The 279134-nt window shown below is 49.6% G+C and overlaps 12 protein-coding genes and 1 non-coding gene across 22 annotated transcripts in view; 8 read left to right on the top strand and 5 right to left on the bottom strand.

Annotated features, from left to right (window-relative positions):
• HELZ2 (helicase with zinc finger 2) overlaps window positions 1–2501 on the bottom strand; it is a 16779-nt gene extending 14278 nt beyond the window's left edge. Inside the window, exons 1-5 of the mRNA XM_032198552.1 lie at window positions 2215–2501; window positions 1949–2132; window positions 1470–1577; window positions 457–974; window positions 1–103 (exon numbers count right to left, since the gene is read on the bottom strand). The exon at window positions 1–103 is cut by the window's left edge and continues 530 nt beyond it. Coding sequence (XP_032054443.1) covers window positions 1–103; window positions 457–974; window positions 1470–1577; window positions 1949–2132; window positions 2215–2486 — 1185 coding nt within the window. The 5' untranslated portion in view covers window positions 2487–2501. The remainder of the gene's footprint in view (window positions 104–456; window positions 975–1469; window positions 1578–1948; window positions 2133–2214) is intronic.
• Window positions 2502–13867: 11366 nt separating this feature from the next.
• Window positions 13868–30084, bottom strand: GMEB2 (glucocorticoid modulatory element binding protein 2). 4 transcript variants are annotated; one of them, XM_032198591.1, is made up of 11 exons: window positions 28797–28916; window positions 28630–28663; window positions 27354–27534; window positions 23104–23201; window positions 22240–22370; window positions 21190–21293; window positions 18823–18980; window positions 17115–17186; window positions 16239–16376; window positions 15449–15571; window positions 13868–15312 (listed from the first exon to the last, which is right to left on the bottom strand). In XM_032198591.1, exons 3-11 carry the CDS (start codon window positions 27482–27484, stop codon window positions 14675–14677), a joined length of 1593 nt encoding a protein of 530 aa, XP_032054482.1. In that variant the 5' UTR covers window positions 27485–27534; window positions 28630–28663; window positions 28797–28916; the 3' UTR covers window positions 13868–14674. The 4 variants fall into 4 exon arrangements, with proteins under 4 accessions (XP_032054482.1, XP_032054481.1, XP_032054483.1 ...); XM_032198590.1 differs by lacking the exons at window positions 28630–28663; window positions 28797–28916 and adding an exon at window positions 30032–30084; XM_032198592.1 differs by lacking the exons at window positions 28630–28663; window positions 28797–28916 and adding an exon at window positions 30032–30084 and having other exon boundaries at window positions 22240–22367.
• Window positions 30085–34226: 4142 nt separating this feature from the next.
• STMN3 (stathmin 3) lies at window positions 34227–48500 on the bottom strand. Its single transcript, XM_032198649.1, has 5 exons — window positions 48274–48500; window positions 41336–41431; window positions 40782–40957; window positions 39648–39839; window positions 34227–39287 (listed from the first exon to the last, which is right to left on the bottom strand). The coding sequence occupies exons 1-5, from the start codon at window positions 48290–48292 to the stop codon at window positions 39228–39230; spliced, it is 543 nt and encodes a 180-aa protein (XP_032054540.1). The 5' UTR covers window positions 48293–48500; the 3' UTR covers window positions 34227–39227.
• A 5123-nt stretch (window positions 48501–53623) lies between these two features.
• Window positions 53624–99220, top strand: RTEL1 (regulator of telomere elongation helicase 1). The gene is made up of 36 exons (XM_032198640.1): window positions 53624–53641; window positions 53868–53986; window positions 54887–55085; window positions 55464–55557; window positions 56434–56515; window positions 57207–57267; window positions 57676–57751; window positions 58468–58552; window positions 58906–58971; window positions 59756–59909; window positions 60225–60263; window positions 60975–61053; window positions 61597–61694; window positions 62146–62201; window positions 66070–66144; window positions 67132–67210; window positions 70665–70797; window positions 70957–71070; window positions 73359–73399; window positions 73839–73924; window positions 74680–74757; window positions 76090–76167; window positions 77924–78067; window positions 78791–78906; window positions 79673–79796; window positions 80930–81083; window positions 82039–82202; window positions 85037–85132; window positions 86773–86983; window positions 89254–89391; window positions 89868–89984; window positions 91923–92165; window positions 93115–93291; window positions 93828–94016; window positions 94551–94654; window positions 98379–99220. Exons 2-36 carry the CDS (start codon window positions 53885–53887, stop codon window positions 98448–98450), a joined length of 3924 nt encoding a protein of 1307 aa, XP_032054531.1. The 5' UTR covers window positions 53624–53641; window positions 53868–53884; the 3' UTR covers window positions 98451–99220.
• On the top strand, window positions 98589–111244 carry TNFRSF6B (TNF receptor superfamily member 6b). Its single transcript, XM_032198550.1, has 4 exons — window positions 98589–98690; window positions 106038–106416; window positions 108499–108696; window positions 110503–111244. Exons 1-4 carry the CDS (start codon window positions 98589–98591, stop codon window positions 110781–110783), a joined length of 960 nt encoding a protein of 319 aa, XP_032054441.1. The 3' UTR covers window positions 110784–111244.
• Window positions 111245–123351: 12107 nt separating this feature from the next.
• Window positions 123352–134422, bottom strand: ARFRP1 (ADP ribosylation factor related protein 1). The gene is made up of 8 exons (XM_032198599.1): window positions 134372–134422; window positions 133428–133527; window positions 132946–133033; window positions 132370–132452; window positions 131811–131892; window positions 131267–131337; window positions 125761–125861; window positions 123352–124238 (listed from the first exon to the last, which is right to left on the bottom strand). Exons 2-8 carry the CDS (start codon window positions 133518–133520, stop codon window positions 124151–124153), a joined length of 606 nt encoding a protein of 201 aa, XP_032054490.1. The 5' UTR covers window positions 133521–133527; window positions 134372–134422; the 3' UTR covers window positions 123352–124150.
• Window positions 134423–134699: 277 nt separating this feature from the next.
• Window positions 134700–141878, top strand: ZGPAT (zinc finger CCCH-type and G-patch domain containing). Its single transcript, XM_032198612.1, has 6 exons — window positions 134700–135456; window positions 136379–136512; window positions 137242–137400; window positions 138421–138552; window positions 139345–139762; window positions 140198–141878. Exons 1-6 carry the CDS (start codon window positions 134813–134815, stop codon window positions 140334–140336), a joined length of 1626 nt encoding a protein of 541 aa, XP_032054503.1. The 5' UTR covers window positions 134700–134812; the 3' UTR covers window positions 140337–141878.
• A 5076-nt stretch (window positions 141879–146954) lies between these two features.
• Window positions 146955–148945, top strand: LIME1 (Lck interacting transmembrane adaptor 1). Its single transcript, XM_032198128.1, has 5 exons — window positions 146955–147073; window positions 147426–147477; window positions 147578–147665; window positions 147761–148182; window positions 148547–148945. The coding sequence occupies exons 1-5, from the start codon at window positions 146955–146957 to the stop codon at window positions 148943–148945; spliced, it is 1080 nt and encodes a 359-aa protein (XP_032054019.1).
• Window positions 148946–150888: 1943 nt separating this feature from the next.
• SLC2A4RG (SLC2A4 regulator) lies at window positions 150889–156370 on the top strand. The gene is given in 11 exon segments (XM_032198549.1): window positions 150889–150931; window positions 152817–152910; window positions 152912–152954; window positions 152957–153127; window positions 153914–154074; window positions 154798–154907; window positions 155024–155271; window positions 155482–155582; window positions 155690–155939; window positions 156023–156144; window positions 156238–156370. Coding segments are annotated over 11 exon segments (1455 nt in total). The 3' UTR covers window positions 156350–156370.
• A 5182-nt stretch (window positions 156371–161552) lies between these two features.
• Window positions 161553–216265, bottom strand: ZBTB46 (zinc finger and BTB domain containing 46). 3 transcript variants are annotated; one of them, XM_032198130.1, is made up of 10 exons: window positions 216210–216265; window positions 209011–209138; window positions 207097–207235; window positions 198585–199554; window positions 183278–183559; window positions 177257–177429; window positions 176101–176152; window positions 175702–176013; window positions 168832–169007; window positions 161553–163346 (listed from the first exon to the last, which is right to left on the bottom strand). In XM_032198130.1, the coding sequence occupies exons 3-10, from the start codon at window positions 207148–207150 to the stop codon at window positions 162960–162962; spliced, it is 2406 nt and encodes an 801-aa protein (XP_032054021.1). In that variant the 5' UTR covers window positions 207151–207235; window positions 209011–209138; window positions 216210–216265; the 3' UTR covers window positions 161553–162959. The 3 variants fall into 3 exon arrangements, with proteins under 3 accessions (XP_032054021.1, XP_032054020.1, XP_032054022.1); XM_032198129.1 differs by lacking the exon at window positions 216210–216265 and adding an exon at window positions 213990–214361; XM_032198131.1 differs by lacking the exons at window positions 175702–176013; window positions 176101–176152; window positions 177257–177429; window positions 216210–216265 and adding an exon at window positions 213990–214361.
• Window positions 216266–236211: 19946 nt separating this feature from the next.
• On the top strand, window positions 236212–252525 carry TPD52L2 (TPD52 like 2). Of its 5 annotated transcripts, none has more exons than XM_032198183.1 (10): window positions 236212–236267; window positions 236814–236959; window positions 238049–238197; window positions 239117–239176; window positions 240695–240754; window positions 244307–244408; window positions 248287–248313; window positions 249198–249239; window positions 250433–250481; window positions 250695–252525. In XM_032198183.1, the coding sequence occupies exons 1-10, from the start codon at window positions 236249–236251 to the stop codon at window positions 250788–250790; spliced, it is 750 nt and encodes a 249-aa protein (XP_032054074.1). In that variant the 5' UTR covers window positions 236212–236248; the 3' UTR covers window positions 250791–252525. The 5 variants fall into 5 exon arrangements, with proteins under 5 accessions (XP_032054074.1, XP_032054076.1, XP_032054078.1 ...); XM_032198184.1 differs by having other exon boundaries at window positions 236224–236267; window positions 236841–236959; XM_032198185.1 differs by lacking the exon at window positions 240695–240754.
• A 2513-nt stretch (window positions 252526–255038) lies between these two features.
• Window positions 255039–255110, top strand: TRNAE-CUC. Its single transcript has one exon. It is a non-coding gene; the product is annotated as a tRNA-Glu (tRNA).
• A 258-nt stretch (window positions 255111–255368) lies between these two features.
• On the top strand, window positions 255369–278473 carry DNAJC5 (DnaJ heat shock protein family (Hsp40) member C5). Its single transcript, XM_032198268.1, has 6 exons — window positions 255369–255445; window positions 268367–268434; window positions 271974–272109; window positions 274437–274650; window positions 275731–275902; window positions 276755–278473. The coding sequence occupies exons 3-6, from the start codon at window positions 272003–272005 to the stop codon at window positions 276856–276858; spliced, it is 597 nt and encodes a 198-aa protein (XP_032054159.1). The 5' UTR covers window positions 255369–255445; window positions 268367–268434; window positions 271974–272002; the 3' UTR covers window positions 276859–278473.
• The last annotated feature ends 661 nt before the right edge of the window (window positions 278474–279134 follow it).

Raw genomic sequence — 279134 nt, 5'->3', positions numbered from 1 at the left:
GGTAGGCACTTTAGCAAACAGCTCACCAGGCGGGGCAAACTCCATCCCCACGGAGAGGCTTTCGATCATGTTGCTCAGCGAGATGAGGACCCGCAGGCTGAGTCTGAAAGAAGGAAAGACCTGAATTAACAGAGAACCAACTCGTCACTTACTTCATCAGCAACTGCCCTCCCCTCTGCAAAGGGGGGATTGTCACCTACACCCTGAGCACAGGGACAGGAACCGTGCTTTGAGCTGATCCACAGCCACAGGACACGACACAGCCCTTCCCCTCGTATCACTGCCCAGCAAGCCCTCTCGCTTTCCATTTTTTTTGGAGGGTTTCACAGGAGCCCGAGGACCCAACCCAGAAGAGACAGGGACTTCACCAGCAGCACGGCCCCAAGGACGGGGCTAGCAATGGGTGCACGGTCCACAGCTAGGAGGAACCCGTTTGGCTCCACGCCTGGCACTTACTTGGCAATCAGAGCCTGTTCGGCTTCTTCCTCGCAGAAGAGGAAGCTGTGCATCCTCTCGCGGTAGTTGAGCCGGGTGATGGCAGCGTTCACACCGCCCTCAGGCCTGTAGTCCAGCGAGAGCGCCGCAGGCTTGTATTTGGCCAGCAGAACCACGTCTTCACTCGACCTTGGCACGCTGTGAACGATGATCCGGTTGCCTCGGTCCCACCGCACGAAGTCGACGGGGCGGCTGGTGGTGGCGGGGACGTGCTGGGGGCCATCGCGCCAGCCCACCTTCACCTTGATCTTCTGCAGGAGGACGGGGCGGCTGCCGAAGTCGAACACCACCCACTGCTCGAAGACGCCCAGCGTGCAGCACTCCACGGAGACCTCCACCAGCGCCGTGGGCGGCGAGGTGGGCAGCGTGGCCACATGCTCCCCGTGGAGGTAGTGGAGGCCCCGTGCCAGCCCGTTCCCCGAGAGGTAGAAGTTGGCTCCTGGATCCCGTTTCAGCAGCGCCACGTGCTGCAGGGGCATCTGCCGGGTGAGGAGACAGGGGCACGGTGAGGGAGACCCAAGGCATGAGCTCGAGGTGCTACCGAAAGCTGCTGCAGGAGCCGAGTGCCACCCTGGACCAAGTGTTCCTGAAATTCTCCTGAAAGGAGCTTATTCCTCGTGCAACCCCAGAGCAATTTCTTTAAGCTTTTAAGAACCCTTTTTTTTAGTTTTATAGAGTGTCTGCTGTAAGCTTGGCAGAGGGGAATTAGACCTGGCCTCTTGCTCCCAGTGCCCACACAAAATTCAGGGCAGGAAGGTGGCTGAACGTCGTTATTTGTGATGAGAAGCAGGAAGCGCTGAGAGCAGCCAGGTGCACGCCAGCCCCGCTGCAGGAGACACGGTGGCTGCACAGCCACTGCCAAATACCCGACGCACATCCCCTCTCAGACACCCCCAGATTCCTGTCCTGGAGCCGAGAGCCTCCTGCAGGGGTGGGCAGGCTCTCAGCCTCCTGTCACACAGAGGTGGGCTTACCTGGGAGTGGACCTTGAACTTCCACTGGTGTTTAAACCGTTTGTCCTCCGACTGCACGTGCAGGGGCTGCGAACACACAACCGTAACGCCCTCGACGTACTCAGACATCTGCAGGAGAGGCACAAGAAGGGAGGGGGATGAAGGCAATAACCCAGGGACAGGCTCCAGCACTGCTGCTCAGCGTTCCCGTGCAGCACCCTTGGGAAATAAAATGTCCCAGGGCAGAGCAGCGTGGTCAGGTACCTGGAGCAAGCTCAGGTGCTCAGGCTGCCTCAAAAGGGGAGAAGAAGCAGGGATGCTACAACGGTTGGACTTGATCTTAGAGGTCTTTTCCAACCTGAATGATTCTGTGATCCCCCTCTGCATCTTGCCCACCTCTGGCGATGAGACTGTTGGAGGCCGTGGGCTCCCTTCCCAAGCTCAGAAAACACACCAGGCTACCACAAACCAACGCTCCCACCCTGCCGCCCACGACTTACAATCAACACCTCATTGGAGCACGCCCGATACTCAGCAATCAGCCGGTCCTGGTAGGACAAAAGCCCTTCCTTCATGGCCTGCTTCTTTTTCTTGGCGGCCACCTTCACCCTCCGGATCCACTCCTGCAGCTCCTCCATGGAGTGCGCCTTGGTGCAGCTGCTCCCCATTTCGCACACCTCCGCTCTGTCGGGAGAGAGCCGTCCCAGGTGCTGCCCGTGCCCGCTGCCCGCGGCCACCCTGCCCCGGTGCCGGCACGGCACCTTACCTGCTGCACAGCGTGAAGTTCTTCAGCCCGAGCGGCGGCGCACGGTGGACCCACTGGACGGAGGTGTCGACCGAGAGCATCTGCATGTGCTCGACGGAGGAGCAGTGGTTCTCGAAGCTCTCCTGCGAGCTGAAGGTCACCAGGCAGACCCGGCAGTAGAAGCTCACCGGCGTGGGTGCCGCCGGCTTGCCGTTTTCGGCACACAGCCCCCCTGCCAGCAGCAGGTCGGAGCGCAGCAGGCCCTGCTCCCTCTCGGCCTGCCAGACGGCCATCTCCACGTCGCTGTGCGCGAACTGGCACCGCTGTATGCTGTGCCGGCAGGGCTGCCCCTTGGAGACGAAGTAGCAGTAGTTGAGGACCGGCATGAACTCGGGGCAGGGGCGGATGGCGATGTACTGCTTCTTCAGCCGGCTGTCGGACACCACGTGCACCAGCAGCGGGTCCCAGTTGCGGTGGAACTCGCAGAGCAACGCCTGGCCGCCCGCTGAGATGCGCTGCGGGCAGCCGAAGAAGCACTTCTTGCAGATCTCCTGGAATTGCCCCCCAAACTCGCTCAGGATCTCGCCGGCGGCTGTGGCCGTGGCGGGGAGGTGAGCGGCAGAGCAGCCCCCCAGCTGCGCCTGCAGCACCGCCGCCTTCAGCTGCCGCCTCTCCAGCTGCTGCTCCTTCTCGAAGTTCCACACCATGGCCTCCTCCGGGCTCCAGGCGAACGTGCACTGGTTCCCGTGCTTGCTGCAGCCCAAGCCCACCCTGTAGTACCTGCAGACGGCGTAGCGGGCTGGGTTGGGGAATCCTGGCCGCCTCGATATCTTCCTCCAGGCTGTGCTGTGCCGGCTTCGGCAGCGGGCCAGGAGGATCTCGTACATGCACTTGTGCTCCACCTGCCGCAGCTGGTAGGTGATCTCGTTCTCCTTCACGCTGCACTTGGAGCACACCAGGAGCAGCTCCACCTGCCGCTGGAGGGTGCCCAGCGGCACCGCGGGGCCGTTCGCCGTGGGCATTTTCAGTGGTGGCTGTGCAGAGCGAGGTGACTCCAGGGAATTTTCTAAAAAGTAATGCGGGGCGGAGGAGGTGCCATGGAGCCGCTGTGTCCTAGCTCGCTATATACCTGCCGGCCATCGGTGCGAGTTCCCAGAGCCTGACAAAGAAACAAGCAACGAGAGACTTAGCAGGAAGCATCAGCTGGTCTCTCTGCTGCACGTGAGCTGAGGCATCAAAACAAAACCTCCTGCGACTAGCCAGGAGCCTCAGCCTGCAGCAAAACTCAGCCGGAGCCGTGCTCGCCCCCAGCACCCAAACGCGTGGGGTCTGCTCCTGACTTGCTCGGTGGCTGAGTGGGTCCCGGAGGACCACATCCCATAAGGGGAGGCTGCTGAGCTGCAGGGCACCAGGAGGCTGAGCACAATCCTCAGCGTGCTGCAGGCTGCAGACCTTCATCCTGTCCTGCACAGGGCAGGAGAGCTGCTTGTGGCAGAAGCTGTCCCAGAGGGTGGAAGGCACGGCACGGCACAGCAAGGCTCGGCTTGGAAGGGTCCCTGCAGCGGCCACTGACCTCCCAGAGCAGAGCCCAGCAATCTGACTTCCTCTTCCCTCTCCCAACACCTCCCCCATCTCCGCTTCCTCCCTGCAGCTTTCTCTTTCTTTTCCCTGCTCTCTCCCCCCTGGGTCATGCTGGGGCACGGCAGGGCAGCCCCACCACCGTGCCGAGCGGCAGAACCCCCCGGCCTAGCCCCCAGCCCTCCTCCCCGTGGCGCACGAGATTAATTGGGATTAATCAACACAGCGACCGCCCTCCTTCCTCCCTGGCTCCAGCAGCCAAGGCCAGGAGCTGCTGGGCATGCTGGAGCGGGGAGCTCTCCGGCATCTCGTCCCGTAAACATCCGGCTCCAGATGCGGGGACGGTGACTCAGTGCTCCGAGCCGTCCCCGTGCCATGGGCGAGAGCATCTGCGAGCAGTTTCTTGGGTAACCAGGGGCAGGGAGCATCCCTGGAAATGCTGCTGCGGGGTTTTGGGGGGTGTGCAGGCACCGGGGCTGGCTGGGTTGCGATGCTCGGGGCACAGGGTGCGCTGCCAAGCAGAGCCACCAGCCTCGTGCTGAGCGTCTGCCTCGGGAACCCAACCCACAGCCACAAAGGAGCAGGGGAAGAACTGTATTTACGGCTGAGGTCTGACAAACAGCAGAGCAGGGCTCAAAACTTTGCGCAGCTTCTGCTTAAATCCTTTTCACTGAGATTCCTTTGCCTCCCTCTGGGCGAAGGGGATGCGGGACAGCGAGGTGCAGCCAGCTGGGTGCTGGTGCTGCCACTTGGGCTGGGACTGTGGGCAGCAAAACCCCAAGCAGGGATGGCAGCGACCAGAGCATCACCGTGCACCATCAGGGAGCAACCAGCATCACATCCCCGTGCCAGCAGGAATAAATCACCTCCTCCTACTTCTCCGCCACGCATCGGGCTGGGCACACACCCGGTGGATACACACGAGCCCTGTTTATCTCCCCAGGTCTGGCAGCAAGCCCGGCTCCGTGCACCGCTGCCACTTGCTGTTTCCCTAAACTGCGAAGCTCCCCGCCCCCAAAAAAAAAAAACAGCAGCACTGGCTGTTTCCCCCATGGACTCATTCACTGTGTCGTGCCACCAGTTCCCCTTACCAGGAGCTAAATCCCTCCCAGCCCATCACTGCCGGGTTGTTTTGAAGCCTTTGTACTCCGTGCAGGGTGGGAGCCCCCACTTAGAAGGCTGCGGGAGTTTACAGCAGGACCCACAGCGTGGTCCTGCCCTGGCTCTGCCTGGCCTCACCTCCCCAAACTGACCAAACCTACAGAATCTGTAGGGACCTCACGGGACCTGCTCACACAGCACCACCCGTGCACTGCGTCCTGAGGATACCCAGCCCCAATCAGAGAGCACCTGTAAGCAATAAAGGGGCAGGAGGCGGAGTGGGGCAACTGTGTGTCCTGCCCGGGGGCACAAAGTGATGCTGAACCCCAATAAGACAGCGAGGGCAGCGCTGCCATGGGGCTGCAGGTGCTGAGCCAACCGCTGCGGGCTCAGCTCGCTGCAGGGACTTTGCGGAGGGTCTGGCAAGCACGGGAGCTGGTCAGGAGCGCGTTCCTGAGCCTGCCGGGATCAGGGCTAACATCCGTGGCTTTTGGCCCACTTTGGTTTCCCTCTGATAGCAGTTTCACCTTCCTTCCTCTGGAAGCAAATCCTCGGGGGGTGAGGGGGAAGCGCTCGCGTCCAGGCTTCGTGCAACATCTGGCACGGAGGAGACTCAGTCACGGGCGAGAACTCCAAAAGAGCTCAGTAACACAAAATCGAGCGGCTGAAACCTGATCGCTGGCTCTCAGCTCGGTCAGGGCAGCGCAGGAGGAGCGCACACCCCCAGCAGCTGAGCCCAGCAGGGAGCAGGACGAGGTCCTGCAGCGCTGCAACGACTCCGACACCGACCCGCTCCGTGAAGCGGTTTAGGAACTACTAATAAAGAGCGCATGGGGAAGCCGGGGCGTTACTGGAATTCATGCCAAAGGCAGGACATCCCAGCTTAAAAAAAGCCACGAGGGAGTATTCTGGCTTTAAAGGGTCAGTTCTGCTGCTGTTTATTTTTTTAACAAAGTGTTTGATTTTCAGCAAGCTCTTGGAACAAGCTCCCTGTCCGGGTCTGTAAGTAGGAGGGAAGAGGAAAGGGAAGTGCATCCCCCTCTTAAAGTCTCCGTGGATCACCAGCATTAAAGCCAATTCAAAGCTTTTTCATCTCCACGACCACCTTACAGCAGAACAGGGAGGAGGAGAAAAGAAAAAAAAGCAACAGGAGCTTTTGAAATCCAAAAGCTGGTGGAGGAGAGATGTGTGGCACCAGGAAGTTCAAGGAAGCTGCCCCACAAACCAGCCTTCCTGCTGACAATAAAACTCTGATGTCAACAGGGCAAAATCCACGTGGCCTCGAGGATGGTGGCAGCTGATCAGGAGGAACAGATACCTGCGAGCCACAGACCGCAATTTGCAAGTCGGATTTTGTACATTTTCCAAACACCCCTTCCTTGCACGAGCCCCGAAAAGCACAAACTGGGGTTTAAAGCCACTTGCAACCCGCTGATGGGCGAAACGAGTCGCTCGAATGGCATGGACTGGTACACACCTGCTCTGGAGCCCAGCTCCACCAGGACCATCTGCCTCTCTCCCAGTTCCTCGCACCCTCAGCTCCACGAGCACCCTCTGCCCAGCACCGCTCTGACCTCTGAAAACCAAAGCGAAGCACGCCACCGCCTCGCCAAAAACATTTCCTCCATGCTCAGGAAGACAAACACTTTGGGTCAGGGCTAGGGCTTGCTGCATCCGAGCATCATCTCCTGCCCTCAGCGGCCGCCTCTCAGGGCTGTGCTGACGTGCGGGGTAATCACATTTCCCTGGGCATGGCGAGCAGAAGCGCGGCCGCCTGCCTGGCTGCAGCAGAGGAACGCTCAGCGTGCCCGCGCCGCTGGTCCTGCTCGCACCCGGAGCAGAGCTGGGGGAGGAGGGCGGCTTTTTTGTCAGATCTCGCCTCAATTAATTATTGACAGGAAATTAGGCAACCCATCACACTGGCGTGAGCCAAGTGCCCCTCGGTCGCGGCAAGCAGGGTGGCTCAGAGTGCCAGGACTGCCCCCTGCATCTCCCCACTGCCAGTGGACATGCGCGCCTCGGGGGACTCAGGTCCTGCACCCCGGTCATCCATCCCAGCCAAGGTTTGGGCACCCCAGGACTTTGTCTTCTCACAGCTGAGGATGCTCCAAGGAGCAGGGCAAGATCCGTGCAGCATCCCTGAGCACCCCACAAGTGGGTGGCACAGCTGGGCCGCCGGGAAGGGTTTGCACCGGTGCTGCCCCACGGGTGCTGATCCGTGCCGCTCGCTTCCCCATCCACCTGCGCTTATCCTCGCAGCGACAGCGGGCTGCCCCCTCCCCTGCATTTCCTTCCTGAGCAAATCCAACTTTTGGAGCTGCAAATCTCCTTTTCCTGGCCGCTTTCACCACGCCAATTCCCTCCGCGTCCCAAAGAGCCGGGGGGGATGGAGGGCCGGCACGCTTCTCCCAGGGGGGAGCCCCCGGGGTGCGCACAGCCCCTCGCACGCCGGGGCACGGTTGCACGGAGCCCTCGGGCACCTGCAGCCGCAGCCACCGCGTTTGCCTTAACCAAACAGGAAAAGTTCACCACGAGCTGCAGACCACATCCCCGAAGCTCAGAAGCTCCAGCGGAGAGGAACCGGGGGGCTGCTGCCGGGGGTGGGGGCACGCAGCGCGCCCCTGCCAGCCCAGCTGATCCCTGCCACCCCCGGCCAGGACTTTGCACCCCAAAAACCGCACCTTGACCACCATCCCCTCCTCTCCCCCGGGGCTCCCGCACGGGCAGGGAGATGCTGCGAGCTCGGGGAGCCGGAGTGGGGGGGCTGCGCACCCTGCATCGCCCCCACGAGCACCCCCGGAGCACCCCAGGGCCCCCCTGCACCCGGCATCTCCCCAGCGCGCACCCAGCCCCGCGCTGCGTGCCAAAGGGATCCCGCAGCACCCAGTGCACCCCGTGCCCCCCCCGGCACCCCCAGCATCCCGGAGCGCCCCCCAGCACCCCGCAGCACCCCGGGGCACCCCGCAGAGCCCCCGCTCCCCCCAACCCAGCGTCGCTCTCACCGCTGTCGCGGCTGGGGATGGTGGGGGGGAGCCCGGGGCGGCCGCCCTGCGCTCGGGGCTCCCCGCCGCCGGCGCTGGTTTCGTTTCTGGGGCCTCCCCGCATTCAAAGAGGGGCCGGACTTCGCGGAAATTGCATCACGGCCGCCCCGCCCCGCCCCTCCCGCCGGCACCGGGGGGGAGCCGGCACCGGCACCGGAGCGGGGGGAGCCGGCGGCGCCCGGAGGCAGCGGGGCGCGGGGAGCCGGCGGCACCCGGGGGGGATGCGCCGGCACCGGGGAAGGATGTACAAGCACCGGGGGTGCATGCACAAGCACCGGGGGGGGATGCACCGGCACCGGGGAGCATGCACAAGCACCGGGGGTTACACACAAGCACCGGGGGGGCATGCACCGGCATCGGGGTTCATGCACAAGCACCAGGGGGGGATGCACAAGCACCGGGGGGGGATGCACCGGCACCGGGGGTTACGCACAAGCACCGGGGTTCATGCACAAGCACTGGAGGGGGATGCACAAGCACCGGGGGTCATGCACAGGCACCGGGGGGGGGGATGCACAGGCACCGGGGGGGGTACCGCAAGGCGCTGCCTGCACGGGACACCGAACAGGAGGGGAGCGCCCAGCCCGGTCCCGCTCCCTCTGCACTCCCGGGAACCGGGCTGCTGTGTCTGTCTGTCTGTGTGTCTGTCCGTCTGTCTGTGTGTCCCGCTCCCGGTCCCGCTCCCCGTCCCCTTGTCAAAGCCCCCCGTCCCTCCTCCTGCACCCCGGGGGCTGCTCCCGGCCGCCAGCCCCCCCCCCTCTCGGTTGCCCCGGCCGCAGCTCACCGGGTCCAGCAGCCGCTCCGCGCCCCGCAAACAGCGAGGGACAGGCGGGGGTCGTGCAGGGGTGGCCCCGGTCCCCAGCCCGGCGAAGGTTTGCCAGGAGGGAACCCGACGGCCTCTGTTTTTAAAGGGCTTCCGGGAGGGGCAGGGCTCGTTCGTTTCCTTTCTGTTCATCATCCCGGCAGTTTCATTTTCCATTCCTTTCCCTGCCTGGAGAGGTGCACCCAGCTACAGGAAGTTCAGCCTCGAGCCAAAAAAAAAAGAATCCAGCCCCAGAAGCGAGCGCGCTCGGAGCTGAGGATGGGATCGTTGGCTCTGTGCAACGCGGTGGCTGCGCCAGCACCCGGGGCAGCAAGACCCCAGGGCACCCTCACCTGGACCTCAGCACCCGCAGTGCAAGGGCTGCTTGGCTTTCCAGCCTTCCCCATCCCAGTTTTGCCCCTTCCCAGCTCCCTCGCAGCTCTCCCAGCTGAGCCAAAGCAGTTCAGGACGTCCCCAACCCAGCTGGGGTTTCATCCTCCCGCTGCACCATTGGGTGCTGCCAAAAGTCATCAGCAGCCTGCATGGGTAACCGGCGAGCACAGCCTGCCCTGCTGACCCTGCTGACCCCCCAAAACCACACAGACCCCATGGAAAGGCCAAGGAGGGCCCCCCAGGGGGCTGCCCCAAAGACAGCCCCCCTCCAGCCTCACCAGCCTGGGCAAGGGGCTTCAGGGACCACTGGCACGCACAGCGGCTGTTGCGTGCAGGACAACGTGGCCGAGCCCCAGCCCCGGCTTCCCCAGCTAATAAAATGAGCTCTGTGCCAACACCCAGCACGTTCTGGAAAGCAGCTGGGCAGAACGAGCACGCCCCAGATGTGAGGGGCTGTAAAAGATTGCAGGCACGGGAGGGCGAGGCTCAGAGATGGCAGCGGTGGTGTTAAAGCTGGCCGTCACGGGCTGTGCATCGTGCCCGGTGCCTGCACTGCAGCTGGTGCCACGCATGTGCCCAGATGCGAGCTCTCATGGTGAGGGGAAGAGGGGAGATTCCTCAGAACGAGCAGAAGCTGGAAATGCAAAGGAGCCCACAGCCAGCCCGCTGCACTGGCGGCAGAGCAGATGGAGAAGGAGGGGCAGAGGCTGTTTTCTGGAGTGTTTGTCAACACGGGAAGGAGAAGGAGGAGGTGGAGGAGGAGGAGGAGCTGTGCTTTCTGCTTTCTGCTTTCTGGCCTTGTGTGGTCGCACCCTGGGTACCTTGGAGGGAGCCCCAGCCTGGCCAGGAGTCCCAAACCCACAGCACTGGAGGGAAAGAGGCTCTCACACTGGGGATGGGGGCAGTGGATAGATCCTTACCCAAGCAACGGGTCCTGGGGTCAGCTGGCCACCCGTGGGCAGCGGAGATGCCTCGTCCTTGTGCCAAAACCCAGTCACCACCAGACCCACGGCGCGATTGCTGCTGGCAGTGGGGCCACAGCTACGGGGCCAGGCTCTGCTCTGCGCATCCCCAGCAAAGAGCAGGGCTCAGGTGGCAGCAGGAGAGAGCCCTGGGAGCCGATAAAGGCATCAGTCCCCATCCCGGGGGGGTTGCACTGCCTGTGGGCACGACTCCTCTGCCTCCCCGCAGCACTTGGCTCTCACTGCCCGGCACGCGGCGAGCTCAGGGCACTCCCCTAGGCGTTATCGCCAGCGAGGAAACAGAAAAACCCCAACAACTCCCCTGCAAGATGCCACAGCCTGGGCAGACCGTGGCAGGCTCAGCCAGGCAGGGCTGGCTGCGCTCTGAGCTCTCTTTCTGTTCCAGGTGGGCTCTTTGGAGGTTTGGCTTGAGCTGATTTTACAGGTGAGATCCACAGAGCCGCAGCTCCGGGAGCCACGGCAAGGAGAAAGCGGCTTTCACGGCCTTACAAAGCTTCTGGTCCCGCTCGGCGTGCATAAAGAGGGGACGGGAAAAGCAGCAGAACCCCAGAGGAGCAGCCGGCGTTTGGCTGTTACCTAACATCAGCCCGGCGGAGGGGAGGGAGCGCAAAGCTGCGTCACCGCATCAGCAGGGAGAGGGCGAGGGGAGAGCGAAACCAAGCGTTTGCTGATTTCAGACAAACAAACCCAGCCGTAAGACCCGACTTTCGCTTTCCGTTCCTCTCAGCAGCTCCGCAGCGCTTCCAGGGGAAGCTGCTTGGGGGGGGGAATTGGCTCGTCCACAGCCCCCACCACAGCCAGGAGCCTCCCTCCCGCCCCGGGCTCGCTGCTTTTGTGCTCATTGCAGCTGCTGGGGGCCAAGCTCCAGCCCTGGGGGGCCTCAGAGGGGCTGGAGCATCTCCTGAGCCGGCAGCTCCTGCGGCAGCATGGAGGTGCCCGGGGACTGCGGAGGGGCTCGGGGGTCCCCCGGGAGCTGGGCAGGAGCGGGCTCAGCTCTGTGTGCTCACACCAGGAGGAGAAAAAGACCCAGGGACCGTGCATGGGTCACCCACAGCTCTTGGGGAGATCGGTCCCAGAGGCGAGCCCTGAGCTCCTGCAGCAGCGCAGCCCCCAGGGTGGCTCCCCCCAAAACACCCAGGCAGGGAAGGGGACGTGACTGAGCACCCAGCGGGGACGGGGAGCGCAGCACCGGCAGCGTGGAGCTGGCAGAGCGGGTGGCTCTGCCCAGCTGGTGGGGGGGCTGCCCCTCATGGATTCACCCCCATGCTGTGCTTTTGGGGCACAGGAACCCTGGAGCAGCCCCAGAAACCCCCCCCAGCCGTGATGAAGAGCCCAAAGGCGAGGGCAGGAGGCAGGGACTGCAGCAGAGGAGGCGACCTCGGTGCCACCCGCAGTGCAGTGGCAGGAGCTTGCCCCCAAGACACGCTCCCACGGGGGACAGTTTGCTCCTGCTGCTGCAAACGGGGCTGAAGAACCAGGAGAGGAACAAGCCCCCCGTGTGTTCCCCACTACAGGGTGCATTGCTCCAGTCCCAGCGGCTGCATCCTCGCTACAGCCAGCCCACGGCCGGCGACTCGCACGCCGTAACCACTTGTTTTAACGCCTTTATGTGCGTTGCCATAGACAGCTCGCCCTTGCTTCTACTTCTCAAGTCCCAAACCCAGCCCTATCGCAGCTCACCAGGGCTGTCACTGCCCGGCACGTGGCGAGCTCCGGGCACTCCCCCAGGCGTTATCGCCAGTGAGGAAACAGAAAAACCCCAACAACTCCCCTGCAAGATGCCACAGCCCAGGCAGACCGTGGCAGGCTCAGCCAGGCAGGGCTGGCTGCGCACTGAGCTCTCTTTCTGTCACAGGTGGGCTCTTTGGAGGTTTGGCTTGAGCTGATTTTACAGGTGAGATCCACAGAGCCGCAGCTCTGGGAGCCACGGCAAGGAGAAAGCGGCTTTCACAGCCTTACAAAGCTTCTGGTCCCGCTCGGCGTGCATAAAGAGGGGATGGGAAAGCAGCAGAACCCCAGAGGAGCAGCCAGCCCCTTTCGGGGATGGGGCTCTGCTGCTGCAGGACGGGCACACACCTCGCTGAAAACAGGGTCGTGGACTGTTCTCCTGGGGATGACGTCCAAGGCTTGCTGCCCCCTCAGGTTCTCCCTTTCCAACACCCCGAGCTGACCCCTTCAAACCACGTCCCCAAACCCATGGGATCGCACGAGGCAGCGGCGGCTGCAGGACCCTCATCCTGCTGCACCCTGGCCCCATGCCACAGGGGCAGGAGGAGCCGAGGGTTATTGCACCTCTCCGTTCCTCTCTGGTGTGACACGCTGAGGCTGTCCCAAGTACAAAGATAGCCAGAAAGCAATTAGTGCCCTACCTTAATGACAGGCAGCCTTGGAAAAGCCTCTGATTAGGAGGGACGTGGCAGCTCCTGGAGCTGCGGCCCCGGGTTCAGGCTCAGCTGAAAGTGAACAGAAGCTGATGCCATGGAGGGATGAGCAACTCCTCCTCACGGTCGCCTGCCCTAACTCCTGCAAACAGCTTGGTGAGCTCACTGCTATCAGGCAGAGCACACGGGGCGCCGAGCAGAGCTGGAGCCGTGCCACACACAGGGCGGCACGTGGCCTGTCCCAGCGTAACGCCCCAAGAGCAATGAAAGCAGAAAGGCAGAAAGGGCTCGGCACAATTAACCAGCTGCCCGCTGTGTTATCACCTGAAAATTAAGGCTGGTGCTTCAGGTGGGACGCTGCTGGTGCAGGAGCATGGCCTGTGTCAGGGCAGCAGGCACCCGGGGTCAGATTTGCTGTTGGAATCAGAGGTGGCAGCAGGAAATGTCGGGTTGGGGACTCAGGAGGTGCAAACAAAGCCCAGGAAAACACCCGGCTGCAACTGCTTGGGTGCCTGCACCAGTGGCTTCTCCCCCCAGCACCAGAAGCCCCTCTCCCACTCCACGCCGCTGTTCATGCCTTCCTTTAACGAACCTGTGAGGTTTTTCCCTCGAGCTTCACACCTCTCGGTGCTTTACCACACCAACACACCCCGATAGAGCCAGACCCACAGCGCACAGCCCTTATCTGTCCCAGGATCACAGCCCCCAGCCTCTCAGAGGAAAACCACTGCACAACCCCAATCAGCTCCTTCAACACCCAGACATCACCCTGTGCCCACACTGCTCAAAGGATCCGGAGCAGCTCTTTGCCCCGGCGAGCACACAGCAAACACGCGTGGCTATTTGGTTTCACTTCATTCAGCGTGTGCCTGCCCTGGTTTGCAACCCTCGCCGTGACAGCCAGACGCAATAAACCAAGCGAGACTCTTTCAAAAAAATATTTATTAGCTCCTTGAAGTGACCTGTCATTGCTGCTGCCAGATCGAGTTCATAGAAAACCCACACTTCAAGCCCCCAGCTCCTCCCAGCCGGAGACGGTGTAAACACGGCCGCGCGCAGCCGGCACGCGCCTGCACACGGGAACAGCGGGGAGACTCGCAGCAAGTTGAACCCTCAAAAGGCAGAGCTGAGCTGAACACCCCCTTCCCGCAGCCCCCAGAGCATCTTCTCCCAGCAGGGCGGGGGGAAAAACGACAGCAGGGCCTGCAGCAGAGACACCCGGTGGGATAATGCTGGGCTCTGGGCACCGGGCTGCAGCCCGCTCAGCGCCGTCGCTGAACTCCTCTGCTGCACCCAACCCCTCCTCCTGCCTGAACGTGGTGCCGTGGTCACAGCCAGGAGGGCTGTGCTTAAAAAAAAAAAAAATCCCCCTTTGAGTAAAAAATAATAATAATAATAATCCCAAACAATGTTTTTTTCCTCTTTTCTTGAAGAAAAATAGAAAGAGACCCCTAAGTCCTCAGAAGCTACAGCTCTTCCCAGCCCTCTGCGTTCCTCGGTTCCTTGGGGGATCACAACCTGGGACGGGTCCCTCCCCTCTCCTTCCCTGCTCAGGCCCTTGCTGTGGCCGCAGGGTTGTTCGCAGCGCCCGCACCCTGTGCAGAAAACCAGGCTCTGGCTCGGGCTCACGGCCACACACCGATGGTGGCCCCAAATTCACGGCTGCAGGTGACCCACGGACAAAGCCACCCCTGCTCCCCGCCCACAGAGGAGGGAGAGGGAAAGCAGCCGGCTCCCTGCTCATCCCATCACTTCCTGCCGGGCCCTCAGCAGCCAGATTTGTGCCTGCTCAGCACTTTTGTGTTTCCTTAATCTCCCTCCTGCCGCCTTCGCCTCCTCGCCCTGAGCCCCTGCTCCTCCGACACAGCTGCTCCAGCCGCGGCCGGGCTGAGAGGCGTGGAATAACTCTTCCAAGAGAGCAGGGAGGAAAGCTTTATAAAAACTTCAGCCTTTTTTTTTTTTTCCTTTTCTCCTTCCTCCAAACGGGGCAGAGCGTTTTGCCTCCCTTCTCCAGGCATCCTTCCTCCCCCCCCCTGCCTGACCTGCACCTCCTCGTTCCCAGCTCCAGCCGCTCTGAGTCTCGTTAACCCGTGCCGCTCGTTACACCGCTCCTCTCCCTGCAGCGCAGACAGAGAAAAAAAAAAGGCAGTTCCACCCAGAGCGCCGCCACGAACGTCCCTCCAGGCAGGTCCCCCCCCTTTTTCACTTCTGCTCCGCCTCGTCGGCCAGCGCCGTCACCTCGATGGTGGCAGCGGCGTGCTCGGCCACGGGGCCCTCGGGGGGCACGGTCAGCACCGCGCTGCCGCCGGCGGCGGCGGCCACGTGCGTCACGTTCTGGATGGCGGTGCCGAGCCCCGGCAGCGTGAGCAGCTGGAAAGGGCTGACCACCTTCACCACCGTGCTGCCGTCCTGAGCCGCCGCCGTGCTCAGCACCGTCAGGTTGGGAGCGTCCGGGTGGATTTCCACCGCGCCGGGGAAGGAGGTGCCGGAAGAGGCCAGCACCGTGTAGCCGCCCAGCAAGGGGGACGCCGGGGAGCTGGCGGCGGGAGGCTGGGACGGGCTTTTCCCCAGCACCGAGGGCGTGAGGGTGGAGACCACTTTGCCGAGAGGGAGGCTGGCGAGCTGGGACACGGTTGGGGCGACGGCGATCTGCGCCGGCTGGGAGAGGACCTGAGAGGTGATGGCAGCTGGTCCGGAGGTGGCCCTGGTGAGCCGGGGGCGTTTTAAAGGCGCGGGGACGGAGACGGGAGTGAGAGTCATCAGCACGTTGTTGAGGTGCTGCGATTTGTGCTTCAGCTCCTTCGCCCGCTTGCGGTGCTCATCGCACTGCTGCTCCAAAGCTGCAAGGAGACGAGGATCAGTGGCACGCCCTCGGCGAGCTGCCCCAGGGCTCTGCCACCAGCCTCAGCTTTAACACAAAGCCCACTTCCTTAGACAAAAAGAAAACACCCCGTGTCAGACATCCCTGGGCTGTACCTGCCAAATCCCGCGTGTACTGCTCCCTCGAGCGATCCATCTGGCACTTGTGGCTGGCCAGGACCTTCTTGACCAGATCCAGCATACCGAAGTTCTGCACGACGTTGTTGAGTAGGACGGCGTCTTGAAAAGAACACACAGGTCTTTGAGGAACGCAAGATTCCCACTGCCAAGTATTTATGGTTTTGTAAGAAGCCAAATGAAAGCAAACACATTCAGCCGAGACAGCCAAAGTCTGCACGAGGGTAATGCAAGAGGCTGGGCAGGAGATGACAGAAGACATAAGAAAGGTCGCTAGCAGATAAGCAGCCCTCTCCTACTTAGCAGGGATTGATAAGAAATCTGGCACGGTAGCTGCCTGCTGCGTTGTTATTCCAATGGCCTCAATTCCCACTTCAGTTCCTCAGCCAAAGATTTGTCTTGAGACCTCAAGCCAGCGGATAGGAAACCCCAGAGCGCCGGGGGAATTCTGACCACGAGGCTCAGAGCCTGCCCGCAGCCACCAGAAGCTGTGGCAGGAGCCATGCAGCTGGCAGCCTCGCTGTCCCCTCCCGCACCTGCAGCGAGCTGAAGGGGTCATTCCAGCGTGCATTTATGAGAGTGATGGGCTAGAATGAAATGAAATGCATTCCCTTTTTATTTCACTTTTGATTTCTCTGCAATCTGATTAAATTATGACAAACTGCCTCCCTCTAGTGTCATCCTCGTGTCTCTAAGGAGAAAACCCACCAGCCCCTCTGCTCAGATGTCTCTTCCCGGCACAGCCAAGAGCCCAAGACCTGCTCCTTACCACCGAGCTGCAGCGGGGGATCCTGCGCTCGCTGCTGCAAGCCCTTCATGGTCTCCACTAGCTCCTGGTGGAACTCATGGATGATGTCGTCCAGAAGACCCACGTCCTTCAGGCCTTGCCAGAAAGCAAACGTGTCATCTGGAGAAAGACAAAGCAAGGGAGACCCACAAAAACCTCAGAGATGGGAACGGGGGTTTTATGGCTCTCTCAGAAAAAGGGGCTGCACGTCACAAGCCCCCAAGTGATGGCAATTTTCTCTCTGGCTTCTGCCCCCTACAAGGGTGAAGTCCTCCTGCTCTGCAGGTACAGTGCTGGGACAAAGCCCAGCTGGAGCATGTACCCGAAGGGCAGCTGGAAGGAGAAAAGCCTGTGGCATCTCAAAAGGACACTTCCCATCCTCTGCAGCACACAGAGCCAACTCTGCCAAGCAGGACAGAGGTGCTGTGAAGCCCAGCTCCTTCTCCAGCTCAGGATTCAAGCTGGGTGTAGGGGCAAGCAAGAGACGAAGGCAGCCCTCCTTCAGGAGCCCTGCCTCAATGCAGCAGGAGCCCCTCCTGCCTGGGTGCCACATCTGCTTCCTCAGCTCAGATTACACCAGAGGAGCACAAGAAGCATTTTACAGCCACTCTGACTCTTCCTTCCCTAGAGCCACACCACGGCTGGACATTTTAGTGCTCAAAAACAATTTCATCTCAAGCCGACGCCGCGGTCAGACCGCTGGGCACTGGTGAGCAGCAAACAAATAACCCCAGGGGAGGTTCGAGCAGGGCTGCTCCTGCCAGAGGCTTCCTGCTCCTGGTCCCTGCCGTTCCCCTCTTCTCCCAGCATCACCTCCAACCTCTGCCCCGGATGCGTTGCGCCGAGCCGAGCCGTTACCTCCGATGCTGGTGGTCCAATCGCTGGCATCCTCGCACGTTTCTATGGTAATCGTGGCTGGGGACCCGTTGACTGCAACCAATAGCAAGAAAAGAGAAGAAGAAAAAAAAAAAAAGTCCTGATTTTTCTCTGCGTTTCTCAGGGGCTGGTTGAGGGATGCGCTCCCTCGCTGCGCTGCTGCGACTGCTCTGTTGTTATTGCAGCAGGGCCGCTTTCATCTGATCCTTGCTCTCCAAGCCGAGCAGAGAGGGACGCCCAAGGGGCTTGCTGTGCCTGCAGGACTTATTTTTCCACCCTGAGCGTAATGCCACAGAGATTACTTCTGCAATCCTTGCGCAAGACGCTCTCCTCCCAGTCCCCTCTGCACACACGCTGTTATTGCTAAGAGCACAAGTCAGATTTTGAGCCCGATTTCCTTGCATCCCTTCTGGGCAGCTCACTGCTTGCCAGACCCGCGTGCCCGTGGGGTTTCCAGAGCCTTGCAGGGACCGGCTCCCCCCTCGCTGCCCACCAGACCTCGGGGATTTGTGTCCCCAGAGCCTGGCAGCCGGCATCGGTCCATGCACAGGAGCAGGGGATGGGGAATCTGGGCCAGAGACGTGGCCATGAGCGCCCTGGCAGCGCTCAGCTGCTGACACCAAATCCAATTACTCTCCCTTTCCTCCGCAGCCTGCAGGGCTCTGTTTATTCCAGCACACCCAAGCGCAGGAAGCACCCCCTTGTTAGCCAGCTGTTAATCATGGTGCTGGATTTTAGGAGGGCTCAGAGCAAGCTGCAGCTCTGGAGCCCAGGCAGGCTGTGCCGTGCACTGAAATCAGCATCAGCTTCCCCAGCTGCCGCCACCAAAGCGCCAGGCTCGGCCACGGCAGGCTCCCTGCAGGGCACAGGCACTCTGCGGCCAGCACCCTGCCCCACGGGCACCATCAGGAGCCCTCGGGGGGCATTTCTTAACTCTCAGTAGCCAAAAGAGCTAAGGAAAAAAAAAGAAAAAAACCTACATTGAAATTAAAAAACTTTCTAATATAACAGTTACCTGTAACTATAGGTCAAATTAAATTTAGGGCCAATGCTACGCAGCAGCAAAATCATTTACGTCCAGTTTTATGAACTACATGCACGAGGGCAGATAAAAATCTGTTGTATTCCCCGATTCTCTTTAATCTTTCAGCAGACAAAACCAATAAATAATTCAGGCAGGGAGCGTTAAATGAAAGCCCATGAATTATTCAGGCCAAAGTCAGTTTACAGCTGGGAGAGGCGCAGGAGGACTCCTGCCCCAGCAACACTGCGCAGCCGGGGGCCGCGCAGACCCCAGCTCCTGCGAGGAGCAGGACACGGCTCCGACCAGCAGCTGGGACGGGGGTGACTTCATCAAGCAACGACTACTGTGCTCTTACAGATTAATTGCAGTCTTCTGCTTCAGCTACACAGTTTGGGGCAAGCCAGGATGGCAGAAGGGCGGCTCTTCAGGTCATGCAGTGTTACAGAGCAACTAGGTGAGTTATTACATCTCTGCCAGGGTGCACTAACAACGACTCTGCCTAGCTCTGCTATGGGGAATCCTGCAACAGAGCAGGGAGAAAAAAAAAAAAAAAGCAGAGAATAAAAACAACCCACAAAGCATAAACTGGCGGTCGGTACGTGGCATTAGTTATGCTTTAATTCTTCAAAGCCCCTGCTGCAAGGGTGCTCGGATCGCTGCACCTACCATCTGCAGAAGCGGGAGTGAGAGGAATGTACTCTGTTGAGGTCTGGCTGGTCAAAGACACCCTGGCTCCAGTCAGGTCGATTTTGGTGCTCCGGCAGGTGTTGGAGCAGACCTTAGTGTGCTGGTAGAAATCCAGCTCCCCCGAGTCCATGATCTTCCTGCAAGAGAGGAGCAAGAAGGGGAACACGCTCACGTCAGGAGCTGGAGGAGCAGCTCCTGACGGGGACAACCCGTGGAGCATCCCCCATAACATTTCAGCACCCCAGGGCAGAGCAGCTGCCAGGCTCTAACGCTCAGCTTCTGCCTTCCTTTAACATGATGCCTGCCAGCAGGACGGAGAAGGAGGGAGGAGCATTACCCTGGGGACAGTCAGCTCGATGAATGAGCTCTGGGGCTTTGCTCAGCACACCAGCACGAGCTGGAGCAGGCAGAGGCAACGGGCTGAGGCCCCTTGCCAAGTTCCCCTGTCCTTACAGGCAGCGTTAACAGTCCCTTACAACAGCATCCACAGCCTGTGCCATACTGGCCACATGCACAAATCCAACTGCTTCTCGGTGCTCCAGGGGTGGGGAAGCCTTCAGGAGGCCAGGGTGGTGAGGAGAAGCCCCACCGAACACATCGTGCTGCAGCTGAGGTGCAGAGATGGCACCAATTGGATTTCCAACCCCTCCTCTGCCACATCTCAGAGCCTCCTGCCCAACCGAACTGCCATCGGAGCTTCTTTGACACAAACAGATCCGAGGAGTGACGAGCACGTGGCTGCTCCTCCGAAAGACCACAGCAACAGCAAGACCAGGGCATGGGCAAAAAGGTCATAAACCACTTCAGCAAAACACTGCCTCATGAAAGCGAAGGGAACTTGCTTGCTGGCAGGCTGACGGCTTTCAAAGAAAATTTTACTCAACAGCTAGAGTGAGGAAAGAGGAAGAAGGACCAAAAAAGTAATCACTCCTCCCAGAACACCACTTGACCTTCCTCTTTTTCATAGCTGCACACAGAGATTCATGTGCAGAAGGGGAAGACAGAGCCAGATGAATTTCTGGTGACCTCCAAGGAAACATCTTCTTCACCAATAAAGCACTCAACTTGGGCTGGGAGCCTGAAGATGTACACGAGCTCTTTCCTAAGGATATATTCCTGTCCCACTGTTCCTCCACGTGCCAGGAGCAGGGCAGCACTTGGCCTCCAGACAAGCTTGCCTGGGAGCTGGTCCCACCTCCTGAGCAGATTTTTCAGCATGGGGTTTGTGGTTTTAGCCAGGGACCCTCGCTGGTCTGACAGACGCCTGGTTCATGCAGGGAGGACAGAGAAGAGAGGTCCCAGCCTGGTCCCGTGAGCACCCAGCCCATGCACGCCCGCAGACTGCAGCAGAAAGGAAGTCTCAGCTCGGAGCAGAGATAGCAGGAAGCCTGCTCCTTCCCCTTTTTCACTCGAGAGCACATAAAAAGAGATGGGACGTAAACTGAGGCTTCTAATTTTAGTTTATAAGTAGGGTTAAGCAAAGGATGTGGCGCCACTGGTGTACATCATCTCCCCTTAGACTGCCCTGAGTCGAAGCAAGCTGCTGGCCAAGCACAACCTGAGCTTCCTAAGATTTGTCTCCATGGGCTGCCTGGCTTGCCTTCAGACATTCCTCGTGAAGATTGTTTTTTGTCCCTTGAAAGACCTGCCTTGCTGAGGCATAAGCCTATTATGCAAAAACCTACGTGGAGCAAAAGCTGCTTAGAAGAAGTGTGAGGGATGCCTGCACTGAAGCAGAAGAAACCAGGCAAATGCAGCGTCACCCTGTGACAAGGCCAGGAAAACACTGACAATTCCTAGGGAAAGAGGTGATGCCTACAGGCAGAGAGATGGATTTTAATTGAACCAACATCAGGCTGGTGTTAAACACAACCACAGAAGAATTCAGTAGCTGTAGAACTGCAGAGAAGATAAATGTATAAATAACCTTTAAATAAGCCCTTGGGGGGAAAAAAAATGATATAAAGCAGACATAATGCAGTAGGAGTGTTGGTTCATGACCAGAGTGACAGTGAGCAGCTCACACTGAGAACTTGTACGCAGCACAGCTGGACCACCAGGAGCCACTAAAATTTTTCACTGACCTTATGGCAGCTGGGAACCCAGCTTGGTTTGAGTTCTAAGAACCCAGGGAAACACGTGCTGCCCCAAATTATTCCCTATGCACAAGGATACTCAAATTCTTTGGATGGGTAACACCAGGGCCAGGCTGTTACTGAGACAAGCGTTCAGCAGCACGCTCGTGCTCTCTGCAGCAAAACGAGTGTTGAAGGCTCTGTCCCGCCCCACTGTTCTCCCCCAGAAAACAGAAATTGCTGCTGTTGCTGCATACAAACAGAGACTGACCGGAGCATGATCCCATTCATCCGGATTGCCCGCTTCCAGTCCTTCAGGGTCGACTTGCCCGCCAAGTGGACAAACTCCTTGGGACTAATGAGGCGATCGTTGAACTGCAGGAGGGAGAAACTCAACGTCAGTGGGAATTGGCCCCCTTTTTTTTTTTTTTTATTGCCCTATACACCCAGCTCGAACTGAACCCGTGAGCTAAACTAAAAGCAACCCTCCAGAATGAGGAAGCTCTCTAAAGAATTGTTTTATGACCAGTCTTAGAAAGCGTTTCCCAAGTTCAGGTCTCTTCTCCATGCCCACGTTAATCGACGTTATCGTGAGCACTCTCATTCACAATTACTGCACAAGAAACTGCTTCTCTTTAGCAAGCACATGGGTTTCAGCACAAAGGTTGGTTTCAGGTAGCAGCAGAAGCAATCACCTGCACCAGTAGCTGTTCTTCTCTTCGGAGATGGAAGAGACCATCTCTCCTATGAAGGAGGAGGAACATCTTGTGGAAATCCCTCGTGCAGCCCTGCCCAGCACAGATGCTACCCCAGCAGGGTGCTGTGTAGTCAGCGTGTAAATGCCACGGATGCCTTACTACAGCATCACACACAGCACGTTCCTGGAAATGAAAGTTTGGCCCTCCTCCCCAGATCCATGCAGGTTTTAACCATGAATCATCCAAGAGAGAGGAGCGACCATTCAATGTTTTATTAATTTCTCAACAAATCCTTGGTTTCTCTCAAACTGAGCTGACAGGGAAGTTCCCAAACTCTCCAGTAATGCAGTTAAATTGGGACAGCACCTCTCCAGCCAGGTCTGCTTAGTTTGGTCAAGCCAACACGTACGAGGTATTAACGTCCCAGTAATTTCTCCCTCTCCCACCACGACATGGTTGTGATGCAAAAAAAAAAACTTGCCAAAGCTTACTGAGAGGGACCAAACTGAGAAAAAGGCATGCAAGGCTGCGATGCTGTCACGGGAGGGCTCAAGTCCTTCATTTGGGAGCACATCAGGGACGCTCCCCGCTCATGTCACAGTGTCACAGCCCATCACCCTCACCTGCACACACTTCACATTGATCCCAGGGCAGACAAATTTCCTCCAGATGAGGTTGGCTTTGCTGTCTCCGCAGGTGATGGGGTACACAATCTCTGCCTCCAAAGTGTCCTCATCTTCAGCCATCTTCACTTCTCACAGGGAACAGAGGAAGGGACAGATCAAAAAGAAACGTGAGCCACAGCCCCCAGCTGGCAGCACACGCAGTGCTAAAGCTCAGCATCAAAAAACATTGATAATGCACATGGGGCAGGGGTGGGAATGGGGTTTTGTGGCCACAACTCACTTGCAAGCTTCTACTAAAGCATCCAGCTACCCTGGGAATTAGTGCAGAAAAATTTACAGCAATCCAGCCCCAGCTGAATGCACGGAAATCAGTGGCCAGGGCTGAAAATCCAGTTCTTGGTAACAATGAAAGGAATGGTGTTGGTAGGGCAATTACACATTCACCCGTGTTTTCAGAACGTAGCTGATTTTAAGGCACGTCCAGCCCCACCTGGGTTACAGCGCTTGCTCACTGAATTCATTTTTGCTTGTAGCCAAAGCAGGTGGAAAAAACAAAATCCCTGCTTGTGCTGGGTTGGAAAGCAAGAGCTGGAGGGCAGACACCAGGCACACGGGTCTCAGCCTGCACCAGGAGAGGGCAGCAACGCTCTAGCAAGCATCACCCAGCCCCAGGCTCCTTCCCAAGCCCAGCACAGAATCCCTGCTGGGGGGCAAGCCCAGAGAACACCCCTGGCACAGGGCAGCGATGCAGGTGTGCCCACAGGATCCCCCTGCTCTCACCAGTCCCCTCCCCGAGCCCCACGCTGCAGCGAGCAGGGCTGGCTCCTGCTGCCAGGGGGCTGCAGCTCGGGCTGAACCTACCTAAGACCGCTTCCTTCAGGTGTGTAGATGCTGTGAAGGCAGCGGCGGCCGCAGCAGCCGCATTTTCCGTCTCCAGAGTGTCTTCATTTATGTCACCGCTGGTAAGAAAGAGAGAAATACGCAAAATTAAGCGACGTGGAACTGCAACCTCCATTCTGATGTTTCGAGGAGATGCGGCTCCAGAAGTCATCCCTGCTATGTCATCCCTGCTATGTTCTCCCACAAAACTTGGAGCTGGTTTTGAGAGGTTCGGCTGTTTTCCTTTACAAGGACAAGAAGCTGCCACCAGTCCGGGAGCAGCACCGCCAGGACCCAGCTGCCTGTCTCAGCTCTGTGATCCCGGCCCCACAGCCCTGACACCGACACGGTCCATGGCACACAGTCCTGTGGGTGCAAAGGAAGGAGACACAGGGAGCTGCCACCACAACCGGGGTTCGGGTCAGGCCCTCCCTTACAAGTCTCTGCCAGCTTCGCCTAAGAAAACTCCCCAGAAAAACCTGTGTGAGGTGCGCAGGCTGCCTCCCTGGAGCAGGACCTCAGGGAGCGACACAAGCACCGTGCCAGAGCTCATCAAGCCTCGACAGCAGATCCATGAACAGAGATAACCCAACACAAGCTACAGACCCACTGCTGCACTCTCTTCTCCTCTTACAAGCCCATATAGGTGTAATATTAATTAAACCAGATCTGCTTCCAGAAGTGAAGATCACTTTCATCTTTCCTACACCAGAGCCCTCAAATTCACTCGGAGCTCTGCTGATGGACTCAGAGCCGGTTCCTCACCACACCACATCCTCCCTATGCGCCTGACTCAGCTGCAGAGCACAGCCAAAAGCCCTGGACCCGCCACGGGACACGCTCCTCGCCACCAAGGCTTCCCAAGTGGTCCCATCTGCAGGCACGGTGCGCGTTGGAGCTTTCCTGGAGGGGTTTAATGGGGACATTTGTTAGTGGAGATGTCTGATGGCTGCAGGAAGCTTGCTGTGCCTCTGGGGTCCCGCAGGAGGGAGAAGGGTGGAAAAAAAATCTCTTGCCACATGCTTCCATGTGTTAACTTCCCAAGAAAAGCTGTCTGGAGAACCCAAGCCTGAAATCTGTCCTCTTTGGGGTGAATTAAAACAATAGCCCCAGTGACTCACCGGCAGCTGCGCTTCCCACCCGCGGTGCCACAGGGACCAGTTCAAGAGCAACTGGTTTTTCAGTCCTGGCCTCCCAGTGCAGGGCTTCGGGGCGGGACTGGGGCTTCAAAGCATTGCTCCCTGCTCCAGCCTGGGGGCGAGCAGGGCACAGGAGATAAGGAGCCCACATGGGCGGCATCTCCAGCACCCGGTGAGTAAGCTGGGAGATCCGCAGATCGGACTGCAGCGGGGTGAGAGCACAGGGAGTGGGAGATGGAGCTGGTTTGGGGAAGGGAGGCACCACGGGGATGGTCCTGCTGCCTCTGCGGCACACGAGGACCTGTTCTGAGTGCTGGGAAGTGATGGATAATGCAAAAGGGCGCTAAAGGGTAAATCCTGAGCTAATGTGCCTGCACACGGGTTAATGTTACAGAAGCAGCAGTTTGGCAGAGGAAAGAGAAGAGTTTTAACCTGTTTTTTTCATCGTTTTGCTACTTGTTTTTTGCGTTTCTCTGGGTTCCTTCAGGGAAAAGCCAGAAACGCCACTTCTACAGCACCCTGGGGCAGCAAGAAGGGCAGCAGCCACTCCAGACACACAAAAACCAGCGCTGCCCAGTCCTGATCCTGACCTTCCTCTGCCTGCAATCAGGTAAAAAACTGCCTTATCCACCGACTGATCTACCAGAGTCACCCTGGCAGAAAGTCAGCTTCTGAAACACAGAGCCTCCTGCAGGGCTTCACTGCACTCACACCACTCCTAAAATGACCAAAAATTGTTATTTAGTTGGGACAAATAATCCAGCCCACGTTCTCAGTCCCATCCTTCAGAGACAAAACAACCAACTTCAGCAGCTTAGAAGAAAAAAAACAAGCAACTACGAAAGTCTGTCAGCTCAGGAGACATAACTAGAGGAAAAAAGGAGAAAAACACAAAACAGGGCAGTTTCTCCACCCTGCCTCCCCCCATCCTGTTCTGGAGAGCCTCAGGCAGATGCAGGAGGAGCAGGAGACCCGAGGCACCCCCACGGTGCATCCCACCACTCCGGTCACCATGACAAAGCCGTGGGATGCAGAGCCCTGCTCACGTGCCATGGGGAGGCTCCGCTCCTCAGCTCCCAGGGAGAATCCACAAACCAGAGGGGAGAAGGCAGAAAAAGTGCAGGGAAAGCCATGGCCTTGACTCCCCTTTCTCCTCCGCTCCTGCCTCCCCTGGAAACTTGGGGAAAAAAAAAAAAAAAAAAAAAAAAAAGAGAGGTCTTCACCAAAACACTGCAGCAGGAGCGCTCACCAGAAACACAAGCAACACATCGGGGCACAGGAGCCCAGCCCTTTTCCAAGCAGCTCTGAAAGCAAAGCTTCCCGCTGATTATTAGTTTCTCCATTTCCCCCCTCTGCCTTTTCCAGTCAATACTAAAACGCTGGAGCTAATTAAGCTCCCAAGCCTTGCCCGTGTTACTTTTCCAAGCAGCGAAAGCAGACCCAGAAGAGCACTGGAGAAGTGCACCAAGCCCAAGCTCTGCCAGGCTGGGCTCGGCCTCTCCTGCAGCCTCGGGGCTTCCCAGCACCACATAAGAGGAGCGAGGAGCTCAAAGCCTCCCTCGTGCTCCAGCCACGACCGAGAGGCGCAGAGGAACCCCAGCTGCTCTCCCTGCACCAGCTGGAGAGGGAAAATAAGAGGGTGAGGAAGCCAAAGCCAGCTGCAGAGACACCCCAAGAGGAGCAGGAGCCCAGCAAAGGCAATCCTCTGACTTGAGGAGCCCAGGGGTGGCTCCTTCTGCAACACAACCTGGCCACCAGCACGGTAGGAGCCTCACGGGTCAGGCTGTATGAGCCTGAGGTCCAAGCCTGTCCCACAGCCCTGCAGCGATGCCCCAGTACACCAGAACCAGGGTTTGGGATGCTTCAAAAAGCCCCCGAGGAATCTTCTTGTGCCTGCAGAGATTTGCTGTGCTCATAGGCACAGCTACAGGAGACATCACCTCCTGCTGTACAGCGCTGCTCCGGCCGCACAGGGAACACTGCGGGGTGAGGAGAGGTTTCCAAAGAAAAATAGGAGGAAAAAAAAAAAAAAGAATTAAAAAAAAAAAACAAACCAACCAAGCCAGTCCCTGCCACGGCTCGCGTTGCAGACAGCGTGGTGCTGCGAAGACTCATAGCCACATGACAAACAGCAGCCGTGCTGCCTCCAAAGAGAGCCACAGCCCCAATTTCATGTCTGGCTGCTGCTCTGCCAGGGAAGCTGAGAGTCACTGCTGGCAGAAGCGTCCGGGAAGCAGGAGGGGCTGAGCTGCCCTTCCCCAGGGCCCCAGAGGGGAGGGAAGGGGCTCTTGGAGGGCAGCAGAGCAGGGATGTGGTGGAGAGGGGCCGCGCGTGGCATCGGCCCCGCTGCCAGCAGAGCTGAGCCTGCTCAAGTTTGACAGGCGCCGCAGCACAGCGGCCGTTTTGTGTTCTAAAAGCTGAAACATGATGCCCCTCCCCAGCGCCGTGACACAGAAATAGCAGGGCATATTTGAGGAAAGGACACAAACGTGCTTTGTGGAGAGAGCAAAACAGAGCCGCTCGCTGCCCGCTGATTTCAAGCCTGGCAACACCTGAACGAGGCAAACCTGCCCAGAGCCAGCTCCGAGGGTGAGCGAGGGTTTTGTACCTGCTCAAAGAGCTCTCGGAGCACTGAGGAGTGCCTGGGTACAGACCAGAGAAGGACAGGAGACAAAGTAAACAGCCCTCTGCTACGTGGGCTTTCCCGGGACCCCAAACGTGACCGAGCTGCTCTGAACGGAGCAAGATGAAACAAGGGGCAGGCCCCAAACACCAGCAAGCAGGGTAGGAACTGGGCACGGGCACACTTTTAAAAATCACAGAGGCTCGCTGCTTTTGGAGAGGTGTCACCCATCCAACACCACGGCGTTTGAGGGGAATCTCTGCCATTTATGCGCACACGAGCCTGACCCCAAAGCCCAAATCTCACTGCACTGAGACCGCTCGGAGCTCACCGAATCAGCCGTGAAAGAAATAATGGAAAAAACAAAAACAAAAACCATTGGTTTAGTTCCTGGTGTCCTACTGGGACCCCAGTCAGGGCTGTTCCAACAGGTTGGCTCCTCCACACGCGTGCTGGAAGTTGTCTCTTACCCGTGCTGGGACAGGTTGGTGGTCACCAGCACCGTTTTCACCTCTTCCACCCCGCTGCCATCCACGGCGTTGTCCGGCGTCGTCACCACCACCACCTCCTCCATGTGCACGCTGACGTCCGGCGTTGCCATCGCTGGGACGGGGCCGGCCGGAGGCGCAGGGACCCTCGGGGACCGGTGGTCTGCGGAGGAAGGGCAGGGAAGGAGAGGTGAGGAACAATTCCCGCTAGGAGCAGAGGGGCTGCAGGAAATCCTGCTCCAAGGGGAGGAGGAGCACCCCCCGAGAACCCCAATTGAACTTTGCAAAGCCACCGAGGGCGCAGGAGGAGGTGGGGTGGGATGGGGGTACGGGCAGCGAGAGCAGCGTGTCCAGATGGGAAGAAAATAATTAAAAAAAAAGAAAAAATTGGCCCACTGTTCACCAAAAAGCTACGTGAAGAGACACAACACGAAGCTGTGCTTCCCAACGCATTTCACATCATCTGCTAGAAGGCCACGAGCTCCTGAAGCTCCCCCAAGCTTCACCCACATCGTTGCTGGGCCGTCCCTGCAGGAACAGGGGCAGCGGGACAAGGGCTGCTCCCCCAGAGCCACGCACAAGCACAACACCGACCCGAACCCAGACTTCGAGCCGGCAAAAACACAGCGACACCTGAAAGCTATCTGAGGAGCACGTTTCTGAGAAGTCAGCAGTAGATTTAAGACCGTGTTTACAACTGGCTTCAGCGCTGGCACCTCTCCACGGAGCTGCTGTCCCCATCGGGACACGGGCAGGGACCTCCCGAGGAGTTCCTATCACCCAGCCTTGCTCGAGGCATCGCTGGGAACATCCCCAACCCCAATGCAGTGCTGCACGTTGCAAGAAGCGGCCTGGAGACAACCCCCAGATGACCAGAAAAGCCATGGAGGTGCCGGTCACAGCACCGAGCCACTGGTGTGAGAGGAGAGGAGAGGTAAGAAACAGAATTAAAGGCGGCCTTCAGCAACGCCCAAGCACCCTCCGTTGGCGTTATCACCAGCGACAGCACGCCGCAGTTGGCACACGGAGCCCCTGAGCACACCTCCAGCCCCACGCAGCACCCAGGTCACCGCTCCGATGTGACCACCAGCACCGGGAGCAGCTTTGGGCACCGCGTTCCTCCACCAAGATCCCTTCGTCCAAGCCCAGGCTGGAGCCGAGCCCCGGCCAAAGCTCCCGCCGCGCTCCCAAATTTTTTGCTTTCGGCGCAACTCCGGGAGCAGAAACCCCGCTGCTCCCCCGCAGGACTCTTCCTTACCCCGCTCCACGCCAAGAACCGCCTCGTACAACGCCTTTTGTCGCACGGGGAGAAGAAAGGAAATTAATTTTGGCAGCAGCGAGGTACGAGGCGCGCGGGGCCGAGCGGGCAGGAGGAGAGGAAGAGGAGCAAAACCCACGGCGCAGATTCCTGGGGCTCTCCCTTACCTGCCACAGCTTTTCTTTTTTTTTTTCGGGTGACCCCTCTCCCTACGCCCCCATCCTTTTGGGGTGACCCCCCCAGCACCCCAGGGAGCAGCACCAACCTCACAGCTTCCCGCTGCCCACAGTCTTTTTTTTTTTTTGGGGGGGGGGTTCAGGGGGTGAGGTGGGCTGGGGGGAAGCCGGGCGCAACACGCCAGCAGCCATCGCAGCACCTCTGCTGCTTTATTTTTATATTTTTATATATTTTTTTAATTTTTGGGGGGTGTTTTCTCCCCCCAGACCGCCAGCACGACCTCAGCCACCCTCCTGCTACCTGTGGCACTGCAGACCCTCAGTTCCCCCCCCCCCCACCCCAAAAAGCAGCCCTGGGGGGGGACAAGGCCTTGCTGGGGGGGGGCACTGCACCACCCTGAGAGGAAGGAGAGGGGTTTTTTTTGGGGGGGGGGCCCTTCTGCCCAGGATAGGGGGGGAGAAAGCAAAGGGGAGGGTACAGAGGGGGGCATGGCAGCGGGGGGGGGGCACAGACAGGGGGCTGGGGGGGTTGCAAGGGTGGGGGGAAGGGCAAAGGGGGGGTTGCAGAGGTGGGGGGGGTGAGGAGAGAGAAAATAGGGGGGTGTGAGGAGGGGGGGGGCACCACATTGACGTGAGGGGGGTGCTGAGGTGAGGAGGGGAGGGTGAGGATGAGGAAGGGGGGTGAGGATGAGGAAGGGGGGTCCGGGGGGAGTGAGGATGAGGAGAAATTGCCCCGGGGGGGGGACGACGACGAAGAAGGGGGGGGGGCTCGGCTGTGACAGGACCCGTGCTAGGGGTGGGGGGGGCACCGCAGTGACGGGGGGGGGCCCTGAGGTGAAGGGGGGGCCCTGAGGTGAAGGGGGGGGTCCTGAAGTGAAGGGGGGGTGGAGGGGGGGGCGCGTGGGCAGCGCCTCCAGCGCCGGCCAGGAAGGAGCGAGGGCCGAAGGGGGAGGAAGAGGAGGAGGAGGAGGAGGAAGAGGAAGGCCGTGAAGGGTGTGTAGGGCGGGGGGGGGGGGGGGAGAGGGGGGGGCAGCCGGGTGCCGTCCCCGTTCCCCCACCCCCCCACCACCCCCCTCAACCTCCCCCCCCCGCCGTAACGTCCTGACGCTCCGCGGGGAGGGAGGGGAAGGAGGAGGAGGAGGAGGAGGAGGAGGAGGAGGAAGGGGAAGAAGAGGAGGGGGGGGGGGGGGGGGGGGAGGCCCCGCGGCGCCGGGCTCGCCGCTTACCTCAAGAAGCCGGGAACGGGATGGGGTGAGGAGGAAGAGGAGGAGGAGGAGGAGGAGGAGGGGGGGGGGAAGGCGCCCCCCCCCCCCCGGGCGGCTGCGGCTGAGGGCGCCGGGTGGGTGCGGGAGGGGGGGTGGGGAGGGGGGAGGGGGGGCAGAGCGGGGCTGCGCCGCGCGCGCGGCTCTCGGCCCCCCCCCCTCCGCCCCTCCCTCCTCTTCTTCCTCCCCCCCCCCCCCCGCCCCGCTGCCACCACCGACGCTTCCGCGCAAGCGCGTTGAGGGCGGTTTTTTTTTTCTTTTTTTTTTTTTTTTTTTTTTTTTTTTTGGGGTGGGGGGGGCACGGGATTTATTTCGCGAAGCCGCCCGTGCAAAGAAGTGCCCCGGCCGCGGCACTGCGCATGCGCGGAGGGCGGGGGATAGGAAGGGGGGGGGGGCAGAGAGGAGGGTGGGGGGGCAGAGGGAGAGGGCCCTGCGTGGTCTTGGGGGTCCACACGGGCTTTGTAGGGCCCCCCTGTGCCTCCCCCCGGACTTTTATGCCTCCTCTATGTCCTCAGTGCCCTCCCATGTCCCTCAGTGCCCCCCATGTCCCTCAGCGCCCCCCCGTGTTCCTCAGTGCCCTCCCATGTCCCTCAGTACCCCCCATATCCGTCAGTGCCCCCCCATGTCCCTCAGCGCCCCCCCGTGTTCCTCAGTGTCCCCCATGTCTCTCAGTGTCCCCCCGTGTTCCTCAGTGTCCCCCATGTCCCTCAGCGCCCCCCCGTGTTCCTAAGTGTCCCCCATGTCCCTCAGTGTCCCCCTATGCCCCTCAGTGTCCCACCATGTCCCTCAGTGCCCTCCCATGTTTCTCAGTGTCCCCCCGTGTTCCTCAGTGCCCCCCCGTGTCCCTCAGTGTCCCCTTATGTCCCTCAGTGCCCCTCATGTGTGTCCCCCACACGCACACCCCCAAAAGGCAGGGCTTTTTGCACCTGCCTTTGACATTGGGACACCACATCATTCCCCTCCACATTTCTGGGGGGCTTTCTGCACCTGCCTTGGTCACGGGGACACATCTCGTCAGTCCCCACCACGTTTTGGGGGGGCTTTCTGCATCTGCTTGGCCATGGGGCCACACCACGTCAGTCCCCACTGCATTTTGGGGGCTTGGGGTTGCACCTGCCTTTGCCATTGGGACACACATCAGTCCCCACCACGTTTTGGGGGGGCTTTCTGTGCCTGTCTTTGCCATGGGGACACACCATGTCAGTCCCCACCGCATTTTGGAGGGGCTTTCTGCACCTTCCTTGGCCTTTGGGACCCCACCTCATTCCCCTCCACATTTCGGGGTGTCTCACGCCATGCACAGCCTGAGGTGTTTGTGCCCCCCCTTGCCAGGCCGTGTGTGCTGCCCACACTGCTGCGGGGCCGCAAGCTGTCCCCGAGGTGCCATCGGTGACCTCCCAAGGTCCTAGTGCTGGGGCTGGCCCTGCTACACGCATCTGGTTCCCAAAATTTGCTTCACCGATGTTCACAGTGCACGCAGCAGCCCTGCAAAGAGCCCTGCAGTGCTGCTGTGCCACCGATTCAAAGGCCCAATAAACGCTAAAAGAGATAAAGCAGCTCTCTGAGGATGCTTTTACTGTCCGTATCAGCTACGAATTATAAAAGGGGAGATAGAAAAGTGTGTTTTGCAGCTGGAGGAGAAAGGGGTCGTGTCAGTGGCCGTGCTAAGACTTGACGGCCGTTTTCATACTGCCCAAGAGCGCTGTGCACAGCTGGGCCTTTCCTCGGCCACGGGGGACACCTCCCTCGAAAATATCTGTGCTGGGGGGTTCCCTGGGGGCCTGGGGGCTTGCATGATGCTTGGGGGGGCTCGATCCAGGGCAGTGTTTTGCTGTTTGCATTGCTGGAGGCAGCCCGTGGTGCCAGGAGCTGTGTGGTGGCTGGGCCCGATGGCACCACACGTCTCGTCCCACCCCGAGCTTGGGGCACAGGCAGAGCCCAGGAGCCGTCCCTGAGCCGCTCGCAGGTTTTGGTGCAAATTCTGCTATTTCTGGGCCTCCCTGGCTTGTGACAGCCGGGGTCTGCAGAAGCACTCAGGGATTTTCCGGGAAGGGCTCTTGAGCAGTCTCGCTCCATCTCGGTTTTTCTGCTAGTGGGTGGGTGACACGTTCTGAAAAAGCCATGCCAGGGGCTGTGAAAGTCACAACCCGTTTCTTGAAGCAGTCTTGGTGATTTTTTGTTGTCAGCTCTTCCCAGCTGCTTGGCAAATGGCATTTTCTGCCTCCCGGTCCCTGCCGCGTTCAGGTGGCGTGGCTGTCTGTCTGTTCACATTTGGCCTGGTGAGCTGTGTTTTTCACACGAATTTCTGATGAACCCCTCTGATGGCTTTGTGGTGGTTTATTTAGCGCTTATTTTGTCCAACGCTCTTCCTTTTTCCGTCCTCCCCATCCAGACCAGTGCTGCCAGATAACTGGCTGCCAAAATGCTGCTTCCCTCGCATCCCTGCTCGCTTTCCAGTTTCCTGAAGCTAATTCTCATTAACATGATGTTGCACGAGGAGATATATTTCTTTTGCTTCTCCTCCTGGATAACCAAATGTAACCAACCAGCAATGTTAATTCACTCACTAGATATCATGAAGCCCTTTTTCGTGGGATCCTGCCTGTATTTCTACCAACCCACGGGCAGCAGCAGCCCAGGTTGCTGTTCCACCAGCTGCACCACCAGACCTGGCTGGCTGGGGCAGATAAAAATTCCCTCTGCCACCCTATCAGTCCCTGATGGTGGCCAGCGGCAGAGGTGTAACAAAGATGGTAAAAGAGGGCAAACCCACAGCAGTGCTTCTCTGCATGAGTGCTCCTGGCACTCTGTGCCCTATCGGGAAGCAAAATCTTCCTTTTTCTGCCAGAGCTGGACACCAGGAACCCCCCAGCTCCTCCCAGGGGACCACAAGGGCTCGCTCGGTGCCTCTTTCTGCCTCCTTCCCCAGCCGCCAGGCTCGCATGAGTGCCCACAAGGCTACTGCTGCAGCACCTACAGCTGCTTTACAACCAAAGCAAATTACTTTGCAAAATCTTTTCTTGCCTGCCCAGGGAGTGTTTTACATTCATCTGCCAGAGCTGCTGTTCTCTTCTCTTCCCCCTGCTCAGACACGACTTGAGCATTTTGTAGGGATTCTCCAGGTTGCTCACATTTTATTTATTCGCCAGGTTTTGACCTTTACAGAAGAGTTTGGACAAGTGATGTGGCTGGTCCAATACCTCAGGATCGTGCCTTTGGGCAGCCCTGGTGCTGCCAGCAGCTTGGTGCTGTGTGTGGGTGCCCTGGGAACACTCCACCAGCCCTGCACCAATGCATCCCACCCCTCTGCTGTTTGCTCCTTCAGATCACACTGGGATGAAGGATCTGGCCTGGAGAGGATGGCCACGCTTGGTCTTTCTGATATAATTTATTTTATTTTGTTTTGTTTTATTTTATTTTATTTTGTTTTATTTTATTTTATTTTTTGTGGCAGAGAGGCAAATGCAGAGGCTCAGGTTACCGGGATCACTTTGTTAAGAGTTCCCAAGCCTGGGTTAGCAGATGGTGAACCTCTGAAGAAAACCGAGCAATGTTGTGTTCCCAGTAAGGATCTTATCTTACAAACCACGAAGGTCACGCTGCAAAAATAGAATTCCTGTTTGTGCAGGCAGCGGCATCCTGCGCACACGTGGGAAGAGCATCGGTGCCGGGCGGTGCCTGCGCAGCATCGCTCCCCCTGATCCTACAAAAACCTGCCCGGGATGAGGGCCCTGCTGGGTAAAACCCCATTTGCCCTCCCTTCGGGTCAGCTTCTCCTACACCGCCTTGTAGGGTCACAAAATGCATCTCAGTCCATAAGGATGCTGCTTTTTAAATGTTCCTACAAGGACGGTGGGGCTGGGGACACAGGCAGGTAGGGCCAACTGCTGCAGCTGCTATGGAAATGGCCACACGCCTTCCCTTCGGGTGTCTTTGGGGGTTACAGACCCTCCTGTTGCAGCTTTTGGGGTGTTTTTGTGCGTCGTGGCCCAGGGAAATGTTGGCCAAGGCTAGGGCAGTGTCCTCTTGGGGCTGTTCCTGGGGAACCCAACCCCGCTCACCCCCACCCGGCCCCGGGGGGGGAAGGCTGTGCAGCTGCTGGGAAATCAGGAACACAGGCACTGGGTTTCTATTAAAAGAAAAAGAAGAAGCTCACAAGTTTTCCAGAACTGGATTTATTGTATTTGCAATTGTCTTATATCTTTTTTGATCCTCCTCTGTAAAGACGTTGCATGCCCTCGCCTTTCGAACCACAAGGCTTGGTAGTGGTGCCTCCATTCAAGCGTTTTATCATTATTTTTTTTTTTCCTCTGAGAATAGTGATAAACGATGGGTTTCTGCATCTTTTATATTGGGTGCAAAGTACTTACTTAACATACAGAGGCTTAAATTCTGCTTTGTTAAATCTTTAGGTCAATTCAATGCATTTTATTGGTATTCTCACAATACAAACAGGAGCCTTAGAACTCAAACAATCTATTTATGGAGAGATGGACACACATGGTTTCATACCAAGTTTTTTTCTTTTTTTTTTTTTCTTTTTTTTTTTTAACTCATTTTTCATCATCACTTCTTTTTGCACAACGACAACCTCAAGCTGACAATGAAATGCACGCGGGAGAGCCACGGGAACCAGACCGGGCTCTGCTAGGGATGGGGAGCCCTTCGCCACCCCGCCGCCCCGTCCCACCAGAGCCACGGCGGGCGGCGATGCTCAGCCCCGAGCAGCTTTTGGGGACAAGAGCATGGCTGGGAGGTGACAGCTCACCCGAGGGTGCTGTGCCACCTCGACCGTCCCCAGGGTGAGACACGGCCCCGTGCTTTGTTGCTTCCCATTCTCATGGCACTTGGCACCTCTGCCCTACAGCTGACTGCGGCGGTGGAGGTTACCGGCCTTACTGCGTCGTCTCGTCCCTAGCATGGGTGGTGAGAAGTCTCTAGCACCATGAACAGCCGTTCCCTGACTCATTTCAAGTGGTAGGAGGAGTGGATGTGCATAAATGGTCTCCACCTCTGCGTTTTGGTGTGGGGTGCCCAGCCCAACGGGGTGAGACGAGCCGTGCCAGCCAGGCGCAGGGCCGGGGAGCCAGCTGGGCTAAGCTAAAGCGAGCTGAAGTTGGCCTGGCAAGAGGGGCAGCAACGCTGGCTGCCCCCAGTGCAGGATGCCTGCGTGAACGGCCGCTGTCCCTAAAAGTTAACTCAAAGGTAACCCCACATTCGCTTACAGCTCACAATTAATAAGACAAGGGAAAGGCGCAGCCCAGAAGCAGTCTGAGCATCCTTGAAAGCCCCCATGTGCAGACAGAGCTGAGCCACTTTGCCACAAAGGATAACTGTGCAGGGCTGGAATTGGGGCTCTCATGCCCCTTGTTGCAGCTCTCGCACAGACCCACTGATCACCCAGCAGCTAATTTAGCTTCAGCTTTCCTGCCTTGCTTGAATCAGAGGCTCTTCAGGAGAGCTCTGTGCAAGGTGCATGCACACCAAGAAATTGCCACCACCTCATTTTCCTCCCTCGCACAGCCACGGGTCCTCTGTCAGCTCGAGGAGCCTCGAGGAAAGGCTCCTACCGAGCACAAAGTCCCGTGTCTGCCTCTGCAGAGCTCGGCTACGGAGCAGCCACGGGAAGCAGGGAGGAACCCGGCCCTGCCACCAGCACCATCGCCCTGGGGACTGCGACCACGGGGTGTGGGAATGGTGGGGAAGTCACAACCAGACAGACAGGGGATGGGGCTGTGAGGCTGTTAATGAGGACACTTAATTAGTCGCAGCTGAGGCAGGAAGGATGCTGCAGCACACAACCACCGGCAGCCCCAGGAGCAGGAAGATCCCGTGCTCACTGCGGGCGTTCCCCCAATAGTACCCATGGCACGGGGTGAGGATTGGGGTCCTCTTGTGTCCCTCATGCATTCACCTCCGTGTCACCAAGCACATCTGGCCCCGTGTGACATTGCACGGCGGTGACAGCGCCAGTCCCCCGATGTCACCAGCACAGAGCTCAGCCCAACACATCCCTGCTTCTCCGGTGCTTGAATTTCCCCCCGCAGCAACACATTTTCCAGCCACATCCACCGAACCTCACGGCACCAACCCAACAGAGGCGAGAAAAATGGGTTTCCCAGGGCCCACATGCCAGGCTCCCCTCTTGCCAGGTCATTCTCTGCACTCCCTGCGGGACTGACTGCCAGGAAAACCTGCAAGAATAAGCCTCCACCCGAGGACAAGGCTGGCCTTACGTGGAGGAGGGCAGGCACGAAGGACTGAGCTGCAAGACCAGGCAGAGACCGAGCCAGGGGCTCAGGCACCGTGGGGAGGGTGGCTCTGACCCAGCACCGGGCTCTGCTTCTGCACCCCAAGCCTCACCCTCATGCAGGACCTCACACTACGTTAACCGTACCTAAACACAGCACACACCCCAAGCATCACCTTCATCCCAGCCCTCTGTCCTCCTCCTCCTCCTGGTACCCGCAGCACCCAACCCGGGGCTGGATGCGGGCGGCTGCCCCCACCCCTGCTCCCCACCTCCAGCCGCTCGTGCGCCCCGCTGACAGAGGGACAGTGGTCGTTTCTCTCCTTCCAGACTCCTGCTCATGAGTACATTTCTGAGAATAATAATAATCATAGTAATCATAGTACTAAAAACAGTATTTACAACAAGCTCCAGGTCAGAATTACACACCAAGCAAACACTCAGCACCACAGAGAGCAGGACGGGGTTAATATCTTGCAGATACCTTCTCAGATCCCGCCAACGCGGGACACAGACATTAGACAGTTTCAACCATTTCTTACACACAAACATTTCGTTTAAATTACTTTGTAAATTCTTTTTTTTTTTTAAACTTTTTAAAATTTCTTGTCACTATATGAATGAGGTGATGCTGGCGGTGACGCCGCGCTCTACACAGATGCTTATCTAAGACAGCTGCTACTATAAACTGATCGTTAGCTACTGATTAAGAAATTCAACCCTCAGTTGCCGCTCCTTTTCCCTCTCTGTCCAAAATCACGTTTTGTCACTGGCCGGGGCCGGGGCTCGCTGATAACCCCGGGCAGAGGGGCTGGGCAGGAGGCAGCCCTTCCTTCCAGGAGCAAAGCCTTCCCCAGACATCGAAACGTGCTGCGGCCACAGAGGGGTCGCTCCCGAATCTGGCCAGGACTTCTGGGGGATCAGCAAAGAGCCCAGGGATCTGATTTCCAGCAGCTGCTCTTTGGCTTTCTGTTGGGTTTCTGTGGCCGCCCGATGCTTACTTCAGGCCCTAACAAATTCTTTGCACGAGTAAAGCACAGGGTAGGCTGAAAACGTCAGCTTCTGAGCAGACTCAGCCGTGGTTTTCAAGAGGGGAGGAGAGGCAGGTGAGGCAGCTCCTGGTGTGCCATCCTCACCCGCTGCCATCCCTCACCCCAGCCCCTGTGCCCACTCCCTGCAGCATCTTCTCCAAGGACTCAAAACCCAGCGCAGGCATCTCCCATCTCTCCCCCAGCACAACACGTTGGCCACACGCCATGCAGAAGGCACCACGGCCCTGAATTAGATGTCTCCAGCCCTCGCACGCCCCTTTCCTCGTGCTGAGACAGCAGCCAGGAAGGAGAGGAGGGATGCCACCGGTGCCGTGCCCCAAAACCACCTCTCTGCTCTATCCAAGGCACACCACCACAGCGATTTGTAAGCTCTGCTCAGAGGGGAGTTCTCACTGCCCTCTGCCCCAAACAAACGCAGCCTCCACCATCCATCTCCTCCACCAAATCCTGCCCCGAGACCGTGCTCACACGAGGACCGACCGCTCGCATGAGGCCCCACAGCGACCGGGTGGCGATTCCCGCAGGGCGTCCGATGCAACGTTGCCTCTTTTTCAGTTTTTCAAGCCAAAAGCAGAGCGGGCACAGGGTGGGCAGCGCTGTGGGTGGCAGCCCCCGCAGCGTGCTTGGTAATCGGTGACACTGCAGCTCAGGAAGGCTGTGACAGCCACCTAGCCAGGTGACGTTACCATCAGCTGCTAACGCCACGCTTGCATGTTCCCTGCTCATCTCTACCTCCACGGAGAGACGGAGTTGGCGTAAAAATAGGCCTTGAAAAGCTAAAGATAGACAAGAAACGAGCATGGGAACATCTCTTCCCCCTTCCTGCAGAGCTGCTCCTGCTCAGCTCTGCCTCATCCGAGGCAGCCGGGCGGAGAGGACCACGCAGGAGGGTGGCGTGTCCCTGCCCTGCCATGCTCTGGGGCTGTGCCCGGTGCTCCCTGGCCTCAGCATCCATCCCGCAACGGCACTGAGGAGCCACGTCCATCACTGGGAAGAGGAAAGGGTGGTTATCATGTCTGCCATCTCACCACCCTGCCCTGTCCCTGCTGGAGCTGTGTTCCTACGGAGAGAGGTGTCGGGAGCACCGGGCAGCTGCAGACCCCGCGTCCCCTTCACCCCCGTGCTGCCTGTCCAAGGCTTCTGCCGGGGCATCAGCCAGCACCCATGGGGACGGGGACAGTGGGGATGTGGTTCTGAGCTCTGGGAGAGCCCCCCAGCTGTTTCCACACAGGCTACCAAAGAAAAACCCAAATATGAGGATTTTTGGGTTGCTGCCTGTCTGGGCCAGCCTTGGGTAATGGCCAAGAGCTGGGGGCTGCACGCCCCCACTGCCACAGCCAGTCCCTGCCTCTCCCACACCTCTCCTACCGCTGGCAAACACGGCTCTACTCATTGCTCCACTACACACACAGAAATCATCACTTCCTTCCCATTATCCTGAAACTGAGATTTGGCTCAGAGCAAACACCGAGAGTACTAAAAGCCCCGGATAAGAAATCCGTATCTCCGTGACACTGCTGGTTGAATTTATTAACATCTTCGTTTTTACATTAGTTTAAGAAATATTTTTTTTAAAAAAGGACAAACCCTCCGAAGAAGCTGATTGACCGACTGATCCACTGATCCTCTATTTCGTGTGAGCTAGTTGCTATTCTGCTTAGAGGTCCCTATCATCTGTGAACCCCCACAAGTACCGAACGATTTAGGATGCAGAGATAGAGAAGCGTGTAGCTGGGGGACGAACACCAGGGGATGGGGGGATGGAGAACCAAACGCTGCATCTAGACAAACAAAATAAAATGTGTTGGTTGGTTGGTTTGTTAACAGGAATCAGGTGCTAGGTGTGTAGAAAAGCCCTTTATCCAGAGATCTCCTCCCGCTGTTCCTTGTTCCTGCGCACTTCGGCTGCGTGCAGTTCCTGCAAAGACAGGAGAGGGGACACCAGGCAGGTAAATCTTTAGGGCAAGCCAAGAGCTGGGGGTGTCTCTCGACAGTTACAGGCTGACAGTTTCTGCTCTTGCAAGCTCTGTTTTCCTCCTGTCCTGCACGCAGCGTTGGCACCAGCCAGAAGAAAAGCTCCCAGAGCAGTTTCACGCCCGTTGCAGCCCAAGGGTCTGCAGCCTGCAGCACCCATGGGTGCTGGAGCCACAAGCATTAACCCGGAGCCCTGTGCATTTCCCTGGAGCCCTGTGCATTTCCCTGGAGCCCCACACATTTACCCAGAGCCCCACACATTTCCCTGGAGCCCCACACATTTCCCTGAGCCCCGTGCATTTACCTTCTCGCGGAGCCGCTCCCTCAAGGCGGCGAGGTGCGCCTCGCGGATCTCCCTGCTCAGCTCCATCTTGTAGTTGAGCTTCTCCTCGGCCAGGCGGCTGAAGTTGTTGTTCTCCTCCAGCGCCTTGTGCAGCACCTCCCGCTCGTGCTCCCGCTTCTCCGCCAGCTGCTTCAGCACCTGCGCCTCCTGGGTCTGGCGAGGCGCCGGGAAAGGCGCGTGAGCCGACGGGAGAGCCTCTTCCAGCCTCCCCTCAGCCTCCCCCGAGATGTTTGGTCTCCAGCCCTTTTCACCTCCCTCCAGCCCATAATATTCTGCCAGGAAGGCGCTCGGAGCAGTCGCCTCCTCCCTGGGATGGGGCAGTGTTGGCTCAGCCGGGTGCCGGGGGCCCTCCCGCGCTCAGCAGCACCACGGGGGTAGGCATGGGGGGCACAGAAGCCCCCTGCCAGGTTCCCCTCGGTCTTTGGACAATTTCAGCTTTCCTCCTGCCCACCACCCTTTAGAATTATGAGGGTGAAAAAAACATCAAAGACCACCAGGTCCAACCCAGCACCGAGCCCCTCACTGAGCCACGGCCCCAAGCACCCCACCTGAGTACCTCCAGGGACGGTGACTTCCCTGGGCAGCCTCTTCCAATGCCTCCCAACCCTTCTGGGGAAGAAATTTTTCTTAATATCCAACCTAAACCTCCCCTGGCACAGCTTGAGGCCCTTTCCTCTTGCCCTAACAATTATCCTGTGCCTTACTCTGCAGTTTTTCTCCTTTTCTGCATTTTTCACCGGAAGATATTTCATGATAAAAGGTGGGAAGTAGCATAGGCAGCTGTCAGAAAAGTGAGGTTTGGAGTTTAACTCAGGTGAGCAAGAGCTCTGCAATAGCCTGGTCATGCCCATGAGGTCAGACAGGGCTCCAAACAGCTCTGCAGTTGTAGGAACAGGACAACCGTGGACACCGAGCCCAATTTCCTGCCCAAAACAGGCTGCAAACCTACATCACCCCCATGTCTTACCTGACTATTTACAGCTGAGTAATGCTAAGGGTAAGAACACCAATGCTGGCTGGCTTAGATTGCTCCTGAGAAGCCTGCTTTAGGGTTTGGTGCGATAGGTACCCGCCTGAAAGGCCCCATCTCGTTACCTTCCTCCTCTCCTCTGCAGCCTCCAGCCTCCTCTGCAGCTCCTCCAGGGACAGGTCCTTCTTCTTGGGGGGGGAGGAAAGGATGGGGCTCTCGGGAGATAGATCTGAAGGCGACTTCAGGATCACCTCGAAGCTCTGACCTGATGCCCTCTTGTCCAGCTGCTTCACCTCCATATCTTGGGGGAAAAAAAACAAACAAGAGCTCTGTGACTGTGACACCCAGGAGAGCATTGGCCTGAGGGCATTGAGCTCTTCACGTGGGAATAAGGTATTAATTCCCCTGTCCTGACCTGGGTGGTTTTGGTTTATCCCCAGAATTTCCTGATTAATTGGCTTCATCCCCCCCCCAGCTCAATTCAATTATTTTAAATTCCCAGCATGTCTTAATAAAATTAACCGGGAAGGAGGCTAAACTGAAGGGCCCGGGCCGAGATGTGGATTGCTGCCCTAGGAGGGGATGGGGGGGTACTGGTGAGCTCCCACATCAACCAAACTGCCATCAGGGGCATTTGGGAACAATTCTGCAGCCTAATACACAGGAGCAGGTTACGTACCTCCATACTGGTAGATGGTGTTAGGGTGCGGCTGGGTGTGGAAGCAGGAGCAGATGAGGGAGAGCAGAGACAGCTCCTTCATTTTCTCCTTGTAGGCTGAAAAATAAGGAATAGCAATGAGGAGGGAGTCGAATGGCAATGGGAGCTCTTTTTTTTTTCATGGAGAAAAGAAGCAAGTGGGCACCAGGAGGTCTGTTTGTAGCTACCAGACTCTGTGGAGGCTTTGCCAGGCTGCCACAGGTTGCCAAAAGGTCCCCAAGGGGTATCTGCTCTAGAGTGGACTAAATTAGAGACCAGTGTAGCAGCATCATGGGAAGATATTAGGATTTTACCACCTCTGGAGGTGTAAGTTCCCCTGGAAGATTTTCCCTCCAACGGAGCTGACACACTTCAGCCCTCAAAATTAGCCCCATAGCCACAGCTGCCCAGACACTTTCTGCATCCCACCTCCAGGCTCGGAGGTAGAGGATGCCCACGGACACCCAGAATCACTTCTCAGCCCTCAGCAAGTTCCCCGTATTTCACAATTCATCGCCGAAGCAGGCAAGGGAGGACGTGGTGGGATCGTGCAGGCTCTGTGGTCACTGTGCTGTCCCCACCAGCTCCTGCAAAGGGCAGGGAGATGCAGCACCCCCTCGAGCTCTGCTGCTGCGAGCCCTCAGGTTTGCTCAGCATCCCTGTGACCCGAGGATGCTCTGCAGCACCCTCAGCGATCACACCACCCCAACAGCAAGACCCTCCAGCAGGCCGGGAAAAGGAACCCCAAAAAAACCCTTTGTGATGTGAAGAAGCACCAGAGGCAGAGCAATTTTGAAGCAGTGCAATTCTGTGTAGCACAGCTTCTGAGAAACACCTTTCAGATCTCCTCCTCTGCCTTCCCTTGGCTGCTCTGGCAGAAGAACAGTGCTTCCATACGCCTGCTTCATCCTCACACTTATTTTTCCTCCTAGGCACAGAACTGCATCCCAATTTACACCCCCCTTGGGCCAACCAGCAGCCCCTGCAGCTCAGATTTTTACTGAGCTGATTTTTTTACTCATTTTTACATTTCTGTTTGCTCCACATTCTGGTTTCAGCGCCCTTCCCAGTTCTGTGGCTGTGTGTATACCCGACAAGGGCAGTTTAATCAGCGATGCAAGCCACAGGGCAGGACATTTCGATTCTGTTCCTGGTGACAGGGACTTTGGAAAGCCTCTGGGAGCGCCGCGTTGTGCTGGGCTGGTGACATGCAGCAAGAAGCTGGTGCCTGGTGCTGTGCTGTCAGAGCCCAGAGGGGGGATCCCTGGCCAAAATGGGAGATGTGAACACTTAGCAGAAAGCACTGAGGTCCTTTCTTTACAATCCTGGCTGGTTCTGGCTGGAACAAAGACGTTAAGCAGATGTGCCACATCCCTGACCCACCAGGCTGTCTCCTAGCACTTGCTACAAACCCCAGCGCTTTGGGTTTCAGTCCTTGAACTTTGGCAGCTGTCCCTAGTGCTGGTTTCATGGTTCCCTGCGTAGATGGGTGCAGCCCTGCCTTCCTGGAGGTCTGCTGTAGGGATTTCATTTGGTAGCATCTGCCTTAATCCCACCAGGATCTTCCAGGATCTGGCAGGATCCGGCCCCATCCCGGTGGTGCAGAGCTGTCCCTTCAGCACTGCTGCCCCCAGCCCTGCCAGGTGCCATGGTGAAGGCTTGGGGACGAAGGGGGGCAAAGGACCCAGCCCTAGGAAACAGCTGAGCCCTGGGAAAAAATGATCACAACCCCTGGGAAAAAAAAAAATGACCCCAACCCTTGGGAAAAAAATGACCCCAGCCCCTGGGAAAGCAACTGCCCCCTGGAAAATAATCGACCCTGGAAAAACATCCGACCCCTGGGAAACAACTGACCCCTGGGAAAAAATCGACCCCAATTCCCACCCCAAAAAATAAATCACCCACGAGGGGCAGCCCAGAACGACCCCCAGCACTGAGAGCATCAGCAGCCACCCTGCTGCCCCCATCCTCGTGCACTTTTTGATCTGACAGGTTCAGTGACAGAAAAGAGGTGGCCAACACACCATTAGCAGGCTAAATAAGCACAGGCATCCTGTGAGGAGAGGAGGGTCCTGGCTTTATGCATTTGGGTCTGTCTGGGGCTGTACAGGCTGGGAGCAGGACAAGGAGCAGTGGCTGGGGGTGGGAGCGGTGCTGAGCAAAGGGAACCACCTCCCATGGGGTGGTGAGACCACAGGACTCACCATCTCCAGCCCATCTCTGCCCAAAAAGTTCAGTTCTCTGCTTCCTAACCAGATAAATCAAGCTGAGCAGATGTCTTTTTGGTAGGTGTTTAAGGATGTCCAGCAAAACATGGGCTGGTAAGGCACCACGCCGATGCAGGGTGCTTCGGAAGGAACCAGAGGCACAGTGAGGCTCATTTGTGTGAAACCAGACAATTAAAGGGATGGGACTGAGCGTGCTACATCTGGTAGCAAGGTCAAAGGAAGGTTGTTACAAGAAAATCGCTGGTTTTGCAAAGATAACTTTGGAGAAGTAAAAATTGCTTCCATAAAGCATTAAAATGTATTTTCATTTATACCATGAAAAGACGAGAAGAGTCCAATTATAAATGTAACTAAAGCACAAACCGAAGGTAAAGGAACTAGAGAGATGGGGACTGGGGCCCTGCAGCACAAATTCTGCCATGCCACATACACAAGAAATGCAACCCCAGTCCCCGAGGAGCCTTCAGAGCACAACAGAGTGCAGATGTTCTCACCTGGTAAGAATGCTGCCATGAAGATCACAGAATCAGAATCAATCACAGAATCACAGAATCACAGAATCACAGAATCCAGATCTTTGTCTCAGAATATCTCACTTTCATCTTCCTGCCCCACAACATCCACCACCAGGACAGCAAAAGAGCTCACGCAACCAGAAGAGGAAGGGGAACCAGTGAAAACAGTGGGATCCAGAAAAATAGGAGCAATACAGCTCCATTGGTGTTGAAAAGGGACGACAAAGCCCAGCAATTCACTGGAGGGATTGTGCAGATCAGAAGTTGCACCCCACACTGATGCCAGGCAGCATCTTGGAGATGCGATGAACGTGGACACGTTTGGAGCCATCCATGAGGACAGGCAGATGTGAGGCTCACTTTGCCTTCTGTGGGACATCTGCTGAACCACCCCCCAACAGGGGTTTCCAATCACCTGGCTCATTCCCTCCTAGGTTTCATTTGCAGCTCGTGTCCACCCCATCAAGCCACATTACAGGCGGCCAAACGATTGGCAAATCACTCAGGCTCCAAGGCTGGAACATGTGGGGTGCCTGCAGGAAAATAACCCAGGCAATCACCCCTCTCCTGTCTCAGCAGGAGAGCAGGGGCCAAGCTGGGAAGCAGAGACCCAGAGACTTGTCCGTTATGCTGAGATTTCATTATTTATTTATTTATTTATTTATTTTTATAAATACACGCAGAGAATGCAAAATTCTCCATGATGGCACTAAACATGTAGAGGTACTTCAAACGAATCAAAGGGCTGTTTGAAAATATGCCGAGCAGCTCTTCACCATTTGAGGCGTGCCAACGTGCTACAGCACATACCCATGGTCTTTCATCTAGCTCTCTTTTGTATTTCTAAATCATATATATATATATTCTTAATTATTATTATTTTTTTTTATCATAGGTTTATGCCTGGAAGAGTAAGGCCCATGTCGCTAGGGCATCAGGGAGGAAGAGGCTCGGAAAGAAGGGGTGAGGCAGGAATGTTGCTGACATTTAATTAGCAGAGGATGCTATGGAAGTTTTAGTGAGCTTCAGGTCCCTCTGCATATTGCCATCCACAGCCACCAGTCCTGCTCACCCCAATACAGCAAGAAGTTGCAGTCCACACTGCTGCCCACACTGCTGTCCCAAAGGCCTCATCTGCAAACCTTCGACCTGCCACATCAGAGCACTAAATCTCCGTTTTTCCTTTGCAGAAGGAGAACACAACACACTCATCTGACAAACAACACGTCCACCAGCCCTGAACCAACACCAGCGTACTCCAAGAAAGGGTTCGTCTGAGATATCTGAGGGATCATCACAGTGTCTACACGCTGCCATTAAGGAAGATATGGTTCATATTTTAGAAAAAAAAAATAATCAAGGATTTAGATGCCTTGTTTGGATACATTGGTAGGAATATAAAAAGACCTAAAACAGGTTCTCTTGGCTTGTACAACTGAAGTCCCAATAAAGGTACCATAAACATCTAAGTCAGGCCATATGCACTCTATCAACAACTGAAAAGAAAGAATATTAATAGTGATTTCCTGAGAACAAGGTGATGGCTGGGTGGAAAGGAGTCTGACTGTGTCTAGCACCAGCCATAGAAATGGTGTGGGACAGCGCTGAGCGGTGTCCACCAGCCCCAGAAAAGGGAGGCAGAGGTGACCTCAACCCACAAAAAGCCATCCTGCCCCTGCAGCTCAGCACAGGAAGGGGAAAACCCCAGGATCCATCCGGACACCTCTACCATCCCCTGCTGCGAGGCTGGGAATGACAAACCCGATTTCCCTCCCGGCTCCACCTTCCCAGCCACACCAGCAGGAAAAAACCCCACGAGGCTTCCTCCGTACCGCATCATTTCATAACCTCCATGAGCAGCTGCTGCCTCTCGTATCTCTTCCTACATTCAGCCCCAGCACCCATGGGTGGTGGAGAAAGCCCCCTTGGGGCTGCAGCCCCCGGGATGCCTCCCCTTTTGGGATGCCCGACGGCACAGGGCTTTGTCCAGCCATGCGGGGAGGAGGCGCGAGGGCTCTGCCCTGCAAGCTGTGCCCGTGCAGCACGGCCAGCACTGCAGCTGAGCCTGCACTGAGCATGTGCTGCTGCTTCCTCCGCTGCACACACAACGGCCACGGCCGGGGGGAAACGCCTGCGGAGGCAGGTGGGAGCCGGTGATGGCTGCGGGGATGAAGAAAGCAAGCCCCCCGGCTCTTTTTTATTCATCCCCGGGGGATTTGGGGGGTTGAACAAACCCAGGGAAATCTTCCCAAGGTGGGGATCATCGGCCCCCGGGCAGCAGCTGCAGGCAATTAGAGCCGCTCTCCCCTCAGCACGGATTTGCTTTTGCTGGGGATGGAGGAGAAAATACGGAACACGAGGTTTTTTCCTTAATTCAAGGATCTGCTTGCCTTTTTCCTCCGTGCCCGTGGCTGAAGGCAGTGGCTGAGGGGCGGCTGCTCCCTGCAGAGCTGGGCGAGGCTCAGCATCGCTCCTGCCTTGCTCTGCCTCCCCCTGCCTCAGCCCTCATTCCCCTTCACATCCTCCCCCTTCACATCGCCCTCTCGGCGTGGAGGGAGCCACAGGGAAGCGTGGTTCCCCTGAAGTGAACGCTTCGTGATCCCCTTTGACATGAGAGCAGCATCTTCCTGCAGGTGGAACATCTCGGCTGGGCTGGGAGGGTGAGGATGCACCAAAAGGAGCCACGTTTTGTGCCCCCACGCCCCTCATCCACCACCTCACCCCTGTCACATCCGATGCAGCCTCCGTTTCTGCAGCTGGGAGCCCTCCTCTGTCCCCAAAATAGGGACAGGGGGCAGCAGGGTGGGCCCTGCCCCTGCCCCACGCGTGCACCCACCCACACAGGGACACTTGTACAATCGCTGCGGGTTGCCTGTCTCCGAGACGCATTTTCACGGCGCTGCTTCACCATTTTTTCTTAATGCAAAGCCCCCTCGGGATCTGCTGCACCCTTACCCGCCCCGCGGCACCTCCCATCTTTCTGTCCCTTTCTCTGCTGCCTTTTAAAAAGGAGAAAAGGATGGAAAATGCATGGAGGAGACACAGGCACAGGCCAGTGAAAGGAGCAAGGGATGCTGCCTGGTTTCCTTCTGGCTGGTTCTGTGGCTGGGAGGGGGCACAAAGCACTCCCCACTTCTTTTTGCCTTTTCTTTATATCCAGACCTACATCCCGACCCTTTAGGATTCAGCTTCACACCCTCAAGCCCCTCTTTATGCACTGAGAAATGAAGAGCAGTTTCAGGATAAAACTCCTTTTATTTTGAAGGAAAAGAAGCAGACCCTCCAGCCCCACCCCCTTCTCATTGTATCATTCCTGGATTTTCCCCTTCACCCGAGTTCCCAGTCCCAGCCCTTTGAATTCCCACTCTTCACCTAAAAGGGGCAAAACTCGTCTTTAGGAAGCAGTTTGGACGAGGAGCATCCTCACTGCAGCCCGGGATGCTGCAGCCAAAGCAGCAGGCTCCCCGGGCTACGCTATTATTCCCATTATTACTGCAGGGGGGAGGAAGGGCTTCCCTTGCAGCATTTGGTTTCACTCAACGCCATCAGAGGACCGCTCCCCTGAAGCATCTCCTGATGGAGAAAAGCAAGCTGTGAAAGAAATGCAGGGCTCGGAGCTCTGAGAATGCACAGAAACCCACCCAGGTTTTTCTGGTTGGGCGTGGGGGGGGATATTTTAGGGCATTACCATCAGCATCTTGTCCGCATCTTTTTTTTTTTTTTTTTTTCCCCCAATATCCATTTAGGAAATCTATCATCTTCACACAATAAAATGCAATTTCTAATTTCTCTGCATCCAGCTACACAACAAGCACGTTTTTCTTAGAGAAAAAAAAAAAAAAAGCTGCATCACGCTACAAAAATAATTATTAATTGGCATGCAGCAGCATCTTCCGATGGTGCACCGTAATGACAGCAATATTTTAAACCGGCAAGTTTATCGCCTGTGCATTCGTATTAAAATAAAAAAGCCCACCTGCTATCTTGCATCAGAGGGGTGTGTGCCTGGGGGAGGAAGGGGAACAATGCTGCCATAGCAGCTGCCGCCTCATCGAACTCCCCCGAAACGCAAGAAAAAAAAAAAAGGAAAAGAAAAATAATAAAAAAAATAATATATAAATGAGAATAAGGATAAAAAGGAGCCGGGCAGCGTGGGGCTGACCAGGTCTTGCCCTACCTGAGACGGTGCTGGCCATGCTGCCGTGGGGCGCGGGGCTGCGGTGGTGGTGATGGGGAGCGGGCTCGGCACCCGCGGCGGGGAGGTCGGAGCGCCCGCAGCACGGAGCAGGTGGAAGGAGAAGGAAGGGTCACGGGCTGGGAATGGCACTGAGCGGCTCAGGCCTCCTTTCCTGGGTGGCTTTGACGCCGGGTCCCTCCCAGTCGGACTGCCTGCCAGAAATGCAGCCCCACCGGGGAGGGGGGAGGCGAGCAGACACACCCAGCCAGCACGCCAGCAGAAGATGGCTTTTCCTCCTCTTCCTCCCTTTCTTGTCTGCTCCACGCAACTCGGCTGCTTCTCCTTCCTTGGCCCTTGAAAGCAGAAAGGAGCCGATTCTCTGGGTTTTATTGTTGTTTTCCGCAAGGCTTCCCCAGGCGGAGACAGCCGGGGGGCTGCGGCTGGGCTGTGGCTCATTGAGGCAGGGCTGCAGCCCCCAGACCCAAATCTTGCCGCATTTTCAGCCCCGTGTTGTAGGGAGGAGGGGGCCCAGCAGCTTTTGGGCTCCGTCTTTTGGGGCACGACAGGGGCAGCAGGCAGGGGGTGACGATGCTGAGACAGACAGGGAAAAGCAGAACACAGCCTGATGGATTCAGTGGCACTTTTCTGTATTTATTTATTTTTTTTTTCCAGGACATCTTTTCTTTTTCTTTGATTTCCCATTTTCTGTCATTTCGCCATTTGTGGCTGCTGCTAGAGGCTGGTACCTCCGTGCTTTTGAAGTACGTATCGCAGCACCTTCAGGACCAGGGAAGCCCCCCCTTTTCGTGCTGACAGCAGCAGCAGCACCCCGGTGTCACCCCGCTGACCACAGCTGCACAAACCCACCTCGTTTCTCATCAGACACGCTTTGCATGAGGCTCCTACACAATCCCCCAGCCATCAGCATCCTCCCCGGTTGCCAAACCCCGAGTTTCCCAGCGCGCTGCAATGCAGACACTGCCAAACCCTTCCAGCAGCTGCAGGGAGCCATGGGCTCAGACAGGGATGGAAGCAGCATGCTGTGCCTACCACATTCACTTAAGAAGTCAGAGATTTCCCTTTTTTCCTATTTTTTTCCCCTAATCTCTTAGTGTCCTGTTCCCTCAGCACTGTGTGTAAAATGGAAAGCCTTATCACAGAAAAAAAAAATATATAGAGAGAAAATAAGTCTAATCAGAATAATACGAGCAGTATCAGAATAATACTAGCAGTATCCACACCTTTTCATCATGTATTTGGAACAGGAGGTTGTTTTGTTTGTTTGTTTTTAAGCCTGACTGGACAGTTCACAGCTTCCTGCTCTATACGAGGCTCATTTTGTTTTTGCAAATCCCTCTGCTTTCTCTTTGGGGTGAATTTCTAGGACTTTATGGGCTATCCTGAAGCCAGCAGGCTGAAGTTTTCTGTTTCACTAAACACACCTCACCATCAGTAGGTGAAGACAGCTCTCCCAGGCATGCTGGAATAATTCTCTCACTATTCAATATGAGCTTTGGTTTTTATTTACCTAGATCTGATAGGGTCTGTCTACCCTTTGTGATGTTCTGGAGCTTCCAGGCATCGATCACAGGTGTTTTCTTCCTTTTATTTAGAAAAAGGAACACTTTCAAGGTACCAGGGCATGTGTCCCAGTGGAGTACGCTATACAAGAACTGGTGAGCAAACTAGATTTATGTGTGCAACACATCACACACTTCAGCTCTGGCGTTGTTCATACTTCCTAGATAACCTGTCGTATAAATAATTTCAATATAATTAATTCTGGATCCATCTATAACACCAGGAGATAGTTCTTCCTTGTTTTAAACTTAACTGTCCTTTTGAGTTCCCTCTGTTTTTTACCAGGGAGCTTCTGAAGGCATTGGTTGTTCTTCTCCAAGATGGGGATTAGGGAAAATTAGTGACTATTTGGCTAAATTGTCCTCTGCCTGACATCTAACCAGGCAGGCTCTCAGGAAACAACAGATTTTCAAGGAGAATCAGCAAGGAAGTTAATTTTATAGCATGCACTTCTTTCACTACTCCTTTGTGAATGTTTTCAACATTTTAAGCAATCAAACATTTGTAGATGTCTTTTAACATAGGAAGGGCTTCTGCCAATAACTCTCGCTGTCAAAAATGCTGAAAAAATGCAAGTCTACAACAGTATGGCTTTGCAAACCACTAAAGGCAGCTCTTCTGTTAGCTCTGAAGTACAGGAATGTCCTTTGAAGAAAAAAAAATAAATAAAAATTCCAACCTGACAGAAAAAAATCTCTCTTCAATAGACTCCCAAAAGAGGGACCCATAGCAACCCTCCCGTTTCATTACAGGACACTGTCATCTAGAGCAGCTCAGAGGAAGATTTACAAGTTGTGGTTGTTACCAAGAGGGTCACAGGCCTGGCACACTTCACATTGCTCTTTGTGGCTGCCAGTCTGGCAGAAGTGTGGCTTGCAATGAGAAATATTTGGAGAGTAATTTTACCTAGTGACTAATGAAGCCATTTGGAAAGTTACTGGTCTAAAAGGAAGAGCATGAACTGCAGTACAGGAGACGAATACCTTACCAGGCAATACTGTAGTCATGAGACCTTCCAGCACCATTGGCAGCCTGCAGTTGGGAGAAGCTGCCTTAGTTGGCAAGAAATAATAAAAATTCCAGATAGGGCAGCAGTAAACCCCCTGAAATTGTTAAATAATACAAGGAGAAAAAGAATTGAGAGAGAGAAACCTGTGACAACACCAGCACTAAATCAGGAAAGCGTTTCCCTGAAGGCAAGGGAAACAACAGGGTTAGTCTGAAGTTTCCTCTTTAGTATCTATCATGTGCACTTGAGAAATGAGGTCGAGTCGTACAAAGGGTCTGGATGGGGAAGAGGAGTTGTGCTAATTCAGTCGCATAAAGGTGTAAGGCAAGCCATGAATTCAGGTCACCCCGGGGCGCTCAGCTCCAACTGGCAGCACGTGTACAAAAGTTAGCAGCGCAAAGGCAGATGGCTGAGCAACTACAAATGGTGAAGAAGAAATTTTGAAAACATGAAGCTGTGAGCAATGGTCTAGTGATTGCCATACAGCTTCCACCAGGTCACTAATCCCATCTGCTTCAGCTTGCGAAACGGGCATTTACTTACTTTCCTAATGACGGGATGATTGTGTGAAAATTGGAGCGTCAAAGAGGAAAGCAGTTTTGTTGTTTTCCAACAGTGGAGAGACAGCAAGGCTCTGGATTATCTGGACTCAAAAGAACCCAATAATTATGTGGCCAAACAAAAGTTTTAGATGGTTTCTATGGGAACCATCACATATCCCCAGAAGGACAAGGCATGGCAACTCAATCCTCTCCTATCTGAAAGGAGAAAAATATCCTTCCCACCAAGAGCAGCACTTTTATGGTCAGTTGCTGCTGCTCTTCAAACTCTCTTGCCCCGTTCCTCAAGATTCTTGCTTGTCTGGGGAGGGAAATCCTGTATGGGTGGCCTCTGAACAGAACTGAGGATTATCCCCTTTGTACTCCTGCTCTGTACAAGCCTTCTGCCTGCAGGACTCTCTGCAGTTCAGTCACTCACACACCCACTCTCCTACAGAGTTTCAGGATCACCTTTTCCAAGGTTTTTCTTTTGTACATTTCTTTCCTTGACAGCACAACTTCAAATGAAAAATGTTCATCCAAGATCACCATCCCCTAATTTGAGCAAGCAGGGAGGAACCCCAGTAAGCCTGTATTTCCTTGTCTTAGCATGTAGAGACTGCTAGAGGTGTTGGGACTGGCCTGCCGTATAATCACTGTTCTGACCTTTCTTTTTACTTTAAAACCTTCCTTTTCTCTCTCTTCCTCCTTCTCCAAACTCTTGCTTTGGATTTTGTCCTAGGGAGCCAGACACCAGCGTGACAGTCTAGGAATAAAACCAATGCCTTTACTTGCCCTGTCTGTGTCACAAAGTAAAGAGTTTCAGTAAACCTTCACAATTCTTCAGCAAACTTAACTGAGAAAAAAAATGTATCTCTCTAAACTTGCAAAATCTTTTCTCTCTAAACTTACAAGATTTTTTTTTCTCTTAGTTTTCTGAATGGTCGGGTGCAGCGCCGACAGGCTTGCTGGTGCCGGCACTGCAGACTTGGTCAAGTAAGGTAAGTGGTGCAGAGAAACCACCCTCCAGAAGGATAAGGAGCACTCAGCCAGTGCTGACTCATTTGCCCCTGGACACTGGCACATCTGCTGACTCACGCTCCTTTTTGGGCTTGGTTGCCTTCCAGCTCTTCTCTCTAAAGGTAATATTGCTTAAATCAACATTACTTAAATAGCAGTTAAAATAATCGGATTTGATGCAGTACCGATATTATGCTTCAGCGTAGTAAAGCTGTGTTTAAAGGAAATAATGACAATATTCCATATATCTGTGATCAGTTTTACACCTTTATTCTCCATGATAAATCTCATTCACTCTCATGGCATTTTACAGTTTTTACGAAGTCATTTCATTTGCTGCTTAATCTGGCACGATGGGTATCGAGTTAAAGAGTTCACACGGTCAGAAACACGAACAAAATCAGTTGTTACATTAGCACGGAGCGCTGTGAAGCACTGAAAGAATAGCTCAAAACTCTGTAGCCCATTAGCTATGATTAAAGACAATTTTCAAGCCAGGCGAGTTCAGCTCAAGGAATTTAAAGGCTGCCAACCAAAACACACCAGCAAACCTGTACCTGAACAGAGGGAAAACACAGAATATACCAGAAACTTGAGAAAGAGATCAGATTATGTAACGCTTGCATTTAAGGTCTGCTCCTTTTGATGGACAATTTTAAATATTTGAACACTTCTGCATACGAACGCTACCCTTAGCAGGGGGTAGTGTTTTTTTTGTTTTGTTTTGTTTAGTAGGGAAAATCACAGTAAAAACAAGCCGCCTCCTGTTCTTCATCTCTTCGTGTTCTTCGTGTGGGGAGCTGCGGTGACGCAGCCGGGCAGGAAACATTGGCTTCCCACCTCCCCCCCCCCTCACAAAACCCTGCTTTTGTAAAACCCGGGGACACAGACACCCCGCTCCTAAGCATTTATTCCCACACTGCGCGCTTTGCTGGACCCCTACACGCACAAAAACCCTTCGACGGCCTCTCTGAGGCGGAGGGGCTCGGAGCAGAGCCCGGCGGGACGAGAAGACCCCGGGACGGGCAGGCCCCGAGCCCCCAAAGCCCCCGACCCCAACCCCTCAGGGCCCAGCCAGCGCCCCCCCCCCACAAGGCCCCGTTCCCTTGGCAACGGCGCAGGCCGGGCGGTGGCGCCCCGCCGGAAGTGGCGCAAGGACGCACGGGGCGGAAGTGAGGCCGTGAGGCAGGCGCGGGGATTCTGAACGGCGGAACGGAGGGTGAGCGGCGGGCGCGGCGCTTCCGGGTGCGTTGCCATGGCAACCGCGATGGGACCGCGACCGGGGACCGGGAATGGGACCGGGAACGGGATCGGGAACGGGAATGGGGGCTGGGGGGCGGGAGAGGGGGTCCCGAGGCTCTTGGCTGCACCGGTCCCGGGTGTCCGCGCTCCCCCAGGGCAGGCCCGGGGCGCGGGGCGGGTGATGAGGCTGCTCTCCGCTGCAGGCCCCCCTTCGGCGAGGATGCCCAGGATCACGCTGAACGGCGTCCCGGTGGATTTCCCCTTCCAGCCGTACAAGTGCCAGGAGGTGTACATGGCCAAGGTGCTGGAGTGCCTGCAGAAGGTGAGTTCTGCCCCCAGGAATCACAGAGTATCCCGAGCTGGAAGGGATCCACAGGGATCATCGAGCCCAGCTCCTGGAACCACACAGAGCAACCCAAAAATTCAGACCATGTGACAAGCCTCGGTGCCTGCCTGGGTCACTTTGCTTCCTTCATGCACTTTGGTTCCTTTGCTAAGAAACCATCGGTATTCAGGTTTCCTTTCTGTTGTCTGTATGATGCCTTTTTAAAACCTTCTCTGACTATTTTACTTCTCCTGCATACCACCTTTTTAAAATCGATTTCACTCCTACTTTTATTTTAGCATACAGTTATTAAATACTCAGCAATGTGCAGGTGATGGTCACTATAATCGTAGCTAGGATATTTTATCCTAACCTGGAACGGTAAGGGAATACTAAGTGAGTAGTATTGTAAACTGTAACATTGCTTTGCACTTTAAATTGTAATATTCAGTAAGATCGGGTGTTTAAAAATGGACCTGCTTGCAAAATGTTCTGCCTAAGCTGTGACATGAGGCGTAGTCTTCATTCTAATGGGAATAAGCAGTCTGCAATCTGACCTGTTTCTGGTTTTTGCAATAGCATCAAATACCTTCATGTCTTTTTAGCTGAAATATAATTCATTCTAGTGGCTCCAGGAGTGGAGAGTTCTTCTGCTAAATAGAGGTTAATAGGTTGGGCTTTACGAAGTTGATTGGAGTGCCCTGCAGGTTGGGCATTTATCAAAGCTCTGTGTGAAGTACGTATGTTTCTTTTGTGTGGTGTAGTTTACCAGATAGTGATTGCTCTTTTACTGAGGAAAACATAGTCTAGCACAACGACATGTTCTGATTGAATCTCGTGGCTAGTTATTCATTATTTTTTCTTTTTTTTTATTTCTTTTATTTCTCTTCAATACAGAAGGTAAATGGCATTCTGGAGAGCCCTACAGGCACAGGAAAGACCCTCTGCCTGCTGTGTTCCACCCTGGCCTGGCGGGAGCACTTTAAAGATACTATCTCAGCCCGCAAAATTGCCCAGCGTATGAATGGAGTCGAGCTCTTTCCAGACAGGCCCATGTCATCCTGGGGTAACGCTACCACAGATGCTGATGTCCCAGGTACGTACTTTGGTTTTTATCCTCAGCGAGAATCACACAATGATGCAGGAATGTTAGTGAACGCTTGCTTTTATCTGTCACTCCTAGAAAGTATGGAATTATAAAAGCCATGGGGGCATTGTTCAGCAGCTGCAGTGCTGTTTCACACTGTTTTACAGATTTCAAAGGTGTTCTGTGTATTTTTAATTTTCTTAGAGCACTCAAAATCCATTTAGCTCATTTTGTGTGTGTGAATAGTTGTATGACAAAAGTTCTTGCTGTCTCTACAAGGCAAATTGTTACCAATAGCACCAGCTGGGAAGGGAGACTAATAGAATCTTGTGTTCTTCTTGGTGTGTTGATAATGTTTTTCTGATTTGTTTCCCCTCTGTTTGGCAGCTTATTACACGGACATTCCTAAAATAATTTATGCATCCAGAACACACTCACAACTTACGCAGGTCATTAATGAATTAAAGAACACAGTCTACAGGTAATTACAATTTAGGATAATGCTGCTTTTCAAAGAGAAGGTGGAGAAAATCCCTGTTTTAATTGTTGTCTGAATATATGCACATATAAATTTATGAATGTATATAAAAAAAAGATACTCGCTGAAATGTAGTTCTGTTAATGTGCATATGTACAACCTGGAGTTCTTTGATATATTTTTATTCTTATTCAGTCCTAGAATTTCCTGAATTCAGTCTGTTTTTGGTTCTTTATTTCACATATTTGCTTCTAATATTCCTTTTTTTCCCCCTTTTAAGATAGTGGGAAGCTATTACAAAGTTGAACTCCTTAAGAATGAAGTAAATTCAGGAAGAAATTTGTTTTGTTGTACCAATGTCAGTCACAGCGTTCAGCTGTTGGCATGAATGACAGAGTGCAACTGAGCTTTTTGAATCTGCAGAAATAATTGGTTTATATGCTCCTTGTGAAGATACAACCTTGTAATAAGGAGGGAAGAAAAGTGTTATGAACGATTATAGAGCATTAATTCCTGCAGTAATCTTTTTATAACAGTGACTGCTGCCTCTTGAATGGCTTGTAATAGGTGACAGCCCCAGCTTATTTGGCTGAACTGTCATAACAGAACCCAGATTCTACAGTGGATGATGTAAGCTGCTACTCATTACCTCCCACTGTTACCAGAAGAAATATAGTACCATAAAATCAAATAAATAAATGTATGTAGCTGTTACAAACATGCTCTTATTGATTCTGATTCTGACCCTTGTTTTATTGCTCGTCTATTTCTCGTGAACTTTTCACATTTGAGCTATTAGACTCAGTCTAGACATGTACAACTGTGTTCTTTTTTCTTGCTCTATTTTTAATATCAATTTTGTGTATTCTGTTTGAACAGGCCAAAGGTATGTGTTTTGGGTTCCAGAGAGCAGCTTTGCATCAATAGTGAAGTGAAACGACAAGAGAGCAACCACGTGCAGGTGAAAATAAGCATAATAAGAACATGTGATTCTGTTTGTTTTTGTTTTATTATTATTATTATTATTATTATTATTATTATTATTATTATTATTATTATTATTATTATTATTATTATTTATTGACATAAAGCGTGTAATTCTAACTTTAACATTCTTTTATTACACTGTTTTTATTATTAGGCTGTAGTGAATTGTTTTTTGTGCATTTGGAGGAACTTGCCGTATCTATTTTTATTTGTGCAAAATTTAATTCTGCATTTTTGGTAGCATTTTCCATCCAGAGGACGATGTGATTGTATAGAACATGAGAGATGATTAATGGTTTGCAGTTTACTGTCTGGTCTACCACTGAAGTGTTTTTCAATGGCAGTAACAATTTCGAAGTAATGCTTCAGTGATTGCTTTGCTTGTTATTTTTACAAGTAATATAAAAGACTACTCTTGTGAAAAATATTTGTGGCAAAATATAACCAAATTCCTTCCAAGCTTGTGAGTGTTCTGTGCCACAGAAAAAAAGAATGTAACTTTTAATGTGAACAGAGGGATTCATATTTTTAAGACTAAAGAATTGTGACTACCATATATTTATTAGCTGGCATTACAGAAAACCAATAACTCTTTACCCCTTAACTTGCTTTTCAACACTTGGCAAGCTGTGCTACTCTTGGATAAAATATGTGATATTTTACAGATCTATATGTGCCGAATGAAAGTGATGACTCGTTCTTGCCATTTTTATAACAACGTAGAAGGTGAGTTTGGGTGTGGAAATAAAGCCCTATTTGTGTGATATGCATGCGTGTGTGAGTTTTGCTCTGCATTAATGTCTTTCAAGAACCAAATAGTAAGAAGTGGATGAATGTGGTAACAGGTAACAACAAATCTTTGTGTGATATTGTCTTGTAAAGGAAAAGGTTCTTCACTGGGAGGGTTGTTGGGCACTGGAACAGGCTCCCCAGGGAAGCGGTCATGGTAGCAAGACTACTGGAGTTCAAGAAGTGTTTGGACACTCAAACATGATTTTTTTTTGTTGTTTTTAATTGGGTGAGCCTTTGTGAAGCCAGTAGTCAGACTTGATGATCCTTTTGGATCCCTTCCAACTCGGGATATTCTATGACTTTTACTTAAGTTTGTGGTTGTAATGTTATAACTTTTCACAGAAAAGAGTACAGAAAAAGAACTGGTCAACTCGATCATGGATATTGAAGACTTGATTAAAAATGGAAGCAAGCATAGGTAAATGTTCCCTCTGATTTTCCTCCTCCTCATTGGTGAAAACTGTTCATCAGATTAATTTTATTAATGCCTTGGTATGAACTGGACATACACTAAAGTAGCAGAGCAGCAATAAGAGCAAAGTGAAGCGGATAAATAAAAGCACAATAAATAAATAAAAAAGCACAGAGACAGCTTTCAACAAAATCTTATCTACATTAGAGCTGTTTTCATCACACAGCAGTTTATTTCAATTCTTACTTCTGTAAAGACTGAGTCAGATCAGCGTCAGGCTCACCAGTATTTTAATTCTCGTTTGAGTAGAGGCTGCCAATATTATCTGATATGACAAATATTGCAATTGCCTTTCAGATTTAAGAGGATGAGATGACTGACTTGTTGAGATAAAATAATCTAGCCCAGCATTTACTTTTAGCTTTCACGGTTGAAAGGATAATGGAGTAATGAATGCCACTCTTCTTTAATTTCTTTTTATTCTCTTTGTTTTTCTGAGCTGTATGCACAACTAGGCATTATTTTCTGTGCTTCTTTTTAGATGAGTTGTATGAGTAGAGCTAATCATTTGCCCTAAAATCAAGCATGTCATTTTCAGTTCCTGTAGAAGCTGATCAGAAATCACTGAGAGCATGAAACATAAAACAGGAATGTTGGATGCATTCTAATATTTCTGGAAGTATTACCTAATAACCTGTGCTACTTTTTTTTTTCTTAAACAGAGCTTGTCCTTATTATCTCTCTCGAAGCCTGAAGCAGCAGGCGGATATTATTTTTATGCCTTACAACTATTTACTAGACTCAAAGGTAATGTATTAAAATGTGTTTTTTTTTCATATATTTATTTCATATTGGCTTTTAGTGGATAAGCTGTGAAGAATGGATGCATAGCAAGCATGTGTATTGCACAAATGTTTTCTTCTTTATTACAGTTTCAGTTTTAACCTCTACGAACTTTGATGTGATGCATTTTATCACCTTCATTTCTGGATTAAGTGGTTCTGCAGTTTATATTTTAGGTAGCCACAGCAATTTACTGTTTTCTCAAACAAAACAAAACAAAAAACAAATCTATACCCTGAGCTACTTTCTTAGTTAATCAAATCTGTATTTCTCTGTGGCCTTTATTTCCATTCCTTCATTCTCTTTCTTATCTTCAGAGCCGGAGAGCACACAACTTAGACCTGAAGGGGACCGTGGTAATACTTGATGAAGCTCACAATGTGGTAAGTAGTTTCATCTCTGTTAACCATTTTTCAAGCTTCATCCAAAAAGAAAAACAGACCACTGTTGTGTTACAAATAGTCTGTAAAATCTGTACCCAGCTATTTCTGTTGTTACTGTTAAATATCTTGAATATTTCTCGTTTCAATTACAGTTCAAGTTTTGTAGTTTAATTAACAGTCCTTTGACACTACTGTGATTTTTCTACAAAGTGGTAGTTTTTTCCTGAAGGGTAGATCTCCAGATTTATATGGGTGCTCATTTTCTTGTTTAAAGAGTTCTTGAGGGTGTAAGAAGACATAGAAGCTCATTCTTAAAGCTCAACCACATCAGTTGTCCAAGTGCAGTAGATGACAAGCACGACTCTTGTCATATTTCCAAGTCTTCATTCCTGGAGACAAAAAAAGAAGTGCTGCCTTCGGAGATCTTCCTCTTTGTTGGCTCAAAACTTGACATCAAGGGATGTCAAGAAAAATCTATGAGCAGCAACATTAAGGACACAAAGGATGTGAGGCCTATTAAAACCAAAAGTGATTTTGATGGTGCTGATTTGCTGCTATGTGGAAGATGTACAACTATCAGTAATGCAGGAAAGGGAAAAGTGTTTGGCAAAAAGGATGCCTAGTAGTAATCAGTCTTCAGGTATGTGAAAATGTCCTCTGGCCTGAGCTGGAGATCAGAAAGGAAGTCAAGCCTGGTCATTTATGATCTATTTATCTTTGTAATTGCCTGAGCAAACAGCACATTGTGCAGTCCAAGTAATGCCTCTATTCCTTGATATTTTAGGAAAAGTTGTGTGAAGAGTCATCTTCTTTTGACTTGACAGCCTACGATTTGGCTTCAGCAATTGATACTTTAAATATACTACTGGAAGAACAAGCCAAAGCAGTTCAGCAGAAAGAAGTAAATGCTGAGTTCAATATGGAAATGGACAATTCAGGTGTGTTGACAACCACAAACCACTGCTTCTCTGGGAAGCAGAACTAGCAAATAGCTAGAAGTTTCTGGAAAACTGACTCTCAGTAGTAGATAAATTATTGTTCATTACTAATGTCAGACAAACATGTAAAGCTTTGGCCAAACCAATGTGATGTAAGGGGTCTTTCATGAGAAAGAGAGCAGAGAGTGGAATACAGATCTCTTTCTGTATGCACAGACCTTGACTTCGTATCCATAATTTTTGAAAAGGCTAAAAGAAACTAGGAATAAAACAGGCATGAAACATCCTTTTTGAAATCTTTCATTTCTTCACCAGGGCTGAACATGGAACTTGAAGATCTAGCAAAGATAAAGAGTAAGTTTCCTTTTTGTGTGTGTGTTGCTAAAAATTGTTGAAACAATTTCGAAAGGCAATTGACCAACAACTATAAATCAGGTTCATGTAGCATTTCTGTTGACATCTGCACATAACTGAGAAATTCATGTAAGTTTTAAGTTGTCTCTTTTTTCTGAGCATTTGGTGGAATGTTTAGTTGCAGTTACTTCCCCTGAAGGTGAGAGCATTGCCAGATGAAGACATCACTCCTTTCTTTGCCAGAAGTTCCCTTATTTTCTAATCTTGTCAGTGTGCTGGCAATATATTAGTTGCACTCTTCTGCTGTAAGAATGTGATGCTAAGTAGCAATCATAGCGAGGGCTTGAGATGTCTCATGTTTGCAAAGCATTTCCACAAACAACTTTCCCCATCTATGGAGAAGAATTTAAAATATAGCTGACAACTGTATTTTATGAGTATCACAGGCAATTCAAGAGTTGAGGTCATAAGAACTTGTTAAAGTTCTATAAAATATTTAGACCTGATATCTAGGAAATTGCTCTTAATCATCTTGATTTGTTTTCAGCATCAAGAAAACAGCTAGGTTGCTGTCTCTAAGGCAGTTCTCACTTGTTTCAGTAGAGGGAGCCAATAACTTTCGTAATAAAGTCTGATTGAAAAAGGGGTTCAGATGAATCCCTAAAGTGAGTTTATGAACCCTAATTTTTTTCTCTTTTCGTTCCCTCAAAGAAATTCTTCTTCAGCTGGAAAGTGCTATTGATGAAGTGGAGTTGCCACCAAATAAAAATGGAGTCACCAAAAATGGAAGGTAATAAGTAATATGTTTGCATCTTAAAAGAACAATAAATTCTAAACAAAGATTAAGTTTCAGTCTAGCGTGAGCTTCTTGCCTATGAAAGTAGTTCTTTGTGTTTACACAAAGAAATAATTTAAACTGAGGTACCAGTGCTGCAGTGATTTGGTTTGAGGTATCCCAGAGCTCTGTAAGTCCACTTCTTTACAGTGTACTACATGCATTAGTTTAGAAATTGTAGAAATTGCATGTAAAACTTATTCTAATTTAATGTATTGTAGTTATTTAATTAGATCATTAATGCATGTGTTGTAGATAAATCTGAAAAATGTAAAGGATGTGGTCAGTATGCCTTCTGTCATGTCCATGTTATCTGCTATCTTTATAACCAAATACTTATTTACATTCCCATAATTTTTTCATTTTTACAGAGAGACAAGAACATGTTTTGCTACTACATGGTGAAATTGTTCTAGCTGTAAAAGAATAATAGTAATTGTGTCCATGTGATTATTTACAATGTTTACTGATTTGAGCTTTTTTCTTTCTAAATTGCAGCTACATCTTTGATCTGTTTGCAAAGGCCCAAATAACATTCCAGACCAAATCCTCACTCCTGGAGTCACTAGAGCAGATTTTACAGTTTCTTTCAAGCCGTGAGTATAAATTTGTTTGTCATTTCACTTGGACTTTACTCTCTAACTTAAGTAATTGGAAGCTTGTATAGTTTGAGGTGAAGACGATAAAGTCATCGTTGTATTTAAATTATAAAACTCTTAAAAACTAAAATCCGACCCTGAGGACCTCTATAATTTTATTAAGTTTGGCTGCTAGGTCCCTTTTTTTGGGAAATGTAGGTCCATTCACTCTAAGAAACTGAGTTTAGCTTCCTAATGTGGAAGAAACATGAAACTTAATTTGGAATGCCAGTTTTACATTTCTTTTTGCATCTGGAATAATGATGAAAAACTTGAAATAATTTATTTGCTTCAGATAATATTTTCAAGTTGCGTTCACAGGGAGCTGTGCTGTTTAGATACATGCATTTGTATATATCCATATGGTATATTTGTGTTTTAAAAGTGATCATGGTGTTCTTCTCTGTAGGTACTGGGGTATTTGTCAATACATCTGGACTGCATAAGCTTTCAGATATTATCCAGGTAAATAACTGATGTTGCAGCTATATATGCCTGAAAGATGGAAGAGTTGGTTTAAAAAATGTGCAATATCATTAAAGGGATCAATTTTATTCTTGATTATACATATAGTTGAGCACTGATGGAAATGTACAGTTTTTTAGTTGCTGCCTAATGAGATGATCTACTTTGATTTTTACCCAGGTTATTCTTTTTGTAGTTCTGAGGTCCCTTTTTGGAGTTGTTAAATTTATCTGGTTTTAGCAACCACCAGGTGGAGCTGTACTATTGAGCAGTGCACATATGAGCAGCAGTGTTTGGGAATGTGAGATCTCATAAAAGATCAAGACAGGCTAAGGTAACAAAGCTAACAAAAATTGTTGTTTTTTTCTCCCACTTAATTATTAAATTAAAGGATCAGTAAAATAAAGCTCCTTTCAGTGCCACGGGAACTGAACCTTCAAAGTGTGCGTGTACATGTATGGTGCTGTCAATACTCTCACTATTGTGCAATTAAAAAATATCAATTATGGGGCCCAGTTTTTCACATAAAATGAGAAAGTGCAATGGGCCAGTGGCCTGAAGTTCAGTTTCTGGTTTTCCTCTGAAGTTGATCAAAGCTGTGATGTTTTTGAGTCATTCTTGAGCAATAAAGTTTGGAGAACTTAATGTTCAAATAGCATTTTAGCTATACCGTTGCATATTAGAAAATCTGCTGACATTTGGGATACAGTTGACTGTATTCCCGCAACCTGGTAATTTAAGAGCCTGAAATCTGTCACTGCCTGAGTCACTGGCGGTCTTAGGTTGAATTAGACATTTCCTAATAAGTGAAATAAGACCTTTTCTTCCCAAATACTTGTGTTTCTTTTGGATTAAAAAGATCTTTCTTCCCTTAACTTGAATAGGTAGGTGACAGTAATAATAATGAGATTTTAATGTGTTTTTTCATTGCTTTTCTGTCTTGGTTTAATGTGTGTTTTTTTCTTGTTTGGTTCAGTTTTCCTTATTAAAAATTATAATCGATACAAGAAATCCCAGTCTTCAGAGACTGTTGTGGCTGTCAATATTCAGTCTCTTTTTTTTTTTGTAGTTCCCTGGTTTTGTTCTGTTCGTTGGTAGCCTGCCTAATAGGTTAGCTGACGGACTTTCAGAAATACCTCATCTTGTAGATCTTTCTGCTGGGAAATATGCTGCTTAGAAGTGTAATCTGTGTTTCCTGTAAACACAGAAGTGATAAAAATGGTGATAAAATAATGTAAATACAGGCAAAAGAAGAGTGAAATCTGTGACAGCAAAATGAGGAAAACCACAGCAATTTATTAAATCTGAAAACTGAATTACTTCTGTGTCCAGCCCTGCATTCAGCAGCATGCAAATGAGCTCTTGCTTAATGTCCTTATTTTCAGAACACCTAAAAAACTTGCTATGTAATTGTTTTCTCTCTCGGTGCACTAGCAACTATGTACTTCAATTTTTCTTTTTTTTTGCTGAAGGATTTATAACATTCCCACATTTATTTCCCTTTATACTTTCAGATTTGAATTTAGCCACATTCTCTAAAAGTTCTAGCACGATACTGGATTTGTACTTATTTATTTTGAATGACACAGCTCAGGTTTGTCATTTGTGCCAAAATGTACTGATAGCATTCATGTTGTCTTCCTGGTGATTGCTAGGAAATCTTACAAAGAGTAAGTGTGAGTTACACAGCATTTAATTTGTTGCTTTTCACCTAAGATTTTACTTGCTTAGCTGAAATCTGAATCCTTGTTTTCACGAATTGAAGGTTAGTAGAAAAGAGTAATCTTTAACCTTTAAAATTTTTCCAAAAAACATTATTAGACACTTGCAGGAGAACAGTCAGACAGTGAACTTGTTAGCAAAGTAATCCAATAGATGATTCACTTTTTTTACTTAATAAGATTTGCTGAGCTCTTTCTCTCCTGATAGTATATGGAGTCATGCTCCAGCCAGCTGTGCAGTTGGAGACAACACTTGTCCAAAAGGAGTTGCCTTTTACCAGATTCCAAAAAGGAATCCGCAGAATTACACCCATGAAAAACTACGAAGTAGTTGAAGAAGTGCATTCAAACTTTGCTGCTTTCTGAAACCATCACTATCAAAGCAATCCCTGCTAGCTTAACCGGTGTGGCTGGCAAATGCCTTGTTTTCCTGGCTTTCCCCAAGTCACTTGGGGGTCTCAGAATCTTCCTTATCTGTGAGCAACATGTGTATGTGGTCTGCCCTGACAAGTTCAGTGCTACTACAGGATGTGGATTTTTTAGCTTCAGTGCCATAGGGATGGGTCTTCTCCTAAGGAATTTTGGAATGTTCTAAAAGAATTCCGGTCAAAAGAGGTTGTAGAAGAGAAATCACAGTTCCATTTTTTGTTCTTTTTTTTTTTTTTTTATCACAGTCCTTGTGTTGTGGGTTGATCAGATTCATTACTGTCACCTGAAATATCTCTTGGAATTTCTTGGCACTGTGCTTTATCATATTCTAGAAGCTAATAAGAGTTACTTCTGCTTTTGTATGTATTCTGCTGCTCCAGATATGTTTGTCTCCGTGGTTATCTCTGGATTTTGTTCACCCAAACTTCTTACGTTTTAGAACTTGACACTCTGAAATCAGTGAATCGGAAAACGTTTGGTTCTTTCATGGGGAACAGGAGGTACCCTTAAATTTAAATTAGTTTTTTGGTGTTTCAAAGCTGCAAGGTGATGAGACTCAGCAGTAGAAGCCAAATGCTAGTGACTGGAGCCTACAGATTACAGGGCGCTACGGGGCCAAAGGTAACTGTGTGTGCTCTTCTAGCTTGTGATAGATGAAAGATTATTTGAATTGGATGGTACATCTTTCAGTGAAAGCTGAGATCTCTTCATCTACTGCTGAGAGTGTGCACATGGACAGTTACTGCCAAATCATTTGGCACATACAAATATCTCAAGATAACAAATTGATAACAAATTAACACTATGATTAGGTTACAGTCAACGTCTTGCTTGGTAAAACAGCACTTTCTTCTTACAGAGCTCTGACTTCAACAGTTAACTTCGTACCAGCTTTTTTTATTATTATTATTTTTCTTTTCTTTTAGAAGAACACTTAATAAAATCTTTCTTGTACATAATGTCTTTGGCTATATTTTAGAAGTTTGTTTTTCCAGGACTTTTTTTTTCTGACTAGTGGAGAACATCATTCTGATTGTAACTAGCTAATATTTTTGTGAGCTTAGATAATTCCTTTTAGAAGTCTGAAGAAATTTTGTTTAGAAAAATTAACAGAAGTTATAAATATTTGAGAAACACAGCTGTTTTCATGAAATGCCATATGTTTGAAAGATCATCATCCTTAGTCATAAGACATCATGTACAGGAAAAGATAAGCATAATTCTGTTCAGGACAGTTGTTAGATTTCTTTTTCATTTAAAATATGGATGACTAAATATGCTTACAACTTGATTTTTCTCTAGGAAGAATATTGTTAATGTAGGGTATTGTGACTGAAATTTTTAACTGAGGGAATTCTAAAAGTTCTTTTACACATGGTTGTGACTCTGATCTCTTGAGCATGCAACGTGGTTATGTTCATCAACAGCCAGAAGTCAAGTACAGTGTGAATAATAACACTGTCATTTGTATGGTTTCAATATATATTTAGATACTGGCTTGTATTGTTTGGAGTAATGAGAAAGTCAAGTGGTTAGCAGAAATTGCCTGTAAAAATGTATTCAACATTTTCCACTTTAATTAGTTTACAGAAGCAAGGAGATATATTTAGTTATCCCTACAGTGATTTTTCTGGAGATACTTCTCATTACAAAGATATGTTAGGGATTTTGTTGGCAACAGTTGTTAAAACTTGTGTTTCTTTATGTCTGTTTTCCAGATAGTATTCAACATCGATCCTCCAGAAGGCACAACAAGTTTTGTGCCACCTCAGTCGATATCCAGATACTATAAGGTATGGAAAGCTTTGTGAGTCCTGCATTTTTCCATGGTGGCATTTCATGCTTGTGCTTAGTGTATTCAAGACTGAGAAGGATGCGGATAGTATTGCAAATTATGGTGTTGGCTACAAGGAGGGTATGTAAGTTCTTCCAGGAAAAAAAAAAAAAAAAAGGAAATGTGGTTAGTTTAGGTTCTATGGAAAAAGGGGATCTACACAGCAAATTTTAAATAACCTTTTTTAGTTTTATCTAAAATGAAATAAGCGCAGAAAATGTGAATTATTAAAATGTTGATACTGAAAATTATGCAAGAATCAGTGTATTCTGCCAGCAAACTGATTTCTTGGCTGACTCATATTTTGCAGTACCATTTGTGAAGAAGTACTTCATAAGGCTTGAGTGAAATTTCCTCCTTTTTTCTCAATAAAAATAATCAGAGTTTGAAAAATTATTTGACTTTAACCTAATACCAACCAAGTACAGTACAGTCATTCAAAAAAAAACAAACCCAAAGTCCTTATTTAGATAGAGTTTGGGACTCAACAACTGTGGTGCTATAACAAGTTTTAGGAACAGATCTTGTTTCAAGTCAAAAGTAAATTTCATCTTAAGTTGGAGACTTGAGGCTGTTTTTGTTGTCAGATAAAGGAAGTCTTTCTAGTGCCATAATACTTGTTCTAGCTTACAAGTTATAACCTGGTAGACAATACCCAAGTAATTGTGGTGTTTGTTTTTGTTCAGGGCAGCCCATGACATACTGCTTCCATAAACTGACTGAAAATGGCTGTTTGTCGTGATATGCTTCTGTGCTCCTTGTCAGGTGCATTATGACAGACTAGAAACAAAACGTGAGAGACAGATAAGAAGTTATATGACCTTATTACCATAAAATGGCATTAATTACATTAACTACCCTTAACATAACCTAGGTTTTTCGAGGGATGAAGTGCAAGTTTGTTTCTGCAGCAGTCTCTAGGAGCATCACTGTTATTTTCCTTCAGGTACACATTCATCTGGAAAACAGTAATCAGAAGAAGCAAAAGACGAATGTCTGGGATTCATCAGCTGCAAAAAAACAAGGTATAGAACTTGTACTCTGGCAGGCTTATGCTAAAGCTACATTGAAAACTACTCAACTGCTCCTTTGGATTCAAATAAGGGAACGCAATTGATGACATCCTGATCTGCGTTTTAGTCATTTACTGTAATACAAGGAGACCTGGGGCATTCGTGTTGTCCTGGAGCTCTCTCTCTCTAGAGCAGGGTAGATTTTTAAGGCTTTGCGACTTTGATAAGTTTGGAGAGTTTTAAGATTGCTTCAGCGTGTTACTTTCCAGTTTTCTAAGTACAGCTCTGCTGTGGATATGATGACTCTAGGTGGCACTTTTCACTTGTGTGGTTCATTCTGAAGGCAAGGTGGCATAAGCAATCTCAATATAAAATACACTTTTACCAGTGCTGCTGTGTGCACTTTGCGTTGGAATTTTTCTACTTCGGTTATTCCAATGAAAGAAAATAATCTTCATTATGGAACAGCTGATTGAATGAGTGTAAAGAAGGTCTTCAGACCTGTGTAAGAATAGGAAATCCTTGAGGATTAACATTGAAGTTTAGGAAATGTTCTGCGACCCTCATACGAACTATATTTCTCTCTATTACTGTGTTGTGTTAAATGCAAAACTAGTGTTGCTAAGGCTGTAACTACCTTTTTACAAGAAGAGCCATGCATAAATATGGTACTGAAAATGTGTGCCAAAGGTTTTATATGAGTAAATTCACTGAAAGTTCTTAATTATTGAAAGTTCTCTGTTGAAAATGATCAGATACAGTGGAGGAGCTATAGTTGGTTGGCTTATTCTGAAGCTCTGTAACAAAGAGCTTTGTGGTTTTCGTAGTAGTAGTATGTATTTTTAAATTTTGTTAATAAATAGTTGTCTGGAAAACATTCATAAACCATTTCCTAAGGATTTTCTGATTAAAGAAGAGAGATGCAGATCCTTTTGCCTAAGCCTTCTTTAACAGAATATTCTCCAAGGACCTTTGTAAATACTTTGCCTCATTATCTACTTAATTATTCAATGAAATGCTGTTGAGAATGTATTTATTCATTTCACAGAAGTCCTTTCATAAGGGCAAAAGTGACTTTTTTCAAAGAATGCTTTTCAGGATTTTTTTTTTTCCATGTAATGTCCCCATAAGTTTTTCCACAACGTAAGTGCTCCCTTCACTGTTCTGAACAGAAAAAGTGCTGTTTGGTAATCTGCAGATACCATTTTCCTGAGGTATTGCTCAATCAGTGTTTCAAGTTACAGGAATAATTTTAAGTAGATTTTTCGAAGTATGTGTGCAGGGAAGGGCTAACAGAAACACTAGACTTAATGCATAATTGGGAGGATTTTCAATCAAAAATGATACAAAGCAGTGACACAGTTCTTCTGTAATCTAGCAAGCACATATGGATATCTCTGCTTTTCAAATCCAAACAGTATTCACAATAGCAATGTGTTGAGACTTGCATTATATACAGAGGCCATCCAGGACTGATCAGATCCCATTTCCCTGTAGTGGTGTAGGATACTCTATAAGAATGCTGCAAACCTCTTCAGAATATCTCTTTTTAAGGGATTTTATAGAAATGATGCCCTTGGGCCTAATTCTCTATAAATTGTGACTGATGAGGGGAAATGACATAGCTTGGGATAGTTAGAAACATCCAGAGTCCTAGCTACCTGTCCTGGCTACTGATGCCACTTAAAAACGTGATACTGAACTGCATTTGTACATTAAAATAAAATGCTTTTGCTTCTGGTTTGCTCTAAATCACCGTGTCATAAACTACTCTCAAACCATTTATCCCTGGATTAACTGTCCTTGTACTAGGAATGGAACAAGCTGCTGCAGAGATCTACCTTGTGTAGCATCCAAGCTTCCTGGTAGTGATTGGGACTTCGAAAAACAGTTTAACATTGTTACCCTTAAAGACATAATAGGAGAGCACCAGGCTGAAAAATGTACTGCAGTTCCAGCTTCCCCAAGAACTGTGGAATTGATGCCTGGCAGTCCTCTTGCAGGGTTGCAGAGAAGTATATTTCAAATCAAGTGCTGGTGAGGCAAATGTGAGTGGTTAGTGTTCTCTTTTAGGCCATCCCATACCAGTTGCTTTTATGCTGGAATTTCTTATGCTTCTGACACTTCTTATGCTTTCTGTCCTGGAGCGTGTCCAGAGAAGGGCTATGAATCTGGTGAAGGGTCTGGACCACAAGTCCTATAAGGATCAGCTGAGGGAATTGGGGTTGCTTGGTCTGGAGAAGAGGACGCTCAGTGGAGACCTTATTGCTCTCTACAACTACCTGAAAGAAAGATAATCAGTGATAGGACTAGAGGGAATGGCCTCAAGTTGCACCAGGGGAGGTTCAGGTTGGAAATGAAGAGACATCTTCTGTCTGGCTTTGCCCAAATGAGATGGGAGGATAAAGCTTTAGCTTAAAATAAATGTTCTCCCCTTGTAAATCTAAGCAGTAAGTGACTCACTGGGGACATATTACTGGGGATTTCCTGAAACTGTCAGCTCCTTGTTGGAAATGGAGTCTTTGGAAGAAGCATGTATATATTTAAATGACACACACATGATATGTGGATACTGGATTTCTTACCGAATTTAGCTTTTGGATTCTGTTTTGCATGATTAATGTTTCATTTGTGTGCTCTTGTTCTTGGCGTAGGTGATCATTTCCTTTTCTGGTTCTTTTGGATGTCTCTGAAAAGCTGATGCTAAGTTTTCAGCAGGGCCACCGATTGTACAGCTATAAGATGAGCAATGAGAAAAATCAGTAGTGGGGTTAACTTGCTTTTCTTTATATCCTTTGTGTTGATAATTTATAGTATGCCAGATTTTCAGTGTGGCATGTATTTCTATATCCGTATCCCACAAAAGATTTGAGCAAAAGTTGAAGGGTTTGGTAGTTGGGTGTGAGAAAATGGAAAGACTATGTGAAAACTTCTTAGCCTTTGGAAATTCCTGATGGTGAAAGATTTCTTTTCAACCAAGTGCAAGGGTGGAAGTATTTTTGAGTAACTTCGGTCATTTGTCCTTTATCCCAGTATTCTGCAGTTCTCCCACCATGCTTCCACTTCCAGTTGTCAGTGACAGCAGAAGATGGATCAGTGGATGGAGGATGAAGTAGTTTTATCTACTCAATCTGCCTATTACTTGCTGACAGAATGCTCTGATGCTCTGTCTTTTCTATAACAATCTTCTGACTAAAATGTAATCTACTTAAGGTGTGAATGAGCAATGATCTTGTAAACTATTTAGTGAATTGCCATAATAATTAAATTTGAAAAGAGCAAAGCAAAGCACACATACATCTGGAGTTCTAGCTTCATATGCTGGTCTTTTTAGTTTTAGAAATTCAGATGCTGCTGTGTGCTATATCCATAGAATTAGTCATGAATTATAATATGACTAATTCATATTCATGATTTTTCCTCCATACAGGCTTGCTTCTTAGTGTTTTCTCTTTATTTGATACAGGAAAGACCTTAAGCTATTGGTGTTTCAGTCCTGGATATAGCATGCATGATCTTGTTCGACAAGGGGTCAGGACAATTATCCTTACTAGTGGGACTCTCTCTCCACTCTCATCATTTACAATGGAAATGCAGATGTAAGTACCTAGGTGTGTGAACAGTTACAGTACTGAAAAAGCATCATTTGAACTCGTGATTTTTTGTTTTATCTCAGTATTTCTGAGTGTTCTGGACTGGTAGCTAGTAGGGAATCATAGAGTGAGTATGACTTGGGTCTCGTTTTCCTCTTTCTTCAGCCCTTTTCCTGTTATCTTGGAGAATCCTCATGTTATTGATAAACACCAGCTCTGGGTTGGAATCATTCCCAAAGGACCTGATGGAGCCATGCTCACTTCTACCTATGAAAGGAGGTAAAGCAGGATTCCACGTAGTTCACTGGGGTCATGGGTTCTTACAGTTTTGGTTCTTGAAGGAAGACTCTAGTGAAATACGTGATCTCTGCAGTTGTTTTCTTGGGTGAGCACTGTGCTGAATAACAACACCATTTAACCACTACTGTAGCAAGTTTAGAAGTGGAAGGCTGGAAGGGGTTGAGCATCAGGGCACTGAGTGCACTAAGAGTCCTTAATGGCCCTGATCAGCCTTGAGGGGCCTCCACCCACAGATCAGGAGTGGAGCATGGGCTCAGGAGTTCCACTTAAGTTCAGGCCAAGGCCTTCGGTCCATGCCCACGCTGCTGTAGAAGTACATCTCCAGCTCTGTCATAACCACACCTGGCTGTCAGCCCTACTGATCTGACCCTGACTTGCTGATTGACTTCCTGACCTTGTCCTCCTTGTCACTGTGGACCTTTCTCACCATCACAGGACTGTGACACTTAATGTCATTGGACCTGATCCTGGCTTACTGACTTCCATTCCTGGCTTGACCTTGGACCTTCCCCATCACCATGACTTTGCCTGATGATCTGGATTTGAGCCTAACTACTCCCTCTGAGTCTTTCCTGCTTGCCTTGTTCTGTTAGTGTGGCAGGGCCCCTGCCCTGCATGCCTTCATATTGTGCTCAGGTGCCACCTTCATTCCTGTTACGGAGCAGCCCACACTCGCTGACATGAATCCCTATTCTAAATTTATTTGCTGAAAGCTTAATTGACTTGAAAAATGGCTGGCCTTTGCAACAACTATTTCTGTATTTAAAGTTTGTTGTCATGATTAGTCTCCACCTCTGCAGTGCCTTCTGAAGAAAAAGATATCCAAATTGTTGTCAAGCTTTTCATCATTTTTTCTTTCTTTTCTCTGGTCTTTCATCATTTTGCCCATGTCTTTCTTGTCTTCATAATAAACTGCTTCTTCTTCTGCAGCTTTTGCTTTTTCCATAGAAGAAATAAAAATGCTGCCAGCGAGAAATGCCAGAGTATATAAGTTCATTGTATATTGACTTCTGTTCCATAATGTAATGATCTCATTGGCATCTCAGCGTATCATTTTAAGATGTAGCTTCATGCTTTGCTGCACATATTAGACAGTTCTGCGCTCTGACGTTACTAAAGAGCGACATGGCCTTTGAGCCAGTACTGTATTTAGGGTTGTCATCCTTCTATAGTACTTTGAAATGAGAATAGTTCCCTCCGTGTGATATACGTGTTCTTCCATTTAATTTTCTTCCTATTTTTTTAAAATATCACATTCATAAATCTCTTCCAGTTTCGACATTATACCTAAAACTCTGCCTGAGAATTCTGTAACTTTGCCTGCTGCAGGCCTGACTTGCTCTTTTTCAGCAGTATGGAGAAATCCAAAAATGGATCTAAAGTTTTTACTGCAAAAAAGGGAAAAAATCCCAAATGTTCCACAGAAGTGGAAAGGGACTCAACAATTATAACTGATTTTTCACAGAGAAGCAGCAGCGTTCTGGAAAACCCTTAGACTGACTGTTTCATTTTCAGAATCTTATCATGATGTTTCATTTAATTTGTTGAAGATACTGTCTCTTGAGTGGGAATGGCTGGGGAATGCACAGTGTTAGGTGTGTCTTGACAGCAGCTGTTTGGTGATATTGGTATTTACAGCTCTTGCAAACATAAATCTGTGGGTTTTTTGCCTTGCATATTTAAGTTTCCTGGGAAAAAAAAAAAAAAAAAAAAAGTGCGCAGATTTACATGGAACTAAAAAGAAAAAAATGTGGAGGCATGAAGGAACAGGTGACATTTTAGTCAGGACTGGAAGAAACAGATAAATCCTACTCGTTGTAGAGCAGTACATTAAGTGATTCACTCTGCTTATACCCCCAGTAAACAATAACCATAGCAACCAAATTCACTTTTTGCCCCCCCAAGCCTCACCACACCTAGTTCGCCAATAATTATTTTTAATAGCTGTAATGGTAGTCAGGCTTCAGAGCATCTACAGACTTTTCTGGCAGAACTTTCACTCCTAATGTTAGTATTAATCATAAAACTTGTATGGCTGCACGTTTCAACTTGTTAGATGTTGAATATTGAAACTTAGATCATCTTCAGTGCGAAGGATAAAATTTATAGTAATAGCATCGTGTAGCCAGTATTACTAATACCGTGTGTTTGGCATGGGTGATTGGGAGTATGGATGTGCTATTTTAGATGAATATCAGGAAGTAAATTTGCATAAAAAATGGAGAGGAGGAAATACAATGATGGTACTTGACTGTTCTTGTTTGTAGGTTTTCAGAGGACTATTTATCTTCTCTGGGGAAAACAATTGGTAAGTGAGGTGTGTGGATTTCAGAAACAGACTGTTGTACAGCATTTCTAGAAAATTATTGGAAGGTGTCTGAAATGTTAAAGATCTGAAAATAGGTCCTGCTGTTGCATTTGAAAATACAGCAGGTAACGTTGTATCTCTTTGTCTAGGCTTTTGTTGTACTTGTAACATCTTTTATCCTGTTAATGCTACACTTTAGAAAACCTGTAACACTGACTTTTGCAACAACAAAATCTGAAGTTTATACCTTGACAACAAGGTTATTGAAATGATTTATTTATTTTTTAATTTAACTTCTAATACACCAACTTTAATGTCAAGGAAGCAGAAAAGATTATGGAGAGAAGCCATGTTGTTGATCTACTTTTCTTGCACAGTCTGTGCTCTCTGTTCCAGGAGAAAACTGCTTTGAACTCTACGTTTCCCTATCTTGTTGCAGGTAATCTTGTGCGAGTTGTACCTCATGGACTGTTGGTGTTCTTCCCATCATATCCTGTCATGGATAAGAGCTTGGAATATTGGAGAGTATGTTAATTGTTGTCTGTCTATAGGTGACTTAGTTGCACACTTCAGACCATTTGTATTTATGCTATCTAACAATGCTCATTCAAAATTCTTTGTTAATAAGTAATTATTAAATTCAGAAAGTAAAAAGTCTGAGTAAGGAGGAATAATACATTAGTACATTGTCTGATCTGGTCTTAGAGTTCACTTAATTTCACCACGCTACTTTTTACTAAACCTCCAAATTATAGTTTGTTCAAGTGTTTCAGCTTTTGAGAGGAATAAAAATCCCAGGATGAATCTTTGTTTTTAATTTGTAGCCATTGGAACTGTAATTTTTTTTTAAAACTGCTTTGTTCATGACTTGAGCGTCTCTAGTGAGATTTGACAGAACAGTTCTGCTTTATACTCTCCTCCTCCTTAAAAGTGAATGCTGGGACAAAGATATCATAACAAATTTTTTAAAAGTGAATTGACCCCAGAATGGGTGGGTCTCTGAGAGGTCAGTGTTGGGAACTTGCAAGTTGGAAGGAAAATAAACGGACCTCTGTTCAGTGTAATGTTTGAGTTGCACCACCTGTGAAAAACCACTGCTTTCCCGGTGTCATTAGAATTGTGTGTTTCTGCACCCATCTCCTCATGTTTGGCAAGAGCAGAACAGATGGTGAGAGGCATCTGTGATGACCGCCCGTGACCATTTCCTTTCCCATGGTCATTTCTGGTATAAGTCTCCTTTCACATGGGCGTTTCTCATATGTTCATTATCTGTTTAACAGGAGCATGATTTTGCTAAAAGAATAGAAGAAGTGAAGCCAATATTTGTGGAACCCAAGTATAAAGGAAGCTTTACAGAGGTTGGTAATTTGCATTACATACCTGTTATGTTTCCACAAGCTATTATGATATTTAAATACCTTCTCTATCATGTGCTTAGGTGCTAACCGCATGTTCCTAGAAAAAAATCAAAATGCTCCAAGAGCTTCTTTGAACTATATCTTTTTCTATTCATGTTTCCTTTACTCTTTCACCTAATTGTGCAAGGTAGAGTCTTCCTTTGAAATCCAGTGATGTGTAACAGCAGCAAACATGCACATTTATTGAGTAATTGACATAGTAGAAAGCTGTCACTTCAGTAGCTGGTATCTTTGGTTTGTGGACCATTTCTTCCCACCTTGTCATGCTTTGGGTGTTTATTAATTTGTGCAGTACCTGTGTGATTAAAGATGTTTTTAAGTAGCAGATTGGTACTAATGTTTATGCAAGAGCTCTCTCCCCAGAGAAAGAGAGAAAGAGACCAAACAGATATATATTACCCTTGAGACAAATTTCTGAGAATTTTCCTTGCTCCATAAAATAAAAACAGTTTCTAAAGGAAAGAATTCAAAGTTAAATAAAAGAGGTTTAGTTTGGAAACACTGGAATACAGAACATTCTGGACAACTTCCTTTGCTAAAAAGATGGACACACATAACATAATGCAAAAATAGGAGTAGCACCAGAAGATGCTAGGTAGGATTTGTTCTGATTTTTCTCTGAACCAGTATTGAGGGTACCTCAAGTATTTTGTCCTGTTAGTGAACTGTTAAAGGAGATTCTTGACCTAGATTGCTGTAGCTTATGGATTTTCTCTCTCTAACCTCATGGTCAACATTAGTTTTATAGGCTGACTTTTATTAAAATGCAGTTTCTTCATAGGGGAAAAAAATGTTTATCTGCTTTCGTGGTCTCTGCTTGCTAGTGAATCATGTTCTGTTGAATATTATTTGAGATCCTGTCCTAACTTTCTAAATTATTGAAAATTCCACACTTTCCCTGCTTTATTCTTGTTTATTGATAGCTGCTCTATTTGGTTCTAAGAGTAATACCCTTGAATTGCTTTGTCTGCTGATTTTATTCAAGGATTTGTAGGAGCACAGGGCAGTCATAGTCTACCTTCTTATCAGAAGTATCTGATACCCATCTTCTGTGTATCCCCATATGCATTTTAGATTTGACTGTAACATAAAGGTTTTGATGACCAAATGGCTTCTCATATCTGCAATTAGTAAAAGTAAACAAAATGGTACTAAGTCAAATTAATTGTATTTCACATCTTGGTGGACAAGTCAAGTTTACCTAGTACAGGTTTCTATTTAGACAGATGCAAATGTTAATACCATTTTTACTTAAACTAGTTTATCTTTTAGGTAATGGATGCATACTATGATAAAATTGTCTGTCCTAAGTCCAACGGAGCTGCTTTTTTTGCAGTATGTCGGGGAAAGGTAATGTAAATGAGAATTTATTTTATCTGAGATCAGATTATGTAGTGGACATGATGTCATTTGGGATTTAAGAAGAACATTTGCATTGTGTGACTGTAGTTATATGTGGGAAAAAAAAAAACAACAAGAAGAAAAATGGGATGCCCTGAGGCCTTTTCAAATTTATGTCATTATACGTATGTTTTATTTCCTGTTCTTATCAAAGGGATACACCTCTGAGTTCTTTAAGGGGAATGAGCATCGTGATACATTTCCTGTTGGCTGCTCACAGCAAACTTGACTCATCGGATGAGAACAAGAGTTTAGGAAGAGGATTAAAAGAAAAAACAGCAGTCAATCATGTTATAACAACATTGCTGAAAACTAAAAAGTATTGCTCAGTTTTCAAGATGGAATTTTTAGTATGTTCAGGTCCCCAGGGAGTATTCAGTGACCTTTCATTTATGATTAACAGTGTTGATACGTTGATCTATGATACCAGTGGAAATATTTGCCAAGTCACAAATTACTCCTAGAGTCTTTTTGCTGCTGCCTGCTGTCTACCAAAAGAAACTTGACTCAACATCTTTTGAACCTTCAGTCCTTTTCATCAAAGTGGTTGTTGGATCAATTCAGAAAAGCTATTGTTCTTTTTGCTGGGACTCTAGTAAATGGTCTCTACTGTCCTTCCAACAATACAGTGTCACCCTCAGAGGAATGGAGTCTTTGAAGAGATCGTGCTTTTCAGTAGTGCACTGTTTTGTTTATTGTAAACAGAGAGTTAATAGTATAACTTCAAAATTGGAAATATCTGAGAAGATAAACCAAAAGAGCTGTGTTGTCAAAAGCTACCGAAAACTAGCTCCCTTCTCAGCCATTACTTCAAGGTTCCCTTTGACGTTGCTGCTCAACTTCTATGTTGACAGTCGATTTTAGCTAACTTTTTCTGTTCTCGCTTTCCTGAAAGAATCCTAGAAAACCAGTCCTTTTCATAAAGAGGAGATTCTGGGACAGTTGCTCTAGTCGCCTTACTAGTTTAGGGAATGTGATAAAATTGATAGCTCCAGGTGGATGGCAGTGCATGCTGTGCTTTCTCTTTTTGTTGATTGTGCTGGTTTAAGCAGACTAGAGTTGGTCGTTCTACCCCATCCATCTGTGATATTATACTCCACCACAGCTGTTTGTGCAGCGTGGTAAATGAGATGGGAAAATGATTCAGCTGAAGAACAAACCAACTTTTTTTCCCCAGAATTATTTTTGTCTGTTCAACTCTGATTTTGTTCACTGGTTTGGCAGCATAGGCATGGGACATAAGCATGCACAAGGCCATGAGTGACGACAACTCCTTGTACAGATGTAAGCAGCACATCTGGTGAATATGAAATTAGAATCTGGTGTTTTCTGAGCAGATTTCTGGTAACTTTCCATTACTGCTTTGAAATGATTCTGTTCATTTTTAATGTCAAAGAAGATTAACCATGTTCTTATTCCATCTTGGTAACAATTCAGGGTATGGAATGTTTAAACAGAAGTAGAATAGGGCTGTTCTACTTATCCAGGAATAAGACATTCTTTAATGGTATTGGCAGAAGTATAATTCAGGGCTTCCTAGAGGATAAAGCCAAGTTTAAAGTCCTGGTAATAAAAGCAAAAAATCTGGTTGATGTATTGCACTTGGCTAGGAATTTAATATAATGGGAATAAAGGGCCCGTAACTGCTGAACATCTCTGAAATGTCAATTCAAATCCTGTTGGTAATTAAAAACACTCTTTTCAGGCCAGTGAAGGCTTGGACTTCGCAGACGTAAATGGACGAGGAGTCATCATTACTGGGCTTCCATTTCCTCCTTGTATGGAGCCCAGAGTTGTTTTAAAGATGCAGTTCCTGGATGAAATGAAAAGAACCTGTGTGGGTGCACAGGTAATGATGAGCAGTTCTTAACTGTTGGCTACTTGTAGGTTTGCTGTGTCTTTCTTTCTCCCTCTGTGGAACTTGGCTTTTCTTATCCTCCCAGCCTTGTGGGACCATGAATATGAAAACAGTCAGACAACGCTGGGAGTCTGTCACAAGCATATTCACATTTTTCTGATAATGTTAAGGGTTCCAAATTCTGTCTCCACTGACATGGTTGCAATCAAATACAGGCTCCAAAAAATGTTGTAATTAAAATTTCAGTTGAAGTCTTTGCGTGTATGTCATCCGTGCAGCTTTCTGAGGGAATTGTTTCAACCAAAAAGAGGGTGGGCAAGAAAAAATGCTTGTGCTGTCTGGTTTGTTTGTGGGTTATTTTTTTTGGTATTGCTTCAGGCATAAGAATGAATGGCATTATAAATTTAGTATATTATCCTGCAAGATAGCTTTTAGGTATTAAATAATACGGTCAGTCTATTGGAGTACAAAAGCTCTCAGTGCATCACATTCTAAATATATCCTGGAGCTGTATATTACTAGTTGGGTCTTCTGTGTCCCGTAAGCCAGGTGTGATGTTTGAGGCAAAGTATTTGGCTTTCCCAGGCTTTTAGAGATTGCTCGGAAGATCTTACTGATATATTTTTTAGTGATTTAGAAGGAAATAATAACTGTACATCATGGAGAATGTTTCACCTGGTAAATAATGTTAATTCTTTTTCCCACCTATTGCAGTATTTATCTGGGCGTGAGTGGTACAATCAGCAAGCTTCCCGGGCTGTTAATCAGGCTATCGGCAGGGTCATCAGACATCGCCAGGACTATGGTGCTATTTTCCTGTGTGACCACAGGTGAAACCTTGGTTCTGGAATATAAATGTATCAATATCTTTGTAACCCAAAATGTGTTTGTATATTGTATGTAAATGTGCTGAGGTTACTGTTAGGAGAAGGCTGCAGTTCATAAGTAGTTGAATGACTTCATTTAATGGGTAAGATGATTATTTTCTTAAAGCAGTTCAATTATTTGTTATCTTCTGCTCCCAAAATATACTATCTTGGAGCTGCAGAAAGAGCTTAACGGTATTACTGCAAACCAAGCTAACTTGCTGAATTTATGTTTGTAAGTCTTTTAAAAGAAAAAACAAAATTTGCATGGCAAGAGTTAGATTTTCACCCCATGCTACTGGAAATCGTGTGATTGCCACTTAAGTTTTACATTTTCTCCGTCTCTCATTTGAGAAGGCAGATAACAGAACTGCAGTTTTGGAGAGGAGGAAAATATGGAAAGATTATATTGCTGAAACAACAATTCTTCAATTGACAGCCTTCAGTGTTGAGGCCTGACAGGGAATACTGAGCATGTTGCAGTTCAGTAATCCTGTTGCACGTTTAAAGACTTTATGGCAAAAGATACGAACTGGGTCATTGCATAGTACCTGCTATCAACAAAGCCCTTTTCTCCTGAGTGCAGACATCATTCCATTATATTTACTTCGCTGTTGCAATCCCTTTTGTCTTGCTGCTCCTCTCTTGTCTTTTTGGACCATGATCTTGAATTTGTTTAATTCATTTAGGCCATCTGGCAAATAATTCTCTCCTTTTCTAATCCTACCAGGTTCACAACCAGCGATGTAAGAGGCAAGCTGCCTTCATGGGTCCGCCCTTATGTGAATGTTTATGACAACTTCGGGCATGCAGTCAGAAGTGTCTCCACGTTCTTCCGTGTTGCTCAAGAAATTGCAAGTATCTTTAAACAAAAATAATAATAATAATAATAATAATGGATTTATTGGTAATGTTGGAAACTGGGAATTCTAAGACAAGAGATATGTGAAGGAGTCACTTGTTACTGCTAAACAACCTTTCTTTGGGGCATCGTCTTGCATTGGAAGCTTTACGGGAAGGGAGGTATGCGTTATCTTCCTCCAAGAATGACCTGTGACAGGATATGTGGTCATGCTGTGCAACTCCTCAGGTTAGATCACAAAAAAAACTTCCTTTTCCAGTCCCTCCTGAATAAACAGTGCCTTCACTGGATGACATACAAATACCAAACTGATTTTAGCATCAAAAAAAAATTCCTTCTTCTGGGAGAAGGCATATATGTGAAAGAGTTAAGGGTTTGACAACCCTTAAATTTAGATCTAAGCTGACTGGTGTAAAGAGTGAGACAAACTCAGCAGTTATTACACTTCATCACTGGCTCATCTTAACTATTATGATTTCTCCATTAGCATTAAGAAGCTCTCCTTCTCAGTAGTAGTTCCTTGATATAAATAGCAATCCTTGTAAAAGACTTTCTAATGCACTGGAGAAAGGCATAGCCAGAAATGGGCTGGAAGCCAGAACAGGGAATTCTTTGTTCTCCAAATGGAGACTAAGACTAAAATAAACATTTAATTTTTCACAACAGACTTGGATTATTTCCTGGAAGATGCTTTAGCCAAATGAAATGTTATTCAAAATAATAAATTACAGATTAAGGATTTTGGATGAGTTGATCTTCTCTGATCATAAACAGGAGTTTTGTGGTACGTAAAAACGACAACCCAATATGCGTTGCCAGAAGGGGCCGTGTTGCAGGAGTAGTGTTAAGAAGCAATTGTTCTTCAACAGTGGCACAACCCCTTTTCTGTTACAAGTCACTTAGCCCTAAGCCTGCTTGCTACTCTTCGTCTGTGTGTGTCACCTTATAGTTATTTGAGCCTGTCATCAAAAACACGTCAACCAGAATGCTTAAAAAATCTTGACAGCAAGATTGTTGGGAAAAAAGAGATGCCTTCAGGTTGTTGCTGAGATTTTGGGTTGCAAAGGAAGTGGTGTGGAAGAGTAGCTTTTGCCCATTGTAACATTTTTTGTAAACTGCTTGCAGATGCCCCCACCCCAGCCACAATGCCTTCCTGGCTCTGCTGATTTTCTCAATGAAAATGATCTGGCACCATCTACTTCATCAGAGCAGATCCTCTCCCTGGCAAAAGCCAAAAATTTGGATGACCATGTTCCCAGTTTGAAGAGGAAAAGATTAGGTAGGTTTGGGTCCTCACAAATGCACTTTGTTGTTGTTGCCTTAAGACAAACAGAAGAAAAAAGAAAAGGAGGAGCAAGGGACTAAAAACTGGAATGGAAGACAAAGCAAGGAAGGCTCAAAGACCAATGTATGAGTCTGATCAGAAGGGATATAGCGTGGCATTAGGAAACAGGGGAACCTATTGCAACTACAGAGCAGGGAGGCTGATGTGCCCTGAGTAGGCGTCCTGCAGAAGAGGAATTTATTGGAGTATCGTAGATACTTTTAAAAATAAAAACTGGAAAACTGTTCTGACTAACACTGACTTTCATGCGACCTTCCAACCTGTTGTTTAAATGATTCTTACACAGCTAAGAAAATAGAAAGAGGGTGTTGGCCTTGAAGGAAAACAGTGTTTCAAAATTTGTGGTAAGCTAATGCAAAATAATAGTCATTCTTGTATCAGGTATTTGTTCAGAATGTTCCGCTCTGTTTTGTTCCCTGTTTCTGAACAGAACAATGAAGTTGTTTTTAAACCCGTGGTTCCAAAACAGTTATTGACTGTGAGATTGAGTGTGAGATTTCTCATTACGTCCAAGCCAAATATGAGTGCAGACTGTCGTTGAAAAGGAGTTACCTTGGCCACCACCTTTTTCTCCCTCAATTTCCAACAGTGCACCTATGCTTCTTCCCATAAGTTGAATCCATGTATTGTGCAGTTGCAGAGTGAGTCAGATGAACTTGCTGAACAATTTACCTTTCACACAACTGGTAGACCCATCTCCAAATATAAGCTGGAATATGTTATAGAGGAGAAAAAAGCTGCTTTCCTTCTTTCAGTATGGGTTTTCAGTTGCACTGATTAGCTGTAACACCAAACTGTGGATTGCTACATAAGATTTTGAGGCATTGTTACATCAAAGAAAATGTCAGAGATAACGTGAAAAAGTTTATTTGTCATCTGTGTTATGCAGTAATGCCAGTAAGTGGAGATGGAGCATCTAGCCTGTGCATGGAATATGAAGAAAAACTGTTCTCATCTAGAAAACAACGTCTTGGGCTCTTGGATGCCTTGGAGCGCAATGAGAAGAGCAGTGGAACTGCAGAGGAGGAAAGTGGCTTGCCAGGAGAGGAAGAGGTAATGACCATGCTGTAACAAAATACTTAATTATAAGTAAAAATCGTAGGCTCTAAAGCAAAATGGATTTGGTATTAACGTAAGTACCAGTTCAACCCTCTTTTAAGAAAAACTCAATATAATCAGCACTAGAAACTGCAAGTTCTTATAATAAAGCTTAATCAGTTTCTTGCTGCATTAAGCTGGAGGGCCAACAAGTGCACACTTGCACTGTGCTCCATAACTGCTGACCGTTTAGATTCCTGTTTACCATGCTCTTGGGAGAGTAAAGAGCCTTCAAAGAGGTTGGTAAATATGCAGGTCCACCTGGGTGGAATCTGTGTCAGTACTTGGTGTCTGACCAGATACTGAACTGAAAAAAAAATAAGAGTGTGTATTTATGTATTTACTTGTACTTTCAGATGACAATCTTTTATTTGTCTCAGAAAATTAATATTTCAGACTTGTGGAGTTTCTTTTCAAAATGAGAAATTTATTACTGCGTCAAGACCAAGAAAACATCTGCACTGTTTGATTTCTTTCCTCTTGGATTGGGGTTTCTGATACATCACCATCTGAGCTGTGTTCTTGCTTTCTCAGAAGTCCTTGTTTGCAGTTGTTGTGGTAGCTCTGTATTGCCTGACTACTATCAGCGTAGTTAACTGCTGCCTTGTACACTTGGTTTGGCTGATGACTGGGTTTAGACTCCAGAAATGTCTAGATCAGCATACCTAAGCAGTTTGCTTCAGGGAAAGTGTAGGGTCTAAGGAATATCTAAAAAGCCCTAAGGGATGTGTTCAAAACAGAGGGGGGATGTACAAGCTTTGAGAAACAGGAACAGAAAACATTTACTTGTGTGCAGCTGATGAGAAATCAGATTCATCACCCGTGGGCAGCCTAGGCACGACATGGTATGGACACCTGAACTTATTCTTTGGAAAGCTTGACACATCTCTAGGGTCACTCAGATCCAGTGTCCTATTAACACAGCTGTACTGTTTATGGTCTAGTTCAGGATTTCCTCAAGTCAGATAAATTGATGGTCCTAACGGCCTGACAGTGAGTCAGCTCGTGTCTGCCTTCTGATACTGCATTACTACTCAGCTGTGACTTGCAGAAGACTGGGGTGTCATCCTGTGCTGCATCTAAATGGATGACCACCGGCACCAGAGATCTGGGGTGTGTGGTGCTGATTTGATGCCTCTGAGGGAGCCAGATTTCATTCTACAAGTCTTGTGTTGAGCTGATTTTACTAACCACTGGATTTGGACTGATACCATGGCTGGTGTTCTTTCGTATCTTTATTCGCCACCCATCGTAGAGTCTGTATTACCATTTTTTTTCCTTTATCAAGGTTGTGCTGTATCTGTAAGTATGGACATCAAGCTGCTATCATTCTGAAACAATTTCCTGGAGGGGGAAAATGCCCTCTAAGAAAACAAGCCTTTGTCATCTCAAATCAAAATACAAGAAATAGTCTCTGATTCCATTCAAAGAACGATTCAACAGTTTCCCGTGAGCAGTTTCCCTTCTGATATATGCCTCGTGGAAGCAGTATTTCTTCTGCATCGTACTACTAACGATGCAGCCTGTGTGTAGTCTGGGATTAAAAAGATGTCTCTGGGCCTTTTTGTGACTTACTGCATGTATTGTGCATGGCTGACTTGCAGCTTGCATTTCAGTTCTTCATTCCATTACGTGACACTTAAAATATATTTAAATGTGAGCGTCCCCTGGTCAGCTTTGTCTAGAGTTCATTATCCTTGCAGTGTTATGAGTGCACTGAAGGCTGTATTTCTGAGTATCAGCAACTTGCTCTACAAACTGTCAAATCTGAGGTTGCTGGCTGACTTAGGGCTTTGTTTTTGTTGTTTTAGGTGTGTTTAATTTAGTTTGTCTCCAAAGCTTTATGATCTGAATAGACATTTAGAAGCCACAATAGAGCACAGGAATACTATTGTCTAGGAATACTGTTGTGTTTCACTGGTTTCTCTTACAAATGAGCAACGAACACTATTCTGTAAATGCACTGATAGTCACGTACTCACTAAGAAATTGTTTTACTGGGCAAGAGCAAAGAAATAAATCACTTGATAATACTACCTGCTTTCTCAACAGGTATGGAGAAATCAACTGGCAGTATGGGGCTATCCCACAGCTTTATCTGTTGCTCAGATGAATGCTTTTAATGTGGTTGATACCGGCTTGTGCTAGTACTGGGGAGACTGCCGTTAAGCAATTCCACTCCTCTTGCTTATGCCCACTCATCTTTTAGAGCCTCATATATACCAATATTCCTTGTCACTGCAGTACAAGTGCAATTATTTGTTGCTGGGAACGGGGAGCACTAAGAATTGGTCAAACCACAAGTGTTTTTAATACTACCTTATCCCATCTGCCCTGATATTTTTTTCCAAGACTGCTTAAGCTTCTTTTCTTAGTATCCCAGGAACCCTGACGCAGGGTTTCTTCAGAAGAGAAGTACTTCCAGGCAGGAAAATGAAGGAGCATGTGAGGCATCAGGAACACACTGTGTACACTGCCAGGCCCACGCTGAAACAGCTAGCCTTAAGTCCAGTTTTGCTTCATTAGGAATCTGCACCCTCAAGACCAACTTTTTTTTTTTTTTTAATTTGCTCTCTTTTGGTCCCTCTTGCTGAAGCATCCAGTGTATGATTGCTTTCCAGAGAGAGGTGAGTGTCCCAGGCTCTGTTGCAATGATTTAGGTTGATTTGTTTCACTTTTAAATGGTGTTACAGGCTGGGTTAACAAGCTTTAGTGCTAGAAATGGCTAAATTAAGTGGGTAATAACTTTAAAAAGCAATTTTGTCAAATTTCTTTTTTAATCTCTGCAGGCCCAGCGTCTGTCAACACTCTCCCTACAGTATGAAAAGAGGTTAACAGATGAGCAAAAAGGAGGAAGGAAGAAAATAAAGCTAGTCAGCAATCCAGTATGTATTTTCATGTGTCTGTGCCATCCTTTTGATCTGCAGAATGCTGTAATTTGAACTGCAAATTTCCAGGCAGACAGATGACTGATGTAGACTGACGCTGATTCCAAAACAATTACATTTTTTCTCCAAATTGTAAATATTCATCAGTGCACATCTGAAATCTGTTTGTCATGCTCTTTCTCAAGTCTGGACATCACAGGTCCAATCAAGCACAGGTTCAGGTAGGGTTAGTAGGATAAAAGAATTGCTCTGACTGTGACTACCTTGCAAACATCACCTCCCATTGACCCAGTGTGGTGGCTAGTTCATTCTTTTTTATAGATGTTGGAACCTCAAAGAGTATAACTGTCCCGTTTTGTTTGGGTAAGTGATTACGCAATAACACAACCTGTGGTGGGTCATTGTTGTGCGTTATGCTTGCAGCTGTGCATTATTGTGCATTGTCTCCAAAGAGGATTGAGACGCCACAGTAAACTCATGATGCATCGTGTTGTCTGAAAGCCATGATAAATTTGTGAGGATTCCCTGGGTGATTGTGGATGCCAGTAGTTGTCCAAGGTACTGTCCTAACTGGGTGCGCTCTCTCTGTCAAAGAGGCTATCAGTCACTTGGCATCCAACACTCATAAAAGTATTCACAGATCCTGAGGCGGATGGTATCCAAGGTGTGAGAAAGGAAACACCTTCGCAGAAGATTGTGTTTGCAGTTTGTTGCTATCTGATGTCACGATGAATCAGCCCAGCCCTCAAGGTTGCAGTACATCTCGTTTCTCTTAATAAGGCTTCTCCTAAGAATAGAATTGTGAAACGAGTCTTGGCTGCCTTCTCTAGGAAACATTCCTCCGAAGCAGTCAATTTTGTCAGTGGAGTAGGTGTATAACAGCATTCCTTTTCATTCCCTCATGGAAGAACGTTCACAGTTGTTAGAGGGACTAATGTTTTACAAATAGGTAGGGTAATCATCTGGGGAAAATAATACACTCATGCCTCAGAGGATTGCCCCAGTGAGATTTCTTTTGGGCTGATGCGTGTCAAGGGTCATGGGTGTATATGTTCAAACCGTGTAAGCGCATTATGATGCAGTCTCTTTCATAAAGAAGGGTTTGTTTTGAATCTCTTTCAAGTCCCTGCAGCTTGTTATTATGGAACAAAAATGTTTCCCAATACTAGACAGCAATCTAGCTTGCATGTGTTTATAGTGTCTTAAAGAAATTTTTAGAGGAACAGAAATAAGTAAACACCTTCCGTTCTTTGAATCTCGTGCTTTGTATAGCCAGAGATTTACGTTTTTCGGTTAATTTTATTCTTAGAGGAGGCAGGCCCTGTTAGATTTATGTTTCTTTTGTGGCACTGAAGCTATTTTTTTTTTCAGGGAATGCCACATGGATAGATGCCTTTTTGGATGACTACAAATATTTCATGAGACACAGTAGTATATTAGTTGAAAGCATTGCATTGTTCTATGTGTAGTCCAAGGCACACAGTTATTACTTCATGTTTAAGATGTCTTCTGCCTCCCTAAATTATCAAATGTTTAAAGAATCTTGTGGAATGTAAATTTGTTGCTTCTGTCTGAATTCATGTGAGAGTAGTTTCTCTTGTCATCATGTCTACTGAAAAATCTTCCCATCTTTGCAGGAAGCTGGTAAGATAGCAGACCCAACTGAGCCAAAGAAAGCCAGAGCTACATCGTACATTGCAACAGTGAAGCAGACCCTAAGCCAACAAAGCTATGATCTCTTCTCTAAGGCTCTTCAGCACTACAAGAAGACAGATGACTTCAATGCTATGTTGTCTCAAATGACTTCCCTTTTTATTGAGGATGAAAAAAAACACATCTTGTTACGAGGTATGACAAGTTCCCTAGTAAGTTTATATGACATGACCTTTGTCTTCCAAATAGACTTGTGCATTTCATGAGTAACCGTTTTACTTTTGAAGTACACATCAACTAGGGCAATAACCATTAGCATTAATCACTTTATATTCTCAGAACAAACAAAAAATACACTCTCAGTCTAATTATTATGACTTAGTTTGCATACTGAGAGGCTTGAAATAAAAAATATATATTCAATGGAAGCTTATGCTATTTTTGAACTTAGCCTAAAAGAAGAATAGTTTAATCCCTGTGATTTGGAAGGGAAGGAGGTAAGATGAAGTTTTGTCTTGAAGGTTGTCAGGAGTTGGCTGTACACATTCAGAAGGGTTCAGTGTTAAAGCTGTAATTAAGTAGTCAGGATATCTAGAGAAGTCTTCTATTAAATAATGATGAGTATAAGTGATCTGGACAAGCACGGATAGTTTACAGGTTTACCTAGTATTTTCCTGGCTTCTAATGTCTGGCCTTCCAATACCTAATTTATCACCCTCTTTATCAGGGACTGTAGTTATAGGACAAGGAGTAATGGCTTTAAACTAAAAGGTGGTAGATTTAGATTAGATATACAGATGAAATTCTTTACTCCAAGGGCATTGAGGTACTGGAACAAGTTGCCCAGATGCGGATGCCCCTTCTCTGGAAGTGTTCAAGGCTAGGTTAGGTGGGGCTTTGAGCTACCAGATCAAGTGGGAGGTGTCCTTGTCCTTGGCAGGGGGTTGGAATTAGGTGATATTTAAGGTCCCTTCCAACCCAAGCTATTCCATGATGACTGAATTGACAGGAACTAGACTTCCACCAACATTTATTCAAGTTTAACAGAGTGTTTCCTCTGCGAATTTTCATTTCTCTCTCAATTTTATCAAATTGAGAATGATCAGCTTTTGAATAGAGGAGAGTACTGGAGCATGGCTGTTCAGGTTTTGAGAAAACGAGATGGAAAGTTGTTATGGAGTGAAGCTGGAAACTCAATGCTTTTATTGACTGAAAGTCAATTACCCCATTAATGCTTCTTTTTCAGTAGATGATGCTTCATGAGAATAGTGCATATATTGCAATAAGAAAGTGAAACTCTGAAGAAGACTTTACTCTAGTGACCTGCAATGTCTTAGCAACCCATACAAGATTAGCGTATTTACTGAGGACCACCTTTGAGTGTTGTTTATGTCCTAAAATAAGTGATGAAATCTGTCATTCTGCTATGTTCAGGATAATTTAGCTATCTGGCTTATTTGAATTCTTCTGCTAGTACATTAGAAATAATTTCGATCTGTGGAAATGCAGAACGAAATGGAGCCAGCTCTGTGAAAGTCAAAAGGAATAATGGAAGTTTTCTGTACATCCTCTTGCTTAATGAGTCTGACAAAACTTTCCTAAATTTTCCCTCATTCATTTGTTTCTGTGGTTTTGTTTTGAATGGTAGGGACTTTTTTTTGTTTTGTTTTTAAAAAATATTTTAAAATAAAACATCTGATTCCGGCTCTCTTGCTTCTACTTTACAGAAAATTTCCTTATAACAGCACAGTAAGATTTGAGTGTAAATTATTTACTCATCTTGTAATTAGCAAGGAAACAGGAGAGGACAGTGAGAAGAGATCTGAAAGTACCATTGGTTGTTTGCTGTGCATAGAAGCAAATGGACAGGTTTTTCTGTGACTTTGTTCATCTTTAAAAAAATAAAATAGTTACTCATCTTGTAAATTATTTAAGGCTAACTTTTAAGGTTAAGAAATGAGAAGCTAAATACAAGCTCTTAGTACTAACAGTGGCCACAGTCTGTTTCCCAATTTGCCTGTCTTACTAGTCAAGCTTTCAAAAGCTTTAGGCACGTAAAATCTAAAGTTCATTTGACTTGCAGTGAGGTTTAGGCTTTTGGCTAGTAAGTGTTTTACAGTGGAGCAAGGTGACATATGTCAGCTGTTTTTTGCTACCTGCCTAGCAGACACTTTGACCCCACAGCTTATGAGGTAATTTACGACATTTTCCAGCAATTACCGGTTTCACTGAAAAGTAACCTACTTCCGTTTTACATTGGAAAAATTAATTACCTACTGCTTCTTTGGATGATTGCACTATAATTGACCTCTACGTGCTTTTTAACTGTGCTGATTTGTTATTTGGCTACACTTTATTTTCTTGGTACCTAACCCAGGAGTCCTACTGTCATAAATTTTTGTAGCATTTGTTACCTGTTGTAGATTTATTTCCTTTTTTTTTCCTCTTCCTCTCTCTAATGGAAGAATTTTACCAGTTTGTTCGACCTCAACATAAAAAACAGTTTGATGAAGCATGTTGCAGTCTGACTGGAGTGGGCTGTGGCTACAAACCTGAACACAGCCTCCTGCAGGAAGAGAGAGAGAGACTGGCAAAGAAAATAGGTGAGGAGCTTGATTCAGTGTTGTGCAGTTGTATCCTTTGATGGGCCATGTCCAACCACAGAGCAAGATGCGTCTACTACATAGATATGCAAGGATGGAAAACAATTTTGATGAATCAAAATTTGAGCTCAGTCTGCTCTGCATGATCCTCTTGCCCACCTTCCTGTGAGCATATACAGATGCCTGAGCTTTAGTTACTGCATAGTTAGTAACAATGCCATCTTATTTCAAAAGGGCTTTTGGCAGATCTGTTTAGATCTTGAATCTAGTCTGCGGGTTTCAAAACTTTGTGAAATTTTTGAAATCCTGAAACATTAAGGTGCTAAAAAAGCAGGGTGTTGGCTCGTCCCCTCTTAGCAAAGAAATGTGTCAACATCCCCTAGTGTTTTCAGCACAAAGCAATGTACTTTGAAATACATTGTTCTGTTTTCATTCTTCCCTAAATTCACTGTTAACGGACTGGCTTGATTTAACAGAAGGAAAAAAGAGTCAGCAGAAAACAACATTCTCAAAGGACTCATACACGCAGCTGAACCCTGGACTCCACTTGAACCAGGGAGGATTTCACTTGGCAACAGGACTGACTAGTGCAGGTACACTTCATGTTAAATAACATGCACTACCTTGGTATCGTGTTTTTATGTTTTATATTGTAAATTCTGTTGGGAACCAGTGTTTCCTGTGTTCACAAAGCATAGTGGCTCTTAGTCTGCAGATAGAAATTATGGTAATTGAGAGCTTTCAGCAAGGATTGTGCAAAACAAACACAAAAGCTCATAAGGTGAACATGAAAGAAACCAACTAAAACCAGAAACTTGCATGAGAGACTGACCTGGCATATCTCAGTGAGGGAAAGGGCGCTTTGAGCATGAGACTGCTGGGGGTTTCCTGTTTGTCCAGAGTTTGTGAATGAGAGTCATTTAAGGAATGTAATTTTAGCTGAGGTCAATGTGAATCCAGGTATGAAGAAAGAAACAGTTCCTGCTTTGTTATCAGTAATGTGTACACTCCTCATATGGACAATCTTTTTTCTACAGAAGTGGAGATTAGCAAATATATTCTCACAGTTGCACATAATCTCTGCATGTATCCCTCTAATCTTGTACTGTCCAGTATTTACCTTTGAAGTCAAAGGCTCAGTTCTCATTTGATTATAGATCTTCCTAAGAACAGCTGGGAATTTTTTGTATTTCTCATAAGGAAATGAGTAGGATAGCTGGACAGCTTAGATGTCTTTCTTTAAAGAATGAAGAATAATCAAAGCCTAATCCTTTCTTTTTAGAATAAATAAGTAAATAAAAAAAAAACAACAAAAAAAAAAACAATGTTTCCTGGCAGGCTTTAAAAGCTTTTCATGTATGATGTATGAAGCCATGTTGTTTCTTCTGATTTATTTCCTTGTTTTGCTTTTGAATTTTAAGAACACTTGCATGAAATAGGGCCTTTGTGCTTTTTTTCCCCTGAGGTCTGTGAGATTGATTTTTCCCAGAAATTTGTGTAATTGAAAAAATAAACGTAATTGAAAAAATAACAGTAATAAATGTATGTCCTATTTCTATGATTCACTCCTTAAGTGGGTTATGCTACTGTGAGAAGCTACAGACTATAAAATTCACGCCCGTGTTTTTCCCCTTTCCAGAAACGTAACTAAGTCCATCTTTAAAAAGTTCATGATCTGTTGAGAAGAACAAATATTTAAATACCAGACGATGTGATTGGTTAATTTAAATCAGTTTCCTATAATACATTTTATCCATATGTACATGCCTTTGTATGTAAGGCATGTACGTGCCTTTACATATATGCATACATGTGAAACAGAACTTTTTCAAAACTAAGACATATCAGAATCCAAGGACCGACACTTGGAACAGAAGTCAACTTGGAGTTTAGCAGGGTGTTCTTAGCTGCACATATCTTCTCTCGTACTCCTACATTGCTCGTGTGCTGTCTCTTTTACTATAATTTTGGATTGGTTATTCTATTTTGACATTATGCTTTCCTGCTGGGGGGGAGGGAGGAAAGGACATCTTTTCTCCTTTTAGTAATAGGAGGTGAGAAATCTATTCCTTAAGGCTGCTGTCAAATTTACTTGCCCTTGTGCCAGGCCATCTGTTGAAAATGCTTCTACTCCTTTGAAGTGTAGCACAAAACATGGTTTGTTGCTGACCTCCAAGAACAGCATCCTCTGTGTTTTTTTTCTCATCCAAAGTGACTATCTGGCATATTTCTCCATCTCAAAGATCCAGAAACTCCCAGATACACCAAAAGGGTTCCCAAGAATTAATTTGCCCAGTTGCTGTTGCCAGGAGCAGGTCTTGGCTCTGCCTAAGTTCAGGTTGGAAGGGGGGGCATTTGACTATGCAAGCAGTGTTGACTTCACTACATTGGAGTAATTCAGGAAACCCCTCTAGAACTCCCCTCTGGAGTAATTCAGGAAAAGAGAAATTGATACGAGAGAAATCAAGGCTCACCTGTTTGCCTCAGTTCCTCCCCCAAGCCCTACTCATCTTGTCTTCTTTGTTTCTCAGGGGATAATGCTGGTCAAGCTCCAAGTAAAGATCCTGAGAAAGCTTCAGGCTCTACGAAAGATCAACTCCAGGTCCTCAGGACTACCTATCTCAATGATGTGAAAAAGAGTTTGGACAAAAGCACTTTCAGCCATTTCTATGAAGCGCTGTTAACTTACAAGAAGACAGACGACTATGATGCTATGATACCAGTGATAGCAGCCCTCACCACTGAGAGGCCAGAAGACTTTCATCTCCTACGAAGTAAGGGTTATTTTAAAGCCATTATTATTTAGTTGAAAATAACACATAGGTGCTATGAGCTCCTGTGAGCAATAATCTTTCACTGTTCATAGCTAGTTTGCAAATAATAGGCTATGCTGGCCTTGATTGCTTTGATTGGGGCCTCTCTTACTGTGCTATGTAACACCTCAGTTTCACCTTCTCCCCTGCCTCTGCTGTGAACTGCTCTGTGGGAAATAATGCACACAGCATATTCTGGGAAACACTGATAGAGCTTTATTTATTTGTGCGAAGTATCTCTTCAGGGTCAGTGGGATATTGTTGTCTTAATCTCTCAAAATTTTTAGAAAACCACGTTTTTCTGTTGTGTTAAATAATCAGATCACTCCTGACATAGTGAAGAGAAAGAGGGAAATGAACTGTGTGGCACTGTGAGTCATAATCTCCCCCTGAGTATTCTTACAAACAGAGAGTCAGAGTCCTTACTGAACAGATGTTTTGACTAGAGAGGGCTTTATGGTGGAACTGTGTGCTTAGCAGTAAATTGTAATTGGGATTTTTTTAGAATTTTTATACGTGGGTTGTGAATCCTTGTCAACCAAAGAGTAATGAAAAGTTTCCTTTTTGAGAAAGGTTTTTTGGATATTACGTATGCTTGATTTTTGCTAGATCAGTTGTCAGCTGAAGGACTTATCAGTTGTTCATGGTTAGCTGTAGAGAATGGAAAAATTTCTGGGTCAGTTGAAATTGTTTTCAATACCAAATGCCCACCTGTCTACTGGCAAGGAAAATCCTGTAATTATTAAAAAAATAAATAAATAAATAAAAATCAAAAAGATGAAGTTTTTCACAAACCTGAAGATACTCTGAGGAGCAAAGGTGATATTGTTCAGCTTCCAAAGAATTGCCTCCAAAACAGCAAGTCTTCCGTGGTCAGGCATTTATGTTAACTGTACTTTCTTCTGGACAGGGTTTTACATGTTTGTGCGCCCTCATCACAAAGAGCAGTTCAAACAGATGTGTAAAGATTTGACTGGAATGGTCTGTGGTGGGAAAGAGAAGCAATTGCAACACACAGTGCAAGGTGAAAGCAGCCCTCCGAGTTTGGAGAAGTGGTGCACTAAGGCAGAAAACAGCCATGTACAAGGTAGGGCATGAACATTTCTCTGAAGTTTAGATTCTTATTTAGTTACTTTGATGGGTAGAGTCCAAAAACCTTAGCCGTGGGCTAGGGCCTTCTCACAGTAGGTATCTAAAGGAAGATCAAAGCAATTGGCCATGTCCAAATTACGTTTAAAAAAAAAAAAAAAGTATAAGATAGAAGGCAATAAGAGATGGGGGGGCACGAGGAAACAAGAAGAAAATCAATTATTGTGCCATCTTCTTTAAGCTGTGAAATGGCTAATGACAGAAGGTAGAACTTCTGCACCTAAAGTGGGAAGAGTGGATCAGGATCTACTGTGTCTAGGAATAATTTACCACAGAACTATTTCAGCGTAAAGAGACTTTTTCAGTAATGTTGTGTAATACCAGAAACTTCTGTTGCTGATCAGTTTAGCCAAGAAAAAAAAAGTTGTTTTTCTACAATGAGAACTTACTGAACTTACTGCTAATTGCGTTTTGTAGAGTCTGTATGTTGTGTTCTGCGTTACGCTGTATTGTATGCCATTGTTTTATGATCAGATGCAGCTGTTCCGAAGAGTGAGGTGCCAGAGAAAACTCAGAGAGAGATTGCCTCCTTCTGCTTTAGCCAGGAAGATAAACTTGAATTGCCAAAGACTGAAGAAGATTCAAAAGAAACCAGTAATGTGAGAGCACCCACGTGCTCTGGAGTTGTACCTCTCTTTCCCCTAGAGATGGAACCAGAGTGTGGTAAGTATAGATGAGATTACCTAGATGCAGCTCCCTAATTCTCAGGAATTAGGGTAAGTTATAGGACTGAGAATTATGCTGATGTTCCGTTAAATGAGGATTGTTTCATGCCTATATTTGCACAGGTGCAATAATGTTTTGTATGGTTTACCTAGAAGAACTTGTACTTTCTGCTACTTGCATCTCCTATATCAAAGTACTTCGCTGTCTTTATCACAATGATGTAATAGTTTCCCGAGAACTTGGAGATTTTTCTCAACAACTTCCTTGTAAAGCAAGGATGTAACCTCAGTTTCTAAATGGGGTTCTGAAGCACTGAGAGATTGAATGAGGTCATATGAAAGAAATAATGCAACAGGGCCATGTATTGCGTTATTAACATACAGGAACCTCTTCATAAAACTCATGGTCGTTGGCTTCTGGACCACACTGGAAGCACACGTGCATGAGAATTTCACAGGTACTAACTGAAATTTAGTCATTTCTCCCCTCTCTTTTTCTCTCTCTCTTTCTCTCTCTTTCTCTGTGCTCTAGGAAGATACCAGTGCTCTGCCTGCAAATCTGAGGATGACGTGCCTTTTAAATGTCCATTCTGTGCCTTCACTCGCTGCAAAACATGTTGGGAGCAGTTCTTAAAGGTTATCTTGTTTATTAGTTTCATTTTTTTCCCGAAGCTGCTAGGGAATCTTGTGCTTTTCAAGAGAACTGTGTGGACAGCTGTGGAAACAGAATTCCTCTGTTTACAGAGAGGACACCCAAATCCTGATGGAAGTCTTAGCACTTGAGCATTTCCTCTGTCATCTTCCTTTTCCATGTTCTGCAGTGTGAGTGGAGGCAAACCTTGTCCTTACACTGTGGTTTTGACACAGATGCAGCTCCTCCTGAGCTACGTTCAAATGTTTTTCCCTCCAGAGTTATGCAGGCAACAGGCTGGGGAGTCAACTTTTTTTTTTGACATTATTGTATTATATTGCTTAGTTTCATAAATTTTTGCAATCTAAAAACCTCCTATAAGACGCTACCATGAGATGATGCAAATTCGTGCTTAAGTATCTCCTATGTTATCCTTTAGTTTAATTGTTCCTTTTCTGCCAAATATAATAGGGCTGCCACGCTGTCTTGGGTCTCAGAAGCATTCGCATATTCTTTCTTGATTCGAATAGAAGGTCTTTGTTGTCTCAGTTCTGCATCCTGAGGGCATTTAATCTTTGAAATGAGTTTACTTTAATTCCTAAATTCTGTCTGTCATTCTCACAATTAATGGCACTTCTACAGCTCGCAGTAGTTCTAGTATTGGCCCCTCTTTCTTTCTCTAGGTTTTGCTAACTGTATATTGATGTTCTAATGGCAGTTTTCTGAGAAAGACTATCAGCAGCTGCTGCTTCATGAACAACATACTGTGCTTCAGAAAAGATTCCAATCGTAGCAAGAGTCGTGCCAAGGATTTTACTAGCATGCATTTATAATCTCTGCTGCTCAAGACTTAAGCTGGCAGAGAAGCTGAATGAGATCCCTGGGGAGTTTGTAGGTTAGGTAAGCATTTATAATCCCATTCTTAGACATTCTTAGAAATAAGAAGAGAGGTTGCTGTGCTGTCTCAGCCCATAAAAATCTATCTTGTAAACACCTGGGGAAGAACTCACTCCTTTTGCCAGTAAGATGTAACTTGTAATTGTGATTTTGTCAGCTTAAGAAATCACAGAACTAGAGCTGTTTTATATTAAGCAATTGTACTGCTGTACTATGGTTTTCGTCTTGAGAAAGTTGGTGATTCTGAGGTTTGGCTTTCTCCTTAATCCCCAAAGTAATGCTCATCTTAGCTCATAGATAAATCACAGGACTTGCTCAGCCTCGTTTTTTTTAATTGCCCCTTTTGTGATTACCTCTTAGGCTGGGGATTAAAACGGTCTGACCTGCTGGATTAGACTGTATTTCAGGTACTCAGTACAAAACTGTTTGGGGAAATGAGTCATTCCCCATGGGTCATTCATTACAACTACCACATTTGCAATTTACCTGAACAGTCTCACTATTTAATGTGAAACTTCTTCCCACATTTGTACCAGATAGTGGCGGGACAAGAATATGTGTCTTGCTTAGCAAGATGAATCAGAGTTTTGCCTTGTGGTAGCTTACCACAGCCCTTTGGAGTGACAGAGTCTTGGGATTTGTAAAGATGAGAAGGAAGAGACAGTTTAGAGCAAATCATAAAGGTATAGCAGACATACTGAGTCAGAGTAAAGGTACATCCAGCCCACCATCCTGTCTGTGATGGCAGCCAAAAAAAGGATGGCTAGGAGAGGACATAAGAACCATGGCGTGGCTGATGATTCTTGCGATTAATCTCTCAGCCCTGAAAATATTTGCAGCACAAGAGCTCCCTGAACCAAAGGTAGCTTCTGTATATTAAGAAGCTTCTGATAGATTTCCATCGCTGTGTCCAATAACTTTTTAAGACAAATGAACATCTATCATCCATATCCTATGGCAGACACTTCCACAGCTTAGTGAGATGTTATGTGAAGAACCTTTCTTCACTGTCCTTTTGAACCTCTTCTTGTTCAATTTAATGCTCCGCTTGTTTAAAAGGGACAAACACAGTGTTCTTCCAGTTCTCAAGAAAACTCACCGTGGATATCCCATCCTTCGTGAGTGCACCTTGGGAACTTTTGTGTCTCTAAATACACCACTAGTTGGATCCACCTGCCTCCTCTGTAGACCACATAAATCAAAATCTGCATTTCTGATAAGGTTTTTCTTGCTCTGAACAACAAACTGTTCTGTGGGGGGGGGGTGTAAGAAGCATCTTTTCACCAGCTGAGGCCTTTTGTTCTAAAGTTCAAGCACCGCTCACGGCTCAGCATGAGAGACATTCTAGCGTCTTTGTTGTATAAATCATTAAACTATATGGTCTTGTCACTTTTTCTCATCTTACTCATGAAATATAATTCTAGTGATAATTTAGTGGTATATACCAGTATACAGTAGCTTGTTTCTGAAGTGCACTTGACTCAAGTGCAGTTTGGTTACTGAAAAGCCAAATATCCTTGGGTATTACCTTAGGACCAATGCAGATAAACATTTCTCCTCGCAATCAGGCAAAAGTGTATTCTCTACCAGTTGTGTAGAAGAAAGGGAAAAATGGCTCAGTGGAGAACACAGGGTTGCAAACGGGAAGATTGGTCCGTGTTTACCTGAAACCAAACACAGAGAAACCTTCTCATAATACTTCCATCATCATTTCTTTCCACACATTGGTTCATTGTACAGACAATTAACTTCATTCATGGCAGTGGCGGGGTTCTGTGACAGGTTGTGTCTGTAGTCTGAGCTCTCATCCGATGGTATCAGAGGCTTGTCGACACTGACTGGGCTGGATTTACAAACTCATCTTAGACAAGTTACTCACTATATTTCTTCAGTTCAAATTCACTTCAGTGCCTTAGCGAGGAAGTGACTAACAGACTGTCATTCAAAATGCAGTGACTTGGGTTTTGCAAATTGTTTTTCTAATTTATGGTATTGAAACAGCTTAGTGCAGTGAACAAGTTTTGGAATATATCCAAAGCTTTTGGAGGAGCAGACAGAAGTCACTGCAGCTGGAGAGGCATTAGAGGTTAGTGCTGGTGCGAGGTAGGTAATTGTCAATGTGTTAGGGAAAGCATCACGTGGAGTGTGCTAGTACACGCTTCATTTGGTTTTAGATTTCTGTGCAGAGGCCTACTGCTGTGTTTCGATGTTTAAACACGTTGTTTATTCATGGGCCAAATGGCTAAAGGCCAGGCATTTTCAATTTTAAGATTAGTATAGAAAGAAACTGAAACCTGGGTGAAGAAATGGTTGGCCACATACCCAGTCTCTTGCTGTTCAATGAGAAAGATGTGTGGTGGGATGAAGAAATAAATGTATTTCTTACGTCTGCAAAAATCTTGAACCCATGTGTCACTGATACCCTAGTATGCCCACTTCCTTCTCATCTGTGCCAGAGGAAGCAGGAGTTCAAGGAACTTGTGCACGATCTTACAGGGTTTACTGGTAACAAGTACTTCACAACAGCTCTTGCAGGTTCTGTGTTTCCTTATTCCTGTATCTTAGTTTTCCAGGTATGTTGCAGCTGTAATTAATCTGGGACAACTGCTCTAAAATTTGTTGCTACTTCACTGAACAGCTTTTTTGTTTTCCTCCATTTATGACTAGCAATCAAATAAGTGGCTGAGTGGTAATACTGCATCTAAAAATAGCAGATACAGTATCGTAAGGACTATCAAATGACTATCACGGCTTGTATCTCATATTGGGCAATTGCAAACTTGACAGAAAGTTAATATATAATCTAGGCATTTTGTTCATTTACTTTCGTAGATTAAGAGGTGCCCGCAATGCCTGAGTGATGTGAAGAAGAAGCGATTAACCCAAGCTTTCTTCTGGTTATAATCTCACCAGCAGAAACGGCAAATACTGCTCAGCAGGAATAAATGACCGGGCTCTGAGTCTGAAGCCGAAAGCAAGCTGGATGAAGGTTCTTTTAAATATGTTTGATCCTGGAGTCTGGATTACAGGCTGCGCACCAAGATGTGTAATATTTCCTACAATCTGATCAAGTCTGAAAGTTCTCCATCTCTCTTACCACTGGCAGAAGACAAAGCAGTATCGTCCTCTGCTGGAACTAAGATGGTAAATAATGTATTTTAGCCTGTAAATTCTATTGTGTCTTCTCTTAGACTAAATTTTATGTCTTGGAGGAGGCTGTCATCAGTTGGCCCCTTCAGGTAATACCAATTCCTGGAAAAAGCCTACAAGAGTACTACAGTGGAATTGAGCTGGCTACATTACCAGGCCAGAGGCCAGACTACCCAGACTTACCACAGTGGCGTTCCTAGAAGAAGTGAATCACATTCTGTTGGTGTTCATCAGCAGCTGCTGTCTCCCAATAGCAGAAAATACAGAAAGGAAGATTTTGTTTTAAAACAAATTCCAGTGGTTGGATAGTCAACAGAGATGCTCCCCTGTGCCCGCGGTGCATCCCAAAGCCCGACTTCCTTCCATAGTGCTGGAATTTTTTGGAAATATGCTTCTACGGAGGTTTTGTTTTATGCGTAGTACTGATACTAGTGTCAGGCCTGTGTTATTTGACCTTTACCTTCCAAGAAGAAAAACGAACTACCTGGTTTTAATCTTCAAAATAAATTAAGTTGGATGAGAAAAAAAATCCTTGATACTTCCACTCTCTGTGAGTAGTGGGAATAAGTAGTTAACTTTTTTTAAAAAATGTATCAGTAGCTTCTTTTAATTAAACTATAAATAAAACCATTTCATGTCTTGGTTGTTTTTGTTTCTGTTGTGTTTTTTTTTTTTTAAATTTGTTTTACCACACAGAAGAACAATGGCAGCAGAGTCTCAGTGCCCCTGTAAGTAAGTTTTCCTCAGCCTGTAGGCAGATTTCATACCAATGGAATTTTGGAAAATTAACGTAAATAGTTGATATCTTAAAACTGAAAGGTGAGCCATATTTTAACAAAAACTTCCAAGATTCCAAATGTAAGTGGGAAAAATTACAGCAAATATCAACCTGCAGGATTTCTGTGTTTATATATAATTTGGTAAAAATGAACCGAAAAAGATTTGGAGATACGGTGTCAAGAAGGCAGTAATGCTGATCTCTTGTCCTTTAAAAGGACTCAGTTTTTAACAAGTATAGCAATAACTATTGTATTACAGGAGTGTGTGTGTGTTTTGTTTTGTTTTGTTTTGTTTTGTTTTTTAAACAAAACAAAAGACTCAGGAAAAGCAGACTGGGTCAATGCTAATGTTTTGCTCTCAGCAGCTTTGCAACCCCCTTAGCTGCTTCTGAGCAGGTCCCAGCAACTTCTTTTTGGATTCCTGTCTCAGTGCATGTATGTGCTCTAGGCCTGGGCAAGCAGCGGAATAGGAGGTGAGTGAAACCTGGGAGCTGCAACCAGTACGAAATTATTAAATAAGATAGCTCAGTGCTTTGTCTACTCTCCAAAAACCACCTCTGGGAGAACTGCAACTTACTGCTTATGCCACTGGAGGGAAACCACAGCACAGGAGAGGCATGCAAGTGTTCAGTGGCGACCAGAGCTATGAATCTCAGCTGCTTTCTTGTGTCGTGGGAATTGCATTGCACCAGCTTCTCAAGTCTGGTTTTGTGCTGCTGCCTTCTTGCAGGCAGGACAGAGGAATGTAACACGTGTAACAATGATGTGAGAGCAGCCCTCCCTCATGGGCTTGTCCTCATCTGCAGTTTATCTGCTCACTATTTAATATTTTAACAGCAGAACTTAACAGTTCTGTCAGTTTGAATCTTCCATGACCCCAGCGTGGTCCTCCTACACGTGCTTAGTGCTGCTTCCTCCCCTGAGATCCCTGCTTCCCCTGGCCCCTTGTAGAGCAGGGTCTCCAGGAACCAGCTGTCAGGATGTGCTGCAAGGGTCAGGGAGCAGTCCCTTGTCATCTTGAAACAAGTTGAATTTACGAGAAGAGACAGAGCTAGTACCTTATTTGATAATGTCCAGAAAGTGAAAACAGGACTGGTTACTAAAATATCCACATTAATATATGGTGAGAGGAACTGATGCAAACCACTGACTGTTCGTGGAAAGGAAAACCTATGCTGGGCACTCCTTTCGGGTTTTGGGAAGCAAGTGACATAAGAGTTACACATCATGAAGGAAGTAGATATTTATCTCTTCATTGCCCCTGCCTTGCAGTGCTATGACTATATAGCTGTCCTCAATTTTAGTGGTGTGTCACTGAAACCCCCCACCTCACACACACTTTTTCCTAAATCAAGCTGAAAGAATTCAGAACAGAAACAAAACAACCAGCTCATTAGGAAAGAGATTAACTGTATTCTTGCTTTGGTAAGTGGCTACTTACAGAGAGTGAGGCATTTCCTTGCTTTCCAGGCTTTTCTCTGAATATTAGCAAGAAACCCAATTTTGCAAGAGCAGTTACAAAAACCAATGCTTCTGCACGTCCTGCAGCTCTCAAACGTGTGAAACGACACACGGATGAAGCCAAGCCCATGAGAGCATGATGCTGTATTTTATAAAATATTTCCTCGGGTCAGGAAGGCAGGGCTGAGCAGAGCTGAGCTTTCCCCTGCTCGGGCAGCGATCCCACAGAGCCCTTCTCAGAGGTTCCTTGGTCAAGCAAAAGAAGGGACAGAGAACAAGCAGCTGGAGGTCCTTGTTTCACCAAACTCTTGTCCCCCTGGCAGGAAGAGATTGCCTGGAGAAGCCATTTCTGCCCCCTGGCCATGGTGTTCCCTTCTCTAAGAAAATCCATCTGGCACATTTTTGCCATTATTAAATTCCAAACAGAAAGAAATGGTGGTGCTGCCTCGTGGTATGGCGAGAAGCAGATTATTTTCTGTTTGCAGGCGTGCTGCATCCAGCACATGGCACACGGGGACTCCCATAGCGTGCCACCCCAGACCTGCCACCTCCAGCGACTTGCTCACATCCCAGTGACAGCTGTGAGCAGCTTATCACTCTGCTTCATCACCAGCAGCGTGGCACAGGGTGTTAACGTGGCCTTTTTCTAATCTGGGCAGCGTGCCGAGGGAGGCAGCGCAAGAAACAAAGCCATTCAAACTATTTTGAGTAATCCCTCTACAAGCGCTGCGGTGTGACTCTTCATCATTTCAACCAGCTCATAAGTTTGCAAAAGCCCAAGTGATCCGTTTTCTGTTGCAGCTTCTTGGAAAAGTCCAGATGTGTCAGCAAGAGGGCAGATGTTAAGCCAAGGAACCACATGAAATCCATGGCAGGAAAATTGAGCTCAGCTTTCTGGCCACCAGAAAAGGAAACGCGAGGGAAATGCTGCTGCACTTTGAAATACCAGGCTGTGCTCAGATGGAGGTCTCGCTTCTCCTGCTGGCTAACCTGTACTGTGGGACCCCGTGCTTGAGCCAAACTAGTGAAATCTGAAATTAATTGACACACGGAACTGCTGAGATGCTACACACTAACGAAGCAGAGCCCCCATAGCCCGTAGCTCGGAGACTATTTCAAACGGCGTTAGAAATCGCTGGGATTCCTTTGGGGCACTACACGTGCCTGAGATAAACCCGCAGTAAAATTAAACCCAGCTGTAGCATGTTCCCTGACAGGCACATCACTGTTCTGGGCAGACTGCACACGAGCACAGCCCACGGCACGTGGTGCTCTCACCGAACGGCGCTTCCTGCCCTAAATGTTGAGCCCTCTGACTCTCGCTGGAGTTAGGCTGGAAGCTTGGCCGCGGCTTTTTCTGCAGCCGGGCTGGGTAGAAGCTGATCCTGCTGGAAGGAGCTTTAGATTCCTTCTGAATGTTGGAGTTTGCTTCTCTTCCCAGGTAATCATAAGCTAGTTTGTTTTGGTTTGTTTCGTAGATTGTGGGTTAGCCCTTGTAGGTTTGATCTTTTGCTGCATTAGGAGCGAAACCCGAGCGGCTTCAGCACCCAGGAGAGGAGTGCAGGAGCTGAGAGCTAGGTCGGGGACAGCTCTTGCCTCTATCCCAAAACATCAGTTTTGGGGTTACAGAAGGTGAATGCTCAAATGTGGTGAAATCTCTGTAATGAGTTGAAAACACATTGGGCTGCTGGCTCCTGAGGAGCAAAACCCCAACATCCTCCGACTTCCACACTGTGACCCCTTAATGCCCCGGTGTGCTTCAGCAGCTCCGCGTTTGCTTTTTGGGGGCAGCGTACGTGATGCAGTTTTGGCTCTTGCCGAACACCTGCTTGGAGAGCCTCTGAGGGTCAAATTCTGCCTCCTTCTTTGGGCTACTGGTGGGGGAAGAGGGCGTTATGGGGCTTATATGATATTAGTTAGATTAGCTCCCCTCAAACCACGTACACCTGGGTTAGATGCAGCACAAGCAACTCCTTAGTGCACCTTCTGGACGTGTCTGTGTGTAAACGTGTCCAGGCAGGGACAGAAGGAGCCCAGCACTTGCAGAAGTAGCAGATGCTCCTCTGTAGGATTGCATTTCAGACCTGTAGGTGTCATTTGGGTAACGCGACTCTAAAGCTGTAACCCTTGGCAGTGGCGTTGGCCCTCCTGGCACAAGGCGGAGTACAAAACTTTCCGAGCTTTTTTTTTTTTTTTTTTTCTGCGATTCTGTGGAATATCTGGGCTTTGATGCTCAGAAATGCTGAGTGGCGCTGGCTATGTGACACCGCAGAGGATATCTATGGAAACGGGAGGTGCTTGAGAAAAATACAGATTGTGACAGATGTTGGAGAAGCCTATTTTGAGAGCGTTGGGCTGCTTCTGTAAACAAGCCCTATTCCTGAGTGGAATTCCTCACAGCAGCTGAGACAATGGTGGGAAATGGGTTCAGAGCCCCAGCGTGGGGCAGGCGTGGTACCGAGCGCTGCAGAGAAGGCTCCAGGCCTCTCCACAGACATCAGCCCTGACCTGGGAGCAGCGAGTCTATAAACAGGAATTCCACAGAAAACGGCCGCCGGGAGGATGTTTTAGCCCCTTCGTTGTCTCCCCATGGAGATGGTTGGGCGTTAAGCAACCGTGCTCGCAGACTGCTCGGTGTTTTAGGACACGCTTTTGAGCGAGGCGGCTGGTGGCTCGCTGCCCTCCCTGTCACTGTCACAGAGGTGGTACGGGTGGTGCTGGGCCCCTCTTGGAGACACCCAGGGATTGTTAAAGCTGCTGAGCCCACAGTGGGAAGGACAGAAGGACAGGGGGGCTGCATGATGAGGGTCCTGGGGGGGTCCCGCAGCATCCGCAAGGAGGCCACGGGGGTCCCAATTGAGAGCTGGAGTCCTGAGGGGTGGGCAGGGGAGGAGGATAGGGGGCAACTGTGCCACTACAAGGGGCACAACACGGAAATGTCAGACTTCCCCAGTGAGTCTCTGTGCCTTAGGATGTGCTTTGTGTGTTTGAATTGGGTGGAAAGTTTAAAAAGGAGGGAAAAAGCTCACCTTTTTCTGAAGTAGCTGTCTGCCATCACCGGCGGCTTTGCCCTTCCTCTTCGCAGCCTTTCCTGGTAGGAGAGAAGGTGTCTGAGGGGAAAGGGGAAGGCAGGCTTCCAGGACGGAGCTCGCTGTGCTTTGTGGGGGCACAACGAGGGGCACCCTTGGTGCACAGCACCGAGAAGGCCAAGGCCACGCTTTGCTTCCCCCTGTGCTTGTCAGTTTGAGGGGATTCAAGCAGTGGAGGGACCGGGAGCTTCTGCTCCATGGTGTCAGCACCTGGAGCACTTGTGGTGGTGCTCTCTCGCCTCCCAGGCAGGGCAGGAGGATAAAGTCCACCGCTTCTGATGTTTTCCAGCAGCAGCAGCAGCGCCCAACAGGCTACAGCTTTAGCACTCCAGTGTAGCTCTGCTAAGCTGTGCACTGCTAAGGCTGCGCTCAGCCGCCACCAAATCCTTGGGGTCGGGGAATGGAGGGTGATGTGCCACCCCTGAGACACCGGGATGCTGACCTGCTCCCCTGCTAGGGGCTGCAATCCTGCAAGAGCCCGGCTTTTAGCATCGCAGCGGGAGCTGGATTATCATCCGCAGAGCTCCGAGAGGGGAAAGCCCGAGCCGTGAGCCCGCTGCAGGCAAGTGAGGGCTCGGAGAGGGGCTGGCAGAGGGCTCAGCCCGGAGGGGACCCGGAGCCCGGTGGGGACCCGGAGCCCGGTGGGGTCCCGGAGCCCGGTGGGGTCCCGGAGCCCGGTGGGGACCCGGAGCCCGGTGGGGACGGCAACCGCGGAGCTGGAAGGGGTGGAGGGGGGGGAATTCGTTCCCACATTTACATCTCGGGAACACAGCGTCCCCGGGGGAATTCCCTGCCGTTCCCCCGGCAAACCCAGAACAAAGCCTTGCGCTTATCGCCGAGAGCTTTGCAGCTGAGCAAACCCCACCTGCTTCCTCGCTCGGGCAGGTAAATAGGGCTGGGGGCTCCTGGGGGGGGGAAGGGGGACGCTGCTGGGACCCGCAGAGCCGTCGGACGGACCGGGACCGGGACCAGGACCGGGACCGGGACCGGGGGCAGGCAGGTGCCGGTGCCGGTGCCGGTACCGGGATCCCAGCAGGGTGGGGTGGGGGGGCCGTGCAGCCGTTCCCGTTGAGCAAGAGGGGTCTTCCCCGTTGGGGCGGCGATAAGGGGCTGCCCGCCAGCCGGAGCGGAGCCGGGCGGGGCGGTAAGGATGGGGCCGGCACCGGCACCGGGGGCGGTGGAGATGGGACCGGGGCGGTGCCGGGTCCCAACCCCCCCCCCCCCCACACCCCCCGCAGCCGGGGGAGGACCGGGAGGAGGGGGACCGGGAGGGGGGGTGGGGGGGCGTCCCGGCAGCCCGCAGCCCGCAGCCGAGCCTCTTCTCTCTTTAAAGGCGGGCGGCGGGGCCGGTGCCGCAGAGCCGAGGAGCCCCCGGGCAGCCGCTTGTCCCCCGTGCCCACCGCTGGAGATTTTCACCCCCCCCCCCCCCGCCCCCTTTCTGACGGCCCCGTTTCTCGTCGCGGTGCTCGGAAGCCCCCGGTGCTATGCTGGCCCCCCACCCGCCGAGGCTGATGCGGCCGCTCCGGGTAAGGTGCCCCCGGGGGGGATTTGGGAAGGGACGGGGGGGAGAAAGGGGCTCCGGGTCCCCCCCCCCCGCCCCTCCCTCAAAGCTGGGTTTGGGGGAAGGCTCCGGGCACGCGGGGGTTTGAGGAGCTCCCTGCTGCTTCCCGACTTGCCGAGGAAAGCCTGGACCTTGCCCCGTGCAGCTGGGAGCTTCCTGGAGGGAAGAGGAGGAGGAGAGAGGGCTGCGGGTGCTGGTGGTACTGGGAGGCAGCAAGGGGCTGGTGAGGGCTGGGAGGTGTCTGGGGAGGATGCTCAGCTCCCTGGCTGCATGGTGGGGGGGGCTCCGGGTCCCGCTGCTGCTTTCCTTGGGGGCTGGGGAGAGAAGCAGGTGGGAGAGCGAGCCCCTGCTTCGGGGGTGCTCACAGCGGTGGGGACGCAGCGGGCGCCTTCGTGGCTTCTGCCTCTGCCAGAGGACGGGCAGAGGCCAAGAGCTCCTCGCTGTGTTGCAGTGGGTGTTTGCCCCTCTCCTCCTTCTCCTGGCTGAGCTGAGCTCCGGCTTGCAACCCACCTACCAGTGGAGGGACGCCGAGACGAACGAGAGGCTCACCTGCCAGCAGTGCCCGCCGGGGACCTTCGTGGCACGGCACTGCACCAGGGACAGGCAGACGGAGTGCGAGCCCTGCCCGGAGCTGCACTACACCCAGTACTGGAACTACCTGGAGAAGTGCCGCTACTGCAACGTCATCTGCGAGGAGAAGCAGGTGGAGGTGCAGCAGTGCAATGCCACCCACAACAGAGTGTGCCAGTGCCAGGAGGGCTACTATTCGGAGATGGAGTTCTGCATCAGGCACTCCGAGTGCCCTCCGGGCTCCGGCGTCGTGAAGCCAGGTATGTATCCTCGCATGACTGCAGCCGTGTGCGTGCTTGCAGGGCTCCTAATGCATGCCCAGATCACTGCTGGAGATAAAAAACAAGGAGAAAACCAGCAGCCAGTGATTCCCTGAAGTTTGCTTCACTTCCTTTTTGCTTAGCAGCGCAGCGCTGTCCTTGCAGGTGCAGGAAACCGCTCGTGGCCAGCTCTGGGGAGAGATTTGCTTGGCTTTCCTCTGCTTTCCCTTGCTTCCTCTGCACACCCCAGCAGCATATTTAGGAGGGACGTGGTGATCCCGAGCTGTTGGCTTCACCTGCTGCCGCAGGCAGACCCAGACAGCTCTGGGAAGTGATTCATGGTTCCTCTCGCAGCAGCTTGCCCGGGCACATGGGCTCCGAGCAGGTGGAAAGCTTTTGGTGGCTGCTGCTGGTTTGTTATTGTTTGGCCCGTGCTGGCGGGCAGCTGAGGAGTTGGAAATGCTAATTACCTGGACTAAAAAGGGCTGTTTATGATATAATGGCAGGGCTGGTGGACATATGCAGTTCTGGAGCTGGGCTTTGTGGTTTTAATTGAGTAATTTGGATGGGCTCCATTTAAAACACAAAATAGATCAATGGGAAAGGTTCCAGGACACTTACATGAGTCTTACTGCAATCCTTTCTAGGGGAGATTTGCAAATCTCCAATTCTATCCCCTGACAAGGTGTGAGTCATGGTGTTTTAGGGGAGTTATTTTTCCATTGTTTGTCTGGTCCCTTGGTTGCCTTCATCTGCTTGTGTATATGCCTTCTAAAAATACAATTTACGTGCAGGCATATGTTTTCCTCTCACTCTCCCCTGAGTCACCAGTGTCTGGTCTCTGGAAACCACAACCGAGCATAATAAGATCAGCAAAAGCAGGAGCCTTACTTCATGCTTTGAAGCTGAGGCTTTTGGAGTCCTTCCATGTGTGACACAGGAGAGCTGCGGGCTCGGCTGCTAGATAAAGAATACCTGTTGTCTTCTGACAGTGATTAAGGTTGAGTTCTGTGGTTCAGTTTTCTCTGTAGGACGTCAGCGTTACAAAATGTGGTGACTCAGCAGAGATGACCTAGGTCTCCAAACAACACTGGAAAATCCTTTGCCTCATGCATCGGATTAGGCTGGAGGGCTGGTTGTGGGTCTGAGGACTCGTGTGAGCAGGCTGGGACATTCGAGGAGAAGCAATATTTTTAATGATTTACTATTAATTTGTTTGCAAATGGCCTCCTCTGGGGGGAATTATGGCTCTGCAGGAAGGGCAGAGCATCCAGTGTAGGGAGGCCGAGTGCTGGGGCTGTGAGTGCTCCTGTCTGGCCGGGGACACCAGGGCAGGGGGACGTCAGCGTGGACCCTGCAACTTCAGAGCGGTGACTCCAGAACTGTGGGCAGACTTTGCTGGCCTTCGGGCTGGATGATTTCTGTGGTCCAGGCAGGGTTCCTCTGGGGACATCGCTTCTCTTGGATTTCCCATTTGCAAATCGTGCTGGGATCACCTCAGCTGCCTGGGACATCTCTCGCAGCCAGAGCAGTGGTTGGGACATGGTAGAAGCCTTGCTCTTAACTAGCTGTATGGTTGGAGGTGCAAATGGGGACTGATGTTGTCCCCATTCGGGCCGTTCCCTCCAGCAGCACGAGGGCAGCCTGGGCGCAATCCCACGAGCACGCTGCTGCCCTTGGGATGCGGCGCTGGCTCTGGCCCCGAGCCCTTCCTGGGAAACTGCAGAGCTGCAAAACCAAGCAGAGCCTTCGAGCTCTCAGCAACTTTTACTTTCACTTGGCCAGCGGCCTCCCAGCCCGCAGTGAATCAAAGGGCTGCTTTGGCAGCCAGCTCCCGGCTGCCCCAGCTGGCAGCGGTGGCCCACGAGGCCAGTGGCCCCTTCCAGCAGCGGACAGGACATCGTCTCCTCCCGGCACCTGCCGAACCCTTTGGCATCACTGCCTGGGGATGGTTGGGACGAGCATTGACTGCTCTTTGCCCCACAGCTGGCTGCATTCCTTCAGGTGCTTCTGCCTTGCTCCACCTCGTGCCCCAGTGCATGGTCTGGGGGCGCCTCCTGATGTCCCCGTGTCCCCCCGCAGGTACCCCCTTTGAGGACACCCAGTGCCGCAGGTGCCCCCGCGGCTTCTTCTCCTCCAGCTCCAGCACCGAGCCGTGCCAGCCGCACCAGGACTGCGCTCAGCAGGGGAAGGTGATCAACGTGCAGGGAAACGAGTACCACGACACCCTCTGCACCTCCTGCAGGGCGCACGGGAGGAGCAACAGCACCCAGGGGCCAGGTGAGCGCCAGGGGCCGGCCGAGCTGGCAGCGGTTCTCCGTGGGTGGAGGGGGAGATGCCAGGAACAGGGTGGGAGTGAAATTCCTGGCTTCTTTTACCACATAGATGCAAAGTGAGGCCAAGTACCTTCTGTAAAAGTACAGAGTGATCTGTGATTCAAGTACAGGACGCGAAACACAACCCGTCCTCCCTCCCGGCCGGGGTGAGCCGCGGGTCAGGTTCAGGTGAGGACGGAGCGTGGGGCTTAGGCAACAGCCACGGCTCAGCCGGCGCACGTGCAGGCTCCTCTTCCTCGGGAACAAAGGGTTGGCAGCGAAACCCTCTGGGCTGTGACAGTGACTTCACTACCCAGGGATGGCAGCGCGTGGGCAGCAGCGGCGGTCATTTGCCTGGCGGCGGCTGCTGGCAGCTGTGTTAGCAGGCACGGGACACAGGGTGCGCCGGTGGAGCTGCTGTCACCTCCCTGCCCTCCTGCCAGGTTTTCGGGCTGTTTCCAGGAAGCTGTAACTGCAGCCTGACCCTTGTCACGTGCGTGTCAAATGGAGCAAGAGTACAAGGCTCCGCAGAGCCGCAGCGTGGCTTGGATTTTGGCCTGTTGCATGAAAGAGGAGAGGCGCGTGCGGGCTGGGTCACGGTGATCCCACGATGTGGTGCTGAGCCTCAGAGGAGGCTGCTGATGGGGCAGGAGCCTTCAGTTATAGCAGAGGAGGGGGAAAGAGCGATGGGCTGCTCCATAACACGCACCCCATGGGTACAGGGAGCGAGCACCCTCATCTAAGTGACTTTTCACATGCAAGCTATCTTGGGGGTCTGGAATTGTGGGTGGGGGGTGGCAGGATGCCATTCCCACCAACCCATCCCAAACACCCAGCTGATATACAGGGAGACGAGGTTGAGGCAGGTGCCAGCGAGCCTTTCCCATGATACAGGAGCTGCTCCTGCTGTGCCAAGGCGGCGTGGGAGAGGAGCTCCCCTCTTCCAGCTCTCTCCCTCCCCGCAGCTGGCACAGTTTTCGCCTGGCCACCCTCGCAAGCACCTGGGCTTGCACTGGAGCAAGCGGGGGGAAATCTCCACCGTCGGCGCGAGCACTGAGCGAGGGAATGAGGGAGGGGGGCAGCCAGGTGGAGAGCTGCTTGAGCAGCATGTGCACTGCCTTGCCTTGAGCAACAGCACCCACGTCTGGAGCAGGCTTGGAGCTATTTATAGGGTGAGGAGAGCCCTGAGCAACGGGAGCAGGGTGGTGCCTCCAGGTCCCATTCCCCGGGTGAGTTCACCCGGCGGGGAAAGCGTGCAAGCACTTGCGTGTGTCTGCTGCAAGGCAGTTGCTGGAATAATGAAATGCAACCAGTGATGCCGTGCCCAGTTTGCACTGGCGCAGAACTGGGTCTTCTTCTCCCTGTGCAGTGGCTCTGGGTGTCTGCATTTTCTGGAGCAGCCTCCCGGGGTTGGGAAGGGGGCTGGGAGCAGGTCCCCTGGCCGGGCTCTGGGCTGCAGAACTGTGCCCAGGTCAGGACAGCCACCCGTGGAGAGGCTTGGTGGCACTGCCAGCTTGTCCCTTGCTTCTACCTGGTGACAGAGCCCCCACACAGGCTGCCCAGAGAGGTTGTGGAGTCTCCCTCCTTGGAGATCTTCAACCTGGACGTGATGCTGGGTGCCCTGCTCTGGGTGGCCTCACTTGGGCAGGGGTGGGACCAGAAGCACCCAGGGGTCCCTTCCCACCCCAGCCATGCTGGGACTCTGCTGCCAGCTCTCCTGGTGCCCCACAGCCACCTTCCCCCTAACCTCCAGGTGTTTTTCACCCCCCAGCTCCAGGAGACGAGGACTGCGAGCAAGCCATGATCGACTTCGTGGCGTACCAGAACATTTCCCCGAAGAAGCTGAAGCGCCTGCAGCACATCCTGGACGGCTCGCTTAAGAAGGAGGTGTCAGAGAAAAAGGCACTCATCCAGGAGAAATTCAGGGCCTTCCTCACCCACCTCAAGGAGGGGAACCCCGCGGTCACCAAGGAGCTGCTCGAGGCGCTGCGGGCCACCAAGCTGCACGCAATAGAGAGGGAGGTGCGGAAGCGCTTCCTCTCCTCTAATTAGAACACAGACTGAACTCTGAGGGTGGTTTTTGTTTTTGTTTTGTTTTTAATTTCTCCCTTTTTGTTGTTGTTGTTTTACTGTGGCTTCGTTAATTTATTACTCTTTCCAAAAACTAACTTGAAATGCAGCACAGAGCTGAGCGAGGGGCGAGCTGGGGGGTCCCAGCTCATCCGAAGACAAACACCACCAGGGTCATTTTTCTGGAGGAGGAGCCTGGTCCTCTGTTTCAGGCTACTCTCTGGCTTAGCTTTAAAGTGTGTGGTTTTGGTTTTGTGATGTAATTATTTAACAGTATTTCCCACAGAGGACTCACTTGCTTTCGTCACGCTCTGAGAAAGCAGTCGGCTGCTTGAGGCGCAGGGGGTGGAAGAGACACCTCAAGTCTGTGGTACAGCTGGCTTTGAATTTATTTCTGAACTACCTGGTTTTATACTGTATGTGAGATGTTTTCTAAAGAAACAAACCAAAGAAGTTATTTTATTACATGATTCTCTGTCACTGGAGTCCTTTCCTGGCCTCGGTTGGAGGGGAGAGGCAGTGCCTTTCCCCTGCCCAGGCTCTGCCCGTGCCTCACCCCCTGGTCACACACCACCAGCCTCTCACAAAAAGTGACCGTGTACACAAAAAGCCACTGCACGCAGCATGGTGTTGCCCTAAGAGCAGCTGTGTGCATAAAACACCCATGGGTGCAAAGCAGCAGTGCAAACGCAGTGACCCTGCACACAGAACGGGGCCATCCACAATAGGATTTGCACCTCCAGCAGGGCCGGGACCCAGCACACCTTTCAGGTCACCGTGGCCGTGTCACCACACAACCAGGTCTGTCCCCACAATGGCCCATGCATGCCTGCTGACCGCGGGGCTCTTCCTTCAGCCTTGCGGTGTCGCTTAGGGAAGTCACCAAGGGTGACCCTGTCAGGGTGACCCACCCTGTGACAGCGATGACACAGAGCCTTCATCTTCCGCCTCCGAGAAGTTTGGCTTTTTTTATGGCTCTTTTGCAGCTGAGCGCTTGCCAGGAATAGTTTGTGGTTCAAAAGCAGAAAATTCGCCCCCGGCCCGTAGCTGTTCAAAGCGCCCTGAAACATGTGCTGGGTGGGACTGCCCCCACGCTTCCCACACGAGGGGAAGGTTGCCCGAAGGGATAGGGAGGGGATTTTGGCCTCCCTGCTGCTGCCCACAGCTGCAGCTCTTCTGTGCAGACACCAAGTGTGACTCCTGCCAAGCCCATGGCAGCAGGCATGTGGTCAAGGCACTGGGCAGAGGCAAGGAGGCCATGGTGGCACCCAGGGCTCCCTGTGTGGGGACACAGAGGTTTAGCAGCATGTCAGTGCACCCAGAGGTGGCAGGGAACGGCCTCCCTGCGCTGGCCTCACCACCCCGGCCTCCTGAAAGGTGTGTTTGACGTCTGAGGGATAACGAGCTGGTAATGGTTATCAGCTGCACGGCCACACAGAGGGCAGCCAGCTCGGGCCCCGGGCTCCTGCTTCTCGCAGCCGTGACGTGGCTCCGTGCGAGGCCAGCTCGGAGCAGGCGCCAGCAGCTTGAAGGCCGAGCTGCTTGGCCCCAGCCACGTCCAGCCCCAGGCCTTCTGCTGGCACAGAGTTGGGCTTTTTTTTTCTGAGTTGTCTGGTTTTTGTTGTTTTTTTTTTTTTTTTTTTTTTTTTTCTTTTGGACACCAGGACTGTTCTGTCTGCACAAACTCTTTGTCCTTTCCAATAGAGCAAATGCAGAAGCTGCTTTCGTAGCCGTGCTGTCACCCAGGGGGCTGCAAGACCTCAGGAATCTTGCAAAAATCCCGTGTGTAGGTGCACGAGGAGAGCCGTCCCGCTCATCCCCATGGCCCCTGAGGCCCCAAACCATGTTCCCTGCTGCTCCACGGCTGCAGCCTGAGGACGGTGAGCTGCTGCCATTCCCACCACCCCGCTCCAGGGGCTGGGAGAGGCAGGGGATGCCCTGCAGCACTCGGCAGCTCAGGAGTATGGTGCCTGGTTCTGGCTCTTCCCATCCACCTTCCAAACACCCCGATATTGTTGATCTTGCCCCATTGGGGTGCCCTGACCTGGCTGGTGCTGTGCCAGCCCAGCATGTGGAGGCCGCAGCATCCCTTTGCACATTTTCCAGGCAGGCAGCGTGTGTGGGGCACCGGGACAGCTTCCAGGCTGTTTATGGGAAGCGCGAGCCCTCCCCGCTGAGCCCCATGCTGATTTAGTCAGAACTGCTGCGTGATGAAGTGTCCCCTCGTGTGGGCTCGGAGATAACGTGATGGCGTGGGATTTTTCTGGTAAATCCTGACCTTTACTACAGTGCCCAAACACACCAGCACGTGTATGTGGGCCGGTTTCCAGGAAATCTGCTTTGTTGCAAAATCTTGCACGAGTTTTGTGGTGCCACAGCGGGTGGCACTCCCCGCACGCCCGGGTAACACCAGTTTCCTGCTGCCCACCACCAGGCACGGACCCCGTGAGGACCTAACCATAAATGTAATTACTCACAAAGGTGAAATAACGCAGAGGATAAAACCCCCCTCTGGTTTTCACTGAAGTTTCCAAAGCCCAGAGAGAGAAGAGGAACCGTCGGCAGCGGGCGCGCTCTTCTTCCTGGTAATTTAAATGACTGTTTTCCTCATAAGCTGTGGCCAAGGATGAGTACATGGTAACATTTAAGTGTGGCCATAGCTCTCCCCCAGGGATGACTCAGATATTTAGCACACAGAAGACAATTTCCCCAAACACCGTGAGCACTCCATAAGAGCCCCGAGGCCGTGCCGTCCTCCGAGCAGGGCTTCCCTATCACCCGATACTGTTAAAACAGGAAAAAAAAAAAAAAAAAAAAACACAAAACACGTCCCGTGGGATGGTGCTGAGGCTCGTGGTCCCGCCGCAGGCAGGTGAGGCGCTGACTCACGGGCCCAGAGCCCGCAGCCCCGCTGCAGGAACCTACTTGCTCGCTGCAGGAGCGGCTCGAACACGTCTCGGCTCCAACGCAAGAGGAGCACCCTGCGTGTGCTGGCCTGGCGCTCAGGGGGGTTGGAACGGGGCTGGGTGAATGATTAATGTTAGCTGAAGGAGTCGGTGGAAGTTTTTCTAGTGAGGTCACACGCTGCTGGCCTCCATCCTGACATCGTTGGGGAGGGAGGCCGGGAGTGCTAGCGGAAACCCGGGGGGAATTCTGGAGGTGTGCAGCTGGAATGCGAGTGGGGCAGGCTCGTAATCCTGCTTGTCAAAACAGACACCAACCGGCCCCGGCCCTGAGGTTGCAACCACATCACAGGTTGCTTAAAGTCACTCTCCTGCCTGCCAATTTCCCCACATTCTGCTTCTGATGGAGGTGGTTTCTTGCTCCCTGCATCCTCTCCTGCTGGATGTGCTCAGCCCTTGGAGCTGCTGTGCGGTGCGCTGAGCTCCCCAGATCCCGTGGGAGGGGATGTGAGGCATGTGGACACACACCACGCTCCTCTGAATCTGCCCACTGTGATTCCCAAGAGGCACTGATTTTATCTCTTTTAAAAGTATGCATCTTTTTTTTTTTTTTCTTTTGATCGTAGGGTTTTTTCTCCTGATGGTTATCACCCGCTGCATGCCCACGCTCTCCCTGCTGAGCCCCATCCCTCGCTGTGCCTGGCGGTTCTGCAGAGCTGTGCCCTGATGGTGGGACCGAGCTCTGCAGGAGGACAGGGTCAGTGTGTTGGGGGGAGGAATCGGCCGTGTCAGAGCAGGAGCAGGGAGAGCAGAGGGTGCAGCACCAACCAGCCCGAGCTCCTCAAGGGTACCTGGACCAAGGTGCCAAAGAACAAGACCCCAAGGACCATGGCGTGGGTGCAGATCTTCCTGCACTTGTTTCTGTCTGAGCCTCCCATGGCTTTCATCTTGTGGTCTCAAAACAAGCAGGAGAGGCAGAAGAATCATCCCTGCTTGTACCAATCTCCCCATGTCACCAGTGAGCGCCTTGGTCACTGTGCCACCAGCCTCGGGCACGCATGGTCACCCTTCATCCCTCTGCCCCAGTTTCGTTCCCTTTTCATTTTATAACTTCTGTTCCCCTTTGTGTTCAAGGAGCTTCCTGAAACTGGGATGGCTCAAAGATTGAATGAGAGGCAGCACAGCAACTGTGAGCTGTTCCCAGCCTGGGCTGGTCGGACAGACGGAGCTGAGGCCTCCAGGCAGCCCTGCAGCAGGCTCCACGGGCCCCCCAGGAAAGGGCAGGAGCCAGCCCCATACCTGTAAACCCCAGCCAGCCAGAGCCAGGTCAAACCCCACCACCTATTCGCTTTTCCTCATATTTTATTTAATGAAACAAGAATTTTAGCCTTGTGTTGACCAAAACTGAAACCTGTCTGAGGAATCCTTTTATGAGAATGAGAAAGCAGTTAATGAGAAGGAAACAGTTTGGTATGTTGATGTTACTCCCTAAAAAGAAGCTCAGGCACTTGGGCAGCCTGAGGACTTCACAGGCATTGCTGAAGGGTCCCCACTTTGGATCTGTGTCTGTCTTTCTTTTTCAAAAAAGAAAATTTTTGCTGTCTGCTGCGGTGTAAATCAAGAACAGGTGACTCTCTTTCATCCACGCTCTCCCTAGGTGGATTCAGCTGTTCGTTTGCGGGTATTAATACCCAGCAGACTCGGTCAGACAGTGCTGCAGCAGTGAGTCAATAGCTAAAAAGGGAGCTAAAGAAATATTTGTGTAACGTTTATTTTCAAGAAGCCTTGGATCTGGTTTCTTGCAGCAGCTACAGAGTGCAGTGCTGCGGCTCTCATTCATCTCCACTGAGCTTCCAAGCGGGTGCTGGGAGTACAATTGTCCTTTACAGAGCCTCTTGCTTTGGAAGAGGTCACTTACAGGAATTTGTCCAGCAAACAGGGTCACATCTGAAGCAGATTCCTTGTATTTTCAGCCATTGTTTGGATCCCCTGTTTGTTCCCAAGGTACTTAGCTCGTAACACTCAGGTCTTGGTCTGGGCACTGTCTCCTCTTAGCTTGAATGAAAACAGAATACATTAGTAAGCCTTCTGATGCCCTTTAGCTTACATCAGTTTTCTGGGAAACATGCTCAGAAAGCTTGGAATGACTACAGCTACAACATCCTTACACAACACCCTCGCTGCTTAGAACCACAAACGCTTCATACACTGCATTCCAGGTCAACACAAAACAGGGGTCTTCCCAAAGCCATTATTTGCTCAGCCTTTAAAAACATTGGCATTTTCCAGCTTGCACCACACCAGGGAGCCCAGTGTTACGTGACTAAGCAGCACCACGAGCCAGCGAGCTGGCATCGCCCTGCTGCCGGCCCTTGCACCGCTGTGTGCCGGTCCTGCGCCCACCCCATGCCAGCTGTGACCCCCAGCTCATTTTGGGGCTTTCCCAGCTGCTCTGGCCATAGCGGACCTCCAGCTGTGCCGTGACTTAGCTGTGAGCCAGGGGAGTTGAGCCGGGAGACTTGGTCATTTTTCTATGGAAGCGCAGGGAAGGATGACTTCCCAGCTATCTCTGCAAGCGCATGAGGTCAGCGGGATGTGCGCCGGGCGGCCGGCGTGCTGCTGCTCTCAGGCTCGCGGGCTGCAGGGTGTTCTCAGCTCCAAAGTCTAGGTTAAGGTTTGGAGAAGTCAGCCCAGCCTCAGCGACACGCTGTGATGTGGTGTGATCAGGGAATCGAGCAGATTCCCCGATGCTGGTTTCTATTTCTGTCCCTACTTCCTTCCGCGACGCTGGAGGTTTGTAGGTGTTATTGGACTTTGCCTGGCCTTCCCAGAAGCAAATGGAGGAATATCTCATTGGGGAACTCGGCAGATAAGAATAGCCTGTGTGCATTCCCCACTTCGCAACTCTTGAGCCTCAAGGAACAGATCCGACCTGACGGGATCCAAAACAAATCCTTCCTCCCCTCGGTTTTGTGTCAGGCGCTGAGAGTGACACCAACGCACCAGCCGCCCAGCCCGTGACTCAGCACCTCTCCTCTGAGATCCCCTGCCCTCTGATACAGCAGCAGCACTCATCTGCTTATTAAGTCTTTCCCAGGCTGGGGCATGGAATATCTTGTGATCCTGCCTCTTCTCATGGCACAGAGATGAGCTGTCAAAATTTCCACTGCTCTGACAACGTGGGTGCGGGCTGGGGAGCGCTTCATCCTTCAGCAGACGAGGCTGCGGGCGCTCGGTGCTTTCAGCCCTGCCACAGGTGCCCAGCCGCCTTTGCTCCCTCTGCAGGAGGTGAAATCCAGTGAAAATCCAGAAATCCAGGCTTGCTGCCAAAAGCGTGATGGCCGCTGGATGTGGGTGTTGCACACAGCCTCAAATACGAGACCTAAAACCGAGCCTTGCTCAGTGTCAGAGGAGCGCGGTCCTTCACCAGGGCAGGATAAGACCTGGCTGTTCCCTGGGCACAAAAGCAACGAGCAATGGGTTTTGGTCACAGAATGGGGGCACCCCATAAACCCCATAAATCCCAGAGAGAAACACAGAGGCTGCTGTTGTGCTGCTCTGAATCCTACTGCTTAAACGGGGAGGCAGTGAGGAGGTGCTCCTTGTAACTCTTGTTCCTGGCGACAAATTCCTTATTCCCCTTTATAGCACCCAGTATTTTGGGAGCGTGTGACTCCAAAAATAGTGCTGAAGGAAATCAGCAGGAGCAGCAGTGCCGGGTTCGCTGACTTCTGAGGACTTAGAGGAGTTCCTGGCTGGGAACTGAACCAGAGCACAGGGAACCCTGCAGGTTTCTGCTTCAGGAAAATGCTGAAGGACCCGCTGAAGCTTACAGCGAATGCAGTTTGTCCTTGGAGCACTCCTTACAGTGCACACGAAAATAGGCTTCTTCAGGCTGGACTGAAGTGGAATTAGTGCCTCCAAACAAAAGGCAGGCCACAAAAATCAGTCAGTGCTGGAGCCTGGGGGTGACCTGACAGCAGCCTGCCAAGGCCTGAAGGGGCTGCAGGAAAGGTGGAAGACGGCTTTTTATTGGGGAGATAAACGATAGGACAAGGGGTAGCAGTTAAACCCAAAGAGGACAGCTTTAGATGAGGTACAAGGAAGAGATTCTTCCCTCTGAGGGTAGCGAGGCCCCAGCCCAGGCTGCCCAGAGGAGCTGGGGGTGTCCCAGCCCTGGGGGTGCTCACGGCCAGGCTGGATGGGGCTGGGGGCAGCCGGGGCTGGTGGAGGGGTCGTGTCCATGGCAGGGGCAGGAGCTGGGTGGGTTTTAAGGGCACTGCCAACCCAAACCCATCTGTGGCTCTATGAAATATGCAGCCTGCCATCCATCCGGGTGAAGGAGGTATGCCTGGCATGCTGGAGCTTCCACTCACAGCACTGGGCTGTCCCTGGGGAAAACAGCAGCACTGCAGCACCCGTGTAGCTGCTGAAAATCAGACACCAGAGGAGAATGTAAGGAGCTTCAGGAACCATAGGAAGCAGCAGGAGAGGGATGGAGGGAGACGTGCAAGCTGTAAGCTCCTGAATGGCTTCACAAAGCCAGTGCCATCTATGGCCATGCACCGAGCGATGGCATTACTCACGAGCTGGGAGTGTTGGTAAGGTCACACGTTCTTCCAGCAAGGATTTTGTTTTAAGGAAAGAATTTTGCCAACCCGTGACTTCTGAAGCAGATAGATCTGCTGCCTCATCTTCACACTTACTAGTTGGTGGCATGTGCAAACTGGGTTGTGGGGAAGGGGAAGCTGCTGCAAAGGCGTCGGTTCCTCCTGTGTTCCTGACATCCTTGAAAAAAAAAAAGATGGGGGTAACGTGGGGTTTGTTCTGAATCAGCAACCTTCAGCTTTAAGGAAAGACAGCACAACTGACTAGGAACGAGGAGATTCCTTCTAAGCCCAGAAAGTGTGCTTTTTTTGTTTGTTTGTTTGTTTAAAAATAAATGTCAGGCAGAATTCCACAACCGAGTAAGTCATTGCAAATCCTCCTCATTCTTGTCTGATAAGAACCCAGCTTACGGAAGAAATGTGGGTCACTTTTTCCCCAGTGACGTTGCAAACTGCACTCTCTGTCCAAGTTCAGTGCGCCAGTCCTCAGTCATTTTCCTACATGAGGTTCCAATTACTTTAGTACTGAGTTGCTTTCATCAGAAAATGTAATTTGCACTCGCTTCTGAGGTAAGGAGTGTCACGGGTGAAGACTCTCGCGATTAGATTTAAGCTGTGCAGATGAAATGGTATGAAAGCAGGGGGCTGGGGCTACATTCTTGTGAACTTGTTCTGGATACAGAAAGAAAACAAACAAAAAAAGCCTAAGAATGTCTACAGAAACTAATGGAAAGCCCCCAGTAGCTGTCACGGAAGCTGGTTTTACCAGAGGAGCAGTAAAACAACTCTTTGACGTAGTTCAGAAGCACAAGAAGCAAAACTGAGGGGCGATGCTGCAGGAAATGCCTGAGGTCCCGCAAACAAAGCAACATGTATGTTATATACCAGGAATGTCTCGCTTGGGATTTCCAACTTCAAGTAAGTTAATTACAAGTTCCCAGTGTGAAAAAGCACCTGCTGTAGTTTCCTCTGGCATTCTTTATCCTGAGAAGAGCTCTCCACTGCCTCTTATCTCCCTGGAGACAAACTCGAGCCAGATTTTAACAGCAAACTGTGCCAGAAAGGAGTTAGGGAGGGCATCCAGTCTACACCCTGCCTCCGTGGCAGGGTCAGTCCAGCCAAGTTTTTTTGTTTGTCACTTCTCCAGGTTGTTTTGGGGAAACCTGTAGACAAATCCTTGGGGGCGCTTCTTTCAGTCTCTGAAAACGGGCCCAAGACTGAAGGCAAACTCTGTGCTTTTTGGGGGAAAAGCTGATAAAGGCAGCTGCAGGCAGAGGCAGAACCCGCTTCCCTCTACGCCTGGGCACCGCTGCCTGTGGCTGCCAGTCAGATGCCATCTGTGTTAATCGGATTTATTTAACTGATTATTTGAAGGGACAATGATGAAGACCAGTGACAGTTCCACTCTTTGCTTTTCCTAGCAGATCCCTTTAGAGGTTCCCTCCTTGCATAACGCTTGCCAGCAGCGAAGTCCCATGATCCTGATTCAACAAGTGAAATGCCTAAATCAAGTCAGAACCTTTTAGGAACTTTGATCTAGGATTTTAGCCGAGGACTGTTTTAACTGTAAACCCACAATGGGGGGGTGGGGGTGGGGGGTTATAAACAACTACGCTAACCTCAAAGTTATTTACAAGCACATTCTTCTGGAACTCACGACTAACCCAGCAGTCTCCCATCCATCTACAGCACCATTGCTAAGGAGAAAGAAGCTTCCAGACTCATTAAAAAATCCTTTTGTTTGAGATCACTATCGGTAATGTGGAAAGGCAGATCCTTACCCTAGCTGAACTGGTGGACGTGCTAGACGTGTAGGAGTGATGTTACAGGACACGTCAGCAGTACAGAAGTAGATGGTTAGGAAGAGAAGACAATAGCTAAATTAGGAATAAAACCACTCTGGAGCACTCGGAAGGATATTAAGTCCACTCCAGTATTACAGGCTGTTTTCATTTTAGTAAAAAAAGGAGAAAATATGGCCTGGGGCAACATACCCCCCATAAATGTCTTTGTGTTGCTTCTGCAGTGTGCTCTGTAATAGCTGGTGCTGGCCAGAGCCTTCAAGAAAAGGATGGATTTAGCTTGAAGCTATGGCTGCTTTGTCCTGGTGTTTCCGCCGGTTCTGCAGGACGGGATGACGTGGCAAGGGGGGGGAGACCCGGCATCTGCATAACCCAGAAGAAAACCACACATCAGGCCGCTGAAGCAAGGCTAACACACTGCTGCTGCCTTGCACTGGGAAGGGATTAGCTAGGACCAGCAAGAAGGAGCTCTAACCCAGCTAGTCCTCATCTTTCATCGGTTCCAAATGGAGCTGGAATTGCCACCACATGGGTAGCGCTATGATTCAGAGTTCTCAAAAACATTGTGTTTGGTGGTTGTTTTTTTTTTGCTCTTTGTTTTAAAGGAACATTCTTGCGTTCTGCTGCTAACAGCTAGTAAATATTTGCTTAGTAGGGAAATTCCAGAGGGGTGGCAGAAAATTAATCTTCCTGCAGCGTTCAAATAAGGCAAGTGGAGTAACTACCACGGTAATTAGCCAGTTAGCTTTATCTCAGTGTATGCATTTCCTTTAACAAAGCATGTTAAAGGAAAGAGCGATTGCTGGGATGAATCTGTTTCACCTTCAGAATATAAAACAACTCTTCAGAGAAATGAATTGCTGGTAATGGGTATGGTCCAAACAGGCCCATCTCAAAAGCATCCAAAATCTGACAAACAGTTTACAAAAACTGATCTGCTTACAAATATCTTGGCATAGCTCGGAGGTTTTGGAGGGGACTTGTAATGCAAAAGCATTTTAAATAAAAGTCTGTGCTGCATTAAGGAATTAAATAAGGCGTTATTCTAAAATGTGATGAATTACCTTTAAATTACTCATCAGAATACAAAATTGGTATCAGCATACCATCTTTGACTACCTCAAGGGGATTTTCTTTTAGCAGTGCTTACGCACCGAGTACCATTCCTTTTCCGAATGCTCTTTTTCAAATTAATTTGTTCCTGTTCCTTGGGTCTGTACCGCTGCATCACTAGCTGTACAGACCTGCTTCTACAGACTAAAGCAGCAATAAAGTCAGCTGGAGGAGGAAGTCATCAGTGGCCTTATGCAGCCATTTATGGCCACACAGAGCAGATGGAACCAAAAACCCCAGCTGACTTCACAGCGTTCCATTTCTTTTGCTGTTCATGTAAAGGAACCGTATACGGTACGCGATCAGGGAGATACACGTCCAGGTCATGCTTGCACAGCAAGATATTTATCTTGCACCTGTCAGCTGATCAAGCCGAATTCTTTCAATGCGGTCATGCTGCAGCACGGAGGACACACCAAAGCAATTCAACAATAGGTTTGACCGTGCTTGCCTGCTGAGCTCACCAGGCGCCCAGGAAATCATTTGACAGTACCAGGTAGGTGTACTTATCTGTAATGCTTAAAAAAAAACCTGTCTGCTAAGCTCTTTCCTAGAACAGACCTCTGAGGCAAGCAGCTGCATCTGTGTGACCTGTGAAATAATTGCTGTCACTGCACTAGAAGCTAACTGCGAATGACATAGAGGCTTCCACTACCACTTTTGGAGAAATCCTCCCTGACTTTTGTGGGCATCAGTCCATGCTCCTACTGATGCATCACAGCTCATTCATCTTTCAGGATGGAAGATGCTCCCACGCAATAACTTTGTAATTTTAAGTCAGAATGTTTGCTTTACTTGAAGAGGTCCCACTGATACATGCTACAAAGCAGTCTTTGTGTCTAGACACTTGTGAGAACAGCTGTGTCCTTGGGCTCAGAACTGTTTTTCCTCTCTTGTCTCCCAGGGAAAGGAAGAGATATGATAAGGGTATGGAGATGGCTTGGGAAATTATATCCCATTAAACAGACATTGCACATTACTTGACTAAAGCATTTTGTCTCTTAGCAAGGCACTTTTCTCCACCAGCCACCATTTCACATCTTCAGTTTAATTGTTAGCATCAACCGTGCCAACTGAAACAATAGCCAGGTACCTTGAAAATCCTTAGGCTTTCAGAGACAGCCAAGTGAGGGATTTCCGTTTGAGTTAATAGCCACTGAGTAATATTCTCTTGTACACCTGAAGCTTTCAGCCTTGTAACACATGAGGTGCCCAGAAGAAGTGCCACTTCTTACGGTAGATGAGTCATCTTGAAGTCATCCTCTATGTCCACAGAGTGCGTAAGAAACCTGAGATGGGTTCCTGGATCTACAGAACCTTAATGAAATCTGGGTTCTTGTTGGATCTGCTGTGTTTTAACTCTTCTGGAATGTGGTAGTGACACTTACACCACACAAACTCAAACTCACGTATGATGTTATACCTGCCGTTCTAACAAGAGCAAGTAACCGCAAGTAATTTGAACCAGATACTGGAACCACTTCAACTCTGTACCAATTTTCTTTTCACTAAAATCCCATCTGATAGGTCGCCTAGCCTTCTATTATCTTAATGTTATGGAGAAGTAAGATTCTGTTTTTCAGTATGAAGTTACTCCCACTAGATTCATGCGCTTAATGACGTACTGTAGCTCCCTTTAATTCCGTCATTAATTCCCTCACGTAAGTGAGAGGGAATTAATGTTCTCTTGCGGAAAAAATCAGCAGTAAGTGGTAAATTCAAGTGGTAAATTTAGCACAAAGTTCTTTGTCAGATGCCAAATACCATATATTTAAACAAATACCACTATCTAACTTGCTCAAACAGAGCTTGAATAATGTACCCTTACTCATATGAGCAAACACTCGAATGGTCACCAGCGCCAGGAGTAAATAAACACACGAAGAGCAATGCCCACTGCCAAAGCACCACAAAATGAATCCAAGTATTTCCAAAGAGGTACTCGGAAAAGTGTTAGTGATATGTCAGCTAAACCAGCTAAATAGGCTACATGAGAAGTGAGCACTGGCTGATGTTGAGAGCTGCCTTCCTGTTCTTTCTTCCTTTAAAAAAAAACAACACCTAGAGGGTTAAGTACCACTGTTTCCGAACTTAAAAGACTCATCAGCTGTTTCAGAAAGACGAGTTCAAAGGAGCAGGAAACTTTATTGCATACTGATTTCTCCCTGCCTAGAGGTCCAGCTTTTGGCCTAGAAATTACACAAAGAGGGCCTCAATTCGTTCCAGTTACAGAAGATGATCAATTATTCTTACAATTAAAGGGAACGCACAGCAGAGAGACTGGCAGTCAAAGCAAGGCAGTGCTTCTGGAGTTCCCGTACTGTTAACACCCTTTTTAAACAGTGTCCCACTGTGCTGTTGCTGGCTTCCATTTACCACAGGTAAAAGTCAGGAATCAACGTGCCAACTGAAAATTGAGTTATAATCAACACTGTCTCTCCCCATTATACAAACGACAGCATAACAGGGACAGTAACACCACCTTTAGTAACCATGGGGCTGGAGCAGCAAGGTGTCTTCTCAGGCAGGAGGGTTCCCCAGGCTCCCTCCCCTTTCATATTCACCTGCCCAGTTCCTTCAAGGGAGGAGAGTTCCATGTCACTGGCCTCTAGCCCATTAGACTAATAAACCACAAATCATGAAGTAATACAGTAGAAAATTAAGTCCTTCTCATCTGCAATAAAGTGTGGATTGCCACATAGTCTGTGATCTTAGGCCAATGACTTAATATTTGATGTAGGAGATTCGCCCTCCACCCCAGTTGGAATTCTTTGCTCAAGTGTTTTAGACACAGGAAGAGAATGTTTGTCTCCAAACTTAGGAAAGAATCAGGTGTAATAGAAATCTGGTGGACCACCTTCTTTGAAGAGAACACTAAATTCCGTGGAAAGAGACTGTCCGTTTCTTGGCTGACGTGGAAGGTCTTACGTTATGTCCTTCTTTCTTGGAGGTCGGTGAATGTTCCTCACCACACACTTCACCATCCATTCAATTCCCTCGTTCACTCCTTTGCTAAGGAAATGAGATACACAGGCAAGATTAAAACACAAAAACATGGCTCATGAAGTCCCTAACTGACCACTTACATGAGCAAGCGAAGGGTTCTGCCCTGCACTTATGCATTACTATGATAGTTTCTCATACACCCAAACAATGGGGAACTAATTTCTTTCCATTTGGTATTTACACTTAATCTTTTATTTTTCAGTTGTTTCTCCAAGTCTACATCCAGTTTAGTTAGTCATCAACTCTGTGGAAATGTTGAGATGAACAAGCATCAAAAGACTTGACAGTCAGCTGGTTTGAGGTTATTTTGCTGCAAGTCTCAGCAAACTTTTATCACATATTCCAATCCTGGCTTCAAACTTCTACAGTCATCTGTGCAGGGCTGCCAAGCAACTCACTGGCCTGTACAGCTTCCCAGCCAGGACTTCTGCAAGTCTTTTATTACTGCAAACTCAAAATGAAATTTTGAAAGGAAATTCCACATCGATCAAAAACAGAAGTGTTTGTACAAAAAAAAAAAACAACACATGAGAATGGTAAAGGTTACATTTCATAAGATTATTATCTAATTGTTCTTTTCTAGCCAGTGCCTAACAATTGCCCTTGTGCTCATCATCTGCTTAATGACATTTGATTCTCAGCAACGCAGACAGCAGAGGTTTTTCTCACAGTTTAAAAGGCTTTACTCACCCCTTTGCAGTAGCTTGTATTATATTACAGCTTTGTTTTTACATTAAAAGAAAAGAAAATTCAGAGCTCTGGATTCAGTACAGGCAGCAATTCAAAGAATATTTCCAGTCATCTGCAACAGTACTTTTGCCTTAATGCAAAAAAGCAGTTTTCACTCAAAGAACTAAAAATGCAATCAAAGTAGTGCAAGACACAACGTGCAATAGTGATGCTAAGATGTTGAGAATTTAGTGGCTTGGTCAAGGTCGTGGTAGGCAGCTGTGTAGGCATGGAGAATCCCAGTCTCCCAAATTTTGGTCTGTTCTAGTCACGGCATCTTAAACCGCATGCTTTTCTACTGTACAAACTGTTATATCTATGGTATTATCTACATAACAAAGTTCATCTGCGCACCAAAAAATATGAAAGCAAAAGCTTAATTAGTCCAACAATGATGGAACACCCCTCACTGCCCTGGCAGTGTCATGAACAGCTCTGTTTCCAACTGACTTCTTACATAAAAGCTGGGAGCTGTAGCAAACCAACCGCTGCCAGGATTATTTTGTAGGGAAAGGGAACAATAAAGGAGAAGAACCAACAGCTCCAAATGCCTCCAAGTCCCATCGCTCTGAGCCAATGAGTAGACCAGGCTTGTACATTTTCATCAGGTCTTACAGAAAGAATCTACACGTGGAATTGCTGACTTGATGCGAATCCAATGTTCACAACCACGTGTCTGTCACTGCTCAGAAGGAAGCGCAGCTCCCTTCAGTGGTTATTACCCTGTAATTATCGTTCTGCTTGTATGATACCCTGCAGCTGTTCAAGCAACCAGAACACCATCCATTCCCAGACTCACCCAGTAAGAGCAGAGCAGGCTTGTGTCAGGCAGTCTCTCTTCCCGATTTTGTTAATGCAGTCACTAAATGCTGTCTTGATGTCAGGTATTGACAGACAAGTCTGCAGAGGAAATCAAAGAGCTACATTACAAGAGACAGTGACCTTCCAAAATGAATCCTCCTACGTCCAAAGTTCTGCTTCAGTCAAGATGGCACAATGTATTAAACTCTCTTATGCACTAACATAGAAAATCCTTTTCTGATCTAAGTGCTCGCTTGCTCTCAGAAGCCTTGGACAAGCCATATAAGGATTTTAGCTAGCCATGAGCCCAGCTTTCTTCCTCTCTTTGCAAAGAGATTTTGGCATTCCTGTGAGGCTCAAACACGTTTTACTCAAATGCCACACCAGATCCTCGAGTCTTAAGGATTAGTCCATGTGGAAGTATACTTTGGAAGTACAGATTACATACAAACAGAAATTCAGTCTTCTCTAAGCCTGGGCCTTAACTCAGCAGAAAGATGGAAACTAATGATGGCAAGTATTCCTTTTGCAAAATACTGGTTCTGGAGAAATTAGATATAGGAAACTACTGCGAGGATGACTGTGTGATAAACAAGCACGTTTCAGAGCTTATAACTAAGAGCGGTTCTTAAGAAATGGCTTGAGAGGAGTTTAATGACACCCAATTCACCCAGTGCCCTTAAATCCAGACTTGTGACTTTCCATCCTGAAGAATCCATCAGTTGTGCAATTTTTTATGACTGTACTTTCTTATGACCTAAGTTACATTTCAAACTAGCAGTTTCAATTAATAAGCTTGACATCGTATCCAGAAACACTATGTATTTATTGCACCAGAGCCATAAAAACTTATTTCAAGATTTCTGCCAAATGGAAAGTGTGAATTTCAAAACGATGACCTGTCATCCATAGGATAAACAGTTATAAATAAATTTAAAATGTATATATATAAAATACTGACTTCACAGGAGTCAGACTGGACTTGGGAGCAGGAATTCATACCAATATGTCTGGAAGATGGGCAAGAGATTACTACCAAATGATCGTTCTCTGCAAGTTTCTAAAAGATGCTATTTATTCCCGCTCTACTCTGCGCTGGTGCGGCCTCACCTCGAGTACTGTGTGCAGTTCTGGGCACCACAGTATAAAAAGGACATGAAACTGTTGGAGAGTGTCCAGAGGAGGGCTACGAAGATGGTGAAAGGCCTTGAGGGGAAGACGTACGAGGAACGGCTGAGGTCACTGGGCCTGTTCAGCCTGGAGAAGAGGAGGCTGAGGGGAGACCTCATCGCAGTCTACAACTTCCTCGTAAGGGGTTGTCAAGAGGCAGGAGACCTTTTCTCCATTAACACTAGTGACAGGACCCGCGGGAACGGGGTTAAGCTGAGGCAGGGGAAATTTAGGCTGGACGTCAGGAGGGGGTTCTTCACAGAGAGGGTGGTTGCACACTGGAACAGGCTCCCCAGGGAAGTGGTCACTGCACCGAGCCTGTCTGAATTTAAGAAGAGATTGGACTGTGAACTTAGGCACATGGTCTGAACTTTTGGGTAGACATGTGCGGTGTCAAGAGTTGGACTTGATGATCCTTAAGGGTCCCTTCCAACTCAGGATATTCTATGATTCTACTTTTGACACTATACTCACTGCCAAATAAGAAAGGCAGGACCAACTAATTCTTGATTAAAGCCAGAGTTCCAGACAAATCAATTACCCAATAACTGGGGAGGAGTGGGTTTTTTTTGTTTGTTTGTTTTGTTTTGTTTTGTTTTCAGTAAATGACACTTGGCAGCAGGAAGGTTAAACCCCAACGGAGTGAAACTGAACAAACATTTCCTGAAATATACTTTAATGTGTTGCAGTTTAGTGCCACAGAATAATAATTTTTCCTTGTCTGGATGACGATACGTTTCAGAACTTTTAGAACGGAAATGTGAGAAAAAGCATAGGAAAGGTAGAAAATAATGGTGCAGAGCATTGCAACACTGTTCTTTACTTCTGTTTGCAAAGCAAACGGGCAATGAACTTCCCAAATATCATCAGGAAACCTGCACATGTCCAGCAGCACAGCGAACCTGTCTCCTTCACCTTGTCACCTTTAAGATGTCCACGTGTAGCTTACAGCTGCTGTAACCATATTATTTCCACCTTAATCCCTCCCAGTCCCTTCCCGTTCTCACTCCCTGGTGCAATGGTGGCCTGCTCTAACCTCCACGAAGCTGTCCAGCTGTTGATCTCCATGGGGATTTCTTTCAGGAAGTGTTTTGCTTGAAACTTTGCACCATTTACATTTGTTGTAGTAGGATGTCACTGCATCGTGACACTACACGTGTCCTAAGGCACATTTTTTTCCCTGTGGGATGAAGCACAACAGCACTGCAGAGAGGACAAGGCCACTGAGCTGATGCTGAAAAGCTTTGTGTTACTGTTCAAGGGGAAGCCATGGGCTGGAATCCTGTCTTACAGCAGAGGAGGAGGCAGCTTGCCCATCATTTCAACAAGGAGCATTTGAGCTTCTCGTGCTTAGGAGAAAATGTCATCTGTGGCTTCTAAGTTCCCCTCTTCTCCTCCTCCCTGTCTCCATTACAATGTATTTATTTACAGATGTGTTTCATTTCCCAACTGAAACCACATAAATCAAGAGCAAACTAGGCAAACGGGATCTGTGATAACATAAACAGCATAACATTACAACAATAAAATCCACAGATGACCTTTCTGGAGCAATGTTATCTGCCACACCAGGGAAAACTCACAACTCGAGGAGTCATACTTCTATCTCAACTTCCCCTCAAGAATGAACTGTAAATCATCTTTCCACACAGGCTCTTCAAGGCATAGTCTATCTAGCCTGACCTAGTCTATGCTACATTATTTTTTTTAATAAGTTTATTTGAAATTAAGACAAATTTATCAGGGAAGCTGTAGTATTTCGTAAGTTGGAACTCTGAACTGCCATTGTGCAGAAGGTTTATTTTCTAACACCTGTACCATGAAGATAACACTGTGAGACTTCAGAGAGAGGCTGCCAGTCACCATGACTCCTTCAATTTTTCAAAGACACAATTCCTTCCATCACTCTGGGGATTTCAGATTACATTGCCAAAATTTATCTTACAGCTAGGAAGGCAATGCTTCCTGCCAGAGACATCACACAACACTTAATTCTTTCCATAGACTGTTTTTTAGCCCACTCTTTCTACTATTTTTAACAGTATTCCAAAATTGGTCATTCTATCCCCAAGTTTTAACTGTTCATTTCACAGCTCAGAAATACAGAGCTTGTGGAAACCTTTAAGCAGCTGTATTCACATCAAAACAGCAACAGAAAATTCTTATTTTGCAGCTTTCTCTGCAGTAAACAGTAAGTAGAGCAAAACCACCAGATGTTTTCAAAAATGGCGTTCTGACTTGGGAGTCCACATGAAATATCAGATATCTGCGTCCCCAACAAAGCTGTAGCTCTCTTAGAATACAACAAACAAAACCCTCCCACAACACACATTTGACTCAGTATTTGAATGAATTACGAAGTGATCTAGTACTGAAGCCTCTGCTAAACACAGAGCACATTCCTCGTATGAGAAAATTAATCTATGTTATTATCAGGATGTTAATTTTTTCCTAGTCTGTGACTGTAATCCACCCCCCGATACTACCACACACCACTCAGGCAGTGCTGCATGGATGCATTCTACTCTAGCTGTGACTATTAACAGAGGAATTTTCTTTCTACGAGGAATTTAGCTTCTGAGCCAAAAAAAAAATCTTACACTTTATGATTTCAGGCACTGAGTCCAAATTTTTTTAGCTTGCTGCTAGGAATGTAAATCTCTGTCAGAATTCTGATACATTTCACCACAAGAATTCTTCTGGCCTTTAAAGATGTAATCAACGTAAATTATCTTGCATCCACAAATACCAGTAAGGTTAAGACATCATTTATCTTCCCTCGCTATGATCCCTGTTAAAACAGAGGAACCGTGGGGAGAATCCTCTGTCATAATTACATGTCTGGAGATCCAGAGCTGAAAAATCTCTGCCAATGATAATCCTGCAATGGGCGATTTCCTTCCAGGGATCTTCACTTCTGCTCGGTCAGTGGAAGAGAAACAGACCTTTCCATTTTCTAAACCTTGCTTAAGAGAGCGTGAATAATTATTCAAGAATAATACACTATAGTCCATTTAATATTTGTTACAAGCATTGGTGTCCCTTTGCTCTGTGTTCACTTGATCATTCTCAGAAGTACGCTCATAAATATGGAATTTAGGTATTTCTTGGAAACAGATCTACCTCCAGTCAGTATAGGTTTGCTGATCTCATCACAGGTCTGTGACCAAATAACGGCAGCGAATCTGCGGGCTGGTCTCGGAGCCTCTAGAGGGGGCAAGGAGTCATTCATAGTTTTTATCTTGAGAGCCTGTTCCAAATACCGCTTTCTAGTCATGTAAAGAAGTCCATTTGTTCATTATCCCAGCTAGGGTGCCAGAAGAGCTGGCCCTTGTAGAATGCCCACAATAAAAAAATGCATATACGGCCATAAGGAAAACTGAACAGCTTTCCAAGTCACTGCATGTAGTTTAATTCCCAAAAGCTAAAGGTGAGAGTGCTGCTTACTGCTCACTGCTATAAAGCTGCAGTGTGGCATGGAAACATGAGTTAATATTCCAGGTTCCACATAGAAAAGATCATTAATTTCCCCAGATATCAGAGTTCACAGCAACGTCAGGAGCAGAAATCAGGAGTCTTGGCTCTTAATCTCATGCTGTCTCTTAAGTGCAATTACATTTATTTTATTTTTACGGCTAGGTAACCTTATCATCGTCCAAAAGATCTATTGTGTTGTACAACAATATAATGAAATCCTCCTTTATAACCAAAGCGATTTCTGTGGAACTCCCAAGTACTTCCTACAAGTACACTCCCTGAGATAGGTGTAAAGTCCAGAAGAAGCTGGGACACACTGGCATACTTTGAAGGAGATCCTGATCACAGTTCTACAGGCTGGCACTCCAAATTCTACAGAAAGCTTCTAGCTCCATCTAGAGACTGATCTCTCAAACTGCAGTCCTGGAATTCCAGTACAATGCATGGAAGGAAAAGGAAGTAAAATACGGGAGATACCGCGATCACTTCAGGCTCTCTCTTCCTTTTTTCTTTCCCAATTCTCTTTCCCAGTGCTGGGAAAGGCAGGGACTGCCCTGGGTGCATCACCTAATGGTCACACCACAGCACCCACAAACTGGTCGAGTACAGTTTTACAGTTCTGGATATGCTAGGAAAAAAATATTAAATTATTTTCAGGAAAAAAGCATTCATTGCCATTTACAGTCTGTGACGGAACGCTCCACAACAAAGAGGTTTCACTGAACAGATGTTATCTGATTAAGGACAATATTTCTTCACATACGTTTGCTGTGCTGTTACTAGGTAATAGCAGAGGCCCAGTTCTTCTTCTCAAGGCCCAGTTGCTCATTTAAGAAGCATGTCTGCAATAATCTTACCTCTACATCCTGCTTGTTAGCCAACACCAGAATAGGAACTCCTTCCAGAGCTTCACTTGTAATCATCTTCTCTGTAAAGCAGAGAAACAAAACCAGAGACATTTAGCCAGTTTTGGAAGACAAAGTTGCATAAACGTAAGACATCTCTTGCCTGATGAAGCAAGAGGCTCCTCCTCGTCTTATAGTTTCATTTGTAATGTTCAAAGCACTTTACTGAGAATTAAATAGGTGGTAAAAACAAAAAAAGGAAAAATTCCAAAATAATTAACGTAATAATATAATAAAAAATACGTAACATAATAATATAATAAAAAATAATTAACAATTCAAGGTCACTATAGGCGATGAAACTAAGTCTTGTGTTACTGACAAGACAGACTTCCAACACTTTTGCCTCAGAAACACACGGATTTATTATGCAAAGATACAGAAGTACTACCAATGGGTCATCAACAGGCCACACGGCGTACTTCAAGCACAAGGAGCAGACAAAATAGCCACAACACATGATGAAATCAGTGCAGCTAAAATACTGCGTACTCACCAAAAGCTCTTTTAGATTCTGAGAGCCTCTCCTCATCAGTGGAGTCAATGACATAGATCACTCCGTGAGATTCAGCATAATACTGAAAGGATAACAGGTATTAGTGTATGGAGCAGCTAGGACCACTTGTTCCTCTTCTGATTTTTTTTAATTTGGTAAAATTTTGCTAAGCATGAAAGAGATCAACCGGTCAGAGCCAGCTGTTTTCATCATGTATGCCTGGAGAGAAGAATGCTGGCACACAAAACGCATTGCCTGTCCTGTTTGCAGCCCTACTGAATGAAACAGGAAAAAACACGCCTGGCCTCCCACCACAGAAAAGCTCCTCTCTGCCACCACAACCCTCACATGCAGGTTGGTAATTGCTGTCTGTAAGCAACAATGCAAATGCTAAGCACAATCTTTGCTAATCTTGCACAGATACACTTGAATCTCTGAAAAAAGTTGTTAATGCTGAAGACTAAGGTTACCAATAAAACTGTATGATTATTAAACGATCATAATTCTGCAATTCTGAAAGAGACAAAAACGTTTATCAAAGAAAAAACACATCTCCAACCTTGTCCCAAAGAGACTGCAGCTCCTCCTGGCCTCCCAGATCCCAAAACATTAGCCGAGTTTTGCCAACATCGATAGTACCAACTAGAGGGAAAAAAGGAAAAAAAGCAATCCAGTGAAATCTGAAGGTGTTCTCTAAAGCACCAACACTTGCACATCCCCCTAAGAGTGCTGGCATGGCACAGTCTTCTCGAGGAGCAAATCATATCCAGCGCTACTTCAAACAACAGAACTATACCTTAGCAAAAAATGACCATTCATATCAGACAGAACTGTGCCAGTGCAAATAACATCAGAATCAGGCCAAAGAACTCCAGTAAAATTTAACTTAACCTCTGAGCTTAGCACTGAAGTGGGATACCTGTTTTTATTTTATTTTTGTAAGGCTTTGAGTTTTCTTTCTCAGAAGCTAAGCAAGCCAACTTTATTCTCTCACAGAAAGACACGGGGAGTTGGGAGACAAGACCTCCATTTCCAGGAACTACTTTGATCTTGTCAATTTTTAAACACCTCAAACATCTAAGAATCAGCTGTTGTCTAACTGTGAAAAAGCTGAAAAAAATCCAGATTTACTTACTGTTTAAGCCTACAGTGGTTGTGATTTTGGATAAACTCATCCCTTTGTAGTTCTTGTTAAATCGAGTTTTAGTTTGTTCAAGAAAGGTCTGAAAAGGAACGTGAAAAAGTATTTACTCTCAAATATTTTACTAGCTTGGGTAATTCTACCCCAAACCTGCCTTTTCATTACTGCAGAATCCTGTTCCAACAGATACTGCCCTACCTTGGAACAAACCACTGTTCTTGCTCCTTATTTTAGCAAAGCAAGAAGGGATCACGGGTGATTACGGGATTATCAAAGCCTCAGCTCCACACACCCCCCCAGAAGATAATGTTGCATTTAAATACAAGGGAAAAGTTGATTCTTTGGGGGTAGCGTCACTAAAATAACTCACATTCCAGATGAAGAAAGACTGACCTGCCTGTTGCAAGTTTTATCTTTGAAGGACACGGATGTTTAGAATTGCATGCGATCCCATGCAATTGGTAATAAACACTCACCGTTTTACCAGCATTGTCCAAACCAAGGATCAAGATGCAGTACTCATCCCTCTGGAACATGTATTTATAGAGCCCAGACAGCAAAGTATACATCCTGCTCCTGCAACGAATGCCAGGAAATCGTTAACAAACATGATCATTAAGGTCATTTCCAGAAACCTTTCATTTCACAACCTAATTTCTTCCCAACACAAAATAAATATTTTTTTTTCTTTTTTTTTTTTTCTTTTTTTTTTTTATCAGTAACTTTTATATTTATGGCAACATCAGGAAAATCACAGACCCGGGAAAGATCGTATTTGCAAACGCATGCAGGTGAGGGATGATCTCCCAGGGAGCTCAACCTCTGTTCCACCTCATAGCACACAGCGTCCTCGGTGAACTCTGTTCTCAGTTCAAACCTTTCTTATTTGCTTTGGGGCTAAAAGGAGAGCTAAAGACAGACTTTAAGTTGTTTATAGTAAATATAAGACCTGCAGAAAGAAGGAAGGCGATGGCATACAGACAGGATCAGAGTTTTGGGCAGGAACGAGCAGGTCAGCGCCCTCACGCCTTGCTCCTGACCCCTGTGACAGCACCGGGGGCTCTCAGCAGGCCCAGCAGCCCGTGAACCCCCACCTACCCCAACCTTAGCCCCCTGTGAGCGCACCCGCAGCCCCAGCAGCGCTGTTATCTCCCAGCGCCACAATAAAAAACACGAATTTGCATCGCCAAAAGCGCAGCACAAACCAAGGCAACGCCTACGGGGGCCGCAGGCGCTGCGCTGCTGCTGGGCCCGCTGCAAGGCCCGCACCGGCTCCGGGCCTCTGCGGCCGGTTACCGGAGGGGCCCTGAGGCCAAAATAAGAAATAAAAGCTCCAAAATAAACATAAAATTGACATAAAATGAACATAAAATAAACACCGGCCCCGCCACTCCTCAGGGCTCAGGGCCCGGCCCCTCACCGGGCTCCGAGGCCGCCTCCCGTCACCCGCCGCCTCCGCGCTCCCCCTCGGTACCGGCCGCCGCCGCCGCCGCCATCCCTCGCGGGGCACTCTGGGAAGTGTAGTTCAGCCGCGGCGGCGGGGGCTGGGATGCGACGAGCGGTCGGACTACAACTCCCAGGATGCTCAGCGCACACCGAGCGCGCAGGCGCAGAGAGAGGGACGGGGCAGCCGGTGGAGCGGCGCTGGAAGGGAGGGGGAAGAAGCCGGAAGTGACGTTGCGGGAGGGCGGAAGGCGGCGGGGTGTCATGGCGGCGGCTCCGTAGGGCGGCGGGGGCTGTGCGGGGAGGCCGGGCCCGGGCTGAGGCAGCTTCCACGGTGGCTCCGGGGCTCCCGGGAAGGCCGTGAGGAGCCCCGGGTGCCCGGCGGGAGGCGGCCGAAGGAGCCGTGAGGGTGCCGGGGATGGACGAGGAGAGCCTGGAGGCCGCGATCAGCGCCTACAGCGCGCAGCTGAGGCAGGTGGAGCTGGCGCTGGGCGCCGGCCTGGACCCGTCGCAGCAGTCGGACCTGGTTCAGCTGCAGGAGGATCTGAAGCAGCTGATCGAGCTGACCGAGGCCAGCCTGGTGTCCGTGAGGAAGAGCAAGCTGCTGGCCACGCTAGACACAAATGCGTCCTCGTCTTTCTCGCCGGGAGGTCTGCAGGAGCACGGTGCCGACCCTGAAAGCTCTGCCCAGGATGAGGAGTACGCTGCCTTCAAGGAAGCCATCGCTGAGCTCGGAGCCGACGACAAGCCTGCGGCTGAAAGCAGCGAGATATCTGCAAAGGGAGATGAGAGCAAGGACAAAAGGGAATCGAAGGGCAGTGAGGAGGAGGAGGAGTCTGACAGGGAGGAGGAGGAGGAGGAGTTGAGCGGGATGAAGGTTAAAGCCCCGTACTACAGCTCCTGGGGGACACTGGAGTACCACAACGCCATGATTGTGGGGACAGAGTACCTGGAAGATGGCAGTGCAGGAGTCCGAGTGCTGTACCTCTATCCGACTCACAAGTCTTTGAAGCCGTGCCCGTTCTTCTTGGATGACAAATGCAGATTTAAAGAGAACTGTCGGTAAAGGAGAAAAAGGAGCGGGAGGGGGTTTGTGGCCTGGCTGTTGCCAAAGGCCTTGTTCTAAGGGAGGAAATTCCCCTGAATGTTCTGCATTTGGGTTTTGAAACCAGTGGAATTTTGTCTTGGCCCTGTTTTTAAAGCGTGGTGTGTGTGTGGTGAGCAGCAGCATCAGTTTGGCTGCTTTCCTCAGCGAACGCAGAGATGAAAGGGCAAACCCCGTGGGCAAGTTGCAGAGGTTCTACCTGGCCATTTGAATAGCTAAATTAAAAATGTGTTAATTGGTTAAACAGAACCACCAAAGATTGATTGTTGATAGTGTGTAAGTCGCCCCAGATACATGAAGTTGTGGAGGCTCCATCTTTTGAGCCCTTCAGAGCTGAACTCGATGAGGCGTTGAGCAACCCGGTCAGTCTGAAGGTGGCTGTGCTTTGAGCAGGGGGCTGGCCTGCAGACCTGCATTTCTGTGTGATCCTGTTCATCTCAAAGGGTCTTTTTTTTTTTTTTTTTTAATGGACATCTCACTAGCAAAGAAACCTTAAATCTCTGGGGGTGGGATGTCTCCTTTTTTACATGGCATAAAAGATATGTTTAAGATGAAAAATGAGTAATTTCATCATTGAAATAACACGTGACAATCCAGTAACTACTGGTGCAGATTCACCCCTGCTGACAACTTGTTCCCCTTCCCTTTAATGGGGGAGACATTTTAATTTACAGAATCATTGAGGTTGGAAAAAAAAAAACTCGAAGGTTTTGTAATCCAAACATCCCACGCCCTAAACGTGTCCCTAAGCACCACATCTGTCCCCAAACACCTCCGGGGACAGCAGCAATCCCACCACCACCCTGGGCAACCTGTTGCAATAAATTTAAAGGCAGTTTAAACAAGGTAGATCTAATTCCTATTCACCTTCTCCGGCAGGTTTTCGCACGGGCAGGTGGTGTCCGTGGAGGAGCTTCAGCCCTTTCAGGAGCCCAACCTGAGCACCCTGGAGGTGGGCTCAGCCTGCCTGGCGAAGCACAGCGACGGGATATGGTACACTGCAAAAATAACTGGTGAGTGGTGTTTGAATGTGTTCCACCAGGATTCTGCGTGGAAAACGAACGCCCATGCTTAATTAAATAAAACTGGACTGTTTTGGTTGATAATAGAAAAGAGTTGAGTACGTGGTTCCAGCCTGAAATTGGAAATCTTGAGGTGGCTGAGAGAAAGTTCAGAGCTTGGGGAGGGAACAGGGGAGGAAATAAAAGAGTGTTGGACAAAAAGATGGCATACAGAGCAGGAATGCATGGAAATGTGCAGAAATGGTTACGTAGCTGTGTAGTGCACTGAAAGGAAAGAGATGATGCAGGAACTTGCATGCTTATTAGGTTAGAATTACAGTAAGCTGTTCTTGCTTAAAAAAAAAAAAAAAAAAAAAAATACAAAAAAAAACAGGGAGCTGGCCTTGCACGTCAGCTGTTGATGCAGACTTATCCCTGTCCTGAGAAGGGAAGGCTGAGGGTTTATCGTATCTTTCCTTCCTTTCTTTGGCTATTGCTAGGACAGAGGGAACAAGTCAAGCTTCTCTTTAGTGCTGTTTGTCAGTGATCCATCTTCATCTTAATTTAAAAAAAAAGCTTGAAGTATCAACCCAGACGTTGTGAAATAGCTTCTCATTGCTTTTGTCTCCCTTCTAGGCAGAAATCTAAAGCAAAAGACCAGATGATTTTTTTTTTTTTTTCCCCTAAACGTGTATTCCTTGGGCCTTCCTGAATGTTTGTTCCTTCCTTTTCCTTCTGTAGATATCGACAGTGGTTATTACACTGTGAAGTTCGACTCCCTGCTGCTAAAGGAAGCTGTTGTGGAAGGGGACAGCATCATTCCCCCACTACGGAGCGAAGACGCTGCCTCGTCTGCTGAATCTGATGAAGACAGCGTTGATGATTCTGGTTACGCCAAAGGTGAGAGCGGTGAGGGTGGGAGCAGAAGCGCCCTGTGATCTCTGCCTGCCTGTCTGGGACCTGGAATTGCTCTCCTGAAGCTTTCATTACGAGTGTCTCACTTCTGATGATGGAGTGGGTAATCTCTTTTCTCTGTTGCTGAGAGATAGAGACCATTAAGTATCCGTTGTGCTACAGCTGCAAACCCAGCCCTTTGTTTTCTGCCAATTACGTGTCTTAACGAGGGTTGGACGTTTCCGTGGGAACTCCCAGCACGTGGAAGTAGAGGGCGCAGTGTTTTAGAGCAGAGTTCAAGCTCTGAGTCTCTTTTTCATGTGGGTGGCTGAGCTGAGCTAATAAGTATAACGAGAGACTTTTAAGTCTCTCTGGGACCTTTGTGTAGCTGCATGACACCGGAGCGCAAGGCTGCAGTCATTAGGAGTGTTTGAACCTTCCAGTGCCTCGACAAGTACCGGCCGTGTCCTGTTTGACTGCTGAAAGCTGACACAGCCCAGGTGGCTTCTCTGAGCTTCCACAAAGAGCTGTGTGCCCGTGCTCGTGTCCCAGTTATGTCCCAGGGACAAACTCGTGTCCTAGAGCTCTTTAAATTCAGCCTAATAGAGGTTATTGGATCCTAATAACACATCGTTAGCGTGCTGCCCAGAGGAGTCTCCTACTGGAGACGTGAGCTGGAGGCACGAATAACTATTAACATGTGTCGGTGCCAAACTTTCCTGGGATGGCACATGTTGGTGTGACCATCCCAGAAGGAAGGAGGGAAACATAAGGATGATTCTCCCTGGAACTATGAGGTGGTGCGTGCATTAAATCAAACGAGATCTCATTTAGGTAACTCACCAGGTGGTGTCTGTAAAGGCGCCAGCTCAGTAGGAAGCAGGTAAGGCTGGAGGATGACTCCGAATGACTCTGTGGTGGGAGAAGTAGGTTGTGACTGCCCTGTGAGGGGTTTCACGCTTGTAGAGACTTTGCACAGCAGCTTTGTTTCTGTTTTTCACTTGTTTTGTCTCCTTTGTGCCACAGTGATAGATTCGGGGGGCCCGGAGAATGGGGAATGGGCTCCTGCTTGCAGCTCCTCCTTCGGTGGCTGGGAAGCCCACACTCGCGGCATCGGCTCCAAGCTGCTTGCTCAGATGGGATACGAGTTTGGGAAAGGTAAGAGAAGGTGGTCGGGGTGGTGCAAGGACCTTACTGCCTCTTTATCTCAGTCTCGTGATGGACCCTAAAGCTAGGTAAGAGGAAAAAGATTTTAGACAAGGCTAAAATGTTAGATAAGGCTCAAGCTCTGTGAAGAATCCCCCCAGGTGGAAGAGTTAGCAGGCGAGAAGGGGTAAGTGGTTAATCAAAGCACAGGCACATGTGTGCACCAGCCCCTGTATGGTAATAGCAGAAACTGGAGGCATTTCGAGCCATGGTCAAGTTCATGATTAAAGCCGTGAGAACTGTTGTGTGAGATGTTCAAAGGCTTCAGGAAGAAGGGAGCTGATCTACGAAGCTTCTGATGTCTGTGTTAAGGCATCTCCTGGCTCTAGACACAGACTTCAAAGCCTGCTGAACTCGCTTCTTACTACACAAATGGCATTGAGCCTTGGGGGCTTTAGGAGGCCAGTCTTGTCTCCAGTTCTCCCAGAGGAACCAAACCAGTTTTAAAAAAGAACCTGGCTTGAGAAGCTGAGGATGTAAGGCTGAACCTTGTTTCGCAGAAACTGGCCTGATGGATGGCCTTGGGGCTTTTACTGCCTATCTTCTGCAGTAAAGCTCCTGCTGTCACATCCACCGACGTGCTGTGGTTTGTGCTGCTCCCCATCTGCTGGTGGTTACAGCATTTTGTACCCCAAAAGCCTGTTTTGAGTAAGCTTGTCACTGAATTTGTGGTGGGAAGTGGCTTGGAGAGGGGATGTCCTTCCTTGGGTAATCGCTCGGTGTCTCACGGCCTTTGCTTTTCAGGGCTGGGGAAGAATTCTGAGGGCCGAGTGGAGCCGGTGCAGGCCGTGGTCCTTCCTCGAGGGAAATCCCTCGACCAGTGCGCCGAGGTGCTTCAGAAGAAGAAACAGGGGAGGCTGGACCCCGGCAACTCGAAGAAATGCCGGGCAAAGGGAAATAACACTGGCAGGGCCTCTGCAGGCAGCCGCAAGCCACCCCGCAACGTGTTTGACTTTTTGAACGAGAAACTGAGAGGGAAAAGCAGTGGGGAGAAGGCTGGAGGTGTGGCACTGCCTGAGAGGAACAGCAAAGAGATCTACCATGCTAGCAAAAGCACCAAGAAGGCCCTGAGTGTCCGCCTCTTCCAGACAATGGAGAAGATTGAACAAACGCAGAAGGATATCAGAGGAATCCAGCAGGCCCTGGCGCGCAACATTGGCCGGTAGGAGAAAATTCTCTCTGGGGCTGCAGGGTAAAGTGAGGGCTCGTGGTGTGTCTGAGAAGGGATGGGCTTGAAATGAGATGCAGGGAGAACAAATGTGTAGAGGAGAGCTGAGGGGAAGTAGAGAGGAGAGCTTTTAATGTGTGTTTCAGCCCAATTTGGGCACCGACAGATGTGTCTGGGGTCCTTTGCCTGGAATTCAGGCTGTGGGGAAAAGAGGAGCTCTCTGAGGGAAGGGGCTGGGTCCTTTCCTCCCCACGCCCAGCTCTGCAACATCACACGAGGACATTTTTCAGTCGAGGCTGTGCTGAGCATCAGAGCCTTCCTCTCTTCCTTGTGCTAATCCCCTAGGAAAGGGGAAAACCCTCTGGGATGGGGACGAGCCTCTGGCTTTACCGTGCAGGGTGACGTTGCTGTCGTGCTTTTTGCTTTCAGGCACAGCATTGCGACTGCTCAGCTGGAGGAGAAGCTGGCTAACGCTCACAAACAGCTGGGGCAGCTGCAGGCGCAGGAAGCCAGTCTGCAGCGGGAGCAGAAGAAAGCAGACACTCACAAGAAGATGACTGAGTTCTAGGCTCCGAGGAAGGCGGTTGCCTGCAGTGATTATCTTTCTAGCCAGCCCCTGTGCTCGTGGCCTTCGAGCCTGGGTGTGAGCCACCCTGCTCTTCTGGCTCTCGGTCTGCCTGCCCGGCCTGAAAATTGGGCTGAAAAGCAGCGGTTTCCAAAACTTGCTGCTTCTGAGCTCTGCTGGGAGGGGGGAAAAGCGCACATCCGTCCAGCCCTGAGCCTTGTGTAAGGAGCAGCTCCCAGAAATACGGTTCTCTGCTGTCTTGCACACTTCTTTCCTGTTACCACTGCGGCAGCACCTCCATCCAGGGCGCGTAGCTGCTCGGGTGATAACGCTGCTGGCAGCGAAGCAGCCGAGGAGGGGCTTTGAAAGCCCCACATCCTGCCATCAGCTGTGGCTTGTGTTTGCAGCCAACTGATGAAGACAAGCGGAGGCAGGGTCCCGGGCACGTTGTGGCAGAGCAGAAAAAGGCGCGTGCTGGGTGCAAAACAACAAACCAGCCATGGCAAACGGCTTCAGCTGCGCTCTGCCATCCCTTCTGTGCTCTGGGATTTCTCTGAGAACTCTGTTTTTTAAGAGCAGTTTCTTGTAAACCTGGTGTAACGCCTAGATGGAAAAGTGGCAGCTCAGGTGGTACCGGGGGCCTCACGAATCATATTTCTCCAGTTTGACTGTAGGAGCATCCCTAGGACATGCTCTAGCCTAACTTGGTGTAGAAAGCTGCCTGGTTCCACAAGCAGAGTGCCAAAGAGGGGAGAATGAGGCAGCAGAGTAACAGGTCCTCAAACCTCCGAGATGGGAACATCTCTACGAGGAACCTTGTGCTTCTGCTGCTGTTCCTTGAGTTTTTCTGTCCCAGGTGGCCCTCTGAACACAGCTCCTTTTATTAAAAACCCTCAGGACCCACTCCCAGCTCAGACCAGGCCCTGGGTGAGCACAAAGATGGGAAGTCTGCGTGTGCTGAGCGCACGGCTCTGCCCCGGGGAGAGCCTCGGGCTGTGCTGGAAGCAGGACACAAGCCAAGTGCCCTTCCCTGCACCACAGACAGTCCTCGGCCACGAAGGATGTCTTCTCCCCAGGGTTGTATTCGGGGTTAGCAGCAGCCAGCGCTCCCCACGGGGGAGCTGGTGGTTTCATCAGACTCTCTTTCTGGTGGGACTTGTGCATTGTAATTGTGTTGTGTTTTTTTTTTTTTTAAAAAAAAAAAAGGTTAGCAATTTCATGCCAGTATCTTAAGGACACATTTTTTTTTTCTTAATTTAAAAAAAAAATAATCTGTTTCCTTTTATTCTGTGAGTCATTTTTCTCACGAAAAGTTCTGCTCCCTTAATGCCACCTCTTTTTAATCTGTTTCTAAGAAAATTCTGAAGCTGTCAGCCTGGGCAGGGCTGCACCACCTTGTAGGGCCAGACCTGTCTGATTCACTGCCAAGCTAACCAGAAAATCTAAGGCTGAAGGAGATACGATCAGAGCTGCAGAAGCCCTGTGTGATTGAGCATTACTGCAGACACACCTCAGAAAACACAGAGCGACAGCAAAAATAAACAAGGTGAATGTCTTCAGGAAGCCTCTTAGTGTCTCTTTCCTCTCGGCGAGCTTGGGTCCTGTTGCGATGGGCACCGTGCAGATGTGAAGGGCTCGTGGAGCGCTTCGAGCATGTGGGCATCCACGGCTTTCTGTCTGAATTGGCTGTGGTCTCCTCATTGTTCTGAATTCGTGGTCTCCACGCTCTGGGTTTAACTCAGGGTTTAACACGGGCTGCTCAGTGCCCTTCCCTCCCCTTCATTTCCCACTCTTGAGTGGTGACGGGGATCAGGGCACCCAGTTCAGCACGGGTGCTTGCTGAAGTGGGCTGTGCCACGAGCTGAGCCGGGGTGAGAAATTTCTTGAGTTAATTTTGTGCTCCAACACTGTCCAGTATCACCTCCATAACAGCTGAGGGTATCAGCTGCCTCGTGTTTCCATCCTTTTTGGATTTCCCTCAGCTTCCCTTGTCAGACTTCCATTCCAGCGGTTGCTGCCTCCCACCTGGGACAGTTTGAGTCCCTGGTGAATAAAGTTTTGGGTTTGTTTTTTTTTTTTTTTTTTTTTTTTTTTCCCCTCTGTCCTCGTTAGGCGCTGTTCATTTGCAAGGTAACGATCACGTGTAGCAAGTTCCTTGCCTTATATCCACCCGGGGACAGGCGGCTGCCTCCAAAACCAGCTGGGTGGGAGCAGGGGAGCGGCAGAGGGTGCTCGTGCGTGCTGGGTGCCTGCAGAGCCCGTTTGCAGCGCTGCTCGCAGAGCCAAGGCGGGGAGAAACCCAGCCTCCCGCCGGGTGAAGCAACAACCTCTGCAGGCCAGGAAGCGAGCTGTGGTATTGTGCTGCATGGTATCTGCACAGAGCTGCCTGCTCGAGAGCGAGCTGAAGAGGAGCGGGAGAGCTGGCATCGAGATGCTCGAAATCTTTGGGAGCCGCTAATTTGGACTAATTCCGTGGAGTAAAGGGAACGAAGCTCTCCGGGCTGACTGGCAAGGAAGAGAACATGACTGGATTTCTGTTCCCGCTCGCCAGCTTTTGAGTTTCTGCAAGTAAGTGCTGGTTACTTTCTTGCCTGGCAAACTTGGGTGCCTGCATCTAAACCAGGGGCTGGAAATAGCTTTAATCCACGCTGCAGCCCCGGCTGAGATGCTGCTGTGGCTAGCTGGACTCGACAGGCAGGCTTCATATTTTTAATGCTTCGGAGTTGAAGCGTTGGCCGGGTAAAACTTTGAGCCAGCTGCGGGGAACTCGGCAGGCTTGGTGCAGCTTAATGGTTTGTCACTCTGGTAGCATCTGGGCTCGGAAAGGAAGCAAAGGGCTCGAACGAGGCAGCAATGCTGGGATCCCAGGGCTCAAATCCTGGGGCTGAGGGGGAGCAGAGCACTTCCATGGTGAATGAGTTGTTTAGTTCAGGAGTTACGGGATGGTTTTTATTATTTTTTTTCTCCAAAAAAAAGGAAAATCAGCTACTTTGTAGGGAGGGAGGCTTAGAGTTTTTGCTTGCATCCGGAAGAGCTCTTTGGGGGGGAAATGCTGAGCTCCTGGCTGCAGGTGGGGTCTACAGAGGCTTGAGAGAGTGCGATCGCTGAAACGCTGCCTTCGGTTCATCTGAAATTATGTCAAACCGTGCTGAATTTGTGGCAAGCAAACCACAGAGGTAGGCAGGCGATTCTGGAGAGGAAAAAAAAAAACAACAACCTGCATCTCCTGCCTGCCCTCGTACTGCCTACTGGAACCTGGCTTCCTCCCACTGCAGCACCGAGGTCGTGGCGGAGCTGGGGTCCTGCTGAGGCTCAGCTCTGCAGAAAATCCTCGTGCTTCCAGCGGTCACACGAGGCTGGGAAGGAAGGAGAACGCTGAAACGATCGCAGCCTCAACCGAAGCCACACGGCGTGGACAGAAGGGTCACTTTCCGGAAGGTTTTAGGATGATTTTTGTTTTCTCAAAAGCCAGTCCAGCACATCAGCAGCGGTTGGGACTTAGAGGAGTTCGTCCAAATTTTGTGAGGTTTGGGTCTGAAATAGCCTTTTGGGTTTAGAAACAGCCGTTGGCCCTTTCTGCATGAAATGCCTCAGTAGGTGCTCGGCTGTGAAACCTCCTCCTCAGAGCCTGCCTCTCCCGCAGAAACACAAGTGAAGGGAGTGAAACCTTGTGCCTGCTCCTCACTTGAAATATTTTTAAGATCTACTGATCGCATCCCATGATCTCGGGCAGGTTAAGCATCGGTGAGTAACTGCTACGAGGCTTTCACTTCGTAATTGGAAAAAAAAAAAAACCAACAACACCCTAAAATCTACTTCTGCTTCTCGAGCCTTTTTTCAGTACAAGTCCCCAGGGTACCAAGGCTGTGTCAGCTGCAGCCCTGGCCACCATCACAGGTGGAAATCGGCTCCGAATGTTTGTCCTGCTTCCCTGCAAATACGCTCGCAGTGGTTTCTTGGACTGCCCTTCCCCTTGCGCCGAGCATCGCACGCGCTCTTATCAGGCTAGATGGATCGCTGTCAGCAGCAGAACTTTGAATTTTCTAGGAAATTTAATTTCTTGGTCACGAAGCCCAGCGAAGAAACAAACGAACTCGCACGTCCTGCAGTCACGAGCCCACTTCGTGCTCGGCTGTCACGAAATGGAGCCGGGCCTCCTCGGGGCGCTGCGGGTCGCACCCAAGGACCTGCTGCCATCAAAACCATCTGGGCCCGTGGAGCCAGCGCCTTGCGAAACGCCGTCTGCCGAGTCTCTTGCCCCAAAGGATGGCCCAGGGACGTGGAGATCCACGGCTTTATTGGCAGGAAATTCAGTTGCACGTTTCAGGAGCGCTGTCGAAATCCTCGGCTGGCGAACCTGCTCGGTCTCGTCTCAGCAGCCTGGGTCGGGCACTGGGTTTTCCAGCGTCGGGGCTCCGGTTTGTAATTCTGGGGGAACCCACACATTGTCCCCAAAGTGCCTTCTCCCAGTGACTGCTGAACCTGAATGTGCCGGAGACGTTTTCTTAGGTCGGCAGCTCGAGAGCAACCCCAGACCCTCCTGCACAAAGGCGAGGCTTGGCAAAGTAGGTCAGGAGAATTTCTCCGCGTTAACCCCGGCTCAGGAAGCAACCTCCTGTTTGAACCTGAAAATTTCAAGGCTGGAAAACCCAGCTGCTGTGGGACCGGCTGTCCCCGCGTGTGCTTTCCTCGGCCTTCAAAGTTCACGCTTCGACTCCGATTTGCCGTCAGCCTCCGGCCCTTGCACCTCGTTGTAATTTTGTCCGCCCAGCTTGGGAGCCTGCTCTTCCCTCCTGCCCTGGGTGCAGCTCCTTTGGCAGCCTGTGATCCTGTGGCTGTAATGAGCCAAACGAGTTCAGCCAGGATTGTCTCCAGCGCCTGCCTGTGTGGCAGGTAATCCGAATAATGTATGCTCAGACAGAAAAGCCGTGTTGTCTAATTAAAACGTCGTTGAGCAGAGAGCAGGGTTTCCTTCCCAGCTCTGATCTAAGCCAGTCTGTCCAGCCCGGTTGGTCCCCTCCACGTCTCTGTCTCCGTTTCTGCATTGAAATAATTGCTCTCCAGGGGTTAAGGCTGCGAAGTCGGAGAAGTTTCCAAAGGTGTGGGAAGTTCTCAGATAAAAAGGGCCGAGACTTGCCCGTTTATCTGGGTAAAGGCGCACCCAACGTGCTCATGTGTGGCACCAGGAGCGTGGGGGTGAGATGTGTCCCTCGGTGGGGGCAAATCTCAGCTCCTGAGGTCCTTCCCTGGCCCGTGATGCTCTCGGGGGATGAGTGGCACATCTTGGGGAGAGGAGTCTGAGCTTTGGGTGCGTTGAGGATGCCCCTCGGTGCTGGGCTGGGCTCAGCGAGCAGGAGCGGGGCTGAGGGGAGCGGCCGGGCCTGGATCAGTGTTTGGGATTCCTACAACGGGGCCTGGGCTTCTCACCAGGCTTTCTCTGATCACTGGGGTCAGGATTAAGAAAGGGATGAAGGTAAGAGGCCTGGAGGTGCCCCGTGGGGACCGTGCTGCCCGCCTCCCTGATGGCATCATCTTTGCACCACTTCTTCCTGCGTCTCTCTTTTCACACCGTGCGTTTCCCGATGCTGGCACACGCATCCCTAGGAGCTCACCAGCCCTTCTGGGGGCACAGGGATCAAGGAGCAGCCCCCGCTGCCATCTCTGACATCGGTGCGGGTGACATGGTGGCTGCTTTTGCTCTGGGCTTTGCAGCACACCAAAAGCCAAGCAGGGACAGGGACGTTGGGTGTTGTCAATGCTCAGTGAACGCCGACAGATGGGTTGAGAGCCCTGCTGGGACGGGTGGGGGCTCCTGGAGGGCTGGGGAGCCTCTGCTCTGCGTGCAGGGCTCCCTGACACCTCCCCACCTCGTGTTCCTGGGTGTTTTCTGCTCCTTTGCAGCCGCAGCAGCGAGCTCAGGGTGCTGGTGCAGGAGGGTGCACGGGGTCTGTGCGAGGAGCTGGCGTGGGCGCGGAGCCGCCGCAGCAGGGGGGTGCCCCGGAGTGTGTCCCCCCCCCAGGATGCAGGGATGAAGCTCTCCCCCGTTCTGGGAAGCCCAATCCTCCCCTTCTCTGTGTCCCCTGGGCCACACCACGACCTGCACCCTCCCGGTCATCGCAGCCAGCCTCGGGGGCCCTTGCTGTCCCCGGCGTCTCGGTGACCTCGCCAAATATTTCCCCAATTTTCTGCCCCACCTCCGCGGTCAGTGCCCGGCCCTGGTGTCCCCAGAAAGCCCCGTGGTGCTTCTGGGGCGTCTCCTGCGAGTCTCCAAATTAAGATCTTGGGAGTTTGAGTTCTGCGTTGGTTCTTTTCTAAAAAGAACCAAAATCTAGAGCTTTGCCGTCCAGAAGCAGAGCACCCGCTGTGGGGCGTTTACACCTTGCTGAGCAGAATTGGAGCCTCCAGGAAGGCAGCAGCTGGCCAGAAAATGGGGTCCCCAGTGCCTGCTCCCCCCAAACCCCCCCAGATTTTCGGGAAAGCCTCCGGGGAGCCAGCTGCTTGGTGAGGCCCCACAGGGAATGGTGGCAGGGCAGTGAGAGCCGCAGCGCAGGACGCGTGGCCCCCACTGGTGTTTTCTCTCCCCAGGGCTCGACCCACGGCGGTTTCGGAAGCGGCCCCCCCATGGCTTTAGTCCACGGCGAGGGGCTGCCGGGACCCCCCCTCCTGCCGGCCCTGCTCGCTGCCCTGGCCCTGCTCGGCCTCCTGGTCTACGTGGGCGCCCTGTGCGCTGCCTGCCGCCGGTACGCACCTCACCCCCAACGCTGGGGGTGCATTTTGGGGCTGCTTTCCCCCCCCCCAGACCCTGGCTACCCACCAAATGGGGGTCCTGCACCCAAAGGAGATGGTCTGGGGGTGAGGCTGTGGCCTCGGAGGAGCCCACGAGGCTGAGCTGCCCGCAGGGAGGTGATGCTGGGGGGATGCTTGGGGGGTCCCGGGGTGCCGGAGCCGCACGCCCAGCGGGGTTTGGGATGGAGGTGGAGCTGGGGGGTGGGTTTGGGGGTGCTGCTTCTTGGGGGGGGGCACACAGTGATGCCAGGGCTCTGGGTGTCTGCTGCCCAGCCTCCTGCCAGCTCACTCCTGCTTCTCCCACAGCCAGGGCAGGAGGAAGAAGGTCCCTCCGGATGGGGTGAAGCTGGTGGACGAGGTAAGCTGGGGTGGGGTGGTGTGGGGGGCAGGCTTGGAGTGAGGGGGGGGCTCCGGGCATCCCAGCCAGAGCCTGATCCCTGCGTGTGTCCCCCCCACAGTCCCTGCTCAGGCAGACGCAGCTGCGCTCGCTCAGCAAGTCGGACACGAAGCTGCACGAGCTGTACCGGGTGAAGGCCAGGGATGACAGTGAGTGCCCCCGGAGCTCGGGGTTTTGGGGTGGGGGGGACACACCCCACGGTGCCTGCTCCATCCCCGTGCCCCCATCTCCGCTCTCCCCGCAGACCAGCGACCGGCCAGCCTGGATTTCCCCCCACCCTCGGCCCCCCCGGGCTCTGACTCCCTGCACAGCTCCGGGGTCAGCGTCCTCCTGCACCGCGAGCTGCCCCAAATCCCCGTCCCCGAGCCCCCGGCCCCCGACCAGACCTACTCCAACCTGCTCTTCGCCCCACCGCGACGCCCGGCGCAGGACACGGTCTACGAGTGCCTGGCAGTAGGGGGGGGGGAGGACACCCCCATGGTGCCCCCCGCGCCTACGGGGACCCGGGGGTCCCCCCCACAAGCCAGGCGTGGGGCCGGTGACTACGCCTGCGTCCGCAAGGTGAAGAGGACGGCGCCCAGCGAGGAGCAGGATGGGGCCGTGGGGGGGCCCCCTGCAGCCCCACGGTGCTGGGAGGGCGCGGGCAATGCCCCCCCCCAGCTGAAGGTACGGTGCTGAGAGGGGTTCACCGGGTAGGGGGGTGCGGAGCAGCCTCCCCATAATGTCCCTGTCTGGAGAAGGGTAGCCGAAGGCTGCTCTGTGTTAACAGGAGCTTTTTTTTGGGGGGTGGGGGGTGCAGGATGGAGCTGGGGGGGGCAGGATGGAGCTGGGATGCAGGGAGCAATGCCTGGGTGCTGCTCCGTGCCCTGCAAAAGGTCCCCATGTGGTGCACAAAGCGGGGGACCCATGGGTGCCGTCACCCCGCTGGGGGCTGTGCCAGGCACTGGGGGTCCTGGGTGTGGGAATGCCCTGGGGGGGGACACCCTGGGGTCATCCCCACCCCCCCAAAACCACCCTATTCCCTCCGCAGGTGGAGGACATGTACTCCACGGTGTGCAAAGCCACCAAGAAGAAGAGCCAGGGCCCCACTGCCTCCCCGAGGGCTGCGGGGCAAGGGGGGGCCGGGCAGTTGCCCCCAGCCCAGGAGGAGCCCCCCCAGGCTGGCTGCTGGTCCGCAGCCCCCCTCCCCGAGCCCTGCTACGAATCCATCAAGGAAAGGGCCTGGACTGCCCGATCCCGAGGCCCCGACCCGGACTACGAGGCCGTGGACATGACCTGGAGGAAGCCGACGAAGCGGGACAAGGCGGGGAAGCCCAGTCCCCACGAGAACCTCTACGAAAGCGTCGGCGAAATTTGGGCAGGGGAATCCCGGCGAGCCTCCAGCAGGCCGGCTGCCAACGGGCTGGAGGTGTACATCACCAACCTATAGTGCGGCCAGACGGACGGACGGATGGACGGACAGACAGACGGACAGATGCCATCATGGCACACGTCCCCCAGGCTGGGCTCAGCCCCTCTCGGGGCCGGCGGTGGCTCAGTGGGGCCGGGCGTGCTGAGCTCTCTGTATATATTTTACGTTATTTTACATTATTTTATGTTATTTTACGTTAATTTCCCTCAACCATCCTTGTCCCATCCCGCCCTGTGCCTGCGGGTTGGTGTCGGGGTGCCCCAGCCAGGGGAATTTGCAGGGGATGTCTTTTGGGGTCGCTGCCGGCAGGGCTCCGAGCCGGCCCCATGGTGGATCTGGGCTGCAGGATCAGGCCACCCCACAGCAGGGCTGTGCCCTGAGCGAGGACGGGATGCTTCGCTCCATCCATCAGTGCTCCCAGAGCTGTTTTTGGAGGCAGGCAGAAGTGGTGGCTCTGGCTGTGACCATGGTGCGAGGCAGAGGAGGCCGCGGGGTCTGCTTTGGGATGGCCGCCCTGCCTCGTGGGCCCAGTGCTGGTGCTTCAGGCACTGCGGTGGTGCCAGGATCACCCCTCCCGCACCAACGCTTTGCCTACGGGGCCGAATCCTGCCCTGGCTGTGCCAAAGCCACAGCTCCGGGGTTCTGCCAGCTCCTTTTGCCACCGCGGTGGTGGCACCTCGGGGACCCGAGGGCTGCGGGTCCTGGCACGGGGCGGGATGCCCGGCTGGGCACCGCGGCGCAGCGGGGAGGAAGGAAACCGTGCGCCCGCCTCCGCCGGCTTCGCCCTCGATCGAAGCAGGCGAGGAGATGAAAAGCGAAAACGCGGCACCAGGAGCCGCAGGCTGGGGACGTTAAACCCCCGGCAGGCGGGGAGGCAGCGGGGTGTTCGTGCCGGGGCTGCGCTAGATGCCAAACCACAGGCCTGTGAGATAGCACGGTTGGCCCCGGCAGCTGCTCCCATCCCCCTGCGAGATGGGGGCCCCGATAGAAAAGGGCACAGGATGGCTCGTGGTGATGCTGCCGCACGTGGGCTCACCCGCCGGCTGCGTCATTTCCCTGTCCCCCTTTTTTTCCAGCCCTTTTTCTCCATCCCCGTTCCCCCGTCTGATTCATCCGAATCCCCTGGGAGCTGCGTTTGGGCATCACATCCTATTAGGACCAGAGCTGCTTTGCCCCTTGGGAAAGATGGGACCCACGAGTTTTGGGGTGGTTGGGTTGTGGGAATCGCTGCGCTGCCTCCCCAGGAGCAGCAGGCTCCGCACGCACACCAAGGACAGCTTTCGATCGCTCCTGATGAGCTCGGGGGCTGAAGCATCCCCCAAACCTGCCCCGGCAGCACCGTGGCAGCCAAAAAAAGCCCCATTGGCAGGGTGCTGTCACCTGTAAGTCCCATTCAGCCTGGTGTGCTCCCGGTGAAATGCGAGAGCATTTCCCAGTCCTCGGGGCGATGGAATTGGGCCCCACAAAACGGGGTGGCAAATGAGGAATCCCAAAACATCACCTTGGGGTCTGACAGATGGGGTCCCCAGTGTGGTGTCAGGGGGATCAGGCAGGGCTGGCAGCACCGAGCACCCTCCCTGCCCGGGCACAGCCGGGCCCTATAGGCTGCGGGCCCCTCTGCTTGGGGTCCTCATCCCGCTGCAAGGGGACGGTGCTGGGCGGTGCTGTTCCCACAAGGGGGAGCGAGCAGGAGCCCAGCGAGCTGTAGGGAGCTGCAAGCAGGTTGCAAGTAGGTACGGTGCTGGAGTAGGGTGCTGTGCTGCAGGCTGTAGGGTGCTGAGCTGCACGCTGTAGGGTGCTGCGTGCTGTAGGGTGTTGCACGCTGCCCTGCACGCTGTAGGGTGCTGTGCTTCATCTTGTAGGGTGCTGCACGCTGTAGGGTGCTGCATGCTGCGCTGCACTGCACGCTTTGCTGCACAGGGTGCACATCTTGTGGTGCTGCACACCGTACTGCACACTATATGGCCCGGCACGCCCCATGCAGCCCGTATGGCTTCACACACCGTATGGTGCAGGCAGCCCCAGGGCTCTGCACCCACAACAGCCCCACACCCGGAGCTGTGCCCGCTGAGTGGCTCCGTACCCTACATACAGCAGGGTGGAGCCTGTAGGGCTCCAAACCCCATTTAGCCTACTCCCATACAACCCTATATCCCGTACAGTTTGCACCCATACAGCCATATATCCTATATAGCCCCATATCTCATACATCCCCATATCTAATACAGCCTGTGCCCATACAGCCCCATTTCCCATACACCCTGCGCCCATACAGCCCCATATCCTATACAGCCCTGTTTCCCATACAGCCCCATATTCCATACAGCCCTATTTCCCAAAGAGTCCCATATCCCATAGAGCCCCATATCTCATACAGTCTGTGCCCATACATCCCGATATCCCATACACCCCCACACCCCATACACCCCCACATCCCCCACAGCCGCACACCCCATGGCAGGGGGCCGAGCCCGGTGTGCCAGGAGCGGTGCCCGCGGTGCCGCCGGGCGTTGTGCCATTTGGGGTCGGCGGCGTTAACCATTAAACCAGGCTGGGGGGTGGCCAATGGGAGCCCCCACCCCGCTCCCGCTGCCAGAAACCCTAATAACTCATAAACCCTAATAACTCATAACTCAGGGTGCTTGGTTGTTAACTCCCGAGTGCTAACGAGGGCTGTGGGGTCGGGCTGGTCCCACAGGCTGGGGAGGTCCCGAGCCCCCTTGGGTGCTCCTCAGCCCCCATCTGTGGTGTGGGGTCCTGTGGGTGCAAGGGGACAGTGGGGCTGGGAACTGGGGGATACTGGGGGGGGACACAGATAAGGAATTTGGGGGAGGGACAGGCAGGGGCCACCCGGGGGTGACCGCACGGACTCTGTCCCGGCCTTCAGGCTGTGGGGCGGAAAATCAAACAGCCCCACAGCGGCCCCTGCCCGCAGCCCCGTGGGTTTTGGGGCAGGAGAGGAGCAGAATTGGCACCCCAAGAGTGTTGGGGGCCCAAGGACTTCATGCACCCCAAGCACCCCACGCTCCTGGGGCACCCTAAAACACCCCAAGCAATGGGGGCACCCCAGGACCTTGTGGGGCTGGGGGCTTTGTGGTGGGGTCTCCCCCAAAGGGGGGGGCACCGTAACTCCCAGGGGAGCCCAGCAGCCAGTGGGGCACCCCCATAACTTTTGGGGGACCTTAGCGTTTTTCTGAGGGGGTTACCAGGATATTGGGGAACCCCACAAATTTGGGGGATCCCCTGTAACTGTGGGGTGAGTAATATGGGGGGGGGTCCCATAAATTTGGTCAAACACCGTGTGGGGTGGCACAGCCTCAGGGGGAGCCCTGTAAATTATGGGGGACCCTATAGCTAACGGGGGAGCCCTAAGGCTATGAAGCGACTTTTTGGGGGGTCTAGGGGGGTCCTAACTTCGTGGAAGCCCCATAATTTTTTTGGGGGGGGCATAACTTTTTGGGGAACACTATAACTTATGGGGACCCCCCCGACTTTGGGTGGCGGGCTACAACTCTTGGGCCCCCTTTGGCCTTTAGGGGGCTCTGCAGGCTTCCCTCAGAGTTTGCAGAAGCTTTATTTTTGGGGGGGGCACAACTTTTTGGGGAGCACTTTACGTTACGGGACACTTTGGGGCGGGGGGGCGGCAATCCCTTGGGGTCGCCCCGTGCTTTGGGGACGGCACAACTTGGGTGTAGCTCGGTGTGTGTGTGGGGGAACCGCTTTATTTGGCGGGGGGGGAACGGTACTTTTGGGGACATTCCGTCAACTTTCGGGGCACGGGGGCGGGGTGGCGGCGGGGGTGGCGGCGGGGCCGGGGCGGGGCGGCGAGAAGATGGCGGCGGCGGGGCCGGGGCGGAGGGGCGTGGCCGGGGCAAGGGAGGGGGCCAAGTGGCAGCGCGCCGCAACCAATGAGAAGCCGAGGAGGCGGCGGCCGCGTTCCATCCCGGCGCGTCGCAGCCAATGGCGAGAGGCGGCGGGGCGGGGGGGGCGTGGCCTCCGCCGATACCGGGCCGCGCGGCGGAGCGCTCCCCGCCGGGCCCCCGGCCGCGGCCGCCGCCGCCGCCGCCCCGCATGGAGCCCCAGCGCCCCCCCCCCGCCGCCTGCGCCCTGCTGCTGCCGCCGCCCGGCGCCGCCGCCTCCGCCGCCCGCCGCCGCCGTGCTCGCCGCCGCCTCCCTCCCGAGCCCGACGGGGCCCCGCAGGTACCGGGAGAGCGGCGGTGCCGGTGGTGGTGGCGGTGGTAGCGGTGGGGGGGGGGCCGTGCCCGGTGTCCGTCCCGGTGCCGGTGCTGACAGCGGCCCCGCCGCGCCCTCCCCAAACTTTCCCCGCCGCTAAGATGGCGCCGGGGGGGGGGTGGTGGGAGGGCGAGGGGGGGGAGCGGACCCCTCCCCGGTACCCCCCACCCCCCCCACGGGGACCCTCCGGTAACCCCCGGGACCCTCCCGGTGTCCCCCCCCCCCTCTCCCGTCCCGTCCCGCTCGCCGGTGCCGCCCCCGGGAAGCGCGCGCTGCCGCTGGGCCCCGCCCCCCCGGGAGGGATCCGCTGGCGGCCGGCCCGGCGGACACGCCCCCCCCCCCCCCCCCCCATTGGGATCCACCGGGGATCTACCGGGGGGAGGTGGGGGGGGGGGCGGGGGGAGCAGCCCCGTGGTGTTTTTTGGGGGTCTGGGGATGTCGTGGGGCTCGGGGGGGGGGTCCCAATAGATCCCAGTTATACGGGGGGGGGTCTATTTGGGATCTATTTGGGATCCACTCGGGGCACACCAGCGGGATCCCGCACTCCCCAAGCACAGCGCTGTCCCCCCACCCCCCCCCAAACCCCCAAAATCCCCCCCCCATACCCCCTTATTCCCCCCACACCCCCCTTATCCCCCCCAATACCCCTCCTTAACCCCCCCCCCCTATAGGGAACAGATCCCTGAAGGGATCAACTCAGAATCCACCCCCCCCATAATATCTAACGTCCCCCCCCCTTTTCTCTCCCCGCAGGCTGCGCTGCCCCGCCGGGGGGCTCGGGGCTGGCTGCGGCGCCTGGGGGAGCCCCTGGGGCTGGCCCCCCCCGAGCAGGAGGCGATGCTGCGGGTGCTGGACGCGGGGCTGGAGCGGTGCCTGGCGCTGCACGCCGCCTGCATCCCCTTTCCCCCCCCCAGGTAGGAGCACGATGGGGGGCACCATGCACCGATGGACCCCCCCCCGGGGGGCTTCCCTGCCCGCCACGGGGGTCCCGGAGCCCCGGCGGTGGCCCCGTGCCCGGGGTTGAAACCGGAGCTGGTGGAGGCGGCAGCTTCTTGGCACCGGGGCTCCCCCCCGGTCCCGCTTTCGGGCGCGAATTTGAGGGAAAAGGGAAAAAAAATAAAATAAAATAAATAAAAATCTGGGCTTGCTCAGCGCGCGCCGATTCGGTTTTCGCGGGAGCTGGGGCATGGCAGGGCGCTGTGTCCGTCCGTGTGTCCGTCTGTGTGTCCATCCGGGATCCCCCCCACCCAAAATTCAGCCCCCCCCCAACCCCCCCGGGGCCGTCCCGCTCCTTCCTGCGGGGCCGCAGCTTTGGGACGCGGTTGCAAAATGGCTCCTGCGGCTCCTGACCTCCCGCTCGCGGTTTGTTTTTTTTTTTTTATTATTTATTTTTTTCTAATTTTTCTATTTTTTTTCTATTTTTTTTTTCCACTTCAGGAAGTCATTCGGCCCCGGCTGAGCTAAACCCACGTTTAACTCAGCAGGATGCAGGTGCCGGTGCCCCCCCCCCCCGGCTCCTGGTGCCACCTTGGCTAAACGGGGGTGGGATCACCCCGGGTGGGAGATGGGGGGGCACGGGGAAGGAGAGGGGGGGCCCGGCCGTGCTCATTGCAGCCCCCGTTTGCTCTCGTTGGCAGAAAACCCCTGGGCAAGGCGGGCATCGACGAGGTGATGGCAGCAGCGGTGCTCACCAGCCTCTCCACCAGCCCCCTGGTGCTCGGCCACCCCCCAGCACCCCCCGCCCCAGGTAAGAGCAGAAATTTTGGGGACGCCGTGCCCTCGTCCCCCCCCTCCCAATATCCCTGGGCGTGCAGCGTGGTGGGATCTCACCCTCCTCTTCCTCTTCTTCCTTCTCTTCTGCAGCAGATCCTGGTGGCGAGCCCTGGCTGGAGGCGCCCACCATGTCCTCCAGCTGCAGCAGCAGCAGCAACACCAGCGGGGACTGGAGCTGGGACCCCCCCAGCGACCGCTCCACCCCCTCCACCCCCTCGCCCCCGCTCTCCGGCCACGTCCCCGGTGCCTTCCTGCCCGCCCCGCCGCCGGACGAGGGCCCCGACGAGCCCGACGGCACCCACTTCGTTTTCGGGGAGCCCATCCCGCGGAAGAGGAAGGTGGGATTGGGACGGGGACGGGGATGGGTTTGGGGTTGGGGCTGGGGATGGTGGTGGGCTTGGGGCTGGAGAGTTTGGAGGGCTTGGGGTTGGGGATGGCGGTGAGTTTGGGGCTGGAGAGGGTGGCGGGATGAAATTTGGGGTGGCGGTGGGGACGGGAATGATGGTGGGGCTGAATTTGGGGCCGGGGCTGCCCCCTGTTTCCCGCAGAACTCCACCAAGGTGATGTTCAAGTGCTTGTGGAAGAGCTGCGGCAAAGTCCTCAGCAGCTCCTCAGGGATGCAGAAGCACATCCGAACCGTGCACCTTGGGTAAGCGCGGGGGCTCCCCTCACCCCGCAGCCCCCAACCCCTTTATTTTTGTGTTTTTTTGGGGTGTTAAACCCCTTCCCCTTACCCCAACCCCACCGTCCCTCCAGCCGCAAAGCCGACCTCGAGCAGAGCGACGGCGAGGAGGACTTCTACTACACGGAGCTGGACGTGGACGTGGACTCGCTGACGGACGGGCTCTCCAGCCTCACGCCCGTTTCTCCCACCTCCTCCGTCCCCCCCGCCTTCCCGGGCACGGAGGCGCTGCCCAGCCCCGAATTGCCTCTGGCCTCCCCCCGTAGCCCCCCGGCGGCCCCCCCCGGTGGCCTCTGCCACGTCCACACCGACCACGCGTACCAGGTGAGGCCTCGCCCCGTGCCCGCCGTGCTGCACCCATGGGTGCTCTTTTAAACTAAAGGGGTGCCCCTATTATCTCCCCACAGGGCTGCCCGGCCCCCCCGCGGCTCCCGGGGGGGGACAAGCGGCCGCCGGTGCCCCCCACCCCGGTGCCGATGACGCCGGCGGTGCCCACCCCGGTGCTGCCCAAGCCGCCCGCTGTCCCCAGGTGAGTCGGTGCCACCGCCGTGGACCCCCCCCTCACCCACCTCACCCCGTGACGTCCTCCTGACCCCCCCACCTCGTTCTTTTTCCCCCTCAGGAAGCCGCGGGGGGAGGCCAAGAAGTGCCGCAAGGTGTACGGCATGGAGAACCGGGAGATGTGGTGCACGGCGTGCCGCTGGAAGAAGGCCTGCCAGCGCTTCCTCGACTGAGCCCCCCCCTTTATTTTTTACCTGTCCCCCCCCCCCCTTCCTTTCTTCTTGCACATTTTGCACTTGAGGTGCCTTTGCGCCCCCCCTCCCTCCTCTTTGTCCCCCCTTCCCTCAAACCCCGGGGCCCCCCGCCGGACTCAGGGAACGGCCCCGCGCTGCCGCGGCCATGGGGGGGGGGGCCCCATGGGGCATGGGGTGGGGGGGGGGGCCCATGTGCACCAGGGCCTGACCCTGACCCGCCAGCGCTCCCCCCACCCTAAAAAAAAAAAGAAAAAAGCTTTATGCACACAGCCCCCCCGCCCCCATCACCACCACAGAGCTTTTCCCTCTTTTTTCCTTTGAAAATAAGCTAAATCTTTCTCTGTCCCCCCCCCCTTTTTGCTGGCACAGCGGTGGGGGCTGGCTGGGGGGGGGTGCGGCCGGCTTCTCCCACCCCCATTTGGGGTTGGGGTCCCGTGGAGCCCCCCCCTTAAGGGCAGGGGGCTGCCCGCTGCTCAAATAAGCTGTGCCTAGGGCCTGGGGGGGGGGGGGGCTCACCGGGGTGCCTGTTCCTGCCCCCCACCCGCGTGTCCCTGAGCTGGGGCAGGCAGGGCACCCTGGGGTGCCCGAGGTGGACGTGGGTGTCCCCCCCCCGGGGGGTTTTTACTCTTTGTATCGTCGTTTTCTCTCGATTTTTTTTTTGTAACTGGGGAGCAGCCGCTCCCGCCGGGGGGGCCGTGCTCCGGGAAGTGCCTGCAGGAACGCGCCCATTTGCACTAAGCCAAACTGCACAAAGACGTTTCTTTTTTTTTTGTTTGTTTGTTTGTTTGTTTTTTTCCTTTTTTTTTTTTTTTTCTCCTTTTGTGTGTTTTTATTTTTTAAATAAAATATATAAAAAGTCCTATTTTTTAAACTACTCCCTCCCCGGGCCTCAGAGCGTGCCGGCCGTGGCGTCGTGCCGCCTCCTGCCCCGGGGGCTGTACAGGGCTTTATGGCCTTCGCCCCTCTTTTCCCCCATCCCGTCCCGCTCCAGGGCTGCTCCCCCTTGTGTAGGGGGGGTCCCCATTGCAGGGTGCCCCCCCCCCCAGCAGGGGGTCCGGCTGCTTTGGCCCCGTGGGCTGGGACGGGCCCGTGCCAGGCTCGCGTCCGGCTGCGGCGCCGAGGTGGGATGTGTCAGATCCAGAAAAAAATAAAAAAAAATTGGATTCTTTTTTATCATTATTATTCTTTTTTAATGATTTCATTTACCTGCTTTTTTTGGGGCTTCTGCTGTCGAAAAGTGATATAAGGGGGGGTGAGGAGGGGGTCTTGGTGCAGCCCTCGCCCCAATCCTGCAGCATCCCCAGCACCGGGGGGGCTGCATAGATCTGTCCCTGTCCTCCTGAGAACCAGGAACAGGGCATGAGGCAGCGTTTTCATTTCAATAAAAGCCCCAAAAGTGAAGAAATTGGTGCTGGGAGGCGGCTGAGCCACAGGGGCTTGGAGGGACCCAGGGTGGGAAAGGCAGCAGCACCCTGAGGGCATAAAAAAAGGTTAAAAAAAAAAAAGAAAGAAAAAAAGATAGAAACAAGAGCCAGACCAAAAATTTAGCAGCAATTTCCCAATTTATTGAAACTGATTGATTTTTGCAAGTATGTCTAAGCTAAATCCCATCACAAAGTAATTATAATCAAGAGGCACTCCTCCGGCGTGCCCAGGCAGACAAGAAACTGTGAGATCACCTAGAAAATAAGGGCATATTTACCTGAACTACATTTACAGAAAATCAGTACAACACAGCCATGTTCTCCCACTGACTTCTGGTTCCTAAAATCTCCTCGCCTCCCCCAAAATATTAAACACATCTTCAATACAAACACAGGTTTATAATAATTAATATAAAGTCAGTATAATATAGAATATTCCCAGCAAAAAAAAATAATCAACAATCTTCAAACACTGTCCTTTTTTGTTTTGTTTTGTTTAGCTTTCTTTTTGCAGACAGGTTTAAAGCACGTTGAAAAATAAATATATATGAAAGCATACACACAGCACTCTTACTATGCAGGACTAAAAAAAAAAACAAAAAGGCAGAAATTCAAAACAATATAGGAACTAAGAATAAAAAGAACCATTAAGTATGGCTTTCTTAGGAGTCGCACATGTCACAGAATGAGCTAAAATAAGATTATCTTTCAGGATATTGCAAAAAATTCCAGTTTTTGCATTTTTTTTTCTTTTTTTTTTTTTTTTTTTCATGGAGTTTCTTTCCTAAAGGGCGATGTGCAAAACGGGAAGCGGCGGGGGGAGAGGGGCTGCAGGGCCTGGCCCCGCGCCCTCGGCCCCCGCGGGCTGCCAGAAGTCCTTTTAATTCCCCCACCATCCGTACAAAACGCCGACCGAACGCAGCTTTCGCTTTGGAAAAGCAGAGCAGTTAAAGGCATACGTCGAGGTACAAAAGAAAAAACGGGACCTAACGCTAGAGCGGGCTTCCTTTCGTACGAAAAATATTCCTTTTGTAGTCCAAAACACTGACTTTTGGTTAAAAAAAAACAAAAGGGACAGTCACTTTGCGATCCTTCCTTAGTCCCCCCCTTGTCACCTCCCCACCGAACCGTCCCCGAGCTGTGAGGTCTGAGGGTGACCTTAACACCTCGTCCACAAGGGACAAACCTATGCAAAAACAGACAATTTACGATTTTTTTTGAGGATATATATTTTTGAAATAAATTGATGGGAGATGCCAAGAAGGGAATTTGCCTTAATTGCTACAGAATTCCCTTACCCACTGCGCCAAGCCTGCCTGCACGATGTCTCCGCTCCTCGTCTACGTCTGCTGAAGGCGAGGACAGCGCACGGATGCTTTCACACCCCCGGGTGCTGTCCTGCACGAGAAGCTCTCAAAGCACTTTTTGAAATGCTCTTCCAATTCCTGGCACGCTTTGATATTTAAAAATTAAAGAATAGTATAAAGAAATTCAGGGAGCAACCTTTACAAGTGTGAATACTTAAAAAAAAACTCATCACCGGACTACATGGATTAATTTTTCATCTCTAAGGGAGCTATTTCTGGAAACTAGAGCTGTATGTGCGTATATAGTGCTGTATATACACACATGCACACACAGAGACATATATACAGTTAGAAAAAAAATAATAAAAAAAAGGGAACCCCGGCAAGGCGTACGAAGCCCGGAGGGGACGTAGGGGACAAAGACGCGGTGCCGAAGGCCACCCTAGGTGGGTAGGACGGGCAGGGCGAGCGTTTTGCACCGAGTTTGCATAGGCAGTGTCCGGGCACAGAGCACGGCCCCACGGGGCTGGGGGCTGCAGCCCTTATCCCCCCATCACCCCCCCAAATCCCACGCCCGAGCCCCCCGGCACCGGCTGCTCACGGCAACCGGTGGCGTCGTATAAAGTTTCAGCATTAAATAAAAAAACCCAAGTGCCCTTTTTTTTTTTTTTTAACTACCGAGCCTCGATTAGAGCCCTCCGGAGCACGGAAGCGTCAGGAGCAGTTCTCCAGGACCTGCGTTTCCACGTCTGCACACCTCCAGCGAAACAAAGCACTTAAAAATATACATCACATATTAGAACGATTTTATTTGGTATATATAGTGTATGTTAGTAATATAGAAGCATGTGCTATATTATAATGGTAACATTATAACAAGTTAGCTTTTCTGTGGATTTTCGATTTTCCTTTTTTTTTTTTTTTATTTTATCTTTTTTTTTTTATATATTTTTTTTTTGCATTCTCAGCTCAAAGAGCTTCAAAAGTGGCACTACTAGGAAACGTTTCTGCAAGCCGCGTGGCTTACTGTCCGCCATTAAAAAAAAAAAAAATGGAAAGGAAGGGGGAAAAAAAAAAAAAAAAAAGGAAATATTTCCCAATGCCAAGCGAAGTAAAGCTACGCACCCCGTAAGTGATCACGGAGATGGAGCCACCTAAATGCTAGGGAGAGGGAGGAGAAGGAAAACCTGGGGTGAGTGCTTGTGGCTCTCCCCCAGGGGCAGGGTAGCGAAATTCTTACTCTGGAATCGGAACAGATGAGCAAGATGGAATGTCACAGAAACAAAGGGGGTTGAACGGTTTGGGTTAAAAAAATAAAATAAAACAGCTCTTAGGTATAAAAAGCAAAGCTACAGATATCTTTTAAGTACTGTATGTATTTGTCTACACGTAACAAGTGAGGGCTGCGAGGCCGTCGGCCACCCCCAGCCCACCCCTCCACATTTACAGGTACAATAAATACAGAGCCCGTGCAAGGCAACGCCCTGGGACCCCCCCCAACAGGCAACCGCTGATTGGTTTTGTATTTAGAGAAAAAAAGAAAAAAAAGAAAAAAAAAAGCATACAAAGGTCCAATCGTAAAATACCGGTTCTGTTCACGTCTTTTAAATACAGCAACAGGGCTTGACAAGAAGCTAAAATGCAAAACCCAGGTTTGTACAAGGTCAATAAAAACGTTTTCGACGCGCCCCCAGCGCTTTATGCTTTTAATATTTCCCGGAGAGGGTTGCAGAGGGGCTGCCCGTCCCGGCTCAAAGCGACAGGGTCCGCTTCACCTCCCCGATCCTAAGGACTACAGCAGCAGGACTACGGGGATCCCCCCCCCCCCGAGCCCGATGCTGCTGGACCTGGGGCCAGGAGGTGGCTCGGGGAGAAAGGAGCCGCCGAGCACCCAAAGCCGGCAGCCAGGAGGTGCTGGAGGCTCCTCCGTCAGCACGAAGGGGGAAAAAAAGGCAGAGAGAAGGCGGCGAGCTTCTGCGGGGAACCGGAGACGGCTGCAGAGCAAGGGACTCAAAAATAAAAACCACGACCCCTGGATGTGGCTCGTGCCACGGGGATGAGGGAGAAGCAGCTCCTGCAGGGCCAGGAGCAAGGCTCCCGCGTGGCCACGCTCCCCGAAAACAAGCCCTGGTGCTCAGCAGCTCAAATCCTGAAAGATCCTTTGCTTTCCTGGGGTTTATTGTACAATAAACTCTGTTTTCTTGGCTGGGGGGAACCGTGCTTTTTCATTAAGGAAACACCACCTGCGACAACTCCTTCCCTCCCCACGGAGATCGCCTTTCCCACCACTGGAAAAAAAAAAAAAATAGCACCTTTTAGTCATTTGGCTTTCTGGCAACAGGTTTGTCTTTTGTGGCAGGTTTCAAGATACCGTCATCACAGACATTGTATAAAATTGCTCCACGGCAAGGAAATAGTGAGGTCTTCAGCTTTTTTTTTTTTTTCTTTTCTTTTTTTTGTTAAAAAAAGCACCAGAAGCAAAGAGGTGAAAGGTAAAACAAGCTTTCTCGCAGGAACAAGACACTTCCAATGCACTTTGTTGTCGTTTCCTTGTAGTTGGAAGAAGGCAACAGTGGCCGATATGGACAAGGAGAATCCAACTACCTGGAGCAGACCCACAAAACCTTTCAGGAGACGTGCTAGGAGAGAAACCTGGTTCTCGTTTTTTTTAAAAAAAAATCTATTTGCAAATTTACATCAAACCAGTGCAGCTGAAACTGAAGGTTTCCTTCGTGAGTTTGATAGGCTTTACCCCTACCAAGGATGAATCGAAGTTTGCAGCTTGGCAAGGAAGAGCAACGCACCCAGGAGAAACCCTGGCCCTGCTGAAGCCTGCTGGGCAGGAGCAGCAGGATTTCCCCTGCCCCTAGGATTTCCTCACCTTGGCTTCCTATATTTCACAGTCCATCCTGCACTTTGCTAAATGCCTCGTTTTTGTGTTTTTTTGTTTTTTTTTTTAAACTACAGTTTGCATATATTTATGAAAAAGGCAGCTGAGCAAAGGGAGAAAAGTGAAAATATCTGTGGGAGACGATGACAGGTAGACAATTACCCGTGCCCTTTATAGCAAAAAAGAGTTCTGTGGAAACACCAGCACTCGTTTGGGTGAATGCGGTAAGCAAGGCTGGAAGACGGGACACGGGTAAGGTGCCAGTGGGTCCAAGAAAATGCCATGATCTTTTCTGATGGTGATTCTTTTTGGAAGCTACGAATCTACTTGTATGACGAGAACTCGTAAGGCTGCAAATCTGACTTGCCTTTTGATCTATTTGGCTCCGTAAAAAAAAAAAAAAACAATAAAAACTCTTTACACAACTTTGCAAAAAAAAAAAAAAGGCCCGCATCGTTAGGGAAAGCCCTCAAAAACACGCCCAGCGATTTGTTTCCACGTTAGGTTCGCCATTCCACCGCCGCAGGGATTTCGTAACGCAGAAAAGGTGTTAAAAATTAAACAACCACCACCAAAAAAAACCTGCTTCGGATACAAGATCTCCCCGGTGTTGGGCTCGGGGCGGGAGAGGTACAGGGGGAAGAAGCTTTACGCAGCCTGCGAGTCGCCCGCTCCTCCCCGCGGACACCGTAAGTCACTCGCAGGAGCCCGGCTCGCTCCAGGTCGGGTTTCTTCCTGCAGGGAGAAGGGGGAAGGTGAAGTCGGTCGTGTCACTGGAAGCGACACCGCTAACACAGTATCTGAGTGGAACAGAGAAGGGCTCGTTTAGAAAACACAGAAAGTATTTTGCACACATGGACGACAACAAGGCTACTTAGTTTTTCCAACATACTCCTTCCTCCCCCGCCCTCCCGCCCCCTACAAACAACAGAACGAAATGAAAAATAATAATAATAATAATAAAATCCCTAAGAAATCCAGGTAAAATCCTTGTCGTTCTCCCCAGAGTTCTCCTGCTCCTGCGGAGAGTCGACATCTTTGTCGTCATCTAAAATCACGTCGTCTTGTGGCATTCCTACGTCGTCTTTCCACTTGATGTCGTCGTCGTCTCCCATCTCCTCGTCTCCCTCCACTTTGATGTCGTCCGGGTCTTCCATGTACTGCCCTTCGCCGGGGTACAGCTCGTCGGGGGAGCCTTCTCCACCGTTGTGGTCCAGGTGACCCGCGATGCCCCGGCCCGAGCAATCGGCGCAAACCCCGTGGCGGCGAGAGCCGTGCTTGATCCCCACGCTGGCTGCGGACATGAACACCCGGTTGCACACTTTGCAGACGTATTTTTTGTCCTTGCTGTGGACCTAGGAAAGGAGAACGATCAGAAAATGTAATGCCAGCGAGGACAGACCGGGGGTTTTAAGGACAGGCACGCTCCCTCTCTGCGAGGCACAACGCCAAGAACCAAGATCCCCGCGGGCCTTCATCGCTGAACTTTAGCCCATCACAATTAACTCAACTCTAATACTTTGATACAGCAGGAAACCCGTCCGAGGAGGCCTTTTGATCAAACTAGCAGTTCTGAGAGGAACTCCCAATCCCTCTGGTTTTCTTTTTTCCTTTTTTTCTTCTTTTCAAACCTGGGGCGCAATCATTTTACCAAGTCGGTACAGTTTTGGCAAACTAACTTAAAATAACCTCGATGATACAAGAGTTCCAAACTGCCAGGAAACACGCCGGAAAGTTTCACCAATAAGACTGAAACGTGAGGTTTTCTGCCGGCCTGCCAGAGGCAGTAGCTCCCTCTGTGAATTTCTCATCCACAGGGCTGTGAAGCACAGCTACACCCAGGGATCATAACAAGGGGGAGCTGCACCGTGCCCAGCAAAGCATGAAAAAAGCACGAGGAAAATCTTTAAAAAAAAAAGAAAAAAAAAAGAATCAAACCCAACATCACCCCAAGCATCAGTTCTCTGTAGGCAAGAGCAGAGCAACGCACGATCAGACTGGTATTACGATCAGACTGGTATTCATGCCGTGTTAATTTAATGGTGCCTCTCTCCCGAGCCCACTGCTGCCAAGAAGCAGAGAGCAGGAGCACTGTGAGTGCTCCCCGCATCCTAAAAAAGCAGCCGAGTACACTCCTAAGCCTGCTTCTGAACTACTTTGCTGGCTGAAAAATGGTTCGTCACAAACGTCTGCTCTCCCAAGCATGCTGTATTTTACCTCTGAGGATAGCAGGCATATGGAGCCATCACACTTCCAGGGGAAGCTGTAAGTGGCAAAATGCTGCGCGGGGTAGGAGGAATCGCTTCAAGATCCAAACAAAACTACACAACGAGCAAAAGTGCCTACTTTGAGAAGCACGGGAACGCCTGATCAAAGGTGAGCCCTGTCTCTGGCTGCTTTTGCCTTGTTGGAAGCCAAGAAATTGGCCCAAAACGTTCACCTGCACCTCTCTTAGAGGGAATGGTACAGCGAGAATGCCTGAATTTCATATATGTACACACAGACACAAGCTCTATATATGTAGTATATACATGTATGTAGGTGTATATATATATTAGACATACACAGGCATATATATAATATATAAAAATAAAAGCAGGGAGCAGAGGCCGGGTAGCAGGCCCTTGTGGATGCTCCCAGATCAGGGTGAAGCTTCATTTAGAGACACCACGCTGGGACAGCCCAAAAGTTCACCTTTCCAGTGCCCTACCACTGGCAGTGCCCAGCAGCACAGTAACAGCATAAAAATAGGCAACGATCCATCTTCTACTAACTTCCAGCAGCCCATGATTTAGGGTCATCCCGAGCAAGCTGCTACGTGCAGACCATCAGCTATCGGAGCCTCTGGGCATGGATCGCCTGTGTCTAATCCTTTTTTCAACTCATTTATTCTTTTTATCTTCACAATCGCCTCTGCGAAAGGTTTCGCCGGTTAAACATGCCTCGTGTGAGAAAAAAAAAAAAAAAAAAAAGAGCTTCCTTTTATTTTAAATCAGCTGCCTGGTAAGATTTTAACAGCCTGCACATCGATGGCTCCGCTGCCTTATTCTCTGTCACTTGCCCTCAGCGCGAGGCTGCCTGGACCCCGGCTCAGCAGGAGGCTGTTTCAGCAAAATGCAGCTGATGAGACGAAAACAGGCACAGCTCTGCTCTGAGCATGTGGGAATCGACAGCGAGGCCAGCTCCTGGCTCCTGCCCCGCGTACAGGATAATCTGCTCTCACCGCCGGCTTGCACATAACCCCGCACTCGCTCTTCACAGGGCACACCCAGCTGAGCTGCAGATATTCGGAAAGAGGACAAATTGAGCGATTTTACCCCCCAGCACCTACTGCTGCCGAGCACTCGCTCAACCTTTGTGTTTCCCCAGCCCCGGCTGTGCTCAAAGCCTCAGCGCTCCTCTGATGCTCTCCCACCTCAGGCTTTCCTCGCTCTGAGCTGGTCTCCGTGTCTCATTCTTCAACCATATCAAGCAAAGTCATTGTATTTTATTTTTTTTTTTTAACCTACGTGTAAGCTGTTTCAAAAGCAGCTGGGTAAGGCTGGTCAAAGCCATTTAACAAGCTCAGTACAGATCACTCGTTTTGAACTGAGGGCAGGGTGGCTTCCAGGAACCAGAAGCTGAACGCTGCTGCAGAAGGCAGAAAAAGGGGCAGAATTGGGGCTAGAAGAGCCAGATAAAAATTTACAGAACAGACACTACGTAACTGAAACATCTTGAAATTGGAAGATAAATTTCAACATAATTGAAAGCATACATTTCAATTATGTTGAAACATAAATTTTAACATAATTGAAACATCTGTTAAAAACCCGATCATCTCCCTCCCTCTTTTCCAGTGCTGACAGTAAAGTCATCGTGTTCAAAGTGAGTGATAGTTCTGGGTGCTGATCAGAAAGTAGCCTGCTTACTGTATCACTGAATTATTAAGTATTAAACACAAAAACGGCATTTGGCACTGGGTATTTTAAAGTGTCATTAGGAAAAACACATTCTAACTGAATACGACTATTCCTTTGGACAGGGGAAAAATAAACGTGCTGACAATATCCTGAATTTCTGAAAATTACAGCTGGCCACAAGCTGACCGAGGGACAGCCCTGCTGAGGATCAGGCACATGCCTCTGGGACAGCATCAGGGACAAAGCTGGCTGGGTATGCCACGAAGTACCTGCCAAAATAACCAGGTTCACTGCTCTGAGCAGTCAGCAGTCCCGTAGGATGCTGCAGCAGAGCAGGTTACAAAGTCCTATACACACGGAGACAAGTCACTTCGAACTAGAACTGAGAAACTGCTGATGGATTTTAGCTGAAAAACCCTGCAGATATCACAGGAGGGGACAGACTTCCTTTTGGGCACAACCTGTTCACTGCAACGGGTCCAGAAACCTCAGTTTGTGCTCTAAAACCACACAGAAGTATCATTTGTCCTGAAGTCTTTGCATCTCAAAAGTCCTGAATTTACTTCAACGTCCCAATTTAAAAAAAAAAAAAGGCATTTATATTTAATTTAAATTTATGTAAAGACTAAAAAAAATATTCTTTTTAATTTGAGCTAAACATAAAACTAAAATAGTCCCCTCTTGTCTTTGGCTCTCAATAGAGGAACTGAAAGAGAAAAAAAGATATATTTTTTTGGTGATAAACCCATTTCCTTTTTCTACATGTTATTTTTGTAACGTATTTTCACTTGATGCGTATCAGCACTCATCTCTGCAGATTTGCCCGAGATTGACAATTAAGCCAGAAAATGTTATGCATAACGGAAACAAGATTACCAGAGAAGCACAGCGTACAAATCCAGAAGTTAATCTCGCCACGAGCACTTCAGAAAGCTTGCACTGCCTCTTTTGCAAACGAGGATCGCAGTGTCACTTGGGGATAATAAAACACCCCTTTTCACAGCTTCATTTCAAAAGGAACTTCAGCTGAATGACAAAACTGGCGTTTTTCTGGGGTCTCGTTTAAAATAACCCGTGCAAGGCTCCCAGGTTCCCGAAGTGATCCCGCCACCAGCAGCAGGCTGACACAGCGTGGCAGGACAGGACCACGTACTGTCTTTTTTCACAAGGAAATATTTCAAAGCCAAATCCAAACAAAATTAAGGTTCATTTACTTGCAGTAACACCTCCCTCCCCAGCAACAACAAAACAAGAAACCAAGCCAAACCGAAGTCCTCTTCTCCTTACTTTATCTCTTACAAGATACCTCGGAGTCATCTATGGCTCCTTGACATGAAAACAAATTGGTATTATCAATGTTGTGCTTTTTTTTTCCAGGAATTTCTCCTGGCATGAAGAATTGGTAATCCAGCTGGTATTTTCTAAACTAGCTTAACTCCTGACACAAAAGTAGTCTGAGAGAGAGATTCAGCTTTAATACCCTCTCATACATTTATTCACATTTATTCATATCTGGCTTCATTTCCCTGTGTGTATAATAAAAGAACTTGAACTGCGAGCTCACTGCACCAAATCAGTGACCTAGAATGATTCCAGTAGCAAAATCCAACAACTAAAATTAATTTGCGGATCACCTCAATCTCACTCCTGCAGGATATAGTGCATTCTCCTGCCTTTGCCACAGCACGTAAAAATATGCTGATTTTCATGAGCATAGGACTACTTTGTAGAGCAGGACAGGAATTAAAAATTATTATTTATTTTTTTTTTTTTACACTTGAACCGAGCTGCATCACTACTATTAAATTGCCTTTAAAAGAAAGTACACAAGGGTATGCATGTGCTTGCAGGACTGGGATGAGGGCAATGCATTTCTTTGTGGCTTTGAAAATTCCAAGCAGGAAAACGCTAATTAGCCTAAGCATACATCCTCTAGTGAGATATTCTTTACATTAAAAATTCAATAGGTAATGTAAAAATTGAAAAATAGTCGTTTAAGTGACTTCCGCAAATTAATTCAGAGTCAGTGGAACTGTCAATCCTGTAGATTTTTTTCTTAAATCTCTTGTTGTAGGAGAGCCTTGCAGCTACAATCTCCAGTATTTAAAAAATATATCAAAATTTCTCTGCAAGCCTAATTAGAGGGCCAACAGAACTTGCTGGCGTGCATTACTGGGATAATTACACTGAAACCGTGCTCTTCCACAGTATCACCTTTATGCTACGCTTTGACAAACCATTTTTGCATGGCAAATTAATTGTTCCCTGAAAAAAAAAAAAAAAAAAAAAAAAAGAAAAACTTATTTATGAAGAAGTTGTGAAAAGCCAACAGCCTCCTAGACAGCTTTGAGTAGCAGCCCTGAATAAAGCATTGAAATTTTTTTTGGATAATTAATTACTGCCAGACTACGGTAGCATTGGCTTGAATTATTCTTGCCGAGTGACACATTTTAAGAATCTTTCTGTACCGAATCACGAAGAAATTTCCCTTTTCATCCTGAAGATGACAGCAGGAGCTACTTTACCTTCAGGCCCTAACGCACAGGCTCTCCGCGGCAGGCGGCGGCGCACGAGGAAAGGAGAAAGTCACGCTAGAAAGCGAGGCCGAGTTTGAGATGCTAGGTTCAATCCCTCACCTGCGGGCTAGCAGCACTAAGCGGGAAGTGCAGACTACTTCGGGTTGCTCTTCAGGAACCCCTCGGGCTGAGTTAGGAGAGCAGGTGTTGGTTAGCTCTGGATGAACAGTCAGCAAAACACTGGGCCTTTGAAAGGTGGGGAGAAAAGATACTAGAGAAGTCTTCAGAGGCTCGAGGAGCCCCAGAGGGGAAAACAAAACACAAACCTAGAGCAGACGAAGCTCCTCTTATCTTTAATCTCAACAAGCCACCTCCGGTTCCAGCCAACACCCACCCGAGCTGCCTCACGGGGGCCTCCTTACCAAGGTGTGCCGCTTCATGTGCTCCCGCCGCGTGAACTTCTTGCCGCAGATCTCGCAGGGGTAAGGTCGTTCTCCCGTGTGGGATCGCATGTGTCTCTTCAGGATGCACTGGTGCATGGCGGAGAAGCTGCAGTACGGGCACTTGAATTTCTTCCTGATCACCGTGAACTCGTTGACTGCAAGAGAGCAAGCAGAACAGAGGGATTACTCTCCGAGTGGTCAGTCTTCTGGCTTCGTATTTCACTATTAGATTAATTCGCTGGGAAATCACCATCCTCACCTCTTCACCACCTGCAGTTTCCTAAACCTTACTTGCACTGTCCTATTAAAGCTGAGAACTTCGAGTGCCTTCATCTCAGCAGCTTCTGAATGAGCCAGTGCACATGCATTTAGCGACAGCCTGACACACATTGCCTAAAGCTCATTAAAGAGCAAATAAAGAGGGCTGGCAACCTGCTACGAATCTGATTTACCATAAGCAATCACCCTAAATATCAACATATAAAATTCCAATGCTTATTTGTGGAAGAAATAGCTAGCCACGAACAGCAGACCCCAGATGCAACACCCTGACAGCGCCGCACGCTTTGCTTTATTTCGCTTTATTTTTTTTTAATTTATTAAGTGCTCCCTCACGTGCTCCAGGAGCAGCTCAGTGAAGGTGCAAAAGCTGAGCTTCATCCAGAGCAAACAGGAAGCTATGACACACACACGCTGCATCACCCCACCTCCTGCTAGTACTACTGCTGTGGCAGATACAGAAATACAGAAGAATGCATCATGTTGAATTACAGCACGAGCCCTGTAAGCCTCCTTACGAGCCAACTGCACAGGCTTTGATGGTCTTTTTTTTTTTTTTTTTTTTTTTTCCCCAAATCGTATTTTGCTGAGCTAGAAAATGATGAAAAAAATTTTTTTTTGAAGCTATTCTGACATTGTTGGTTCTTTTCTTCTTGTCATCTCCTTAGAAGCGCGGGGAAAGCAGACTCGGGGGATACACACAGTGCTGACAGCCCAAGGGTCTAATTTGTCAGAAGAATGCACACAGCAGCTGTGTTGGTATTTCCTCCTCCAAACAAAACGAGAGCGCAATGTGCAAAATCCAGCAGGTGAAAACAGAGTATTTGCCATCCCCCGAGGACATCCACCCACCAGAAATTTGGAACTGACTGTCCACGTGGACGTGACCTTAAATCTCTACCTTCTAATAATTCCATTGCTTTCCATTAATATGTTAATTTTCACCCACTTTTGTCCTAATTATCATAATTTCCCAAAAGCAATATATTGTTTACATAACAAGGAGGAAAAAAAAAAAGAAAGCAAATTCTAGTTAATCATCTTAAGTACGCTAACATGTATGCTAATGGGTTTTTGTAAATGAAAGTCTGTGCAGGAAAGCTAAGGGAACGAGGGAAACACCATAACTACTGTACAGACCTATAACAAACTGAGTACTTTGCAGTATTTTTGGATGCTTCTTGAAAGGTTATCCCCTACAAACACCCTACTAGCTGAAAGTCCACTGCATGCTCTTAGCACACCACAAATAATGCCCAGGGAGTTGAAGTTGTGCTGAGAAACAGAGAGGGCCTGTTTTAAAGAACTCAGTAGGGCTGTGTACTCGGCGTTATTTACTTTAGTGCCAAATTTGTGGGCTTTTATTTTTTTAATTTTTTTTTTATGGTTTACTTTGCCTTGTATTTTCAACCCAGATAAAACAATGCTGTAAGTAACGACACGTCCTGCTCGTGTAAAACTAGTGAAAACTCCAGGATGATGCTCCTGACATCCAGACATCCCTGAGCAAGCTACCACCACCTTTAGCCATGGGACACTTCAACACAAACTCATCCTAGAAAAGCATTCCAACATGATTTTTTTTTTGTTGTTGTTGTTCTAATGTAGACTACAAGCAAGCTTCAAGCTCTTGAAATATACCATGATATCAATTTTGTCCTAGCATTTGACTACTTGGAAGAAAATGCACGCGCTACACCGCTGTGTAACAACGCTCCCAACTAAATCCAACACTTTTACAATCCTCACTCGCTGCACCGAGCTGCTCAGCAACTCCTTCTCTCTGTCCCACAGATGCCTTTCTCTCTAACAGCACGTTTGTAAAGCTGTCAAGAACTTTCTAGCCCAAGGAAAAAGAAAAGCCTACCTGCCACTCACCTGGCCACGGCTGCAGTACAGATGATGACAGGGACAGCGAAAGCCAAGAATATTTCATTCACCTGTCAGGAAGGATTACTCACTGCAGCCTGGCAGAATTTTACAAGGCTGGTTTCCAGTGATCCTACACACACACGCACTTGCAGTGCCTTGGGAACCTCCAAAAAGAGCTGCATGAACACAACTAATGCCCAGAGCCCTGCGCAAGCTCTTGCTGATAGCCCAACAACTCAGCTGGCCCACACAGACCTTCTCCTGCCACAAACCTTCCCGTTTACAAGGAAACAACTAGAATATGGAACCCTATTTGCTCCCTTCCTGGGAAAACTTAAATTACAGGGAAAACATTTTCAGTTGCATCTTCTCCTTTGGATTTGACACCCCCCATCGATGTGGTCAGAGGCAAGGAGCCCACTTGAAGTCATAAGCAAGTTTCAGGTTTGTAATACAGAGCTACTTATGCTAAACATGTTTCCAGTTTGATCTTGTAACTGCTTGAGCATTTAGGCCACACCAGCACTTATATTCCCCAGGATCACTGTAAACCTATTACCGTGCAGTCTAGACAAGGTAAGCAAGCTGTAAGCTGATCAAGCCAAGCCAACAGAGGTCACGTAACGCTCCTTCCTCTGCTCCACTCCACCCCAGTGCCCCCGACAGACAGCTAACGGAGAGGAGCTGCTCTGCACACCAGGTCTAACCCTCTCACTTCAGAAAATAATGACAAGGAGACCACCAGGACCCACAATTACAAAGGAAAAGTGCTTACGAGAAGGGAACGCAGCAAAATCCTCCACTTCCTACACCACCAGACGTACCCGATCCTGTCCTTTCCTACATGACTGGCTGCCTTCTGCCCCTTACAGCCTGTACTTCTCTCTTCAGTTTATGCCTGAGCTCCTACAGCAGCTGAAAAGGCAACTGCAAAACCCTCAGGTGCACAGCAGCAGCACTGACACGCTGCTTTGGTGCACGCAGAGCCACCCAGACGCCGCTGTGTGCGCCCCACTTGGGTCTCACAATCCGAGCGGGTTCACACTCATAGGACCTGTAACCACAAACCTGTCCCAAACAGCAAAACCATTCATTTCCAGAGAAGTTACAAACTCATCATACCAATTAACTACTTCCATTTATCAAGCGGGAGAAGCAAATCTTTAGGTCAGATTCAAAATGTGTTCCCAACATCACACCAGTAACACTGATTCCAACATCCCTCGTGCTTACTTTCGCCTGTATCATCTGAAATCACTACAGGATAACGTTGTTAGCTTCTGGTATGCTTACGTTTAAAAACAGTCACAAACATTTGTTGCAGCTATAGTTTTATTGAAAACTATTTTCCACCAAATAGCCATATATTTAGCTTTTGTATCTACAAAAGTAAATACCCGAAAAATAACAGCATTGTTAGAAAAATAACTGCACTGAGGAGTTCACACTTTCACAGTATCGCTGAATATACGTGCCTACGAGCACATATATTTAATGAACAACGTACCAACTTTGGTATACGTATAATCTTTTGTCTAAATGACAATATTTCATAGCAGCATTAAGGTCCTAGGAACTAATCTTTAACAAGATCATCGAGACCATGAACAGCAGCGCCGTAGGTGGCTAGCTACCGGACACTGTCTGAAGAACAGCACCAAAACCAGGGAAAGTAACACAAACAGGATCACAGTGAAAAGCTACGTACTTCACTGAAATGTTTACAGATGTGCATTTGTAAAACCAACCCAACGGTGCTTGAAAAAAAACACCAAGTCTTTAGTATTGTTATCTCAAAAACTTATTTCACTGGGGCTGTCAAATGAAGCAGCCTCTGATGCACTAATGATTTTCTGCCTGGTAGAGTTACTTTAACTGTGTAAACCAATAAGAAGTTAATTAACACTGAAATACTACACTAATTTGTGCATTATGAAGAACTCAAAAACTTTAAGACTGGTTTTGCTCAGTTAATCCTCTTAATATTTAAGATTGCAAACAGAAATATGCAATTTGTCAACTTTTCAATTCCAATTATCTTCCTATTTTCTAACACAAAAATCCTCCTTTTAAAAAGTTTTCTATGCAGACACTGTTGGCCATACCCTATGATTCTAAGGCTAAAAAACAAAGAAATCTGCTGCTGAACCTGCGGGTAAACACTGCAAAACCTCTGTGCTGAGGGCAGGAAGCGCTCCAACACACAGGCAAGGTAAAGCACTACTTAAACCTCTGCTAGAGGCAACGAATTATCCTGACTGCAGGAAAATAATTCTGCATTGAATTAAGTTTTCAAAAAAGTTCTATGAGCACTTTCATACACAGTTCGAGGTTCATAAGTCACAACCTTCAAATTTTTGATTTTGTTGAAAATAAGTTGATTCTGCCAGTTTTAATTAAGAATGGTGAGGTGTGACTGGGCAAGCACACGTGCTGGTGCTGGACACAGAGGTCACATCACATCTGTGATGATGACTGTGACTGGGTTTCCAACGCCATCCCTTTTGTCCCTTGAATACGTTACAGAAGCCAGCCTTGTTACTGATATTATAATGGCATCAAAATTTGCAGCACAAAAAAAAAAAAAAAAAGTGAACCAACCTGGAATGCCTTTGAAACTCTTACGGTATGAACAAAACCTTTTAGAACTTGCTGAAATTACTTTTGCTGACATCTCGCTTTTCTGATTCAGACAAATCCCACCGTGCTGCTCCCAAATTACCAGGTAAGACTCATTTCAGTAACAACTTTCTCTGCTCACTCACCTCCCTCCTGTCTCACTTTGCTGATCACTGAAGAGCAAAGTAAATTAGGAGGCAATTAACGAGATGACAACTGTAACAAGCACAGCTAACACACCATGAACTAGACACGATGCCAAAGAAGTTGATGGGAACAACGACAAGAGAAATGAATGAGACACTGACAAAAAAAAATAAAGAAAAAAGTACAGTGTATTGCAATGATTACGCATGAAAGTATTCTCAGCTCTGACTACACCCTTCCTAAATGAAGAGTAAGAGCTAAGGCAAGCTGGGAAACTCTGGCTTCCCAGCTCTCAGAAGCTCAGCCTTTGTGCAGCATTGAGCTGCGTCCCTAAAGCTGAGGCTTTCAGCAGGAACGGACAGAGCAGCCCTAAACCAGTGTAACCCATCCGCTTGCTGCGGGGACGGGGCAGAAGGGAACAGCAAGTCTTTCTCGTCCACCACTCCACAGGAAAACGCCTTGCAAGAAATTCCCCACTGGGGAGACCTCCAGGCTGCTGCAGTCCACTTTGAGCACAACCATTTTGCATTTTTGTCACCCTGAGATGCAACGGGATGGAGAGAGATAACTTTTCTGAAGACCTCTAAAGAAATTGCTTTAGTCTCCTTGGTTGTACGCCCTGCACATTGAGGAAAGCAAAGCTACAAGACATGCAACACTAAAGCTCAAACTGCTGACGAGCTGTGCTTTGCACAGCGCAGCTGGAGAGCACTACACTTAATTATGCTACTTTCATTTAACAGTTACTATAATCTGGTTTTGCATGTAAATATATAGCAAGAGACGTAAATATTTAACTTTAAAAAAAAAAAAAGAATGGATTTCATGTAACAAAATATGAATTACAGCAAGATTTCTACCTTCCAGTAACAACCACTCCTGATTTTGTATGTACACCATACCTTACAATTAGATCTATAAAATTCTTCACGTTCAAAAAACACGGATTCAGCTTGGCTAACATAATTATATTAAACAAATCAGTCAAAAATTACAGAACTCCAGAAAGCCCCAGCTCTACCCCATTAGTTTTGAGAACTCCTAAAATGCTCAAACATATCAAGTATTAAACTATATAAGCCTTGTGACAGTTTTGAAGCCCAAACGCCATACCCTGTTGCACATGTGAACAAGCAGCATGCTTTCCACCCTCTCCTTTAATGAGACAGAAACACAGACTTCATAAACAACTTCCAGTGCTAAGCAACCCTGTGCTTTCACAGCTCATCATGAGCTGAAAACCCCTGAAATGTCTGAATTCTCTAATGGACAGAGCACTAGAGCAGAACACTGCAGACTGAATTCTAGTATTAATTCTACTGCTAACACACGCTCACAAGTTTCGGTACGTTATTTTCGTAGGGAATATGAGAAAAAACATCACCATTTCTTTTATAAAGCACTTTGAGATCTACTGATAAATAAAGTTTAAGACACTAAGTGCACCGTATTATCATACCAATAAAATATCCCAAGTGCCATTATACAGACTGACAGAAGTTATCTTTACAGAAAAGTTGCACCGTGGCTGCAGTTACACAGTATCTGGAACCAGCACGTTATCAACCTGATCGGTTTTGGGGAATTAACTCTTCTGTTACACCTGCGGTAAGTTTATTTGCAGCAAGAAAACAAGGAAACAATTTGCTTTTCCTAGTTTAAAAGCCAGGTCTAGCACACCCGACAGCAGCTACACCTCCTCGGGCTCCTCATTTTGCTCTACGCTGTCCAAAAGCCCCAGCCCGCCCAGCTGGGCAGAGGCCAGGCAGCACACCTTCACGTGGTTCGTGAGGTTCTTCTGCGTACCAAAGCCCTTGCCACAAAAGAGACACACAAAGGCCCGCTCATTCGAGTGCACAGACATGAGGTGCCTCTTTAAGTCTGTCTTGTCGCGAAACAGCTTGGCACAGTGAGGACACTGCATCTTCTTACAGTTGAAGTGGATGGTCTTCTCGTGCCGATCCATGTTGGACTTCAGCGTGAAGCTGGCGGGGCACTTGGAGCACTGGAAGCGGGTGAGCTGGCCGGCAGGCACCCCGTCGGCGAGGCCAGGCCAGGCGCAGGCAGCCAAGTCGAAGGGGAAGATCATGGAGAAGGCGTGCTCGTGGATGTGCTCCTTCAGCTTCTCGGCACACTCGAAAACCCTCCTGCAGAAGCCGCAGGTCAGCCTCTTGGCTAGGGCTGAATCTAGGAACAGGCCGTCGTTAGCTAAGTCCATGTCTTCAGACCTCAAAAAACACGGATCTAGAACAGAAATGCACACACACAAATCACTGTCTCCTGGCATAAAATAACGGTAATTAAAAATAAGTGTTTTTACTCTCTACTTACCTGTGTCAGAGTTATTAAACTGCCAAAGTGCTAAAAACCCATCGTAAGCGGCCTGCAAACGAAAAGCACACTGAGGTTAAGGCAAGCACTTACAGGGCATCTTCGTAGCTAATGCTCAGCCTCCCTTCCTATCAGTCCCCTCGTCCCTTGTTTAAGGGGGCTTGGCAACACTATTCACCTTTACCAAGCTCTGTCCAAGCAGCTAAATTAACCGGGCCATATTCTACAAGATTTGGCGTTTAAAGGCAGAAATCAACATGTTTAAGTCGGTAACTGAGTCACTACTCGGTTTGCAGTGCCCCATAGCATCTGTAGCTCCCACTCAGGCCAGCAGGAGCCCAGGACAGATTTCCAGCAGCTAGGAAAGGAGCAGAAAACCTTCCCCTAGCCCCACACGGCTAATCTTCCTGTCCACACAGCAAAGCCCAGAGAAAACAAACACGTTCTGCTCGCTTCCCTTTACGCAACGCTCCCTGGCATTGCTAATCCACGTTATAAATAAAAGCTGATTTTTTTTTTATTATTTTTTTTTTTCCCTAACCCATTTGCAATATGCCAGCGTGCGGCAGATGGCAACCCTGTGTGAGGGAGGTCTGCTGCAGCCCGGGGAGGCGGCTGCGAGCCGATCTCACCGACCCGCTGTGCACTGCTGTGACTGCAAAGGAAAATCTCTGCTCCCCTCACGTGCCTAATGGGACGAAAGGGTCACTGAAAAACAGGAAAACTAAGGAAAGCTACAGAAAGGTATGGATTTTATGTCAAACTCCAGACTCCTAATAAATACAGTCTGCTGCTAACCTGATCTGGATCATTACAAGAAACCCAAATTCGAAACACCAGGAATGGACAGAGGAGAGCTGGGCGCTTGGCTATTTTTATGCCATTATTAATATTCTTAAACATTCTTTTCTTTAAAAAAAAATAAATAAGTAAATACAGTTTTTTGAATGCACATTCTGCTGAGGCAAGGTTGAAAAAGGAAAATGAGGACTATGCCAGCCCTGACCTCAGTGGATTTCTAGTTTTAAAATTACCTTATCTTTTTAAAAACCAGCTAATAGATCAAATAAAAGATATTACGGTCTTCCCAAGTACTCCTAACTGGGGATTATTCAATTACACGGATACCTTTGGGTTTTTTCCCCCACGATCTTACCTGGGTTGAGGCAGGCATCTCTCCTTTTGTCATGGCTTCTGGTGACATGTCACCAGAGCAGCAGATCGCAGGGGGGCTCTGAGTGGCAAGGTGTGATGAAGGCAGCGGGGGAGATGGTGCTTCCACTTTGCCATCACATTCGCCCCTTGAACAATTCAAGTTGGTGCCAGGCCCTGGGGAACACAGGAAACGAATCTCACCCACGTGAACTAGCACCAGCTGGTGGTTTTTAAAAAGGCCTCGAAAAGGCAGGGAATGAGCACTCGCAGCTTATCTTCTGGCAGTGGGAGGGAATGCAGCAGTACAGTGATGCCAGGCTTTTTTTTTTTTTTTTTTTTTTTTTTTTTTTTAAAAAAACCCAGCCTCCCCACCCAAAACGTCTCGTCTGCGTGTGAGATGCATGCGGTGGAGTTATCCCATGGCATGGCCACTAAGGAGTCCGCTGGGAGGCAGGAGCACGGTGGGGCACAAACGTCCAGAGCAATCACATTTCTGGAAGACACTTCTTCGAGAAGCACCACTTCAAACGTATACATTCAAATCTTTACATAACATACACACGACAAACGTTCTGCTACTAAACCTTCTCGAAAATTCAGCTTCAGATCTCAAGATTTGACCTCAGTGTTTTATTTAACACAGTACTGTTCATCCTTGATCTCAAAGTGCTTTACAAAAGATGAAATATGTATATTTATGTATGGCTTTGACTCTATACCTAGCAAGCATGGGAGTTCAAATAGTTGTACAAAGCTATTGAATCCTACCCAACAGTTGTTACATCCTAAAATCCTGCTGTAGTTGCAAGGAAAACATGGTTGGTCTGATGGAAGCAGTCATACCTGCTCGCCTATCCTGTAGCAACAGCCAAACAGTGCATAATATCCCCAAAACGACGCTGGCAATCAGTGACAAATCCATAGAGAAATGAAGAGCGTGTGATCACGACCGGCGTACGTTACAAATAATTGAACAGACATTAACAAACACCTCGACTGTACGTTGCAATGATGCATTGAGCGGGTTTGGTGTTTTTTTTTTGAAAAGCAAGCAAGCTAAATCAGAAGTGAATATTGTACAAAAATAAGCAAATTCATAAAAAGTAAGCAAATTCATATTTGAAGCAAACTGTGCCCTCAAGTCTTTTTATTTCTAATACAAACGAGTACAACTGAATTTTTTATGCACATAAAAACCCACAGTCTTTAATGCAGCTGTGAATAACAAGTCAAAGTTTATACTTTGCCTGAATACAATACCCTGCGATCAGGGTCCCAACAAAGCGTTCAAGTGAAACTGCACAAAGGTTTCTAAATCTGAACAATCCCAAACCTTTTTTTTTTTTTTTTTTTTTAATTTTAAATCAGCTCTCAAAGGAAATTCTCCTCTAGTGCCACAAGCTGGATGTTTGATTTGCCTTCCTCTGCTTTGATCACAGATTGAAATCTTTCACAACTTAGATAACTCTGCTGAAGTGTGATAACAAGACTTGAAGGTTTTGTTCTGCTGGGGCTCATCTGTTGCTCTTTTAGTTTAAAGGCAGGGCAGCAAAGTGCCAAGACCCCATAAAGGGAAGATGGGAGAAAAAATGGGGGGGAAAAGTGAATTTATCATTATTTCCTGCCAGAAACCATCAGCAGGAATACGTCCCCAGGCCAGCCACAGGATTCCTGCCCAGCCATCCACATTTTTCCCTGGGTCTGGAGGTCCCAGCTGCACACCAGGACTTCAGGCTGCTTACAGGCAACACTGGGCTGTGCTTCCCTCAAAAGCAGTGCCCTGGCATGCAGTGAGGTTAGCCGGGGGGTGTGTGACTTTATTCGTTCCTTATTAGCACCTTTGGAGTTACCCAGGTCCCTAAGAAACTGCACCCTTCTTTAAGCACGAGTTAATGGATGAGCAATGAAACAGAGCAAGGAGAAACAAACCCAGGCATCCACAACGAGCCACAAACACGTACAACACAGCAAAAAGGTACAAATGTGGTTTTTAAAACAATCATTGATATTTATTTGGTTTCAACTAGACCACAAGAAGAGAACCCCACAAAGGCGACCCGTACTTCGTACACAGGAACGCAAGCAGCACCCAAATTCACATTTTGTTCCACTCTGACCAGAACTGTGAGAAACCTTTTTCCCTTCAAAATTTGCATTCATTAGATTTTAATGAAAAGTATCCTAACTTCTAAACCAGAAATGAAAAGTGCTTTCCTTCAGCCAGCTTTGTGTATGGAGGATGATGCACTGGTTCAGCAGCATTTACATGAATACAGTATTCTCTGGCAGCTGGACAGTGAGCTATTGTGGCAAACAAAGGCAAAGGTTATAATATCTCATTTAAAATTACATCCATTCTCCCCTAAATCTGGGTTTACCGTGTACAAAATCGTCGTGCCAAAGTGAATACCTTTAACTCCCACTTGGGAGAGCTGACCACTGCGTAAAATGTGTTCCTTTAACATCTAGTGCAAGGATAAATTATTGGCTCCGATGAACCGCTAACTAAAAATAAAGTATTAGCTGGGCTGCCCAAAAGAAAAGGGCTCTGTGCACCATGTAATCACTTGGACAACACGCTCCATAGGAATTGCTTCTATAAACAGTTTCAGTTGCAATAGGGTAAACAGGAAAAGCCAAAGTTAGACATATAAAGAAGTGTGCAATGTACTGTTCCCAAAATGTGGAAGAGTTGCTCTTTATGGCAGTCAGACCCAATCCCCCCAAAATCTGAAAGGCTTCTTTTCTTAAATGAGAACACAAGGATGCAAAGTAACCGACTCACTTTCTAATGAGTATTAAAATCCTCGTCCTCTTGACTACACTTGGCAGGAACTTCTGAGAACATTCAACTAAAGCCTCTGAGCCTTGTGTGGATGTGGTGGAACCGCACGCAACAATGCCACCAAAGTCCAGTACCATCAGTGAAATAAACCAGACGTTCTCAGAGGCGAAGGATAACTTTTTGCAGGCAGCCCACAAAAACATGTAAAGATGAGGAAAGCTGAACAACTGACATGGTCTCGTCTGAAAGAAAGCTCCAAAAAGAAGCTGTGCAGGTTCGTTAACTAATAATACCCAAGAAGATATCCATGAACATCTGATACTTACTTTTTCCTGCAAAAACTACGTCCTTCAGGTTTCTGACTAGCATGATGATAAAGTCAATCCTGACCATATGCCATGAGCTTCATCAATTCTCAAAGCTGCCCAGCCACAGGTTATCTGGCAATCCCATCACCGGGATGGCAGGATACTTTTCTCTTTATTTTTTTAAATCAGTTTGAACCAGTTAACGTTAGAAATGCTGTATTTAAGTTTGAGTGTGTTGCAGCGATGCTCCTCTAAAAGAAGCAAAAAACTCCCCACATCCTGTGCTTCACTTTCCATTAACTGAGTGTTAAGTAATTTCACAGCTCATATATCGTTACAATATATACTGAATTAGGGAAAAAAAAAGAACACGAGGTAAAATGAAAACCTTGGGGTATCCTCTATTAACTTTTATAACAGTAGGAACTATGTGGAAGAAAAATTAAAACTTGTAATGTATGCGGTAACTTTGAGATTTACGGCCCCTTTACAATCCTGATGAGCCGTTTCTAAACATGCATAATATACTCTCTGATCTCTCCACTTCAACTAAGTCTTTTCCTCCAGAAAATAGATGTTAAACCTGCTGCTTGAGTCAGTTACTCACTGCATTAGCTCCTAAGAAAACACAGACAGTCTAGAGACAGCAGTTAAGGTCTGAAATACATTTTACATTTTTTAAGCTCCAGAGATTTGTCACTTAAAATTCTTGAGATCGGCATGTTTCCTTTTTAAATCAGGCAGGTGAGAACTGCCACACACTGTGCTGGTTTTTGTATTTAAAAAAAGAATCTCGTTCGCTGTGTTCCTGCCCTCCCCATCACCCCCGTTTTTTTGGGTATAACCCAGGACTTAAAATGACTCAATATCCTCAAATTGTGTTTGAAGAAAAATGTGAAAAACACCTAACAAAGCAAGCACCAACCTAGGCTGTGTTTTCAGAGCTCCACATTCTTCTCATCACTTGCTTTGCTGTCATTTTTATGCTGAAAATTCTCATTAAACTTGATTTCCTATTGTATTCAATAATGACCACTTAAAAACAAGCGAGTCATATCAGAACATCTTCTTCAAGTGATTAAAATAAATAGATAGCTGTGATCTGAATAACATAAAAGAAAAAATGCATCCCCTAATTCGCTGCTTCTGTAAAAATTCTCTTAACAAGCCACAGCCACATCGACTTACTGTTGAGAGCTAGGCACAAAGTGAGCAGTTTATCTTTTTGTCTTAAGCACTTCTCTTCCAGAAAGATGAGCTAATTAAAGCTTAGCTGAATGAAATCCGAGTAATAGGAAGAAGCCTGGAAAGCAGGTACCTCAAATATAGACTGGAGGGCACCTCCTGAGTCACCGCATCCATCAAACGCTTACCCCGACTTCTAAGTCTCTCCGGCTTTATTTCAGACCCAGTTGGAGTTCTGCCTACACCGTGCCTGTTTGGGAACTCCACTTCTCAGCTGGGTAGGCAATCTGTAGTTTCCAGCCCAAATTTATGGCTGCTTTACACTCATTTGTCTTTAAGCCAAGTGGTCCATCAGCTTTTTAAGGAAAATCTAAAATCCTCCAACCAAGGAGGAGATGATGGATGGAGTGCAGTCCCGTCATCGTTCCACTTTATCATGACAGAGACAAAACCACTGATTTCATCTGTCATGAATCACAGATTCTAACACCCTGCACATAAATCTCGCAGCCGTCCAGTGATCTGTGCTCCTACCCCACCCTGGTGCCAGCTGAGGGCACTCTTCTCCCTGCACGCCAGCCTGCCACGAAGGACCTTTGCTGGATCATTGCAACGAAGGGATTTTCAACACGGCAGCCTAGCTGGAACCTTCTAAATCTGATTTAATTGGAGATCATTCAGTAAGTGAACTACTGTGGGAATAACAAGAATGTTGCACTAGCAATTCCACCCAGACATAAAAGCTGCAGAATAAGGTACAAAACCTTTATTTTCTCTCTAAATTTAGACAGATTAAAATAAATAAATAAAAATTCTTCTGCTCAGACATGTAAAGGGAAAAGAGGCTCCAAGACTGACATTATGTCGTACAGTTATTTCCCTTTTTCATGCAACCCAGGTGACCATTACAAGTTCTCTTTTTTGCCATTGAGGAAAATAAAAACGTAATAGATATCTTAGGTGAACTTTCGTTCTATTTAATTGGTCAATTTTCTCAGTGTAAATGAAAATACTCTTCTTCTGCTGAAAATGAACACACAGTACTACAACTCACTGCTTGTTCTATACTCTATCACAGAAGATATCCCCATCTTTTGAGATTACTAAAATGCAGCATTAAGAGCTTCTCTTTCTCAGAGTGCTAGAGAATCCAAGTATTTTACAATAGCAATGAAGAAAATGTGCTGGAAGATAAGCTGTCCACACCGGCTGCTGCAAATCAGCTGCATCTGACATATCACCCACGGAGAAACACTCATTTCCACGCACGAGCGTAAGAAAACAATTTAATAGCTGCCCGTTACCTAGAGATCCTGCCAGAAACAGGAGAAAGATCGCAGCATCTACAACATCATAACTGTTTCTATGAACGTTCAAGTTTCCCCCTTTTCAGTTTCAACATCAGTTTTGGATTCAAAACATTTGTAGCTACAAAGGGACGCAAACACGTGTATTTGGATCGTAACTTCCTTCTGCCAACAAGTAAACCAGGCGTTTGACACCAAGAGCTATGCACACATCGCGTGCTTGCCTTCCACAGCTTCAGCACTTCGCATCGAAGTTGGATCAATACCAAAACCACGTTTCCAAATTTCACGGCAAGTGTGACCGAGCAGAACTTAAAACCAGATGCAAATACATTGGCAGTAATAAGACAGCGACCTGCGTTTTCTTCTCACTAACGACTCCACTTAAAGCGTCAGTAAACAAAAATAAATAAATAAATACAAAAACACAAACTTACGAGAGAGAGAGTGCGTGCCTTTGGGTAAGTACTCGAACAGCAGCGAGCTGTCCTCTCCCAGCATGTCGGCTTTCAGGGACAGCAAGCTGTTCTTACTCATCAGGGCGGCCCGCAGGTTGGCGACGGTGGCGGCCTGAAGCGCGTCCTCCTTGTCGGGCGTCAGGGGCTGCGCCAGGTAGCTGGCCTCGCCGCCCACCAGCGCCTCGTCCACGTTGCCGTAGGGGTCCGAGCGCTCCACGCGGCTGTCGGAGCTGCTGGGCTCCGTCACGGCCACGTCGGCACCTGTGGGAAGGAAGATGGTGTTAGAGAGCCGTGAATTCCTGAGGTGAGGCACGATGAGAAGTGCGTGCGTGGTGGGTATGGGTTGAAACTGCCAAGAACCAGCTCACGACCTGTTTTCGCCTTTCAGGTGAGAGCACCGCTCTCCCATCTCCTCTTTCAAGAACATGAAGATGAACTTGGCCACCCACAGGCCCCCATGGCCAGGGGGCTTCCAGCCATCCCCATCCCCACAGGTACACCAGCGAGTCGCCCCACACGCCACAGAGGTGTCTGTGGGCCCTGTCCCCATGCCCAGGGGCCTGATGGCACCCAGCCCTGCTAGCCTCCAAGGTTTTGAAAGGGATAAACAGCCTATAACAGAGGAGTGCTAGTTAATATAAATTCCAAGGGGTTGTTTACTTGAAAAATAAACAGTAATCAGTGGTTTCCAGCCTGTATCACAGTGTAGGTTTTATACAGGAGTGAAGCGATCAACAAAACAGAAAGCCACAAAACAGATTAGTTAGCTGCTTTACAAGGGCTAGCTACCAAGGAAATATATAAAAATCACAATGGACTACTAACAAAAACATCATTACTAAACCCAAACACAAACGAAAAGGTTGTAAGAAGGTAAATCCCTGTAAATGGGGGCATTCGGGCGCTGTCCCCACAGAGCACGGTGGTAAGGCCTGTTCCAGCACAGGGCTTATGAGGCAGGAAGACAAGACATCCATTTGCACAGCCTTATTAAAGCACGTTGACAAGGACCCCAGCACAATACCTTCCCCCTGTAACCCCCAGCAGGGCAGGGACCATCGTTCCCAGCCATGTTCTCCAGGAGGCAGCGCCTCGCTCAAGGAGCCAGCAGCAGCCCCAGCCCTGATCACGTCAGATCCTCCCCAGGTCCTGATTTACTCCACTCTGCTGCCACTCCCTCTCGCTGTTCACTTTTTCCACCTCCTTTAAAAAGCAGAAAGCCTCAAAGCAGACAACGAGGGCACTCTCAATCCTTAGCAGAGCAATCCTGCACTCAGGGCTGGGGGCTCCACACGGAGCGACCCCGCACGCTGCCAGAGGTGCTCTCTCTTTAAAGCAAATTGTTTCCCTCCTCCATCTGCTGCTGTCTGTATAATAGAACAGCGAGATTAACTCCTAGCCAGGCTGAGGAACTCATTGCTTTGATTTTTATTTACATATTTAAGGTTAACTGAGGTGTCATGCCTCAGGTAGCAGGTATATGCATTTTTCCTGGAAGATCACGCAGCTTGTTTTCAAAGCAAACATTTCCGCATAAAGAGAAGTTACAACAACTTAACAGCTGTTACAAGAGACGGAGGAAACACTAAATTCTGCCCCATTAACCCAGTAACTTACCAGCTGGCTTTATCAGCCACCACGATAACGATAACCCCGCTGCTCCCGTGCTCCTCGCCACCCCAAGAGGCAGAAACCCCTCGGGCCACAGGGGGTGCCTGCCACCACGTCCCTGCTGCCAAGTCACTGGGCAGTAACTCACCTGCCCTTTTCATGGCTCTTTTCAGGCTCCTTTCCCTTTTCATGGCCCATTGCAGACGCTGATTGACAGTCGCCAGAGTCTGCTCCTGCCTGCCGCACATAAACGCTAATTGCTAAAACACACGCAGATTAATTGTAACCACAATGACACATTAAACGCTCCTCAAAAGCCAAGATTAGAGACAGACAGCGAAATAGAGGCTTTAGAGCTTCCAGTATTTATAGCTAATCAAATACACATTAAGGCAAAATAAATATCCACTTAGTCACGTAAGTACTGAAATCCTCGCAGTACACCAAAACCCAAAAACGCACGGAGATCCCCTTCACCGAGCCTCCAAAACCACTTCTCTCTTCTCTCCAGGACACGGCTTCACTTAACGAGATTGAGCCAAAGAACTACACGGATCGGAAGCATCCGTCACTGCCCAGTAATCTAAACTGTTTACTGAAGTTCTTCAGAAGTACGTAAACCAAGCTTTACTAGATGAGCTTCTATTTTGTAACGACTCAAGACAACGGGTCACGGGCATCCTCGGCCGGCTCCTACCCCATGCACTGAAACCCCTCCGGCTGCACGGTTTCGGGAGCCACGAGCAGGAAATCCCGCTCAGTGCAGCAAGTTCAACACGGGATTAGCGCCGCTCCAAAAACTGAGCTCATTAGTCTCTTCAACAATTAATTATTCTGCAGTTATTCTATTACACCGAGGCGACTTTCCAAAACGCGGAAGCCTCAGGAAAGCTCGATTAGTTCGTTGACTCGGATGAGCAGTTTGCCTTCAGTTGGGTTTAGAAACAAAACGCGGGGCCTGTTTCTTATAGTTTCTGCAAATGATGCATCCCTGGAAGTCTGAAAGCAAAAATTGGCCAGGAAATTTCTTATCTGTACACAGAAGCCTGACACAGAGGAGCGCTGAGGGCCCGACCACCCGCACAGACCACGACAAACCGAGCGGGTGCCTGCTCTGGGAGCGAGGTAGCGACGTAGCTACAGCAAGAGAAGGGCAAACCCAGACCAGAAACCCCATTCATCAGCAGGCACGCCGCTGCTAGCATTTGAAAAAGAGAAGATTTTACGTCAAATAAGCTCAGATCTTGTCACAAATCCAGGCATCGGGAGCCCAAAACAAAGTCAGGAACCTACTGGCTGCAGGGGATCAGCATCAAGGTTGTCACCAGTACGAAATTCAGCCCTAGGCACTTTTTAGCTCAGATTGCACTACTCAAAGATGAAGCAGCACTACACGTGCCTGCCAGCTCCCTGGGAAGGGCTGTAGCAGAAATAAAGGTGATGCAACTTACTGCAGCACCCAAACAAAACATTAACGCAACAAATTGTTTTTCTACATCTGGGAGAAAAGTGACAGCAAAACTGACAGAAAAAAAAACATTAAATCTGCTCCAACAACTGAGAAATACATGTGCCACCTCAGAAAGACCAAGGAAAAGCTTCTCCACGTTAAAAGAATAACCCGTTTGAGTACCTTAACTTGATGCACAATTTTTTTTTTTTTTCTTCAAGTCTTCTCCCTGTGTTTACTCACTGCAGACCTGCTCCACAGCCAGCTCCCCCTCACCACCCGTTTCCTGGCTGTACTTACTGGTTTTACCTTCTCGGCACATCCCCAGCTCCTTCTGCTGTTTCCCAGACTCCTGCTGCTATCCTTCTCTTCCATAATCTGCTTTGCAGTCATCTCTTCTTCCAACTTTTACTCCTGCTCTCTCATGTACATGGCTGAGTATCTTCTGTAAGCCTGCATGTAGAGGTCTAACCCCATTTATCACATGGAAGAGAGGTGTGAATGAAGGCCATACAAGATCACATCTGCTGCTGGACTACATATTCTGTAGGAATATGTTTGTACATATTCTTCTTTTCATCCCCATCTCCAGGTAAGAGGGGATCCCATGCCTCCTGCTCAGCCTGCTGAGCTCCCAGCCCTCTGGCTGCATGGCACATCGGCCACCCCGCCTCAAATGCAGCGCTCCGTGAGATGAGGCCAGCAGCATTTAGCTTATGGTTTGCAGCCAAAGCCTTCAGCCAGTTTCTCAAAGTTTTCTTTATCACCCTGGCAAACATCAGGAAGCTTTTAGGATGCTTTCCAACCCGTCCTCAGCTCTCCTCGCCGTCAGTGCTTCGTCATGCAGAGCAAACCCTCCATCAGGAGCACGCTGTGAGCTGGAGGTTAGCGCCGTGTGGCACCTGGGGAACACACTGCAGCCCCACAAACCACCCTCCATCCCTCCAACGTCCCCAAACAGCAGCAATCACAGCACCTCCTGCCCATAAAACACACCTTTTACCCGTTCTGCACAGCTCACCCCGCTTGCACAGCTCCGCTACCTGCTTTGGTGGAATTAAACCTTCACCAGCATCGTCCCCCTGCCTTCCCCAACATCAGGAACGCCATCTGCTAAACCCAGCCAGCCCCTGGACGCTTGTGGTTTGTGGACACTTGCCAAAGGTAGGGGTAACAGCGACTATCTGGAGCTAATTAAAGAAACACCGGCTAATCTTACATTCCACTAACTCAGAAAGCACACTTTACAACCATCAACACTCCGACACCCCCCTGCTCCCCAAAATTACGGCTGTGATTCTTCAGAAGCTGACGCAGTTCGCTCCACAAAGAGGTAAAAAAATCCACCTATATATTTCTTATCGCTGCATTTGGACAACGTAGAGATACCAGACTTTTGCTACCGCTAACAACAAACCAGTTAAGTGATACCTTCCAGCAAGTGCAGCTTAGTATAGCCTCTGAGCTACACGAACCAAACCGTGCACGTGGCTTCTCTGGCCAAGGTCACCGCGTGCAGTGTTCTAAGTCATCTTCTCTTAAAGTGGAATAAAGGTTGGTCAAGGTGAAACAGCACTCAAAAAAAATTTTCCATACAAGAATCTTTTGTACAGAATATTTCAGCTACAATAGAAGTTATCCAGTTCTTTATATTGAGCGTGAATACTGCAAATAACTTTCAACAAGTAGTTTGGGAAGGAGGGAACGCTCTCATTATATAAATTAGGGTGGGAAGATGAAGGGAAGTAAAGACAAGCTCTCATGCACACGTGTCCCACTGTCGGAAGCAGAAAGGCAAGTGTTTGATGTTACGGCTCAAGCGGTGTCAGCAGCCAGCAGCAGTCCTGACTGGTGGCTGCGTGACTGCTGTATTCTTATACAGTTCCTTTTTTAAGGATCACAGACTCTGTTAGGTTGGAGGTGACTTCAGGGCTACTTCTGGAGTTACCTGGTTGCTCGTGGCCCTGTACAGTCGAGTTCTGAATATTTGCAAGGGGAGGGACCCCACAACTTCTCCGGGACTTTGCTCCATCATATGACCGCTCCGTGAAGAATTTCCTCCCTTTATCCCGTGAGAATTTCCCTTCCCGTAACTCACACCCATTTCTTTGTATCCTTTTGCTGTACACATCTGAGTAGGGTCTGGCTCTGGACAACACCCCCATCCCCACCAAAACCAAACCTTGTATACAGCACCCTGTAGCCCATCCTGGTGGCCTCTGCTGGGCTTGATCAAACCCAAAGCCCTTGCACTGGAGATCACCACGCCGGGTCTCGTACTCCAGCCGTGCTCTCACTTCCCTTAAACACGGTAGCTGTTCAGGGCCTCCAACACATTAGTTGTACAACTTTCAGTGCAGTGGAAAACTGAACTTTTTTGTATACAACAAGACAAGGAGAAAGGGCAGAGGGATGCGAGGGAAGAGGTGCCAGCGCTACCAAAATCTACTCCTACCCCAAACGCTCATTCCTGCAGCCCCCCACAACCCCCTCGGTTGTGTCCAACTGTTTGCGTAGTTGTGAAGTGAAATCGAGACAGGAACTAAGATATGTTAAAAATAAACTAGGTTATTAAAAAAAAGTTTATTTTTAAACCCAGATCAGTTCCCCAATCTGATTCACTGCAGGGTTGCACAAACATCGCCACCGGAACAACTGAACAGAGCGTGGGGGTGGAAATCAAGGCCAGGGGAAAGTGGGAGCCACTTCAACCACGATTTTCTTTCAAGGACACTGCCCCATTCCGACCTGAATCAAACTGTTTTGGATGGAACAGGTAAAATCAAAGACAGTTTTTGAGGTTCTTTTACGTATTTGTGCGGAGTACCCACTCAGATCTCCGTGACAGTGGATTTCACCTAAAACTTCACATATCATGTTTCTAAGTTTATAGAAGAAAGATTCAGCTAGATGTCCTTATGTGTAAAAGGCTTAAAGCAAACTCACGAGAAGGAAAAGCTTTCATTTCCTAGTGTTTTCTATGTCAGTTAAGAAAAAGGTGTACCCAGGTTGATAGACAAATGACTTATTTTACCAGCTGCCAAAAACATCCCTGAAGTTTGTCTTTTAGATCCCCCCCATTTCTACGAAAAAGGGTTTCAAAACTTCGTATTTGTCAAACAAAACCCAGCATTCTCACATACTGGAATATTTACACAGAGAAGCGAAGCCATGAACTACAGTGGTTTTGATTAGCAACGTTTTACTGACATAATAGTATGCACATGGATATAATCCGCAGCACATTCAAAATAAGTTCCAAACCCCAAATCCAGGAGACTGTAGATGTTTAGCCACGACATACATGATCATTACAAACCGCCTTTAGCTTAACAACAGACACCTGAAGTAGAGACTCGTGGAGCTGAAAATTAAATCTGCTTCAGGCTGCACTCCCTCACCTTCATCTTCCTCCAGCTTCGTGCTCTCTTTCAGCTCCTCGACCGTGATACAAACCAGAGCTGGGATGCTGTCCTGTGCTGTTGGATTTGAGGCACTGAGGAGCACCTCCTGTATAAAGCAGCAAGTTTCAGGTGCTGGTAGCTGCTTCTGGAAGACCTGGGGGGAAACTGCAGCCCTGGGACCCCTGCAGGTGAATCTTAACCTCTAGGTCTTAGCCTATAACCAGCAGGGATTCACCATGCATCAATAGCAACAGAAACTTCCCTCAATGCTTCTAGAATAGACATTCTAACAAAATATTTTAATTCTACACAGGTACAACCTGCTTTGATACTGATATTTCCACACTGGTATGCTGGAAGCAGAAGCACACCTGGATCTTTGTTTTCCTCAGAACAACAGGCAGCGTACAAAGGTCGACTGGAAAATTCCCTCTACTACTCCAGGTATCTGATTTTTTTTTTTTTAATTTTTATTTTTTCCTACAATATTCACTTTTCTTATTACCCACTCAAATTCTGAAGACTGTTTTTTTTCCCCTGTGGGCTGTGTCAACAAAAGGAGCTCCTGGCCCCGAACGCCGCTGCTTGGTGTCACTGTCACCGCCTGCAGGTGACCTCGACTCAACTGTCTGTAGGGCCACAAGGTCAGCCTGGCCACTGCACTGACCGAAGCACCTAGACACAACAGAGCACCCACCTCCAAAGACGACAGAAGTGGTTAAATTGGACAAGTTACTTCTTTTTGAAGTTATTGGATTGAAGTGGTCTGAGCAGGAGAGAATGGCCAGCGCAGAAATATCTGAAGCTACTGTTGTTTCCCCAAAATATGCAGAGAATCGTGCACTAACTTCACACAGGCTATCACTTCAAAAATACTACGCCTGACTGTAAGCTTAACCTCTTTTTTTCAAGAGTCAGAACTTAGTACAAGATCTGATACTATTTTCTGTTGCTCTTCAGTACGGAGAAGTAGTGAAGCGCAGGCTGACAGCACAGACATGAAGAGACACAAGCACAGCAGTCAAGTACCACATTCAACATGAATGCTAGTATCCATGAAACGTCAAAAAAGGTAAAATCTGAGACCAATACAGCAAAGTAAGTTTTCATTTCATTCTGACGCTGCATCCAAACAGCGAATCCCTACCGTGTGTGAACGCAAAAGCAGCACTTCAAATGCCAAAGTCCTGAACAGAGATGATCACAAAGAGCTAAAATTCTGAAAGCTTCACTTCTTACTACCAATTTCAGTAAAGAAACGAGAGTAAAATAAGTAAATATATAAATGAATAAATGTATTTATTTTTGGATAAGAAATATCTGTGAAGCTGAGCCTACGTTAGCCCTGGCACAAGGCACAAAACACAGGGAGAAGGGCACTGCAGAGAGGGAAGTGCCTCTGATCTCCAGGGTTAAGCAGATTAGCAGAGCTGGGACTGTTACCATAGGGAGGAGGAAGAGGAGGAGGAGGAGGAGGAGGAGGAGGAGGGCGGCTCTGGAGCCTGGGGAACGCAGGGCGGGGAAAGGAAACGGACACAGAGCTTTGAGCTAAAGCTGGGTTAGGGTGGAACCATTTTAAAGCCAGGGTGTAGCCACGGCTAAGTGTCTGGGTTTAAAAGCAATGATTTTCATTTCCAGCCTTCAAAATAACCCGACCTCACCCTTTAATAACGGGAACTCAGAATAGTTATTCCTGCAAGGACCGCATCCTAATAATTGCGTTAGCCTCTTGCTGCGGTGATGGGCAGGACCTGAATTCTTCACCGAGCACCCTCCACGACCCTTGTGCAAAACCCAGCAGACGGACACAGAGGTTTGGTTGCTTTGTTTTTGTTGTTTTTTTGTTTTTTTGTTTTTTTGCATTTTGCTGCAAGCAGCAGCTGCTTCCAGAAGGCAAACTGCTGGCTTTCCGTGCCGGCAGACAGCACCGAGGGCAGTCTGGAAACCTGGGCAGCTCCGGCGGCCAGCGGAATGCAGAACAGGGACTAAGCTGATTTCGGCACTGAGAAAGAATTCTGGGGGTGGCATTAGGGCAGAAATCCCCAACCCCTGCAGGCCTGGCATCACCGACTGCCGTGGCATACAGCATGGAATTGCTTCGTGATTAAGAACATCATTAAAACCCTCTCAACAGTAGAATATCTTGCACTGTAACTACAACTTCTCGTAAAGCAGGTGGAAAAATGCACTAAGTGACTTTGTTTTCCAAGGTGGCGAGCTATTTGGGATTTACTCACGCTTATCCTCAAAAATACTCAACGCTTCTACAATAATCTGAACATTTGGATTCAAAACACCTGCCTTAATTAAAAGGCGATCTTTTCCAAAACTGAGCACCAAACAATGAACTAACAGCAGGAAGCTATTAAAGCTCAAGCCCATTTTTAAACATCAGACATTAATTTGACAACTAAATCATCAACCACCCTAGTTTTCATTCATTGCTGTAACAATATATTTGCTTTTGTCCCCCCCCAAAAAAAAAAAATCTACAACTCGCCAATAAAATCTGGTTTTAGGTAAGATCTAAAGGATCTCAAGAAACACCAAGGACGTGAGCTGGGCGTTGCTTTCTAATGTCAGCCTGCAAAAGTGGAGAATGCCTGGACAGGAGGGAGCTCAGTTAAGTAAGGTTTATCCATCTCCAGGAGGAACAGGAGGGTAGGAAATTGGAAATAAATTCATGCACTGTGCCTCAGTGCTCAGCAGGTACTCCCAACACAGACATGTTCTCATCTAATCCTGCTCCCTCGTCACTTCAGCCTCTCTCAGATGCTCCCACGGATGTTCGCTGGGTTGTCCCTTACTGCACCAAATGCAAGTTTTTCCTTCTCAGAATTTGTTCTCCATCCTGTGGTCCCTCTTCCTGCTCCTTATTCCTTCTTCTCATACAACTGCTGCTGCTCCTTCCCCTTCTCTATCTCCGGTCTGTGTCAGCACCCACCTTCGTGCCAAAGAGCTCTGTCCCAGACTGCAAAGCCCCAGCCCTCCTGAACTCATTCATGCTACATTTTCCTTATGCCTTCATTAACATTCAGTACTAGCCTGCGCATCTTCTTTCTTCCTCTTTTTAATACCAGCTCTTGAGGACAGCAATTTGATTGTTTATAAAGTTACACGTAAAGCCACAACGATTCCGTTTTTGCAAAACACAAATCTTGAGTTCCTTAAACATCCAAATCCTGAACACAAACACTACGTTCAGTTTTTTTCCCCCCTTTCTCAATATTTAAGACCTTTATTCCACCACATGGACCAAAACGCTTGCCAAATACCACAATAAAAACAATGCAATTTCCACTGTTTGAAAAATAAATAAATAAAAAAGCAAGGAAACGAGGAGACTGGGGTTAAGAAATGGATTTGCAGCAACTTAAGTTTCCTGAGCAGCATCTATTGAAACCAGATTTCACTGTGCAGTAGCTGCATCTACAGAAACCACCAAACAGCTGACGATTCCCCAAACGCTGGGCTGGCTGCATCTGCTGGCTATACGGCTACGTACACACGGCTTGTCTCACTTTTGGCACTCATCACAAAGCCGTTTGCACGCTCCAGTCACCGCTGTCCTCTTCTCAAGAGGTCTGCCCTTGTCTCTCTAGGAAGAGGCATGCAAACACACCAGCCCACAACCAACACCCCAGCTCAAGAAAGTGATTTGGTGCTGGTTTTGTGTTTGTTTGTCTTTTTAAGAAGTGTTTGGATCACGAAAAGAATGTGATAAATACAAAGATGCTTACAACGCACACAAACCTGTAGCCAGGACTCGAAGCGTGGCGTCATTCTGAATACAGCAAAAGCAAAAATAATTACCCAGTTCTGCTTCGGCTGTCATCACTGCCCCATTAGCATGTCTACACATTTTTGGCAGGCAAGCAGCTTCCTGCCTTGATTGAGTATCCCCTGATGTCCTAAAGCAATCGAAGGAATTCCTGGTCCTCGCTGCAGCAGACGCCTTCCACTGACGTTGACAAAAATCTGTGGTTTCTCTCTGAAGATGATGCGACAAGATGAGGATTTGAAGATTTGCACGGAAAAGATTTGAAGATTTGCACCCAGAAGCTTGCTGAGAAAAAGATTTTTTTTTTTTTTGCAAGCATAAATAATTCCATAGGAGACCCCCTAAGCATTCAAACAGGCACTGAGGCCTCACCTGCACCGAGTTGGCTGAGCCGACCTCTCTCCTCTCTCCGAAGCCTCCCAAAATGCTTCTGATCTACACGATCCGACCGCTCAGCATCTGGGCTCGCCAACAGCTCCCGCAATCGTAACTCACTCCCAAGGAACCAAGAGAGGAAAAAGGGATGGGAAAAAGCTTACGACACCAGCTGTCTCCAATCTGCGCGGGGAGCCAGTAGCACGACTCGTGGCGCTGCAATCAGGTTGCGTCATCCAAAAACACGCCCGAAATTCTCCTCGCCACGAGGGAGGAAACCTGTGCAAATCGGAGGATTTTGAAGGGAAATATTGAAGTAACCTGGAGCTCCACAAGGGAGGACACAGTGCAGTCTTGTCCGTCCTTCCCGTGAGGATTGTAACGTAAATCCTGAAGCTCCTCTTGCAGAAGACAACAATTTCACTACGTGTCACCAAAATGAAGCCGAAAGATCCTGAGCTATAATGTCTTTATAAATGACTGTTCTGTTTTGAAAATAATTGGCTTCATTTCACAGTCAATTGGCATCCAAAAAAAAAAAAAAAGAGATTGCTTGCAGCTTTCGGGTGCAAACACTCTGAAGATGTGTGGGAGTATTTCCTTAGAAATAAATTCCTGAATCATAACTACTATGCTTGAACTAACGCATTAATAAAACCATCAATAAATTCTTCAAAAGCCCCCACCCCCAAGTGACACGGTTCTCCATTATATGGGGAAGCAAAACCAGCAATGTTTTGCTAGCGTAACAGCTCTTCCAGTGAGGATAACCACCCTCGTTGGTGAGAGCCTTTATAATATCATCCCATCCTGCAGGGAAGGCCCTCAAAATGTACAGCCCTGTACGAGCTTCGTCCACAAGTGTTAGCTGAGCAGCAACCCAAGGAAAATGAAGGTGCTCAAGACATGTGACTACTTCAGAATTTCATTAAAACCTCTGGTATTGCAACCAATAAACAGCAATATGTTTCTTTAGAAACTCCACGAAGTTCCAGAAAAAAAAAAAAAAAAAAAAGGTTAGAATAAAATGCAGACCTGTTATTTTCGCAAGTCTGCGGAGGAAATTCTTCTTGGCTCAGTTATGAAGAAGCATATTATTTATAAAAGCCCATCCTTGCGTTTACTTTGGAGAACTGCTGTTCCAAGTTAATGTGGCTTGGCGAGGAAGACATACATCTGAATGTTTCATATAAGGAATGACAGAGCGACATCCTGAACAACCCAAACAGGATGAGAAAGAGAAACCCTCATGTGTTCCGTGACTCAACGGAGAACCCAAATTAATGAATTGGCAGCAGCGTGAAAAGAGGGCCCTCATCAAGCTGGGAGCCCGACTCACACCACCCTGCAGAAACAGAGAGCTTAATCCCATCCTCCATCTAGCATCCTGACTTAGTGGGGATTCTTTTGCAGATCTTGTAGGATCGTTTTTCCTTGGAGAAGGAAGATATGCTCTTCGTGACAGACAACAGGAATCTTGCTTCGGTAGCTCCTTCCATGATGCTAGATTACCATTAACAGGATTACTCCAGACACTCCTTTTTGTGTTAATCTGTAGCGTAATCAAATTCAAAGCCTTTAAGCATCATCCCACCAGCAACTGGGAGAGAATCAACTGATTTGAAAAGAATTTTACTGTCCTTTTAGTTAAAAAAGAAAATCTACGCCTGTTTTAGGCCCCACTACGTCACGTCACACACACAGCTCAATGCACCTTTCTTGAATCAACAAGTTTCCCACCAAAAGAAGAACCACCACAAAATGAAAACGAGCTGCCAGTTGTTTCAATTCAATGCCCAGCGAGCTTCCTTGAAACACAACAGATTAAGTACTCCCATCTAATTGCCTTTCTCCCCCAAATCACTGAATTTAAAAGGTTATACCAGTTATTTCCAGATACACCTTCCAAAATGCTGCATGCAAAAAAGGCCAAATGATTACCTGGAACAGGTTCAGGAGGAGGACACTAACACTGAAGTTTTAGGATGGGCTCTCCTGAATCAGCTTTGTATAATGCGAACAGAGGCATTTGCCAACGGCACCCAAATTATCCCATAATCAGGGCTTTCAGACTTAGCAAGCAGCATCTTAAAATAACCGATTAGATCAGAAAAGTTAATGAGTTTCAGAGAACAGAGTTCTAGGTAACTTTTTTTTTTCCAGCATATTCATGAAGGAACACTGAGCCATTTCCTCAGAGGGCACCTTTTCATCTCTGCCATGAACATACGGCTAGGGACACTTCTAAACGAGGGAGGGAACAAAAAGCCCAGACCATAAAGTTTGTTTTAAAGAACGAAGCCTGACACTACCCAATCCGACAACTTTAAGCTGAAACGTAAAGAATGAAGCCCTCAACCACATTCCAAATACTCACTACAAAGTGCGTTCTCTTTCACACTAGACAATCAACATTTCTTCGTGTATTGGAGCTACGTTTACAGCACCCCCAGGCTCCTCCTGAACTCCAGCAGGGAAGGGAAGCACCCAGGGCACCCCTGCATAACCCAGCAGAACCCTGCAGCTTCACAGCTGGAGAGCGAGCACTTCGCAAGAGGGTTGCTTCCACCTGCTGGAGATGGGAAACATTAATGCGAGACCACGAGACCCCACTGCTCGTGGGAAGAGACCCATGCTTTGGGGCAGCAGGGATGCTTCTCTTCTTCTCCATGCACTGGAAGAGAAGTGATCCCTCCTGCGAGGCCCACGGTGACCTCCCAAAACCACACGCCAAGGGACACAAGCACACAAGGCTCACTGCTCCCAAACACCTGAGTGCAAACTAAACCCAAACGCGCACGGATCTGAGATCCGCCTACATCACACCCCAAAAATCTCTCCCTAAAATCAAAGAAATCAACCCAAGGCACATGCAAGGCTCCCCCTGTTCCGCAGGGGTGTTGGAGCACCACAAGTGCTGCTGTTTGGTTCTTTTTGCTCTGCTAGGGCTGGTGGAACACGAAAACACCTCACTCAGCCTCCACCATTCACTAGGAACACCTCTTTTATCAGGAACTGTGTTTAAGACAAGATTTGCAATAAATAATTTGGTTGCATCTGCAGCACTGAGTCGACACTAGAAGCCATCTTCTCATCTGCAAACAGCTGTAAAGAAAAGGGCCACCTCTATTTAATTCCCTAAAAATTGGGAATTAAGCGATGTAGCCATCTCTCAGCCTCCCGTAACACAATCTCTTACATTTGGCACTCTTTTCAAAAGCATAAAGACCTTCTATTTATAGGCGGTTGGCTAAGATCAGTGCTACATTTCTGCTTCTGCAGTCACCACAACACGTGTGGTTTGCCTCATATACCTGTCCAAAACCCGCACACCTCGTAGACAGCACAAGTGGTGGAGTGGTTTTTATGGGATGCTACGAAAAACCTGTGCCAATAGCATCCTAAGCAGCCCAGGGTGAGACTTCACCAACAACAATTCTAGAGCACAAGCATTGTAAAGCCAAGATTTATGATAAATCACTGTTATCTTAAGTTATCTCACATTTTTTCTTCTAACTGAAGTTGTTTAGATTTTATCATCAGCCAATTAGAATAATTACATGCAAGCCGACTGCAGTAGATAACTGTAAAATGTAATGCACCCAAAGATATTTGTCGAGTTACCCATCCATTTAAATACCAATGAAAGCCATATTTAAACATCAGTCTGCAAGCAACTTAAACATCCTTTTTCAGCCCATAAAGGCCCCTCAGACTTTCAGTACTGCTTACACGCTTATTTCATCCCAATCTGACACCAGAATCTCACACACCCTTCTCCTGGCTGGCTCGGAGTCTGGTGTGCAGGGAAAGAGGCTAACTCACATCACAGACTAAATTCTTCAGCCTGAGGGGGTACCACACCATGCTCACTTCAAGTCCTTAGGAAAAAAAAGAAATCCACACCAAACCCCCTACATCACCAGCCTTCCTGGATCTATTTATTGCACACAACTAGCGAATCAAAAAGCACAGTCATCTTCATTTGGAGACAAAAATAACTACCAAAAGGTTCAGAAGAAGTCAGGAAAACATCTCCCTCCCTGGCTATAATTTTTTTAAAAAGCAGCCACTCAGACTACAAATAATCACACACCAAAATACATTTTTAAGCTTCGGAAATACCTCAAAAAACTGAATCCTGAAAGTTACCGGCCACCCATCCTGCTACTACCAGCAACAAGCTCTGGTGGCTTCCCTACACATCAGAGTGACACCTGAGCATCACAGAGTACTGAACCTCGTACCATTAAGAGTCACTAAATCACACCTCTGCGTGGCTAATTACACCCTCAATATACATGCAAGGAAAATTCCTCAACGTTGACACGAAGTGATGAGCTTTACAGACCTGTCAAAATAAATTCTAATCTTTCATCTCATTAATTCCCATGATTATAACGGGGTTTGGGGGCGATGTAAGCTGATCTACATTCAAGGCCGAAAAAGAATTACCACCTTTTTTCACAGAAGAAGCAGCACGGCTGCAACACGGGCTCCCGGCTGAGCTGCACAGTGCCTGAGAATCGCTGGCAACGCAGGTTTTCACATTTCTCACACTCCGGCAAGCTAATACATCTCAGAGACTGATAAGATCATACCATAAACAGATATAATTAACTCAGCATTTCCCATGTCAGCGACGGAAGCGGAAGAGTGACTTACTTGGGTCTCGACTGCTGTACGGCCATCCTGAGGCAGGTAAAAAAGACGGCATCGGGGAACTTGTCCTGCTGTCGTCCTCCACTTGCTGCGTAATGTGACGCACAGTTTCTTTATTTTTCCTGTTCTTTCTGCGCCCCGTGGGCTGCCAGCCATCCCCTACTCCTTGTTCCGAGAAAGTGTTCTGTATTGCACTATCCTTGGCAGAATGGAGTTCGCTCCCTCCGTAATGCGAGGGCGAAACCTGCTCCTCTTTGATACGTAAAGACCCGTAGCCCATGTCGCTAGACCAAAGGGACTGGGACGAAATGTCTTCGTGGCTGTCTGTTTTTGGTTCTTGATCCTCTTTTCCGTAACTGCTCCCTCCTTCGTGGCAGCTGGCGATCGCTGAGTCTCCAGAAGAGTTGGCTGGACTCGTTCGTCGGGCTAACCAGGGCGATATACTCCTGCCAGCCACCACCGCCGAAATCAAAGCATCCGTGCTGCTGCTGGAGGGGGCTCCCAGTTCATAATCGACGAGGTCGTCCGAGGCATCGGACTTTATGCTGATGTCGAGAGCTGCTTTGATGAAGTTGTGACAGGCTTGTACGATATCCGTCATCTGCAGATAGCTGGCAGCTGACATCACCTCGATGACGTTCCTGCTGGTCAGCGCGAGGTGCGCCGAGTACATGAAGTCAATGATTGCTTTAAAGCCCTGTGCAGTTACAATGTCTAAGTGGGTGACCGTGGCCTGGTCGGAGGTTTTCTGTACCTGGCAGTACAGCGTTTTGAAGTAGCGACTGCTCCCGAGCAGAACGTTTTTGTGAGCCTTAAATATCTTGCCCTCCACTATAATGCAAACGTCACAGAGGATGCCGTGCTGTCTCTGCTCGTTGAGCTCACGAAGCAGATGCCGGTAGTGCGAAGTAATCTCCATATCTTCCTTTCGGTTATTCATTTGGAAATCTTTGTGTTTCCTCTTCCACAAGTCCTGTAAGGGGAAGGAAACGACTGGATTACAACACCCAAAACAAACTCACAGACACGCTTTTCTAAGACTCAATGAGACCAACCCCACATTGCACCAAATTAAATAACAGGTTCCTCTTGAAAGAATCCCACAAAATACAACTGCCTAGAAAGATGCTACAGGTATTACACAATGAAGCATGTTTGTTGGTTGTTTTTTTTTTTTTTTTTTTTTTTTTTTTTAACCAGACTTCAAGTAATTTACATTAAAAGAGACTAGATTTGAAGCTCAGGCTCCAGCATCTCACAGCATCCCAGAGAAATGTTTCTTTAAATCACTGCAGACTTGTAAGAAAACCTGTCTGGAGTTACTCGGGTAAAACAGCTGCCAGTTTTCACTGTTTGGGTTCAGTAAAGTTTGGTTTTGACAGAAGTACTACACTTGAAACCACGCTGATGGATACAAACTATTGAAGAGCACTCTGAAACACAATTTCCTCAAGGGAAAAAGCATTATGCGTAGCACACTGAATAGCTGAAATCCTCAAACAGCAGAAGCCAATTGAAACCAGCTATTTCCCTTGCTATATTGCCGTTGAGGGGCTATAAATACTGTTTTCAAGCCAGAAGAGCAATAGACAAATCCAAGACCACAGATCACAAAATCTCAAGTCCCCACCCAAACTAACTGGCGACGGATCAGAACTATGAAATTAATGTTATTTGAAGCTTAACTACTTATAGGCACAGCATTTTTAACTTCGCAATAAAACACGTTATTTCCTTGGCTTTATATCTCCAAGTTTACCCCACAGCCACCCTAAAGCATTGGGTAAAGAATTCTAATAAATCACCTAAAGGGTCATTTTTAGCAAGGATGCTTTTATGCCCAGAATAACAAGGCATCCATCAAGCTGATACGAATTCTTAGGACTTTTGATCACCTTCCATAACATTTGACAGCGTGCTCAAAAAAAAAATGACAAGTTAGTGCTAGCAGCAAGACAGACACTTGTGTCGTGTAACTTACATCCAAAGTGATCTTCCTTTGATATTTCAAACCAGGGAAAAGAGAAGCCTTAAATCTGGATAGGTTAACAGTAATCAATAGCACTATATTTTCAGACTGAATTTTATTCTCCCTGCAAAGCAGAAGTAAGAGAAGCGATACATCAACACGGACTAGTGCTCACGGGCTTTCGGCACAGCTTTAAGTCTCTCCTGTGATGCAGTTTGGTCGGTTCCCTGTTCAGCATCTCTCAGGAGCTCCTTGTCCTTCTTCTCCCAAGGTAGTGCTCGGCTGATACCCCGTATGCCAGCTCAGCCCCCCGGCTCACAGCATCCCCATGTTGGCCAAGGGAGGAGGCTGCCAGTGCCCAACAACCCCACCAAGTCCTCACCACACCAATGCCGTGCTCACCTTTCCTGCCACAATTTCACAAATCCCTTTGCCTAATTTCTGGCATTTCACCTCGCTTATAGCAGCTCCTTGGAGCTTGTCGTCAAGATTTATATCCCACGTCACAGTGGTTTAACTGTCCAACTAATTAAGAGTGCCAAGCTGCCATACGGTGTGAAGGATAACTGGAACTACTCCCTCCTTTCAAAAGCTTACATTTGTTCCAATAAAAGGGAGTTCTAACTGTAAAGCTGATGTGGGGGCCTACATCTCAAGATACAGCTGTAAAATTGGTATGTGCTGACAAGACCAGATTTGGAGTGCAATTATGGGCAGGCACACACATCGGAGGCCTGCATTCGGGATTCTGGTGGTTCCTGATAAAAACAAAAACCACCGTGAGAACAAAACGCTGAGGTCTCCCAGGCTTAAAAGCACACATGGTTAAATATAAGCTCTGTCAGTAAGGAGGCTGCTGCAAGCTCAAAGCAACTTCTGAGCACGCCTCGAGTTCAAGCACACGCTCGGGCCCATCTGTTCGAGTCGCCTCGCAGCACGGGGCCGGCCTAGGACAGCCACAACTCCAAGCTTATTGACACGTGCAAATGGGTTCCCAGTGCTGTGGGGCACAGCTACGTAACGCCCGTGCCCCCTTCCCTACTCTGTGCTATTAATACCCCCCCCCCAGAAGCGGAACAGCTACAGCTTCGCCGACACCGTTGGTTATAGAGCCGTCCCTCGGCCCACAGACCATACGGCGCCCAGGACCTCTCCTGCAGGGGATCCACCTGATGATTACACAACTTCTGCCTGCACAGGCTTCCTCGGCCTGCACGAACCCAGCTGTCTCCTCGGCAGTGTCAGAAATGTTAATTTGCCAGAGCAGCTGGGCCCTAACCATTGAAAAACATTCGCTTTCCCCAAAGAGGAAGGACCATCTTCCTTCCTGCAGCGCAAACAGGCTGAACTGGTGTTTATGTATTTCAGCTCTCTGCAGCTTTTCTACAGAATTAAGCACAAAGAAGCTTACCCTTTTTATTTGAAGGGGAAGAGGTCAATAGCAGCGTAGCTCTACGCTATGTGAATAGTGCTACCCACGTAATGCTGAAATCCGTCTGGGGACTTCAGTCAAGGTCTGACACACAAGCCACCTCCACCTCAATAAATGAAAATAGTCAAGCAAGAAACAGTTGGGGAGCAAGAACCAGAACTGATATTTGAAATGGCCTTTGGAAAGGCCTGAAAAGATCCTGTTAGACCCAGCCAGAACAGAAACACTAATCCACGCTCTGAAGGTGGCTGCCACCGCTCCCCAGCATCTTCAGTTTTGAGAGAACCACTGATTAAGGCTGAACGACAGTTCAGTTTTGTCCTTATTCCAGAAACCACTACTGCATCTACTTTTAGGAGCTGAAGAGTCAGCTTAGTCCCCTCAGGAAATACGAATTGCCACACAGCATAAAGTGAGTTGTCCGTCACCAGTTCTGTCTTCAACAGCTGCTGTATCCACATGATTCAGGGGAAGACGCAAGAGATCTCACAGCATACAATTAAGAAATGATCGGAAGGTTTTAGATCTGGCATTTCCTTCTGTTCTTCCTTTACAGGTATCAAAATCCATGCTCCGAGGCAGCATCTCCCTGGAATTGGTTGAAAAAAAGAATTGTTTCCTGCAAGGATAATTTTCCCTTCCTCAATTTAATACAGATTAGCGTCAGGAGTATTCGTCAATGTGGTCATCTGCTTTTGTGGGTTTATGCAACAGCAGCTTTTCCTGGATTCCTTCTTGAATGTCTTTCAGCTAGACATTACACTGATTCCTTGAGACTTCATTTATTTACTCTTTTGTATATTTATTCAGCTTAGTTCAGTGTATGGTTGGGTTCCCCTCAGCGTTGATAACAGCCTGCTCTAGATGCACCTCAGTCTTTGTTTAAGCTGCCTATGCCAGAAAACTGGCTTACAGTATTTGTTCTCTTTCTCTCTTTGGTTCATACTGGACCGGTTTGAGAAGCAGACAGCCACTAACCCGGTGCTTCTTACGGACGAAGCACTTGCTAGGCTGTTTATGAAATAGCTTCTCTCTGACTTAATTTCCTATCAAGAGGTTTTTAAATCTGTGCAAGATTCCTTGCTGGCTTCCCTCCCACCCACCAGGCTCTTGACAGCAGACACCCTCCAGGCACGCCGGGAGCAGACAGAAGCGTGTCACTGCGGCAGCATCACGCCGTCCCCGTGCCCTACCTGCCCACGCGTCCAAGGGCACGGGGGACAGGCGCAGAAGGTGGGTAGGTGCCTTCTGGACCAGAAAGCCAAACCAGCTGACATGCTAAAATAGAACGAATATAATAAAACAAGTGAAAATAATGAGAGCATACGTTCCTCTGTGCAAAGGGAAGACAACTTATCCTTCCAAAGGGAAGGCAACTTATATTTTTACATCCTTTTGAAGCAGGGTAAGTATAAAAAGAGAGAGGGAGGTGAACAAAGACAGCCACCACAAAGAGCAGCATCCCTTCCCCTGACAGGTGGCCACGTCACAGCATTTTCCAGCATGCAGAGAAAGGGATACTCGTGTCTCCAAGCTAATCAATAAGTTAACATCTACCAAGCCAGCAATCGTTACTGTAGATGTCTTGATCTTCCCCCGCCTAAAGGTCTGCCACCTTATACACATCGCTCCACATTCGACATTTGTCACAGCGTTGTACCTTTTAAACGAGAGGTCTTTGGGGGAGAAAATTAAATATGCCTCAAATTCAGAGGAATTAATTAGTTTTCTGTCTACCCATGTCAAACCAGAACACCCGTTTAATGTCAAGGATCTCTAGGGAACTAATCCAAGTTAAATTTAAGGCAATTTGCTAGTAGTTAAAAATTCAGGAAGCTTCAAAACCCTGTGCTCTTGTATTCCAATTTCACATGCTGTTTTGTAGCCTGTTGTTGGATGTTTGTTCCCCCCCCCACCCCCTCATCCCCTTTTTCCTGGTAAAAATAATTATCACTCAGGTCTTTTTCCATATTCTGAAGGATTTCAAAGCTGAACACCTCCTCAAATTCTTTTGGCCTTGGCCTCTGATGACAGCACATGGCCACAACACAGTTTTCCAAGAAGTCAATGAACCATAAAAGCTCATCTGTAGATTTTCCACAAGCTGTAGGATATCAGGTTTTCTCCATAAATCAGTTCACAGATAGTACAGTAATTGAATTCCATTACTTTTCAAAAAAAATAAAAAATAAATCCCTAAACAAACAACATGTGCACACAACAGCAAAAAAAAGAACAAAACGTGAGCAAATTTAATCATCACCTTCATGCAAACTTGTGTCAAGCTACAGCACAGCTTTTTGTTTTTCCATGCTGTCAAAAACCTGGTCTTAAAGTAAGCATTAATAATTTATATAAACTTTAACCCCAGCTAGAGCGAACCTAGTTCTGCAAATATATCATTTATGAAAGCTGTTTATTTTACACTATCAGCGCTGTTGTTTGAACATGAAAATATCACCTGATGGCATAATAGCAGTCTAAATAAACAAGATATTCACCTAATGTGAATTTCGCCTACGGAGAAAAGAAGAACCAGTAATACTTACAGAGCCAATCTCTCAGCATGCATACCCACAGTAATTCCTCTAGCCAAAATCTCAATGCCAGTAAAATTAAGGGGTTCAAATCAGTCGCACCTAAACTCCGTAAATTATTTGAATTCTGACAAAAAGCCACAGCCAAGAAATGCAGTACACAGATGTAAGCCTCTACCGTACCGTCCCCTGGGAAATCGTGGGGACAAAAATAAACTCCAAAGTGCTTCATTCCCTTCACTCAGAAGGAAAGCTGCAACTGCAGAAACTGGACTACAGTTTTTCTGATCAGCTGGAAGTCCTGAACAAGAGAAAAACACTTTTTGCTATCTCGCAAAATATAAGCTAACCTAAAAACTGAACTACATGACACTTATTTTGTCATAATTTTCTAAGCTGAAGTTGCTGCACTTAATGCTAAGGCCTCCCGTGAGCGAGCACCAGCGCTCCAAGCAGTGTGCTGCTCCATCAGCCACGCTGCGCTCCCTGGAGAAAACAGGCCAACTGGAATTTAACCAAAAATGTGTTGTTTCCTCCCCCATCTCCCTCCAGAGAAAAGGAAAAACAGATCAAGGAAGAACTTAAATTCACTCCAACAGTTCATTATACCAAAAAAAAAAAAAAAAAAAAAAAAAAAAAGGAAAACAAACAAAACACAAACACACCCCATTTCTCTGCTTCCCCCATGTCCTTTCCATGTCTCCACTCCCAAGACATTCCAGCATTTTTTAAATTCCTCTACGAAGGCGCCCTGTAAGGTGAGATTGGGCTTGGAGCTCCTCCTTCCACAAGGCACAGAGCGTGTACGAGTTTCACTTTTACCTAGTTAAAGACAACAGAAATAGGAAGGATTCCTCCTCTGTATGTGCCCTATGCCGGAGGGGAAAAAAGAAAAAAAAGAAGGAAACCACAACGTAACCTTAGCAACTGAAAAGGACAGTACCTATACTTAGATTATTCTCCTAAATGAGAGAGAAAGCAGAAGAATCAGGATATTAATGGATGTCAACTCCCTGCAAAGACACCACTCACGAGTCTTTTCAAATAGATCTCTCCACAGATAAACTTTCTCACCAGTGGATTTGTGGAAGAAGGGCACACAATTCTAAACAAGTGTTAATTTCTTTAGACTGGATACCCCAAAACTGCATTTGTGGTTTATTCAGTGTATTAACAGCTTATGAACAGTTGTCACAAAACAAATTCTCCTACTCTATTTCAATTCAAGAAGCCAGTTTTTCTTTGTTTAAGTTGGTGGCTCCAGCCACAGCTCTGAATTCAAAGAGCCATAGATATTTGTACACAGACCAAACCAGGCCCCTGGCCCAAGGAGGTTACTCACAACTCGTGGCTTCATGAAAGCAGCGTATCACTTTTCCCTTGTGAATGGGGTTAACAACATTTAATTATAGCCAAGCAGTGAACGTTCATCCTTACGGGTTAGGAATCGCATGAAGAAATAAGTCCCATCATTCAGGTGGAGAAAGACTGCAGAATTACAGCAAATGCAAGAATTTGAGGCATACGGTTTTCAGTGAACCTTAAAACAAAAACCAAAAATACACCCCCACACACCTAGTTGCGTTTTTATTAACAGACTTGAGAGGGACCCTCAATTCTTATTGACTGTAGGACCAAAAAATAAATAAGCCGCCTTCCTCCCAATATTTAATTAACATTTGCCTGAAGGGGGTTCACTAAAATGTCTCTAATTTCAAGCCAATGCCATGCCACCTTCAACAACAGCACAACAGCGTTTCTACTCAGCATCCCTGTTGTAGTTACTCTCCAGAAAGCAGCACCAGGGAAGCATTACACCTCCAGTAGCCCTAACGCTGGCAGAGCTCATTTCACTGCTGCTTGTCAGTGCAGGTGAAGGGATTTCACCCCCATCGGTCCCAATCAGATTTAGTCAGGAAATACAGTTAAGCCTAACACAATATCGTCAGGTTGTAACCGCCTCCACTGTGGAAATACATAGATGAAAATATGATTAGAAGGAAGGCCAATTTCAGCAAGAATAAGGGCACTCAAGAACTCCGCATGCTTCCAGTCTTTCACCCTCCTGCTAAAGCTTTGCTTCTGCAGCCTAAACATGGACCACGAGCAAAACCTAATGCCCGTAAGCAGAACATTAAATAACAGAGCTGTCATTAAACATTTCACAACTTTCAGCCAGTGACTTGGCTTTGAGCTGCCAAGCATCCACCTGAAGCTACTGGGACAGATAAAGCCTGCTGAAGCCGCAGACTACAAAACCGTAGCAAGATGACGAGGCTTCTTCTGAAGGTATCTTTGAAAAATTCAGATATTAATCATCATTAACTGACAGCGTGTGAAGAATTTCACAAGAAAACCAGGTTTGAAAGTGAAATCTAGGGGAAAACTGTTAGCCTCCACAGTTTGGAGGGAGAGCAATTAGAAATCAGAATTAGTGGAGAAAAACAAACAAAACCACCAGAAATTAAGTTTTTGCTGGAGTGTTGTTCGATTAATAATTAGTGAAAAGATTTGTAGTGATCTTGTTACATAAAGCATGCAAACTTCAATATATAAAAAAAGACAATTACTTCTTACCAGTAACAAACTGGGTTCCAGGTCTGGTGCTTCTCCTACAACAGCTGAGGACATCAACAGTCCTAGGGCAGCACAGGCAGTGCACTTTTCTTGACCTTCTGATAGCACTGGTAGGAACTCTTGTAGAAGAAAGGCAGAGCTATGATAAAAGACAAAAACAGAAGTTATTAACATTAAACAACAAGATTTCTGAACAGCAGAACGATACGTTTTTAAGTCCTTTCCCTGCAAACTCACAGATATAACGCACCTATTTATGATCTAATGAATGATGTTGACTCAAAGCATATCAATACACTACAGGTAATTAAAGCCAGATTATCTTTTTGCAAGAGCATCATCAAGAGTTACTTCTTCAAAGTACGGCAAAAAAATGTCTAATTTTGGATACAAAAACTTCAAACAGATCCTTGAAACAACAGTGCTTCCTGTTTGGTAGCTTTTCAAAACATTCTCGCTTTAATGACTTTTTAAAGAGACATTTGTGGCCTGAAGGACGCTAATTCACCTTATCTGACCTATATAAGGCTGAGGCTAAAAAATTACCGGTACAATTTCTTTAGAAAAATTATATTTGCAATGGAATATTCAAGAGAATTTCCTCTTGAGACATCAAATTGCCAGTTTCTACTGGCCAATGCCATTCTAGGTTAAGAGACTGCACAATCCCAAGACTTTTTCCTGTGTAAAATGTAAGAGTGTACTAGATGTACTGAGGCACATTCAGAGATAGACTTCTGAAATAAAACATTACCATTTGTGATTATAAGGCAGAGAAACCAGGAATAATTCATCTACACAAAGGCTTTGCCTGGTGAGGATGCATCCACTGCATGTTCTTATACACCTTTTTTTCTTATATGAAAAAGAGAGGATTGTCTGCAGAATACACTCACTACACCTGCAGCATTTAACTTCAGCTAAAGCTTCTGACTCTAGTTTATTCCAAACTTTATACTGTTTATATACTGTTAGTTATTACAGTGAAGTATTTTCCATCTCTGTATTTCAGATGCATCTTCAACAGATACAGCCTAGTTCTTTTAGTGAAAATATGTTATAAATCAATAGTGTTGACTTCACGACTGACCCTCTCTGACAACAGATTGTGAAAGCAAACATCAAAAGATACAAACAAGGAAGCTTTTCCAGTATAAACTAATATCATTATAAATGGTGAAATAGCATATCTAATAAACAAATGAAGTAAAAAATGAAAATCCAAGCGTTTTTATGGCAACAAGCTTAACTGTGAAAATCTTGAAAACAAATACAACCCAATTCAAGCAAATAACATCGACTTTGTTCTCAATTTCTATTTCCGACTGCCAAGTCTTGCCTTTCTCTAATTCTGATTGCTTCTCTGCAGCGATTGTGTTGGCTAGCTCTTTTTAGTCCTATTATTTAGGCAGTTTAAAAAAATAAAAGGAAGGGGGGGGGGGGGGGTCGGAGGGGCACGACCAACACAAATACATGGGAAATTACTTGGTTAGAACAGTGTAAAATTAATATCTACTTCCACGTAGTCTTGGAACTGTTACTTTTAAGGCTCTCATTTCCACCCTTGTCCCAGAGTCACAGAATAAGCCAGAACAGCCTGGTGAGACTGGGAAAGTTGAGACCTAGCCTATTTTGTACTGCTCTTCAATTTTTCCGTGTCTCATCAAAACGGACAAAACCCAAGTGATTGTCATTACCAGAGGCACCCTTACCATAAGGTAGGAGCAGGAGAACAGCCCATAGGCGTTTCTTCAGCTTTTGCAGTGGGGTAACATTTCTAAGCAAGCCTTTGTAATCAACGTTAAGTCAAATTTTATTAAAGAACTGGAAGCCTTAACGACAATGTAATCTCCAGCTCCTCTTTCCCTTTCCATGACCGCATCACAAAAATATCTTTAGATGCTCAGAACTTACCAATATTTGACAGCGTTTTCTGTTAGCAAAAACACATGCCACGATGTTTCACAGCTGAGCAGTGCATGATTTAATGATCAGAGGAACATGGGCTCTGGTAACAAGCTCCAAGAGTTTCTTCAGATGTTCTGTGTTTGGGAACGGAAAGAACAGGAGGGGAAAAGTGAAAATCTGCACTAATACAAAAACTTCATTGTCACTTAATGAGAAGGAACAGTTAACAGAACTGAGCATTTACAATACTCTTTCCCATCCCGAACAGTACATATTCTGAAATATTTCCAGAACTGAGCAAAGGGAAAATGACTTAAGACCTTGTAGTAAGTTAAAGGAAGAGTTTAACATGAAAATTGAGGACACTGAAAAAACCATGCACCCAGACCACAGTGCTTTGAGGAAGTCTCTGCAAAAACCAGTACTTGTTAGAATTGCTTGAAGATGTATTATAACAATGGCCTAAGTTCTAATTAGCATCACAAAGACCTTATTAATGTTTACATGACACCTGCAATCCGCACACTTTACATGGGGTTACCACTAACCTAACCTCGCGGTTACACCGATACCCACCACCATTGCAAAAAAAAACAGAGAATTTGCCCAAGGTTACAGAAAAACGAAGTGTCTGCATCGTACAAAACTACCAAATTTTAGCTCTATCCCTGTCCAACTCCACTGAATCACTGCCTGCAAAGCCAGTGCCACGCTCACGTGACGGAGCAGCCGTACTCCGTACCTGCGTGCGTGCCGCTTGTTCCTCTTTGCGAATATTTATAAATTCTAAAGAAAACTCACCAAGACGTACAAAAAAGCCACAAGTGCCCAGGAAAAGGGCACTTTTTCTACGTGCCATGCTGTGACAGCAACAGAGCAGGAGGCACCTTCCCCACGGGGCACCACGCACACCACTAGTCCTGAACGCTCCCATGCGCCGGTACTTCCATCCCGTGCTCCCTCTGCTTTTCACCATTTCCCCATAATTTCCAGCCCCGTCCACGTGCCCATCCCTCCAGCACGGCCGCTGGTTTCACTGCTTGGGGTCTGAGCCCTGCTCTCCCCATCCCGGTGCAGAAGGGGAGGAACAGACCCAGTGCCGCCGAGCGCGATAAGAACATGGGAAAGCCCACTGAAGTTTAAAATCAAGCTTCTTTCGGGGTACGAGGCTTAAATCTGGCGATCCCAAAAAATATAAGAAGGCAGCTACATACCTATTTGCTAGGATAGCAGCAGGGATTAAAGGAACCCTGAAATAAGCTGGCTGCCTATGGCTAGCACGAAGCTTACCTGTCCGAGCGATGCTAGCGCCCACGAGATCTGAGCTGCCACTTAAAAGAAAGGAGCCACAAAAATAACCCATGCAAAAGCCCTCACGCTTGCGTATCTGATAGCCAAAAACCAACTCAGAAAGCACCTCAGGAAAAGCAAGTGAACAGCAGGCTCACCACGCTGGGAATTGCCCTGAAGGGCGCTTCCCCCAAAATAACGCTCGCAGCGGCTTTTTCGCCAGGGGATCTTTGGTGAAGTTCCCAAACCCGGCGCGTAAGAGCAGAGGGAGGCCAAGAAGGAGGAAGCATCAAAATGTAACTTTGAAAGAGAAGTGCCATGGCGGGAGGAGCCGAGAAGGGCACCTAAAGGCAGAAAAGGGATCAGGAATGACCCAAGAGCAAAAATCGAGCAGGGTAAAACCGAAGATGACGGTCGAGGGGCCCTGTGAGCAATCTGAATTTGCTTCTGTAATTCCTACCGCAAGCCCTTCGTGCCTTGGGTGAGCACCCCCTTTGTACTTTTTAGTAGAAATCTTTTCCTTTTTCCCTTCCCTATCGTAGCCGATCAAACCGAGAGGCAGAAGGAAGCCAAGGAGGGCAGGCAGGTAGCAAGAAGGAATTCAATCGGCTGCTTTTATATTTAGGCACCACCTCGCTCTCCAGCCCGACGGGGCTGTTGGGAGTGCTGCATCCTGATGACTTCGTTTATCAGTGCTTAAATTAGTCGGGTGTCAGGTTTGGGTATTTTAAGCCCCTAATGGCTAATACAGACCATCGATCCCTCCGCTTCCCTCCAGCAGCGTGTTAGGGCGAAAGGTGCAGGTTTTGGGGATCCTTTCATCAAGGAGCCAGCTAACGGCCGGGAATATCAGCTCGCTTTCTGCAGAAACCTTCAGCACGCGTTGGGAAACACCAGAAAGAAAAGTAGCTCGGGTGGAATAAGCAGTTTGTTCAATACATAAAGAGGAAAAAAAAAAAATATAACCAGGAATTGAAGCGCTCCCAGGTATAAACATATTCCTTAATATGTAAAACCCTACTCACTTTTCTAAGTAGGGTTCTTAAGCAGCTCAGTTCTTGGCACACACCCCGACATTCTTGTTACTAAGTTTATTTTAATCCATACCCAAGCTGGTAGCTGCGTTTGTCGAATATTTCTGAGGCCTCGGTGCCTCGTTATAGGAAAAATGGAGTTGGGGTCTCCTGTAGGGCCAACGCGAGGCAACCGCCAGCCTTTGCAGGACGTTTTCCTTCTTGTCCACGCGAATACCCGAAGTAATGGGACAGGAAGGCTCACAGCTGCATGGGCTGGGATAAAAACTAGCCACGTCCCAAAAAGCAGGGCAAAAAGGTCGGGTTTGGTACCTGTTAGGTGCCCACAAAGCCCTGCAGGAAATAATTCACGGCGTGCCCTTACCTCGTGGAGCACGTCTGCAGCTCACAGTCGGTGCCGAGGAGCTCACCCTGCCTGCAAAGCGCTCAGAAAGCGTCCAAACCCGGCATCTCGGGACCAGTCAGAACAAAAAAAAAAAAAACCTGCTGCTTCTTCAACACAGGGGCGTGAGAGAAACGTAAAGAAACTGCTCAGGAAACAGCTGCCCGCGGCTATCTTCGCAGGGACAGAAAACCCCCAAAAATCTCGTGGGAAATTCGGGGAGGGCCGCGGGCCAGCTCGAGCTTACTAAGAGCGAGGAGGCTGAGCACAGCTCTGACTTTTCATGGCTTTGCCAGCCAGCACAGAGGTGACTATTTAGAAGAGGTGACTAAATGCTGGCACCCGGGCAGGGGAATCTGACGTGGGGCAGCATGGCCCCAGAGATGAACACAGGATGGGAACTGAATCCCGAGCAGCTGTCCTACAAACCAGGCACTGCTGTGCATCCCAGCACACCGAGGCAGGGCACGGGAAGGTGTTAGGCTGAAAGGGAAGAGCCGAAGAAATCCTACAAGGAGAGGTGTGTGTGGTTGTATTCCTCGTGCACCGAGGGTCTGGTGGGAAGCGAGAAAAATCCCGTCCCCAGGGGTCTTGTAGGGTAAGGGGGCTGCAGCACAAACCTAGCGCCGAGAGAAACAGAGAGCAGGGAATAAATGCACGTTTTTAAGGCAAGAAGGTGAAATTTTAACCCTGAGCTCTGAGAGTGTCGCTGTCCTTGGCCACACACCAGGAAAAAGGTGGTGGAAGCCCCCCTGGGGGCAGGCAGCGCACCCCCAGCTCCCCCCCGGGACGCCTCCCTCGGCTCCTCAACGCTTCGAGGTTCAAATATCACGGGTGCAAAACACAGGTAAATATAAAAATTATATTTAAAAATATCCCGGGTGGTGATAAGGCAAAAAGCAAAATATAAAGCTGGTATTAATCCCTTTGTGCCAAGTGTCACAATTTCCTAGCGCGACGCCCCCGGCCAGGAACGGACACGAGCTTAATAAATTAAATAAAGCACGTATGGGATACCCACAGCAACTGCAGGAGGAAGAAAAAAAGAACAGGAATGCTTTTTTATCAATTTTGGGGGAGCCCAGAGAGAGCGACAGAGCTCGGGAGCAGGCAGCAGGAACATCCAGGGGAAAAAAGTCCCGGGGAAGGCTGAGCTGTTTATGAAATAATTCGGCCCTGAAAGCAGGCGGGAATAGTTTGGGTTGGGTGTCAGCCTGCTGGAAGGACAGGAAACTTCGCTGCGAGACTTCAAAAACACCCATCTAAAAACAAAACAAGAAAAGAAAAAAGCAAACCAAGAACTCCACGCCAGTGGCTAGGGAAGGAGAAGAGATTTCAGGATGTGCCCAACCTCGCAGCAACACGGCACCAGGGGAAAAGGAGGCGAATTAGCAGCAAATAACAGATCCTTCACTTCTCCTCCCAGCAGAGGACTGGGGGGGGGGCTGTTGCTGAACTGGTTTTCCTCCGAGCACTTCCAGTTATAAAGAAAAAAGAAAAAAAAGCAGCAAACCTCTCGCAAAGAACATCCCCGCTGTTGTACAACTGTCCCAGAAAACAAAGACCACGGGGAGCAAGTGGCCCATTTTCCTCAGCCTCCCAGAGCCCCGCGTCCAGGTCAGGTTTCCGAAGGCTCGGCCGCGCGCGCTTGTGAACCAAGCAGCAATTAAAGGCTCCGGGGAAGGGCTCGACGTGGGAATTATTACAAATTCTCACTATATCCCCTTTCCCCGGACCCTAAAACCGCCCCGATTACAGCTGCGAGTTCAGCTGCAAGCGCGTTTCCCCCTCCTGGCCAAGCCGTATGAAACCCAAAGCTTTTTTTTTTTTTTTTTTTTTTTTTTCCCCCCCCGTTTCAGTCCCATCCCATCCCACCCGTGCACCAAACCCAAAAAACCTCACACCAACACCACGCTCGGCACCCCCACGACGGCGCCGCTGCAGCTCGCTGCCATCCCCACACCCGTTTCTCGCCAGTTTTCCCCCCCCCAAAAAAAAAAAAACACCTTAAAGCAACAAATCCTCGCCGCACGCTGAAAATATCGTGACTAATAATACACTCCACCCATTTTTCCCCCCCCCCCCCCCTCCATCACCGAAGATTTCCAAATACAAAACTTGACGAGCAGCGAGCCGGAGAGAATTTAAGAGCAGCGATGGTAAATCCTATTTCCGAATAAAAGGGGTTTAAAAAAAAAAAAATAAAATAAAAGGTGAGCGAGGGACGGAGAGAAGCAAAAAAGCCACCCGGGCGTTGCGAGCTCCTTCCTCGGCGTTACCTTTTTCCTCGCTCTTCTGGGGTAACCCGAGCTTTTCCTTCCAATCCCCGAGGAACCCAAAAAAATTGAAAAAGCGACCAGAAAGGTAAAATCCTCCCTCTCCCCGTCCAGAAAACAGAGCGGCTCCGCTGCCGAGGCATTCAAGCAAGAAAGACTTGATGGAGTTGGGAGAGCCGGGACAGGATCCGGAGGCGATGCCGGGGAGCAGCCGAAACGCTCGGCACGGTTCGGGTACAGGTGCCTGCCCAATTAACGAAGCTCCCGCTAACGACCCCGTGCCTCTCGCCAAGCCGAAAGGTGGAGATGGCAAGAAGAAAAAAGGAGGAGGAAGCCGGCTGAGGAGAGTCCGAGTCGCCTTTGTTTTCTCCTTGCCTGGGCAGGTGCCGAGAGAGGGGGAAAAAAAAAAAAAGGGGTGGGTGGGGGGGGGGTCCCGTGGGGCGCTCGGTGTCCCCGAGTCCCCGTCCCGAAAAGCGGCTCTGGGGCTGAGTTCTCAGGGACTTGGTGGAGGGCTCGGGGAGGGGACGGGGACACCCAGGGGTGGGCAGGGAGGTGGCACGACCCCGCACCCCGAGCTCGCCGCCGCCGTCACCCTTTTGGGTTTGGGGAGGGGACCCCCCCCCCACCACCCCGCGTCCCCCCTTTCCCCGGTGACTCGGTGCACTTGTCACAGAGCCGGGAAAGCCGCCTCCATCCGCCCCGAAAAGCGGCGTTGGGGTTTAAAAAAAAAATAATAATAAAAATAATAAATAAAATTTAAAAAAAATAAATAAATGGTAAGAAATGAAATAATCCCAGGGTCACTTCCCCCGGCTCGGCAATTAAAATGGAGGCGAGGCCGGGCGGGCTGCGGCTGGCTTTAGGGGGAGACAATAAACCCAAAACAGGCCTGGCTTTAAAAGAGAGGGGGGGTGGGGGGGGTGGGGGAAATAATAAAATAAATAAATAAAAGGAATAAATAAATAAAAAAGAGAAGGGAAGGAGCGGATCGCAGCGTGCGCCTCACCACTGCCCGTGGGTGTCCCCCCCCCCCTTTCCCTTTGCAGCCCCGGGGTTGGGCTCCCCGCGAGGTCCCGCTGCAAGTTGTGGGGTGGGGGCCGGGGAGAGGAAGGCTTTGGAGCCCCCCCCCAAAAAAAAAAAAAAAACACAAAAACAAAAAAAAAAAAAAACCTGAAAGCCCAAATCTTTCCCCCCCCCCCCCCCTCTCCACTCCACTCCCCCACAAGGGGCTCCCCCCCTGGGGGGGGGGTGGGGGGGGGGCTCGGGGCGGGCTCCGAGCTCCGTCGGGTGTTGACGCAGCAGAAATTACCGGCTGGAAAATTCCCCTTTCGGAGAGGGGACGGGGAAAAAAAAAATTAAAAAAAAAATAAAAAAAAATAAAAAAATAGAAAAAAAATAAAAAGGGGGGGGGACAAGGGGGAAGGGAGGGACCTAAGGGGGTTAAACCCTGCCTTTGGGGGGGGGCTACCCCCCTTCCTCCTCCTCCTCTTCTTCTTCTTCTTCTTCGTTTTCTTCTTCCAAGCACTGAGGGGGGGGGACACGGGGACACAGAGGGGGGGGCACAAACAGTAAGGGGGGGACACTGAGGGGAGGGGGGGGAAGGGGAGGGACAAGGGGACACACACCAAGGGGGGTGGGGGGGGGACAGAGGCAGTGGGAAAGGGGACACCGGGGAGGGGGGGGGACACACACACAGAGGGGGGGGGCGACACAGCGGGGGGGTCACCGGGGAGGGGGGGGGGGGGGACACTAGAGGAGGGGTCAGGGACGGGGAAAGGGACACGGGGGGGGGGTGTAGACACCGGGGGGGGGTCACACACGTTGGGGAGGGGGTCACAGGCACCGGGCGGGGGTCGTGGACACCGGAGGGGGGGGTCACACACATTAGGGGGGGGTCATAGACATCGGGGGGGGGGTCGTAGGCACCGGGGGGGGGTCCACACACATTGGGAGGGGGTCATAGGCACCGGGGGGGGGTCGTAAGCACCAGGGGGGGGTCTTAGGCACCGGGGGGGGGGGTCGTGGACACTAGGGGGGGGTCCACACCCCCCGTGCCCCCCCCCCCTCCTCCCTCTGACAATGCCCCCGGCGGTAACCAACGGGGCGGCGCCCGGGCACGGCCCCGGGGGGGGGGCTTAACGCAGATGGGGAGGGGGTTAACGGGGAAATTTTGGGGTGGGGGGGGGACGATAATAACGGGGGGGGGGGGGCGGCCCCGCTTACCTGAGCCCCGCGGAGCGGCCGGAGCGCGCGGGCGCCGTCGGTCACCGGGGGCGGGAGGGGGCGGGGGGGGGGGGTGTGGGGGGGAAGGGGGGGGGGGGAAGCGGCGGATGGGGAGGGAGGGAGGGGGGGGGAGAAAAAAAGGGGGAGGGGGAGGGGGGGGGGCACCCGGGCGCGCTCCCGCCGCTCCCTCGGGCGCGCGGGGCGCGGGCCCGCGGCGGGCAAAGGGGGGGGGGGGGGAGGGGGCGTGGCCTCGCGGCGCGTGCCGCCGCCTGTCCCCGCCCCCTCGTGGCGGGAAGGTGGGCGGTGATTGGCTGGCGCGCGGCGCGGGTTGAGGTGAGGCCACGCCCTCGGCTCCGCCCCCCTTCGATCCTCGGCTCCGCCCCCTGCTTGCGCCGGGGGAGCGGGGGCGCCGCCGGCGGCTGTGGCACTGCCGGACACCGGAAGTGAGGGAGAGCAGAGGAGATGAGGAGGGGGGGGGGCGCGCGCCCGGGGCTGCGCAGCGCGGGGCATGATGGGACGGCGCGGGGCCGAGCCCTGAGGGGAGCTGAGGGGCTGGGTCCTCCAAACACCCCCCCCATCCCCGGGCCGGGCTCGGTGTGGCTGTGAGGGGGCTGTGCCCGGCGCCCCCGTGGTCCTGCCGAAGCAGGAGCTGCTGAGGGTGTTGTGCTAAGAGTCACCAAGCACCACCGTGCCCTAAAAGTGTGGAAATTAACGCCACAGGGTATAAAATCCGCCCCCACTCCCCCCTCAATAAACGGCCCCCGGGGTTTGGAGCTCCCCTCACGGTTTCTTTCCCCTCATCCCGAGCAAGCCTCAGTGTCCCTGTGGGGAGTGCCCTTCATTTCCAGTCACCCCACGGGTGTTTTCCAGCCCTGTAAAAAGCACCAAAATCCCCTTTTTTTGCACCCAAAATCCTCAATCCGTGTGGAACCGTCCCGCTGCACACTGCGGGGGTCAGATCCTCACACACCTCTTCGAGGCTCCGCACCGAAACGTGAAGCATTGCTACAGGGATTAGTGGAAATCAGAGCTATACCTCTAGTCAAATTTATCTTTTCTATATCAAATCTGTCACGTAAAACCTGCTGCTATGAGCCCCCTCCCCATCCCTGCTCCTCGGTTTGAGCCCACCCTGCCACCCCACAGCCACCCGCGCCCCTTCGGTTTTTCTTCCTGCCCCGTGTTTCTTCCTCAGGTCTTTTCTGGCAAAAAAAAAAAAAAAAAAAGATTGTGGATCTCACTGTGTTATCCAGCAGCAGCCGGGACACGGCCCCAGGAGCCCTCCAGGAGGGCAGGGTGGTGTTGTGCCTGGGGCTGCCACCCCCACAGGCTTCAAACAGCTTGGGAAGGTTTCGTATTTTTCTGCCATTAAGGTTTTGTATTCTTTTGCCATGAAGGTTTTGTATTCTTTTGCCATCGCGTGTAGCTCCGTCCCCTCCCTAATGAGAAGCGTGTATTGTGTTTTAGGTAAATACCGCAATTACTCAGCCTGTCCTTAGGAGAGAGGTGGTTTCTCCTCATTAAAAAGGAAAAAATGCACATAGGAAAAAAGAAGAGAAAGGGGGAAAGGAGAAACTGGAGGAAAAATCGGTGTGGCTCACGCGGTTTTGGTGTGCAAATTGCCATGAACAAGATGTGAGAGGAGTGGCGAGGAGCACGGCCATGGACATCTTTTGGAGGACTATCAGGGACCGCACGTGTCTGGGCTGAATTGAGGCCCTTTATGTGCCCCCCTTTCCCAAACCACTGTGTCACCCATCTCCTCAAGGACTTTTCCAGCTTTTAGCCTCAGGGGAAGTAGGTAGAAGTCATGTTCCCCGACTTCTTATCAACATTCACGTGTGTTGGTGAATTCTGCGGGCTGCTGTGTGCCCGTGGCTGGGATCTTTCAGGAGAAAACCCTAAGGAAGGCGGCGGTGCCCGCAGCCAGCCCTGGTGTGCTCCTTGGGGTCGGGAACGGCACCGGGGGAAAGCTGCAGGACCCTGATTGCAGGTCCTGCGTTCAGCACTGCCCTGTCTCACACCCATCTCGGTTGTCGGGGATTTTGCTTTTAATAAATAAATTTGATTTCTTGTGTCTTTTTCATGTGGTTGGTTCGGAAGTGTGCTGAAAAAGCCACGTTGCCTAATTACTCCGGTTTTGTTTTGCCTTTTTTTTTTTTTTTTCTTTTGTTTCTCTACAAAATTGTGTAGAGGAAATAGAGGTGCAAAAAGATCCTGAGAGATCTGTGGTCTGCAAGCTCTGCTTGCCAAGATCCCCTTTTTGTTTCCACGCGGCTGTTCCGCGTGCTGGAGATGTGAATCTCCATCACCAAAGCCTGCTCTTTCCTAACCCGTGCAGGAAGGAAACAATTTCGCAGGGCTCTGCTCCTGCCCCGTGCCTCAGCCCCGGAGCCCTGAACATCCCGGGACCATCAGCCAAGCCCAGGGCAGCTCCCAGCTGCTGAAAGAAAGGGTTAAGGGACCCACATTCCTGTCCCTATTGCTCAGGACCAAAGGTCAGCGGGGTTTTTTACCACGAAGGAAGGGAGGGAGGTGGTGTGCAGCCCTGACCAGGTCATTTTAGGAGTGAACCACATCTGAGGCGAGCTAATGAAGCCGTGTTTGTCTCTCTCTCTCGCATGCTCATACTCCCAGTCGGTGCTTGGCGAGTTGGAATTCCTGCCCTAGTGGGAGTGAGCATGTCGATTGTATTTTTTCCATGATGTGTATTGAGGCATTTGCTAGGTTGTGGGAGTAAACACTTGGGGGAATTCTCCATGAGCTAGCAAGGGCAAGTCACAAGCCTACTAAATATGGTGAATGGAGCCTGAAAAAAAAAAAAATAAATAAAAAAAACACAACACACAAACCCTGGAGAATAAAACTCCCTCTTCCCACCCAGCTCCCCACCACCGCCACCCCTGCCTGCGCTTTCTCATTATCTCGCTCTGCTCTTTGACTGCTGGCCGGGCAAATCCATTCCCATTTGAATACTGGGGAGCAGCAGGAAATGCTCCCAGGTCCGTAAATACCGGAGGGGGTGAGAGATGATGTTCATGTGCAAAGTATTTGGCCCGCCGCATCCCGCTGACCTCCTTTGGTGCTGCTCTGGCCGGGGACTGGCCGGGTTCACGAGCAGTTGATCATTAATGCTCCAGAAATGCCTTCCCCTTCCAGCCCCGCGGCGGGGAAGCGTCCAGGCAGGGCTGAGCACGGCTCCTGGGGCTGGTGGAGGATCGTGGATCCCGCTGCAGGTGGCACAGGGACAGGGTGCTCGGGGTGCCCAGAGCAGCATTGGGATCCTCCAGCCCCGTTGGGGAGCCTGGGGCCATCCCAGGGCCATTTCGGGTCCCAGCAGAGCCACCCCTGGGGGCCAAGCCCAAGCAGATGGGGCTCTGCCCCATGGATGCTGCTCACCTCCACCAGGGTTTCTCCCTGCTGCATTTTACACCTGAGCACTGCTCATTCCTTTAGCTCCCCTCATGCCTTCAGCCCCTTTGGAAATGGGCACACCCATGGGGATCCCAAATGGGATCCAACTCGAGCCCCAGCCAGGGACGGTGCCCTGACGATGCGCTCATCCTTAAAGTCTGCCTTGCCTCTCCATCAAGCGAAAGCATCCCGAACTACTTGATGGTTAAGAGAGGTTCAGCCGGAGTTTATTCTTCTGCTTGCAAAGCTTTTGTTTTCCCGAGAACCCAAACAAATTGCAGGGCTGTGTCCGAGCCCGTTGTTTGATGCAGGCTTTATAAATAGCGTGTGATGCGAAAAACGCAGAAGCAACAGTTGAAATATATATAACTGCCCAAGGCTGGGGAGTGTGGTTTTGGGTTCAGCCCGCCAACTGGTAGCTCGCCTAACAATTTAGGCCACATTTGAGGTTTATCTAGGTTAAATATGGTTAAAGCCAGATTTTACTCTCGCTTGCTCGGAGCCCTGGCTGCCCCCGATGGGCAGGAGCAGAATGGGAGACGGGAGATGGGAAAAGGGAGATGGGAAAAGGGAGATGGAGATGGGATAAGCTCCAAGGGGCTGGAGCCGCCTCCCTCCCACAGCCCCTCTGTGCCCTGCCGGAGCAGCCGGGGGCTCAGCCCCATCCCCGTGTTTCATCCCCACATCCCTGGATTAATTCTGGGCCCTGGGGGCTGGCAGCGCCTGGAACGGAGCCGCAGGGCAGCAGCAGCTCGATGTGGCTGCTCCCCACTTGAAAACACAATAAATGAGAACCCCGGCAAGGCATCCCGAAGTGTTATTAAGGAAATAAGCAGCATTCTGCACCATATCAGAATTATTCAATCGCTCGTCAAGAGGAGCCATGTGGCTGTCCATAAACTCGTTGGCATCGCAGGCTCTCGCCCTGGGTCTCAGGAGGGTGAGCACCCTGCCACAAAACGGGGTCTGACCCGATTTCAACCATCAATGGGAAATCAGCCCCCACCTGGGTAAATCCTGAGCAGGATCTGTGCTGGTGGGGACGGGGACAGGGATGGGGACAGGGCCAAACCCGGGGTCTGCAATCACCAGGGACACAGCCCAGAGGCAACCACAGCAGCAGAGGGGCTGTGGCTGTGCTGGGGACGTCTTCATCTTTTTTTTTTCTCACTGTTTTCAGCTCTTCCAACCCCTTTTAAAAATGTCCACGCTCTCTTCCCCGCTGCTCTCTGAGCCTAACCTACTTGCTCTCATTACTCCTCTGCTCACCGGAGCACTCGGCGCTGCGCTAACTCCTCTCGGCACAAAGCCTCCCTGCACGAGCCCCTCCAGCTCCCCGACCCTTCCCGAGCTTGAATTCCTGCCCTCGATTCTTGCATCCGACCCCGGTTCAAACGGCCCCGCAGTGCCTCTGCTCTCTGTTCCCGCAGGATCGCTGCGCGCCCGCCTGAGACCGCGCTTCATCTTTTCTTCCACCCGGCAAAAGCAGCATCAGAGCTGCCACGCTGCAAGGGAAGAGGGGAAAAAAGAAAATCTCCTCCACGAGCAGGGGCTGGGGAAGGAGCACGTTGATGCCACCCGTCCCCGCTGGTGGTACCGGGGGTCACCGCAGCCGGGGAGCCCTGGTGATGCACCCAAGGGTGCCTGGAGCCACCCAGCGTGGAGCCACTGCTGTGACCCCCCCCCAAATCCTCTCTGCCTTCCCCACCCGAGCCCGGGCAGGAGAACAGCACACGCCATGTGTTTTGGGTTTAATCTGCAGGGAAATCTTCACACCCTCCTTTGCTCTTTTCCTCGGCAGCCTGGCGGCGCGTCACCTCCGTGGGGGCAGGTGCCCATCTGTCAGCGGTTGCAGTTTTTAAACATTTTCCTCCCTCCCTCCTCCTCCTCCTCCTCCTCCTCCTTCATCACCGAGGGCCTGCGCAGCCACCTCTGCTCCCCCTCTGCTGACCCCAAGGGGCACCCCAAATTTCTCCGGGCATTTACCACGGGCGCAGCACCCGCAGCACGGGCACAGGGCAGGGTGTGGAGGTTCGGTACCGGTGCTGGTGCTGGTGCCAGCCAAAATTTGCCTCCCCCGACCTCCAGCAAGGGCAGACGCAGCGGGATTGGGGCGCGCAGCCTTGCACAAGCGCGAGCAAACACGTGTCTGCCCGGGGCCGGAGCCACGGCTGATAAGGGCAGGGTGAAGGCAGGTTGCCTCCTCTCTGCGCGGGGTTAGAAGGGGTATAGCCTGCATCCGTGCAGATGCGAGCTTGTTTATTCGTACCAGATAGTTTGATGGCTTTATCTGATCGCAGGTTTTCCTGAGGAAGGAAGGGTGAGTCTGAGTCACTTGAAAATGGGGGCCCTTCAGCTCTGGGTAAAGGCTGGTGGGGCCACGGACGTGCGCAAGGGACGTGCCCCCGCTGCTGGCTGCTCCCCAGCTCGTGCTCCACAGCCACGGAGGGGGACGCGCTGGCTGTTAATTGACACCGCGGTCATTAAGGGATGCAAATCCGAGGTGAACACCCGGGGATGAGGAGGGGATGGCAGCGGGGATGGATGGGACCCCCCAGCCGGAGGCGGCGCGGGATCCGTCTGGTGCCTGCGTCCGTCGGGAGCGCGGAGGGCAGCAAACGGTGCCCTGGGTGCAGCAAACGCCATCACGGGAGAATTGCAAGCACGAGATAAATCCTAGGAGAAAGTGATAAAGCCGACAGAGAGCCAGGTTCATGCCCTCCTGGAAGAAAACCCAGCTAATTGCACTGCCCTGCCCTGCTCACGCCTGCGGGGATGGGCTGCAGGAGCCGACCCGCTTGGGTTCATCTGCCTCCAAAAGGAGCTGGGAAGCACTCGGGGCACCTGGGTGGGGAAGGGTGAGGGGTGGGAGCAGCTCCGGGTCCAAAAATTGGAGATTTGGGGCTGAGGCTGGGGCTGCCTTGGTCCTGCCTTGGGGCCGTGGTCCTGCCTCGCTCCGAGCCCCCTTGGGCTCTGCCCCAACCCAGCACACGACCAGCCTCCCCAGCTGGCCCTGAGTCTCCGAAACCCACTGAATTTTCTCTAAAATGCCCTCAAAACGCTCACGCTTGGCATTTTACGGAAACCGAGGGCTTTCAACCCTCTCCGAGCGCGTCCAGGCGCAGCGGCGAGGAGCGGAGCAGGCGCCGGCGCGCTGCTGAGTGCACTCACGGCAGGGCCCCTGGGGTCCAGAATTACTAGGACAGAGCAGGGGCTGTTCCCTGCGTGCTTTATTTATGGGAATCAGGCCAGTGAAGTTCCCCTAGCACACAGAAATAGTCTCAGCACCTCTGCTGCGCGCTGCCCAGCGCCGTGACCTTGAGAAATGGCTGCGAGCGGGGCCGCGGCGGGGAAAGGGCCGGGTGGGGAGCGCAGCGCCCTGTCCTCGCCCCCTTCCCCCGTCTCTCCCGGTGCCCCGTCCTGCCTCACACCGTGCAGGGGGCCAGCAGGGCTCCCCCCGTGCCACCGCCACCAAAGCCGTGAGAAAGGACCCGTGGGAAGCCCGAAAAAAATCCCCCAGGCACCGAGCAAACCGCGGGCAGCCCCGGCCCGACCGCCGCGCGCCCAGCAGCACCCCCGGCACCCGGGGGCCGGTCGCCTCCCACCCCAAACCGAATCCTTCAGGCTCGGGGCTGGAGACCCTGAAACAGGAACCCCAAATGGGCCTTTGTTGTATTTTGCTTTTTTTTTTTTTCCTTTTTTTTTTCTTAAACTTGCATTTTTTAGCCAGTTTCTGAGGCTAAGCCAGCTTGCCACGCTCACCCCGTCCCACCCCGCATCCCCGTCCCACTGCTGCTGGGGCTCTGCAGTCCCCTGGGGACAGCTGCTGAGGGTCAGAGCCCACCAGTAACACCAGTGATTTACTGGGAGGGCGTCGGGTCTGCGGCTGCTGCCCTGGCACACCGAGGGCACCCGGGGGGCAGAGCTGGGGGAACCGGGGGCAGAGCAGGACGAGGTGTCCCGGAGCCCCCCCTGGTCCCCTACTGCACACAGCGGTGCTGGGGCCTCATCCTGACCCCCGCCAGCCCTTGGAGCTGTAGGGGAAGGCACAGAATAAATCTTGGTGCCGTGCTGACCGGGATACGGCCCCGCCGGATTCCTCCCGTTACTGGGAGAAGGCGAGGCAGGGGCTGAGTTTAGGGAAAAAAAAAAACCACGAGGACCCCGGGGAGGCACAAAGCGGTGCCGAGCGCCCGGTGCTGGCTCAGCTGGGCGACCACCGGCATCAGGAGGGGGCAGCGGGGACGGGGGCGCACGGTGGGCGCCTTTTTGGGGTGAGGGTGGGCGCCTTTTGGGGTGGCCATTCCCGGGGCTGAGTCAGCCGCGGGTGGGGAATCGCAGAGTTCCTCTCCCCACCCTGCGGCCCCGGCACACAGCATCTCCCTCCCTCCCGATTCCCTCCCTCCCGATTTCCTTCCCAGCCTCTCGCTGGCCAGGCCGGGCCATGGGTGGGTGGGAGCGGGGAGGTGTTTCCCGAAAATGCGGGGTCGTGCCAAGGGGCTGCGGTGCCCTTCGCAGCAGAAAATCCCCCAAATCTCCCCCCCCCCCCAAGGCTGGTGCACGAGGCGGCACGGCCGGCATGGGGACGCGGAGCCCAGCGAGGCCGTCCCGCAGCCGCCGCCAGCGGAGGGGAACAAAAGGCTCCGGCCGCCCTTCCTGAGGCACCACCCTGGCCCTGTCCTCTGTGGCTTGGGGACCTCCAGGGTTCAGGGGCCTCCACGATTTGGGGACCTCCAGGGCCTGGGAACCTCCAGGGTTCAGGATCCTCCACAATTTGGGGACCTTCACAATTTGGGGACCTCTGGGGCTGAGGGACGTCTACAATTTAGGGACCTCCACAATTCGGGGACCTCCAGGGCTTGGGAACCTCCAGGGTTCAGGATCCTCCACAATTTGGGGACCTCCACGATTTGGGGACCTCTGGGGCCTGGGAACCTCCAGGGCTCAGGATCCTCCACAATTTGGGGACCTCCAGGGTTCAGGGGCCTCCATGATTTGGGGATGTCCAGGGCTCAGGGACCCCCACGATTTGGAGACCTCTGTGGCTCAGAAACCTCCACAATTTGGGGACCTCCACTGCTCAGGGACCTCCGTGGCTCAGAGACCTCTACAATTTGGGGACCCCCTGGCTCTGGGAGCTCCCCACTCTGCTGCTGCCAATTCCCCAGGGTCGGCAGCCCGAGCACGGCCGCAGCCTCCTGGAGGAGGAAGAAGAGGCCAGCTTCCATCAACAGCCGTGGCATCCCCTCCCGGAGCAATTTTATCCCAGTTTTTGGTTAAATTAAAGGCTCGGGGGCACGTGGCTCCCACCCAGCTCCCATGGTGGCGTGGCCCCGGGGATAGGAACCCTCCGGCGGCGTCACCCCGATCCCCGGGGCCGTGCGATGGAATCGGTGGCAGAGCTGACGCCGGGCTCTGCATCTTCACAGCCCCTTCTCCTCGTTAGCGGGGAGGAATCCAATTCCTGGGCGCACGGGTCCCGGGGATGCAGATCGTGGAGGCAGCGAGCTGGAACAGATTGCAACGAGCCCGAGCTGCTGCCAGCGCTCCGCAGGAAGGCTCGGGGACGGGAGCGCTGCCACACTCATACTGGGACCAGTTTGCTCTTTGCCCAGGGGCCAAACCGGTGCTGGGCCGAGCACCCTGCGCTGCCCCGGTCTGCTCCGACCCCGGGGAGCTCAGGAAGGGTGGCAGAATTGTACCCGGGAGGCTCGGGGACGGGCTCCAAGGAGGGCGTCCCCCGGGGCCAAACGGCCTGAAATTGGGCTCGGGGACGCTCCCCACGGGCTCGGCCCCGCGCTCCCACCCACGGCCCTGGCCCCATGCCCGCGGCTGGGTGGGGACCCGCAGCTCCTATTTCTGGTGCTCTCCATGGGAGGTGCCCCGCAGGCTCCGGCCCTGGGGAGGACGGGAACACCCTGACCCGCTCCCCGAGGTCCCCGAGGTCCCCGAGGTCCCGTCTCCGGGACGTGCCGCACACACCCGTGCCCAGGGGACGGCTGTGCTGGGAACGGGGCGGGCAGGGATGTCCTGCAGCGCTCCCCGTCCCCAGCCCTCCTCCCCCAGGCTGGGCACCGACCCCGTTCCCTTCCACATCCCTGTCCCCATCCCCGTTCCTGTCCCCGTAACACATTCCTGTCCCCAGCCCCAACCCCAACCCCATTGCCATCTCCATCCCCGTCCCTGTCCCTGTCCCTTTCCCTGTCACTGTCCCTGTCCCTGACCCTGTCCCTGTCCCCATCCACATTTCTGTCCCCATATCTGTCCCCTCACTGTCCCTGTACCCTCCCTGTCCCCATCCCCATCCCCGTCCCCATCCCCATCTCTTTTCCTTTCCCTTTCCCTGTCCCCGTCCCTGTCCCTGTTCCCATCCCCATCCCAGTCATTGTCCCTGTCCCTGTCCCCATCTCCATTCCCGTCCCCATAACACATCCCTGTCCCCATCCCCATCCCCATCCCCATTTTGGTCCTCATATCTGTCCCCTCACTGTCCCTGTCCCCTCCCTGTCCCTGTCCCTGTCCCTGTCCCTGTCCCTGTCCCTGTCCCCGTCCCCGTCCCTGTCCCCATCTCCGTTCCCGTCCCCATAACACATCCCCATCCCCATCCCCATCCCCATCTCTTTTCCTTTCCCTGTCCCTGTCCCTGTCCCTGTCCCTGTCCCTGTCCCTGTCCCTGTCCCCAGCCCCATCTCCAGCTGCCGCCGCCCCCACCGATCCCTCCTCCCGCAGCGAGACCCCCGGGGGCTGCGTCCACGTGCGCGGGGGGCACGGAGGGGACGCGGAGGCCGCGCTCAGCCGGGGTTTCCTTGGAAACTGCGCCCGAGCCACACGTCCCTGTCACCTCCCTGCCACCTCCCTGCCACCTCCCTGCCACCGTGCCACCAGAGGCGTCCCCCGCGTGCCACCGGGGACGGGGGGAGGCCGGTGGGAAGCGCGTGTCCCCCCCCCCCACAGCCCCGTGCCACGGCCAATGTCACACAGAGGGCGAGGGGTGGCTGCGTCCCCCTCCCCGTGGGGACATCGCGGAGCCAGCAGCGGGGGGGGGGAGATGGAGGGGGAGAGGAAGGGCTGGGGGAGGCGGCGGCGGCTCCGGATGCGCTCCTGAAGGCCGCGGGGATGCTGCTTGCCATAAATCACCCCCCCCTCGGCCTCCCCAAAACGCTGGCAGCAGGGTTTGAGGGGCACGGGGCCGTCCCCACGGCGCTGCGCCTCGGAGAAGCGAGCGAGGAATTTGTGGGGGGGGATTTTGGGGATATCGGGGGGATGTTTGGGGAGGTGGGGGGCACATGCGGGGGCGCAGGGAGCGGGGGCAGGAGGCAGGGTTCAGGCAGAGGGCAGGGAGCCCGAGAGGGAGGCTCGGCACGGAGGAGAGGAGCGGGACGGTGAGCCAAGGAGGCTCGAAACGGCAGCCGCAGGGCTTCAATTAGCCCGAGGATCCTGCCCTAAATAGAGCGGGCAGGGCACGGCACGGCGGGCAGCGTGGCACCCGGAGGGGGGGGGACAACGGGGACAAAACGGGGACAAAACGGGGACAAAATGGGGCCGTGGAGGGGCTGCGGGAGGGGGGGAGCGGGGCTGGAGGCCGAGAGCAGCTGGGAGGAAGGAAGAAGCGGCTAAAATAAGCAGGTGGGTGGACGGGGAGGAAATCATCGCCAGCCTGATAACGCAGGGGCTGGGGAAGGGGGGGGGGGGGAAAGGCAACAAAATGTCCCCAGGAAATCGGAACAAACCCCCCGGAGGTGGAGGAAGGTCACTGGGGCCGGCCGGTGGCACTGGGGACGCAGAGAAATTAAGGGGGGGGGGGACGACGTGGGGCTGCCTGCTCCTCGTGGCACTGGGTGCCCCCTGTTTTGGGTAGGGGGGTGCTGGGGGTGGCACGGGGACGCCCCAGCCCCCCTCCGGTTGTGTTTTGGGACAGGGGGAGGCTGAGAGGAGGAGAAAACCCCCGGGGAGAGCCGGGTGGAGGTGATTTACGCCCCGGCAGCTGCCAGCCCCGCTCGGTCATCGTGGGGGGGGGACGGGGACAAAACCCAACCCCAGGGACTGCCCAGCCGGGAAGGTCCCAGCCTTTGGGGAGGGGGGGGCCCTGCGTGCATCCCCATCTCCCCCCTCCACAGATCAGGGCCGGGGGTGCCCAAATTCCTCCGTCACCCCCAGGTGGGGGATTGGGGGCGTCGGGGCCGGCGGAGAGGGGCTGAGGGTGGCCAAAAAGGGTTCAAAGGGGGGGGGGGGGGGGATTTAGGGTAAGGGGTGGGGGCCGTGCTGCAGGAGGCTGGCTGCTGGCAGCGGGAAGAGGCTTTTTGGCCGGACAGCAGGACACGGGGGCAGCCTGGCTGTGCCCTGGGAGTTTCCACATTAACCACACACTGTTTGCATTTGAGCTTTTTCCCCTCCGCAGGGCCGCCGCTGCTGCTGCCGGGGGGTTATTTCCTGCCCTTTTCGCTCTCCCCCCCCAGTCCTCCGCCTCCCTTTGCCCACCAACCCCCCCCCCTCCACCCTTCCCCGGCCTGCAGAAGCTCCGTCTGCTTCCTCTCTTACGCCCCCGGGGGCTTTCCATGCTGCCAGAAAATAAATCTCATGCTATTTTTAACGGAGGGGAAAACGCGAAAGGTCTCCTCCGGCCCCGCTCCGCCGCGGCCGCTCGCTCGGCGCAGCCGGGCACCCCCCGGAGAGATGAAGGAGGGAGAAGGAATTCGCAGGGAAGGATGTGGGAGGAGGGCGGCGGGGGGGCTGGGGGGCTTTCATCTCCCAAACCTCGGCCAAGGGGCTCGGGGAAGGCAGAGAGGGGCGAGCGGGGGGTGCCGGTGCCGGGGGGCGCACGGGGTTGCGCTTCCAACCCGCCTGGGTATGGCGGGGGGATGGAGACACCCCCATCCCTGCGCCCCCCGAGCTCCTGGGGGAGTTGGGGATGGGGTCCCCTGGGGTCAGGGTAGGGCCAGGCGCTGGCTTTAACCCCCCGAAGGGATTTAGGGAGGCTGAGAGAGGGATCAGCTGGATAATGCCCAGCCTGGGCAGGGGGGAGGTGGAGGGAGCTGCTGATAACAGGAGGCACGGAGAGGCCCCCCCCAGCCCCGTTTGGCTGTCCCCACCGTGTCCCCTGGCAGTGGGGTGGGTGGCACACAGGGGGCTGTGTGGGTACGAGGCCCTGACGCTGCCACCAGGACACGGGGACCTCGTATTTGGGGCTGGGGGGTGCTGAGTGCAGGATGGGTGCGGAGATTTTTTGATCTGAAGCAACGCGGGCACCACCTGGCGCCCCTACACCACCCCAGGGGCTGGGGATTTAGGGGAGAAGCCAAGTTTTGTCCCGCTGAAATGTTGGCGCCTGCTGGGCCTCCTGGCCCCTGCACCCTCCCCACGGCTGCTGCTGCGAGGAGGAAGAGGAGGAGGAGGAGGAGGAGGAGGAGGCAGAGGTCTCCTCGCTCTGCTCGCAGCCCTTGCGCAAAGCCCGGTGCCGCTGCCATGACGAACGGCAACGCGGGGAGAAAAGCGGGGAGGGAGAGAAAAGCAGGGAGTGGGAGGGGAGCGGAGAGCAGGAGGTGGAAATGTCAAACCCAGCAGCACCACGGCCTCGCTGCCACCCCCCCTGCGCCGTGCTGGGGACACCGGGCCTGGCCCTGTCCCCTTGTCACCCCCAGCACCCGGCTCCAAAACGGGGCCGCCGCCGGCCGTTGGCACCGGGGTTGGAGCTGCTGGGAACCCACGAGCCCCACGTTCCCAGCCCCGCCAGCAGCCTTTGATGCCGCTTTCCTGCGGCGCTGGGAGGAGCCACGCTCCTCGCCCCAGCGGGGGCAAGGTGGAAACGGGGACGAATCCTGCTGGGAGGGCTCCTGGCACGGCCGGGGGGGCCGCAGCGCTCACCGACTGCGGCGCCCGGGGGGCGCAAACCCTGCCCGTGAGCCCTCTGGGTGAGCCCCACATCCTGCTGGAGGTGCGGGCAGCATCCCTGGGGCTCACCGGGCCCCCCCGCTGTCCCCATGTCCCCGTGTCCCCGTGTCCCCGTGTCCCCGCAGCCCCCGCGTGCTGATTTCCTGCCTCCGGAGGCCGAGCCGCCGCCGCTTCCCGGCCGTGGGAGCGAGCCCCAGAGCCGGTCCCAGGGCACCAGGAGCGTGGCCCCGGGGAGGGGGGGGACATCCCCAGGGTGTCCTAACCCGTCCCGGCTCCAGCTGAGCCCCTCTGCCGTGGCCCTGTCTGCTCGCTCATCCCCGACCCCACTCCCGAAGCCTCTCCCGGCCACGTGCTGCCCTCCCCGCGCTGTCCCCGGTGTCCCCGAGGCTCGGTGCCGTGCCCCAGACCCCGGCACCCCGCTGGGGCCGGAGCGAGGGGGGTTTTGGTGGGGTTGCCAGGGGCTGGGGCACGTGGAGCAACGTGGTCAGAGGGAGATTTGGAGGCTGGAGAGAGCCCCGAACCCGTTTCCCCTTCCCCTTTCCCCTATTTTCTCTCCCTTCTCCCCGGTTTCACATCTCAGCTCAGCACTGACAGCGGGCACGAGGCGCAATTCGAGGCACAAATCCTGCGGGGATTGCCCCCGGGGCAGGGCAGCCACGGAGCTTTTCTTCTCCCCCTGCTACACACCGGGGATTTGAGGCGCTTTCTCCTCCGCTTTTAATTGTTCGCCTCCCAGTTTTGCTCTGGCTCAGCCCGAGCTCTCTTCCTGCCTCTTTTTCTTTCCTCTCCCCGAGCTCCCAGCTGCGAGGCGGCGCGGGGAGCTCCTCCGTGCCCCCAGCACCGCGCCCCCCACCCCAGCATCGCCCCCATACTGGGGCTTTCTGTGGGGTGCCAGGACCGGGGATGGCCCCAAACCGTAGGGAAGCACCCAGGAGCTCGCCCAGCCGTGGAAACCCAAAACCACGCCAGGGCCTGATCCTAAACACAGACAAAACACTGCTGGGGGGGGGGGAAAGGAATAATGGGGTTATCCCCAGCCGGGGTCCTGACCCCACAGCAGGCTCCCAAGGGTGGCACCGAGGGGCTGAGCCCACAGCCAGGTGGCTCCGAGGAGCCCAAAGCCCCCCAGGATTGTCCCCAGGCATGGAGGCGGCGGGTGGCCCGGTCTCCTTGAGCATCGCCTTCGGGAACTGTCTATTTTTAAGCCCAGGAAAGCTATTTTTAAGGAGGGAGCCTATTTTTGTTGCCCGGGGCTAAGTCTTTCCTTGCAAGCTCACCCGGCAGCGGGGTTTGGAGCCATTCAGCCGGGGCACCCAGCGGGATTTGGGGTGCTGCTGGTGGATCTGGGGGGGTTCTCGGTGCTCCCCCAACCCCAGGCGGCTCCGGTGTGGGGCGATGGCCAAATCCTTTATCCATTACCGCCACCACAGTGCCGTGGGGGGGGGCCAGGCCCCTTTTTGGGTGGATTTTCCGGGCTGTGGAGGGCCAAGAGCTGCCAGCCCGCATCCAACCCGGCGGAGGATGGGGATGCCAAGAGGTGACGGGGCCGCCTTTCCCCTGGGCGTTGTGGGGCCACGGGGGCCTGGGAGAAGCGGGGCCGAGCTGGAAGCAGGTGTTGGGCACGGCCCGGAGGGAAGGGTGGGACCCTCGGGTGACCCCCGGGGGGGCAGCAGGGGGCACATCTGGCCTCGGGGAGGGGGTGGCAGGAAGCGGAGCGCTGGCTCGGACCCCGCGTTTGGGGTCGCGGGAGGGGGGGGGGGACCGCGGCGCTGCCAGATGTTGTGCAGCTGTCTGCCGCGCTTCCTCTCGCCCCGAGCCCTCCAGGAAGGTCCCCCCCAGCGGGGCAGCCCCCCCACACCTCTCCCCCAGCCCCTTTCTTCTCTCGCCAAGCCGGCCTGAAGCCGTCCTGCCCTGTTCCGGGGGCTGTGGGGTCGGATCCTGCACGCCAGCCCCCGGCCCCGCCGCTCGCCGTGGCCACGGAGCTCGCCCCAATCCCTGCGCAGAGAGCAGGGCATGGAGGTGGAAGTGTCGGGCATATTTTACTGCCTTTTTTTCCCCTTTTTCTCTCAAAATACCCCGCAGAACCGCTGCATTTTGTATTTTCCTGCAGCTGAAGCCAGGCCCTGGCTCCGTGCCCGCAGCACCAGGCCCGCTGCGGCCGCTCCGCTCCCTCCCTGTCCCCATCAGCAGGGAAATCGGAGCTGCACCGAGCCCCGCCGAGCCCCACAAACCCAAAAGCTTGCCCCAAAAACCCTGGGGGAAATGCCCACGGCTGCCGGGATGCGGATGGGATTCGGGGGATTAGGGCGGCTTAGGGAGCAGGGGTTTTGCAGGCGGCAGATGGTGCCGGATGGGTCCCGGGGCGAGGTTAGCAGGATGGGAAATCAGGCAGAAATGGGGAGGAGGTGGATTTTCGGCCAGAAAATCCCCCATTCCCAGATAGGAGGCACCGGGAGGGCTCCAACGTCACCGGGTGCCAGGCAGGACGCCCCGTGCACACACATCAACCCGTGAGTGCACGGGGACCACAGGGGACATGGGATGGGGACAATCGGACTGGTTTTATGGGGCTGGAACGGGGCAGTCCCCCTCCTCCCACAGCTCTCGCATCCCCGCTGTGACTTCACCCCAAAGGCTGCCGGGGGAATTCCCAGCCCTCGGGGTGGGGATGAATGAGGCTAACTGGTTGAGATGTGACAAGGTGGGGATGAGAGAGAAACCCCCCCCCCCCCGGCGGGGACGCTGCGCTCAGGCAATCCCCGAGAAGCCCCAGGGGCTGTTTGGGGCTGGGAGCGGTCAGATAACGGGGTAGAAATGAGGGCCCCATTTCCAGGCAGAGGCGTGCAAAGATTTGAAGTGGCCCCAAAGGAAGAGAGAGAAGCTACAACGTGGTTCAAGCCCTGTCATGGGTACGGGGACCCCTTCGGGGTGCTGGGGACCCCAGCCCACCCCGGCTGTTTGATGTCTCGGAGCCGTGTGTCCGGAGCCAGCTGTCTGTCCTGCTGCGGGGTGGCACCACGGGGGTGTAGGATTGCAGCAGGATCCCACTGGGGACCAGCTGGGCACCCCACAGGGGCTGCTCAGGATGCAGCCCACGGGCCCCACGCTTGACGTCTGCCCCCTGGCCCCCAGCAGCTGCGCCCTCGTCCCCCCCCCAGCCCCGTTTGAGAGTCCCCGTCCCTTCCCAGAGATGTCTCAGAAAGAGGAAGCATCACCTCTGGCGTCCCCCCTGCTGCAGCCCGGGGCTTATTTTGGGTTTCGAGAAAAGAGGAAGGCTGCACGAGGTGACAGCAGGGCTGGCGGGCGGGCGGGCAAAGCCCCTGCAGCACGCAGGGGGGGGGGTGGCGGGGGGGCTGGAAAAGAGGAACATCGCCGTCACCGCCAGCCCGCAGCCCCCGCTCCCACCCCGGGGACAAGGCTGTAGAAAGCGGATCCGTCCCACCTGAAGCTCAGCGGGGTTTTTTGGGGTGCACAGGGGCGGCTCGGGCAGCCCCGCTGCCGCAATGGGGAGATGCTGGGGAAGCGGTGGCTGCGCAGGGACCCCCTGATGCTCCCTGTGCCCACCCGCTGGCGTCCAGAGCGGGGGCGGCGTTGATGCAAGCAGTCCTTGGTGACTTTTCACTCGTAAGGGTGTTTTTTTTTTTGCCCCCACAGCCCACGTAAATGCCATCCTGCCCGGCAGCCTGCTGTCCGAGGAGAGCCAGGGAGCTTGGGGGGGAAATTGGGGACAGCAGGGGTGGCACAGGGACACGGGGGAGGTGCTGGAGTGCGGGTGGATGGAGGGGTGGTGGGCACATCGGGGTGGGCAGAGGGACACGTGGAGGCATGGATGGATGGGTGGGTGGGTGGGAGGGTGGGTGGAAGGACGCAGAGGTGTTTCACAGGGTCTGGGGCAGAAGCTCTGCCTGTCAGTGCCGAGGGATGGGGTATTTTAGGAGCCCAGCGGGGAGAGCAGATGGGGTGAGGGCTGGCTGTGAGCCATGGGTGCTGCGGCAGGGCCCCCACCTGCAGGGATGCTCGGGTAATGCTTTGTGAATGGGTAAGAGTGGGTAAAATAAGGGCCCATCAGCCTGCGGAGGCTCCTGGTGGTGTTAATCGCCACCGGGTTAACGAGCAGGAGCCAGGGCTCCTCTGCTGGGCCCTTTCCAGCTGCAGGAAGGAGCGATGAGGAAAGCGGAGCCGGGCGGCTTTGCTAGCGGGCAGCGAAATCTAGGTCAGGGCTTTCTGTAAAAGGGGCACGGAGCCCAGTTCGTGTCGGCTTCCAAGGGAAGCAGCAGAGCCACAGCAGCGCTTTGCCGAGCAGGGAACGGCGGCAGGGAAATGTCCGGGTCCTCCTGGAGCATCCCCGGCCCGGAGCTGTCAGTGCCAGGGGGGATTTGGGATCAGAGCGAGCGGGAGCAGATGGTGCCTCGGGACACCCGTTCCCATTGCAGGGCTGCTCACGCAATTCCTGGCTTTGCTGGAAAAAAAAAAAAAATCAACAACATGTTTTGTAACTCTGCCCGGGGACGTGCCCTTGCTGGGGGCACGGAGGGATGCCCGGCACAGGGGAAATGCTGCTGCCACCCCCCTTAGGGACATCAGAGCTGTCCCCTGCCCTCCCCTCCACCTCCGTGTGGCAGACAAAGCAGCTGGGAGGGCATCAGTGAAAGGAACTGACCCCAGGCCTGACATTTCACCAGAAAAACCCCATCGGAGCGAAAAGCCCGGCAGCAGCCAAAGGAGAACTGGACGGGGGGCAGCGTGAAGGGCACAGAGCTGCGGCCAAAAGCCTTGGCGGAGGGGGCAGCCCGGGGGGGACACCCCCAGCAGAGCCGCAGCCGTTCCGAGCAGCAGCACCATCCTGGCACACGGAGGATGTTTTTTTTCACCCCAAATGCAGATTTGCTGCTTCCCGGACCCAACAACACATCCAGGGGCTGAGAGAGAGAACAAGCGAGCGGGCGCTGGGATATGTTTAATTAAAAATCGCTGCTTGAAGAAGGTGCAGCAAAATGAGCCAGCAGCGGGTGCTCGTCCGCCGGCCGAGGAGGCACACCCTGCTCGCTGGCAGCCTGGACTCTCTGAATCGGGTTTTTGTGCCTGGCAGAGCTGTCGGAGGCCGCGGCGGCTCCCAGCGAGCCAGAACCTCCCAGCGCCTCCTGCTGCCTCCATCTCTCGGGGCCGAGCTGCCGGGAGCCCAAAGCCCTTCCCCGCGTTTCCCCCTGGGTTCAGCTCTCGGCTGGGTTTCCACTGAAATCAGCCTGAATTTCAAAATAAGCCCCCCTCCAGGCCCTAATAAAATCAACGATAAAAAGTTGAGCTCTTAAAATGCTCCCAATCCTTTTCAAAAGGGAACATCCAGTGCCTCTGTGTGACCTCGGGGAGATGGGGCTCTCCTCCGAGGCGATGTGCTCAGCCCTTGGCAGGGTATTTCCAGCAGCTTTTGTGTTTTCCAGCTTTTTTTTTTTTTTATTTTCTCGCGAGCGCCGAGTGCGGTCCCTCTGCTCGGTGCCCACCGAGCGCCGCTGGAAACGGCTCTGAAAAATTAATGCACATTTCCCTATTTATATTCGCTTCCCTTTTCAGGCTCGTCCTGGGCAATGCAAACAGACCAGGTGGAAACGGCCCTGAAAATGAAAGGGGCTGGCAACGGGGGTGTAAAGGAGCCGTGGGGCTTTCAGCAGGGCTTGCAAATTCTCCATCGGCTGCCCAGGGCTTCCCCGGTGCCCTTGTGATGGCTGCTGAGGGCTTCCCAGAAACACGGCAGGAGCTGGGGTGTCACAACCCAGGGGTTTGGTCGAGGCTCAGCACCGGGGCTAATAGCATCCCCTGGGAGCTGCTGGGGCTGCCTGGAGGTGGAGGAGTGGAGTTAGGAGGGTGTGAGGTGCCATGAGGTGCCATGAGTAGCCATGAGGTGCCATAAGGTGCCATGAGGTGGTGTGAGGTGCCATGAGGGGCTGTGGGGAGCTATGAGGTGCCATGAGGTGCCGTGAGGTGCCACAAAGTGCTGTGAGGTGCCGTGAGGTGCCGTGAGATGCCACAAGGTGCTGTGAGGGGCTGTGGGGAGCTATGAGGTGCCATGAGGTGCCACAAGGAGCTGTGAGGAGCCATAATGGTGCCATGAGGTGCCACGAGGTGTCATGAGGTGCCGTGAGGTGCCATGGGGAGCTATGAGGTGCCATGAGGTGCCGTGAGGTGCCACCGGTTGCGGGGCTGTGTGGGGTGAGTTCCTCAGCCCCGCCATCACCTCCCTGTCTGGGTGTGGGTATGGGCAGCCGGTGGGTGCCCCACTGCAGCCCCCACATTTGGGGAAGGGGCACCCAGAGCCGCTGGGGTGTGAGACCATGGGGGAGGCCCAGGGGAGGCTGAGCCCTCCCTGTGCCATTTTGGGCTCGATGGGGACTGGCAACAACAGGGGCGGACACAGAAGCCACCATGGGCTTGAGGGGGGGGCTCTGGGGATAACTGGGGGTGGTGGTGGCAGCCCTATGACATCACCCCAACCCCATATGATGCAATCCCAGCCACATATAACATCACACCAACGCTATGACGTCATATCAACGCTATGACGTCATCCAAACGGGTGAAAGGGGCGGGAAGGGGGGGGACGTGGCGCCGTTGCCATGGCGACGCGCGGGTGACGCGCTCTCCCCGCGCCCCCCCCCCCCCCCTCCCGGAAGCGGGCGCGGCGCTGATCGCGTCACGGGGGGGGGCGGCGGCGGCGGAGACGGGGCCGGGGCCTGGGCGCCGCCATGGAGGGCGCGAGCCAGGGTAGGGGGGAGGCCGCGGTGGGACCGGGGCTGCGCTTCGAGGTCCTTCCCCAGGGGTTAAACCCCTCGGTTTGGGCTGGGGGGGGGGAACCGGGGGGAGCTCCGTGAGGGGAGAGGAGGCCGTGAGGGGGGTCCGGTGCTGTGACGGCGGGGCCTGGTGGTCAGATGGGGGGGTCCCGGTTCCCTGAGGGGGGGTCCCGGTGCCCCGAGGGGGGGTCCCCGGTGCCCCGAGGGGGGATCCCAGTGCTCCGAGGGGGGATCCCAGTGCTCCGAGGGGGGGCCCCGGTGCCCAGAGGGGGGGTCCCGATTCCATGAGGGGGGATCCTGGTTCTCTCAGGGGGGTCCCGGTGCCCAGAGGGGGGGTCCCCCTGCCCTGAGGGGGGGTCCCGTTGCCGTGAGGGCCTGGTGAAGGCGCTGCCGTTTCTCCCCGTTGCCGTCCAGGCACGGTTTCCCTTCCCCTTCCCGTCCTTGGCCTTCCCCGGGTGGGTTTGCAGGACGCGTCCTCGCTTGCTGCCCGCTCACCCTGTGTGCTTCTCGTCTGCGGCAGATATCAACCTTAACTCTCCCAACAAAGGTCTGCTGGCCGATGCCATGACCGACGTGCCCGTGGACAGCACGGCCGCAGCCAGGACCGCGGCGCCTGAAGGGCTGACGGCCGCCGAGGAAGAGGAGCTGAGAGCAGAGATCGCCAAGGTAGGGAGAGCCTCAGCCAGGTCCTGCTGGGGGGGAAAGAGCAAGAACTTGGGGTGCCACAGGAGCAGGGCTCGGGGGTTTTATTTTGCTTCTGATGGCGGCGTTACCTGTGCGTCTCGCAGGGCTTTGTTAAAATCAACAAAGCTGGCAGACACTTCAAACGGTGCGTGATGTTGCACGCTCTTTCCCAGAACATCTTAATTTAGAGCTCTCAGGAAGTACACGGCCTTTGATGCAGTGAAATTCATCTAGACTTGTAGCTGTGCTTGAAGCAAGAAAACACTTTAGGCAAGCGGTATGCAAATGAAACTCTCTTATGAAACCGAGACAATGGCATACTTAATGTGCTTTCTTCTTCTGTCTTTTCTCTTAAATATTTATTATGCGTTATAGGCAGTTGTTTTTGGTGCCCGTGTGCTTTTGAAAAGCTGAGAGCTTATAATGTAATATCCCGAATCGTAGGCACCTTCTGCGTTTTAAAGGTCAGCTTATAATTTGTACCTGAAATAGAGCTGAAGGTAGTTTTGGTTGTTCTTATGTTTCATTTGAGAATCTCCCAGATTCGTATATTCTAGCAAGGGGACTTCACTGTTTTGCATGGTCATGCAGCTGCTGGGAAGCTGCAGTTAACTAAAAGTAGAAACGAACCTTCTCTGTCCCGAAACAATTCTAGAGTGTTGTGAAAATCTTGTAAGAAATATCTCTGAGGGAAAGCTCTTTGTTCTAATGGATGTTCTAAGGATTGGAACCTTAGTTAATAAGTATTCGGCAACTGATTTTTTCTTTTTAATGGTATTTTCTGTTGAAATTGCGATGCTAGGACTGTGTTCTGATAATCTTGCTGTCATTAAGTCACCAGTATAGCGGCTTTTATGGGTGTTTTCCTAACTGAAGTCTGAGCCACTGGCCTGCCATTCCGACACCATTCATGTTTAGTTGAATTATTTTGCGTGCACCTGAAGGTTCCTGCCAATTCTCTGTATTCATGTTAGTAAAACTGTAATAGTTTTGAGGGAGGTGGAAAGCTGGCTTAATTTTCAGAATTTTATTAAACTGTGATACTGAGATCTGTGTCTATCTCTTTCTAAGGTTGAAGAAGAAATTGGTACTCTTAGACAAGTCCTGGCTGCTAAAGAGAGGCACTGTGGAGAGTTGAAGAGGAAGCTGGGTCTGACTCCCTTGGATGGGTTAAAGCAAAACCTGTCCAAAAGCTGGCACGACGTGCAAGTCTCCAACGCGTAAGTGTTGCTTGTGATGCACGTTTCACATTTAAATGTTGCTCTGTAGTAATTATTTCCCTGCAGCATGTTCCAGGGCTTCTCCAAGTGTCTGAAGGCTTTTGCCCTGATGATTATTTAGAGTAAAGGGTATTTAAAAAAAAAAAAAAAAAAAAAAACTATTAATTTAATTGATCTCATGTCAGTGCAAACAGAACTTTAATATTTGGGATCTGGATAAATTGTTGCTGTTGCTTTTTTGTATAACTTTTGAAATCTAGATCACCACTGAACAGTTCAGTTTGTGTACTTCTCCCCATTTCTGTGAGGCATAGGCTGCTGCTACCTCATTCTGAACTCAAGCTCAAAGAGAAGTGCAAAAATTGCTAAAATTCACTGAGCTAACTTCCTGAGGTTAGGTAACTTAAAAGTGTTACCCTGTGTTAGTTCAGAAATCTGTTTTCTGGGCCATATAGCTTGAATTTAAAAAGTCTGTGTATTCTAAGAAGAAAAACATCTGTAGCATTACTGTGCCATCAATGCCATATGCAGAGGCATCTTTGCCTAAAGAATGTTTGAAATTAGGCTGACTGTTCCTCAACAGGTATTAAAGTTACAGTCACAGCACTGCTCAATAGTGCCAAAAGGAGAGGCAAAGGGGTAAGTTTAACCTGCAGTTATGCCCAGATATAAGAGGCCCTTTGTGCCCCCAGGGTTATTGTTTGGTCTAAAAAAGTCACGTGTAACTTAACTAGAATTTGGAGTTACTGACAGTACTACTGCAGGGCAGATCTTTGAGCTGTTACCCTGTTTGTTTTTCTCTTCCTCGTCTTCCCTCCTACCCCCTGCTCAATTTCTGTTACTCCTTTGTAACTGAAATGTGTCGTTGTCTCCTAAAAATGAATATTAAGTTATATTCATTAACACTTTCTGTTTCTAGTTATGTGAAAACATCTGAGAAACTTGGAGAGTGGAATGACAAAGTGACACAGTCTGACTTGTGAGTGCCTCGGGCTCCTCAGCAACACCTTCTTGCTCCTTGCTGTGTTCCCCGATTTGTGCTGCTCCTTGTTCTCACAGGCATCAGGGGCTGACTGGGAGCTGGAGGCGTGGTAAAGCCACAGTCAGGCCTGCTGGCAGCAGCATGCCCGACTTCCAGCTCTCAGCATCCCTCGGTTGCAGAGGAGATGAGTAAAAGTTACTACTAGCATCTTGCTCTTGGTCTTCCCATTGCAGAAGAAAAATTCCAATCAGTTACCAGACCACACTTCGTTAAAGAATAACGTGACAAATCAACCACAGTCTCACTTCAGCTGATTGCTGTTAGGTTAATCTATTGTAATGTCATATTAGCAAACCTCTGTATTTACTATGAAACTATTTTTCTTCTTGTCAGGTGTGGAATCAGTTTGCTTGTTGCCTTTCTGTACAGCCACAGGGGAGAGAAGATGCCTGAAGGCATTTACCTGTAGCTGAAAATAGGGGCTGTGCAAATACAAATATATTTATATTGGCTTTTGCAAGCTGTAACGCCTTGGCTGGAGGGATTGATGTATGTGAACCTTTCTGCTGCTGTCAAACACTAAAAAGCAGTGGATTTTAGTCTGGCAGTACATACAAGCAGGTGACAAATGCAGCTGGCTGTTTTTGACTCTAGAATATATGCTGTAGTACGTTAGACCTTTGTTTTTGTTAGACACAAATCACTTTGATTCTTGTTTTTTAACTGAACATCAGGGAGACCTTGAATATTTTCTACGCTGAAGATCCTCTCCCTTCTGCATGTTGTGTTTAAGGAGGTGGTTGTTTGGCTAAGCAGAAATGCGGGTTGGAAGTTTCCCATCAGTAGGCAAAGACAGTTCTTGATCTAATTGGGAATAGTTCTGTTTCTGGGGTGACAGGAACCGCCTGCAATATGCTACGTCCTCTGAACACCTCTACATGTTGTCTGAGCTGGTAGCAGACACTTTTTGTAGTACCTGTATTTGTTCTGTACATCCGGCATTTATTCTCACAACTCCTAAGATACTGTTTTAGGTATAGGAAAGCATGATGATTTCTAAAGATGAGAAAATGAAGTGCAGTTTAGCAGTTTGTCAAGGTCATGCTGTATTGATAAAATCCAGCTTTTGGTGTAGCAGTCAGATTTTTTGGCTCTCTGCTTAATTCGCTGCTCTGTGCTTTTAGCTTTTACTATATAGCTGCCGTAAAGTATTTAGGAAAGGAACAGAAGATCTGAAGTCTCTCAATTCCTGACACCTTCTAAACTGCAGGCTTTCTTTGTGCAAAGTGTTTGAAGGTGCTTAAATGAGAAAGAAAGCAGAGCTTGGGTGTCTTCCTGCCTCTCAAACAGCAGCTCCTTTCCTTCTGGCTGTAACAGAGAAGGTGGAAAGGCATTGTCAGGGAAATAAAACCCAAGATACTGTAAGTGGAAGGAGACACTAATAATGTGGAAAGTGTCGAAAGAAGCATCTGTCATGAATCATGGCACTGTGTCTAACCTCCGTTGTGTTTGTAGATATCTTTCAGCCAGCAGCACACTGGAGGACTGGAATGAAAAATTAACTCAATCAGAAGCGTGAGTGTCTTAACCTTCGGCATTAACCAATGCTTTCATGACAGTCTGCTGCCTCTCATGTTCTGTGCCCCTGCTCGCAGTCCTCTGCTTTGACTAGATCTATTTAAGCACTTCTTTTTTTTTCTAGCTTTGACTTTTTTTAACCTGATAACTGTCTCTTCTGGGAGAGGGAGCTTTTCCTCAGGTCAGTATTTGAACAGTTTCCCTGCGGTCCAAGCAATATCCTTCAACCACCCGCCTGCTCTCAGAGGAGAACTGGCTGAAGCCACTGTGTACCTGAGAGCTGCATGCCAGCTTTCATAGCTTCAGCTGACAAGCTGTGGAATAGACAGGCTGATCTCTTCTTACCACGTAACGTGCTCTTTGGGGAGCGAGAGCCTTTCTTTTTGCTATGGTATCTGATCAGAACAAATAGAGCTTCAGTGTCCAAGGCAGCTGTTCTGTCATTTTGGGGCTGCAAATGGATGTGAACAGCTTAAACCTCACTGCTGTTGTACTCCATTTGTTGGCTGCAGAAGTCTCTTAGCCAGGTTTTTATTAAGTGCCTGGAATTAAATTCGCATCTGGACTAAATTATGGAAGCCTATTATGAAAGTTGGCCTTTGTCCTTCTCGCTGCATGTTTTGCACAGTTTGTAGGGGAATCCTTTACAGCAATGCAGTGGGAGCAGATAGATCACGTCGTTGCTTTCTGAGTTGATTTAAACCATGATGGGGTAGGTCTTGGGTAAGTCAGATCTTCCTGTTCTCTGGAGTAGGGATGAAATCAGGTCCTTTGAGCTGGGATTTTGTCATCGGTGGCTGTGGATAGGTGTTCTTCATAAGATGGGTGAAAGATGAGAGCAGATGAAAAGTAGGAGTATCAGAAAACAAAAATCAGGTCTGCAGGTTCTACTTGCTATGCTCTGTGGATGTTTTCTAGATTAAGAAGATGTAAATTATCCCTATTTCACTTGCTAAAGAGAGTGACCTTTATGTTCACACTTGCCAGCGCTGGGACTGACTGCAGTGGTGGTTAATCAGAGTTCCTCCCTGGGTGTGCCTGCTAGAATAGAAAAATTCTCATTATATCTGTTTCCTTGTGCTTAACAAGTGCCAGAAGGATATGGCGGAAACGTGCTTCTGGGGAGTGCTCAGGGCCTGGCTAGCTGTGGCACGCTAGTTTTCCTGCTTGCTTTGGCACTAGGCAGAGTGACAAGTCATGCTAACGAGGTGGGTGCCAATTAAAATGGAGAGGCGAGGGGGGTTAAAGGTACGATTCCGGCAGCATTTCAGAAAATGAACAGAATTTCTGTTTTCATTTTTTAAAGCTCAGTAAATGCTAGGAGCTGAGTTCGAGAAGACTGAAGATAAGGTTTTAGTTGGTTGTTTTGTGTTTGTTATGCAAATGCCTCCTCTTTTCCTGTTTTCTCAGAGCTCTCCATAACAGCTAGGAAGCATCCAGTTTGCTTTATGGCTCTTTTGGGCTCTGCTGCGTTTCCTAGCAGGTGCTGCTCCTCTCCCTCTTGCTCCAGTTTTGTTGTGACCAGGACGCAAGGTGACTTAGATGGTACAAGCAGGGACTGCCGGATCGGAGCGAGCGGAAGCTGGCATTAGTGGATAAAGAAGGATTTGGGGATGCAGGCCTGGCCCCTCCCTGGCAGGATTTATGGGAGAGGGATGCAGTGAAGGGTTTGAGTACCACAGGGCAGAGATCACTCCCGCAGCCAATTGCCTGTTCGTTAAGCAAGGTATTAAAGATAGCTGATGTTTATGACTCCCAGATTTGGATTATTCCAGTGTGCTTTACGCTGGCATTAAGGGAGGAAGGCGAGTGACCGTGAGTTTATAGCGACAGTGAACCTCACCGTGCTGCTTGCAGGAGAGCTTCTGGGTCGGAGCTGGGTGTGGTTAAGTTGCACTGAAGTCTTGTATAACCTGGTCCCTGCTTGTCACAGATGCAGCTCCACATCTGTGTCGATGGCAGTTCTGGGTTAACGAGCTTCTCATCTCAGCGGTGCTTTCCTGGCTCTGCCTCCTGTGCTGCAGTGGTGGAGGTGTGTGTGTGGGAGCTGTGGATGCAGGACTAGACTGGCAACCTGATCTGGCTGCTATCTTTTAATTTATTTTTCCTTCCAAGCTTCTATTTCAGCCAGATTGTTTTCCTGTGTAAATCACTGGCAGCACACAGTTGTGCTGGCATCACGAAGGAGCACACTGAGGCAAAAGGAGCAGCACTCGAGTGCTGAATTTCAGTTGCTTTAAGAATACTGCTGTCACGTGGGGAGAAAACGGTTGGAAAGTCTCTTAGCTATGAAGTTGAGCTTCAGGAGATAAGAGTTCTCAGCGTGTGCGTGGTGGGATGGTGTCGTTTGATTCTGTAAACTGCTCCTCGTCGCTGCGCTGGTGCTCGGTGCTAATCTGAGAGAGCCAGGCAGAAGTGGAGTAAGCACAGCACATCTTAGTAAGCACAAGGTCTTCAGTTTCTCTGGTAGACAGCTGGAAATCCAGTCCCGTGAGAGGGCTCAGCACCAGGGGAGGATCACGGTCTGGTAGCCTTGGGAGCTCAGAGATGAGAACATCAGGCTGTTAACGTTAGCCCAGGAGCTGGATTCCAGGATCTTTGTGGGTCCCTTCCAACTCGGGATATTCTACTCTGTTTATAGATGTCCTTCTCCTAAATATTACACTTGAGCAAAAAAGTAAGTTTATATATATATTTATGTATTTGGAATAAGAAAACTTGGCTTATATTATCGGAATTGTTTTCCAGGCTGAATCTTTTTTATAACTTGAAGAATGCCACAAATCTAGATGTTAATCACCAGCTGTGGAATAGCTTAGTTAAAAGAAAATGGCTTGAAGGGTCTTTGTACCTAGAGCTTTGGTTTCCATCGAATGAGAAGGCTTCCAGTGTCTTTTCCAGCTCTTGTATAAACCCAAATGTACTCAGCTGACGAAGGCAAGCTGTCAGACTGACTGACTGTGGTTAATGGTAACTGATAGGAAACTTCTCCATCAATTTCATTCTAAACCGCATTGTAGAGGTGGTGCTGCTTCTTGTGTTTCTGTTTCTGTGTGATGATGGCAGACTTGCTTCTTTCCTCCATACCCTAACGCTACAACAAAAGCTATTAATTTCTTCAGGACTACAAGCTTGTAATGGAATAAATTCCTAGGCTTGTTTTCTCAAAGATTCCAAAATATTTTCATAGAGCAGAGGGGGTATAATGCTGTGGTGTTAGAGCTTCCACATGGAAAATTGGCCTTTTTTTTTTTTTTTTTTTTTTTTTTCAAATATTTGTCAGATTTAGGAATGAATGGTCAAAATGGTAACTGAACTGAAGTGGGTGTATGAAAAGGTTAGCCCTGCACTTGCTGCCTTCTTAAAACTTCAAGTCTTTCATCTATGCAAGACTAGAAGGGGCTCTCTCAGTGAGGTCAGTGCAGCTCACTAATCCAGCTTCTTTCCTTTACTTTGGGTTCCTTTTTCCAAATGGGGGGATGCTTCTTGCTTTCAGCCCTAACCCTGTTAGCACAGCTTATTGGTGGTTGTTTTTTTTTCCCCACTTAGTTATAAGAAGACCCAGGAAACCCTTTCCCAGGCAGGACAGAAGACTTCAGCAGCCCTTTCCAATGTAGGTTCTGTTATCAGCAGGAAACTTGGTGACATGAGGTAAGATTTCTGCTTTGTGCTTTGGTGCTTTGATCTCGGTTTCAAACAGTAACGAGACTTGAGACAATAACTAGGCTTTTTTCCATTTTTCTGCTTAGTTGGCAGCACTTTGCAGTTGGTTCATAGTTCAGGACAGGTTAAACACTTTTTAAAGACTGGTTGATGGATAAAACCCGTTCCGAGGCATTGAATTCAGCTTAGCAGAACTGACAGAACATCCCTTCCCTTTCCCCTTTTACCGTCATGTCTTCACTGCAGCTTTTGCACCACATATAAGAAAGTAGAATTCAATTCTACCTTTTCTGTTCACTGTTGTGTTACAGAGGTGTGTTTTCTCCATGTTATGGGTTAAGATCAGAAGGAGGTTGTCACTGCTGTGCTCTCTTACACTTCAAAACGTGACAAAGTCTGGATGCTGCGTGTCATGCAGCTCCAAGCCCCTGTGTCAGTTTTCCATGAAGAAGGGCAGCTTGCCTTCTGAGCACAGTTATGTCACGTAGCTTGGAAGACATCAATTGATCAGATCATGATAACATTAAAAATTTCTTCTTGTGTTGGTGATCATCTAGATTCCTTTAGATGGCAGCTGCAATAGTTGCAAGTTTAAACTTTTCTCAGTCAAAAAGTCAGGGGCTGGTTCCTCAGTTGCTGGCTGAGGTTCTTGCTCTGGGAATTCTTCATCTGTACAGAGCTGAAGGTTAGCACTGGGATTTTCCTGATCTTTAGAAATGAAAGCTGAAGGTTGCTTCCCAGTTAATGGTGGCGTGCAAGGTTTTCATGCGAAATACATTCATTGCCTACACTTTTCTTGGAATTGAGAGCTAATTCTGAGCAAATGAGCTATCTGGATGATTAAGGAAGTATCCTTAGAGCTTGTACTTAATTTAACATGTCAGATCTTGGATTGAATGGGCAGCTGTCATTCTTTGTAGGGAATTTCCTATTCCGCTGTGGCTGGGAGTACCCAAGTGGTAAGAACTTGTTGGCCTCTGATCACGTAGTACTGATTTGTTCTAGATCCCTCCTCCTTGAGTTATTTGCTGTGTTTCTGGAGGGTAATCGTTGGTGAGTGTTTTCAGTAGCTCACTTCTCTGAATTTGGCAGAGGACTAGTTGGCTTCCTACCCCTTCCAGTATTCAAGTTTTCATTTTTCTTTCCTGGAAGCTACATTGTCTGTTGGAAGAAAAGACTTACGTGTAATCACTTGAGACACAGCAGACAGACACTGGCGCAAGATGTGGCGCTAATAGATTTTCCTAAACTGATAATGGTGAAGTAAATGTGGTAAATCTCTAAATTCTGCAGTCTGCTCAGGCTGTTGTGACAAAGGGCTGGGAGCTGTCATCCTCAGACCACGTGGGGAGCTCCTGAACCAGCACCGCCATCAGAAGAAGCTGTTCTGACAGCTTTGGTCCCGCCTGGCCTCTATTTGCAGGCAAAATCTATTTCACCACGAGGTTGCACAAATGTTTGTGCCATCCCAGGAGCACCCGATGGAGGGAAGGGATGTACGGCCAAACAAAATTTGAACTCCTGGTGGCAGAGCTGGCCCGGCAAAGTCCTGGTGCAGATGCTGGCTGTGGATGCTGGCCTGGCTGACTACGTACACGTCAGACCTCTGCAGCAGTGGTGTTGCTCAGCATTAATCACCAATTTAAAAGCCTCAATTCCTTTTTACAGATAATGCCTTGGGGGTTATAGCACAAAACACAGGCAGCTTCTGTCTTATAAATTGAGGGAATCCCTGCCAAATTTACTTCAAAGCGAATTCTTCTGAATATGCGGCCCCTGCGGGGGAACACAGTAATGATAATTATTTTTTAAGAAAACCTTTAATTTTTCTCTGCATACATAAACAGAATTCCATCTCCTGTGCTGCATTCAAGTCTTGATGTTTCTGATTCTGAATTAAGTTTAACTTTGAGCATAAGCTTCTGCAGGGACTGTCCCATTTTCTACCCCTGCCTGGTGAAAGTGCAGCTGGTGTTCTGATATGTGATCAGAGCTTACAAGGAGTGAAGCTGGTTTATTGTCGTGATCACCTCTCTGAATGCATGGGGATGATCTCTGTCCTTAGAGAATCTCTTCCAGGCCTCACAGCCTATGCTGCAACCTCAGTTACTGTACTTGCTTTTTCCTCTCACGCTCCAAATTCACTTGTAACCAAGGTTTATTTTCCAGCACTGGAAGTGTTGAGATAACAGAAGGGATTTCCTTGTTTAGTCAGCCTTCACCGGTTGATAAATGCAAGGAAGGCGTGATGAATGGGACAAACGCCTCGGACACACAGAGGGCGTAGTCATAATTTCATCAGAAATGCTTGGACCGAGGTGGTGTGAAATAGCAGTAACGTGTCCCTGGGTTAAATCCTTCAGGGTTGCTGCGTTCTGGTCACAATCCACAGCTTGAACGTTTAGAAGTATTTTAAGGAGAGATTGCGAGGTTAATGCAATAACTGCACGCTAAGTGTATTAATGCTGTTACTCTATTAGGCTGCCATGAGGAGAGAAAATGTAGCTTAATTAATGGGAGGGATTTTTGCAAATCTTGGCCAATTCAGCTCTTACTGTTATCTCCACTTACAGTTAAAAAATAAGTTGGCTTGCAGACGTTCTGTTCCTGCATTTTACTGACCCCAGTAAACTGCAAATTGAAAGAGTTTTCTTCTTGGCAGATAACTGCTTGCTTTGTGGTTTTGTCTCTAGCCCAATACATTTTGTGTTGTCTGATGAAGTTTGCTACTGCATGTCATGCTACAAGCAAATTCATTACGAAATGCTAGCCTGAGCCCCAAAGGTGGCTGAAAACTCCTGAATTTATAGACTTTAAATCCTCGTGACTGGAGGAGAAGGGTCACTGCTAGGTCCAGGCTAAGGTGCTGAAGGAGTCTGCCAGTGCTTGTGGTGTTGCATGCGGAGCAGCATGGTGCATGGGCACGTCTGGCTGTGTTCTTTAGCAAAAAGTAGTAGGAAGTTAATTTATTTCACATGCAAAGACAGCATTTCAAGGAGTCTGCCTTGCCAAAGAGCCGACTGTGATTTCATTTCCCCATGAATCCAAAAGTCTAACGTTGCTGCTCAGGCTGTAAGGAAAAGCCCTCGTGCTCCTTGCCAAGTACTTCAGACCCAACTTGCCATGACTGCTTCCCTGCTGCCAAGGCAAAAACGGTGTCTAAGTGGAATAAAACACTGCTCCTGGTAGGAGAAGCCCTAAACCACCCTGGTAATCCTACTGGTGCAAGAAGAAAAGCTTGGACTGGTATTTCAGACCGCTGAGATGCATTGCAGAATCAGGTGTGGAAATTGGCAACCTGGTGAGGGATAATTTGCCTCGAAACTTAAAAATGGGCAACCAGGTTGTTGGGTACGCGTGACACCTTTTATACAGAGACTCTTATCTTTATTATGCTGAGAGATGTTTGCTCAGAGCGGTACCTTTGAGATCTGCATACTTGGCAAGATAACGGGCATCTGTTGCAGGTTACTGGTACAGAAGTTCTCAACCAGAAAGCCTGGCAGTGCTGTCAGAGCTTTTGGGGAAGGAAATGGTTGTACCAAATCAGCTAGCACTTGGTAAAAACCTCAGTTTAGGAAAACATGCTCTAAAAAAAACTGAATGACAGCAATGTGTAAGGTTGAACAGGTGCTGGTATGTTCCTCTGAAAAACCTCTTAGCTTGGGTTATTTGATTTAATGAAAAGCAATTGTTTTTTGTTTCTTTTTTTGCCTGCTTCTGTAATTTATTTAAGAGGCTTGCTCATGGTTAGGTGACTTTACTGTCCCGTGATCCTATGGCCATGCTCAGCTGCCCTGTTGGGATCTGCACAAGTGTCTGACTGTTGCTTCCCTTTTCTCTCTGCTGCCCGTGGCTGCTCTCAGGGCTCACCCCTTCTCGCATTCCTTTAGGTAAGACACTCTTCAAGGTTGCTCGAAGAGCAGATGTTTCTGTGCCAGGCCCTCGTGGGTGTTGCAGGGGAGGCTGATTAGCTCAGCCTTGCCTCCATCCCCGACACGGATTGAGAAACCTAGCTCAGTGCAGTGCCTGGGGGTTGAATTCTGTATCACAGCTGCAATTTGCAGCGCAGCTTGCCACAGGATACAGCTGCAGCTAGGAGGGTGTTAACTGCAGAGCAGTAGGGCTCTGAGCTCTTCCAGCAGTTTTCTTTCAGACCAAGCTGAAAGTACAAATCCAGCACACCTGGGAGCGCTCGCTGCATGCCGTGTGTGTCCTTGTCAGCCTTGGTTTGGGACTACGGCTTGGAGGAAGCCTTTAGTAGTAAAACTTACTCATCTGTGCAACTCGATACAAGCCAGTTGTGCTTGATTTTGTCCCCTGTAGTTGCCTCTGCTTCTTTTAAATGTTATTTATATAAAAAAAAAATACCCTTGATAACGGGTGAGATACCTCCTGTGTCCTGGGTATAGCTGACAAACCCTTTTCTAAAAATCTCACTGGGGGGGGACTGATTTCCTTGTGCTGACAGGAGCAAATCTGCACCCAATTTTCAGGAAAGTTTTAAAACGAGATGTGTGGCTTGCTTTGTTTGCATTTTCCAAATAATAGGAGTTAAATATTCGTGCTAACAGTCCCACAACCAGAAAACTGGTTCTGGGCTGCAGCTTTTGACTAAGGGAAGGAAGAGATGCAGCTTCCATCACTGCAGTTGTCCACAGCTGCCTGCGTATGGACAGCAAGCACTCGGGCCGGGACTGGGGCGTGCTGCTCTTGCGTGGTGGCTGTTTAATTGTCACTTAACCTTTTCCTCCTCCCCCTGAACGCTTCCGAGTAGCAGTTACTCCATTCGCCACTCGATCAGTATGCCTGCCATGAGGTAATGTCAGAATCCTGCTTCCTGGGGGGGCGATGGGGGGGTATGGCTGACCGTCATCCTTCGGGTTTGGGTTCTGAGCTGTGCAAGTGCTTCGCTCCAGCACGCACGGTGGGGTGATTGTGTCCTGCAGTTGGAGCAATTTGGGGCTTTTTTAACCCAATTCCTTTTTATGGCCATTAGCACCTGCGTTGTTCCCAGGCTAAGTGCAGTGTTGCAACTGTACCAAAGTCTAATTGAAATTCGCAGCTTTCAGAGGTCCCTGGAGGGGAGGGATTACACTCCTCCTCTGGCAATTTACAGCACAGCCGTTGCTAATACCAAGAGGAATCCAAACTTGAACCTTCTGTCTCCAGCTTGGAAGCTAAGTGCCCTTCTCAGCGTGCCCTCGTGGTGCATTAGATGGGGATCTTGTAGGAGAAACGATTGCCAGAGCTGAATGAGGCCCATGGATGCCCTCTCTCTGCTCATCCTGGTTCCAGATGGACAGAGGTTACTTTGTGGGCACGGTTATAAAGTGATTCTTCTGCACAGCAAGAACTGAGATGAGGCTCCTCGTCGCCCAGCTCCTGGTGTTTAGAAAACCTTGCCCAGGGAGAGCAGCCCTGTGCTAACAACTGACCTGGCTTGCTTTGCCACAAACACAAAGTCCTCTGACTAATTTATTGCACCAGGGTTTTCCTGAGCATTTCCTGCCATAAATGACCACTGCTCTAGTAACAGAACTGCCCATAGGTTCAGGCACAGGGCCCTTCCCCTTCCTGCCAGCAGGATGCAATGTGGGAAACTGAAGCCTTTTTTTTAATCCCTTTTCAGCTTTTCCATTATTTAACAAAGCAAGCTTTTAGTTGGAGGCCTTGTAAAGCTAAGGACTAGTTTCTTCTCTCCGTATCATGCGTTGATTCCCTAGTGAACTAGGGCTTTTTCCCTCAACTTTTCAGCTTGAGCAATCAAGCAGTTGCACATGGTAGAAATGTTTTCCTTCAGAGTTTTTGTTTGTGGTGTTTTGTCTGGTGTGCCTGAGATATTCATGCCAAAGGCCAGCGTGGTGAGGAGCTGCAAGTGTTCAGAGTGCTGCTGGCACTGGCGTTGTATGGGAATGCCCAGAGAGACCAGTCACACGGTGCGGTTTGGTTCAGTTAAGAGCTAACTTGTCTTGATTTTTTGTCTTTTTTTTTCTATTTCCATTCTTCAAGGAATTCTGCAACCTTCAAGTCGTTTGAAGATAGAGTCGGGACCATAAAGGTAACAGTCTGCTTTGTCTTGGAAACGCACATTGTGAGGCTTTAAGCGGAAACTTTGATTTCTGAGCTGTTTTTCTCGTGGGCTAGTATTTGGCCAGACGGCCTCTCAGATATGCAAAGTCTTTGCTACAGCGGGTGACCTTGACGAGGGAGAATTCCCCTGGTGTTCTCAGTGCTGCTTTCTTGTTATCCTAACTCGCTTCTCTCCTTTCAGTCCAGAGTGGTGGGCAGCAGGGAAAACAGCACCGATGGCCTCCACTCCCCCTCGGGAGCTGGAGACAAGCCTCCACAAGACAACGCTCCTTTCTAGACCTGCGGTGTGGCTTTGCACAGCCGTGCACAACTCCGAGAGCGAGCGTCCTCCCTCCCAACTCTTCACAACAGCAACAACATGCGAATCCATGAAGGGGCTGAGAACCAGTCTGGAGAGATCCATAATCCATTCATAGACACTGCTGCTGGATCTAAGTCAAATAAAGAGAATGCAAAGTTTTGTACACAAATAATATTTTACACTAAACTTTGTAGATGAAACGTATCACTGTGCTGTCCTTTTGGGAGAGCACTTAAGATGGAGTTTCCTTGAAGTAGCTCAGAAATGCCGCTGGCACAGAAAAAGCAGTTTTTCTCACCTCTGTCACAACTGGGAGCAGATCAATTGCCCCGTGCAGCGTGAGGAGGGCAGTCACAGGAGAAGCCAAGTGCATGGGCATTTTAGCTTCAGCTTCTGGCTATGTTCTCTGCTCAGGGCATGCCATGTAGCAACTCAGCAATCTCCCAGGCTTCTCCCATTACTGCTTCCTCTGGCTCTCATTGGAGAAATCTGTTAAAAGGGGTAAATAGTTACGTGTGTGTGTTTTTTTGTCTGGGCTCCTAAAAGGGAAACTTCACTTAGCAGCTGCCTCGTTGTTACACTAATGCTCTAGCTTTAACAAAACTAAAATCTTTATTTTTAAATGCAACGAACTTTAAAGAAATAAAGCTTAAGAAAAAAAAGCTTCGGCATCATATTAGGGAAATGCTCCCTTGGACTTTGAAACTGAATTGCAAGCCTTACATCACCTTATGCTTTACTCGTTTATGATTTTTTTTTTTCTCTAGAGAGGACTGTAAGGGTTATAAAGCTGGATATTGAGCACTGGAGTTTTTGCATCGTTCAGTAGTAGCAGCATGCTTAGAAGCCAGTTCTTGTGTTAACTTTCAGTGGTGCACTCTGTTGCCTGAGTGTATAAAACTTGCTTCTCCCTTCTCAGCTTATGCCTTCGTTCCCGGAGGAAGAAATCCTGAAGGCTGCTAGCAACAGGGCCGGGTTTAACGAGGACAGAGCTGTTGCTGGCAATTAGGGACGCTGTGCTGGAGGGACTCTGCTCTGCTCTCCGTGGGCTCCTCCGTCTGGTACATCTGACTGGGACTGTGGGGGTCGTTCAGTCGAAAGCCCCGGCTGGGATCTTGGTTTACAAACCCAGCAGAGTCACAGAGCTCGACCAGTTCCCGAAGCAGATAGATGTTTTTGCTCTTCCGAGGTCCGAGCTCATTGCTCAGGAGCTGGAACGTTGTAAGCTTTCTTACAGAGGCCTGATCTTCTTCTAGGCAAGATGCCTCCAAATAAATGCACCTGCAGTGAGTGTTTCTGTGCCTTACAGGCCAAGTGGGACTTGCTCAGGTCTTTAGACTCGCCTATGTACATATCTGGGTAGTTTTAGTAGTTTTATCACCCTGGAGGGACTGGACCATCTTTGCCCTTTCTTTAGAGAAGCAAGTTTTGACACTTTGCTGATTAAATCTCCATTTCCCCCATCCCCACTCCCTTCCCTCTGCTGATCCGGGGACACACGATGAGGCAGTGTAGAAGGCAGATGTGCTAGGCAGTAGGCAGAGCGTGGTGTGTCATTTACCAGCCCTCCTCGTTTGACTAAAACTGGCCTCCGTGCGAGGAGCAGAGCCAGTGAAACGGGGACTGCTGGAGCGTGGGTCTTGAACTGTTTCTCTTCACAGATAAATACCGAGGAAACTTGTCAATAAAGCATTCCTTTGGGAGAAAACAAGCTGAATGTTTTTGACTCGTTCTATCTAACGGCACTGAACTCTGCTCTGAGGTGTGTTACGGGCATGTCAGGCAAATCCCAGCCACCTGCAGTGATCCCCCTGACTTGTTTGTGCATCATTCCCTGGATGCTTCCTCATAAAATGACTTGTTCAGTATGGTTTGTGGTCTGATTTTTCCTTTTCAAGATGCTGAGCACTGCCTGGTTCCCGAGACGTAGCTCAGCCAGTTACAAACCCGTGGGTTTCCTCCAAGCGATGCGTGTTGCTCCTTCACCACTGGTGCTGCAGGTGAACCCGACGTGCCTCGGGCTTCCTCGTGCCCCTTTCCTGAGCTTGGGGCGCGGGGCTGAGGCTGGGGAAACTTGTAACGTGGAAAAGCAGCAGCTGTGCTGCTGGCTCAGATTTACAGCGCGGTACCTCAGGGAATCGGCTTCTTGGAAGCTCTGGCAGTCACTGCCGAGTGAAGCAGCACCGTGGAAGCAGCGAGTGTGTGACCTGAGCTGGGAGCTGCTCTCCAACTGAGCTGCTTGTGGTGCTGGGCTTGCAGAGGGAGAAGTTGCTTGGCGAGGTTAGAGCCATCTGCTCGGTTGGTGAGGGTTTTGTTTTTGTGGGGTTTGGGGTTTTGTTGGTTTGGTTTGATGTGTTTTTTTTCCTACTTTGGTGTGTAAAACTCCATCCCTGCAACCGGGTCTAAGGGCAGAAGGGTTGGTGTCGCACCTGGAGGCAGAGCAATTTGTGGAGGAGATGGGGCAGCAAGGGACCTCGCGTGGCTTGGAGGAAGGCTAATTAAACCTCACCTAGCATCCTGCCTACGGGCTCGGCAGTGTTTTTGTCACCTCTTGGTTTCCAGGAGCACTCCTGGCAGCTCTCAGAGGGAAGAAAAAAAACACTTTTTTTCCCTTTGGGGCCCTGGCAGCCCCAGCTGTGACAGGGGAGGAGGCTCCAACATGGGAAGGTCCCTTCTGTGTGGGCTCTGGTGGCAGCCCCAGCGGGATGGAGCTGTTAAACGGGGCTCAGCAGCTCCTGCATCCTTGTGCCTGGTTGTTTTGTGTCTCTGGGGGGCTTCCTATGCCTCAGAGCACGAGGTGACGTGCGTCCTGTGCCCTTGGTTCGTGCACTGGAAAGGACAGAGTTGGGGAAAGGCTGGTGCAGGGCACTGAGACCACACTGAGTTGGTTTCAGAAGTCAATTTGTGTTACTTTACAGGAGGCGGTGAACATCCAGACCTGATAAATGGGAAGGCTTATGGAGGAGCACGAGGCGCAGAGGGTTCATGGGGAGCAGTGCGGGATGGAGGGAGCTGCATCGCTTTCCCGTGAAGCAGACAAACAGCAAAGCTGCAAACTGATGGCAAAAAGCTAAAGGAAGCCCTCTTCCCTGCAGGCACAATGTTCCCACTCCCAGCTAAAAGCAAGGAAAGCCTGTTTTTAAGGGTTTGGGTGTTTATTGTCACAGGAGGGGAACAACTCCCTGGGATCCTGAGCTGGGGGAGCAGCATGGGGAGCGCAGTGCTCGCCCACAGCATCTCTTTGTCTTGTGGGCTTGTGCCTGGGGGTCCTGGGGTGCAACCTCCTACATTTTGGGGGCAAAAAGGACCAGTTGTTCCCTGGAGGGTTGGTGCCAGCCTGGTGGGGAGCTGGGCATGGAGTGAGGAGGGCACATGGAGGGTGATTAGCGGCTGGGGCTCACTTGGCAAAGGGGATTTGACTCCGTTTGTTTCTTTGAAACGTGAGTCACAGCTGGGAAGGGCTGGAGGAGCTGCATGGGGATGGCAGGAGCCAGCAGGGCCCTGCTGAAGCCAGGACAAGCGGCCGGGGGCAGCGTCCCCACAGCGTCCCTGGGGTCACCCCCTCCGGGACCCTCCATCAGGGCGCTGCTGCGATCTCGCCCTTCCCAGGGGGAAACCTGAATAACTGGGAAAAACACCCCGACCCCGAGCTTCACATCAACCTGCTCGCCTCTAATTGTAAACCAAAGCTTGTTTATTAAAAAGGAACCAGCTCCTGAGGTGGGCGAGAGCCCCCAGCCTGGGGGGGGGCAGGCTGGGACTGAGGGGGTGCCCAAAGGAGGGGGTCCGTGAGGAGGGGCAATAAAGGTTGGATCTTAGGAAGAACTTCTTTACCGAAAGGGTTGTTAGACATTGGAACAGGCTGCCCAGGGAAGTGGTGGAGTCCCCATCCCTGGAAGTCTTCAAAAGACGTTTCGATGTAGAGCTTAGGGCTATGGTTTAGTGGGGACTGTTAGCGTTAGGTCAGAGGTTGGACCCGATGATCTTGAGGTCTCTTCCAACCTCGAAATTCTGTGATTCTGCGAAAGGGGCGATGGAGCTGGGTTAGTGCCGAGGGCCAGCACCTCCTGAGGAGCCCCGGCACCGCCGCTGCACCCCAGGGGACCTACGGGAACCGAGCCCGGTCGCCCCTTTTCCCCCTCAATCCCCCCTCAGCTCCCGCTCCCCTCAGCCCCGTCAGGGCGCCGAGCTCAAGGGACGACGAGCAGCACCAATCCGCATCCCTCCCTGGTGGTCTAGTGGTTAGGATTCGGCGCTCTCACCGCCGCGGCCCGGGTTCGATTCCCGGTCAGGGAAGTTCCCTTTTGTTGCTCCCTCTCCACGCCCCGCATTCTCACTGCGCACGCGCCCCTCCCTCCTCTCCTCCCCCCTTCACGCGCGCTCCCGCTGCGTGCTCGCGCCCGCGCAGGAGGAGCGGCGCATGCGCGGTGCGCGCGGCTCCGGCCCCTCCCCCGCCCGCGGTCGGCGTCGCCGGGTCCCGTCAGGAGCGCTCAGGGGGCGCCGCCGCCGCCGCCTCCCGGAGCCGCCCCCGCCTCGCTCCGCCCCGCCCGGGGCTGCCCGGCCCCGGCCCCGGCTCCGGTACCGGCCTCGGTCTCAGCCCCGGTACCGGCAACGAGCGCGGCGGGGTGCAGGTGAGCCCCGGCGCGGCCTCAAGCTCTGGGCCTCAGTCTGGGCCCAGCCGTGGCGTGAGGGGGGGACGGGGCTGAGGGGAGGTTGGGCCTAAAGGGGGCCTGAGGGGGCTCTAGGGGGGATGGGGGCTGAGGGGACAGGGCCTGAGGGGAGGTTGGGGGCTGAGGGGGCGCTGAGGAGGCTTGGGGGGGGCTCTGAGGGGCCTGGGGAGGCTCTGGGGGAGATGGAGGCTGAGGGGAGGTTGGGGACTGAGTCGAGGCCGGGCCTCGGGGGGCTCTGAGAGGCCTGGGGAGGCTCTGAGGGGACTGAGGAGGCTCTGAGGGGGGCTCTGGGGAGGATGGAGGCTGAAGGGACGTTGGGGACTGAGGTGAGGCTGAGCCTGAGGGGGCTCTGGGGAGGCTGAGGGGGCTCTAGGGGGGCTTTGGGGGGCGTGGGGAGGCTCTGAGGGGCCTGAGGAGGCTCTGTGGGGGATGGAGGCTGAGGAAATATTGGGAGCTGAGGCAAGGCTGGGCCTGAAGAGGCTCTGGGAGGGAGGTTGTGGACTGAGGGGGCTCTGAGGGGGCTGAAGAGAAGCTGTGGGGGCTGAGGGGATGGAGGCTGAGCCCTGAGGGACCCTGAGGCCCCAGTGGGGGCCGTAGGGAGGGCACCGGGGGCTGGGGCTGTGGGCACAGGGCGAGCCCCGGGTGGGTCGGGAGCCAGCATCCATCCCTCCGTGCTGCGGCGCTGGGAAGCACTGCGGCGCCTTCCCTGGGAAGCTACTGCTTGGGGGGGTGGGAACCCCTTCCTCCTCTTCCTCCTCCTCCTCCTCCTCATCTGCCGCCCACATGCGCATTCCTCTGCCGCCCCACAGCGTTTTAGGGGCTTGGATCCTCCGGCTCGGGGCTGTAAAGATTGAGAAAGAGACAAAAGCACAGGCCCTGGAAAGGTGAATCCTAAATGAAAGCCGTTTGTGCGCCGTGGGGACTGTGATTCACCATGACTGGCTTTCGCTGGAGGGATCTCGGAGGCTTTTTGCTTCCCCTTCCTTCCGTTGTTCTGTTTAATTTTTAAAAAAAAAAATGATTCGTAACTGCTCAGATTACACCGCGCTTAACGAGTGGCGTATTACCGGCAAGCAAATCCAGCTTTAAAACCAGAAACTTGCAAAGGCAGCATTATTCTAATTATTTGTGCGGTGTTCCGTGGCTCTCGCATTAAGAATTCCAGGCAGGAAATCCTGGTGGTGCCGAACGCACCGGGATGGAGCAGCCACGGTGGGGTCGCTGATAACGCCACGCTCCTGCCCTCCTGCTTCATCGACACCTCGCTGCCGTGGGCTTTATAGCTGGGGGAGCCGTCCCCGCCTTGGAGAGCAAGGTGGAAACCCTCCGTGCCTGCAAAGGGAAAGCTAGCCGGTGTTATCCCTTTTTTTTTTTTAAGGTTTGTTTTTGTGGAGGTGTTAATTTTGGGGTAATGCGTGCCGAGAGACGTTGCTGTAGAGCTGTCTGTGCTTAACAGCCGTTCTCATGCGGTAAAGCTCAAGAAAACTGCATACATCGGGTCCGTGATCACGCAGCGGTATAAAATAATTCTCCCAGCTAATGTCTGTCAAGTGTTCCTGTGCTGGTTTATCTTTAGGAAGTAAAAACGCTGTGTCTGTGTTTAAATACCACATGGGTTTGCTGCTGCCGAGGCAAAAACTTGCAGGCCACGTTCACCCGGTGGTGGTTCACCCGCTTCCTTGGGCAAGTGAAGCTCTCACCAGGAGCCAGATGTGAACACAGCCCAGAAGGTCTTGATTTTCCTTCTGAAACCCATCAGGATTGTACCTATTTAGGTTCTTATGTAGTGTCAGCTGCATTTAAGTGGAAATTATTACAGTTACAACAATTTTGTTAGAGGTTTTTTTAAAGTTTTGAGGTGTCTGTTGGTTTTGGGCTGCTTACATCGCTGTTTACTGTTTTGTTTACCTTTGGTAGAAACTGGTGGGGTCCTAATCTAAGAGATTCCGAGAAATAGACACCAAAATAATTTGCATTAACGAATTAGTTCTAATAATTTAAGTACCCTCTGCTTTGGGAGGGAGAAAAGAGGGGCGACAAAAGCTGAAGTGAAAGAGGTTGATTTCGATAGAGTACAGAATGCAAAGGAGTTTAATTTTATTGAGCAGCTTTCTGCGGTTTGCTCGTGGTGCTCTGAGGACTTAGAGAAACGTGTCCTGCTGTTGGCTGAGCAGCCTGCGGTGTGGCCAACCCCCAGCGTGGAGGTGAGGCTTTGACTCACAGCTGTTTGCAAGCATAAATAAATGTTTCTTCCCTCCATCCGTTACTTGGTCTTGGGGATTGTCCATGACGTTGAAATGAAGGGGAGGTGCTGCAAGTCCGTCCTTTTTCCACCCAAATTTCTGTGGTGTTGCACTGATGAACTGCGGGTCCGAAGCAGCGCTAAAACCCAAGGGGTGGTTTCCTAACTTGACGGGGCGGCTGCTGCTATATTTAACCAGCCTTTATCAGGGAACGGCTGCGAAAAGCAGCGTCTTTGTAGTATGTTTTGTCTCCACGTAGCCTTTGCGTCCGCGTTAATTACTCCCCACAAGCACCAACACCTTTCGGGCTGCCCTAAAAGCCAAGAACCCTGCCTGCTGATCAGCTGGCGAGCCTCCTTCTCTAGCATGGCGTGAACGAGGCAGCGTGGTTTGTGGTCGAGGTGGCACAGCCGTCGGTAACGTCAGTTGCAAAGCTGCCCGAGGTGGTTGGAGCCTGCAAACGCTGGCTCTGCAGCTGATCAGAGCAGCGGGGGAAATTTCTCTGCTCCACAGGCAGGTTTATCTATGGGGCCGAGGGCAGAACGTGGTGTGGGGGCCTGGTGGTACGCAGCTTGGGTCTGAACATCGTGGCTGGGCTTGCAAGTTGAGGTCTTAGGTGGTTGTTGTCATTTGTCATCGTATTTCTTCTTGATCGGTGTTCAGGCATTTGGGTGGTGAATGTGAATGGAAGCCTCGCTGGGTTACTTACATCCTGCTTTAGGTCAGATGTAAGAGGTGCTGATGTGGCTTTTTCATATTTTAATTTATGAATTCATTTGCTTGAGTGTCCCTTCTGGGAAGGTGGGCATTATTTGAGAATGGCCTGTGCTTCTGCAAACCCCTTCTGTCCACGTGAATGCCTTAACGTGCAGCAACGATACCGTAACCACCCTGCGATGAATGCTCTGCTTCCCTCAGTTTCCTGGTGTTTGCTCTTATTTAAATCTCTTTAATATTGACATCCAGATCAAAATGTTTTTGGTGTGTTTGGGCAGCTCAGGAGCAGGGCCGCCCATTCCTGGGAAGCCTCACCCGAGGAAGAGGAGTTTTCAGAGCCGGGTTTGCGTTCTGTTCGGCAGGTGGCCTCAGCTCTGGGATGGGACCCCTAACCTGGGAGCAGACGGCGCGGAGCACGGCAGCAGACAGCTCAGCAGCCCCGGGAAGTAGTTGTGCGACTGCAGGACACAGAGGGGTCGTGGCAAAGTCTGGGTGGAGGTACGAGGGGCGTGCCGAACGCTGAGGACCAGAGCAGAACGGAGCAATTCTTTATTTTAACACAGGAAAAATATTTTCCTTGTTCTCCAGTAATTCAAGTCAGGTGAATTAAGCAATATTGGTTTAGGAGCATCCGTGTAAATGCTTTGCGTGTTTAACTCTCTGCCTGTGCTGGCCAGCAGAGCTCTTCTCCGATTTCAGAAAGGTTTGGTGGCTGGATGTTTGCAAAAGAAAAGGCTTGAAGAGGAAAGGAAGTGGGGAAGTGCTGTTGGTGTGTGGCTGTCAGCAGGTTGCTGATGCTCGGGAGCTGCATGGGAATTCTGGCTGTTATTTTAATGTGGTTTTGGGAGGATTTTGGTACTGCCTTGGCTGCTGCTGGTCTGCTGACCAGCGACTGGGTTTGTTGTTGAAAGGCAGGAATTTGGGTAGTGGTATGTTTTAAGATTAGCTCGGAAGTTCAGCTGGACCCTTATCTTCACAACTGGGCTTCATCTGTTTTCAGTAGAAAGCGCACGGTTTAGCTCAGCAGCACTACGTTTCCTACTGCAGATGGTGTAAGCTGATAGCAAAGAATTACATTCCAGAAGGTAAATTCTTCAAAACATTGCTGAAATATTTTAATACAGTGATAATAGCTACCAAAAAGAGTAACGATTTTCTTCTCTGCGTGCAGGAGCTAAATAATGATTCCTGATGTTAGGTAGCGGGGTTTTAGTGGACTGATGCCGTGTAGGATTTTCTTGGGCTGGGGTGAACAGGCCTGCTGTAGGATCTGCTCAGATTTCTCGTGTCCTGGCGACTTCTCCTAACTGCACCGAACTTCTATCTGCATTGCACTAAAACGTGCCTGTTTAAAATCCTTCTCCGCCTTCTTTGGAGATGCCGAACCACTTTGAATGCCAGCGTGTTGTAAGGGCAGCATTAAAATTCAGTGCGTTTTCCTTCAAGCTGCAGGTTTTCCTCGAGACCTGAAGGTGCAGCAGCACGGCGGTACCCATGCGAGCAGCGCGAGGCTTCTCGGCCCAGGCCAGCCAAAATTAGCAGCTGTCCCCTTCCCTTTTGTCACCTCCTCAAATTGGTTGTGATGACAACACAGGTTCTCGATGAAGCTGCATTACCTTGTAGTGCTGATGTTCTGGCACGTTTGTGGCCAGAAATATGGCCAGGATAGGAAAGGGGAACGTGTAGGACCTATAGGATGGTAACACATTGCCATGAAGGTAGAAAAAGCCCAGAGTTTACTGGTGTTACAGGAGCTAAATAGGAAGTTGCAAAAAGAAGAAACCTGCACGTGTCTGCTTGCTTTTCTCCTTTTAAGCCTTTACATTTCTGGCTGTATTTCAAAGGAAAATATTCCATTTCTTTCCATCTGTCATTGCTTATTCTACGTCTTACCAGGATTTTCTGTTCCTGCGATGGCAATATCTTAGCGATTTTATTTATGCTCGGAAATATTTTGCAGTTCTTGTGCCACAATTCCAGCACGGGGCGTGTAAGACACATGTGGGCCTTGGCCTAGGCTGGGCCAGACATTAAAGAGATTTCCTTAGGAATCTGCTTTTCACAGCACGGGGATTTAGGAACGCTTCCTGGAGAAACATAAGGAGGTTTAAAGCTGCACGTCAGGAGAAGGGGGACTTCAGAGGCCTCCCTCCAGCTGCTTTGCTGGCGGTCGCTTGTGATGATCATGGATGGCTGCAGTCATCCAAAACGTGCCCGGCGTGGGAAATCCATTCCACCAAGGCCAGGTTGCACCGCCTGAGATATTTCTAATTTCAGGTTTCACCTATTCTTGCGTGGCAGGCGGTTAGAGGATTTAACAAACACGCTAAGAAACGTCTTAATCTTGCTTCTCTGAAGTCACGAGGGCAGCGTGGAAGTTGGTGTTCTTGCTGCTGATAAATGCAAGAAGCAGAATGGGATGTGGTGGAGATCTCGATCGGGTCGCGCTGGGCGTCTCCGGCACGTGATGGCTGCGGGAGCAGCGGGCAGAAGGGGCGTGAAATAAATTCACGGCGTGTTCACGTGCTTGGGAAGGGCACGCGGGGTCCTTGTGAAACCAGCTGCTGTCTTGTGCCGGGAATTGAAACTACTTTTTTTTTCAGTTTTGCTCTGGTTTGGGTCCAGCAGGGGCTGGTGCTGTCCTGACACAGCGCCAGGTCGCAGCAAGCACCCGTGCGCGGGCTCGATTCGCCTCAATGTGCTGCATTTCAGGGGGGATCTCACTGCTCGGGGACGTCGGTGGGGCAGCTGTCTGTTTCTTTTCCTCCTTAGGGGTTTCTTTTCCTTCTTGCCCTGTTTGGCCTCTCCTGTTCCTCTCATTACTGGGGAGGGAAGGGCAGCCTTTGATACCTCGGTTACAGCCGAGGTGACCGGTTTCTCACAGGCTGTAACCAGTGATGTTTGGTGATGTTTTCTGCTCTACATGGAGTCAAAAAACCCAATTCAGTGACTACTGAAAACACTGAATTGATTCAAGTTCCAGGTTCGTTTTGAGTTCCTGTTCTTTGCAAGCTTTAGGACTGCTTTCCACGTGATAACCACCCAACTCCAGCAGTCACACGGCGAAGCTGTTTCTCCACCAAGGGCGACTGCAGTGTGTGCCTCCAGTTACTGGGCTGAGCGGGGGAAGAAAACCAGGCAATGGACCACGTCTGCTCTTCAGAAAGCTTCTTTCCTTATCGCAGGGGTTTGGGTGGACAAACAGGCTGCTGGTTCTTCTTGGAGGCCCTGAAGTTAGTGCCAGGAATCACAGCGTATAAGGAAATACCACACTTAGCTGCAAAGAGACCATTTTGAACACTGAGCAAAATAAATGCACGTTGAACAGAAATACTTGGCCTGGATGACAGTGAGAATATTGCTCTTTGTTAACGACTCTCTCCCTCCGTCTTTTTTTTCCTTTCCTTACCAAGTTCCTGATTTCCGTGCTCACTTAATTCATCCTTCTGGCCCTTACAAAAATTGCTTTGCCACAACGTTTGCTATTCACAATTAGCTTAGGAAAACCAGACAGGCTGAATTAATCAGAAGTTGTTGGGAGCTGCGTGGCTGGAACTTCCCAAGCGAGTCGTCATTTCCCTGAGTGGTTCAGACAACGGGGTAACAGGAACAACGATCCCCATGACTTCATTTTTTGGTTCCAGCCCTGAAACGGGACGTGTTGGATGAGATACCTCGTGGGACGAAAACCCAGTGTCTCCTGTAGCTGTCCTCTCAGGTGCAATTTCAGAGCCTGTTTTCTTGCATCTTATCTTAAAACCACGTTTCTTCCCGTGACTTCTTGTTGACATCTTCAGCACAAAGCCTCTTGTGTGTTAAAAATTATCTTTCAGCGATGGCTTCCACTCTTCCTTCCTTGCCGTTATGAAGCTGCTTAAATGTAGAGATATCTAAACTTGCTTAAAAGTAACCCTAAGTAAGGAAACGGTGGTATTTTGCAACAAATTCTGCTCCTTTTGGGGTGTTCAGGAGGAGGTACTGCCAGACCTGGAAAGAGCGTGAGGATACCGGTGGTTTAGCATCACACCACGGGTGCGGGCAGAGCGACGAGCTGTTTAACTCCGGTGTCAGGTAGGATCAGAGGGAGGAATGAAAACAGCAGTCACAAAAGCCATAGGGTTTCCTGGCTTCGTTCTCAGCTGTTTGGGTGGAAAAAAAAGCCTAAATGTGATAATTCCATGCTTTACAGCAAAACTAAAAGCCGTATTTACTAGGAATGGCAGCGATTAAATTATGAGGTAGTGTAATAGCCGTGATTTTGTCCTGATGCCTCTGAAGTGTGACTGCAGCCTGAAAACTCATCTTACAAAATACATATGCGTTGGAATAACTCAGTTACAGGCAGTCTGCAAGGCGCTTTTTTTCCCTAAGTGCCAGGTTTGCAAACCAAGTCCACGTCTCAAACTCCCGCTGTGTCTTGTTGTTAATCACCGGTGAGGAGTGGGAAAATCAGCACCGTTCCGTTACCGTGTGATTTCTAAATTACCAGCTTGCTTTTTGCCTAAATAGCCAGGAAATAGTGCTGCCAGAGTGAGTGGTGGAACTGAAGACGAACTTCACCGCACGGCTTGCGGGTTAGATGTGTGCAGGGAGAGAGAAGAGTGGGAATAACTATCGGTACGCTTCGTGATCCTGAGGGTGGGATAAAACAAATCCTGGGTTGGTGAGACCACGCTGTGTAATTAGAAAATACCAAGGGGTTTATCTCCTGTGAGAAAACGGCTGCTCAAATGGAAACCACTCTGGACCAACCCCTGGGCTTTATTTTGGATGTTTCCAGCCAAATGAGCCCGGCAGAGACAATGAATGAGGTCCTGGGTCCAGAGCACATCGCAGGGCAGACTGCTTGACCACGGGGATTGTGTGCTGGTTCACGTGTTGGTGTGTAGTAAGAATAAAGTTACATTAGGAAATCATTCACAGAGACTTTATTCCATGCTGTGAAAGCCATTTTTAATTGCTAGGCACTAAATGTGTGTCATCAGCCCCAAAGTGCTTTTAGGAAGCTGTAGAAAACTGCAGTCTGAGTTGTATAAACTGTGCTGGTCGGTTCAGGTTCTCTCAGTCCTAATGGATCCTTACCTGGGCCTGGAGGTGCTCTGCTCATGCCTGTTCCCCCTCACAGCAGCCCGGCACCAGGGTTTGGAGGGGTTTCTCCCACCTACTTAGGGCCCACTTCTTCCTAGGGACTTCACTTCTTGTGTGGGTACAGCCTGGCAAATAGGAAGGGAAAAACAGCCTGGTGGTTTGCTGTTGTTTCCATACATACCTCCTTGGTATCTGATCTTGTCTGAAAAGAAAACAAACCTGTTGTGCTTTTTTTTTTTTTTTGGCCTTTGTTTCTTTCTGGTCTGATAAAGAAGCCTTTGAATGCCTGCGAGAGGCTTGGGGTTTCTGTTTTGTACGGGAGGAAATTAAAATGTTCTTTTCTCTGGCAGTTTCTGTGAGGAAGTGAAATGATGAAATAGTGAAGTCTCCTCCCCGCTCCACAAAAACCGGGGAAATGCAGTTGAGTAAGTAGGAGAAGAAGGGATTTTTAGAGATGCTTAATTTTTAAACTGTGCAAAAGGCCAAGTCTTTGGAGTGGAAGTCTTCACAGCTGAAGGATACAAGCGCTGCTCGTCTTAGGCTGGGGAGACCTGATCGGATACCAGAGGTAAAAGTATGTCAGAGAAGAGAAGCTACTTCTTTTCTGTCTTGATCAGTTAAGGGAAGAAAAGGTGAAATTTTGTAGATTTTTAGTACCTGTGAAGTAGGAAGAGAGGACGTGGCTTAACAGAGCCAGTTACGTTGGTTCCTGGTGTCAGACAAAGGCACTTCAGCCTCTTTTTTCCTGACCTGTGTGGCTTGGAGGGTGGCTGTGTCTGGGAGTTTGGCTCTCTAAATTCTGCTGGTGTTCTGCTTCTTTTGCGTTTTTATTCCTGACTTTTGAAGAGGGAGATCTGTGTGCTGGCCTGGGGAAGAGATAATTAACAGACAGCTGAATGGCAGAGATTAATGACCTGAAAACAGAGGTAAAGGTTTTCAAAATAAAACGTTTGACTCGATCATTTTATTTTAGACCAGGTTGAACTTGTGCAAATTTCCTTCTGTAGCTGGTACAGCCTGGTGGGTTTTGCTTTTTTATGCGTTAAACTATTAAGTCAGTAACAAAAACTTCATGATTAAAATGGCCAAGAGTTTATTTAATGACAGACAATTGCAGTAATCAATTAGTTGTGAAATAATTCAGGTCTACCATTTGCACTGTGTAAAACCATGCTCATATATTCCTGTCCTGATGTGGGGGAAGAACTTACCTTTTAGTCTGCCTCCCTGGCTGGTAGCAAAAGAAGACAGATGGATTTTTTTTCTCCCTCTCTTGCCGCTGTAGATGCGCACGGGTTCATCTGGCCCTGCCCTTGCAAATTAATTTCTAATAAATCTCTTTCCCTTCGGTGGACAATTTGTAACTTGAAAGATGGGTTCGTGTTTGGGAATGTCACGGCGTCATTTTTTTGTGTCTCAGACTGCTTACGTGGCTTTTCTGAGATACACTGCGTAACCTTTCCTTGTTCCTTTTTTTTTTTTGGCTTGCCAAAAACTGCCTGTGCTGCAAGAAGGTGCTGCTGGGCAGCCGGGCCTCCCTCACCCACCTGGAGCTGCTTGGCTTTCCTGCACGGCTTGTCTGCAGCTACACACAGCACAGCCTGACCCCAAAAAGCAGCAAGGTGCTTGGAGCAACCTGCAGAGGGTTTGGTGGGTTCGTTTTGCCAGCCTGATCCACTTTGCTGAGCTTCTGCCCCAATATTTTTTATATATATTTTATTAGTTACAAATATATTTTATTTGTTTTAATACAACACCTTCAGTCGTGTTACTTAGCAGTGTGAGCTGTATTTTTAAGCGAATAAAACCATGTGTTTGTTCTGACACTTCCGTATTTGAAGCTTAATGCTTTACTCCATTGGTGTAGTTCGTAGCAATAGGATTTTTAATGATAGTTTATTCAACACAGCTAGCGTGGAAGGAGCTGCACCTCGTCAAATGCTTTTTAAAAAGTGCAAGATCTCCTTTTTTAGAAGAAGTAAGCATCACTCACCCGCAGCACTGAATGTTTTCCCTGATTGGTTTTAGTGCACCCACATGCTATGAGTGGTCAGTGATCCAAACGCCATGTAGATGTTCATGGAGAAACATTTAGGAGTAATAACGAGGCAAGGAACACAACTGCTGTTTTTTCTTAAATTTTTTAATAACTGAGTAAGCAAATGCAGTTACTTTCATAGCCATATCTAATTTGTGACATTTGCACTCTGCCCTATAAACTACTGTAATGCCATAAGCAATAATTCAATTTTGCTGAGGTATTAAGTAGGAGAAATAAAATCCTAAGCAGGGAATCTATCCTAAAACAAGGTTTTAAAGAATAATTCTTCTAGCTGAGGGGGACAGAAAATGTAAATCTAATAGTTATTTTTTTTTCATGATACAGAAACCATTCCTTGGTAGGTTTGAATCTTACTCTAGTATAAGGTCCAAGGTCACAAGTTTTTATAACAGGTTGGTCAATCAGACTTAAATGGCTGCATTTTAATCTGCTAAGCTCATTAGAGCAACAACACTCGCGGTGCTGTAGTTAAGTTTGCTCCAAGTTTCAGTGCAGCCTCAGTCCGTAGTGATGGGCCTTACCTCAGGCTAGGCCTGAATCAACAGGGAAGTTGGGTTGCCTGGGACTTCATTTATTTTAAAAACTGTTTTTTAACCCACTTCTACTTTAGAGGATTCAGTGGAGATTTTATGAAAACTTTCACTGCTGGAGACCCATCTTCTGTTCCAAAGGGAGATAAATTGGGGCTCTTTGCAGGAGAAAGATGCGTGCATTTGGAATTGATTCCGTGGCTCTTAGGTCAGCCTTACCTGGGTATTTACATGTTAAAACTCTCTGGAGTCTACGTGCTCTTCAGGATTTAAGTCAGAAAGGTCCATTTACAGCTTTCTGCAATTACACTTTACCAGTTTTTGGTTCATGGACAAGTGAAGTTAGAAGAACTGGTGTTGGCATGAGCAAAGTAGTTGAAAGACCAGACAAGTGTCCCGAGCGTGTTTCTTCATTTGTGCTACAAAGCTTCTTGCCGTGGTTTTAATACTGCTGAGTTTGGAACCAGGTAACATCCATTAATCTTGATTATTTTTTTTTTAAACAATTCCTTTTTCTTTGCAGATTTTTGTCCTTTTGTTTTCTCTCCCTTTGTTTCTGTTCTGATACCCGGGGGTAGCTCCAGGCAGGGTGTGATGTGGAGCCGAGGAGCTGCTGGCCGTGGTGCAGGAGAGCCCGGGGCACCCTGCGGCTGGTGCCCCGCTGGCGGCAGCAGGAAGGAGGAGATGAAGTTGACTGTGCTCTGATCTAATCAGAAGTGGCTTTGTGACTCCTGGCGTGGGCTAGGTTTGTTCTGTACCTGCTTAATCAGAAATAAATTCCGATTTATTGCAGTGATGGCTTTTCCTTAAGGTTTTCTGCAGCACCATCTAGCTTTTTGAAGGTCCTTCTGTTCATGTTCTCTTGTTTTCATGGTCCGCAGCAACCCGTGTGACTTTGTCTTGACCGACAGAAGAAGTATTCTCTGTTGCTGCATCACCTCAGGTTCTCTCCCTCCTTGTATGCTGAAGCAAGGCTCGTTTCTTCCCTCTGCAATCTGCTTCAGAACACGGGAATGGGAATTAGAATAGTTTGGAAGGGACCTTCAAAGACCATCATGTCCAACTGCCCGACCACTTCAGGGCTAACCAGAAGTTCAAGCATATTATTAAGGGCTCAAGAACCATCCTTTGGGATAAAAGTGAGGTTTTCTTGATGGAAATTTGCCCTGGCAAATTGAGCTGATGCTGCTGTGCAGTGGAAGCACATGGAGCAGTTTGGATGTTGTGCAAAATGACGTTGAAATTTGCAGAGTGCAGCTGCTGTCTCCTTACATGTCTTGGTCATCAGAGTGGCAGTGCTGTTACTACCTATGAAGAAAGGTGCAGTACAGGCAGTGCTGTTACTTCCATTGGAAATAAAAAGAAATATATATGTTGGTCAGGAAGGCACGTGGGATGTGAACGCTGCTAAACCCTCTGTGCTGTGCAGGAGTTGCAGTGCCGTGGGTAACTTCGCCTCCCTGGTGAGGGAGGCAGGAGAGGCTGCATGCCTGCTGCTCCTGTGGTCCTCCTGCTAGCTAAGCTTCTTTAGCAGTCTCTCTCTAACAACATTACAGGTTCTCAGGACTTAAAAAGCACACTTCCCTTGTTGAAAGTCCAGATCTTTCACAAATGCCTAAGAAGAAAAAGCCTGAAGTCTTACTGATAAGTGGTTTGTGTGTGCCCAGAGCTATCTGTGTGCCTGGCATCTTATTTTGGTTACGTGTTTGTCTCCGTGTAGGAGGTTTGGGAGAAGAGGCTGAAGTTACAGATAGAAGCCCAGAGCCCTTTAAAGTACAGATTCAAGTATTTCTAACTTCATTTGACCTAATCGTTTCTGAAGATAATATTTTACATTGTGGAGATTTCCTGTAGCGTAAGATATCTGGGGCAATAAAAATACTCATGTTTTATTTTGGACATTGACAGCAAGGCAGTGTGTGAGTGAAAGCATGATGGAAATACTGAGATGCAGCCTTCAAAATAAGTTCCTTGATGCCAGCTGACCACGTGGTAGGAAGGTGTATGCGTGGTGACTGTCCTGGCTGCACTGTGCCTCTACCTTCCCGACAGCTCCAATATTTATCTACTTCAAGTGAAAATTCTGTATAGTTAGATAATGGTTAACTTCTTTATTTCACTTCCTTCTCATTTTTAGCACGTTGCAAAGGATTGTTCCGACAAAATAATGGGATGACAACTTGGCAATGAGTCCTCAATGTAAGTCAGTGAAAAACTGAACTTGCTGTTGTTCTGTCTTTAGGAGATTCGGTTCTGGAGGTGCCTGCGAGCAGTTCCCGCTTACCTCAGAATAGTCCAACGAGATTCCAGGTGAGTGCTGGCTTTTGTGGTTTCCTGCAGCTGTGTGGGAAGAGCCTGTCTCTTCGGTTCCTGCCCTGCACTTCCAGCATGGCTTTGCATTTAATTTTCTCATATTTTACCTAATGTTCTTCTCTGGTAGTGTTCTGAAAGTTATTCGGTTTCCCCTGCCCCTCCCAGACTTGTCGGAATTCCGAGTGAGCAGCTGTGCCTTTGTGGCTTACATGGAAAAAAAAAAAAAGAATTAGAAATGTGGAAAGGGATATTTTAGGCAGCTTGGTGCTATAGTTTCCGAAGGTTTGTTAACGACTAAATATTTAATGCCCCAGCCTTGGAGTGAAGTGGAAAGCTGCTGTTGTTAGGCATCTCGTGGATGCTGATGGCACTGAAATAATGCTTACCCTCTGTCAAATTAGCCCTCCATCACTGTATTGCTCCAGTTTGTGCTTCTTTCCAGCAGAGATGTGACTTCTGTAACCTCCCCCCTCCTTCCTACCACACAAATAAGCTTGGTGTCTTGGAAAAGTTGATGCCCTGCTCTCTGCCCCCTTCCAGTTCACCTTCTTGCTGCAGGATCTGCTGCTTGCCAGAGCTGGGGCTGGAGGAGTGGTGGAAATTCATGGCTGGGGCTGGGAGAGAAGGAGGCAGGGCCCCTCCTGCCAGCAGCAAGCTGCTAGCTCGGGAGGTCTCGGGCTGAAGGGGCAGGAGTGGCTGGGATAAGGTTTAAAAGGGAGAAGTTTCAGCCCTTCTTGCTTCTAACCATCTGATCTGCTGTCATCCTTGGTGCTGATACTTGCAGGAATGTCCCAAAAAACTAGCAGGGAACTATCCTTTTTTCTTTGTTTTAATTGTAATCTGCCATTTTGATGGGTTAAATTCAGGTTATAAAAGGGTCTAAGAAGCAGCAAACCTGGCAGAAAGAAACATATCAACAATTTCATGAAGCTTGATAAGATTCTTTCAAGAAGTTAAAAAGAAAATCAGTCTTTCTAAGGCCCAATTTACCATTGATGTGTATAAAATATTTATACACAGTTTTCCTGCAACTGTCCAGGTTTAATCTAATTCTTTTTGTTAAGCTGGTGCCGATTACACTTATCTGGCCACGCTGAGAGCAGTTGCATGTTCTATTAAAGCTGACTAATGCGGGACAGTCTGGCACACAGCTGGTTAAAAACTGTGCTGTTTAATCCGGGGGATTACCTTTCTTCAGGACCTTCTGAGCGAAACCTCTTCAGGGAATCCTGCTCGCTTAGAACACGCAGCAGATGCCTTGCTACTGCTGGGTACAACACTTCTTTAAAAACAGAGCTGTGCTGTGAGTTAGAGCCACTTGTAAAAACAGGAGGGTAGGCAATATCCTGCTTTATGAAGTCCTATAAACTTAAATAACTCGCGCCTTTATTGGATTTGTAATTCTGTTCCGTATTTGAAAAGCCAAAGGTTACTTTCGTAGTCATAAGGCTGTTCTGATCCTTTAAATAACAAGTTTCCCAGGTGAATTCCTGTTACCACCTTGGCCTCCGTTCTTCTGCCGATGCCTCCATGTCCTCTTCGTTCCAGTATTGAAAAGTAAATGCAAGCACCCCCCTACCCTGAACTTTTCAGATGAAAATTATTAAAAAATTGTAGCAGCATGAAATTTTATTCCTATAACTGTCTTTATTCTTGACAAGCAGCCTACAGACTGATGGCGACAGCCTGCATCAAATTAAATTTGTTTCTACTAAGCCAATTGGCCCTCATTTAACAGTAGAGATTTTATTAAGCAGAACATGGTGTGTACCTGTGATCTGCAGCATCCGTGCGCCAGGAGCGTGTTGGATTGATTTGGAAAGGAGCTCATTTTGCTTAAATGGAGCTACAGACTGCTAAACACAGGTAGTAGAGTGCCAGAGAAGCATCCCTAGGGCTGGATGCTGCTCACAGCCCGTGGGCTTGATAGAAAGTGCAAGAGAATTTCCCAGGAAGGCCGTGAGGAAGAGGTGGTGCTCCCGGTGGATGAGAATGGAGCGCGGGAGCCTGCACAGCCATCGGGGCAGCCTGTGTGATTAGCTAGATTACTGGATCCACGTCAGGATCACCAGTCTTTGACCTCCGTAGCGGGACTGCTGGGGGGACAGGCTGCTGGTGGCAGGCGTGGAAATCCCACCCTGGAGGGTGTTTTGTCTCCTGTGCTCTTGGACGGGGTGGTTCTTGATGGTTTTCCTCTCCTTGATATTTTTCCTCTCCTGTGGAAACAGCTCAGTAGCTTATCACTATCTTTTTTTTTTTTTTTTTTTTTTTTTTTTTTTTTTAAACAACAACAACAAAAGATTTTTTCTTCCTCCACACGTATCCTCCTTCCCGACTTGGAGTGTATTTTGTATTCTTGGCCTATGATTTTAGAGCTGCTGCTATTCTTACTACTGTTATCATCATCATCATCATTATTAATTTACCACTTCTTTATTAGGTAGCATTTAATTAAACTTACCAGAGCTGCCAATGATTTCTTGAAGGAAATTAGATGAGTTTACTAGTTCAGCAGCTGCACTCCAGTTACCAAAACCAGACCCAGTTATCAGCATTAAACTAATTTCAAGCTGGGGAGGCCAAACGCAGCAGAGTAGTCACCAGGTAGGCTCTGAGAATCAAGAACCAAGCAGTGACAGATCTTAGCGTATTTCTTTTAGGTAGCATTTAAAAAAGCTGAAGTTATTAACTTTGTTACATAAGACAAAGGGTTAAATTTGAAAAGTCTGGTGCTTTAAATATCTTTTTCAAAGTCTACATAATCTGGTGTGGGCTAGCTGTAATGACATAATCCAAAAATAGCCAATAGTCTTCTCTTCGATGCTCATCCTCGCTGCAGTTCTGCAGCTAAAGAACGGCAGATGCTAATCTCCTAAGGATGTTAGAGGGCGTATCCATATCTGTCTGCGCCGTGTCGCCGGGGAGGCCTCCGAGGTCTGCACATCTGAATTTAGAGCAGGAGGCTGTCGCTTTCCAGTAGTGTGATTTATCTAGAAGACAAGTTAAATGGTCGGTTCACAGATTTTGGTTCTTAGGGGGGAGATGGACGCGGAGCTTTGTGCTTACCCCGTGCACCTGTGGTGCAAAAAGGCAGCCTCAGCGTAACAGCAGCCTCGCTGTTGTCCAGTTATTTTTCTAGCTGTTGTCATGAATAAATAACATTCAGACAAAGAAGATGAACAGCATTAGGGATGTGAATGTGGGACATACCTGTAGCTCCGCTTCAGCTGTTGGTTTTTATTTTATTTTTTTAAAGAGTGGAATTGAGAACATACACCGGTGATTCTGTAGGACCTGGTGCTGTGTTGAAGGTGTAGCAGTTTTCACTGATAATTCACTGTTGGGTTTTTTGAAACTTTTTAACTTCCACATATATTAAGAGCTTTTTCTCTTCAACGCCCCTTAAAACCTACAAGGTGAATTTTCACGTGCAGTTCTCATACCCTGAAGCCTCTCTTTTCAAGGCTGATTTCTGTAATAAGGTCTTTCTTCTTTTTAGTTTAAGCATTTCTTAATTTTTTTATTTTTTTTTCCAGGGACCACTCCTCTGTTCAGGCTAGTTAAGATGGCAGACCAGAGGCAACGTTCGCTGTCTACCTCTGGAGAATCGTTATACCATGTGCTAGGACTGGACAAGAATGCTACTTCTGATGATATTAAAAAGTCATACAGGTAAAGGTTTGAGTCTTACACCTGTTGCCTGATACCACAAATAGCTTTTTAAGTGTTCAACCGATGTGGTATTTATGTATAGGCTTAAATTGGTTTATTTAAAACATTTGCAAGAAAAATTTGCAAGGACACCAGGTGAAAACACGTGGTTTCTTTTAAAAATTGTGTGGAAACCGTGCCTAGACTTTGTGTGCAAGACTTGTTAGATCCCTAAATGTTCTTTATAGCAAGTTAAATTCTCAAATATGCAGTATCATTCTGCAAGTTCTTTATCTAAAAGTTGAACCAAGTTTTAAGGCTGGGATTAGAGTTGAACTCCTCATTTACGTTATGTAGTTTTGTGCCTGGCTTAGAGAACACAGCTGGGCAGTCCTGCACCTTTATCCATCGTTTCTAGTTCTGACACAGTGAGGTGCAGACTGAAGATGTAAACAAGGATGGACCTGACAATTCTTTCTAAAATTACATGCAAAATTTCTGACTTTATGTGGAGTTAGTTTTAAAATTGGATTTTTTTTTTACCTCTTTTCTTAAAGTTGGACATGTGAAGTGGCTTCACATTGACTGAGTAAAAACTTAAAGTCCTGTAACCATCCTGTCTTCCCACGTTCTCCCCAGACTTGTTTATATGCAAGTGCTTTTTTTACCTTAAGCATGAGCTACGTACGGTCGTGTTATTTGACAAGTGGCAGTGTGTGTAACATTACACTAGGGGTCAGTAGAAATCTTTACTTGAGAATACCTAAGTTTTCTTCTAGTTTTCAACATTTACCAAACCCTTTTTCCCTTTCCAAGTCTAGCGCTTACAGAGTGAAATCCATGAATAAATTAGGCAGACAAACTATCCAGAATTAGCTATGGCTTTCTAAAATCTTCTAACTGGAAGTTTGAGGCAGTAATCCCCTAGCCTCGGTGACCAGAAAATGACTTCACTCATGGGAGTAAAAACTGCAAACATTTTTTCCTTTGGAGGAAGGACTCGACTGGATCCAAGGGGGAATGTAGCTGCTTAATGTGTATCTGAAATGTCACCTTATCTTGTTGCCTCTGCTCTTTTACTGGCCACCTCGTTTTCGTTCCATTTGATCTGGGATGTCCTTTGCTGGCCTGTAGGCTATGGAATCTGTGTGCACATGGGAAATGAAAAATATTTATCTATTGCAACCTGATAGCAGTGGAGTCCTCTTTAAGTTTACATAACTTCCCTCTAATTGTAAGAACTGTGATTGCTTCAGTCCTCGCTGAGCCTATGGCATTACTGGCAGCCCTGGATGTTACCTTCCCACACAACATCATCACAGTATAAAAATGCTTCAAGTGCACATTTGTTCTATTATTTGAACTCTGATGTTGTGTATGTGCATCCAGACCTGTTCTTGCACAAATATTTTATCTGAATATTGCCCAGCTTCAAAGTTGTCACGGGTAAATGTCTGCAGGTTTCTTTGTGTTTGTTAAATAACAACTTGTGGTCATTTTCTACAAAAGGACAAGTGCCTTTTTGGTGGTGGTGAGCATAGAATTCCAAATCATTTTCTGCTTTGGAGCACAAATGGCTCAAATGGCCAAGCAGTGTTTTTTCTGTGTTCTTTAAAGAGGTGTTTGGCCAGTACTGATTTCTTTCACTGCTTGGGCTGTGTCTGAACTTGCAAATTCATCAGTCCTTAAACTTTTGGATTTTTGTGCTATCCTTTGTGACCTCTGGGTGCTGTAAACCACTATCATTTAGTTGTAAGATCTCGGATGATATGGGGAGGTACGTTAAAATTTCCTGATATTTCGAAACTCGAAAGCCAGTTCTGTTCTAGCAAGACTTGAACTGAAATGTATTTTGTACCTGCACAGGAACTGGTGAATTAACCACAAGTGATTGTCTGTTCTATTTTTGTGTTCCACCTCTGTAGATAAGTTGTGGCAGCTTGCTTATATTTACTCTTTGATACTGTATCATAAACATGCGGTGTCTCTTTCTTCTGTTAGCTTGGTTTTTGCTTCAGCAGCACGAAAACCTACTGGTGGAAATTGCTGGGGCTGAGGGGTAGAAGGGAGTGCTTTCTTCTTTTCTTCATTGTGCTGAATTTTTCCAGTGGATTTCTGAGGATTCAATCCAGCAGTCTGAAATCAATCCTGCAAATTAAGCTAGACAGTGCAGCAGTGTTTTGTTATCAACAGGGAAGTGAATCAGAAATGAAGGAAACCAGAGCTGCTTAGATACTTTCAATGGGGACTTGAAAACCTCTTCTGAGTGGCAGGCTATGGAACAAGGAGGTGGTGGGGATGGGGAACGCAAATCCCATTTTTTAATCTGTACTCTTTGCTTTCTGCAGGAAACTTGCATTGAAATATCATCCTGATAAAAACCCTGATAATCCAGAGGCAGCAGAAAAATTTAAAGAGATCAATAATGCACATGCAATATTGACCGATGCGACGAAGCGAAACATTTATGATAAGTATGGTTCTCTGGGTCTGTATGTAGCAGAGCAGTTTGGTGAAGAAAATGTGAACACGTATTTCGTCCTATCCAGCTGGTGGGCAAAGGTAAATAAAAGCGCAAGGAGAAGTTATTCTGGATTGACATTTAAAATCCTTAAAGAGCTCCATTTGATAATGGTGTTTGCTTTTACTTCTGGAACTTGTTGAACCTCTGACACCTTGTAATTTAACCTTCTTTTAACTGTGATTTCACAGACTCCAGATTATTTGTTCACTTGCCAATCATTGTTTCTTGTACAGTGGAAGAGTCTCACAGTGTACCAAATTGCACTGCATGTTTCTTCACAAATGCTTCTAAAGTTTTTTTTTAAAGGTGAAATAATTATTGTATAGATGTCTTCTGTTAGCACCAAGGAATTATTTTACTGGACTCATTTTTAAGCATAATATGCCTTGTTTTTCTACTCTGTTGCCAGTGTTGTCTCCATCTCTCTGTCCCCTTGAAGGAAGTGAAGTCCCCAAATCAGAGTGATTTGCTATCTTGTACGATGATTTTTTCAAACAGTTTTAGGCAGTGACCTCTGAAAATTTTCGTTTTGCTCATGAACATTCATTTTCATGAGAAAATTTTGCCTCTCAGTGATGGGCACCCAGACAGGCTCAGCTGGCTTTGTGTTGCTTTGCTCAGGTAGTGGTAGGATCTAATCTCCTAACTTCAGTGTGATTTAGCTTTGCAGCCATGCCTATGGCCTTGGGTAAGTCCCTGCTGTAGGTACATGACAATCTGTACGTCGGCTAGCTAGTGTAAATCTGGGCCAGGGATATTATGCAGACTCCAGTCTGTCCTAAACTATTGTGCCTCTGGATTTCACTCCAGATTTGCTTCAGCGTCATCTTGTAGATGTAGCAGAAAACACAGACCACTTAAACCTAATTTCTAGGAATTTCTTCAAGTGAACCAGACTGACAGTATTCAGCTCAGTAGAAAATGTTCATAGCTGTCACCAGTTTTGCACATATTTTAAATACCTCACGGTGGTTAAATATAAAAACGTAGCCAATATGTTATGCCTCTACATCACTTTTTTTTTGTCTCTAGTTTCCATATCAAAGTCTCACAAACTCAATGGTCACAGCGTGGTAGGCGTAGATTATGAACATTTCTTTATCTTCTGTCCTCTGCAGGCCTTGTTTGTGTTCTGTGGGCTCATCACAGGCTGCTATTGCTGTTGCTGTCTGTGCTGCTGCTGTAATTGTTGCTGTGGGAAGTGTAAACCTAAACCTCCTGAAGGCGAAGAACAGGAATACTACGTCTCTCCAGAGGACTTGGAGGCACAGTTGCAGTCAGATGAAAGGGGTAGGTAAAATAAAAGAAATAAATTAAAAATGCTGTGAGATCTGTACAAGTGTAGGATGACTGATGTTCAGAGAGTATCGGTCTCTGACCTCGTGCTCAGTGGGCTATTTAAGGAGCAGTGCTGGCTTTGAAGAGAGATCAGCACAGGTCTCTGGGGGAGAAGAAGCACCAGAGTTTAAACGGTTACACGGGTAACACCACCACAGGAATACAGCTGCTGAGAAGTCCCCGTGGGTCTGTTCAGCTTCGGAGAAATGGGTGTCTGCTGTGGTTTAACCCAGCGGGCAGCTGAGCAGGGAGCCATTCGCTCGCTCCCCACCCAGTGGGACAGGGGGAGAGAATGAAAAGAAAAGTAAAAGAACTCGTGGGTTGAGACAAGGACAGCTTAATAAGAAAGAGGGGGGAAAAAGTGAAAGAAATTAAAATAACAACAAAAAGAACAGACAAAGCAAGTGATGCACAAGGCAGTTGCTCACCACCTGCTGACCAGTGACCGAGTGATGGCAGCCCCCATCTGCTTCTGTCCCCTCCCAGCTCCTCGTGCACCCCCAGCCTGCTCAGTAGTGTCCTGGGTGTGCTCTGATGATGTTTGTAACTGGTGTTGCTGAATGGTGGGAGAGCAGCAGCTGCTCTTAAATGCAGAAAGAAATAAAAGCTACGTACAGAACATTTATTGCGAGGCTAATGGTGGTGTGTGCAGACTGAAAGACCATAAATCCTCATCGTGCTCTAGAGGAGTGTAAAATTGTATTATCAAAGTGTTGCAGGGAGACAGACCTTCCGCTTGCCACGCCACAGAACGCTGCTTTTTCTTCTGCTTGACGTGCTAAACCTTTTGTCTTTGCTTTTCAGAGGCCTCAGACGCACCTATTGTGATACAGCCAGCATCAGCCACAGAGACGACCCAGCTCACAGCTGACTCTCACCCCAGCTACCACACTGATGGATTTAATTAAGTTAAGGAAACACTGTAATTAGAATGGATAAAAAAATTACATGGCCAACTCAACACTAGAATCATGAACATTAGAAGTAGAGAATGGGGAGGGGGAAAAAATTCTGCCAGAGTAAGAAGGCAGCTTTCCAACCTGCCGAGAATATTTTGTAATCCCTTCAGCCTTTTGTCACCTTTCAGTGTCGTATCTTGATGATACGTGAAGTGCTGTAGCATGCAGTATTTAAAGCAGTTTAGCTACGGTTTTATGTTTTCTTTCTCTTTTTTTTTTTTTTATAGCATGTATGGAGTTATGTTAAATGTCTGTGGTGTAATGTATTGAGTTGTCACAATATGTGTGAGGGAGACATTCTGCATTTTAAGCAGTAGTACTGGCCTAAAAATGAGATTTAAAAAGAAAAAGTTTCACAGAAGCCACCATTTTTTCCATACAGCCAAGCTGTCAAAGACCTTTAAAAGTTCATGATTTTCATTTGGGTGCAGCAAGCCAATTCTCTTATTCCTGCATTGTTTAAGCAAGTTTACAAAGCCAAGAACCAAAAAAAAAATGCCAGTCCTGCAGAGCTGGAGTTCTCTTTAATGCTGGTTTTCAGCTTAAATAAATCTACCTTGAAAAATAAGAAGGGAGAGTTTCCAATCTTTGAACAGGTAAATTGATGAACACCTCTTTATGCATAAGGGTTATCCTCAGTGTCAGTGTAATCACAAGCTGTAGTTTGTCACAAAACCAACTGTGAATGGGTTTCTTTGGTGGTGGCGGTGGGATTTTAACTGCAAGCACAATTCTGGTTTGGTTTGACTTTTCCTGAAATGCTAAAGACCAAATAGTGCAGCTTTTCGGAATGCATGAGAATCTTAAAGTGAAACTGGTTCGTTGGTTTTCACTGAGAGCAAGTGGATAAAATACAGACAGTAGGCGACAGCATAAATGTTAAAAAAAATAATAATAATAACAATTGGCTTTTACATTTTTCTCTACTATTCTGAGATACTAAGAGACAAATGGGGTATTCCGTGTTTTTATAATCCATTAGCCCTTTAATTTTCTCATGAGCATCTTTGTGGAGCACTTAAATGGCTTTTTAAGAACAAACCACCTTTCTTGATGTTTATATTGTATAATTTGCACATTGTTTTGCGTTTAGACTTGTTTACACCAGTTTTTCTTTTCCTCGGAACAACTGTGGGGAAACCATTGAAAGGTTTCCTGTTCTGTTGTGAAGCCAATAATGTTTGAATACTTCTCTTGAAACTGTGGTTGACTGAGATTTGTTTAACTGTTAAAGAGGCATTTTAGTCCGCTGCTGAATCGCTGGTGTATTTTGTTGTTAATTCTCTTGGTTTAGGTGATACGGAGCCGGGATCTAGAGCAGCTACCAGTAAGCCTACGTGTGGCGCTTCTAGCAGTTAATTACAGCCTCGTTAATTCTGCTCTCATGGTTTTATATCACAATGCCTCTGCTGTTCTTTGTACCCTCATCTCCCCTTTTTCATTTCTCACCTGTTTCTGTCCAGAGGCTATTTACAGCCTCCCGTCCGGGGTGTGCTTTGAAGGTCTCTCCCGCTGCTCTTTTAAGGTCCAGGCGTTACGAATGGGGTAAAAAAAAAAAAAAAAAGCACTGTCAGGCTGTGGGAGCTGCCAGCGAATGAAGGGTACCCTCCTGCCAGGGAATCTTTCTGAATTTATTTTCACTCCATCTGTGCATGAGCTGGAAACGATAGAGCACATAAAATCTGATGTGAAGCCACGCTCAGCGCACTGGGTAGAAGAAAATGTTACCAACACAGTCTAAATACCGAGGGAGGAACGCGTGCAAAGTGGGATTTTGCTGTCGCTCTTGGTACAAACCCATGTTTATTGCTCGCCTGTTGCAAATAAGCATGCTTTTGTCACCACATCAGGTTCCAAAAATGAAAACTGACGAGATATAAGGAGCACATTTGTTAACTTCTGCCTCATAGATAGGCCTTCAGACCTGAAACCTTGTGGGTTAGTGAAAGATTCTAATTTGTCAGGAAAACTTCCTTGAGTGGGCTTGAGGACAGTTGTTGTGATTTGGCTCGAGGTCTTCAGTTAATTCTTTGTTTGACTCCTTGGAAAGAAAAGCAATTTTAAAGCTTAAAAAAATGGCGTCACGTTGGCTGTCCTTGTAGGTTTTGCCCGGTGCTGGTTCTGGGTGTTGAATTGCACCCTGGATTATGCTTGAATTTCACAGAATTTCTAGGTTGGAAGAGACCTCAAGATCATCGAGTCCAACCTCTGACCTAACGCTAACA

Source organism: Aythya fuligula, chromosome 16 (genome assembly GCF_009819795.1).
Source record: "Aythya fuligula isolate bAytFul2 chromosome 16, bAytFul2.pri, whole genome shotgun sequence".
In the NCBI taxonomy this organism is placed as follows: domain Eukaryota; kingdom Metazoa; phylum Chordata; class Aves; order Anseriformes; family Anatidae; genus Aythya; species Aythya fuligula.
This window is presented reverse-complemented; position numbering and strand designations above follow the sequence as displayed.

Bases quoted from the DNA above. Each gene is read 5' to 3' on its own strand.
- LIME1 (XM_032198128.1), top strand. From the start codon at position 146,955: ATGGCTTTAGTCCACGGCGAGGGGCTGCCGGGACCCCCCCTCCTGCCG. The intron at 147,074-147,425 runs GTACGCACCTCA...CTTCTCCCACAG, and splicing joins CTGTGCGCTGCCTGCCGCCG to CCAGGGCAGGAGGAAGAAGG. The intron at 147,478-147,577 runs GTAAGCTGGGGT...TCCCCCCCACAG, and splicing joins GGGTGAAGCTGGTGGACGAG to TCCCTGCTCAGGCAGACGCA.
- ZBTB46 (XM_032198130.1), bottom strand. From the start codon at position 207,150: ATGTCCTCAGCTGTTGTAGGAGAAGCACCAGACCTGGAACCCAGTTTG. The intron at 176,014-176,100 runs GTAAGTAGAGAG...TTTCTGTTCTAG, and splicing joins GTTTAATAACTCTGACACAG to ATCCGTGTTTTTTGAGGTCT. The intron at 163,347-168,831 runs GTAAGGAGGCCC...CTCCTTTCCTAG, and splicing joins ACATGAAGCGGCACACCTTG to GTCCACAGCAAGGACAAAAA.
- DNAJC5 (XM_032198268.1), top strand. From the start codon at position 272,003: ATGGCAGACCAGAGGCAACGTTCGCTGTCTACCTCTGGAGAATCGTTA. The intron at 272,110-274,436 runs GTAAAGGTTTGA...TGCTTTCTGCAG, and splicing joins GATATTAAAAAGTCATACAG to GAAACTTGCATTGAAATATC. The intron at 275,903-276,754 runs GTAGGTAAAATA...TTTGCTTTTCAG, and splicing joins GTTGCAGTCAGATGAAAGGG to AGGCCTCAGACGCACCTATT.
- TNFRSF6B (XM_032198550.1), top strand. From the start codon at position 98,589: ATGTGTAATATTTCCTACAATCTGATCAAGTCTGAAAGTTCTCCATCT. The intron at 106,417-108,498 runs GTATGTATCCTC...GTCCCCCCGCAG, and splicing joins CTCCGGCGTCGTGAAGCCAG to GTACCCCCTTTGAGGACACC. The intron at 108,697-110,502 runs GTGAGCGCCAGG...TTCACCCCCCAG, and splicing joins CAACAGCACCCAGGGGCCAG to CTCCAGGAGACGAGGACTGC.
- GMEB2 (XM_032198590.1), bottom strand. From the start codon at position 27,484: ATGGCAACGCCGGACGTCAGCGTGCACATGGAGGAGGTGGTGGTGGTG. The intron at 23,202-27,353 runs GTAAGAGACAAC...CTTTCTTACCAG, and splicing joins ACCAACCTGTCCCAGCACGG to CGGTGACATAAATGAAGACA. The intron at 17,187-18,822 runs GTAGGTGCAGCG...TATTGGTTGCAG, and splicing joins CACTCCCGCTTCTGCAGATG to TCAACGGGTCCCCAGCCACG.
- ZGPAT (XM_032198612.1), top strand. From the start codon at position 134,813: ATGGACGAGGAGAGCCTGGAGGCCGCGATCAGCGCCTACAGCGCGCAG. The intron at 135,457-136,378 runs GTAAAGGAGAAA...CTTCTCCGGCAG, and splicing joins AGATTTAAAGAGAACTGTCG to GTTTTCGCACGGGCAGGTGG. The intron at 136,513-137,241 runs GTGAGTGGTGTT...TTCCTTCTGTAG, and splicing joins GTACACTGCAAAAATAACTG to ATATCGACAGTGGTTATTAC.
- STMN3 (XM_032198649.1), bottom strand. The intron at 39,840-40,781 runs GTAACGAGATGG...GCGCCTCGCCAG, and splicing joins CTGCAGAGGAGAGGAGGAAG to ACCCAGGAGGCGCAGGTGCT. The intron at 39,288-39,647 runs GTAAATGCACGG...CTGTCTTTGCAG, and splicing joins GGGAGCGGCTCCGCGAGAAG to GAACTGCACGCAGCCGAAGT.
- ARFRP1 (XM_032198599.1), bottom strand. From the start codon at position 133,520: ATGTATACTTTGCTGTCTGGGCTCTATAAATACATGTTCCAGAGGGAT. The intron at 133,034-133,427 runs GTGAGTGTTTAT...GTTCCTTTTCAG, and splicing joins TGGACAATGCTGGTAAAACG to ACCTTTCTTGAACAAACTAA. The intron at 131,893-132,369 runs GTTGGAGATGTG...TTATCCTTTCAG, and splicing joins TGCAGTCTCTTTGGGACAAG to TATTATGCTGAATCTCACGG.
- RTEL1 (XM_032198640.1), top strand. From the start codon at position 53,885: ATGCCCAGGATCACGCTGAACGGCGTCCCGGTGGATTTCCCCTTCCAG. The intron at 61,695-62,145 runs GTGAGTATAAAT...TCTTCTCTGTAG, and splicing joins TTTACAGTTTCTTTCAAGCC to GTACTGGGGTATTTGTCAAT. The intron at 81,084-82,038 runs GTAGGTTTGGGT...TGTGTTATGCAG, and splicing joins TTTGAAGAGGAAAAGATTAG to TAATGCCAGTAAGTGGAGAT.
- TPD52L2 (XM_032198183.1), top strand. The intron at 238,198-239,116 runs GTAAGTGTTGCT...TTCTGTTTCTAG, and splicing joins GACGTGCAAGTCTCCAACGC to TTATGTGAAAACATCTGAGA. The intron at 239,177-240,694 runs GTGAGTGCCTCG...TTGTGTTTGTAG, and splicing joins AAAGTGACACAGTCTGACTT to ATATCTTTCAGCCAGCAGCA.